Here is a 286,268-nt window from a genome sequence, read left to right as displayed (position 1 = left end):
GGAAACCTGCAACAGGTAAAGACAGCACCAGAAGATGGACGAGAGGCATTTGGGTGTGTGATGCCACGTACTGTCACACTTGTAAACATTTCAAAGGCAGCTTTTGCAAGAGATTTTTTGGCCTTGCTGTTATCATGATGTGGTTAGAGGGTCAAGGACAGAGCACCAATGACTCACAATGCCCCAGCTGGAGGATAAGATGTCTCTAAGAACTAGAAATCCCCTCCCTTTGCTGGTCATTTTACCAGTCCTAATGTACCTGCAGCTGCTAAACTGCACTGCAAGAATATTGAATTTGTACAGCTCCTTCATGCTGGCAACTGCAGTAGGTATAGAAAGGTATTACAAAAGCACAGAGAAAGGCTGGATCTATTCAATTCCCAAGGGGGACCACAAGAAAGTTCAGTAACTTCCAGACCATCACACTGCATTTTTTCTGGTGGCAAGTGCTACCATTGAGGGGTTTCACCCTGTATATTTACTGGAACTAATCCATACCTTTATAAACTCAGCGTAATTTCTATCCTGAGGAACAGCATCTCCTCATTCTAAATCCGCTTTAATGATCACGCCTACCCCATTCCACCGAGACCGTTCACCGGGAAGAGGCTCTAATCTATTTAGCTCCAAGAAGGGTTTCTCTCTGACACGTGCTCTCCTAATAGACCATTTATCAGGATGAAGGGTGATCCCCAGAGAGTGCAGACAGCAGGACTGGCCTAGCCTGAGTGACAGTCTGTCCAGCAGAGATTGACTTTAATGAAGCACAGAATAAACAGGAAGATTAAGAGAGTGCAAAAATCAGTGACAAGTTTTGAGTCCACCTGGGCAGCTTACTGTGCAGCACAGATCTGTCACTGAGTTATAAATGTTATGTATCTGTTGGTTGCTAAGGATCAAACACAGCAATCGCACACACATTACAAGAGAAAGTTTTCCCCTTGGTTCTCACCCTTGAGAAAGGGTACCTGCTTTAAACCCAGAAACACAAGCTGAGGGTGGACTAGACTCTGGCAGTTGTCTGGTCTGACCCTCTGCTCAGAGCTGGGCCAGTTTCCAGTATATTGCTCAGGGATTTTCCAAGTAATTCATTTTCAGTTGACAATCTTGTAAATATTCATGATGGAGTTTCTCTGTGAGGGAAATGTAGTGACAGTATGGCTGTCTTGTATGGGATCCATCTTAGCTAAATTCAGATCACAGCATCTCCCAAAATCTTGTTACTGACAATGGATAGAAGGCAGGTGTACCTGCCAGTTAGAAACATCCACCTTAGGGTGAGATCATGTCAGCAGCTCTCTGCACTGCCTGCTAATGGAAAAAGATCAACTCAGACACAGACATCTTTGGACAAAGACTTGCATCCACAGACATCAGGCACGTAGCCCTGAGGTGTAGCCAAGGCTCATTTTTCATTGTGACAACTGTGACTCTTAGGCCAGACATTTCTTCAGCATCTTCAAACTTATTTCTTTTGTTGGACTTGGATAGAAATTCATAAATGGAGGCTGAAGTTACAAATGTAGAGAAGATTTTCATCTAGTGATAACAAGCCTCAAATGTGGACAGGATTCTTACTACTACACCACCTCACAGCTAGAAAAGCCCAATTACAGTGTATTTACTATCAGCAAGTAAGAAACATGTTAAATCTTGTCTCTGCTGGATGTAAAGATACCACTTTAGTAAAGCAAAGAAACCAATCATCTTTCTGCAGAAGGTAATCTGGAAGAAAACACATATTACTAGCAAGATACTTTACTCCAAAAGACCTGGACTTTGAGCTCTACCTTCTAGAGCAGAATTAAGTCACTATTAACTACTTTCAAACAGTTTTGCTCATGCAAGTCAAACTCTTTTCTGAAATAAAGCAGAAGTTTCCAAACAGAAAAAATAACTTCAATACATACTGTTGCTGCCCAGTATCAGGGCCACCTAAAGTTTTTGACATAAAGTGGCTACGTAAAATCAGCTTTATTGATGTAGTTCTAGAGTTCACATTGTCTAGTTTATTTCCTTGTAAAAAGCCTGTTTTGTTTGTGCCAATATTCACATGACATGCAGCCCAACAATGGCTGCACCACTGTATAGATTTCTGTATGTGTTTGCTTTTTTTAAAGCACAATACATAAGGTGTGAGCACAAGAAGTGAAGCTGGATGTCAAACAAGAAATACAAGAAGTGTTTCAGGATCCCCATCTGCCCATGCTGCAATTGTACACGGCCAACAGATGATGGCACCAAAATTCAGTCTGTTGGCAAATGCTACTTGGGAACTGACAAAGTGCTTGGGCAAATACATCAAAATAAACGTACTGAAATGTATCTAATTTAAATTGCATAAAATAGACACGACTAAGGGGAGGATGGAATGCACCTTTTATAGTAAATCATCACTTTCTCCTGCTCCCTCTTTGCCCACGTCTCAAAGACTTTGCCTTTCAAAATATATGCATAGTCAAGGTCTGACTTCTGAGGGACACTATGGACAGATATTCACATTAATGGCACCATCATACCTTCAGCCTTTGCTAATCTTGCTCTATATACAGCAGTGAGAATGCTCTTAAAAGCACAGGCTAACTACAGGATCAAATGCACAAGCAAGAACGTGAAGCTCAAGAATGTACTTCCAAATGCATAAATAATTGGGCTGTTAAAATTAACAGCCATGTCAGAAGTCACAAATGTCCTACCCCATCATGGATATTTCCAGGAGTTTCTTCAATCTTTCTCAGTCACTCTGGTCTAAACATCGTCAGTTTTGGCCAGCACTTGAAAAACCATCTGGTATATAAATATTCATAAACTAATTTATGAGAAATACAGTCTCCCTTCACTGCTTCTCAGGTAAACATCAGGTGCAGCTTTAAAGAAGCAGCAGCAGTACAGTTTTAAAGTGGTAAGAACTGTGTATATGCTTTAAGATTTGACAACCTGATTAGCAATACTATTTCTAATGCTGATTGTATCTTAAAGCAGGAAGGAGGCAGGTGTTGAATAACTAAACAAAGTACAACAAATAAACACTTCACTGTGCAACAATTTACTGGGTTTAGTCATTCCAGAGGTTTAATGGAAGCTATGTTGTTTAATCTGTGAGAAGTGTTTTCTGTTTGCCACATGTTTGCAGAGCCATCATTAAAACTGTAATTTTATTATTGGAATGGCCCTCAAAAATATTATGTCCCAGCATTACCTCCTGGAGCCAAAGGTCAGATCAGCATTTTGTTCATGGTAAGCTTTAATATACCTCAAGCAAGACAAAGAGGTCCATTAATTCTGGAAGGGCAAAACCCCATCAACTATACTTGTTAGAAGTATAATTAGTACATTGAATTCTACAGTCCATAATAATGTTAGTGGCCACACAGTTTTAAAGGGGAAAACTCACTGATATTTCACAAGGAGTATTTAAAATTTAAAAAATACTACGGAGTTTAATTATGGAATATAAAGAGTAAAACATTTTTGACACCTGACACATTCATATGTTCTTGTTGCCAAAATGACTGCATTGAAATTTGAAAGCTTAAAACTGCATCTCCTGTGTTTAGAGATGACTGTGAAAGCAATTTCTATAACCTGTCCATTTATCCCTGCTAGCTCATTCATTTACTGATAGGACTGTCATTTGTTGACAGACAGTAATGAAGGTATTAGTAGTTGGTTTATCCTGCTTTGTACATTTTATATATCTTTCCTCATTAAAGAATATTTTGACACATTAGAACAAGACAACATTATTCTTTATGCTTGATGCACAGGTAGCATCATTTTACTAGTATGTGCCTATGTTTAAAAAACCAAAGATTTTTATTATTAGAAACTGTGCACTCTCTGCTTTTAAATTATGTCAGGAAAAGGCTTTAGATGAGATGTCAAAATCTGGCTATTCAAATATGCAAACATGACTTTTACACCATTGAAAATAATAACAAGATTCAAAACCTGCCTTTGTTATTCATTCAAAGTATGCTGCAGGGATTTTTTTTTTTTATATATAACTCTGAAGTTGTCTGTACTGTTCCAAAGTAAATCTGCTGTTCTATATGGTTGATGCTTCTCCCTATATTTTGAGTATTATGCCTTGGTCACTTGCTCAGGAATAGCCTTGTAAATGAAAACACTGGAATGGAAATTAGGAAATACTTTGTTTCTACAAAAGATACCATATATTCTCTGCTTAATCTGATTTTCATAGAGGACTTATATTAGAAAGTTGCTTATTCTCCACATTTCAGACTTGGATCCATTAAAATCCTTTCTTTTTCCAATCTCCCACTGTCAACTTCTTACAGGATTTTTTGTTAACTAAGTAAGAAAAAAGTACACCGTATTTATACCATGTATACTGGGTTGGGCTTCTGCATGCAGCTGTGAAATGAAAAATTAGGGGGTTAGGATTAAAAGGCCAAAGTTGCACAGTTAAATTAGCAGTGTTAATTACCAGTTCCCTAAGTAGCTAAAATAAAATGCCAGAGCAGACTAGAAGTGATTTTGTTCAGATGAAGTATTTTACATCTTTTCCTTGCATTACTGTTTTTTTCTTACAATACCATAGATCAATTACTAAACTACCAAAATTTATCCCTGTCTTTGTCAACATCTAAGTGATTAAGTACCACTTTATCACAAAAAGTGAGCCTTGACTGATGAGAAAACAGCCTGCCTCATATACAGGCTGTGAAATTAAATATTATCGTAGAATCATACAAGGGTTTGGGTAGGAAGTAACCTTATGGATCATCTAGCTCCAGCCCCCTGCATAGGCAGGAACACCTTCCATTAATTAGCCCAGGCTGCCCAGAGCCCCATCCGGCCCAGCCTGTGGCAGTGACAATGTTCCTGAGGTGCACAGCTCTGTCCTGGACTGTTCAGCCACCCCTCCCTCAGCTGCACCAGCCATTGCACCTGAGCTGCTCTGAGTTCACTCATGTGCAAGTACAAGGCTGGCACCCTGAACTGCCTGCACTGTACATGAACAAAGGCAGGCAAGACTGGTTCAACAGGAATCTCAATCAGACATCAGGTGAAAAACATCCATTAGCACTTCTACTTACACATAATTTGCAGAACAAAGGCCCTGGAATTAGTAATCCTTAAAGCAATACAATATTAGCCCAATATCTGGATACCCACCCCCCCCTCCCCCCCCCCAAAATACAATTATCAAAGTCTCAATTCCAACTAATATAAATTAGAGGAAGGAACTGGCAGGTCAGGGGAGGAGCCTGTGACTGGTAGTAAAGCACCAGAAGTATAAATAGAATTAATTTCTCCACTCCTAGAACACAGCTCAGTGATGAGCAGTTAAGGAAGATGAAAATCTCAGGAGGAGCTTCAAGAGGCTGCACCTTTTTGGCCACATAATAAAAAAGTCTTTTGTTTTAAAGACATGCATAAAGATTATAGTGCTGTATTTATCTTTGTCCATCTTTTTAATCACATCCAAAATACCATGCTCTGTTCTTCTGGGACAAACATATGTGTGTTCATGTATCTGTGTATTTTAGTAATTTATATAGAACTAATCCAGTGGTCTGATGAGAAATGCACATTACATTTAAATGAGCAAAGGGAATAACAAAGAAAACAGATAAATCCCATTACAGGTGTCTGTGAGGAAGAGAATACTGATGTGGAGCTCCAGTTTGAGAATTTTAACAGCTGTCAACATTAAAATACCCCAGTGGGAATTAGAAGAGTAAAGCCTTTAACAAATCTTGCAGGTTACTGATGTTTGGCCTGTGCATCCACAGAGGGTTGAAATTGATGGAGCAATGTTTAAACTCAGTCAGTGGCTTAGGATAATTCTGTATTCTGGTAAAACTCATCTTCATCATCCAGAATGAATGCCTGTCTTTTACCAAGAGAAATCTAGTAAATGTAGCATTTTCAACCTTCTAAATGCTCAGACCAATATATGCAATGAGAGGACTAAAAGTACTGTCTCACTCTTAAATGTAGCAAGATTTAAATTGTAAGCTACTGGTAGCTTACTATTCACTTGCTTTAGTTACCCCACTAGAAGTGTGAGCTAGGTTCAGTAATAGAGCATAAAATAATGTTCAGTGAACTTACTTTCTGTTAATTACAAAAACAGAAAACAAAACAAAAGTAGAGACCCTCCTTAAGAAGAGATATTTGTCTTGTTCATAGACATATTTGCCTTATATTTATCCTCACTGCTACAAAACATTTTTTTTCTTATCTTCACACAAGTGTTCTCCAAAGTTCCAGCATTCTGTCCAAAGAACTATGTGGCTTTCTGCAATATGAAGCACTATACTCAATATTCAAAGAGAAAAACACTACAGGATCTAACCTACAGCAGGATTTGGCTTTCAAGATTCAGAGATGCTTGGATTTCAATGCTTGGTTAACTCCATTCAGTATTTTAAACTATACATGATTCTCAAATCTTCTGTAAATAATGGACAGTTCAAAGAGAGTTTTTATCTGCTCTGGGAACAAAGAATTTTCTTTCTAGTCACTTGGTAAAAAAGGATTCTGATATTGTGTTCTTCTATTCACTGACCTATCCAAGTAATTTTCAATTAGTAAAGTAAATAATTACAGGTTCCAGGAAGACATAATGCTTATTAACACTTTTGCAACCCATTAGAATACTCACCATAGAACAAAATGAGCCCCTCCTATGTTCACTTATGCTTAAAAGAAAAATTATAGAAATAAAAATAATAATTAAAAATTATTTAGAACAGTTGATGTTAATGTGTTTGTAAGAGAAGGAAAGAGTAGCTTTAGCTTTCTGTGCCAAAGGTGATAAACTACTCCACTGGTGAAGTCAAGCCTGTTAATTGTTATTTAGAAGGTTATTCACAACTATTGCAAATGAAGGGCCATTTTCAATCACTTGTAATAAAAGGGATGTAGAAAATGCATATCCAGAAACAGGTTAAGAAACATCATACAAATGAAAGGTAATTTGCACACACACAAAAAAAAAATCTCACATTTGAATCCAGAAATATCAGTGTTGTAAACTGGTATTTAAAATTCAACATATTTAAAACATAGTAGAATTTTTGTAAAATAACGTGGTTTTGCAATTTTCAATCATCTAAGTGAGCAAGAAAAATTGGGTCCAAGAGAGACTCGCTTCCTAGAATCCACCTTCTGCAATGAAATCAAAATTATGGTTAAACCCAGTTTTCTAGCCAACTACAATAAAACACAATAGTATTTGGCTAAGCCTGCAGATCTCCAGGGATTATTAACCCTTTGATAGAAAATGTAAGCTTTAAATTATTTTTTTGCAGATTGAGGAAAGCAGAAAAGAAAACACTAGACTGAAAATCTTGAGGAAAGCAGAAAAGAAAACACTAGATTGAAAAATCTAAGGTGAATAGAGCACTAGTCTAATTTCCTAAATGAGCCAAACCTATCCAGTGGCTGGAGCACAAGGAGCATGTGCTACTCATCTCAAAGCTATCTGAAGGTTAAGTGAAAACAGGCAGCACTAACTCATCAACTGCCACGGGGAAATCTGCTTAAGTACAGACTGCTGGGGATGGTTTGCAGTGTGCACACTTCAGAATGTTGCTAGAGTAACGAGGCAGTTACAAGCACATTTGAAAGAGAAAGGGCCTGACTGTAATTAGGGAAGAAGTGTGCATTAAAGGCTTTTAAAATTTAATTTGGATACCAAATTACCTCTTATTTCTCTTTCCTTAACAAACAATAACAAAAATCTTATGACCTAAAATTAGTGTCTTTAAAACTTAGAACAGCAGCTATTACTCAGTGATAGTATTGTACTATCACCCTGAAAATACCACCCAATGAGGTCTTGCAGTACTTGCCCTACAAATATATGAACCAATCCCTATCCTAAAGGGTTTGTAGTTTGTATATTATAAAGTCTAATTATAGTGTGAGCATAAACCGCAAAACCTCCTAGAAGCGGCAAAAATCCAAAAAATCAAGATAATTACAACCCTTGCTCATCCTGATTTTTGAGGCTATTTTTAGAACTGCATAGGCTGATGTGCTCTGAGCTTTTTGATATTTGCATTAAGTCCTCTGTGATTCCTCCTCTGAAATGTGTGCATATGCTGAGTCCATGTGAGATGCTACCACTGGCGCTTGTCATAAGCATTAAATCCCTCTCAAGCTTGTTTACAGCTCAGCACTTGTCATACTGCTCCCCTGAGCTTCATGCCTGGTTGGGTTTTTTCTTTCTCTTTGGCTTTGTGAAAGATTTAATTTCTTTTTTGTTTATGTGTGTACTTACACATGCAGGTGCAGAAAAGAAAAAAAATCACTGTACCCAGATGTTCTGAAGCTGCAGTAGCATACATACAGCTGAAATTAAGGAGAAAAACTGTAGCAGATAAACCCCAACTATCTCATACATTCTACAGCATATTTAATAATCTTATCATGATAAGTTTCATTGAGAAAAAGACTCTCAAATTCCATTTTAGGAAGACCAGAATATTTTACACTTGTTTTCTTTGCCCTTTGGCAAAGAGCTTTTTAACATCTGAACATGGTCCAATTATTCCTATTTAAGTTTCACTAATATCCTCTTGTAATGGTTACAGACTCCATCACCAGTACAGCGACTGCAAACCAAGCCATCTTAGCTCATTACTGAGTTTGTTGAAGCTCGCAGCTTCACCCAAATTTTCACTCCGAATTTGAAAATTATATTAAAAAAAACCCCACAAAAACAAAACCTAACCAACCCTCTTGCTTCTGCAGTAATAGCAGAAGTCCCTGTCTGGATTGCCTGTAGGGACTCCAGTTCTGATCTCTCATATCATGTCGAGTTAAGCATGTCTCCCTTTCACAACTGTCACTGCTTAACTCTGCAATTCATTTACCCACCATGTAGTGCATAGTCCATAAATGGTGAAAATACCAGTATCTGTGGTTTCACAGCACCTACTGCAGCCATCCCTCTCCACACAGAGCAATGGCTTGTCTGCTTCACCTTCTGCAGCTGCAGGCACAGCCCTTCCCAGGCAGTAGAAGGGCTGCTCATGCCTCTGCTCCACCTCAGCTCCAGCATGGAGAACCTTCCCACATGCATGTTCCCAGTCAATCCAGTTCATTCACACAATCATGTGTGGAACAAAAGAATTCTTCTGAGGACTTTTCTCTGATAAACTTTTACCTTTTGACTTTTCTAGTCATGCACAATTTGCAACACAGAATTTGCTGACAACTGGAATAAAAAAAATATAATCATCTGATGCAGGACCCACTGGAATTTTAAAGGGCACTCTTGTGAAATCTAAACAGATGAATCTGCTTTTTTTTTTTAGCTGTTTTCAGCTTCAGTAACTTCCTCTAGAGCTCCACTGGACACTATGTGGAAGAGCCTGATCAATGGTTCTGTGACATGACCTCTACAATCACAGCATCCTACCTGCTGGTACAGTGAGGAAGTCAATTTTTTTACTTTTAAACCCAAGAATTTGTTGGGTTTTCTCTGGATTTCCAGCAAGCATAAACATTTCCTGCTCTGCATGTTCAACAGGGTAAATGACACATAAGGAATCCTAGTGGATAATATAGGTGATGTGCAGAAAGTGCTTTTCACTTCTCCATAGCCAGATACGTTGCAATGGTATATATTTCACTTGATGGACAGGAACTATGTTTGGACCAAGTGAACATTGTCAATTGCTGATCTTTAACTAACTGGTGCACATTATACCCAAGAATATCAGGTTACAGTCAGGTCAAATCTTTGTGCTGTGAAGTGACTTGTAACAGTTTTGTCCAGTGCTGCACAGAATCTCATGTTTCTTGATAGAGATGTCTACTCTCATTAACCAAACTCTCATTAAATAAAGACTAAAAGTAGAAGCATTTTGTTTGTACACGTTCTACATTCCACTCACAGTAAAGTTCCCATTTGCTGCTGCTTCTTATTGATCTTTTATTGCAATGAGGTGTCTTGATAATCCAATGACATTCTTTGTTTGCTGCTTTGTGTTTTCTCTGGAGATTCTGTTCAGAATTCCTATCACCTTTAGCATCATCTATAAGGAAGAGAATACAGCTATTATGGCAGGGAGTCAGTTCAGAGTGGATATATTTTACCCACTCTAATTAAGGATAAGCAGAAGACTGACCTTCTAAAATTCTTTTCATAGTTCCCTCTCCTTGTTCCCTGTATGTTTTGCAGGGTAAGATACATATAGAAGATGTGACCAAGAAATTCTTATAACAGCATAAGTATATTTTAAGCTCTCTCAATGAATATGGTGTTTTTTGATGAAAACAACCAACACATTTGTAAGGACTGTGAAAATACATTAAATAAAGAATACTTTAATATAAACCACAAATGATGTGAGAGGACAACAGATATATTTTTATTACTGCCAAAATATGAATAGCAATTAAGAGGTAATAATATGTTAAAAGCTTCCAAGACAGCTGAGTAACTCACCTAGTCAAGAAGCGTGCTTGAATTAGTAAAATGCTTTAATTCAAGTATAATGGCAATTTTACAACTATCTGTTTAGACAACTTTATGCTCAAAACAGCCTAAGGATTGCTGCTGAACTCTCATTTTTAACATGATAAAACCAAGATCCTCTTTGTGTTTTATTACTCTATTCAGGTACATCAGCGAAAATAAAAACAAGTTATGTTTTTATTATAGTTGCAGTAACTCTGTGTGTGTACACAAAGAAAAATAACAGGAATGCAGCAACAGCCCAAAGTAGCTAAGGCTTCACTTGACTTCCTACACTGCCACCATTTATCTATCAAGTTCAGTGTTTCTGAAGTTTTCCTTTAAGGCTGAATGATTCCTAATTAGTCACAGTACTGGGATTCATTTTTGACTGTCTCTAGTCTGTTCCACTTAAATGACAACTAAAAAATACACTGGATTTCATTAAATAACCTGGGAAATGATATTTTGCGCCTTCAACTTGTTAGCCCCAAGAAGTAGTGAAGTCTTTCCAAGATTAGGTGGAAAAACAAATCTTGTCTGAAAACCCAAGAAACTGGTACACAAAATTCAATCCTCATTTCAGGTAGTAAACACACAGGTAATTTAAACACATACAATTTGAAAACTATTAAGCATTCATGTTCCAATTCTACAGCATTAAAAGAGAGGAAAACAAGGGCTTTAATTTTTTGCTAGAATATCATGACTGATCCATATCAAAACCTCCCAAGAGGCTCTAAGGATCAGACCTGCAGGTGATTTTCCTTTAATCAAAAGGAATAATCTTTAATTACACTATTTATGAGCAAAACATAATAAGGTTACATTTTCAAGGCTACCACACTGTAAGTATGAGACAACTTCCTTCATAAAGAAACCTCTTCATTCACAAAATTTTTTGTAGAAAATAGATCTTTTGACTTAAATGCCTAACACTGAGACTTTAGTGAACTAAAGTATGAAATGCAGTTTATTTACATTAGATTCATAACATCAGCAATCTAGCAATGCTGCTTAAAAATGGACAATTGCTTGCTGAAAAGCTACTGGTTTTGATCATGGACTTGATCTTATTTTGGCCTGATTACAGCCCACACATGTAATTTGAGCAGTCAATTTCCTTAATATAAAGATAAACTTGCCCAAACATAAATGCAGATACAGATATAACAACACAGTTGTCTTTCTGGTTGTCAGAAAAAAACTCAGCCTCTCTGATATAATGGTTTCAACAGGAAAAAAACCCTCAACAAACCCAGCACATTTTTATGTCAATAAACACACCAGCTTTACACCACCTTGAAGGCATAACTACATTCACCTCCCTCAAAGTATTTCACAGACAAACATTTTCCACTTTTTTGTTTTCTTTAATCTGGTGCAAAAAGGAAATATCAACTTTAGAAGGTTAATTTGGGTCAATGAAATGACTGAATACAAAATTTTAATTATTTGTCTTAGAGCTACAACAGTGATCCAAAACTCAAAGGAACTCTCTGTGTAGTGTCTGTAAACTAAAATGAAATACCAGTCAACACACTTTCCCTTTTAGCACAGAATGAATGGGGAAGATTAAAGTCAAAATCCTGCATAAAAAACAATGTTCAAAGGAAATAACATGCCATCCTTCATTGAGGGACTGAGAACTGTCCTTTTGAACTACATTAAAAATGGAATAACCATTTTCTTAAAAGCAAAAATCATTCAAAGGAATCATAAAACATACTTACCTTTTTCTTTAATTAAGGGCATATGAAGCATACCTCAAAACATACAGGATGCAACTAGACAAAGCAAGTTCATAAGCTGCAAAACCTAACATTAATGAAAATAAAAAGACAACAATTATGTATAAATTTGCCTTACACAAAATAATTTAAGTGGTCTGTAACAAAATTCTGCTGTGACAGCCTATGGTCATAGTCCTTAGTGGAATATTCGTGTATTTGACAGTATTTTAAAAATGACTGCTTTGTGCATGCCAGCATATAAATAACAATGCTCAATGCCTGCAGAGAAGCTTTAAGATCTTTTACTTAAGGTGTTGCAGAATACAAGCATTACTCAAGATTCTTTACCCTGACCTCTAGTTTCTGATTCCTTCTAGAAGTAGCACGACAGAAATGAGATTTAACAAGTATTGCCCAAGGTTCTTCTCTCTCTCTGCCCAAGGAAAAAAGAAATAGAAGATGAAATTTTGTTATAAAAACTTTCTTGTTTAAAATACATCACCCAATACTTGGAATTCAGTATGTGCTAAACTGGATTTTTTTTGGTGTGTTTACTCAGCCATTCCATTTAGGAAAATCTGAACCACAAGTCAACCAAAGCTTCCCTCTCAAGCTGCATGGGGCAAACAGACACTGATTGCACTTGAGGAAGATCCAGTGACTGAATGTTCACTGATCACCATGATTACTGCAGTTTTCTATTAAATGTCAATAATGTAGACAGCACACACATGGCACATGGCTTCCTTAAAAATTAGCACTATATAAATAAGCTGCAGTGATTATTCAAGCAAATATGATAAAGCTCTTGAGATGAGTGGAAAGCGTGATTCTACTATGGACACCAAGAATTGACTGGGTTTTGGTAAGGCAATGAAAACCAGAGGTCAAATGTCTCCTCCAGGACAAAAAGAGGTGACACAGTATAAGAACTACTGATGGCTGGATGGAAAAACCTTTTAAATTACTCAGAAGCAACAAATTGAATTGTGTGCAGTTATGTTCAATTAACTGAAAACATGTTAATGAAACTTGATCTTCCAGAGCAGCTTCCACCAAAAGTATCAATTTAACTTATCTCTTTTTTGGGAAGCCTCCCAAATAACATGATAGAAATTCATCTTTGTACTTGTGCAGTTTCCTAGAGTGTTTATGAGCAAATCTATTACTTCATACAGGAAAAACAGTAATGAGTTTTAGTTTTCCTCCTTCATAAAAATACCATGCCAGTGTTTCCATGATCTACCTTCCCTACCTGTGAGAAGCTATCTGATGCTCTTTCTTTCAGAAGGACCAGAAGATATTTCAGTGGTTTGTATCCAACATTACTCATTGCATAAGCCTTGCCAACATGATTTGAAACAAATGACCCTTTACATAAGCAGCTGAGATGATATGGATATAATTCTGCCAAATCTACCGGGGTTTGAATTCTATTTGCCACCTTTTCTCAACATTATGTGGCCAAATCCTTCCAAATTCTTACTAAAATAGTAAATGTTATAAAGATTTAATTGCATAATAAAATACATATATAAAGAAAATTCAAGTACTGCAACTGGTTCCAGTTGAACTTAATCTTTTCTAACATCACATATGAGAGCATTATTCAAAATATAAAATTTGTATGGAAGGTCACCAACCAGATTCAAAATACTACAGATTTCCCTGGGTTTCAACACAGATGCATTCAGGAACTCCCTTGGTAACATCCACATCCAGTTTTGTAGTTGATTAACTACTTTAAACTCCATATAATAAAGCATTGCAATGAGAATGTGTAAAAGCATGAAGACATCAGACTGATTAACCAAACCACTATTTAATGATTTCACTAAAATCTTTAAAGAGCAAAAGAATAATGCAAATTATTCTTCTCAGCTTTTTCACGTGTTGTGGTATTTGAAATTCTTCCAAGTGGCAGATCTCAAAGAGCTGTGAGTACATTTTAAAAGTCTTCTACATGTGCATGGATGACAATGAAGATGCAGTCCAAACTTTAAACCATACATGTCTTTAGAGCTTGAAGGAACTTTTGAGGCTGTTGAGATCTGGTTTATTTAGAGGTTCCAACAGTAAGCTGGATGGTCTCTAGTTTTAATACTGTCAGACTCACTTAGCAGCTGAGCTTGGTGAACTTGGTGTCCAAGAGGACAGAGGAAATTTCAGTTGCAGGCTGATGGGCCAGAAAAATATCTGTATAGTCTGGAAAGGTTAGCACATCATATCACAATACACAGGTACAAAGAAATGTTTATGCATAGGCACTTGCTCATTTAATTCTAAAATAAAACAAACAAACAAAAAAAAAAAACTAACAAAAGACCCCAATGAAACATAGGTCTCAAATTCACAAAACTGGAGTTACTTATTTTTTGGGAACGGTCACTAAATCTTTTTAAAAATGGGAGAAGGCTATGTCCAAAGTTCAAGCTCTGCATAAAATTATACACAAAGACAAACTTTTGTTGCAAATATTTACTCAAAAAGTAATAATTTACAGTAGTGCTTTTACAGCTGTTCAAAACATTTAACATTCATTAAAAACAAAACTGTAACTCAAAAGCACATTCTGAATGTTTCAAATGGAGCAATGAAATAAAAAGAGCAAGCTACTGTTAATCATATGCATTCCTAAATCTATCTAGCTAGAAGACAAAAATAACCCCCAAAACAAAAAAACCAAACCAAAACCAGCAGCCTTCTTTCTGTACATAACTTAGACTACAAAATGTCCTGAAATTGAACTATACAATTCTACTTTATATGCCCTTGTGTCCTATTTTTAAGTTAGCCAGTAGCAGCTGCAAAATGGCAGAATGCATGCCAGGTGGTGTTTCCAGTTTGGAGTTCTCCTTGTTTTTGTTTAAAATCATTTTTACATCAATCCATACTTTGGTGTGACTTACAGACCATTCCTATGGGTCTACAGCTAAGAATAATTATCCAATGGTAAAAGCCTAACAGCTACAGTACTTTCAGCATTATGTTCTATCTAATGTTCGGTATTTCTGCACAGCCTGCACAGTGAAAACTCCACAAATATATATTTTTATTGTAATAATTTCACTTTCACTGAAAGTTTATTAAGGTAAGTTTACAGCCTGGCAGGATTACACCTGTACAGAGGTGCACAAATTTATATACTTCTGTTTACGTGCTTTTACAGACAGGAATGTGACACCAAGTCCCGAGGTTTGTATTTACCTAAACTATCAGCAGACCAAAAACCTTCATCACAAGTGTGCTCCATATCAGCATCAGAAGTGAATTCATACTCAATCCCCAGTTCAAAGATATTCACACTAAAGAATTTAGAAAAATACTTTCTGGGCGAACAAATCACCTTATCCTAGGCTAGTTAACTATAAAAAAATTAGAATTTATACCTCTTTTCAAGTATCAATCTAATAATATATCACATCCAAGAGACAGGAAGATATATTTTAACATGTTACCTTTTTGAAGCTTAATGAATTCAGTCATACATACACATACATGCTACTTTCATATGCAAACTTCCCTTTGGTGTCTCTTTCTCTTTTCCTCCCTTTTAAAATTTTTAGTTTTTAGCATCCATGAGCACACTCATCAGGAATGGTCCATGGTATTCTTACCATAGTTTAAAACAAACAATAAAATTAAAACAGTTTCAGCTTGCTTCATTGTCATCTGTCTTGTTTGCAGTCTTTTCCATTCTGCTGGGATTGCTTTCTCTAGAAGTCTCATCTGTTTGTTCAGCGAGCTGTCCTGCTCTCTTTGACGAAGGTGCAACGTTACCTTTTTGGAGAATTTCAGTAGCTTCATGTTCTAATACTTCCGATGGAGTTAAAGGCTCCAGATGAATACTGCCTTGTTCACTGATGTCTGAACTAACAGATTCAGGTTCATCCCTCTTTCTCAGGAACTGCTCAAAGCTGACATCTTCCCCCAAGGTCAGCTTTAAGTCCCTGACGTTCTTTGCTGCCAGCGCAGTCTCATCCAAGGCGCGCACCTTGGTCTGCTCGGTCAGGACAACGCCATCGGAACTTTGGCACCTTCTCATCTCGCTTTCATCCTCAACACATTTTTGTTTCTCATCTACCGACTGTTTGTTATGAGCTGAATCACAGGATGCTCTTTTCGCATGCAAAGAGTTCTTTGAGCTGTTGCCAGGGAATTCCAAACTAGGAACATTTTCTGTATTTGACAGTGATGAGCTTTCACTCTTTTCAACAGATGCAACTTTTTTAGTTTGATTTCTACTGCATTCTTTTGTTTCTTCTGAAGAGTCATGCTCTTGTTTGCTGAAAAAAAAAGGAAACAAGTTTTATTTTTAGATATGATTTTTATAATTCTGTTAGAAATTAAAGCAATGTCTGGCTATACTTTTCAAAGTGACACTCAGAGGGACATTATGGATTTCCTCTTTGGGATTTGTCATGAGGCTTCACAGCAAGAAAGGCAGAATTTGATTAACAGTTGCATTTTTCTTATCTATTTACAAACTCAGCTTTGTATTTAGCAGTCGATGAATATTCTAGTTCTTGTACTTCAGCTCCAGAAAGGAAGGCTGCTTTTGTGTGACACATGGAATTTCCCAAAAAGCACCTGTAATTCCCCTACCTGCACAGCCTCTTTGACACAGGTGCAGATAAAATTGCTTTATACCTTTAAACCACCAAATGACTCTGCACTACTCATGGGCCTAAAGCTAACAGCTGGAAATCTAAATTAACAAATCCAAAATTTATTTGAGCAATCACAATCTGGATTCACTGAAAAAGTGAATCTGTGAAGCAGCATTTTCAGTCATCTTTCAGAGTAAAACTGTGTGTTTATAAAGAGGAAATACAGAAATAGGGAAGTTCAATTTTCCCTGTAAAGATTATATCTGGTAAAACTTTAATACAATTTTTAATCAATCCAAAGTTTTTCAGAATGATAAGCAGATTGAAATACCTAAAATGATGACAGTGACTGACAAACAAGTGTGGGGGAGAGGAAATGAAAAGCTGGAAGAAGAATAATTTGTCTGATTTCTGATATAAATTCTATATAGGAAGTGAAATTAGGAGCAAATTCTCCCAAATGAACTTTTAAAATTTAGATTGAAAGTAACAATCTGAACAGTAACATGCAAAAAAAGAGCTGTGAGAAACACAATATCACCAAAATCTCATTAATTAAAAAGCATTTTTACTTTAATTCTTCAAATGGTTTTAAAAAGTGGTTTGAAACAATTTTTTTGCTAAAGACACTCAAATTCTGTAACCAACATGCAGTTCAGAACTCTTAAAATGAAGAACCAATTCCTTGCTACTATGTTTTTCTTCATGTATTTTCAAACTGAAAACCTACATATGTTCTACTCATCCTTTAAATTTAGTTTAAAGGAATTTAAAACAATTCAGTGATTTGCTTATATGTTGAGTTCTACAGAAAACGGTTATTCTGGAAAAGGAGCTACAAGCATTCAGAAATTTGTTTTCAAGTTTTACTTTTATTTAAATAAATAGATCTAAGAATATTCAATTTCCTACTGCTACTCTAGGTCAGAGGATTAATTTGAGCAGGAATAAGAAACTGTTGGGATATCCTTCAGTGGTGAAATTTTGGTGGTCACTGGGGTAGTCACAGGAATCTTTTCATCCTGTTACATTGACTTTTCATTTATTATAAAGAATGAACCCAAGAGATAGGCCATCCTCTTTACCAAATTACAATCTGTACTTGCTACTTTGTCAAACAGAAATGTTAGGTTTTGGGGGTTTTTTCTAATTTAGTGGAGTAGCTAAAGAGTAGATTTGACATTCTCGAATACACAATTTATCTATCCAAGTTCTTCTCTCTCAAATATCTAGAAATAAAAGGGAAAAAAAGATAATAGTGGAGGGAAAATTCAAGACTAAGTTCCAATACAAAAGCCAACACTCAGAAGTACCCATCAGCTGCAGCTGACATAACTTGTTTGTTTTAATTGTTCCTGATTTCACCATCTATTCCAGAGAAACACTTCAGTTATATAGAGCCATAGAAACATTAGTTCAGTATTTACAATTGTTTCCATATGAAAATTTAGTCACCTCTTCATGAAACAGTGCATACACACATGACTTTAGCTACTATTTCTCAACAAGCAGCTTGAGGGCAAGATGTATTTGCAGAGCTAACAGGCACAGTATTGTGCTTTATGTGGGAAGTTTTGAACACAGATATGCAAAAACCAAAATAAAATAGGTTTTAAATAAAGGGATGACTAATAACTAATTATCCCACAAAGAGCAGTGTTTCCACACTGAAAAACCCCAATGGATTACATACATATGTATACACAGAGACAAGATTCACACATCAAGAAACTCCTCAAAGGACAAATATGCCCTTAACATGTAAAACTAATTGATCACAATATTTTTCACCTTCTAGTTACCAAAATCTCAGCTTTATCCACCCAGCCCCTTTTTCTCACTCATTTTTGGCAAAACACAGAGAGGGAGGAACAAGTAACAGGGGAAGAAATATATATATACACATATTGTTGTGCAACAATCACATCATAAAAACAATTATCCAAAACAACAGTGATCTTTCAGATTGCTAAGCACAACAAGAAGTTCCTTTAGATACAATAGTTCCCCAAAGAAATAGTTTGCCTCTGCAATCAACTGCAGATGAACCAGAAGACCCTAGCAAATGTGATAATCTAAAATACCACACTAAAAGAAAAATCATATAATATTTCAAGAATTCATTCTGTTAGTATGTCAGTAGCAGAAAAAGAAAAGCCTTCTATCCAGTATTAGCAACTAAAAGTCCTCTTATGTGCAAGCAGGACTGGTTACTGGTTAAAAATTCAGACATCAAAACCACAGGAGAATGCAAGAATATAAACAGCTTATTATGCAGAAAAGAGGATGTCAGTGAACACCTGGAATGCAAAATCTGACCTCTGTTTAATGAAAGCAATGAGTCCAGGTTCATGACCTGACCACCAAGTATGGGATATATGAGTGACCTGGCTGCCATAGAGTCTGTCTGAAATCAGGGCTTACAATAAACCACTTCAAGGGAGCAGCACAAGCCACAGCTCTGAATATGAGTGATGAGTCTAACAAGCACAAACACTCCCACCTCAGGATACAGAAGCTTAAAAATTAAAGCAATTTAGTTTTCATTTTTCTTGTTGTACAGAAAATGCAAGATTTTTGTGCCAAGTGAGACAAAGGAAAGCTAGGCTCTTATCACTAGATGTTTAAAAATCCTGCTAGCTGAAGCTTTTTTGCTGCATTATTTAGAGTATTTTATTATTTTATATTGGTTATTTCATATTTGCATTTTAAAAACAACTCAGGGAAAAATTCTACAGCAAGACAGAGTTCAGTTCTATTCCCTGACTGACATAATTTAAGTGTAGAGCTGTAATCATTAGTTACCCAACAATTTCACGAACTTGCTCTGCTAAGAATTTGGTTGAGTATGCTTTCCATAAACAGCACAGGTTTTTAAAGACCTAAAGAAATAGACAAGAATTAACATTTTAAACTGTATTTTAAAATTGCTTCCCAATTGTCCCAGTAATACTGTCAACTCACATACAAGACAATAAAAGTTTCTTTTAACCATCCAGGACATTTTTTAAAAATCCTCTAAATTCTGACTAATTTGCCATTTAAGCGTTACTAACAATGTGTTTTGACACTTGGAACCTAAATTCTCCATGTCTTATTGAGAAAATAACTTACAACTCCATTGAAAATTTCCTATAATAGGAAAAGTTATGTAAATACTAATCAAACATTTTTTGCCCAGTTATCTGATAAATAACACAGCACGTGTTATTTTATGTACCTGACTTCAAGATGCAGCTGATCATTGTATTTACCTTTCAAAAGCTGATGTTTCTGTTTTTCCTTCAGATAAACTAGGTCTTGAAATTTTCTGTAATAATTAATGATATTTCTCTTATTTTACATTCATGAGCAGCTGATGAGAATATAAAGCTGTAGAAATATTTTCACACTGATATTCCCATGAATCTGTTATGCAGCAGAGACTGAACAAAGATCTCAGTAAAGATGTTTCCAAACAGTCTTCCAAATTTAAAAAGAAATAATTTAAAAAATCACCAAAACCCACAGAAACAAAGAAAACTAGAAAGCAACTATTGTAGCCTTGTCCATAAACACATAATCTCAATTATGCCTTAGTGAACAGCATGAAAACTAAATTTTGTCAGTTTTATATTTGGACAGAAAAAACAATTGAACTAAACTTGTGTTTTGCTAGCACAAAAAGGCAAAAAAGGGGAAGGAAAAGCAAGGTGAAACTAATAAATTTTTTATGCATTACACAGTGCTTGAGCCCTACAAATGCTATTACATTACATGTAAACATATTGAAGACTCAAGAGAATGCTTGTCACACAAGGAACTTTTGAGTCTTTATTAAAACTTATCCAATGAAATAAACTTTTTAAGTCTGAACAATATGAACAAATTCAGTTTTCCTTCCATTTTTAGAACAGTAGAAAAGCATGTGAATGAAAACTGCCATGTAGAAACAGCTAACCAGTCTTCTAGAAGCATCTTAGACACTACAGGCTACCTTACATATCATTCTTATTTAGGAAACACTAAGTGCCTAAGTGACAAAATTAACTACTTAGACTTTTTCTTCTGTCTCAATACAACTGTAAATTAATTGTGGTTCAAAAATAGGAGAGGTCACTGTAATTAAAGATGGACACTTACGATTATTATTTGTATCACCTCGTACGTATTTATAACTACATCAACAATGCTATATACTTTTGGCATAGTAATTTTTCCCCCACAGAACTGATATATTTTGTTTCAATGAGGGCAAATTACACTGCAAATATTTGAAAATTATATGGCAAAGTTAAGCTTTTTCCTATATTTTAAAATACTCTTCGCAATATGGCTGTTGTACTTTGTTCTATTTCTGTCATACAAAACCCAAAGACACATGAGCCATGCTAAGAAATTATCTCCAACTCAGAAATATTGCACTCTACCTTCTCCTCTCCTCTGCCCTGGCTGACCTGTTTGCCTCTGAGAACAGCCAGGAGAGAAAGATTTCTTGACTTATCTCTTGGAATTTTAAATGCTACGTTCTTAAACTACCTGATTCATCCATTCGTATTTTTGGTTCTTCGGCACCCCAAGGGTCTGTCCTGCTGCGTATTTCAATAAACAGCCAAAATGTCAAGCATCTGTCTGCAGCAAAGTAACAGCATTCCATGGCACATTGGAAAAAACAACCAGAGGTTCCACATAGCCCACACAACAGCCCACTGTCCTGAAAGGTCTTGGTTCAGGTGCTCCATAAGCTCAGTCAGTTAACACCAAAGTAGCTTTCGCTGTTCTGTCTTCTCTGTCTTTTCCAAATGTAAGAGCTACAGTGGGGGGTTTGGGTTTTGATATGTTTTTATTTGGGTTTAGACAGAGAATGTTGCATTTTTTGTTTTACTTTTTAAATGGAAGTCAGCATTATGGAACACAATTCTGTAGAGAAAAACAGCAAATTTGACATCTTCTATAATGCCATGGCATAAAACAATATGGGATAAAAAAGAAAAACTAAAAGAAAACACACCTGAAGTGGTAATGGAATCTATGGAAAAGGTGTGAATGTGTAAGAGAATCTTTCCTAAAACTTCTGAATGCAAATGAATGGTCTTATTTCTACAAAACCATTGCTTATGTTAAAGAAACTCACCAAACCCTTTGTATTTTGGAAAGCTGGCAAGCAGTGTTACAAGACAAATCTTTCCTAGGTCTGAGGACTTCTCTCACTCTCTTACCATCTGGGATTTCTGTAACAAGACTGCCCTTTCTGAAGGGCAACAAAAAGACAACTTCTTTAAAAAAATCTGTAAAATCAGAATCCAAAGATGCTATTTCTGAAAAAAAAACATTAAGAATATGTACTGTGAGATCACTTAGATCCTGATAGGCCTCCAAAAATCACAATTCAGAGTCAATATTAATCCAGATCTCACAATTACCAGTTTCCAGGTTCCCAGAATAGGAAGATACATAAGGAAAGCAAATCATTCCTCCACCAGAGGCTGGCATTCAATTCAGCCAAAGGGACTGAGCAGAAACTACAAACTGCACACCTGTGGTGTGGCAGCCCCACCAAAGGTGTGCCTCTGACACAGCCCAGCTCTCTGCAGCAAGACACAGAAAGCTGGATTCTTACACTGTGCAGATCCTCTGAACACCATGATCAGTAATCTATGTATAATTAAAAAAGAATTGTCTTGGATCTTCACACTAGATACAGAGTTCAGAGATAATCTTAGACTGCGGGAAGAAAAGACAAGACATTATCCACACTTTAGCTTCTTTGTTTCTAATGGAGATTTCAGTGTGGATAACTAAATAAGACCATGTTTGAAAATACTGTATAGCTGAAATAGAGATAAGGATGAAGACACTTTAGAAAGTGACTTGCTAATCTGAAACCAACTTTTAAAGTTGATACTTACGCTGAGCTTAAATATCCTTCTTTTTTGAAATTCTGAGAATTCTGAAGTGTTTCATTGGGTGTACAGAAATTAGAAGATAAACTTGTTTCATGTAACCTCTTCCAGTTATCTTGCTTCAGGAAAACCAGGACCCCACAGTCTTAAGATAGTGAGCATTACTTTTATTAAAATTCTACTTGAGGAATGATCTCCTCACCAGAAACGCCTTTTAAACCATCACTGAAGCATTTTAACATCTGAAATGCTAAATTAAAAGTGCATAAAGCTACCTGTCAAAAACATTCCACAATATAAGCTCAGTTTTCTTTCATTTGTCTACCATAACCCAAACACCCAGAACAGAGCTGTAGTTTCCTTTAGGACAACTGTAAAACATTGCAGCTGACCTCCAACTACTATCTGGAGAGGATGCTTCCTGGAAAATACCTTTACAGGCACAGTCCATACATTAGATGAGATATAAATTATTTAAATTTATTGACTTTGAAAACCACATTAATTAAACAGCTTATCACAACATCACCAAAATTGATTTTCTGTGTTTCTATACGAAAATGTTATCGCAGAGATAGCAAGAAGCATCTCCTACAAACTTGTTAAGTCATCAGTTTAACAAAATCTAACCTTTCAAAGGTTTCTCACAAAAAAAAAGAAAAACCAAACCCCCTCAAAATTGCTTATGCCTATATCTTCTTTGTTGATGCTGCATTAAAGGCAAATTTAATCTGCTGAAGTATGGTGTTGCCTCTATTATATTTAGATAATGTTATTAATCATAAATTAAATTATTCACAACCTCAGCAACTCTTAATGGTTGTCTACAGGGGACAAAATACTTGACATAAAAAACAGCTTTCCCACTTAAATTTCATAAAAACTGTATACTAATATTAGACTGATTAACCACACGTATTTTCCTAAATCCAAAAAAACCCACTCTAAATCCAAATCTTTTAAAGAATTTAAGCACATAGTTTTTTAGCACACCATGAATACTTTCTAACATTAATGTTTCTGCAGCTAACCAGCACCTTAAACTGCAGCATGAACAACCACATATTATTGTTTATTACATCTTAATCTGCAACAATAGATAGCAAAAATATCTACAAAAAAGGATTTGTTTCAGTAGCACCGTAAAAATACTCTTCTAATTAACAGAGAAATAATAAGGATAAATCAGATGAGAACATTTTTGGGCCAGGACTTTAAATACTCTGAAGTATTTAATCATGAGTAGCCACATCAGTATAAGATGATGCAACATCAAATTTTTAGCTTTACTGCTTTAATGATTTCTATGCAAGAACTTAAAACAAATATGTTGGAAATAGCCATTGTCATAAAACAGTCACCCCTGTTAGGCTCACTAACTTAGACACAAATAGATCAGATATTGCATATCCAAGGACAAAACATACTGTTCTTCTTGTCTCAATAAATTAAACGTGTGTGAATTCGGTCCAATATCTATAGATTATTTTAAATCCATTATAAATGTTATTTTACATGATCAAATTGGAGAGATTTGTATATTCATGTTTTATAGTTTATAGAGTAGATTCCAACTGGCTCATTTATGTTGGTTCAGAAATGAGCAGTTTGTAACATTTTGTGGTAACCACATCCTTGTTATTATGGTTTACCTTGCATTTATGATGTATACTCTCAACGTCAATTTTGTTTAGGAATAGTTTTAGAAAGCGGCTCCTTCTAATTTGTAATTGGCAGAAGTTACATGAATAGACACTAAACCATAGAAAATCATCACCTTGTGATGTTCCCAACATTTTATGATACAAGATATCTTAAATCCCATAGGTCTCAAACACCAACAAAGGCAATCTGAGAAATCATAGTGCTTCTGGAAAGAACATTATGAAAATAAAAGAAAAATTGTGACTACCTCCAGTAAGTACAGCCTGTTGGTCCAACAGTTTTGAGCAATTCTGAAAGCTTTCTAGAACTCTCCAAAGACTCTTCACTCTACATGAACTTCTAGTACAGAACAATGAAAAAATGCCCTTTAACTGTCAATCCTTTTTTAAAAACTCCCCATAAAAAAAGGTGCAGCTAAGCACAAAATTTCACCTTGAGACAGTCAACAGAATGGATCAGCCATAAAACCAAAGAGACTCAGAGTAAAAGTCAAGAAAGAACATTATTTTTGATACCTTAAAGTCTACATTCAGTTTGATCTGAAAATTTATTTGATAGATGAAGAGATACCTAGGACTAACGGAAGAGATCTGGAGTCAGTAACAAAAGCTAGACTCTAAAATGCATTTAAAGCACAAACAGGAGTATTCTCATTTCTGAAATTCAGTCTCATTGCTTGCCCTGCTCTCACACAATAAAATTGTATATATTTGCACACATACAGAGCTCAAATCATGAGCCACCATCTTTCCAGTAATCTCATGTTTTCTTACAACCAAAGGCTCACTGGGTAAGCAGAACAAACTCAGCTGGAATCTTTTGCCAAACATGTTTTTTTGTCCACACACCTAACCAAAAGTAACCTTTTCTGCCATGACTGTAGCTTCAAGAATTTCTAGAAATCAACTTTAAGTGGCTCAAGGTATCTTCCAGATACTCAACTGAATCATACCCAGCATTAAAAAATATAATATTTACACCCCAAAGAATGGAAAGGTCATTGGGTTTGGGATTTTTAGGTGTTTGCTTTTTTAAAAAATGAATCCCACCTTCTAACAGAAATTCCTTATTTTGACAGATGTAACTTTAAATGCTATGCAGTTACTTTTAACAGAATAACAGAAACAAACATTTACTTTGTATGTACAACTTTCTAAACAAAGGTAGGACATAACTGACTAGTCAAGCAGTAACATTCAATGTCTTAAAATAATAAAAGAGATAGGTTAAGGTACATACAAATGAAATCTTAATTCTTTGACCATAAGCTAAACTGGTTATATCACGCTTATGCATGCTCTGTCCTTGCAGATATGGTCCAAAATGTTGAATTATTCATGTAAATGGTTGGGACCATAAGAGAGATTTAATATTAAGTCAGATAAGTGTATTTGAATGACTTAGAAGTGTTTTTATGAGTTTTCCACATGAGTAACTTTTCCAAGATCTTCACACAAATGGAAACAGGATGTCACAAGGCCAATTGATTCTACATGAACAATTTCCACAAATCTCTCACATCCATAAGTACCCTGTAAGTGTTTAAAATGCAAGTTCAAAACTTAAATTACTGTAGCAAAGCTGCAAAAGAACCAAAGGATAATATTCCAAGTAAGATTCAAAAGATGCAGAATTCATAACTTCAAATCCAAGTGGCTATCTAATGTCACTTCTGGGAAACTCTTAGAGAACGTTTCTGAAAGCCACAAAAACCTGCAATCACATTCCATTCTTCTTGTTGTAGAAAACCTGAATGAAAATGAAATACGAATTCAACTTCCTCTGAAATGAACAGCATGTTCACAATGAAAACACAAACCCACTATGTTTTTCTGAATGCTGCTGTGTCAAAACAGAATTAAATCCTGCAAGAAAAACCCGTAGTAGGTAAGTGACGTTTGAAGCTGAACAGCAGCATTCAAGATGGAACACAGCTTCTGTCAGAAGGAATAAAGGTGGCAAAAAGAGCAAGACTTTAGAGTATTGAGTAAGTGTGCAGATGCTCAAACACAAAATACGCACAAGAGACAATGGATGACAGGATCCTTGCCATTATTAGCAATACTACAGCAGCTGCAGAACCTCACTATCTCCAGACCTGTGACTGAGTACTAAAAGTCAAGAGGACAAAAAAAACTGGTCAAAATGAATTTAGTTCAAAGAATTTGATTATTCAGAAAAAGAAAGTGCTGCAAATCAAGAACAGCTTGCACTCACCAAAACTGAACTCTTACAACTAGGAAGTTGTATCAGTGACTGACCCTTAAGTGAGGTAAGCTTTATCTACTGTGTTGCTTGCAGGCTAGAAAATGAGAGATTCAACCAAATCATATCCACTGTAAACAGGAGGCTGAGTTTGGAGGAACATTAGATGCTCATCATGGCAAAAGCAAAGGTCATTGCATAACCTGATGGATAAACTTGCCACAAATAATCTAGAACTGAAGATTTAATCAGAAGCAGTAAAATTGAAAGCAGCAAATGCCCCAGAGCATCCTTGAAGATGAGAGATGATACCAAAAGAACAAGGTGTGAATGAACTGAAACTGTAGCTGCTCCATCCTCAGAATCAAGGCTCAATAAATGTATGTATTTCCATTACATGCTTTCCTCCTCTCACAGTATTTTGGAGCAAAAAGAAGCTTAGCTACCAGAGAGCAATCAGCTAATAAATTCCTTTGGCAAAGACTCAGTTTATGTAGTTACATGCAACAGAAGACATTCAAAGCATATTTTGCCACTATATACCATAAACTCACTGGCAGGAAAAAAAATATCACTTACTTGAATATTAAATAGATCAGGACTTGTATGCTTTAGTGAACACCCAAAAGAACGACAAAGCCTTTTAGTTTCAGAAGGCGAGATCAAGGTCAGAACAAAACAGGCTTTGACATCAGCCCATATACATCACCATTTACTCACTACCCTAGCTTGGGATGACACTGATAGACTAGAGCAGGGAAGAAACGCTGCACATGGGCAGCAAAGAAACTGCATCATGTATGTGAAACTTCTGGTAAGCCTCTCTTCAATGGAGTACAGCCCCCAAAGAGCTGCCAATCAATGCTGCAAAGCAGAGAACATTATCAAAAAGGGCCTTTGACTACAATATTGGGAGAAAAGACCAGACCTGCTGTCTAAAAGATGCAAGAAGAGAATACCACAGCTTCAATGCCTGAAGAAAAAGGAAAAGGTCTGGTCAGATCCTTGTTTGCTTACATACCAAAATAATCCCAAGCTGGACTGGGTTCAATTTTCTGGTCCACAATGATGTATCAGTGAGCCAAGGCAGTATAGGATACCTGCTCACTTTCAACTGCCCTGCAACAAAAATGTCTGCTGTCAGTTCATTTAAAAATATGTTAATGGTTGTGCAAAGCAGAGAGTTGAGCAATAAGAAGAGTACTCACATAGTTATTAAATTTTACTTCCTCAGCACAAGGTGGATCATCAAATAAACAAGGATATTTATGTAGAGTAAAAATTTAAAAAACAAATTCTGCTGGAACATCCCCAGCTAGGTTATCTGTATTACTAATGGCAGGATTCTGGTCCAAAGACAAGCTCTGTAACAGTACAGAGTTCATGGAACATGTCTGATCATTAGCAATAAAGATGAGTTTTAAAATATATACAGACAATCAAATATATAATAAAAGACATCAAAAGATCCCATGTGAGAGATGCAAGAGAAGATCCAAAAGTGTTCAAGATTGTAATTGAGTCATTGGTTCCAATGATGAAGTGATTCTGAAGAGCCCCATAAACAAGTCATTGAATTATAGGTCAAAGAATTGGAAGAAATATTCAGAGATCATTGAGAAACTATACAGCAGAAATTATGAATATTGTCTGCAAGTTCCTCTTCTTCCAAAGCAACCAAAGAGTACCCCTAAGAATCGGCCACAAAAAGATGAATAGTTTTGTTTGTACTCTGTACAGTAAATTATGAATTAAAATATCTGCTACACAGGTATACTCATACTCCTCAGTTTAGCAATGATATATTCTTGTCCAAGATATCAGAGAACTAGTATATGGAACAGGACAAGATTTAAATTAAAATTAATGAAGTCTACAAGCCTGACAGTTTCAAAAAGCACCATCATGAATTCTGTGTCACTTCATGTGGTACCAATAACTAATTTTATGTCAGCATCAGAACTCAAAAATAACGGCTATCTGCATCTGTCCTACTCTAACAAACCTGCATATACTCTTGACTTGACTTCAAATCTTTTCAGTGCTCACCCATCTGCTTCTAAGTAATACATATATAATAATACATATATATCCATAAAGCCAACATTGTTACATATTTCCATATGTCTCTGTAACGTATTTAAGACAGCAGGATCCTTTTGCAGTACTGACAACAGCCTGCCACAGCTGTATGAGTGTATCAGCTGTGCATCTTCAGCCACCATTCAACACATCTATACCCTTTCCTTCCATACACTTCAGCAAGTATTCATTCCCAACATCTAATGTCAGCTCCAAAAACAAAAGCTAACATTTCCACAAGCTCAACACTTTGTTTTGTCATTGTTTGAGTTTCACTGAAAGCTAAACTACTATAGGATCCCCTCTTACTAGTCACTTTATGGAAACTAAGAAACAAAATACTTAATAAATACTAAATAATCTATTTGGGATATCTCCAAAACTCAGTGAAAGCTGATTTAGGTTCAGAGGCCTAAGAACTTATCACTCTGTTGGAAGAGTTCTCACATGCATAAGACCATCTAAACTCCTTTTACAATCTTGCTAAAGGTTAGATGGACTCTATCAGGGTTAAACCATTTTCTTTTCTCTTTTAAAATATTTCTTTGCAGGCTAATTGACATTTTTGATTCTGAGTTCTGAAATAGTATGAAGAAAACACAATTGTTTGATTTAACTGACACACCTCTAAACCTTGAATTAAGGCATAAACAGGCTCATAAAGGACACTGTAAAGCCTCAGAAACTGTCCCAGGATAATCAGGGAGAGCTTGGCATGTTTGATTCTTCTAAGATTTAAAAAAACCCAAACAAACACAATCTGAAACACAATTTCCACAATACTGCAGGGTTCTTTTTCAAATCCTTAACAAACCCTGGTTAATACATACTAATTCCTCTTTGAAAAGTCAGAATAAAAAGGCTAATACAGAACAGTATGCCTTTATCATATGAAGAACATAATTTTAAAATAATTCCTAATTCTTTAAAAATATTGACTGAATTTGTCCTACTTCAGTAAGGGATATTCCTTTTCGTATTCATATTCATATTACATAAAAACATAAACCACTAATTTGATAAAGCTAGTATTAAGCAGAAGTAACAATCTTGTTGGATATATACAGGCCAGAGTTGAGAAGTTCCAACATTGCAACAATTATTTATGTCTCTCCAAACTGAACAACAGCCTGATTTTGTTTTAGCTGCAATAGGTAATTGTTTTATCTCTTCATTCTTGTAGTTGCAGACATGGTAAGATGAAAAAGCACCAGTACAGTAAAGGCCTGTGTTCATCCATACATTTCAAGTTCTATGGAATTCAAAAGAAACCCAAGTTTAAAATGCAAATTTTGGTCATCTATCACCAAGTTAATAGAAAAAAAAATTAAGCAGTAAAATAAAACTTACTGAGACACTTGTGTGGCAGTTGCATTATCTGTGGAAACTGAAAATAAAAACAAAGGATTTAATAAGGAATATTTTTAACTGTGGAAATACAGAAGCACTCACTGTTAAATGCAAGTGCAGAAATAATGCAACTCAAAACAGGACTGTGATAACACAAGAGACATCCACATGTAAGTACTTACATACTGCTTAAAAAAGACACCACATGCACTCACCTTGCTCTACAATAACTTGACAAGTATGAGTCTGGTTTTCACTCAGATGCGCGGCCATGTTATCCAAGCCAGAAACATCAGCCAGGAAATCACAGTTAAGACACACTACAGTCACACCTCTAGGAAATAAAAATCAAAAAGAAAGTGTAATTACAACATGGTCATGGAAATTGTTTTCTTAACTCACAGCAACTGGACAGACTATATTAAAAAAAATCAACTTCAGATGAGATGATTCACAAAAACATAATCTTACTTTTTCTACTGCAATTAGTACCAGGAAATTCCCATCAATGAGCAGGGCATCTCCATGCTGGATATAGTACAAAGGACATGACTTTAGACAGAAAATTATCTGTAGAGCATGAGTTTCTCTGTTTGGATGGTTGTTTTTTCTTTCCCTGACCCCCTCCCCATTTTGCACTTTATGAACAATATAATAATAATAATAATAATTTAAAACTCTTCAGAATAAGGTTCATAAATGTAGACAAATAAGTATTTGTCACTAACCAGAACACTGCTATTGGAAAAGCTGAAGGTTTTATTTCTCTGCTCTAAATTGTGAAAATTCAAGAGCTTATTATCTCAACCAAGTTATCAGTTCAACAGCAGAAAGTAAAAACATAATGATCTGTAACTGAAAAAAGCTGAATTACCGTAGCTTTTCTGAATGCTTCTTAAAGATCCAAAATCTTTTACTTGGACGAGCACTGTGAAAACTAAATATATGAAAACATTATCACTTAGACTGGTTTTCTTCAATCCATTACTTCACATAACCCCTTCACTAGTTATGGTACTGCAATTTGCTTATGACAAAACATGAAAATGAAGCCCAAGTTACTGACCTGCATTATTCTCAAATATTAAATTGCTTAAAGCTTACAAACTTGTTAATCTCAGCTCTAGTTTAAAACATTGGCTTGCTTTTAAATGAGTTTGGGAGGCAAAAAGCTTAACTTTACTGGCACAGTCCTGCAAGAATATACTTTTATTGCTTTCATCAGCAGTTCAGCTTTTGAAGAACCATGGCTGTAGCTATAAAGTGCACCACAAAAGAGCTAAAACTTGGCTGAACTTGTGCTTTATAAAGAGATGGTTTTCAATAAAAAATGAAATTTTCAGATAACCTGTAAGTTGTCTCTTATGCAGGTTAAGTATGTGCCAACACTCTTCTCTCCCATAGAACAAGGTGCAGGCAGCCGAGTATGGGAGCTGCTCCTTCACACACACTCTCCCTCTAACAGTCTTCCTCCTCACCATCACTTTTTCCTTACACTCACCTAAGAGGCGATGAGAGGTGCTGCAAAGGATCGGGGCAGGAGATGGATTAATTCATCAAGGGGACAAAAGATTGGTGATTTTACTGCATGGATGAATTTGACCTGGATGCCATGGATGCCATCCAGACCACAATAGGAACAATTTACCTTTGAGCCCTCTTTCCCATTCCAGAGTAATTTTTTTCTTCTAAGTTGGAATTAAGCACTAATTATTCTATTTTTTTTTTAAGCATGCAAACAATAGCTTACATACATAAAAGCATGTAAACTTTTTCAGCCTAGGACTTCCATGAGCATTGAAATTGGTATGAACAGGTCAATATACATAAAGTATATCTAAAAACTTAGGTCACAGATTCAAGAATTCTAGCATTCACAAATGCCAAGACATTTTCTATGTACGTGAATTCAGAAAGAAAATCACACTGACTATTTTCCACAATACAGTTGGCTTCCTCGGGGCACAGATTAACAAGTAGGTTTTTAATATTTTGTTTTACTGTCACTGCTACGTGATCTGTATCTAATTATTGCAAAGTATAATTCTATGGCTCTGAAAACAAATGCATTTGTTTTTTAACAGGATTTTTTACAGCTGTCATCCCTAATGCTCTGCACTGCCCCACAAACACAACAGTGACAAAATGAGATGTTATTTCTATGGATGACCAGAAGTAGTGTAAGGAAAAGTATCCACCAGGGTTTGCTATTTGAGACATCCTTTAAATCAGAGGACAGACTTCACTAGCAATAGCTGCGGCCTGTACGCATTCAGCGCTTGTAAAATCTGATGAGCCATTTAATCTGAAACCCAGAGAACATGCAATAATTGGTTGTTATTTGCCAAATCAGGCTGAAGTGATTATGGAAGATGCCACAGAAACTCTGAAGCAAAGGCATAATACTGTCTGAACCACTGGATTTTTAAAGGAAAACAAGAACATGGAGTTGAAGCCTTCGTTAAAAAGTAAAAAATCCAAGCGCACACATTTCCCTGCCAGTCTGAGGACCCAGTTCAAAATTCACCCAACAAACACTTCACACCTTACATAAACTTAGGAAGTATTTACTAAGCCAGTAAAAACTTTGAAGAGTTCTTACTTCATCATGTGATTCACGTAGGCTTTGCTACAGCTGGTGTTGTATCTGCATAAACTACAGTGGACGTAAGCAGGAAAGTGACTTGCAAAATCTTTTATTTCCGAGAAACACTCAATGCATTTTTGAGTTCCCATACGATGCCTAACAGTAACATGAAAAAGTCATCAGTTAACAGCAACACTTGCAGAAGAGATAACTATTACAAACTTTTTGCTTTAAGTAGCAAGCTTGCCTATACTAGAGAAAAAATGAGGAAGTTAAACATGCATCAGATAAATACTTATAAGTTACCCTAGAGCACAAATGAAGAAAACTTTGCTTTTACTTGAACTGTGATTTCATTACAATCCTAACAAAAAAGTGAAAGTTCATGTAAGGATCCATTACTGGTCACACCTGGAAACAAAAGATAATGCAGTGGATGAGAACCTCCAACTTCAGCTGTTGCTGTTGTCTCTATGCACTTGAGAGGTATTTCCAATAATCATTTCCATCCATCACAACACAAAGAAAAAGCCTTTAGCTTTTCTGTCACCCCAATGTTATCCACAAGCTTTGAACCACGTACAAAGCAAGAATATAATCCTGCTCTTCCCCTGTTTTGCTGACTGTTTTTGGATCATTCCCAGAGCTACACACTGAGGGAGTTAGAAACTGGAGGGGTGACATCTTCCACCTTTGACAAAGAAAAATGCTAACCCATCATATCCAATGAAATTACACTCCAGCGGAATAAACGGTCCATAAAACAAATATAAGGACAGCAAACCCCAATAAACTCTGAAGGTAAGGACAGCATTCACCCAAAAGCTTGCTTTTAGTTTCTTGATTTTTTTAATCAGCCCCCAAATATGCAGCATCTCCTAGGATAGACAGGATTTAATCTTTTAACTAACAGGTTCAAATAAAATTAAAAAAAAAAAAAAAAAAAAAGGATGGGAAGACAGGAAGAGGGAAAAAAAAAAAAAAGAAAAAAAAAAGGAAAAAAGACTCCATGCAGAGAAAATTTCTAGAAGTGGCACAGAGGAGTTTCAAGAACACTTGTTCTTTCACCATAAAGCAGTCTGCCACCACCAAAACTGGTGAATGAATATTCAGAATTACAGCCACAATTCCAGTATGTGGAAAGTTTATGCATCTGCTTTCTTGGCAAGCTGAGGTTCCAGATCTTCTGCATTACAGCATTAAAGTTACTGCATTAAATGATCAGTTATTTATGTTCAAAGCATACTTAAAGACAACTTTAATGCTAGAATTTTACCTTAGATTATGAAATGTTATATTTGTAGGTTCTTTTTTTTTTCTGCTGTTCGTCCATGCATTTTGTTTCTTCGATGTAGATTGTTTTGATTTTCCTCTTGACTTACTTGTATTAGATTTGTTATTATTTTTAGTGGTTGTATTTTTAGCTTTAGGTGATAACTGAAATGTGGAACTGCCTGTACTAACAGAAGATGTAGCTGATGGTCCTGACTGATGAGATCCCAAAGATGCTCGAATAGTCACCTGCAAGTATGAAATAAAAAAAAAAAAATCGGTTTAGATTTAAGCTCTGCAAGTTCCCACTTCTATTTGTCATAAAATTTAAGCCACTTTACAGCACAAATCATAGCATAAGAAACACTCCTGATTAAAGATTACTTTGAAGAATACAAAATACTGAAAATACTGTTGGACTAGAGTTAACCTCTAATAGCCAACTGGACACTTAAAAAGTTTGTTTTGGTCAAAATAGTTCACCATGATAAAACATACTGTTTTCTTTCCAGAGCTGTAACTGGCAAGATCCTGCTTTCTTAAATGAAAAAAATGCAGCAGAAGTGTCAGGCCAATCAGCCCTACGAAGAAGAATATCAAACCATCCCATCAGTGCCTGGATTTCACAAAGAAGTCCTGCATCTTGCTGCCTCACAATGAGCCAGCCTACTTCCTTCAGATATGTTTTCTCATCTTAAAACTCCAAAAAGTAATTCTGGTTTCTGACCTGTTATCTGGTATTCTTGAACTCCTTTGTCATGCTCTCGAAATGTGGTTCTGACTCACAACGTGACTCCTAATTGTATTTCTTGCCCATACTCATAAGTTTCAAAGCACCTCGTCTTCTAAATCTGGTTCCAGGTTTCTCAGTATTATCATTTGCATCCTGTCAATGCCTACTAACATGAATTTTAGCATAATCTAAGCTTTTTATTATGTCACGAAGGCCCTGAAATCTTTAAGAAATGGATGTTATCATCACAGATTAAAGAACTGGTACTTTACATTCCTTCTGCCAAGCAAGACAATCAACAGCAGCTGAAGTAATTTTCCCTTTCTGACTCTACAGCAATTGAACTGTGAACAGCTGATCAAAATGTTAACTTTTCTTCTTCCTTGCAACTGAAAGGACATATGTTTTAACACTCTACTAAAAAACTGTTGGAAGAAGTCCCAAAATCTACAAAAAAATCCCAGTCTAAGTAGTTCCTTCTTGAGAGATGGAAGAATGACTTAAAGACAGCATAAGTGTTCTGAGGGGACCCAAATTTTCCTCACATAGCTTCAAATACTGAACCTAAAGAAGACCTGGTGGACCCAGCTTTAAGCATTTATATTTTATGGAGAAGTACGTCTTGCATTTTTATACAGTTTTTTGCCACCACCTTCCGTAAGTTGAAAATCTTCCACAGGAAGTGATGCAGAAGCAGCTTCCAGCACAAGAAAGCATAAATGTGAAGGGACAAGTTAACCATCAGCTCAAGAAAATAGCAGCTCTGGCTGGACTACTGGCATGTATGTAGGTGCATGGAACAATGGGAGAGAAAGCAAAACCACGCATCAGCAGGAAGAAACCATAAATTGTGCCTGGTAGTTCTTCACACAGGAGCATTTTTTAGAGTTCTAAAGGTGAGGAAAAAAACCCATAACAGAACATGTACAAAACAACACACCCCCAAAACTTTGTTCAGGAAAAGAAAGGAGAAAAGCGCTCCTTTCTATTCTACTCTTTTCTCTACCAAGACTTTTTTTTCCCTTGTCCCCTCAAGTTTTCCTGCATGAACACTCACCTTTGTCCCAGGAGGCAAGCCTTCTAATTGCTTGGGTTTCCTAAATGTTCGGTGATGCTGAGTCTTGTGATCCATTTTTTCTTTGCATGTTAAAAACTGCAGTCTGCATTTAGCACAGCGGTATATTCCCTTTTTCTTTTAAAGACAAGTGACAATCTATAGTAAGCATGGATGGCACAACAAAACTCTGGCCCTAGCTTGTCTCAAGCAATGCTCGTGCAGTTCCTAAAACAACTAAACAAACTCCTAATACTATACAAAGACAAAATACTCTGTAGGAATTAGATACTTGAAAATGCAAGGCATTAGGGTTACTAAGAGGAGGAGGAATCAGATTCCCAGTTACAAGACACTTCATTATCTTTTTCTTATTTGAACTAGTGGCAAGTTTGCTAGTGGCCTCAAGAAAAGCAGAATCAAATCACTACAATGTAATGAAGAAACCAAATAGCAAGAAGGTTCTTCCAAGGATATTCAGATATTATTTTAGACAGGGAGCTGGTATCACACGAAAACAAGACAAAGTCTAACAATTCCCATAAAGACTTCTGAAATTCTTCTAATGTATTCTTATAAACTACTCTTACCCAGTAACAACCATACACATCAGAGGGAAATTTCTTACATGTGTTTAGCATTTTTCTAGCATTAAGGATTGAGAAGACCTGCTTACCTGATGCTTCATGTAATGATGCATATATGGTGCTCCAATTTTAATAACTTTGAGGCAAAATGGGCATAGCAAATGTTTAGTATTTTCATGAACAGTTCTAAAATGTGTTTCTACATCTGAAAAAGCCGAGGATCTGTAGTTGCACACCTAAAATAAGAAGTTTGATTTTGTTGTTACAAGTTTAGTGACAGTGAAGACAGGGGAGCGGTGCAATTTAAATATGAAAATCACGCTGAGATACCTGGCAAACATATGGCATTTCACCTGGCTTATGATTGTCCTTCATATGTTGCAAAAGAACTTGCTCTGTTTCAAATGATAATTCACAAATTTTACAGATCGCTAGAAAAAGTGTAAAACAAGAAGAAAGTTAAAATTTGATAGGGATCATATGTACATAAATTATAATTTTTTTAATATGTATATATATATGAAATGTATATATCACTAAAGGTAAAGCAGTCTAGTGATTATTCTACTCTTTAGAAGAAATTCCCTGCAGTTTCAGAAAGCCAAGAAGGCAAGGGCCTTAAACATGAGGTTTAAAAGTAAAGCTTTCAAATAAAAATAAACAAAACAAAACAACAATAATAACAATAATAATTTTTAAAAAAGGCAAGAAAAAACACCCAAACCCTTTTAAAAATACTTTTTTCTACATATATTGCTCTCAAAAGAAAAAAAAAGTGTTCTGTTCCTATATTAAACCTCAATATTATTGTTATTCTAATTTACTCTGAAATTTGTTCCTATCCAGGAAATAGAAGTTGGGAAATAACTAAAAAAAATTTCTTAGAAAAAACGTCAGTGTGATAGGATCCAACTCACTGGATGACTCGTAAGGTGTGTGTGTGCTCTCGATGTGGCACTGCAGCTGGAATGGCGTGGGGAACTGTCGGTAACAGTGCTGGCAGGTGGTGTGGCTTTCCCAACTTTCATTGCTTTGCTTCTCAAGCTCCAAGTGATGTTTCATGTGGTTCATAAACCTTTAAATTATAGTGAACGGGTGCAAAACACTACATTTTAACATTCCCTATACATATCACATGCGTGATGTACAGAATTCTTTAGAAATTTTACTCTGTAAGGATTTCTCAATTTAAAAAAAAGTCACACTCACAAAAGGAATGCAGACCTTGGAACTGGAAAAAACAAATGAGCAAGGAGAATAGTCCCTTGAGCTCAAGCTTGTACTATCATGCAGTTGCTTCAAAAACAGAAACAAGAAAACCAGAAAAAGCCAACTTAGTCTATCCACTTTTCTAAGCAGAAAAAAGAAACTGACAATATTACTGCATAATGCCTTAACAGAAAACTATTGCATTGGTATGTTCAACCACGTATCTTTTAAAGAAAAAAGGAGATTGCCATGATGAATCACTTCCTGCTTTTCTGAATTTCAGTCAAAAAACTAATACTCAAATTAGGAAGGCAAGATGTATTTATTTTGTCCGCTATATATAAAGGTGCAAAATACACCTTGGAACAAAAATTCTTAAATTATACTATGGAATAACTATGGAATAAAGCTACAAGGTTATAGTCAAAATTAATATAATTAAAATCAATGCTACAAAAAAAAAAGGGGGGGGGCCCTCATATATTCTTAATGACTCACTGTGGAACACATAGGCACCATAGCACCAATTGCTTACAATATAATGCTGAGTAGAAAATAGTGCCTTATTTAATGATTAATAGCAAATGTCATTGTTTTAATTACAGAAAACTTGTTTTTTTCAATAATATGTGTCTAATGTTAGCATAAACCTGCTCATTTTAACTTGCAGACTGTGCCCTTTGAAAGAATAGTCCATTTTTCAATTTTACATTCTGCTACTTCAGCTTCCCTTGAACACTGCATGTAAAAAAGTTCAGTGACCTTAACTTCCAAAGGAACGATGACACAAACTTGTCTACCTACTAAAACAGCTTACTGGAGTTTTATCAGCATTTGGAAGTAAAATTACTCCAACAAAATAACAGATGTTACATAAGTGAACTACTGACTATTAGTCATTGTGCGTCCCTAAAGGGAATTAACACTCGCATCTACCAATATCACCATCAATCCAGATGGCAAATCGTAAAATCCTTTGTGTTGCCCTTTCTAACCCTTAAGTCCTACAACTGCTCTTATCAAAACTCTATGTTTATGTTAGACACCACTAAAATTCATACTCTAATCTGTAAAAGGTTTCCAAGTTATGGCCATGCATGCAAAGTACAAATTAATTCCATTTTTGTTTAGTCACCCAGTATTATTAGTTGGAACTAATGGAACTCTCCTCCAGAGACACAAAATTTTAATACACGAGGCTACTATGAACTGTAAGTGATTAACAAATAATTAAGGAAATGAGTTCAAATACCTTATGTTATTTTTAAGAACTTTGAGACAACTGATGCATTTAAATGTTGTATGAGTCTTCTGCTCCTGTTGTACCTGCTGGAGATCCCCTTCATCCTTCCCATAATAAAAGTCATTAACCAACATAATCAGTTTTCCTTTTTCAGTCTCGACGGTCTTGCCTGTTGTACTCAAACATTCTGTTTGGACTACTGCTGGGAAAAAGCTATTCACCATATCTGGACAACAATACTGGATACAAACAGGGAGAAGAGATGAGACAGACAGAAACAAAGGTATCAGTCTCACCAAACTGCATCAATGAAAAGAGCATTATAAAAACTGAAGGCACTAACGAGAGTTAGATGCAAAGCTTAATTCTCTGACACAATGATCTTGGTCATGTTCAATTTCGAACAGTAACTTATCTTTAACTAGTGTTTAAGTAATAAAACACTACATATTATAAAACTGAAGATGAAGATTCTCATAGGTTCACATAAGATAAACCTAATCAAGAAAACAATATTAGTGTTGCCTTATTCTTGCAAGAAATTTCTATTTCATTTACATTTAATAAAAAGAAAGAAAAACGCAGTTTTCATGCAAGTATTTTGCTGACAAGCGTAAGTTTATTGAAAACTTAATGGGAAGTTTTGTCCTTTATTTCTTAGGGAAGAGTGTATGCTGAAACCTTCAATAGTTCTTTTCAGCATTACTAAAAAACTCAGAATTCTGAGTCATATAATAGACATTGTTCAAGCTTCTTTATGTTGAAGTATACATAAAGAATGCTTAGCCCAGGAGCCACCTCATGAAACTTATCACTAAAAAGTACAACATACTTAATAAAAAGATGCTATGAAGTTTCCAACAAAATTAGAATGTTTTAAGGACAATTTTTTCTCACACCAAATAATGGTTTTTACCAAGCAGGACTACTTTCCATAAGCCCACTAGTAAGGAGTAATTTCCTGCTGTGGAACTGTAACTCAGTATCCTAAGTAAACACACTTCTTCAATGGTTCCTTAATTCAGTTGATGTACTCAGTGCAAAAGCTATTCTGCACAAATAATGATTAAAAAAAGATAAAACCCTCAGGGTTTTTTCCACTGCTATCTGTATTTCTTAATTATGTTTCAGAGCCGAAGAGGACAGCAATTACTGTTTAGGGTATTGTAACCCTGTAAATCAGAACCATCTGTGAGAACAGTAACTCAGATCCTCACAAATTTGTATTATACAGTAGCTGATACTCCTTTTTGTTTTGGCTATTCATATTGTATACAGACTGCAAAGCCATTTCTCTATCCCTAAAATAAATACATATGCCTGAGAATTGTGAGGATCTTTGCCAAATGATAAACATTTTCCAAGAAACAATGTTTCCAGAAACAGTAGTAAGTACATCACAATCAAATGAAGTGATGCCCAGTTTCTGTGAGTTTTGTTTACCACAGTGTTTAAGCATGAATTACAGATTAAATTCTTCCCCACAGCTTAAAAACTTTTTTATCTATTAAGTATCAAGTATTTTTATCTTGCTGTACCAAGTGATACATCAAGATAAAACAGTAAGTTCACATTGTCATCTTCGTATCAGCAACCATCTTGTACAGATGTGGGTCACCAGGCTGCCTATTCTCATAGACACTTACCTTCAGGACACTGGAAACATGAGGCAAAAAGCAGCAAGATTTAGAGCTCCCCTGCTCCTGTCTTGCTTTCCATGACTGCAAGATTTTGAGCATTTCGCTCTGGTTGATAGCAGACAAAAACCAAACTAGCTTCCTATCAAACCATGGCACTCTTCCACAACCAAAGAGAAGCCCACAAAGTTTGTTCTAATCTTATCATCCCCATATTATTTTACCTTCATATGGTTTTTTAGAGGATCCATAAGATTGAAATGTATATTACATTTTGGACAAGCCCGTGGAAAAGGTCCTCCATTTTTAATGGTGCTGGATGCAGCATCTGTCCCTGTAAAATTTAAAACATATAAAGACTCAATTCATAAGCAGAATACTCAGTTTAGTAGTAGTAGTGGTAGCATTCTAGCAAAATATACTATTTCAAATGAAAACTATTACCATCAATGAAGCTGTAGTAACCCTAAGCAAGGCTTTACAAGTAGCTTTTAACTAGTCTTCCTTTTTCCCAAACTGACTTGGAGTTTGTTCTGTTTGATACAGATTGATGAACAGATTTTACATAATCTAACAAGGAAAAAACACATGAGAAGATGAAGGCAGCATGACAGGAAGAAATCATTCCTTCCGTGCACTACCAGCCCACCCCAGCCTGGATAGGATGGATTTTTTATGTTTTTGTTTCACAGTCTTTTCAAAAAAAGCCTGTTTTCTACCACGACCTGATCATCATCACAACAGGGTTCAGAGAACTGGTTTTGGAAAGGAATTTCACCATTTGGTTCTTAATGATGAGGCCATTTCTCCCTGGGGATTTGTTGGAATCTAAGCTTATTCAAATGCATTATTTCAGTTAAGCAAAGGTATCTTTGCAGAATCTAGAGAATAAATCCTCTAATAACTGCTCCCAGTAATTAAAGGAAATAATGCTTCTCTTATCAACATAAATGATTAATACCTTTTGAGCAAAAGAGAGATATTAAAGCTTTGCATTAGTTTGAACTTTAATGAATAAACCCACGCTTTGAGTCTTCTCCAAACTGTCAAAAAACATCATAGCAAGAGCTACTTTTCCAGATAAAATTCTCTTGCATTCTGAAGTCATTCACAGATCTGGAGGACTCCATACTAAGTAGTTTAAAAGTTAAATACAAGAAACAACATCTCAACAGTAGAGTCAACTGCTCCCTGCCAGGACTGTGAAAAGATGTAATAAAAAAAAAAAACATAAATACAAAGGAATGTGTAAGTGTATGAGTTAAGAGATGACCATGCAACAGTATTATACATTTTTACACAAAAATGGTCCTGCCTAGACCATAAATAAACACTAATTTTCCTTAAGATAAGTTTTGCTAAGAATCATTATTAAGCAGAAAGTCCTTCACAGGGGTGGATGTAAAAGATGTACCACAAAATAGTGCTGCAACTCTTCACAATTACAGCTCATAAAACAATTTGACACATCACAGCTAAGTGCAAACTGAGTTGAAGAAAACCAGTTCTGCAGCAAAATCTTGTGTTCTGCAGTGCTTCAGTGCTGGATTCTGTGACAGATTAGAAACTGCTATGCCAGCATGGGATGGCTTAGAGACAAACTCAGCAAAATAAGGCTCTCAGTGAATATGATCTAGTTCTTTTTTTACTGAATTTAGCAAGATCCTTCAGTTATCTTTTTTTTTATTATAGGCTGCAGCACAATTTCACCCAAAAGAGGATGGAGGAGACTTTTTTGCTGCAATGTTCATGTTACAGCCACATCCTTCTAGTTGCTAGAAAGAGCAAATGAGCTCTAAACAAGACACGCAAAAAACCCAAATCTGAAATTATTCCAAAAAATCATGTTAGGATTATAGCAGACAGGATGTCTTGGAAACATCTCAAAGTCAAGAATAAATCCTGGCCTACTGCAATCACTAGAAAGCACTTTTTGGCTCAGGACAAAAACGCACCTAACAGTTAACACTCTGAAACAGCCAAACTAGCTCTCTTCTTGCAGGGAAGGAAAAACCTTTCCAATAACATCCTTTATTTGAAATAGACCTTCTTCTCTCCCACTACTATTTCAAACTGTATCAGAAACACTGCTGAAAAAAACCCCAAAAAAACGGGGGGGGGGGCGGTGGTGTGTGTGTGTGTAAAACTGCAAAACACACTTTGCAATAATTAGCAAAAGTACAGAATCACAAAATAATTTAGGTTGGACCTTTGGAGGTGGTTTTGTGCAACCTCCCACTCAAACCAAGTCTAATCTTATATTCAGAGCTACGTCCAGTCAACTTCTAAATATCTCCAAGAATGTGGATTCCACAATCTAATTTGTTACTGCCTTGCCTGGCATTGCTAAAATGATTTTTTTTCCTTCATCTAATCAGAATTAGTTCATAAATTCAGCTGTCATAGAATTAAGTCAAGAATTCTTTTAATATTGATTTTCTAGTTTGTTGTGTTTTGAAGTTTCAACCTCTTCTCCTTTCTTTGACATAGAAAGTCTGAACTAAGTGAATCAGGTCAGAGGCATTTAATTTTATCACCTGTCTTCGAATGAATAATTATTGCTCTACAGAATTCAAACCTACCTACTAAACAATAAAGGTCTAAAATTTGAATAGGTAACAACCTCAGGTAAATTAATTCATAAAGGTATATAAATCCTTCAAGAGAATAGCTATTTTTATTTTACAGCATAAGAATGGTTGCTTCCATACAGTTATTTACTTACACTGCCTTAAGAGCGTTAAAACCACTGACCAACTGAAGCCCTATAGATGTGTTAGCTTTTTGCATGACAGAGGCAGGATTGCCAGCTAGACTGCTCCATCTTCTTACCATTTGACGATCCATTTTGTGTCTGTGTAACTGGCACAAACTCTTGGACAGTTAACTGTAAGTGAAACAGCCAAGTTGCTTCTAGCACTAACCTCAAGATCATTAGCCTGTTTGGAGTTACACTGTTGCCTTCAGAAGTAGCAGGAGGTTCAGATACAAACCCACTCTCATTTAGACCTACAGCACTTTAATTTAAAGAACCTTGGTTTTTTCCATAGTAACTAGAATACATTAGTGATTACTGCAATTTAGATTTTAAGATTTTAAGATTTTTAAGATTTTAAGTTTTAAGATTTTCCTAAACTAATATGCCATACTGAAGCAAAGAAAACAATATCCAAGTCAGACTGAAGGCTCAGGCCAGTGAAGCAGGAAAGAGATACAGACTGACCTCTGAAACCCGGGTAAGTCATACTATGGCCACTTGAATTCATTTGGCCTACTTTTCACATCTTGACCCACTCTAATCTGAGACAAGGTGAGTCCACAGTAATAAAGTTAAGCTAAGCAGCTGCTTTCTGCAATGCCTGCTATTTGGAACAAGCTCTGTGCTTCTGATGAAAAACACCTCTCCTTTTTTCTGGTTCTGTGTTAATGCTGTTTTAGTTTATTATATAACTCTGTAAACTTCAGTTTGCATGAAAAATGAAGAAAGTGTTGTAACTTCTAATGAACAAGCACAGCATATCTATCTGCTCTCTTCTTCTGAAAGAGTATTACATGTCCTTATGGTTTGCAGTATTTTTTCTGAAGAAAATCACTAAAAACAAACAAACCACCCTCCCAAAAAACCCACAACAAAACAAAAAACAAAAAACCCACAAGCAAAAAATCAAAACAAAAACCAACAACACAAACCCAGAAAAAAACACCAAAAAAACCCCACAACAACAACAAAATTCCCCAATGATTTTGAAACTGAGAGGTTCAGTGCTGATTAACATGCCCATAAACACTCAGCTCCATCTTGTCAGAAACCCATGTCTCTGTCACTGATCCTTGACAATATGAACTCAATACAGAGATCAGTCCTCAAGCAGACCTGAAAGACACAGCTACAAACCAAGAAGTCTGACGTGCCAGCATAGATCTTGTAAACCTCTCACAATGACAGAAAATAAACAGTCTTAAGATTGTAATAAAATATGTCAAAGGCTTCACTTCTGGACACAATGGTCTAAGCTAGGGACATTCTGGTATATCCCCCCTCCAATGACGTAGCTGCTCCAATGATTTCTCAGGGTGTAACAAGCAGCTCAACAAGAGATACCTTGTGTCACAACAAATTATTCAAACTTCTGAGAAGAAACAAAACAGCCCTCTGGCACCCACAGTTGTGTTTACTCAGTGGGAGCTACCTAAACTTAGCCAACAGTCTGGAGAATCTCCCCATTTGATGCACATAGGCAGACCTCCAGTGGGAAATGCTGATTAACATTTTGGAGAATTTGCCACACTGTGCCTCATGCATGGGAAAATACAATTCACTTGATACACAGATACCTAAACATCCCAACATTCTCCTTTGTAGTACACCTTTCCTTCTTTTTGACAAAAATAAATATTAGGCTCAAATGTCTCACTCTATGCATTGTTTGTCTAAGGTTCATTCATTTACACATACACAAAATAATCAGGTTATTAATTAGATGCTACTACTTCCTAGGGGGTTTTAATTTACTTATTCTCACCATGTTAGGTATATGAACTGCTTACACTGACAGATGTCCTGCTCAGCAAAGGCTTCCATAGAGCTGGTATGACCTTAGCATTCCTCTGTATCACTGAGGCTATTTGAGCACCCAGCCACCAACATACAGCAGGAACTGTTGTATATTAAACTATGTATAATAGCTGTGCATATATTAAACTATGTATAATAGCTGCGCAATGAGGGCCAGGGAAAAGACAAGGTGTGACTGAGTTTACAAGGATCTTCAGTGAAGTATTTTATTTGGCTGCAGAAAACCCAATTTGGAAACAAGGACTATTTTCATATGTTAAAAAAAACTGTTGATTATTCCAATTTTAAAAGCTTAACACATCTGTGTTAAAAATTTTGAAGACTTTTATACATTTATAAATGTGAGTAGTCTTAGTCTACACAACTGATCAGTAAATTCTCTTTCAGAAAAACTATAATAATACTAGGAGAATACATGTAGGTCTGCATTTTAGTTCTATTGTTTGTTCACATAAAAATTAGGCCTATTTTGAAAACTAATTACATCAACTCCAAAATATTAAATAATATCTTGCTGGTATAAATCAAATGATATTTCTTATAATGCAAGTGCCTCTCAGCTGGAGTGTGGACACAAGAATTCCTTGAATCACCCACGTTCCAGCTAGTTTGTCCACTTCTCTGTGCAGCAGGTCACAGGGACTCCAAGTACACAGGAGAGCAGGGAAAAGCAGCAGCCAACAATTCGTGTTTGATCACTTTGTGCTAGTAGTGAACTCTCCCATAGCTATTACCCAGGTGTTGCCCATGCTCATACACACAATATTCCTGTGTATCACATCCAAGCTGGCAAGGAAGGAGCAAAGCATACTGGCTGCAGCACCACCACCTTGCTGACAGGTTTTTGAACACACAACACCACTGTAAAAACCTAATGTTGTTCTGTGCACCTGTGCTGGCTGGGACTAATTTTAAAAATTATGGGAAAAGACGTTAGAAATAGTAACCTAGAATGAAAGCACCAAATGTACTGTGATAAGAGAACAGGCACATGACAGCCAAATTGCTTCAGGCCTCTTAGTGCAGTCCTGCACCTACACCTCCCATTAATCTGGAGCTATGGATTCGTGGATGCAGTCCAGTGAACTCCACACGACAGGTCGTTCAGCCACAGCAATTTCTCGTTCCTCCAGGTGGGTGAAGTTTGTGAAAGAATGTTCTCACAATATTCTCAGCAAGCTCCATTTTACTACACCCCCAGTGCCATCCCACCTGCATGGAGGAGTTCCCAATGCTGTTTGCCTGAACACCACCACCTACTTAGCAGCCTAAGAAGACACTTGGTTAGTGTCCATTAGCAACCTGCCATTTCCCTGCTTAGACCTCAGAAATACATATTTATGCTCCACTGAGCTAAAAAATGTTTTTCATGATCCACGTGCGTAAGTTATATTGTCCTGCAGAGTATCAAAGGCCAGTTCCCAAAAGGACTCTGCTTTTAAATACCATATTCCAGAATGTCTTGTGCCTACAGTACTGTATATGAACTAGAGAAGCATAGCACTAACACAGGCAAGTAGGCTTTGGCATACATGAACATGAATTTAAGTTCATTACACAGCCTCACCAAGCAAGCAAAACCACAAAATACACACACTTTTCCTTTCTGCAAAGTGAAATGTATCTTATATTTGCCTTCTGTGTCAAAAATATTAATGTTTCAACCATAATAATAAAACTTTTAACTTTCAAATCCTATTGCCATCTTGCAGAAAAGACTAATTATGGTACATTCTAAATGCTTTGAATTGCAATCCTCAGTGCTTTTAAGCATTTCATTTTTTCTCAGAGAAAGACTAATACAAGTAATTTTAAAGTAAGCAAGCCTCCAAATTAAAAAAAAAAAAAAAAAAAAAAAACCACCACACCTCACAAACAATTAAACTTTAATACCTGTCCTTTGGAGAACAAGGGCTGGAATCTTGAACCATTGGCAAAAAACAAACCATTTCCTTACCTGACAAAAAGCTATTTAACCCAAGACAAGAATGAGACCAACAGAACGGTTGTACACAAACAAAACACACTGCAAAGCCTTCACTGCTACTTTTCTAGAGTGAATACCTAAACTAAAAACGCAAAATCACCAGATGAAGCTGAGCAAACTAGCTATCCCTCTGTCCTATGTAACTTCTTAGCATGACCAGTCAGGCCATACACTGTATTTAACCTGTTACCTCAGGGAAGAATCAGAAGTCATTGTCACCCACAACTTGCAGACAGAATAATGGGGTTCTGGTCAGTTATTACAAAAGCACAATCCTTCAAAAAGGAGGAGGGAAGTCCCAAGTTATAGCCTTAAGACTGAATACACCACATGCTTCAAATCTACTTCATCTGCTGTGACACACACAAAAGGTGCTTTTTGTCTTCTTTTTAGGTAGATTTACTGCTGAAAAGCTAGTTGAAAGAAAAGGGGATTGTTGTCAAATTACACACTCTTCCTTCCCCTTCTTTTCATGCTCCTTTTGATGCCATCTATTCCAACTCCTGCACAGGGCAGTCAGAAAACCCAGATCATCATCACAGGGAATCCATCCAGCAGACTCAGCGCTTCAGGTACTGTGCACAGTCCCTCTTTTGCAGCCTGTTCCTAATCCCACTGAACAAGGAGTGATGAGTATACTGAAAACAAACCTTTACCTGTCAATAAAGATACAGTGGATCTGGCAATGCTTCTTCACACCTAAATGAGCATTATAAGATGACATCAGTTGATTTCATAGTCAGTCTAATGCACTGAAAAAGAATGTCTGACAACACAAGACTCCAAGGTTTATTTCATTAAACACTATACAGTTTTATGTACGGGGAAGAAAAGGGTATTTATACTATAGAAATCCTATTTAAAGTGATAACCCAAAGATCTGCACTAGATTTAAATGACATTAGGTTGTTTCTTTCTCTTATCAACTACTAGAGTTATACCCACCTGTTACATTCACTGCTGGCCCAGTCTGGTACTGTGGAACTCCCGAGTTCTGTCTCACACCAAACAGTATACCAGATGTATTATCTGGTGCATCTGGTGGAGAATCCATAATATAATCCTAATAAGATATTTTCAAGAGGGAAAAGAAATTTGAGGTTTAATAATTTTTTTTTTACTTGCAGGCTTCAAAGGGTTTATTTTAAAAACATATGATTGCTTAAAAGTACTCAGAAGTACTCAGATGAAAATCAAGTTCGTTACAATCTCCCCAAAATAGTTTCTTTTCACATTTTAATAAGGTTGCAATTCTTATCAGTGCTTGTTCATTTTTATAGCTGTCTATTAAGAATAGTAAAAACAATCCTAAGATTGACCTGGGAAAGACCATTTAATGAAACATCACTAATCTGTTTGAATTGCTAATTATAAATGCTTTTGTTCAAAAGTCTGATGATGTTTCAAATTATACTTGATTGTTTTCCCAAGAAACCAAACACTTTCTTCTGTCAACCTAAACTCAGGCATTTGTCTGTTACTCCTGCACATCATCTTGCTGCATCTTAAAAGATCAAAAACCAGAACTCAAAAGTAGCACAACCTTGTAGCAAGTAGAAGCTTCTCAAAGCAAGATGGTATTATAATCAAATTCTACTAAGTGCTCAAGCTTTAATGGAAGGTAAGGGCTATCTATTGTATCTTGACTGGGAAGGGCACTAATTCCTGATATCAAGGGTTTGGTTTTTTTTATGTAGAGTAACTTGGGAAGAATTTCTGAAAGTAATTTAATCAAACCCTTTTTTTAAAGCCCAGCTAATCTAAAAGTTGGTTCATGTTTCCCAGCATCTTGGTAAATCAAGTTTTGTGCATCTCCAAGAACAGGTATTATTTTCAGTTGAAAAGGACTGCCCTTTAGTACATATAACCTAAAAATTTAAATAGCCCACATTTCTTGTCTCCAGCACTGAAAACTGTTAAAACAAAACAGTTCCACTGATCTATAACAGCAGTAACAGTTCCACTGTTTATAACAGGTAACATTTGGAGGAAAAAAAACCCCATGAAATTTAGTTCTCTTTATAAGTATTCGAAGTTAAGAGGGTGAGGTAGGAGAAACATTTTTCAAGATTCATCAATACTGGCCACATTTTAATAGGCCATTCATCCTAGCATAATCTGAAACATGAGATATTTTCAGGAATAGCAATTAGCAGTTAAGAAAAAACATAATAGAGTTAAGTTTAATTTTAACACTAAGATAGAAATGGAAAAGTATTAGCAGTTTCAACTCTGAATAATTCAAATGGTTACATTTCATCAAGCTGTATTGTGAAACAAAAGACTGACAAAAGTAGGGCTATCTTCCTAAAATAAAAAAAATAAGCAAATTTTAAAACCACCCAATACATACAGAGACCTTGTCATCACTGTATGAGACAAGGGCCAAAAATATGTTTTGCTGAAATGACCAATTTCACAAACTGCTTCCCATTCACAATTGTGCTACTTACTTGAAAACATCCCTATGGAAGTTACCACATCTTTAACTACCACCATGTAAACTAAACTTAATGGAAAGAAATCTAAAGCAGCACAAGTACATAAACAGGTATGATAATCTGGTTTAGGATTCCTAAGTACCAGAACAAAAAGGAAGATGCTGCTTCCCCATCCTGCCTTTTTATTGTACATCTCCTTAAACGAAGACCCTTCAGGACCTTAATGGAGAGCCACTCTTTCTTCTGGTGAGTCACCGAATCCACTCTAACCACATAAAGACAGATGTCCAGGAGTAGCTGTAGAAATAGTTACTGAATTGCTGTGCTGTATCTGATATGAATAACAGCTACATGAGCTACAGTGACAATAGAGCAGCTGTTACTGTATTCACAACAGCGTCAGAAGAGCCAGTGAAAGGACAGCAAAGCACTTCAGCCTGCAGGCCACACCCCAAGTACAACTAAGCTCAGGGGTTACGCCTGTGGCAGGCTCTGAGTGCAGAGCCCTGGGCACACCATTTATATCTGAAATGTGACCAATACAACAGCTACATAACTGCATCTCTCACTAGTCTGTGGTCTCTATGTTTTTATGTCCTGCCAATATTTTAATTTTCAACAAGATCATACTTTGGGTATTTTGATAGCATGGGTACATCTCCCCAGTATATACTAAACATATCCAGCAAGCAAAAAAAGGTAAAAAACACACCAACTAATTTTCAGAAAGTCCTTTTCTGCTGACAGGTATTATTTTAATGTAATTTGGCTCTTTACATACAAATTGCCCAACATTGTCCAATGCTTTAGAAAACAAAAAACTTTAAAAAAACCAAACAAAACAGCTTTACTATATGGATGAAACAGAAAATAAATCAAACTAACACGTATAGGTGCTCTCACATGCAGAAAGGCAAAACCTTACATCTTTGTAAGTTGATTTCCTAGGGTTAAGAAGTATTAAGTAAGTGAAGAAGTATTACACCACTACTTTTAGTTTCTAAGGGACTAGTGACAATATTGTGTTCATAGTCTTCATCCTAGATTTTTAACTGTGGAAGCCTATATGACAATTGGTAAACCCACCCTAAAAATTTACAGTGCATAGTACTGGATCTTTGATCTCTCAAAATTACCTAGGAACAACCAGAACCTGAGTCACAGAGGAAAGTACATAATAAGTAAGGGAAAGACAGAATTGGCTGTGGCTTAGTGGAGAGCACTCTGAGCACTGGATTACAGAATTGTCACTGCTAAGGACAAATTGTTCTTAAAGAAGAGAATAGTCCTATGCTATGAAATGCAACAGTAGCTCTGACTGAATTAAGATTGCTGTCACCTGTATGACTGAAATAAAAATCAACTTTGAACTTCTGGAACTGCACAGCAGTAGTACAGTAACAACACAAGAAATAGACGGACTGACTTAGGAAGTCAGTGAATCAGGCTCATGATTCGAAAGGGATATTTCAATGATAAAACTAGAATATCAAACATTGACAAGAGGCAAATTTTAGAACTGTTGAGAAATTGAGGAGATATGTATTTCAGCCCAGTAGGCAATCAAAAGCAACCAGTTCCCACAGAAAAAAAATCTTTTGACATCCTGAGATTAAAAAATACTGCACTGTATTTAGAATGCAAAGGCACTCTGAAGGATGTTCAGCTAAAAAGGGTCCTGTCAGTGTCTAGTTATACCTCATGGTGATCTTCACAACATGGTGTTTTCAAAGGTAACTTTCAACACCTGGAAGTTGAAGATCCAAATGTCAAACACTTCCCAGGAAAACTTATTTGAAGCTTTTGCCACTTAGGAAGAATCAAGTTGGGAAGAAACAGAACATGTGTGAACAAAAATGTCACTGAAAGCCCAAGGCAGAAAATCATCTCTATAAAACAGCAGCTCTCAGTGAAATAAACACTAGATGGGGAGCGGCTGAGGAATCTGAAAACCCTAAGGAGCTCTTGAATGAAGAAAATTCAAACTAAGGACATGAGCCAAAATACAGATAATACACATACAACACTAAGAACAGCAAATGACATTATGTGGCAGGAGTGATTAAAAATCACAGACCTTTGCCTGAGACATTAAATTATAGTACCTCTCTAAAAAAAAGACATATCAGACAAGCTTCTTCTTCCATAAAAAGTGTAACATCATCAAGTGGTAATAACAATATAAACAAGAAAACAAATTCTAGATAATGCTGAAACTGAAAATACAGTTCTGAATCTAGAAAAATTAAGCTGAAGAGATGGAAGATTCACCATGTCTTAAGCAAAGAAAAAAAAAAATGCAATCAGAAAACTCTTCTTAGAGGTATTCAAGATTTTTTTAACATCCAAAGAACAGAATGCTACATTTAAGACAGCTTAAAAAATTAAGGGCTCATGAAAACCATGATCAAAATGTCAACATTGTAAAGAAACTTCTTTATGTATGTACTGTATGTTGTAACTTCAACATACAGTGGAAGCTTTAAGAGACCACAGAATCCACACTGGATATCCCAGATAAGGATGCATTACTTTCTAAAACACATCAGTCTAACCTGGAATAGACAGAACTGATTAATATGTGGTTAGAGAACCTTTTCCATGTCCTATTTCAGGCAGCAACTTCTTCAAACAGCTGTTTCACTACTCTGTCATGGAAAAACAACCTGCAGATTTTGACGAAGTAACACTATAAATACTTAACTAAAATCTCATCTGTAACATAAATAAACTCAATTAATGAGAAAGCATACAGAGAGCACTTTTTGTGAAACTTGTCTCTTGAAAGGAAATCACTGTCTTGATGAGTTTCATCCAGCTTACATATACTCTGTGGAAAAAGTTCAGCTTTCCTAGCTGTTTACTCAGGTTTTGTCATATAAACAATGTAGAAGCCCCTACCAGCTTTGTCTGTTGAAACAAAAAGCATGTATGAGCATGTGTGTGAGAAGTAAAGGAGAGGGCTTTCTTTTGCAGTGAAGATTCTGTAGGACATACTAGCACACCTTTAGAGGACTTAGTAAATCATACTGTGTCATCACTAAACTTATAAAAAACTTCACAGACTTGGAATATGTGTATACATCATGTAAAGTAGCAAACCTTTCTGTTTTAATCTGCTCTACTTCATAAAGAAATATTTAAGATAGCTAAAGACGCAACCTACAGATATTCTACTGATATCTGGACTTTTAATTATATAATTTCTTAGACCTTCCTAACATTGACAGACTAATTTAGCTAACCTGCTTCACCAGACACACCTACAATTTCTCTCTGCAAACAGTCAATCAACCACTGAAGACCCAAAATTGGAAAGTATTTTTCCTACTGAATTTGCCAAAGATTCAGCTAGCCAGTTGATAGGCAATGATTACATTGCTTTGTTTTAATTCTGTTTTTTCTTAAAATACAGCCTCTCATCAGCAACTATTTAGGCACAAGTCTTAAGAAGAACACCCAATTCCAATCTTCATATTTTAATGGCCTAATTAACTCTGTTCATTCAGAATGATTGCCCTGCTGAGCAAATGCAGAATCCATTAGGCTGCATGATTTTTATTTACACCAAAAGATTAACAACTAAAATAACCTTAGGTATGTGTATTTGCATGGACAATGGAGATGGTGCTTACTGTCAGGCTTCATCCTAACCTGACAATACTAACTAATATTATAGGTACATGGTCTGAACACTTTCAGTGTAGATTATTTCCAGTGAAGGTATTGCATCATTTACCTCATCCAAATATGGAATTTTAATCCTCATTCTTTCTCTCCCACATATGTTCAACACATAAGGCAATGAAACACCATCTAACTGAACTCCCTCATGACAACATTTTGGGGTTCTGTGGCAACTCAGGATGGTCTATGACACACGACCTACATGCAAATTCCCTTAGGCTTTTCAAGAAAAACAATTATGTTGCCAAATTACTTCACCTACTGATCATGCAACTTTTGGTTGCTTAAACCTCTTTACCATACTATTAATTTACAATGCTTTCATTCATGAGTGCCATATGAATGAAAAAGCAAAACCCACTAAGGAACTACTACTACAGCATTCCCTTAAGAATCAAAAATCCCAAGGCAAGGCACTGTAAAAAGCAAGTGGAAAACCCACAAAGTTGCCTTACACACTAAATGCAAGCTACTTAAAAATGAAATTAATTTATCAATGTAGAAGATTCATCTCTGAGCAAAGAAATCTGCAAAATTTAGAGAATGATTTTGTAACATTTCTCCACAGAACATAAAGAATCTAAACAGTACTAATTTCTCTAGTGTCCAGGATTTTCATTTAATGCCATTTTAGTCTTACTAAAACTATCATCTTTGAGTCTTCCAAATCAGTTTTTTCAAACATATATTTTAATTTACCAGTGCAAGGTTATGGTCCTAGAATCTTTACAGCTTACATAATGCTAGTATAATCTAGTCCAGATCTTTAAAGCACTGAGTATGTTTTTCATTAATTTATTCAAAACTGATCCTATATCTTAAATTAATCTTTTAAATTAATTTATATATTTATACTTTAAATGAATAAAGGTTTACCTGATTGAGTATCACAGGCTGTGCTGTTGCAGTAGTTTCTGGCCTGGATATAGTTTGAGCCACTACAGGAACTGTGATATTTCTTGACACTGTCTGTGTTGTCACTGGAATGGTTACAGGTTTGCTAACAGGCTGTGCTATTCCAGAACTTGACCCAGGCATCTGCTGTGTTGACAAACATCCAGCACCTGGTCTCTGCAATGTCAGTGTAGTTCCTGAAACGTTCACTGTCACAGCCAAGGACTGAATTACGGGCGAGCTGGTCACAGGTCTGGGCACAGTCTGAAAGACTGACGGGGCGGGCACAGCTCCGGGGCTGGAGGCAGGCGTCACGTAATGCTGACTCTCAGACTTGAACGTAGTGACTGTACCTGTTGCAAAGGATTCCAAAGTTATCTTCATGTAGTTTTGCAGTCAAATGTTTCATAAGCGTTGTCGATTTTTTTGTTTATTACCATATTAGGACAATAAAGTACCTCTACTGGGTGCACCATTCTGTATCCCCCTTCGTGGTGAGCTGAGGTTGACTCTGTTCAATATATCTGTCAAAAGTTACATTTATCTTAATTGCAAATAAATTAATAGCTTCATTGCTTTTGAAATTTAAGAGCTTCATTCATATACACTAATTAAGCCAATTAGGATTTGCTATAAATTAAAATAATATTTCTAAACCAAAAACCAGACAAAACCAGTGTAATTTGTACAACTTAGGATTTGCTCTTGCACTCCTCTTTGATTAAGCCAGTTCACTTAAGAATCTCAATGTTTATTGTCTTGGAGACAGGTTAACACACACGTAAGAGTACAAACAACAACAACAACAACAAAAAAAAAGGACATGGCATTAACATTTCAATTTGCTGATGATAGTACATTCATTTACATCTCTTTCTCACATGTATGTAATGCTTCCCAAATATCAGAACTGCTCTACATTAAAGGAAGCATTTTCTCTAAACCAGTAATGACAATTTGCTTCTGTATTAGTAAAATACAGCACTTACAAACTGGATTTTAGACTTCATCATATCCATTTTCCAATGTGAAAGGAAAATCAACAGATCAGCAAGCAATGAATTATATTAGAATTGCATTAGAGGAGCACTGATTTTCTTACATATCCTACACAGTAATCTCTGTCCAGAGTTCTGGCTAAGCAGGAGCACATGCAATTTCTTAAACTATGTTTACTTCCTAACTAATGCCACTGATATTCCATGACCTTTAATGTCTTAGTCTGGAATTTCTGACAATTTCAGAAAGTTTCATTATTCATCAAACCAAAATACTCTTCTACTCCCAGATTTTTAGTTCCATTAATGTTGCTGAGAAGTTGCTCCTCGGACCTGTATAAAAATGCACATGAAATTAGATTGATTCTCCAATATCTAACCCTCAAGGCTTGAAGTAACTTCTCAAACCAGGGTCAAATTACATCAGGTTCTCAAACAATAGTTCTCAGAGTATCTACACATTGTGTTTAATAACCTTAAGGCTATTTCCACCAACAATAGCTCATTAATATACACTTCTCCAGTTGATAAATATATCTAATAGCAGCAGAGCTCAGAAGATCACAGCTTTCAACCTGCCACCTGCATTTAGATCACTCTAATAAAAAAGCAGCTGCAAGCAACAGATTTAAACAGGTTTGCATTTTTTAAGATATGACAAAATTTGGTCCCGTAATAGTAATACTATTTTTACTTCAACATAACAGTACCTACAAACAATGATTAAATTATTTTGGTATTTAGCTGAATACATACACTTTGTGAATGTTAACAAATCTATACCTCATACATGAATTAGAGTGAAATTAAACTAAAGCATCATCTATCTATTAAAAAAAAAGCTTTTTTAAAAGTTATGTTTTACAAAACATAGTCAAGACACCTGATGTGCACACATTCTAAATTACAAAGGTAGATTTTACTGCATTTAAAAAGAACATTTCAGGAAGCCAGTTAATTGAAATTATAAACTACATTTATAACTCAGCTGATTCATCATAGACTTGATATGCACCTTCCCTCTTCCATCAAAGTGTTACTTGTCCTGGTGAGGTAAACCAGCACTGAAGCACAAGTGTACCGACATGCAGAGTAACATTTTAAAACAGTAACAAATTACAGGTTTGTATCATCATGAAACAAGTAGCAAGAACAACAAGAGGTAACCCTAGGAAAAATGATCAGTTGCAGAAAAAGGTAAAGGGAACAAAGTGTGAGCTACTTTTCACCCCAGCCAGAATAATCCTCCAGTACATCAGAAGGGACACTTGATACTACACAAGTCTCTGACAACAGGTCAAAGTTGGGGTTTTAACTATTTCCTTCAAGTTTTCCACACAGTCTGTACAAAAACTAGTGACTGTATTGTCAGGCAAAGGTTAAGAAAATGCAATGCATTGTAGAAACTACACCTTTCAGAAAAATTAAGACTAATACAGGAGTTGCTATTTGTCACCAATTTTTCATCTGATCAGGTGCAAACTAAACAGTGATAAGCAAAGCTGAGCTCACGGTATCTTGCCTATCACCAATAACAAACTGAAGCCTGACTACTGCCAGGTAGTACTACTTACAAGCCAGAGAAGAACTGAGGTCATTCTTCCATAGCTGTTTTTGATAGTGAAGTAGAAGATTAAAAAGAGAAAAGTTGAGGACAGGAAAGGAAAACAGATAAAGTAACAAGTTATACCATAAGTGATTTTACTTGTGTCAGGACCGAGTATGGACAGCACTAGAATAAGAAGCAAACATTTTAAGTCTCTACATTTTACCAACATTCTTGAAGTTCACAGAATCATACCAAAAATATAATTTTCACCTAAATTATTTCTATCCATTGACTACAAAAAAACCCCGAGGCTACAAGAACTGCAATCAAACTGGGCCTGTTTGTTGTTAGAGCCTTAATAGTTACTCTATGCCATGACCTACTGCCAATGACCAACAGCAATCCAGAGGTCTTTGGACCTTCCAGAAAACAGAAAGGGTATTTTTCAGACATTGCAGATGTTTGTAACTGCAGAAAACTTAAGAGTGATTTTAAAATACTCAGCAAATTTTTCAGAGTATCCAGAGTATTTTTAAAATATTCACTCTTAGAAAATATTTCCTGGACAGAGTACTTAGACTCAGTATTCTTTTCATATTTAAAACTATTTTTCCAGTTTTTCAACCTTGTGTAAGAAGCCTTAAACTTACTATCCTAGTGAGCAAAAAAGTACTAGAAGCAAGATGAAAGTATTGTGAAGTGAAATGACTGAACAGCTAATAACTACTCTGAAATCCAAGCAGCAGTGTGACAGACAGCCTGGTGTAACATTTTGTCTTGAGATCCTTCACTGCAAATTATACACCTCCAGAAAATTACTATGGAAATCTTGGATACAAGCATCAGCAGAGATGAGGCAGAAACCGCGAGGAGTAAACCTCACCCGGCAAAGTCTCGAGTATGTGACTGCTAGGGAGACCTCAGGTCACAGCTCTTAAAATTGACTACAAGATGGATATACACAAAAAAAAAAAAGTTTGATTACTAAAGTTAATTAAAATAACAACAAAAATATGGGTTTTTTTACTTACCTGCCAAAGTCCAAGCATAGGACAAATACAGAATCCTTGACACATCTCCTGTCATCACAACCACCTAACCTCACTCCCTGCACTGCCTGGATTGAGGAGAAAACTAAGGAAGTTGATGGAAAAAATCCTCTTTATTTCAAAAAGGATGAGTAAATTTATCAATAAACATCTCCTACTTCACGGACAGGCTCTCAGTATTTTCATATTAATCACTTTCCAGACTGTGCTTTTATTATAGATACTTAAGACAGTTACCTTGGTTTTGTAAGAATGATGTTCACCAACATATGAAATGAGGGGTGGAGAAAAAAAAAGGATTGTAACAGGAAGATTTAAATTCATGCACATTCTTTTAGTAGGGAGACACTCTCAAATATATAACTAAATATTAAATATACTGAAGTATACTGTAAGCAATTGCATGCGTGATTTCAGCCTTGTATATACTGGCTTTTAAACTCTGTTGCTAATGCCAAAACCTTCAAAAATCCTTATTTTGATAACCTCAGAGATTTAAGGTTAGAGGCAATCAGAGCTGTGCATAACCCAGGGTTTAAGACAAAATTTCTTAAAAAGTCTGATTTTCAGGAAGACAGAGACATGCGACTTTAAGATGTGGAATTCCTTAAGTTGTACTATAAAGAATTCTGTACTTTCAACCAAGTTTAACTTCCTATACTTTGAAAAATCCATTTTAAATTATGGAAAAGTGTTGTCTTACATGTAGCAGCTGGCTTTGAGCTGGAGATTTCCCCAACAAAGATTGGCTCATCATCATCGTCCTCATCATCCTCTTCCACTTCTCTCACTCTCTTTTGCCAGGGTTCTAGTTCCTCTTCTTCACATTCCATAAATAATTCTGCCATCTTGAGACTAGACAGTAAAAAAAGCAAAAAACACATATACCAAAACATTCAGTACTTTCATGAAATACTTCACTGTTCAGTAAGAAATACTGCAGTCGTCAATAACTCCCATAGAATGGTCTCCCTCCCTCCATGTTCTTTCCATGGAGATCAAACATGATCTGATACAGGAGATCTTCAAAGATTGATGCCACATCACCATTTTGACAATTACCTCCATGCTCATCTTTGCTATTAAAGAGAAAAGACCAAAGGTATCCTCCACAGAATTTAAGGTATTTTTGTATAAAACACCAGTAACTATCAGAGGAAGCCTCTGACACCAAAGTGAAAGGTATCTTTGAAAAAATACTCCTATTCCAGGTAAGTGATTCACTCACTAACTCATTAATGCACATCTTTTAACCTAATTCTTTTCATTTCAATGCTATAATTTGACCAAGCTTGCACTGACTTCTTTTTTCCTGGGAAGAAAGCTGGCCTAATGGGTTCCTGCCCTGCTCCTACACTGCCTCCTCAGTTGTGCCAGCACAACTTTGCACAGAACTATGGTGTGAAGCAGGGCAGGTTAAAAATAACCTGGCCTAGTAACAGTTTCATCAGCACAACTGTTAGGACAAAAATCTGTAACCTGAACAATCAAAACTGCAGTAAGGAGTAATGGATTGGATCAGAGGAGATGTGCAGGAACAGCTCCTGCAAGTGGCCTCCATTGCCAAAGGAAACCTCTATATCCATTCTTAGAGTACAAACAGCTTCCAAATTTTTTACCTTCTTTAACTACATTAACACACAAAATGTATTCTAGGAATCCTGCTAGCAATTGCTCTCAAAGACAAAACCAACCAGTGAATTCTTACCCCACTCCGCTCAAATATTTCCCGGTGGTGGTGGAGTGTAAGAAAAGTAAACCCATTGACAATAGACTTTATCTTCCTCATTTTTTAATATGTATAAGCATATATTCATGTTTACACACACATCTTCTTAAAGGTAGTGCATGGATCTGACAGGTCCACAACTCCAATGCAATGCTGTATTCAAAGTGTTGAAACCAGTATTATAAGGCAAAGAATCAAAATCAAGAACAAATTCTTTAAAACATTTTAAAGATAACATCATAGGCTATATCAAGATACTGCTTTAAAAAGCAACTGCCCATCTAAAACTAAGCATAGCTATGGAAGCTCATCAGGCAGGCACAAATAACCAAAAACCGGCAAAAACACAAGTCCCTGGAACACTATTATTGTTACTACCAAAGTGATGAACTCATAAACTGATTCAGGACAGATTAAAAAATGAGAGCTCATTGCCCAAAACAGCAACAAGTTTCAGATTAAGTAGCTGTTTTTAAAGCACTATTTTAGCCACCTTTATCATGGCAGTTAGGTTTAAAAGTCCCTAACTTTATTAAAAGCCAGTTGTATTTATAACCTTTTTCTTAAGTTAGGATTTAAAAGCACTCACATAGAATCAACAAAAAATGATATAACCTTAGTAAATGTATCAAGAGTAACAGCTATAGTGAAAAAAGCAGACTGATCTGTAAAAGAGCACCATAAGGATGGACAGAAACTGGCACTACAGAAAATCATGGTAGATGCAGCCACAATAAGACTTCAGAGTTAATGAAAATCCAGTTATCATTTCAAATGGGAATTTGTCTGTTCCACTGTTAAGCTCAAGTGAGCCTTCCAATACTCAAAACTTCCTTGGATTGGCTTCCTTGGAGTAAAATGAAACTGCTAGTGAGCTTAAAGAGTGAGGACATTTACGTTAACTAGAATTTTTTAGACTAGCCTTGTCACCTTTCCATAGTAGAATTACAGAATATTCTGAGTTGGAAGGGTCCCATGAAAATCAGCATCCAACTCTTAGTCCTGCACAGGACATCCCCAATAATCCTACCACCCAGGTACCTGAGAGTAAAACTCTGCAGGAACTTTTCTGAAAACTGTAACTCTGTTCCACACTTACAGAGAGTAACTCTGTAACAGAGCAATACTCTTCCAGAACTCTAAGGTTTGGTAGTGTAACCAGTTCCCTGAGAGTCTATTGCGGTGCCCAACCACTCTCTGGGTGAAGAATCTTTTCCCAATACCTAACCTAAATCTCCTCTGACACAGCTTCAAACCATTCCCTGGGGTGCTGTCACTGGTCACCACAGAGATCAGTGTCTGCCCCTCCTCTACCCCTCATGGGGACTCCCACGAGGGCTCCCCTCAGTCTCCTCTTCTCTAGGCTGAACAGACCAAGTATGGCTATCATTGTTACTCAAGTAATTTGTCCCCCACTTTAATAGCTGCATTTCAAATGCCCAGAGAAGTTTTCTTATCTACAGCACAGATCATACAATGGACTACACGTTGTGTTTCTCGGATAACGTCCCATACAGGCACATAACTTTGCCCCACATTAGTCGATGAAGGGTGTGCAATCCACAGCTCCACCAGGACTGGGAACAACTGGATTTTAATTGAAGGCTGTATTTGTTTAGTAGCGAAGAAACAATGACCAAGGTGAAACTGCACCTGAAAATTATAAAACAACCAAAGCGTAAACCAACTTCCCTCAAACACAAACCTCAGCGGCCAAGGCTGCCCTCTGTGCCGTGAGAAGGCACAAGCTCCGCCTAGGGAAGGGCAATAGCGGCGGTGCCAGCCCGCCAAGCGGCTCACGCCGCCGAGCCGCGGCGGTGCCGGGCCGTGGGAGCAGCCGAGTCCCGAGGGTGGCCGAGCAGCTGCCGCTCCGGCCCGACCGCCCCGCGTCCCGCCCCTCGCTCCGGGTCACGGCCGGCACCGGCCCCGGGCGGCGGGCTGCGGTTTGGGCGAGGCCCGCACGGCACGACCGCGGCCGGCGGGAAGGAGGCCGAGCCGCGCCGCGCCGCCAGCATCGCTCCTGCTGTTACCGCCCGGAGCCCACGGAGGGCCCCACGCGGCCGCCGGCGGGAGGAGCGAGCCCTGCCCGGGCCGCCCCCGAGGGCAGAGCCGCGCGGTGCCAGCGGGGCCCGCGGGCGGGCCGCAGGAGCTCTCGCAGCGCGGGGGCCCCGCTCGGGGCCGCCAGGCCGCGCTCCGACCTAAGATGGCGCCGGTCTCCCCGGCGACAATCCCCCCGCGCCCGTCCCCGCCGAGCGCCGCTCCCGCCGCCCAGGGAGCGCGGCGGGGCGGCCCGAGGGCACGGAGCGGGCTGACCTTACCGTGCCGCGCGTTCCGTAGGGGCCGCGCTGGGGCCGCCGCTCCCTGCCACTGGGGCGGGCGGGGGATGGGGCAGCGCCGGCCGAGGCGCCTCGCTCACCTCGCCGGGGCGCGGCGCCACCTCAGCGCCAGCGCCGCCGCCGCCGGGGGAACGCGGGCGGGAGGCGGGGGCGGCCGCGGCCACGCGCGCTGCCTGACGGGAACCGCGGGTCGGACACATCGCGAGGCCCGGGAAAGGGGCGGGGCCGCGTCGGGGCGGGGCCGGCGCCATGTGCCGGGCCTCACACCCCGGGACGGCATCGCCGGTGGACGCTGGGCCTCGCAGCCTCTTATAGCATCTTTGCCACGCTCTGGGCCTCACAACCTGTTATAACATCTTCACCATGCGCTGGGCCTCACAGCCTGTTATAACATCACCGCCGTGCGCCAGGCCTCACACCCTGGGACGGCGTTGCAGCCGTGCACTGGGCCTCACCACCTGTTATAACATCGCCGCCACACTCTGGGCCTCCCAAACTGTTGTAACGTTGCTGCCGTGCGCCAGGCCTCACACCCCGGGACAGCATCACCACTGTGTGCTGGGCCTCACAGCCTGCTATAACATTGCCGCCACGCTCTGGGCCTCCCAAACTGTTGTAACATTGCCGCCATGCGCCAGGCCTCACACCCTGGGACAGCAGCGCCGGTGTACGCCGGGCTTCCCAGCCTGTCATAACACCGCTGCCACGCTCTGGGCCTCACGGTCTGTTATAACATCACCGCCACGCACCAGGTCTCACAGCCTGTTATAACATCACCTCTGTACGCCAGGCCTCGCAGCCTGTTACAACACTGCCGCCACGCTCTGGGCCTCACAGCCTGTTTTAACATCGCCACCATGCACCGGGACTCCTAGCCCTGGTACCAGGAGCTGCTGCTGGTTTTGGGCCTCATGACCTGGTACTGCCCTGCTGCCCTGGGCCAGGCCCTGTGCTCAGCAGCCCCAGCCCAGAGGGCTGCCCGCTGTCTGCTTTGCTGAGGGCACACAGAGCCACTGCCGTGCTGTTTAGGAAACCAGCCAGTGTCAACAGAGGCTGGGGACTGAACAGATCGAGAGCAGCCCTGCCAAGAAGGACTTGGAAGTGCTGGTGGATTCAAGGTTTAACATGAGCTGTCAGTGTGCACTTAGAGCCCAGAAAGCCAAACGTGGCCTGGGCCACGTCCAAAGCAGCGTGGGCAGTATGGGAGGGAGAGAGGGGGTTCTGCCTCTCCACTGTGGTGAGGCTCCAGAACCTTGAGTACTGCATGTGTTTGTGGGGTCCAGCACAGGAAGGACATTGACCTGTTGGAGCAAGGCCAGAGAAGGCCACCAAATTGATCAGAGGTGCAGAGACCTTCCCTATGACAAAAGGCTTGAGAGATTTGGGATTGTTCAGCCTAGAAAAGACAAGGTTTCAGAGTAACCTAATTGCAGCCTTTCAGTACCTGAAGGGAACTTCCAAGAAAGATGGGGCAAGCTATTTACCACAAGCATGCAGTTTCAGGGCAAGGGGAAAAGGGTTCAAATTGCAAGAGAGTAGGTTTGGATTGGATATTTGGGAAAAAATCTTTACTGTGAAGGTGGTGAACCTCTGGAACGGGTTGCCCAGGGGAATTGTGGCTGTCCTATCTGTGGGCATGTTCAAGGCCTGGTTGAATGTGGCTGTGAGCAACTTGGTCTCTGCTCACAGCAGGAGGTTTGGCACTAGATGGTCTTTAGATCCCTTCCAACCCAAACCATTCTAAGATTGTATGCTCCCCTATCTAGGAACCACTCTGGCTGTGACATTCGCACCACTTGAGCTGGGACTGAATCCCCTTTTTAGCTGCACCTCTCACACAGGCCAGATTTTCTTACCAGCTCAGCCATAGGTTTTACACAGCAATGTCTCAGATGTCCCAATCCTTAATTTAATCGCGGTGTAGTAACTAAATCATGAAATAGCAGCTCGAGCAGGGTATTTCTCAGGAGGGACCCCTGGGTTTTTATACCCTCACAGTCTAAGGGCACGAAAGCCTGGGGTCGTTGGCTCCTACCGGGTCTGTGTGTGTCCCTGGCCTGGCCGGCCGCAGGTCCCCGGGCCCTTTGTTGTGCAAAGGCCCGGCCGTTCATGGTTTCCTGCCGGAGCTCCCCTGCCCGCCCAGAGCCGAGCCTGCAGCTCGCACTGCAGCTGCCACCGGAGCTGCCGGCACTGAACGGGCCCTTCACAAAGGCGTCCCTGTCCCGGACGGGCCCGGGCCCAGCGCGGCCCCGCTCGGCCGCACTCCGGGGCGCAGACCCCGCTGGCCGAGCCGGCGGTGCCGCCGCGGGGCAGCCCTGGGGGCGGGCAGGCCTTTCCCTGCGGGCAGCCGGCACCGGGAACTCCCCACGGCCCGGCGGCCGAACAGAGCCGGGGACAGCTGCACCCAGCGTTGGCATCGAGTACAGGCAGCGGAGGATACAGCACACGGCGTGCTGCTGCAGTCACTGGAGCAGCACAGATACTAAATCCTGTTCAGACTGAAGGTTGATTGTGCACCTGTGTTCTCATTTACCCGCTGGGTTAAATATCAGTCAAATACATGATCAATTCTTCTAAGGCTTTATTGAGTAAAGCATTCCCGTTACTTGCAGTGGGATGTCACAGAACTGCCGGACACAGCCTTACCTGGCCGATGGAGTCACAGCTGCTGCAGGAAACAGCCCTGGAGCGCAGCACCAACAGGACCTGCGGTTTCACTCGCCTCAGAATTTGCATATGAAAATCTCTGAATCAAAAGGTGACGAAGTAATGCAGTTTTCACGTGTATTTTTGTCTATAGTGCGGTCTCAATCTGGCCAACAACTGAAAATACTCCTGAGTTTTAATTTGGGGTGTTTTTTTTCAGTTTTTCTGTCCATTGTATGCTAATTTTAAAAACTCCAAAAAGAACCAAAAAACCCCCAACCAACCAACCAACCAACCAACCAAAAGTTAACAAAAACACCAAAACACCAAAATACTAAAACAAAACCAAACAACCAAAAAACCCTCAACCAACCAAAACAAACTAAACCCAACAAAAAAAAAAAAAAAAAAAAAAAAAAAAAAAAAAAAAAAAAAAAAAAAAACAAAAACCACACACAAGCAAACAAACAAAAAAACCCAAAACAAAAAAGCCCCACCATAGTATAATCTTTTACTAAAATATGAAAATATTTCTGGTGATTTTTGGACATTAATAATAGGAAGGTACTTTAACATGTAGTCTATACCTCATCTTTTTCAGCCCATACTTCTCACTTTTTGTTGTAGCATCTTTAATAGCTGCCTGCAGAAATACAGTTTATTTAGTGTAAATTCTCTCTCAAATATAGGTATTTTTTTAGATGAATGTGTGAAGTGTCCGTCTCCTTGTGAGTTTATGGAAAATATTCTATTCATTTTAACTAGTATCTTAAGCCTTGAGATGCTTCCAGAGTAGTTTGGAACCATAGAGAAGTGAAGAAAAAACCTCATTAGTAATTAAATAATTGCTGCTTAGTGATTATGTCATTAAATCATTCAGTTATTACAGTTTAGTAGTTAAACAATTACTGAACCATGCCCTTCTGCCAAAGAAGGATGAAAACTGAGAGAAATAAATATTCTTAATATAAGGCAGAAAATGGAGCAAAAGGATGGGAACCAGAGTGGAATTTATTCTAATCAGAAGTGACTGGGAAATAGTCCATTTATTTGAAACACGTATTTTCAACTACTAATTTACCTACTGAGAAATCATTGTAGGTGTTAATGTTTCTTCTAAAGCAAGATAAACATGAAGAGAATATTAAGATGACAAAGTAAAACATTGAAAAATTGTGAAATAACAAGCCCACAATCTACTCTGTACGTTTTTGTAATTAAATTTGTGCATTCCAATTGCATACTGTCTGTTCTGGAAAGACCTAAGTCCTCGGACAAGTTTGTGTGAATGTCTCAAACCATCCCACAAAGGCACAGGAGCAAACCGGAGTTTCTCAAGTGAGAATTAATAAGCATTCATTACTCAGAAACACAAATTAATAAAGAATAGGAAATAGTCCCCATAATTACGAAAGAATTGCAGGGAAAACTGCAACCAGATGATGCACTCTAGAGGAAAGCTTAGCAGAAGCTGATAGGAAAGAACAATTCAGTTTCATGCAGTTGGGCAGCATTCATACACTGTTGACTGTAGCAGTGCAGCTAAGCTTGAAAGTTAACTCGTCTGAATGACTTCATCTGTTATTACAGTCTGCTGGCCTGGGACTCAGTTGCTAAAGAGACATTCCTTTGCTTGTAGAGAGGTATTGACAGCAATCTCTCATCAGTTTCTGGGTTTTGCTTTAAAAAGCACAATCTGTGCCAGAGAAATGATTGATTGCCATATCCCTCAATGGTCCAAACTGCTTCTCTTGCTTGTTGCAAGTTAAAAAAACTGGAGAAGCACTACTAAATTACTGTAACAAAGTCACCTGATGATGATTTTTTAAATTATTATTTTTATTTTAAACTCTATTAAACTCCATGTTGTGTCTAGTCACTTTTGGATGTGATCTGGGAATCTGAGGACAATTGTCTAGTCTTGATTTTGTATGTCAGTAAAACACCTGGAGCAGAGTGGGGAGGTCTTGCTCATTAGCAGTGAAGTTTGGGTTTGTTTAATATTGTTTGTTATTCTTTGAGGCACTCGACACAGACAGCAAGTACCAACCCGTATGACACTGCAACTGGAGCTGCTGCCAAAGCTTCATTAGAATAGATACGTTCAGATGGGAAGCCTGTAACTGTGAATGCACAAACAGATACTAAATGAACATCTGCAACACAAACATTATTCAACACATGTATGGTTTACTCATTTATTCCATAAGGTACACTTGTAAAGTTGATTGCATTTAATCTGCAGCGGTTTGTTCTTACAGTATCATACCTTCAGGAATTTGGCACAAGTATAAACACTAAGGGGTGATCTAATGTGTTTATAAAGTTATTTTGTAATGCTTGTTAGGCACATGTAGCATGTTTATAGTGTCCTTTTCAAGACAATATGAAAAGTCTCAAGTATGCAACCCTGAAGAAAGCATAAGCTTCCAGTCTTTAATAGTATGCTTCTGTAGATGAAGAAAAAAACCTCAACCCAAACCATAATTTGCCTTTTTAAACACTTCCAAGATATCATTATGCAGAATAATAATAAAAAATTAGCATTTAGGAGAGCCAGTGTCTCATCAGCATGTATGTATTTCTCCTGTCAACATTACCCTAACTCACCAGATGAAAACACACCCTAAACTGCTTGAAGTTATGAGAAACGTGTGAATTGGGCGAGCCGTATCAGAGTGAAAATGGCTACAGGACCATCACTATTACAAATCTAGTTTGTTCATTTGGAAGCAAAATAAATTTTTGGGTTTTTTTCTTTCCCAGCAGTTTTTCATGGCAGCTTCAGGGTAAAAGAAGTTCAGTAGATTAACATAAAGAAATAAGCCTTGAGATGACTTAGTTTTTATTTAAGAAATTGATCTTGGAAAAATGATACTATGTACATCCACATATTGCAACTGCTCAACCAGTTCTCAGAGCAGAGACATGGGGCATACATCTTGTCTATTGGATTTTTATTCTTCCTGTTCAAAGAAATTCAATCCAAACTGTCTACTGCTGTATGTAATCCACATAGTAAAGAAAATCCAAGCAAACAGCTCTTTGGTTTAGCCTCTGCATCCCCTTCTACTCAGTTAAGTCATTCACTGATAAAGAACATTGTTCTACTGAGTTGATGCCAGACTTTATTATATTGACAGAAGCCTTAAATAGCATGAAAGGTGACAAAACACCAACTCCATAAATGACCTGGAAATCTTGTTAAAAAATTACAGTACTGGGTAAAGTTTACAGTAATATTTACTGCTTAAAAAAGTGAATAATAAATTTTTAATGGAGCAATTGTCTTATTGACAGGAATTGTCATACTGACAACAGCTGTACTGCAAGAATCCTACAGCTAGATTGGTTTCCCTCTCTCACAAGCCTTGTCAGAGAAAGAAAGGGTGTTGTCTGTTATTTTGCCACAATACTGTAGTTCATTAAAATATGGTGAACAGATATTCAACAGCATGTGCCCTTGTTAACAGGAAGTGAAAATTTCTTCTATGATGCTTCCTTTTGTTGTGATTTGTAAAAATTAATTAACTCATGCAAAATATTAACCATTCCTTATATAGGATTCCACAAGCAAACCACATTCTTCTGGGGAGACAAAAAGAGGATAATTCCTTAAAACAGGACAGGGCAGGGGATAGGGATAGAGATGGATAGGGATAGGGATAGGGATGGGGATGGGGATGGGGATGGGGATAAGGAAGGAAAAAGGGAAGGAGAATTTGCAGATAGTACTGGAAATAATAAATGATGCTTCTACTTTGAAATAAAAAAACCCCTCACTTTGCCTCACAGTGAGTTGCCATTGGGTCAAATTTGAAAATACCTGAAGAATAAACATAGAAACCCATCACTAAGCTTCTAAGCAGAATTTTTTCATCATCCAAAACCCCCAAACTTATAATAAGCAATAAAGAAAGAAATCTGTATCAATCACTCTAAGAAAAAAGTGACACACCTTTAGATTGTTAAATTTCTTTATGTTCTTTAAAAGCAATCATGTCTTTGCTTAGAAGTTTCTGTTAAGAAAGCTAGAACTGAAGCTAATTTCTTGGCATTATTGTTACATCTGTAAAACTTGCCCATGAATTCTGAGAACGTCTGCACCAATAACTGATTTTTATTTATCAGACTGGCTGCCAAACTGAAAGGAAAGAAAATATTAGGATAACAAAACAGAAAACAACAGGAATTGCTGTCTTATCCAGTAACCAATCAGTTACAGTCTGTAAGGGGGCATGTCTTATTTTTCATAGGCTCAACACTTCCCACAGGTCTGATCTAGCCAGAATTTTTTGGGGTATTTGGGGTGCTCTTCTCTGATTTAGCTGTTTCACTTTAAGAATTTTAAATGTCTATCTGAACAGGGATTAAAAGTCTAGGATGTCCCATCTCCACTGTTTGTGGTTTACATATCAGACTTGAGTCATTCTGACTCAGTGAACAAGGAGGTTTATTTCAAAATCCCTTCTAAAATCTCAGACAGGCACAGGTCTTCTCTATCTAGTTCCTTCTCCCAGATGAAGGCATTAGTGATTGGACTTTTGGATGAAAGGTGGCATCACTTCCAGTTGCATTTTTTTGCTTATGAATCTGGCCAGTCAAGTCCTGGGGTTTTGCATTAATGCTGCTTTATGAGGTTTAGGAACCAGCAAAAGAAATTATTACCCTCTTAAATACTTCGCTTATTTCATTTCACTACTGTATCATTGCCTTTCTTTGAACAGCTTCTTTGCCAGGCTCTACTGAGAAGAGTCTCTAGAAGATAAACAGTTTTCAGTTCTAGAAACTTCCTCTGTAGCGCATGAATGATAACTTTAAAACAGTGGAATTATATATTTTTTAAAACCTTACTAAAAAAAAAAAAAAAAAAGATTGTGCTGTTTTGTTTGGGGTTTTTTTTGTGATCCACTGACTTCTATTTATAAAGCTGTCCAACAGGCCTCGTATCTACACAGCTATTTCCTTTTTGCCTCAGTATTCAGCAGTCAACTTGTTTATCTTTACTTCAGGCTCCCTTCTTTGGGCATACAGTGTTCTTTGGAGAAGTTTTTGTATTTTTCAAGAAAACCTCCAAAACAAGTTTTAAGCAGCAACTCTAAAACAGCATTGATATTATCAAGGCTCTCCTTCATCTCCAGATTCTTGACTATTTGGTCCTCAACTAAAATTCAGGAACTTTATAGTCCCCTTGCCAAAGTACAAAGCAGAATGCATGCATCCTGCCTGGGCTACATGTGTCTGACAGTCTGGAGTGGTTTGTACTTCAATCAAAATGCAAAATGCATCTGAATGTCATGGTGATGCCTCATTGGTGTCAGTATTGACTCGGCTCTGAAGCAGACAGGGCAGTCATTTGCTGAGGAGTATCTCAGGTGTTCTAAACAGCTTGATTGAAAATCTTACTTGTCCTGTAGAAGCATAGAGGAAGAGTCAAAAATTCATGAAAAGAATGTAATTTCTTGTTTATTCCTGTACATTTGAATAGTAGGATTAGCATTATACTAAATTTGGTAAGATTGTCTATGAGAAAATATTTTTAATGTAATTTCTAAAAGATTAAACTTTCATTTGGCTTTTTAGAGGAATTTGGCCTAGTTTACTAAGGAGAGGAGATTTGTGAAACCATAGCACACATGCCCTGTTAATAGGTTTTGAGCATATAGGCTGATTTGAGACAAATTTATTGAAAGAGTAGATACTCTTTTAAAATAATTAAGAATTTCCAATTTTTGCTAAATAAAATACCCAGGATGAGACTTTAAATGGAGAGATGCTCATTCTCTCCAGGAGAGGTCTGAGGAATACTACAGCTGTGGCTTCCATCAGTCTGTAAGTAAGAGTCAAGTTTCATTTGTTGTGATTCTCACAGACCTGAGGTAAGAAAAGGAAAGCTCTGTTATATCCCAGTAACTCCTGAACTCTGAGGGCATGGATGGCCCATGAGCAATCAGAGTCTGGGTTGGCTCCCAAATGGCAGCTGGAGTCTCTGTGAGTCTGTCATTCTGTCACCCTACTTTTCTTAGCCGTTTTTCACAAACACAACTATTTTGCTGAATATCTGTGTATTACTTTTCTGAGCCCTACAGGTATTCTTAAAATAGTAATAATCTTAAGTTTCAAACTAGAACTTACAGCTCTTTTTTTTTCTTTTTCTAGGAATTTCTGTGGTAACCTCACTTTGAGGTCAGTATCTGCTCTGTTTTCTTTATCTCAACACTCCATAGTGCTCCATTTCCGCTCAATAAACCCTATTATTATCCAAGTTTCCAGGGCTGCATAAATGCATAAAATTAGTAAAAATATCCTTTCATTTCTGTCTTCAAATTTTGTGTCTGGCTGGGCAATTTTCAGCCTTTAACTTTTCAGCTCAGCTACAGTAAAGTTGTGTGTTGTAGACTCACATAACGGGCTGGTAGCAATAGAGGCTAAAGCAGCATCAGAGCCTGTAACAATAAAAGATTGTAGAGCTACATCTGAAAGAGTAGAGTTACAGGAGAACAAAGTTTGACAGATGCTTGTTTGATTTCTGAGTGAGGATTCACAGAGAGAAACTGGAATTTCATATGACATTGCAATTGATAGTATTGTGCAGGGACTAGCTGAAAATTCTTATGGCTGAGAACAGCAGAAATGCCATTCCGGTGTTAAAACAGCCAAAGGTTAACTTTACGTTTTATGAACAAGCAGCATTAAATCACAACAATGCAACAGCAATAAAATCCATCCTGACAAAAAAATGCAGGTGAACAGAAGCTGCACAGAATTCAAGAGATCTTGATCATAGCATTCTGCATGCCACAGATTTCTAACAAATGTTTTTTATGTGCCTGCAGCAGACACTTGCAGGGTGATTTCCTTAATTATGCTACTTTATTAGTACAAATCTGTGTGCAGTAAAAAATATTTTTTTAGACCTTGAATATCAACACACTGAAGCCCTAAACAATTTGTGGCTTGCAGTTAATTTTGTTGTCACAAACAAAAGATGTCAGACTAGTAGTTTTCTCTAGTGTCCCACTTCTGGTATATGGGTTCCTTGGGAAGCATTAACAATGAATCAGTCAACTGCTCTGCTTGTATTTAGACAGGTGGAGTGCAGATATTAAACTTCTACAATAAACAAGATACCTATGTGAATTTGACAGAATTTTAGAAAACTGTATTTTGGCATGTTTCCTAAACCACTGTAAACACTGTGCATATCCTTTACTATAAGCCAGAATTACCTACCAGGTCTGCCAGTCCCAAAAATCTGTGTTTTAAAAGGCCATGTACAAGTCAGTGAAAAACAGCTCCTCACTTTGATGGTTCAAGGTAGGGTAATATTTTACCTTTCAGGAAAGAGAAGTACGAGTTACCAAGAGGAATATCAAGAAGAGGTGGTATATATGAAGTAGTGATACTTAGCCTTCTGTTCAGAGTTGTTATTAAAGAAAAGACTTATTTGCGTTGGCAAAAAAGTTAATTTTTAACTACGATAATCTTTTTGGAAGTTAACCAAGTGGAATTCACTTACAGATTTAACATCACACCTTGCTTCTATCAATATATATCAGTATGGACTAAAACTGCAAGTTTCAGACAAAATGCCAATACCCTGACAAAATATATAAAAAATGCACCTGTGAAAAATTGGGCATTAATTATAAACTGTCTCTAGTGGCTTAAAATACATGACTGTTCTTGTTGTTCAGTAGTAAAATGCTCACTTGGGAAACTTGTGTTTTAGAGCAGTTTCTCAGATGACTTTTCTATTTCAACAGCTAGTTGAAAACGATTTGCAGGAGCAGCCAAATTCATCCACATTGTTAACCACCTAATGATCTATGATAGGGGAAGAGATACGGTTCTCCTGGAGTCATATAGTCCTCTAATTCTTCTAAGGTACTTTCAATGTAGTATTATTTTGGAGAGGAATAAAATGTACCCACATGATAAACTGATCATTTTAAACATCAATCCCCAGATATTCTTGTGTCCATTAACACAATATAACTTCCTCACCATCTAGAAATACAATATTGTGCTAATTTGCCTAAAAATTACTTAATTTTACTGATTTTTCTACTATAGCTTGTTAAAATAATACGTTTTTAAGTTAGAAAGGTTTCTGCAGTGTCTTTACTCAGACATTTATTGTTTTGGTTCCATTTCTTATGAGTTTTAGAGAATACCAAGAAAAGGATGACATAAAATCCTGTCTTCAGAGGAGGTAAACAACTAAACTAAGCAACTAGAAATTAGGCAGATGCAAAATAGCAATAATTGTGATGACAGCAGTTTTAAGTTTTACTTTTCTTCTGTGATCTATCCCAAACAGACATAGGACACAGCATCTTTCATAGCAAAAAAAACCAACCCAATTTTATTTGATACTCTTTGTGCCTAACTGCTTTTTTTTTCTGAGTCATTAAGAAGTCTAATATCCATATGCAGCATATTGCAACTTAATTCCATTTCCTAATTCCCAGTAGTTTAAATCAGTGCTAAAATCACCCTGCACCTCATTTCCATGTTTTTAGGAAAAGCCAGATCTTAGTTAGACTTCATGCTCGCCATTTGAAAAAGACATTAATTCATTCACCATTTTCAAGGAAACCACCTCTCCAATGCAAATATTATGCTTGATTCCTGATTACTCTTGTTGGACTTTTTTATAAGGTATAGTGAGAAAGTGGACATTATGAGAATTTAAGGAATACTCTGAAGTAAGTATTCTTTTTAACTAATGGAAGGGTTAGATGCTATCCTGGCTGTCACCTGGACACAACCTCAACATGAGGCCGAAGTGAGGAGGGGGGGCTTTTTCCACCGTTAATGAGGAAAAAGGCTTTTTAAAAAGCTTTTCATTTGCTTCATATTGGAGTAAAGTTCCAGAAGAATGAGAGCTGGCAAGATGGCTGAATAAATGGATGCTTGGGCACAGGAGATAGCCTGGTCTGTGACAATGCCTCACAAAAATGAGAAAAGACCCATGAGAGATGAAAATCAGCTTTTGCATCAGCAGACCCAGGTGGGACTGCTGTGACTTACAGTGCAATGAAGGCAGTAGGAACCAGTGACTGATACAGGCCTGGTGGTCCTGAGAACACTTGGCAGCAGAAAGGGTGGGTAGTTTATGGCTGTTTTGGCAGAACTCTTGCGTTTACTATATGAGTTGAACCATGTGTCTCACTTCACTACAGCCACTCAGAAATAATGTCATTTGGTGTTCTTCTTGGCCACTATATAATAAATTTGTTACTGTTATTGCAGCCTATGTCTATGGTTGCTGCAATTTCTCTGCTGTATGAGCAATTCTGTTGGTCCCACCAGGTGATCTATAAAGGAAATCTGACTTTGTCCTCTTCTCACAACTGATTTAACATTGGTAGAGCTTGACCTGTAACACAGCCCAAAGTAATTTGCAAACTTGTCTGTGTATCTCATCCTACAAGCAGTGAATGTTTTGGGCTGCTGTTCTATTTTTATGTCCTGCTTGTATCAAAATCTGACACCAATTTGCTACATTTTTGAGGGGGCCAGTAAGGTTTTAATTTCAACCATTGCAGATACATTGCCAACCTAGAATTAATTATTTTGGTGGGAAAAACTTACCTTAGAAGCCATAAAGCACTTGTCCTTCTTTTTTCTGTATCACCTTTAAACCAAAATCTGTGTTTTTCTAACACCACAGATTTCTCTTACAAAAAGCACCAATACCAAATGAATAATCTAGGGGGGCTTTCCACCCCCAAGTTCTTGCACTGAATACCAGATATAATAATCTGCATTCAGGGGGTTAACATGTGAACCAAAGGCCTTACTATATGTTTTTCAGTGTAAAACCATAATGTTTTGTACTATTCCATTTTAAATGACATTATTTCTCTATATGCCTTTGTCTGAATCTGACCTTTCTCAATATTAGAAGAATTCATTTAAAATGTGAGCAAGAACCAAAATAACCTGAGGGTCATTATAATCTGCAAGGAATATATCCCATACAGTAAAATATAAAATTATAAACTTACCATACGTTGCACACCAACAAAACATGAATTTTAGGGTATAATCAAACTGATCATTTTGTACCAGTGTATCTTTGAATAATATGTGGGCTTACTGTATTAAAAGAAGATGGGCAAACTTTTTTGCCAATGTTCATGTATAATAATCTGAAAAACCTGTATTGAGACCTTGAGAATAACACTTGCAAACCTATGACTGCTTTAGGAATTCAATTCCATCTGTATGCTCTACTAAAGTCTCTTCTACAGGTACATCGTATATTTTACAATACTAAAGTGGGTAACAATGCAGCATGCAACAGGGGCACATTGCTAATAATTCCATTCCCATTAAATATTTAGAATTCTGTCATATTTCATAATTGGAACATAGAAGTAACAAATTAGAACAACTCCATGCTGATTAGTATTAAAAGCTGTTAGAGGAAGCCTTTGCTTGAAAACAAAGTCCTCAACGAGCAAAAAAAATCTAGTTACAATAGTTTCTAAATGTTTTCTCCCCTTGATTTTTTGTTTTCCTGTTGCAGTATTAGGACAAGAACATAAATTTCTGGATATCCTGGACATGTCTGTAATAACAAAAGAAATAATTTTATCTCTCTCATCTATAAAATTGAAATATTACAGCTTGTATAGGCTTGGGGCAGTTCTCATGAGAAATGGAAAACCTTAGTTTGCAGTGATGCCCCTTAAGTTTTGCCCTGAGTCAGACCCTGACACAAATCGTATCAGCTCTAAGGCTGTTCCAGTTGAAGCAATGGGTACAAGTTTTTGGCTCTGTAGCTGCTACCACGTCATGAGATTGGAACTACTAATGAAAAATTGGAAACTATGAACAGGGAGAGCTGCAGCCTCAGCAGGTTCCAACAAAGAAAGTATTTGAGCTTCCCTCAGCTCTCAGGCAGTTTTTAGAGGTTTAGGCAGAGACCTTGAAAAGCAGTACAGAGCTACAGAGCGACAGAGCGACAAAGCTACATCCACTCTTTGGCAGCACCTGCGTGGGAGAAGAGCAGCAGGGCCTCAAACTCGCACAGCAATGCCAGGGATTTCTGATCCCTGCACCCAGATTTGTGTTTGCTCTGTGCAGTCAGAGCAGAGCAAAGCAGATGGGCTGAGGCTGGTCTCCACAAGTACTGAGTAATACTGGTTATAGCTTTGGATGACAAAACACTGACTGGCTTTCTTTTAGGGAAAACATAGATAGAGAAGCACCCACAATTTCACATTATAGACGCTCTCTAGTCATCTTTCCATTAAAAGAGCAGCCTTCAGGAATCATGTCTGAACTATTTCCTTACAAAGTAGTTACACCAAAATCTGTCATAGTCCATCTATGCCCTTGTAGGGGTCTACAAATTAAATAAAAACAACACATCTCCAAATACAGTAGTTGGATATTCTAAAAGTTTAGGAACATTCTACCACTTACATTTTAAACCTTATTACAGAAAAGGTGTATTTCCAAAGGACTTCACAATTTTTATTACCAGATATTGGATGGATTTCACACTGTATTAGCAAGTTGTGGACAATTAACAAGATTATTGTATTCATAGACTTCAGACTTTAGCCTTCTTCAGTCTGGAATACCAGTATTTTAATATTAATATTTTGTATCTGAACATTAGCAATAGAACTAAAACCATTTAAGAGCCTTTAAATTCAATCACGAATCATACCAAACATTAAGCTGATATGGTGCAGCACAGAGAGGTCTGCAGGGAGTGACTTACTCAGTACTATTCATAACACATGGTTTTATCATAAGCTCCCTTAGTCTGCATGTAGATGGTATGGATTTCCTGAAATTTTGATGTACACATTAGGAGTTTGATTTAGATTAATTTTCAAAATGCTTACTTGCTTTGCTTAATATGAACTGAAACATTTTGAATTTAAGGCTTGCTGAATAAGGCTCTAAATCTTTTACACTCTCAACCAAAGATGACAATAGTATTAGTCACTCATGTCACGTAAAATACCTATTAGATGATGATCCTCAGGGACAACCCAAGACATCCTCTTCTTAGCAATGTGTTCATGACCCACCAGCTCCTGAGCAGTGTAGGAATTTCAAATATGGAGTCTGAGCATTTGTTCTATTGGTTGATCTGGTTATGCCTGTGAATGGCATCAGATGGATCATATATAATGATGGAAGATTTGTAAATGCTTGTGTAACATAGAAAAAAAGCTTCTGAGAAACAGGGACTCTCTGGGCCAGCATAGGCAAAGCTCCAATAACATGGCCAAGAAACTGCCAATCAATTGTGGTTGCTAATCAACTGTATGATATTAGCTGTAGGTGCTAAAACTAGAACCTTTGCTAGAAAAATGTAGATAAGAAAAAGAAGGCATCATAGAGCCTTTTTTTAAAGTAGATATTTCAAAATATCTGCAAGATGTTATATCTTTCTTTATCACCTGTTCAATGCAAGAAAGAAATGGCGTGTTTCATGCTGGGATTTATAATCTCTGTGGACTGTACCATGGTATCAAAGATTAAGTCAGCTACCATCTGCTTCATTTTATGCAAAATGGATGTGGCCCTTGAACTTCTGGCAGTTTTCTAATTCAATCCTCCACGCGGATTTCTAAACACTCCTGCTTTACAGGATATCCTATTATTCATCTCAGATGGTAAATCTTACCAGTCAAGGTCAACTATTTGTTGACCACATAGACAGTGAGAGAGTGGCAGGGCAGAAAGGCTTCTACTCTTGTTTTTCATAAAAGCCCCAAAAGAATGTTCTGGAACAGTATGTACATGTACACTTTTCACTATAATTAACCAAATTCATTCTTTACCGCAAGATTTCTGCAAGTGGCAAAGGAGTACTTGATTACTAGCTTTTACTCTTTTAAACCTTTCTCGTGCATATGCAACTCCTGTTAAAATTCAAGACTAAAACTTGAGAAAGATGATAATTCAAGAAACCTGATGCAAACAAATATTTCAGCAAACTCAGCCATGTCATTGCAGTAAACATTTTGATTCTGAGGAAAACTTGCAGAATTTGAGATCTTCTTCAGGGTATCACTCAACTTCAATAATGTAAAAATATATTTTTTCTGAATCATCAATACCTCAATCTTTGTTCAGTGGTTAGATTTTTTACATTTATCTTCAAGACAGCATTTTATTACATGAGGCTGAAGTAATACTTTTTAGTTACTATTAGAAAGAAACATGTAATATTTCTGTCTTCAAAGAGTCCAGATGTGGTGGAATACTGTGGCTCTCTGTTCAGAATGCTCTGCAAGTTGACACTGTATTTGTTACATTTCAGTGTGTGAAACATACTGTGGCATTTGGCTTCTTTTGAAAAATTCACTTGTGCTTAGTTTTGCGTTTATTAAAAACAAAGCATGGACTATTTTTCCAAAAGTCACATCCGGATCTGTCTGTAAAATATTTTCTAATTTAAAATGTTGAAACAGGAAGTATATCTCTGAAAAGCCGTAATTGTTTTCAAAGTACATTTTGAATTTTTGCTATTTATTATTAGGAAAGGTAGAAATCAAGATGAGCAAGTGTACAAAGGTAAAATTAATTCACCTTTTGAACTCTCAATGTACACATATTTAGGATTTGATCCTGGTAGTCCTAAACAGATCCATTCATATTCAGATAAAGGCTGTGATAGCTTCTTATCTTCAAAGAAGGAGAGAATTCAGAATCTCAATAGAAAGAAAACCTCCATACTCCTGATAAGGACTGTAACTGTTTCCTTTGAAGACTGACACGATGAAGGATTCCTGTTCAGAGAAACCTGAGTGATATCTTTAAGTAATAATGTCTGGACTTAGATGTCATACACTGCAAAATGCAAACATTTTGACAAGAGAGCATGCTACAAGTTGGAACTTATAGGAGCTGCAGTGGGTACAGTAGCAGACTGAACCAGAGCAGTAGCATCCTGGAAGTGGCAGTCTAAACAGAGCTCCCATGGTTACCAGCATTTTCCATTTGTTGTCATTTTACTCTCATCAGAGAGACATTTATGTCACAGTGACTACTGCTGAAAGAGTCCGCACCACGCCTGCAATAGTGACTCCAGGTTTGCAGGACTGATGGCTTTTCAGAGACATTCCTAGTTTAGCTCCTTATGATGGATTTTGGCCTGATGCCAAGACTTTAATTTTGCATTGCATTAAATCAAAACCCAACCAAATAAAATGAGTAAAGTATTAACTATAGTACAGATAAATCCCCACTTCTCTATGCAATATTTTGGCAGAATGTTTACTTTTCAGACTATTATCTTGACCAACATGAGAAATTCTAAGCTTCAGGTAGGTCCAGGTGCATATTTACTGTCACATCTGTCAAAAGCTGTTAGTCTATTGTCCCTTTGTTAAATGTTAAGCCAAGATGTCTGTAAAAGTCTGGAATGTGTGTAAATTGTCTTCAGGACAAGAAAGAGATTATGTGCTTCCTATGTGTTGCCTGGTAGATTCTGGAACTGAAAGGGATGCAACAGAAAGTATTTGGGAAGTTTTGAAAGAGCCCGTATAATTTTCCTCAAATGTTATTCTCATGCTATCTCATTCACTTCCAAACTGTGTAGTTTTGACCTTCAAATTTTTCTCCAACTTCCTTCCAAGAAATGTTTGAGCCCACAGGACAATTTTGAAGATGTTTGTCTTCAAAGCTTACTAACTGAATTTACTTTGAAGGGGAACAAGGCTGGCAAACACAACAGAGAAGTTATTTTTCCCCTATAATGATTTATCCTTTGATGCATAGACAGATGGTCATGATCTCGTCCTCCTCCACCCATGGATTTTTCTAAAATGACACCCAAGTTTTTCTTGGCAGCAGTTAGAAAGTCTGGCAAACAGCTCACTTCAGCTCCAATTATATTGACCACATTAATGCAGAAGATCAGCAAATGAAATGTTCCATATTCATTTGGAAGAGATGAACTAGAATTTGCAATGAAATAAAATAAACATGAATTAGAAACAAGTGCCAGCTACTTACCTCCACCCTTGTATCTAAGGATTTCCTGTGGCATGCTTTTTTTACAGAATGAATCCTTCTTAAGGCAGTAGCACTTAATAGAATTAGATTTCTGAGAATGTCTTCATGGACAGAATATAACCACTTGCTCTGAGTGTTTTAAGGGATATTAGAGAATAACACTTTCCCTCCATTCTCCAGGGATACCAACTCTTCAGATCAATGTTATCTCTAGATTTAATATCAAAGCTTTTCACACTTCTCTGTGCTTGTCACAAACTCTCTGGGGCATGGGAAAAACAACCAGGAATGTGACTAATTCCCACTCAAAGGCTTCTAGCTGAATATTTTTTTCAAGGCAGTACCTACCATCCAAGATACGTTTCTTTAGCAAGACAGAAATGAGGAAACCGTGCTGGCAATTCTTTTTCCACGCAGTTACAAGTTAACTTCTTGCTGGTACTGTGTGCTGTGACAGCTGCATGTTATCTCCTGCCTGCTTGTAACTGCTGTGCAGGTTAGTACTTCTCTACCAGTATATGGACCATCACAAAGAGCTTTACCTGTGGCAGCTAAATAACAAGGACAAGGTATATCATAAGACAGTTCTATTGTAATTATTTATTCACCATCTCTTTAGAAAGGACAGTAGGTAGAGCTGTTTAACATCTGCAATACATACATATATTAATGTAAATATAAAGAAATCCCATTCATAAAAATCTTATTTTTTTAAACAAAACTTTAAATACTAACAAGTTACATCAGTGAAGATCTCTTGTGATGATAATTTGCTATTTTACCCAGACCATCTCTGAGTGTGATTCATTGCCATGAATAATATAAAATTAATTGTACTCAAGGTGTTCACAGTTCTGAGCTATCTAAAATAAATTTCTAATTCTTAGATACTAAACTATGAAAACCTTCTGATCATTCTACTTAGCAGGAAAACTCTTGTGCTTGTGTAACTATGTTTATAAGAATTGGACCTGGGCAATTGTATACTAATCCTCAGCATTGTATTTGCACATACTAAAGCAAGTTTATTAATCAAATCTCTTCTTTCAGATCTCTGAATATTTTAAGAAAATGTCCAGTATTGAATCACAGACAACAGAATTTGAAATGCCATCTTAAACCTCAAGCACGTCCAGTCCTACTTTTTCATCAATTCTTATCTTTGCCATAAATCACACCCTCCTCTGCTGTAAATATTCATTACACAGCTGCAGCTCCTCCTTTAAGCTTGCTAGCACAGCTGGAGCTGGAGCGTGCAGACCAGATGGCCAGTCACACCCCTGCTTCCTATTGTCTGCAAAACACAAGAACTATTGCCAATAATCTCTGCTTCTGGGCCCGTATCTTGTGTGTTTTAACTAACACCACCATTCTTCCCTCAGTTAAAAACTGGCCTGTATCAGACATTCAACATCATCATACTTAAGGGCTTTTTCTACTTTTTTATTTAGCTTCCTCAACTCATTTGTTTTCCTTTTTTTTTTTTTTTTCTTAATTAGAAAAGTTTACTTCTAAAACAGGCTTTTTCACCTGTTTTAGCCATATTGTGCTATGGAGTTTATTATGTATTAACTCCAATATTTGTCTACTTCAGCAAAAGAGCAAAAAAGAAAACAGCTTGGTTATTTTTTTGGTACACACTTGACACATCATTTTCACAATAACCTATGCATAATGAAATGATAAATATATAAAGAGCAAATTCATGAGAAGTTAGAGAAAGCACCAGAATCATAGTAGGAAACAGGTTTGGCAGTTCATCTACAGCAGTTTGTGGAAGTGTGGCCATCAGCTTGAGTCAACTGTCAAGACTCCTCAAGGAGAATAGTGGCTACAGCAGCTTGTAAAAGAAATGGATGAAAAAGCTTGCTATACTAGAAATACTTGAGATATCTGCTGAAAACTAGTATTGGTTTAATGCATCATATTTTTTACAATTATTTTATAATATGTCTTTTCAATTTCCTTGTGTGTAGTTAACATATATATTTGTAGATGCATTTAATTGACAAGTGCAGCTATGTTCTCATGTATAAGTAGTCTGCAACAAATAAATTCATTTAATTATGAAGAAACAATTCTAAGAGCTACAAGTCTATCCTAATCACAACACACTATGAAAGAAGGGGAAAAAACCCTACTGTAGAAGTATGAGATGACCATAGTTTTCTCTATATATACAAAATATGGATTATTTTCACATCCTCTCATGCATACATGTAAAACCTTCTGTAGTGCCTAAAGCTTTAAACATATTCAACTTGTGAATTCTGACAGCCTTCCTGCACACAGTGATAGCTGTTTTGTCCAGCAGTGGTTGAAAACAGAGGAAGTCCTGTCTACATCAAAATGGTCACCTGTTAGAAATACTGTGTGTTAATGTGCAATTAACTGTGTACTAGTACCAGAAGTGCTGCAGTATAGACTTGGTGGCTGCAGTCAGAGGGCAGTCAGTGCAGCTCTAGAGGCCATTCATGAAATGCTTTCTGATGCTGAGACAGCTTGGCCTTGTGCTTCTTGGAGATTGTCACTGCAAAGAAAAATACTCTGTTGTGATTATTATAGAAACTTCCATAGTTAGTAGACCTGTATCAAGTGCAGTGTACTTTTCTGTACAGATTATTAGGTGCAAAAACACACTGAAGTAACGTTTCTGAGACAATCATAGTCATGCTCAATGTGGGTTGAAATTACAAGTTCTTCTGAAATGGGTGCCTATAGAAACAATTGACAGACACATGACCTTAAATAAAGTGGGCAATGGTGGGAGCCAGTTTGTCAATTCTTGAAGAGCTAACAGATATCATTAAGAAAATTAAATCCTACAATACAGGAAATATGTCTCTGAATGCATTGCTTCAAAATTGGAAAATATTTTTGCTCAGTGCCTCATCTGTTTCATGTCAAACTTCACTGACTTTGTAAAATGTGTTCAGCCTTGTGAATTGTTCCATGATTTAATTTGTATACAATATTTATTCTGTTATACTGATAAAAGTTCAGTGAGTGGGATCTTCTGTTCTTCAAAATTAAACTATAACATTATGGTGATTCTTAATGTAGTATCTCTAAAGAAACAACTCCTTTTAATCTTCACAGAATACATACATCATGCCCATAGGAATAATTCATAAAAATAAATCACATTGACACATTCCATGATATCTTGTAAGGCCCTGCAGGGTGGCAGTGGCAGCAGCCACTTTTATTTAGCATGTGTCTATTCCCCCAAAAGCTTTGTGTCCTACTTTTAATTTGGCTTTATATCATACTAAACAGTCTCTCAAATGTAGAAAAAAACTCGAAACAAATCATCTGATATTTCATTGCTGACCTTTCTAGAGGCTGACTCTAGGTCAGAGACATCAGTCCATCCTCTGTGGTGAAGTTCTGTATACCTATAGAAGGTTTTCTTTTGCAGTTTCTCTGCTGGTATGAGGTCTGAACAGAAATGTTAAACTAATTAATATGAAGAATCATGGGATCAGAAGATCATAGGGTAGGTAATTCACATTGGAAGGGCCCTCAGAAGGTCAATGAATCAAATAGTATGTGGGGATGACCAGCTATCCAGATACAGCAGAGCTAAATCAGACTGAAAAGGTGGCACTGAGCTGGTCACAAGGCCAGAATCATGAGTGCCATGAGATAAATGTAACAGTTCTGTTATTACCTTGTTTCATTGCAGATGGAGTTCCTTATATACCAAAGTATCACTGGTTATCATTCACTGGTAGTCTGAAAAGCAATGCCTCTGGAAATATGGTTCTTGTCTCAAGAAATCTCTTTAGGCTTCTTAAGACTGCTTTCTTATCGATTAAAATTAAGCCTCTCCCATGGGGAAAAAAGAAAAAATATCAGGGTACTTATTTTTAGCAAATAGAAGTTATTATTAGGTATTATGTATTCTGTAGTGGAGAGATGAAAAATATGCTCTGAAAATGTGAAATGCAAATAAGTAATAGCTCATAGTAAAGAACTAAGTTTTATTTTATTTGTAAGCTACAATTGCCCAAATAGCTGTAAAATGTACCATGAAAAGAAATTTCTGCTTGTTTGAAGTTGCTCAAGGAATGGCCTTGTCTCACAAACTAAAGAGTAAAACATTTTTATTTGTAGATATATATATACCTCATGCTATTTTATCTTTTCAGTTTAACCACCATAAATGCAATATACACTTACATTGCTGCAGCATAAAACCAAAAATACCTAACAAACACCACCTCTTCCCAGCGAGAGGTCTCACTCAAATGATACTCTAACACTTTCTGTTTTGTTATTGGATTTAAGGACAGTTTAAAGGCTATATTGATATAGAGTTGCAACATGTTTTATTATAATAAAGTGTTATATATATATAAGTGTTTTTATAATATCAGGTAGACAGTGGGAACATAAAAACTGTTTCCTATTGAAATGAATACATATTTTAAATTGTGATGAGTGAAATTGGGTGAGTGGAATTTCACATAGAAAAAAAAGGTTAAATTCATGGTCTCTGGATTAAAAGTATTCAGAAAATCATTGCTTTCACAGGTAATAGAAACTTAAGGTGTTCTTTATGCATTGTACAGGTGTTAGGAAATGCAGATCATATGTATAAATTCTAATAATACATCTAAAGACAGTAATTTTTAAATATATTTCTCATAAAGTTTGAAAATATGTTTAAATAAGGTGTAGGATAGAATCTCTTTAAATATTTGTGTATCAAATGGCAATAATGAGGGGGTTTTAGATTAACATTAGCTTTTCTAAATGAAGGTAGTGTATCCCTAGTGGTAAAATGTATAAATTATCTTAGATTTTGCTTGATGTGTATCTACCCTATAATACAGAATTAAAACACAATCTTATGGGTATGTAGAATGTTAACCAGTTCTAGTTTAAATGTCAAATTACTTTAAGTATTTTTATTATGTGTTTCATTTGAAGATCTTATAGTTTAGTTCTTCTTGGCAAGCCTTTAAGCAAGGTTATTGTCTACTCTTATGTTACATGTGAGGCAGCTGAGATAAAGAAAATTAAAATTACCTATATGAAGGTACTTGATTATTGATTGAGTTGAAAGCCCAGAAAGAAAATCATAGCTTCCCTGAAGAGAAACATAAAATTTTAGATGGTTCAGGAGGGCAAGATTCTGCTGCAAGTCTTCTTTTTGTGCTGCTAAAATGTTAACATTAAAAATAAGAGCAACGACCATAATATTTAAAACTATGAAGTGGAAGGCAGTATTCGAAATTATTTATACAACAGTAGCCTTTCAGAAACCTTAAACTGAGTCTGACATTGAAAAAAAAATGCAAACTCTACAATAATTCTTGCCTTCCAGAGATAAAAGTATGTTCTGAACTTCAGCTTGGGCTCAGCAACTCCTCAATTTTCAGTTCTGAGCCAGGACCCTGATGGCAATGCAGCTGCTTAGGTCTCTAATAACCATCACTTCAATCACCATCAGCAGTGAATGTAAACTTTGGAATTGCCTTGAGCTATATGATCAATTTAAATTTTTTGTGCAGCTTGAAAAAGAGGGGATTAATACAAAACAATGTTAGAAGAAAAATCTCTTGACTTTGAAATAACCATTTTTCTTAGAGAACATAATGAAAAATTTCCACATGTAATATGAATTATTTTGACAGGCTGTGACATTTCTGCTGGAAATAGTTCTGAAGGGACACTGGATGGGCTATACTTAGGTCCTCCTTTGAATCCAATTGCTTCATATCCATCGACTTCAATCAGAACAGTATTATGGTAAGTACCTTTTATAACTGCTTTATTCTGTTTTTTGTTTACAGAAGATAAGTTTCTGCAGTTGTACTACCAGTTCATCTGTTTGTTTTTCCAATAACTTTTAAATGTATTTTCCAATTTTAATTCAGTTTAACAGAGGGTAATTGTCTCCAAGATAGTAAATCTATACAAGTTTCAGGAACATAAGAATTTGGGTAGAAGACCCAGAGCCCTGCTAAGGCAGATGCAGAGAGACAATGACCTTTAACCATTTGTCTTGGTCTGCCCAACAACCAAGAGGCGACAGCTTGCATATAGCAACAAACTAACCATGATACCCTGGGCTAATCACGGTATGTTCCATATTGTAAAACCTCAACTTTACAACTGAAGATAAGGTGATATAGGAAATGTAAAATGACTGACTAAATATAGGTGATATAGGGAAAGTAAAATGACTGACTAAAAGCTCTTATTTTAACTTGGCCCTTACATCTTTCAATGGCAAATATATTTATCTTGTATTTGATGGAGAACAATCACAAGTCTTCTCCATCAAGACTTGGATCTCCTTTAATGACTTTCAAAGTCACCCTCATGGAGCATATTTACCCCATTGACAGTATTAAAAACTTTCACTACTTGATGATGACTACACCTTTTGTCATTATTTCTACAAAGATTGCTGGTGAGTAATTAAAATAATTCAATATGAACCAATGAAATTAGTGAAGGATGAGCTTTCAGTAGCCACTAAAAACAATAATCAAATGCAACTTTTTGCTTGAGAAATTATTAATTTTCTTATTGGCAGAAAGGGGAATATGTCAGGTACAGGATTACTGTGCTTGTGCCTGATTCTTATGTACTTCTCTGAGTCTCCTGTGCTGGCTAATGATTGATCTTTCTCATTAGTCTGGAAATGATGCAATGCCAGGAATAGGCACAGGGCCAAACCTATTTCTACTCTCCAGAATCCCACTGAATAGTCACTACATTGAGAACATATGAAAGACTGAAGTGAAAAGAATAAATGCTATACTGGGCTGTTGTTTTGGAAATAGGCTACTGGGATAGGTGGACCTTTGGTCTGAACAGCATGGATTTCTTATATTATCTATTCTTATAAGCTGTTGAAACTTGGTTTAAGGTTGTATTTAATTCAGAAGCTTCTTTGCCAGCTCCCCAGGACCTGCAGCTGTGGTAGAATTATGGCTCTGGAGATCATAACTACTACTGTATAGGCACAGAAGAACTGAAAGCATAAATAAGCTGTTTAGAAAATAAATTGCTCTTCAAAAAAGGAAGTTAAAACTTAAATCTCAGAAATTCACTTTCTTTGAAATGTCCTTTAGCTCTAGACTTGAGACCTGTATAGAACAACCTTCTACAAGGTACAACATTCACATTTTCCATGTTAGTTTCTAGCTTAAGAGCAGACTCATCAAATTTCTGATGGACATAATCTTAAATGGGTTGTTGAACTGTTCTGTAGCATCTGGAAACTGGGTAGTTGCAATAAATACCTGAATGTAATAATGTCAAAATCATGTGAATGCATATGACAGTTCATCTGCACAGGATAAAAAAGGGGTTCAGATGAGATAATGCAAGCTAGTTCATCAAAAGAATGGGTACCATTTTTTAAGTCATTTGAGCCTTGTGTGTTTGCATGTCTGTCATGGAAACATTTTATGCTCAAAATAGCAATATGCTATATACAGTAATCACATTATTCTGACACTGGTTTTGGTTGTTTGGTGTGTTTGTTTTTTTGTTTGTTTGTTTGTTTGTTTGTTTGTTTTCCTCTGAGAAAGAATAACCAAGATAATCAAGTATCTTCAGTAATTGAAACAACTCCCCAGGTTTTCTTATGTTAAGGCCATATGAGGGCAAATTATGGGGGATAAGATCTATTTTATGAAGCTTAATCTTAACTGATTCATTTTGAAAGAACATTAAATATAGTCAATCAATAATTCTCTAGGCAGAGCACTTGCGATACTGTCTCTTATTTCTAACAGAAATATTTAAGTTAATTACAAGGAAATTATATGTATGAGAAAGAGACTGCCTACAATTGCATTCCCAAAGGAAAATTAATCTGCAGATATTGTTGGAAACAATAATATTGATAAGTTATGAGGAGGGAAATACTTTAATGAGGTATTAATCATAGTCTTCATACAAGAGTCCACCAATGATGTGGCTGCAGCAATATTCAAAATAGAACTTCAACTCTAAGCTTTGTTTTTCTTCCTAAAGCCTTAAAAAACTCCATATTATCACTCTACTGATTTAAGAAATGAAGCTTCTTTCAGTGTAGTTCAAAGTGTAATTTTATATGTGCTTGGTGTAAAGAGTTCCTACTATTCTTCAAAGTTGTGATTTTCCTCTCTAAATTTGGTCCTCTCTGATATCTGTTGGTTCCCCAAAGTACATCATCTGATGGTCCATTAGCTGTGTGAAGAACAGAAACTGTTCCCATCAGTGCCAAGCGGGGAATTAGTGTTGGGCAGGAATCTCGTGCATGAGGGACCCATCTGGGACCGGCTGATGAATGGCTGTAGTCAGACTTCAGTTAAATTCTTTCAAGCAATTTGAGAATGTAAAACATTATCTATGGGTTATATGGCTTTTGATTACATTAAAGCAATTATTTCCTGGCTCCTGTGAAACTTTGGAGATGAGGAAATGTTGGGAAAGCTCTGTGTAAAACAGATGGCTGATCCCACTTCCGGTGGCGAGCAGAATACCAGAATTTTGTCTGCCAGAAGGGAACCACCTAAAGTTACCTCCCCTCTCCCCCTGGCTTCTCATGCCATGCCTGGATTCTTTGGTCACTAACAAGGATTGACCTTAACTGCTGCTTTCTTCAGTAGATGCATCAAGAATCTCCTGTTTTCCTCTCCTTTAATCATTGTTTCCATTACACAGCATGAGTGTGATCTAATTTTCCTTGGCTAAAATTAGCAAGTAAATTTGTGATTTATTAAGAAAACTCATCCATCCCCATGAACACAGTGTGGTTGTCTGCAAGTGATTTCCCTAGGAAACCAGGCTAAAAATGGTGGATACTCATGTTTTATCCTTTCTGCAAATTAGCTCTATTCTGAGTACCTAGACAAGATCCTTCAGTCTGAGAACTTATTGGTGAAGGATGCTTTGTCCCAATGGCTTTCGCCAGTAATGATTGCCCCAGGGATATTTCAAAATCGCTCACATTGAACTGTGTGATGCGATCGTCACAAAAAAGTGTAGTGAAAGGCTTATAGTTCACATAAGAAACTTAAAACATTGTATTATTTCCTCACTGAACGTAACTCCCCTTTTTAACCTCAGTTACGTGATTCTTTGCTGTAATCTGTCTTTTCTGAGTTTCTAGATGGGTTATCTCAAAATGAAGTAGTTGGAGGTGCTGCAGCTGCCCAGCCCCGGGACTGTCGGTGCCGGCGGTGTGTCCCCCGGACCTGGGGCCGTGCCGCAGCGCGGAGCCCGGCCGGGACTGCCGGGGATGTGCCCGCGGTCACCGCCCGGAGCGGCAGCGGCAGCGGGAGCGGCACGGCCGCGCTCAGGGCTCCGCGACAGGAAGGCTGAGACACGCCGAAAACACCCAGCTTTCTCCAGGGATATCAATCCGCTTTCAGTGTAATGAATGCTTTAATTAAACAGCTAAACACGTTTCTATTAAGCTTTAGATCATACTGATTTTTAAAGCCACCTTTAAAGACAATGTAATTTAGATTAATTTTATTAAGCTTGTGTAAATCTCTCGTGAGTACTTACTTCTCTGTAAGTAGCAAAGTACTGTAAAAGCAAGAAAACATTATGTTGCTTTTAGCATAAACTTGTTGATTGCTTTTAGGTAATTTAAGAAATATTGGTTTAAACAAAATGAATACCCAAACCAGCTCCTGTGTGAATTTGGTTTAACGTCATTTCTTTATTTAAACTGCTTATTCTCCACTGGTGCAGTTGAGGTTGGTTTCCTGAGCCGGGGAGATGAGCAGCGTTCCCGGCGCACATGGCCCCGGGCTGCGCCGCGCTCGTGCGGAGCCCGCGCTGGGGTGAAACTCCCGCAGGAAGCGCGGGGTGCGGGGCTTGGAGCGGCACAGGGAATACGGGAGATCTGACTTCCAGCCCGGCCGAGCCGAGCCAGCGCTGCTGCCCCGCCAGGCTCCCAGTGGTAAACAAGGCGGCGGGGACGGGACGGGACGGGACGGGACAGAACAGGGCAGAACGCGGCGCTGCTCCAACCGCGGCTCTCCAAAGGCCCGCGGCGTGCCACAGTCGCGCCCGGCCTGCCCCCGGCCTGGGCGGGACGGGACGGGGCCGGGCTCCCCGGGATTTCGTAACCGGGCCCGGGGAGGGCTCATCCGCCCCGCCCCGCCCCGGGACCTGCGGCGAGGAGCGGCCCCCGACCCTCCCCCGCGGCCGCCGCTCCCCTCCCCCGGCCGGCGGAAGGACAAATAGTCCTCGCCGCATTGTTCGGCCCCGCACAACTTGGGGCCGCTCTCGGCGGGCGGGCGGAGGGGCAGCGGCCGGGCGGGCACGGTCACCCCGGGCCCCCCGGCAGAGCCCGGGACAGCGGCACTCGAGGTGGCGCCGGGGACACGCTGCCTTGGGGCGCCCCGGGGCTCCGCCGGGGGTCCCGCTGCCCGAGGGGCCGCTGGCGGGGCAGCTCCCCCCGGCCTCCGCCCCGGGCTCTGCGGTCACGGCTGCCGGGCGGCCCCGCTGTGTCCGGCCCGGCTCTGCTGCGGGGTGCGGGACCAGCAGGAGCCATCTCTGATGGGGTCCTCTCGCCGGGATTTCTCCTTTCAGGCGCCTTCTTTTTTTTTTACCTCCTTCCCCAGACAACTTTTGTAGGAATTCCCCTTGAGAGGAGGTCCCTTACGGCGAGCTAAAGCTTTTACTCACCTCCTGCTCAACCACAAGCACTTGGCGAGCACTTTGTCAGCGGCAGAAAACAAGTGAAGCGTAGCTGTCAGTGCCCCACAGAAACAGGTTTTGGCTTCACAATAGTCACTCTGCATGTGCTCTCTCTGGTCACCTCCTAAGTAGTGTTCTTTGGCGACAGGTTTCATCATTGTAGCCCCCTGCAAGTGTTCTAAATCTTTCCGATTGTAGAATATGTTACATAATATATATGTTATATAATTTTAATTACCGCGAGGTAAATATAGCAGGCAGCAAATTCGGTTATCTGTAAGATGGGCTGTACTGATAACAGCAAGCACTGCGTAATCATGAGGCTTGGGCATAGGAGTACGGCTCTGTGCTCTTTCATAGGATACTTTTCCAGTCTGTTTTGTAAGGAAAAGCTGTAGGAAGAACAGAATGCCTCTCCAGGAACTTAATCCAAAAGTTTCATGCATTACAACAAAAATATTTTAGTTTTTTTATTGGCTCAAGTCAGGTTCCAGGTGAAGGAACACATCAGTGAGAAAATGGAATTGCTTTGTCCATCCTAGTGCAGGAAACAATGTTCTTTTCTCCTTATTGCTGACTCCAAATGGGCATTGCTCTCTGTACAGGGCAGTTTACTGGAAACAGTAGAAAGGATTCAGTGGTTTAGGTGAGGATGCAAACATGTTTTAAGAAACCAAGCAAGAGCAGCAGCAAACTAGAGCAGGGAAGAAGGTTTGCTGACTTTTCTCCAGGGGTATGGTTTTGCTGAGCAATAGCATTTATCATTAGCAAATTGTTGGCTGTGGATGCAAGCTGAGCGCATACATGTTGATTTAAAGGAGCCATTGCAGTGAAAACTCCATCCTTGGTCAAGTGCTCTGTTGGGGATCACCCTAGGAGTTTGTACAGTTTGGGTAGTGAGGGTGATTTAATTCAGCATCTGTAAATTTAAGAATAAATAACCCAAAAGGAGACATGCAAGCTTAATGATTCTATTCACACAGGCATGATACATTAAATAGTAATACGGAATACATTTTCTCACATCCCTGAATGCACAACAGCTGTCTGCTGTATCAAATATTTTTCCTTTAAGGAGTGGGTGGAAAGCAATTCATGAAGGCTGTGAAAACTGCGTATGAGTGTGATTATTTTCAGGGAGTTGTGCTCAAGTGATTTGGGTTTTATATTCCTCTTAATTTTTTTATTATGTTCTGTATGTAATTCTTCATTTTCATGGTCACGTTGAAGCATGTGGAAGAATGCTGCCATCGCCATCTGGCAAGTTGCAATTCCCTGATTGCTCTGGTTGGTCGCTGACCATATTGATGTTGGTAGCTCAGCTGTCAGGGCAGTTACCATAAAGATTTACAGTTGTATTGTGTGTTCTGTCAGCGTCTGGAGTTCACTGATGACTTTGTGCAGAGGTTTACCTCCCTATTACCTTCACCACTCCATGACAGACCAAAGACTTCTCTAAGGGAAGGGTGTTTATCTACAAAACTGATGCTTTTCTTGGTAGAAAATTCATTGATGAAAATATTTTTTGGAAAGCGTCTACAGGAATACAGTCCTGATTGCTGGAGTCCTGGCTTGTGAAATCAAGCAAAATTATTAGTGCTTATGATTGCTCCTATATTTCCCTTCTATCCACCTGAATCGTTGCTCCTTACATGGTGAAGACCTTTTATTTTTACTAAAGTGAAAGAAAAGGTGTAACAGTCACAGAAGGGGGTAGCATTTTAACCTGCTACATAATGTACGGGAAAGGTACAGTTGTGTCACTGAATGGTCGGAAGTTTTTGATTTTTGTGTGATTTATATACTATGCTGTTGTTTGCACATGTGCAAGGAAAGAACCATATCAAGGAGTTGCAGCACGAATAAGACAAAGTATTTTCTTTGTTGCAAATGGAAAACCATTGTACCTGTTCAAACCAGGTTTCGGACACTGATTTCTTCAGATCTTTTAAATGTTTGTATTAGATACTGCTTTGGGTTTGGTTTTTTTTTTCTTTTTAACGTTGACAACATTGAATTTTGGCTATGACAGAATAAGGATATGAAATGCATTTTTAAAAAACTCTTATCTTTGCAGTGAACAGGAATAATTTATAGGAAGTGGCAGAGCTGAAACGATTCTAAATAACACCTTGAGCATGGGGTTGGAGATTCTAAGAATAAGTGAAAGACAATATTGCATAGACATAGAACATCATGCTTTAATATTTTGAGTGTTCATGTTAGTTCTGGGCATTGTTACATGATAAGACATTAAAAGCTGAATACATTAAAGATTCCAAGTCTCACAAATGTGGAAGAATATGTTCAGTACCCAGGAAACATTAGGTTAATTATCTTTTGAATTTTCCTGTAACAAAGGGTGTGATAGTTACTGATCTTTCACAACAGTTTTAGCAGAGCTACCTACAGGAGTATGTTCTGAAATTTCTGACTTGGCCAACTCACTACCATTTGGCGTTCCCCAGCAATCTTCTTTAAGTCAGACTCACGGTGTATTTTGGGTCAAAGCATACGTTCCCTGAACCCTTGTGTACTTGCTAAATTGTCTGACATAATTTCTGGAAAGTTCATTTATGGTCTGATCATTTTTCTCTAAGTGCCTTGAAGTTCTTCTGAGAGGACCAGCAAGGCATGGAGATGTAATGCGGAAGAATGGCTGCTACAATGGGACTTTTGGTGATATGCATGCACTACTCAGCATCTGCACGAGAAAGTGACATGTCATTGTGGAGCAAATAAAACATTTTATGGTATTTTGCGTAACTTTAAACCCTGTGCCATGGATTATGTGGCTATATCATCTTCCACTCAAAGCTTCTAGCTGCGAATAAAAGCCTGTAGATGTGAACCTTAAAACCTGATGTCAAAGGGCAAATACAAAGTATTTGTATTAACAAAGAATTTATAAGTATCTATATCTTAACAAAAATAAGTTACAATTTTAATCCAATTACACATCAGTGCAAGTAATTGTTAGCAGTATTGCTTCCCTTTGGTTACATTATCCAGATTTCTGATCAATGCTCGTTGGGGTGGCAGCTGTACCAACTGGTACTGAGCACCTCCATTGCTTAAAAAGTAGCGCTTCCAGAGAAACAATATCTTCTCAGTAGGTGTATAGGGGGATCTTGTAACAAAAATATGTTAAAGAATGTTGCACATGAAATACATAATAATCTCTGTCAGTGGGTACTTCCCTCTAAAGGGTAGTATTATTTATACTTCAAAGAAAAAAGCACATACTTATATCCCTCAGGGGCACAGAGAATGGAAGTCATTGTGTTGGTATTTTAATACAAATTGCTTCCTGCATTTCTAAGTGGCAAATATATGAATATTCATAGAATCACGAGGCCAAATGATCATCCAGCACAAGGCATGTAAGGGAGAAAAAATGGAGGAGAATCTCCCGTCTGCCTGGGGGTGGTAAGTTTGTTACCACATTCCCGTTCCTCCGGAAGATGTCACAGTCTGGAGCCGAGATGGGGAGGGCTGGTTTGGAAGGGAAGGGTGTGTGTCTGGCGAGCCCTGGGCGCAGCCCGCCGCTCTCCGGAGCTGGGGCACTGCCAGGCAGCGGCCTGTGAGCGATGCGCGCTCCTGGCACTGCGGGCCCTCCCTCGCCGCGCCTCCGGATACCTGGTGCCTCTGGGCTTTGGGGATCCTTTCCCACTGTCCTTGTGTTTCGTTAATACCCTCACTCCGAAAGAATAGTATGCCAATAGCCGCACAGATTATTGCTTTATAGTTCTCACTTTCGGAGGGAACGGTGGCTGGCCCTCGGTGGCTGGGGTCAGAGAGGAGCAGGCCCAGCCCCAGGTGGTGGCGAGTAGGTGCCACCTGGGGGCTCTGCAGGCTCGGGAGACGGGCGTGCGGCATCCACCGGCCCCGCTCCGCTCCGCGCCGGGAGAGGCGCTCCCCTGGGCCGGGGCTGCTGTGCGGGGTGGCTTCACAGGCGCGACATAAACTTCCCAGCAGGACGGGCTGGCAGTGCGGTTTTGTGAGAAGGAGACGCAGCACAAAAGAGTGTTTTGTCTGTAGCGGCGGCAGGACCCAAATGAGGGCTCAGGTTCTTCGCACGCTGCTCCCCATTCCTGCAGGGAAGCCGCTGGGCTCGTTCACCTTTAGCATCACCTGTTTCAGAGAGCTGCAGAGTTAATTTGAATGTGTGTTCTTGTAGTAACAGCCATGTTCTTGTGCTCTGACACGTTACTGTTTTAATGGTACGTATTTAAGAGGAAGCTGCTTAAAGATTTATGTAATTTATATGCCATTCTATTATGAGCAGTAAGACTGTGTATTGATATATTAAAAGTATTCAGGCATATTTTAGGACATGTGAATCCAGGGTGAGCGCGACAATGTGTTTTGGGGCACGTGCGTTGCCGGCAGTGCTGCATGTCGAGGTTCGCTCTGGGTTTGGCTGAGTTGGGGAGCGGTGGGGAGGGGTCTGTTCCCGTGGGGGGCGCGTTTCCCCGCGCGGCCCGAGGGAACCCGCTTCCCCCCCTCTACCGGGGCGTCCCTGCCCCGCACCCGGGGGCTCGGCGGGGGCCGGGGCGGTTCCCGGGGGTGCCCGCGGATCCCCGCCCGCCCGGCGGGAGCGGCGCGGCGCGACAAGGGTTAAGGCGGCGGCGCTCGGCGCGGAGGGATACGGAGCCGGAGCCGTGAACGTGGTGCTGAGGCTCCGTAAGCAAAAAAATGTCCGCCTGAGGGAACCCACAAGTTCCTTCCAGCGGGGGGGGAGCGCTCGGCTCGTCGCCTCCCACCCAGCCCGCGGCCCGCGCGCCGCCGCCGGCCCGGCCCTGGTCACCGGAGCGAACGGGGCAGCGGGTGAGTGCGGGAGGCCGGGGGAAGTTGGGAGAGAGCGGCGGGGGGAGGGAAGCGGCGGCCGGGCGCTCGCAGGGGTAGAGGCGGCGGGAGGGGACGGGGCCGCGGACGCGCGGGCGGGAGAGGGGCCGCCCGGGGCGGCGGCGCGGGGACCGTGGGGGAGGCGGAGGCTCCGCGGGGAACTGGAGGGGCGGCAGCCGGGCCGGCCGCGCGGGTGGCGGGGCGGGCGTGCGGGGCTCTCCGGGCCGCGGACCGCGGGCGGGAGCGGGTCCCCGCGGGGGGCGCTCGGCGGCCCCCGCGCTCATAAAGGGCCGGGCGGCTCGGAAAGTTGCCGGGGCGGGGGGCGGCGGCGGCTCCCCCGCGGCGCCCGCCGGCACAAGGGAAGGGAAGGCGCGGGCCCCTCCCGTCCCCCCGCGCCGCCGCACGCGCGTTCCGGCCCCCCCCTCCCCTCCCGCCGGCGGCGCGCGCTCCCGGTCCCGCGTGTGCGCGTGCGGCGCGCGGGGGCGGTCCCGGCCCGCCGCGGTCCCGAGCGCGGAGCGGCCCCGGTGGGTGGGTCGGGAGAGAGGGGGAGGGGAGCCGGCACCGGCGGCGGGCGGTAATGCCGGGGCAGGGATGGCTCTGCTGAGGCTTGTCCGGCCCCGCTCGGCAGCCCCATTGTTGCGGGGACAGTGAGTCACTTAATCTCTCGCTAATTCTCCGGACCTCGCCGGGCCGCGGCTGTTTATTTGCTTTCGCTTGCCTGGGGGGGACTTAATTCCCGGCCGCGGCCCTTCTGCGGCGTGACCGTGCCTCGCTCGAGGTTGGGGGAGAAGTGGAATGAGGGAGAGGAGGGAGCCCGAGGAAACTTGAGGAGAGTTGGTTAGTTCGGGGAAGCCGCTGCCGCCGCCGTTCCCTCCGCCCGCCCGGCCAGGCGAGGCTCCCGGAGTCTCCACCCCGCCCGGCTGCGGGTACCGGGGGCCCCTCTCGGCGGGGCCGCGATCGCGCCGTGAAGTGCTGCCTGTGCCTCTCTCTCTGTGCCCTAGAAAGGTGATCGGAGCAGCGGAGGAAGATGAATTCCCAGCAGCAGAGGATGGCCGCTATAGGGACTGACAAGGAGTTGAGCGACTTGCTGGACTTCAGTGCGGTAGGATATTCTCCGAGGTCTCCTCATGACTGCTCGGTGGTCATGCGAACTGAGGAACAGGGGCAGCAGCGTGCAGGGCTCGGCTGGCTCTGCCTCAGCCAAGTTGGACACCTGAACTTTGATGTAATGTCTAGACTTCCAGATTTAATACTGTAATACCAGCTGGGTCAATTGGTTTAACTGGTTAAAATCAGGCTGACCCAGTGATGGCATAATCTAATAATTAACGTTGGTTAAGCTGGCGTGTGGCATTGGTACCTTGGCTCTTGGGTGCTTTTGTTTAGGTTTTTTTTTTTTAATTTAAACAAAAGAAAAATAATTGCCCACAAATAAAAGAAGTTATTCATTGATGGTCTTGGCTTAGAAAATTGTAGGTATTTTCTGTGTGATACAGTTAACATACCAAAAAGATTCTTGATTTATAAAATATAGTAGAAAATTGCTGCCTCTCAAATGCTGACTTTATACTTGCAGACACTTGCATATCAGTAAGAAATGTAATTTGAGTAAAAAATGTAAGTCTTGTAACTATTTCAGATTGTCACAGCATATTAGGTGTTCTTTTAATTCTAAGTTGTTTGTGTCCATGTAGAAATGAGGTTTAGACCTATTAATAAATTGCAAGGAGTGCTTCAGCTTGTTGGTTTTGTGTGTCTAAACACACATCTTGCATTCTATTTGTTTTCAAACAGAAAATAGAAAAAAAATTGTTTCCTATTAACCTTTTTTTCTGTTTACATTAATAATTCAGCACAGACTTTCAACGCCAACTAAAACATGTATTTTTTTCTTGTTTTGCAGATGTTTTCCCCACCTGTAAATAGTGGAAAAACCAGACCAACTACGCTAGGAAGCAGCCAGTTCAGTGGATCAGGTAGGATGCATCTGAGATACATAATGTTCATCTCACTGAGTCCTGATGTTTCAGCATAATCTTCATGTTCTGAGAGTATTTAATCTTTCACTTGTGCATATTCTCATTAGACATTCAGATCAGTTAGAGATGTGCTGTTTTGATCTTTATAGTGCATTTTGCCAACTTTAATCGTGGTGTTCCTCTCTGTGTCCTAGACCATTACAGTTCAGTGAAGTGTTGAGCATCTCTAGCCATACTGACATGGAAGTTGTATATTTGTTGTGTTAAAAATGAACGACTGTGTTTTTTGGTTTGAGAAAATCAAACCTACCTGTTCAATTGAAGAATTTCCTCGCCCCTTTGTATGAAGGGAGAAAACTTCTGTAAAATGCCAAATAGTTAAATGCTCCTGAATCAAGCACATGTTATTTTTAAATGCAGTACTTAAGGAAAGTGTGGCTTTAATACAATTTTCTAGTACTATGTAGCTCTCAAAGATTTCACAACTAGAATTTTCAAGTATTGAGACTTTATCCATCCATCTGGAAAACAAGTAACTGTATTTACATGTTTTATGTGTTCTGTGGCTTCAATTAATTATCACAGGGTCCACCTAACAGCTGTATCAGAGACCTTTAAGCTAAGACTGTAATAGGAAATAAGTGCAATTTTAAAACAGATGCTTTGTGACATTCCCTAAAGGGAATATTTACTATTTATTACAAAAGAAACCAAATAAAGTTTTTTATAAAACTTTTTTCATAGGTTCATCTTGTTTGCTCTTATGGATATAACAAAGTCATGTTTGTGTTTTGTTAGTGAAAGTAAATGTTTACAATGCCAGTAGAGAAGTGGCGGCTTGAAGTTTTGCAGTAACATCCCCTGCTAGCCTCTTAAGTTGTCAGGGCTGTTACTTTGAGAGTCCAAATGACACTTTATTTTGGTGACACTCAAGGATTTTTGGTTTTAACAGCGTCTTAAAACTTCTCCATTGAGTAGTTTTTCAAACTTTCCAGAGACTATCTCTTATATTTAATTGAATGACACTATATAGCAAATGTAATTGTTACATACTTGAAGAAGTCTGTTAGGTTTTCTCCTAAAATAAAGGACTGGCTTGCTCTTCCTCTTTGAAAGTACATCAAGTTTAAATTAATGGCAATAGTAAGACAGCAAATCTGTCTTACAATGTAGTTAATATTAAAATTGTTTAAAATACAAATATTAAAGAGAGTTGTTGCTTTGAAGCTTGTTTTAAAAGACATTCAGGCACCTAAAACTTAATTGTGGGGGGCACAACCTGGGCATCTCATCCCACTTTGTCCTTGCTTTTCCTGAACGAGTAGAATGATTTTCTGTTGAATAATAGAGCTTTCGTTTTTACTTTAGGTCTTAGAGCACTGCTAAATAATGTGGCATGTCCTATTTGTGGGTAATGCTTCTCTTTTTTTCCCTTGGATGTCTTAGAAAAAGAGATAATCCCAGAATAGTTATTTCTTTAAGAGAAACAGTGTAAGTTACCCACTGAATTTCTTCACCAATATGGTGTATCCTCCTAGAAATACCAATCCTCAGTACAGCACTGCAACTGTCAAACAAGCTGCAACCTCAGCTGAGTTCCCCTTGGAATGATAGTAGTATGTATTTGTGGATTTTCATTAAAAACATTTTAAATTCGGTTAATGTTATGATCTAAGCCTTGACCTAGGGGGATTACTCTGCAGGAGTGAGAAGTGACAAAGTTCTTTATTAGTTGTGTTCTGAGACAGTGTTAAGTATTGTGGAAAAAACTATGTCAAGATCAGTGATGAAATACAGGCATTTAATTTCTAAGTACTTTGATTTAATTGTGGTCTTGCTATAATTTCAAGTGTTTTGTAACTTCTAGGACAAACGATACTTGAAAGGTTTTTTTTAACTGACTAGAGATCACTTTTTAAAGTGAAAACATGAAAAGGAGGTATCTAGGACTAGGATCTTTGAGCTATCTAGGACTGAAAATAAAACTATGCACAGATTCCTAAAAAGTACTTCTTTTTTCCTTTGGACGTTGCTGCCTCTTACAGACACTTTCAGTGGTTTCAGTGGCAATTAGGGAAGTGAAGCTTGCTTTAACATCTTTCCCATTAAGTTCAGTTTTATTTTTGTGATATTTTTATAAGCATACTAAAGGAAAGTGCTTTCTTTTTCTTAACTGGAGTAAGACCGTGTTCATTGCTTTATATTTTGGAGCCTCCTGTTTCTCTTTTCAACTTCAACATCTGCAAACGCCTCCCCTCCCCCTCCAACCTGTCAGTGATTTGAGATTCAGCCTAATGGCCCCCATTAAGTAGGTGAAGATCAATCGTGTGTCCACATGGCTCTTAAGACTGTATATTTCTGGGAAATCTGATTTAGAAGAAGAAAATGGTCACGATACTTTTTCCTCACCATCCCCAGGTCTCTAGTTTAAAAGGACAAATAAGTTGCTGTTAAAGAATGGTTAAATTTTGTTTGTTTTTCAGGTGTGGCTTTGTGAAGTGTTGGAAATACTGGGGTGTATATTATTAATTCTGATGTAACAAGCTTGATTTGCTGTATTTCTGCAAGACTTCTATTGAGTATATTTTAAAAATATATGTGTATTTGGGTTGCATGAATAAAACAGCTAATACAACTAACCTATAATTTGTAAGAAATTGCTGTGTGGATTAACAGATGAACGTTGTGTTTTGATTAAAAGATAGCTGGGGCAGGTTTGCCTTCTTCAGGTCAATCAGTTATGAATGAAAGCTGCAGATAAAATAAGTGAACTAATCTGATATATCGTGGTATATTATGACAGTAAGTCATGTAAGCTGCTGATAAAGTCAAACAATTTGGTCAGGCTGCTAGTGAAAATAAACATATTGGAAAAGTAACCTGATATGTAAGCCAGTGAGTTAAGCCATAAAATATTCCTTGACATACCTGTTGTACTTAATTCTTGTTTAAAACAGAACTTGCCATTCTTTTCTCCTCTAAAACCACCTTCTGAAGATGAAGCCATTTCTGTCTTAGAAACTGTAGCAGAAGGTGGCAAAGGTCAGAGATTTGTTCCATTGGGCTCTTTAATCAGGCTTTTTTCCCCAGATTTTATTTAAAATCAGAATTTTCTGTTGCTACTTTGGCTAATGGTAGTGTTTGTGATTTACAGTGACATTTTGGCTTGTTTTGCTTTTGTCTAAGCTACAAAACATATGCCAATACAAACTTGGATGGTTTCTGATTTTGCCCAACACCCTTTATTACTGTAATTCCATTAACAACCAGTTACAATATGCAGGTGCCTGCCATACTGCAATTTTCCTATGGTTTTTAGTAGATTTGATCTCAATCTCAGTTTTTTTTTTTTAATATCAGGTTTGGTACCCTAAAATAAATCCCTTTGGTTTATTTGGTTTTTTTTGCAAAGAAGAGTAAATCTGAGGCAATATTTTTCTCACTGGCCTACCATTTTCAATTTAGTAGCTTCTTCAGTGTACTAATAGCATTATTTATTATTTTTATATGTGGCTGTGCACGTGCTTCTATGAGGTATCAGTCAAAGAGATGAAGTAAGATAATGTGGATGTATAGCAGAAAAGAGAGATAAGAGTTTAAAGTAAGAGGTACAGTTTAGGAGCTAAGTTGTCAAAATATGACATCTCTCTTGTCTGTAAGATTCTTCTGAATTTCATGAAAAATAAATGTGCATATTTGAGATATCAAATCTTGTGTGTACCCAGACATTCCTCATTCATGCAAGAACTTCTGAATGTATCTGTTTAGATACCTGTTTGTATTGATTTGGTCCCTTTTTTACAAATTCAGGAGACTGGCTGCCCTTTGCATGTCTCTCTACTAATGTACTGAGTTTGTAAGGAGTGCATTGGATTGGGATAGGCCACTAATTAGTGTCTTGATGCAAAGACTAGTTAAGTTGATAGCCTGCCATTAACCTGAGTGTCCCTAAATTAGGGCCATGTGTCTTGAGAATGGACACAGTGGCAATTCTTGAGCAGGTCTATTAAGTTACCAAACAGTGTTTCCAATATTAACAAAACCTGACTTTGTCAATCCTGTCAACTCTTATTTCCTCTTCAATTTTCCATCAGCAGCTCCTTTTAAAAGAAACAAACCCCCCAAAATAATAATAAAAAAGAAGTTGGGAGAGTTACCTGGATGGGCAGTGATTTAGATACTCTGTCCATTGATCTATGTAATTGGTGAAGAGGAAAGGCACTCTTATTGTGTGTTAAGCAGTAGGTCAGGCAGCAGTGTAGCTTTTTTATTATTTTTAATTTTTTAATATCTAGTTTGTCCTCTAGCTTCATTAAAGGTGAACCAGCAGACCTGGTAACCTGGTGTTTCATCTTTGTTCTGAGGGGTGCTAAATTCTGTCATCTTCTGAAGAGCCCTGGGAGAGTTGAAGAAGCCTTGTGCTTGAAAGCAGAAAGGTGTCTGTGGCTTCTTTACTTTTTTTTTTTTTTTTTTTTTTTTTTTTTTTTTTTTTTTTTTTTTGTAGAGGAGATCCATGGATTACTCTTCAAATGGGGCAAGTGCAAGTGAGATAAAGATTTCAGTCTGGATCCCTCACCTGTTGCATTTAGAAACCTGAAGGGTGAGGCAGAGCCAGTAAATATGTGGCTCTGCACCTTGTCTGTTGGCAGCCCCTCTCTCACTGTTGCTGTCTCCTTTCCTCCTTCCATTCTTTGAAGAAATTACCAGGCAATCCACAAAAAGTCTTGAAAAGTGTAACATATATTCCTGTGTAATACAGCTTCCATATGGCTGTTTAAGAAAGAGAAGAGGAAAAAGTGTTGGACAAGTAGAAAGAACTGACAACCCAGCTTTAAAGCAGTGTTTGTGGTCATATGGATATTGAGAGTTACCAAAACAGCTCAATGTTCTGAATTTAGTTTGGTGAGCAGAGAAGTAGGTGTTAGCCATTGTTCATTGCTGTATGAACCTCAGGACACTTGGTCAGAAATTCTTTGCTATTTTCCATATAGAAGATTTGAGAATTTTTAGTAGTGCTGGCCTATCTTCTATTTAGAGATACATTTGATGCTATTAATAAGGGATACTGACTTTTGCTGTGTTGGCATGTAGAAAGCATTCTTTCAAAAACCTAATCCTGTATTTCCAGCAAATTTTTCCTTAGATGAGAGCAGCAGTGTGGTCACTGTGTTACAGGCACAGCATCCAACCTCCAAGCCCCATATAAATGTTACTGGTTTGGGAGGCAAGGAAGATCTTTGCAATGTTATTTCAGAAGATCTGGGATTGCAGTAGTGCCTTGTCCTCTCCTGATGTGGGTCTACCTAGGATGGGGTACCCTCCACCATCAGCCTTCCCTCAGCCAGTAGCTCTGTGTTCTGCCAAGTTTTTCTAATCTGCTGTAAGTGATGAAGAGTATTCAGATACTTTGGAGAGTGTTCTTAATGGCACGGGGGAAGGAATATGATTTGAAATTTTGCATTTATCCAGAAAGCAATGGTAATAGAAATGTAAATGCAAGGACTAAAGGTTTGGATAAAGAGGAGGAAGAAAAGTATGAATGAGATTCTTATGTGTTTATGTGTCCTTTAATGTCAGCTGAACTTGTAATCTCTTGCTGTAAACTTTTATGTCTGCAGCTTTTGCTAAGTTTTAGTTTTTTTGGGGTTTATTTGTTTATAGTCTCTTTTTGATCTTTAGCAAAGGAATTACATGTTAAAAGCTTGTCATTCCTACATGCTTGCCAAAGTTCCCCTTCCCCCGACTTGTTTCCAGCTGTCACACAAAGAGGATTTAACCCTTTAGTTGTTTTGCTATCAAGTTGCAATGACAGTTGTTTGTTTCAGGTAATTCTGCTTTATCCATAGCTGAGCCTGCAGATACCATTATGAGTTTCTGCTAATCTTCCCTGTACTCTACTATTAACTTGGTAAACCTGAAATTGCCTGAGGCATAGTGTAATTTTTTCATGGTTGAACATCGTGTGTCTTTATGAAGAGAAGGTTGTTTAAGGCAGTAATATAATACCACAGCCCTTAGTAAGACTAAGGTTTGTGGAGACTGTTTTTAAAGTGGGAAGCTGCAATAAATGGACATAGTTTGCTGGGCTTCTTGAGCTGACCTCTCTTGACCATGGAGATGCAGTTCTTTTTGTTAGTCTAACGTGGAAGGAAGGATTATGTTTTTGGGCAAATAGCATTCAGCATTTTCAGAACTATATAAAATTTATTGAAGTACGCACAGAGCCAGATGTGATCTATGAGATATAATAAACAAGTCTTCTATCTTAAATTCACTTAAATAAATACTAATTTTCATACTTGAAAATTAATTTTCAAAAAATGGCTGCATGAAATCAAGTATGTTCTCTAAAAACCTGTTTTTACAGTCATTGGCTAGTTCAATGTGTTAGCACTTCAGAAATATATGGAAAATCTTGATTGGTTTTATCCGTTCTCCTGTGAGGAGGTCACAAGATTTTAAAGAAAGAAAGAAATAAGCAAAGGCAGTATTTTCTTTTGCATGTGAATTATTATATTATTATGGAGATTGTTTTAAGCTTTAACTAGTTTTAAGTAGTGTATTCACCTTAATCATTTTTGGTTATTAAACATTATAGGAAAAGGGGGGAAAGTATTACTTCAGTTAAAAATTATAATTCTAAGGAATAGAATTTTATTAATGTCTGAATTTATTTTTCTTGTAATAAATTGTAAAGGCCACTCCTGCATTTTGTGGGTCTTGTTTATTTTTTGTTTATTTTTAAATTAATTCAAAAATGTAGAAGCCCTCAGTTCTATTGTATACCTCAACCTGATGATTCGGAGGTACTTTGTGGCACTTCATGGAGTTTTAAAATATTACAATGCATTATTTACTAATGGTTGTAGGCGTAAAGTTGTTTATTTTTTGGTATTTTTTTCTATTATGAGTCTAAGATGAGATAATGATAATTTTTTTTAAAGTCTTGAATGAATGCCTTGTTTTTTCATCTGTAAAACAAAACTGTGTTTGTAAACACAACATTCAAAAACATAAAGGACGTACTTCTTTGGTGAAGATGTTAACTGAATACCAAGAATGATCAGAAAAAGTAGCTTTTGTTATGTTTATAATATCTCACTGTTTTCAGAGGATAATCAGGCTAAAAAGTACCCAGTCAATCTTCAGGACTTTGTTAGATTCTTGTATACTAGAGATGTAATTTCTTATTTTTTACAAGTAAAGGGATGAAATTGCTTTAAAATGCATAAACTTCATATTCTTATCAGTGTAATGCAGAAAAATCTTGTTTGACTACACTGGAATAATTGTTGCTGGTGTGTTAAAGTAGTATTTGGAATGGGAGGTGGTGAAAAAGACTTGCCAAACATGTTTATTTTGCATCACTGGCAGTAGGGTAATGCTCTCTGTGAATGGTAGTAAAAACTTAGCATAAAACTAAGTGAAGTTTATCTTGGACAGACAAGTTGTACACTTTCACATTAGGGCTATGGAATTGCATTTAAAAGATGGTTAAAAAGTGGACATTTTTGTTATGATAGCAATTTATTGCTAAGTGAGAAATAGGTAGATTTTTCTTTTTTGCATAGAGCTTATTATTCTGTATTTTTTTTTCCTGAAGTAAATTTTGTTTATTGCAGTGAACCTAATTTCTTGCTCCTGGTCTTGTGCAGAGGTTGCCTGTATTGGTTTTTGTAAGCATGTGAGGCATTTGTTACACTTCTCAAATTTGCTTCTTTTTTAGTAGCAGATTTTGTTGGTTTTTTTTTCTGTGCCAGTCGTAGTTACAGATACGGTGGTGTCTCCATGTCTTGATCAGGTTGTTGTGTGGACTTCTAGTGAAAAGTTGAGCCACTTGCTTTCTACTTTGCTTTTCATGAACAAAACTGTAGGAGGCATTTTGTGTTTAGTTTGTCTCTGGAAGAGATCTTTGCTGTTGCTGAAGCAGTGGTAACATTAGGCTGGGCTGGAGTTTTATGTTGAAGTGTGCTCTGAGCCATATTTTGTGAAAATTATATTTTAGATGGTATATTCTTTTCCTCCTTTTTAAATATAAAGATGGTAGGCTGAACTAATTGTTAGAAAAACACACCTAGTTAATCAAAATCCAAATCTGGCTATTTCTAGTTGTGTACATTTTGCAGGTAAAATGCAAATTAATATCAGATCATTGCTGTGAATATTTTGTGTGTTAAATTAAATTGAGTTTAAAATGTGTTTTATCCTCAATTCGGTATAAACAAAAATTCCAGAGGTATTTTTGGTCTTCCGTAGGAGAATGGAAATCACCATGTATGTTTTTATTTTTTGTTTACTTGAATGCAAGATATTATTGTCTTGGTGTTATCCCAAGAGCTATAGTGGCTACCCTATGAAATGATTAAATCAGACAGCTTTGCTTGTAGGACAAACATTTTTCATATTGTGGTGTTTCAACCATTTCCAATGCGACACCTTTCCCGTTCCAGTTCTTTATGCAGCAACTTCATGAGTCATAATCCTTGCAAAAGAACACAGCTTAAAATAATCACTGATTGTTTCTTTGCGATTCTATTCACTGCCCATTGCAAATAAATAAGAGCAGAAAGGACAATATCATTTAATCCTTTACTGTTTGCTTTTGACGTGCAAAGCATTCTCTTGTAATAGAGAAGTAATCCATAAGGAGGGTAGCTGCTCTTTCATCTTCCTGAATGCTAAATGAAGCCAAGGCTTTTATGAAGAGATGGTGATTTAATGAAGATGACTGAGTTTTGGAGTAATGAAAAGCTTTTGTGTATTTCTAAAAATGATGTCTGGTGCTTACTACTGTAGAGCTCAAATGGCTGCGTTTTGTAGTATGTCTTTGCGAGATTAGTGCTCGTGATGCTTAGATGCAAGGGGATTGAGGAATGGTAATGCAAAATTCTTTCCCTTAGCTGAATTTTATAAAACAAATGCGCATTTCTGCCAATTTGTGTATAAATGCATGTCATGTCTGGCATGTGTTCTCTGCTCTTTGTAATACTTTTATTTTGGTAACCTTGAAAATATCTCTGATATCATATTCCCTTGCCAGAGGACAATAATAAGCACACAAAAAAATGGAGCATAAACTTTGTCAATACTATTTATGACAGGAACATCTGAATTAGGTACTTATGCGTATTTGTAAGATGATGAGTTTAAAAGCTCCTCAACTAAAAATCTCCTCCCCAAAATATCCAAAGAAAACCAAAGCAACATCAAGAAAAAATACAAACCAAAAGACCCAAACCAAAGCCTAAAAAACCTCTCAAACATGCAAACCCTAATAAAACAAAAACTACCCCCCCCCCCCCCATATTTCTTCCTCTTTCGGCTGTTAATTTTATTGGTTTATCTGCAATATATTTTTTAGCAATCTGCAATATTATTACTTGCAAAGTGAGTAGATAATGCCTGATACTTCAAAAAGAAGAAGAGAGAGGCTTTAAAGGCTGCAAGACCTCATCTTCTCCAGCACATACACCCAACAGTCTTACCAGGCTTTCAGGATGTAAGTGCTGTACAGTACAACCAGAAGGAATCTTAAAAGGTGCTAAACTATTTTAAGCATTGTCAGAAACATAGAGCATGCAGCCATGTTATAGTCTTCATTATGTACAGGAAAGATTGATCTGATCATCTGGGATGAATGAACTTAGGGGAGCAGCAACAGGCAGGATTTTTTCTGTTATTACATTAGTTTTTGAAAACTAATGTAATAAAAGTGCAGAAATGGGTAAATAACTTAAATTTCCTTCTGGTGGTTATTAATGGCTTGAATTACTGGCGGGTCCCGATGTAGTAGAATACAAATCCTTACAAGTGTAAGAGTGATGGATGTGGGATGCGTAAAACTCAGCATGTTTGGTGATTAAATCTCAAGATGTCAAGGGTGTTTTTGTGAATACATTTCTGGGTAGAGGGTGAAGCACTCTAAGAGATTGTTTGGGATTTTTTGTAGAGTGATATAGTAAAACCAGAGTTTGTAGCCACCTGTGTCTGTTAAACTCATCAAACTCACTTTATTTCAAGGTACTTGTTGAGTACTGAATAATAGTTTCAATAATTTGCTTCTTTGCTATGTACTAACCCTTCCCTTTTCCTTTATCCTCATCTTGTTAGGGGAAACTGGGATCAGAAAAGGGGTAAATGCTGAATATAGGAGATGTGTGTAATGCCATTTATATTCTGTTTTAATGATAATTAATTTTGGTCTTTGAACAGTCTAAAATTGTTTAATGAGGTGAATGGTATTTTTTCTCCCAGACATAGCAGTTTATAATCAGGGAACCTAAGTGGCCTGTGAACTATCATAAACCCCCCCCTGCTTTGTACCTTGCATTTCTGCAAGTGCTAACTGGCATGTGTGTGACAGTGCCACTTGTGCTGCAGCGAGCACTCCGGCAGAGTTTGGCCATCTCTCATGAGTGTGTCACAGGTTGTCTCTGAATTGGATCCTGGAGAACATGCTGTTGCCATAGCAATGGAAGTCCTTCTGAAGGCAGGATTCCTGGCAGAGCTCTTGCATCTCCTGAAGTGCTTGGTGCATTGATCTGAAAGTACCTTGTCAGTATTAGCACATAGCTGGGGTAAAAAGAGCGGGAAGCAGAGATTTCCTTGAAATACATGATTTGCTTCTTTGTTTGGTTAAACCCAATGTTCATAAAGCCACAGCTTTTGAAAATCTTACTCTGTGAACTTTTTGTGTATTTAGCTTGAATGGACTTAGGGATTGAATGGTTCTAACAGCTAACTACTGTTTATTGCAAAAGCAGCACTGAGTTTCCTGTGGTACTTGTCCCTTTTTGTACCTGGAAGAAATATTTTTTGAGGATTTCTTCTGTAATTTTGGTTAGTGCAAAACAGTTGGGAAAATACACTGCTTCATTCATTATCCTTTTCTCATTAATGTTTTTGCTTTTTATAAGTAAAATGGTTGTCTTGCTACCATGTTATTTATAAATGTGCCACTAATGAGGGAAAATCACTTACAGAGATGTAAAGTTCTGTATGAATTTGGAAAATGTACTTTGCATAGGATTCCTTTTTCAGCAAACTTGGCTATATCTTTGTATATAAATACTTCCTCCTCAGACTGTAGTTACCAAATGTTAATTGTTTTCAAATTAAGAAAAGGCTATGAATTTCTTGTGTCACATCAGATAGTATAGTTTTTGGTTTTTTTTTTAATATGTGAGGTTTTTCATCAAGATGAAATGTGAGAAATCAGAGACAATTTTTAGAGTACAGACACTCTAGGCAGCTATAATATTCATTTCTACATGTGCTGTCAGGATGAAGTTGATTAATTTTTTGCTTATTTTAGAAGATCAAAAAATTTTGAATCTGAAGAATTAAAAAGAAGTGGATTTTTTAAAATTTGGAGGCAATGTGGTTAACACTGTACAGTATATTCTATTATGTGGATGGGGACTTCCATGTGTAAGTATTTCTTTTTTACTGAAAGAGCCTCTAGGTGAGAAGAGTTCTGAAGTTATCCAGGTAGCTTGCTGCATCCTTCCCATCTGTTTATGTAACATAGTCTTTAGCTCTATCACTTTCTCTGGAACAGGTAAAAGTGAGAACTAAGCTTCATTCTCCTTTTTCCTTCCAAGTGAAATTAAGAATAAAATAATGAATACTTTCTTTGTACTCAAAAAGAACTGTCTGCCTGCTGCAGCAGAGGTGTGCATGTGGTGTATTAGAGATCCTTAGCTTGGGTCTTGTTTTTCAGTCCCTGCCTGCCCTTGCCCCTCTCAGAGCAGGAAAGCAGTGTAGCTCCAGGTTGGCTTGGCCTTGGGGAGTGTTGCTGAGCTGCTGCTCTAAGCAGTTCAGACAGGACTTGTTACTTAGAGTTTGTACATGTGCTGGCCTAACCTGCATAGACAAGTTGTGGTGCGAGTGGCCTTGGCATGGGGACCAGCTCCTGTACCAAGGAGAGGTCAGCATTGATCTCAAGGAGAGTATGAACCAAGGGAATCAGGCTCTGCAAGGTGTCTGCTTGTTGTTATTTTCCCCTTTTAAGCAAATTTACTGCTGCCTCAGCGGACGTGTGTCCTAAAGCTCTGCAGCTCTCCTTGGGAACGAACGCAGCATTAATAACCCAAGTATCCTCTGTTGTGCCAGTTGGTCTCAAGTCACGTTTGGGAATAAAAGGTCTTTCACAGCTCCAACAAATGTTCTATTTGTGTGTCCTTTTAGCCTTTGAGTCAGTACCGATTGAGTAGGCACTGTTTTTGGGATTGTGGCAGTAGGGTCACTGACATACATTGAGATAAGCTCTTTGTGTTCTGGATATGTAAGTGTGTATAAATACTGGCCTGATTTTGTCAGGCTTAACAAAGATAGCATTTTAAATGAGTTTAGTATGAGAAGTTAGGTATTTATCTTTTTAAATTCTAATTCTGAAATAATTTTGTACTTGTGTGACTAATCCTTGAATAAAAGGCACCGATCATTTAATTAATATAGCAAGCTTCCATACTGAAATGTTTTTCAATATTCTGTGGCTTTATATTCTATGCTATTGTTTTATTGGATCTGTTAAATTACAGGAATGTGGAATACTGAATAATGAAAAAATACATGAATCTTGAAATGTGATTTTTTTGTCTATATTACTCTTAATTCATACCTAAAATTTCACTATATTATTTCTCACTTTCTACTTGATGTTCTGTAAAATTGTAAAATTTTGTAAAAAGTTAAAGCAGGCTTTTTATCTCCATTAAAAGCTTTTGTCAAGATTGTATCATTGCACAGTGAAGAGAAGATACTGAGTTTTAAAGGACATAGCAAAGAGGCAAAATTTCTGTTCCTGTTTTGCTGCATCATTGAGGAACTGCCTTTCTTTTTTGCTTTTCTATTTTCTGGTTTCCTGAGCTCTAAATGAGGGCAAGTGTTTACACTGTAGAGAGACAAAGAAGTGTTTTTGATCTCGCTCAGTTCATGTAAATCGTGGTCTTGGAACAGGTTAATATCAATAACCTCATATGACCTAAGCAGAGTTAAATACTGTTTTCTGTGCCAATATTCACTCCCTCCTTTTGTATTTAGTTTGATGTCTCTGCTTGTTTAATTCAATCCTTTACTTATTTTGATTAAGTTTTGGGATTTTTCTTCAATTCAGTTCTTGCTGTGTCTACTATACAGCTTCTTAAATATAGACTGTGTTATTTAAAAATGTGGAAATACAAATTTCAGTCTGAGATTCACATCAGCATTATAGAAACTGTTTCAGCACACCTTCACAGATTACATATGCATCTCATTTCTGTAAATTTTATTTGAATCTTATCGAGGTAAGAAAACACAGCTAGATACATTTGCCTCAATTTCTTCAAGGAAGAAAATTTCTAGTCTGAAAAGGCTTCCTGATACATAAACAGAAAACAACACTGTCCATAGCTATCCTTTGTATTCAATGGATTAAATTCACTTTGACAGTTGGATATATGTACCAGTGTCTAGCCTATGGCCATGATCTAATAATCATGGATATGGTAACAAGTCGTCTAAAAAGATTCAGTAATCAAGTGGGTTTTTTGACAAAACCTACTCTGACTGAAACAAGAGATGAGGCTGTGTTAATTGTGGCTGCATTTGCTACTGCATTCTGAGTACTTAAAAATATCCTTTGGGTTGTTGTAGACAAAACCTATGTTCTAACAGCAATGGAAAAGATAATTGTGCCACAACAGAGTAGGTATTAAAGTTAGGAAACAAAATTACAAATTTGAATTAACCTAATGATCATGACGAACTTAGTTTCAAAACAATAATTTCTACTTCCTCTGAAGTGTTTTTTAATTTGTTTGCTGCTTCTGTTATAAAAGTGGTTGTATATCATTAAATGGAGCCTTTTGTGAAATAGATGATTTTTTATCATAATTCTGGTATGTGAGGGTAAGTTTAAGAAGTATTGATGAGTAAATATGTGTTAAATGGGAAGAGTTCAAGCACTACAGATATTTTGAAAATAAATACTTCACATATTAATGGTGTGCTTTGGTCTCAGTTCCATTTCATTAGTGAAACCTATTTTGTAAATAAATATTATTTAAGAGAAAAACATTGTCTTGGCCCTCAAACAAATCTTTGAAACTCAAAATTCAACTACCATGTTTTTCCAAACTAGCCTGTTCTGACTCTTGTTTTATATTTGGTTCTAGCTTTTGGGGGGAAACAAAAGCTGCTTTACATCCTGTACACCTCATGAAAATAACCAGGTTGGGATAAAAGCAAGTAATCCAAATATTGTAGCTTTGTTATCCTTTCTTTTTATTTTTAAATGGAATTTCTGATATAGCTACTGAAAACAATATTTTAGAAAACACTGAAAGGGGAGAGAGTGTGAATAAATTTAAGGAATCAAAAATTTCTTTAGGAAGGTGAACTAACTGTTGACCCCAATTTATAGATTATATTTCAGCAGCTTCTAAATGTGATACTTATTGTGAGGGTTTTTTTGTTTCAGTTTTTTTTTGTTTGTTTGTTTTGTTTTGTTTTTTGTTTTGTTTTGTAGTTCATGTCTAGTTTCCCATCTCTTTGTAATTCAAGAGATTTGATGTACTTATTTTTAAACTTCACAGCAGTTTTTATGAGAAGTAGGATGTTTACACTGAAGCAAGTATTTAGGGAGACACAGAAAGCTGGGGAAATCAGGAAGCAGAGGTATTCTCCAGGCAAACCCATAAGATTATCTGGTTGAAAGTGGGAAGTGTGGGAAGGCTATTTGCTTTGTGCCTGAAGTGTAAGAAACTTTGGAGATTCTTATCTTTTAATTTTTATCTTAATGTGCAAAATATACATTTGATCCCTGACTGTTTTATTATTTTAGATAGGGTTTTTTCTCCAGCTTGTTTTTGAAGAATATGTGTCTTTAAGTTGTAATAAAACAGAATATGAAGGCAACTTTGATGTTTGTTTTGGTATGATTGTGTTATCCAAGAACTTAAAACAAATCTTAAGAGCATCAGCATTTGTAAAGAGGAGCATCCACCTTTGAAGCTGGGAAATAAAGAACTACTGTGCTCTCGGGTTCTTCATGCCGATGGCCACGTCCACTCCCATGTGAATACTTTTGTCCACTGCCAGATTTTGTTATTGGTTAAGGTAGTTGAGGATGTCTTTCTTCTGGACTTGATGTGAGTAATTCTTAATTTCTGAATTAATTATTTTAAAAGCAAACTTAGTTTTCAATTCCAAGGCAAAAATAAAGAAGAGATGTGAAAGAATTACTGAGTATTATAGCAGTTTGTTATTGATGCTGCTTCTACTAGTAAGTATTAATGGCATTGATAAGACTTTGCTCATGTAATTGCCATTGAGTAGTAAGGAAAACAGTAAACTTGTTTTACTTGGGGTAGATTTGAATTTGGATGTTCAGCTGAAGTTTATTAATTTTTAAATTTTATTTGGTCATTTGACTTATCCTAGGCTTAGTTTCATCCATTTGAATAATACAGTTACCTTCTTCTAGGTGTGTGTGATTCCTCCAGGCACTTGTGCAGTATGAACAAAAGGAATGCCAGTCCAGAAAGGTGTATTCTGTGTTGTGTTTCCCAGTTAGGCTTTCTAACATCTGTTGATGAGACAATTCAGTAACTTTGTTTCATTACTCTTTCTGGTGGTGTGATTTTTTTTTTTTTAAATGGAGCTGGCTTGAACAAGAAAAGAAAGTGGGCAGAGGAAAAGAAAGTGTGTGGACATAAATATTAAGAATAGTAACTGTGTCCTGGAGTACTTGATTCGCTTTTACTTTAAGGATATTCTTCAAGAATGCCTCAAGATTGTCGTATCACCTTTGAGCAGTTTCAAATAAAAAAATCTCTTGTCTTAAAGTTTCTTCTCTCACACACGTATTTCTGGAAATGTACAACTGAAAATGTAAGTGGGAGGCGCAGCAATCACCCCTGAACCGGTGACAGATTTAGTGTTTTGAGACTTTGCATTCCCATGGGGCTGGGAATAGGCTTTTGAGTTGTTTTTAGCCTGCTTTTCCTTCTGAAACTTCATGATGGATTAAATCTGAATGCAGACAGATTAAAAAAAAAAGATAATTTTTATTTCAGTCCTTTTGGAAATGATATTTGAAATATACAATATATAGGACTAATTGGTGTGCATCTTGAATGATGCTATTGAGAATTATATTAATATTTCTTCATAGGAAGTTTTTTGAACTTATGCAGATAAAATTTAGGACTACAGTGAAGGACTTAATTTCTCAGCAGTCTGATAACTTCTTTGGAAATATGGGCCACCATTATGCTGAAGTAGAAATTTATAGTAGAAATTACAATTTACCTGTTTTGTGAAGACCACGCCTTTGTTGGTTTCCTTTATGCATTTTCCTTTTAAAAAAGTGAAGCTAACAACCAACTTAGTGTAAAGTGGGCTTACACATGTGAAATTCCATGTTGCATTCTGTAGCAGCAGTAGTAATGAACATGGTGCTAATAATACCAATAATGCAGGTTTCATCCTCATATAGGCCATTCATGTAAGAGTTGGGGTTGATGATCCTTTTGGGTCCCTTCCAACTCAGAATATTCTGTGATTCTGTGAAAAAGTACTAGAACTATCTGGTATTCTACTTCTGTCAGTACTGGAATATCTGGCCATCTTTTTGAATTCTTTATTCTTGATGACTTTTTTCTTTGACCTTAAGGAATTGATGGAGTATATTCAGTTAATACTTTCTTTGTTAGTTTTCCTGGATTTTAGATAGTTTTCATTTCTCTCAGTTCAGTTAAAAATGTAGCTTTCTATCAGTGAATGTCAGTGATATTAGCTGTGTTGTAAATCAACTTATATACTGGTTTAGTTGGGGGAGTTCATTTGAGTCCTACAGAGACTACAAGGTTTTATTGGCCTGATAAATAAAGTTGTGTCTTTATCTTTATTATGACAGTATTTTGCCATTGAAATGTAGTTTGGATGCTGGCTTAATAATCCTGTGCTATTGAAGCCACTTGCATGCTGGTAGTTTTTACTCTTCACTTTGTATATAAATTCACACAGTCTCAGACATTTTGGGACTATTGTTGTGAATTGGAGTTATCTCGGTGCTGTAACTTTTCCCTTTCAGGATTTCTGTAAAGGGTGTCAGGGAACAGAAGTTACTGGTATAATGGCTGCAGTTGTGCAAATAAGTCTGTTGCTGTCCCAGAGTGAACAAGCCTTTGCTTAAGTGGCCTGTCTGGTTTTCTTCCTGCCTGTGAGTGATAGGAGTCAACCTGGCTGGGAGCCATTTGTGCATACAGCCAGCACTGCACATGTGGTGGGGTTTGGTTGTGGTTTATGTTCTGCAGTGAAATTCATTCTGTGCTTACTGTCAGCCTGTGCTGAAGAGTACAAAGAGGCTGTTAGGGTTTGTCTGTTCGGAGGGAAAGAGCTCAACCAGGAGGTTAAGGTCTTCTGAGGCGTGGAAAGTTAGGTTTAGGAACTCTTATCTGCCTATCCATGACTGTGTTGTAACAGCCTGGGGCAATGCCAGCCATTTGGAAGTTGTCTCTGACCTTTTTGTGTTTGTTAAGTAGTTATTCACTCATTTACAAGATTATTTGTAGGGAAGTAGAAGTCCAAAACAGGTGTGCTTTCATAGCCTGTAAATCTGTTGGGTTTGGGATGTGAATGTGGCCTGATACTGGAAGTGCCTTGCAGAGGAGAGATCTGGCTCTGCACTCAAAGCACACTCTTCTCAATGTGCCTGTAACTTACTACTTCAGGCTGGAGCACTGTTTTAATATGACTGTTCAAGTATTTCTGTTCTGGATATGACACACTTTGGCCTTTTGTATTTGGCTTTTCTAATTTAACTTTCTCTTTGGGGATTTTCTTGACTTGTCTTAGCACTTTCCTCTTGTTCTCAGTATTAGAGTTAGAGAAAGTAGTTCTAAGAAGGGTTATACACTCATTTATTTTAGATAAAATTTGATGATATTGCTCCTCCTTAAGAAATATTTCCTGTAATATGTGTCTGGAGCTGGGAATGAAAAACTTTTGCAGTAAATGTCATGGTAACACAGGGTGCAGTGCAGTGAAGGAAGTGCTTTGGCAAGTGCAGATATTGAGAAGTAGAAGCTTGCTGAACTGCCTACGTCTCTGTGAATGTGAATTCCCTTTCCTACTGCCAGGGCTGACAGTGGAAGTACTGACAGGTGGTCAGCTGTTCATATTATTAAAAAGCAACAGCAACAACCCCTCCTTTTTTCTTACACATCTTCTGATTCAGCTGGATAGATCTGGATATCTGTTATTAAATCCATGTTCTTTAGGAGTGGCAAATTCTTAAGTTAAGAAGTTTGTCCTTTGGTTTTATATTGTGGCTTGTAACCAAGTTACTTTTAAGGAAAAAAAAAATCCTCTCTCAGAAAGGAGATCTTACTTGAAACTCTGCTTTTATTATGAGGATTATTAGAAATACACACGTGGCTGTAGGCTTATATCTACTGAGAGGCTTGCATGTATTTTGATTCAAATTAAAAGAATATTTGCTTTTTCAGAATTGAGTTTTCCTTGTAACAAAAAGAAAAAAAACTTTTAGGTACTTCAGTTAACAGAAGGGATTTCTTTAAAAAATTATTTTTAGTAAATGATGGCAAGAATGGGTGACTGGCTTGTGTAAGAGTATCCTTATTTTAGTTCTTCCTCCTCAGCACACTCTATGCATTGTGCATGCACAATGAGCTCCTGGTAACTCTTAGAAATAAAATGGAATTTATCTATGTGTCTATGGTTTGAGATGTCATTTACAGAAATAAAGACCTTGATTGGTATTGGTTTAACTGAGATTCTGATTGGACAGACAACCAGGTTTGAAGTTAAAGGATGTTGACTTCTATGTTTTATACTTCAGTATTTTTTTCCCCCTAATCCTGAGAATGGCTCATGGTGACATACTAAGAAACATAGTTTATTGAATGCTGAAGTATCATTGTAAAATTAGTGTAAATTTAGTTACTGAATCTAGTAAGGGTGATAAGGTAAGTGGGATATTGGTAGAACAGTATATGCCGTTTATCATTGCTGTTGACAAATCTGTTTAGGTAAATTTCTGTCATTACTAGTCTAGGACTGTAGGAGTGTTTTCTGAAGGCATAGAGATGATATAAGAATAGCTGTGTGTGGTGGACATGGGGTTAAGCATACTCAAAACTGCAAATGTAAGGAAACAAAACCAAGTTTGCCTGATCACAGAACCATTAGGTTGGAAGAGACCTTCAAGATCAAGACCAACCCATGCCCTAACTAAACCTCAACCAAACCATGGCACCGAGTGCTACATCCAGTCTTAGTCTAAACACATGCAGGGATGCTATTTGATTCACTGTAGTATTTATTTCTGTGTACTGATAGAGGGCAGATGTGATAGGAGTGCAGGGGTGGTGGGTTTTGATTACCTGCCTATTTTTACTTAATGAATTAATGGTTATAGTTCTTGATACTTATTCAGTCTGCCAGCTTGCTTTACCCTCAGAAGATCATAATATCCTTTTTTCTCTGCATTTGAAAAAGAAACTGCTGTGTGCTGAGTTAAATGTACATATATTATTACTGATTTCTTTAAGGGTGTTGGACAAGAGGTTTAAATTTTCCAATCATGTGCCATTACACTGTAAATAAACTGTTATTTTGAGAAGTGAGTTTTGGAGGAAGGAGTAATATACTAGATAAACTCAGTATTATCTGCCTTATAGCTATTACATGGATCATAGAAACTAAAACACTACTACCCTAAAACTAGCCACTGGAACTTGGCTGCTTTATAATCAGTGTGGCATTTTCAACCACACCAAAAATACTCAATTCTGTTGGTGTTTTAGATACTAAGCCTTGTCACAATACCTTCATTATGAGCTTAGGTTGGTCTTCCGGCTCGTATGTAGTCATCAGGCTTTACATTTCATTTATAGAAAATGCTTATGAACCCTTTTACTGTACTGTAATCTTATTAAGCCAAGTTGCTGATGTTTTGCATTAGGTTTGTGCTTTGTATCCCTTCATGCTGAAGGATACAGTTGATCATAAATACAGCCTTGGCTATTCCCGATTTAGCAAAAAAAAAAAAAAAAAAAAAAAAAAAAGCTTTTTAAGTATTATGAACGTATACTGGTTTTACATTTGTCTGTGTACTAAAAAAAGCAGTAGCTCTGCTTTGTTATTACAGTTCTTTAGCATTTGGCACTGAATTCTATTTATTTTTGAGCCAAATATTTTGGGGAATGTTTAATTTTCATCTTAAAAATGTTTTATGTGTAATATCAATGTGTGTTCTTCAGAGGTGCAAACCAAGTAGTTTAGTGATTTCCATTACAATGCTTTTCACTTAAATCTGTGAGACTTCTCTATAAATCCTTAACAGTTCTTGACATTGCTACCTCAAGGCGCAGAGCCAGCATGTGCAGTCTCAGGGGAGCAGACCCGAGGACCAATCCCAGACTGCTCGCTCGAGGAGGCATTTTGCTCAAATCCTTAAGGGAATGTTGACCTTCTCTTTCTCAAAAAGTGGCACCTGCTGGCTAAGCAGGACAGGCTTTGAGGGAATTTGGAAGAGCTGTGAGACAAAACTTGGGTCAGGGCTAAAGAGGAACTTGGCTTGAGGAATGGATGGATAGAAAACAAAGAGAAATTGAGATTCTTGTGAGAGAAGCATTGTTTTGATTAATATCTGACGCTCTTTATTCAGATCTTTGCAATCACTCATAATATGATTTTCCTTGGTGTTCACTGTTTCTCAGTTATTTGGATTGTGCTACAAAATGTGCAGAAGTAGTGCCTCAAATAGGTGGTGTTAACTAAAACAAAACAAATTAAAACAAAACGTTTACTTCATCATTTCAAAATAAATAAATAGGTTCCTACAGACCAGCCTAATGCTGAGAGATCTCAACAGGTTCTTAATTTTTAGTTTCATAGAATGACAACAGACCAAGGAGAAACTCTGGTTTTGTGAGGTCAGTACATAAAATGCTATTCACAGCTTTTAAATCTCATTTTGTAATTTTATGGTCTGTGTTTTTAATGAAAAGTACTATATTTGGTAGGGAGCAATGAGATTTCATACTGTTATTTCCAGAAGATGGCTAATACAATACAAAATCAATGTTTGCCTTTTTTGTTAGATTTACATAGACTTAATCACAGTAATTGTGCAGTTTTGAGCTGAGAGTTAAATGCACAAAATTGTGTTTAAGCAGAGATTTTCCCTTCACCCCTTCGCTAAAAGAAAAAAAAAATCCCAGAAATTTGAATCTTCAGATACAAGAAAGTGGGTGGTGTTGAGAGGAAAAGAAATATAATTTGTATTATATCTAAATCCAAATCAGCGTTTTTCTTTTTTAAAATAAGCTATTGAGTTATTGAGTGTTAAATTCTAGACTGCATTTAGGAGGGTAAATTGCTTATAATTCTGGAAGCACTGATCCTGATAGGAAAGGGTGATAATTAGTTTCTAATATGGACAGAATTGCTGTTATTAGCTGTGCTCCACATGTTTGCTTCCCCTGTGGCATTCCTTGAGGTGCAGCAGATGGATGAACCAGGGGCAGAGGTAATGTGTGCCATGATCGGCTGCTGCTTTCCCCTGGGGACACTTCTGGAATGCTGATATCTTCTTTTTCCTTTTTTTTTTTTTTTCCTCTTCCTTCCTCTTTTCTTTTTCAGCAACTTTGCTGAGATGTATCAGAATTAATTTATGGTATTACTCCTTTATAATCCATTAATCCAACCATTTAATACCAAAATGTTAATGTGTTAGAAAAGGATAGGCTGTTTGTGTGCTGGTATCTTAAATCTTACAAAGTCAATATCATGCTTAAATACTTTTCTCCATTCTGTGAGGTTGTGTCATTAATAGTCTGATGTTGCCTGATACTGTTATCTAATCTTTTGGAACATGGTCATGTTGAGAAATGGAGCCTGCTATTGAAAAGGATTGTCCCTTTCCTTTAGATCTAGCCAAGTAAAATCTGCTCTCATTTTCTTTTCTTTCTGTTCTTGATTAAAATGTAGGCAATAGGTTGTGTGTGGGCTTTTGCATTTGAGCTTTTAAATGTTATTTTATTTGTGTTTAAAACCAGATCTAGCTGAGGTAGTGATGCAGATCGCCTTACTTATGTCATCCCAGAAGAGTCCCCTTGCTCGGGTGAGCACCAGGATTGTGCCTCTGTGGTGCTGCAGGTGGGCAGCGGCCCCCCCTGGAGCAGCCGCTCCCTCCCTCTGTCACAGCTGCGGCCCCGGAGCCCCGAGAGCCCCGGCCCGCTGGGAGGGGCCAAGGACATCACATGTGCTGGTTATTAGGAAATGCTTTTCAAATGTTTTCATTTTGTTTATCTAGGTCTCTTTTTTTTTCCTTGTCCTTTACTTATTTACTCTCCCTCTCAGCCCGTTTCAATCCCTGCTGGGACTTTGCTGGAATTCACATTATTTTAAGAGAGATTGGTGATTTTTAAACTGAGTGACTTGGAAGATGAGGCTCCATGGTTAACTGCAAGTTTGCAACCAGAGACATAAAATTCGCTGAAACTCTCTGGCTCATATTTTTGGATTTTTCTGCTGTGCAATAGCAGGAGAAAAAAGACTTTCCTCTGCATTTTAATGATGATGTGTAAATGTCAAGGATTTTTTTTTATTTTATTTTAACTTTATTGCTTTTTGTTTTTAATCTGAGTCTTGATCTGGAATGCCTAAAGGAAACTTCTATAAATATATATTTTTATACATGTTTATATATATGTATGGGTACATATTTGTTTTCTTGGCTGTGGAACCATTTCATTGTTTTTTCTTGTCTACTTTTGCTACCACGTATTACAGATGTAGGTATGCAGTCAAGATCTATTGACGAGGAAGTTGCACCTTCTGTTTGAGGTTTGCAGTGTTTCTAGCACAGTGACTGCAAGTATTTTTTGTTCGCAGACTTAGGGAAGACATCCTTTATAAGACAGGATTTCAAGTGAGTTTTTTAATAAATGCCAATCCACTTAAGGCTTTCAGAAATGGCTGAGTATTTGAGTGCTTCCCAAAATTAGTGAAGTTGTAAGGGGACAGTGTCTGTCACTGCATCCAGTGGCTCTGGCAGTGCTAATAGAAGATCATGTTTGCCAACTATGACAGTGTTTTCTCCAAACTGTGGCACACAATTTAGAGTAGTGTGTAACTGGGAATGTAAATGTGTGGATGCTGCTGCTGTTGGTACTACTAATGGTGTGTAGTCAGCAAAAAAGTTTTGCTCTGAAGTAGTTACTCTGCTATTTGAGAGGCTCGCTGTGAATCTGGACAGTGTGAGATATTTAATATTCTGGTCATGCACTCAAGTAATTCCTTCACACTCAGGCTGCTTAAATAGGCTGAAGAGTGCAGAGCTCCTTGATGCAGGGAGTTCTGCTGCTAGGATTTCTCAGAGGTCATGTTATTCAAAGACCTTTTGGCTTGCTTTGTCTGCATACTTGGCTAACATGAGTGTTCTGGATTAGTAGATGGATTCCTTGTTTTTAATGCAAAAAGTTGAGAACAGGCAGGTCTATGACTTGTCAGAAGGAGGCTCTAAGGCAGGAGGCCTTGTGAGGTGTAGCCACTGACCATTGCTGCCAGGCTCTACCTCGTCAGTGATTGTCTGGAGATGGGATTGTTTGTACAATTCACAGCCAGAGCCAAATACTGGAACTGGAAGTGTATTGAGGAGAATGGAAACTTGGAGAACCTTGGACAAAAACTATTTCCCAGAGGGAAGAATTGGCAGTCAGAAAATAAATAATCATCTGTAGTATGTCCTAAAGCCCAAATAAAATGGTAACCAAACATAAGAGAATGAGGTTGAACTTTTTAAAAAACGGTAAGTTAGTGCTCCACAGTGAAACACAATTTTGTTTAAATCCTCTCTGTTCATATTGACCCATTTCAAGCAGGAGAACCTTATTCTCCTTCATAGTGGTGATGTCTGACTGACTGTTTCTTTTGAAAACACATTTGAATTGCATTGGTTTTATTGTTGGAGGCTCATTTTATATATATATAATTGTATATTATGTGCATCTAATTATATATATGTGTGTATATATATATATATGTATATATTCACATATATGTAGACACACTTTTTTTTTTTCCTGTGAAAAAGACTAACTACTTTTTTTTTGTGGGCCTTTTTAATTTTATCACTTGAAGTCAAATTGCTTCTCTCTTCATGCAAGGACCAACCTCACCTGAAATTCCTCGGATAATACAGAAGAATTACATGTAACCAAAAGAAACAAATCAGAGATTTTCTGTAGCAGGCATTTTTTTGCTGCTTTCCTGCTGAAATCAACAGGAAAATGAGATTAAACCTGGTATCTTGCCACACACTCAGAGAAAAAATTGCAGTTATCAGAATTCTTGATTCTTTTCACCTTATAGCGTAATAAAACCCCAGGTATTCTTTTATATCTAATGGATTTTCATGTAGCAGTAAAAGATACTTGAGTTGTTGTGCAGTATTTTTGAACTGTTTGAGTGTGTATTTCTCAGTCTTCCAGAAAGACCCTTTACTATACCATATTCATTTTATGATATGAGCAAAACTCTTTGCTCTGGGAAAGAATTTTGCCATTTCATATACTATGGAAATATTTTAATGTAAATCTAAAAATTGCCTGCACCATCTATGTATTAATTTTCCTATTTAATTCTCTATAGAAATTCTTGATATTAAATTCATGAAATATTTAATCATAGTGGTGGCTCTATTCTGCCTTAGGAAACTGGTTTTATTCAAGTGTTACTCCTGTGATGAACCAGTTCAGGAATTTTGTTTACATCTTCTTCCTCGTTGTATTAATCAGAGCAAAATTATTTCCATGCTATTTGTCTAAAGAATAGTGGATACATGCATGTGTATAGATGCATTGGATTATCATTATTCAACACACATAGTATCAAGTTTCTCCTAAACAGGGAATTTGACAATTTGTTACATTTTTACTGATACACTTTTAGAATGCTGACCTCTACAGGTGGTTCATTCTTCTTCAAGCTGTTGCTGGCTTTGAATTACTTCAGTTTCTTTGAAAAGAAAACAAAATAAATCCTACAGAGATGCTTTTCCTTTCCAGTGGGGTTAACAACATCCAGGGACAAAGGAAAAGCTGATAAAAACCTTGCTGGAGCAGTCAGCTCTTATTTCCCCTTCTCTCCTCAATATAATGTTCTCTTCCACCCCCCATAACATGGTGGTGCTGTAACCATATTTGCAATCGCTAACTCCAGACAGTATTCCATCATTTAGGAGTGTTCATGGAGTTGATTTTGGGAGTTTCTATACTTTTTTTTTGGTTGAAATATGCTATTTGTGGAAACTTGTATCATAGGGTTTTAGTTAACTCATGAACTCCTGTAGGTTATCCAGTATACTCAGTGCTTTGAGGATCAAATACTTTTGCCTGTGTTTTTAGTTGCTTGATATGATTTAGATTCAGTTTGGGGCTCTCAGTTGCTGTTACCAAGATGCTGTGATTGAGCTAATCAGCCCTGCTATGAACTGGCTGTGGTCTGGAAGCTTAACAGCCTTAAGATTGCTGCAGTTACAGACTTCTAATTTTGAATCTGTTTTAAAAGTAGCTTTGAATGGATTTTCTTGTGTGAAAGGTGGCATACACGTAATAATGACACCGTTGTAATTCTAGTCAGTATTTTTCTTAGGCCTAATATTAAGGCTGATAGATCTTTTTAAAATACAGATGTTCCCTTTTCTAATTTCTGTAATTTCTGTTTAGCAGAAAATTTCTTGTGATGTTAAAAAAAAAGTTGTAAACTTTGTGTTAGAATTAGAGATGTGAGTGTGGAGGAGGTGCAATTGACTCTCAATAGAAAAAGTGTTCAGTACAACACGAGATCAATATAGGCAGCACAGCAGAATCTTCTATTACTTCTCTGTAAGTAGCATTATGGATGGCATTACTCTGGATTAAATCAAGTACAGCAAGTATAGAATTTTGATTTCAACTATACTTCATTTCATTCTTAATAGAAAATACAGTGAAGTGGCTTAGCTTCATCTGTATTTTTGTGCTCTCATATAAACAGCTAGACTCTGATTTTACAATGAAAGAGTAAAGAATCTATATTCAATTGGAATTCTGTAGGAATAGGGTGTATTAGATTTTAAGACTTTTTGAAAACCTAATTAGTCTTCTGATGACTTAGAGGCTTCACAGGTCTTAAGAGGTTTCACCATGTGTGAAGTTCTTGTTCACTTTGAACCTTTTTTAATAAAAGCAGGTATTGATTGTTTTTCTGTGCTCTTCTTACTCTGTTATTTGTCCTCTTTTAATGCAATATTTCATAGGACTTTTTAAGATTTTTTCTCTTGTTTGTCCCATAATACACTCAACATTAAAATAATGATTGCTCTGAGTCCTTTAGGAGAACAAAAACTAAAGAGATCTTAGGGGCCAAATGTATAAAATGTTCTAGTTTCTTGATAATTAGTTAAGATTATATATCTTAGGGCAAGTTCTGCACTCATGTTTAAAAATTCAACAGTAAACTTTAAAGTGTAGAAGGAGGTGGCTTCAGATTATTCTTTGTTTAGATTTTCTTTAAGAAGGCAAGAAATAAAACATGAAAAAAAACTTTATTCCTGAAAGTAAATTTGAGGATGTAGTTGGTAATACATACAGAGTTGGTTTTTTTTAAGGCCAAATTGCAGATATACACCTGAGTGATGCTCATGTTTATTTCCTTCGTGTGACCTTTTAAATAGAAGCTTTACATGCAAAGTAAATGGAGTAGGACAAAATTGCTGCTGGAGCTCTTGTACATGAATTTCTACATTTGTTTGGCATTATTCTTGCCAGGTGCTTAAAATGTGTTCGTTTAATTCACTGGGCTTTCATATCGGTCAAGAGCTTGTGTTGGTTTGGCTGCCAGGGAAATCCCATGTGTGTCTGTGGAATGGGCACAAAAGGACACAAATGTCATCTTATTTAGCCTTTGTGAGCATATCACATTTGTTTGAGTTCAGGTGAAGAGTGTTGAGGTATGAATTCACTTAATTTCTTAATTTTCTTAAAAGTATGTGGGCCAGCCTTGGAAAGGAATAAGTTTTGCATTTTTAGTTCACGTGAACTAAGTTGTGGAGCTTTATGTGATGTTTATTCTGAGCTGCCTTGTTACTTGTGTGAATCTTCAGATCCTCAGAATGCTCTTGTGCATCTGGGAGGGAGAGCTTATATTTTTCTTCTGAAATTTCTTCACTAATCCTTCCCATATAAACTGGGATGTAAAGACATTGGATGCCTTATTACCCTTTCACAAAGTGTGATTTGCAAAATACTTAAATTACAGTATGCTGAAGAGTAATAATATTCTTTGTGATTGGAATATAAGAAATTCTTTCCCAAATACCAAGTCACGGTTGTCTTTTTCAAAAAGGTAGAAACTCTGTTTTCATTTTTGTTATTTTATATATTTAACAGAATGGGAAGAGTCTGTGTTAAAATTATTTGATAACCCTAATAAATGGTAACATTTTTATTTTTAGTGGTTGAGCAAATCTGGGCACTTATACAAATTTCATTGTGTTGGAGTGTTGCAGTATGAACAAGTAAAGTACAAAATGAACCAAAGTCTGAAAGCTGTTGTCAGAGCTAAAAGCATCTATATAGAGAACTGAATACAGGATCTAAGACAAACAAAGTTGCCACCCAAAGAGGCAATATGGTTTAATTGACTTGTTTTGGCAATGCTTAAGATTCAAAAATGTGAGCAAGAAAATGGGATATCAAAATTTGTAGAAGCAACTTATTTGGCACATGGAACCCAAGGCTCATTTTGGCTAAATTTCAAAAGGTACTTTGAAATTTTTAAATAAAAATGCATACTTTTTTTTTCTTAATAATTACAGAAGAAACAGAGGGAAGGAAAATGCTTAGGGTTTGCCATTTACTTTGAAATAATTTAGTCTTCTAAATTTTTTGCTAAAATTCTCGTTAGTGGACAATAAAGTAAGTGTGGGAGTTTTCTGGAAGTGTTCAACTTACTGGTAACCTGTTTCTACGCTAGCATGGAGCAGATTCAGTATTTTAAACTGAATGATTTTTAATGAGATTATTGGTGTTTAATGTAATTAAAACACATATTTATTCAGTTATTTTTCTCACATACTGGCATAGTACCTACCAATGGTTCAGTAAAGCCAGTCATCCCAAAGTAGACTGCAGGATTTTAGCATCACCATATAGTGATGGCTGGGTCTTTTTTCTTTTATTATTTTTCACACCTGAAAAAAATCACTGTGGTTTTTTTTCCTTTTAAATACAGCCAGTCTCAGAGGTAGTAAATGCTTCAGAGGTGATGGGCTGGCTTCCCTGGGCCATCACACAACCCTGACTTTGGCCTTGTCTGATCCTCATACTCTTCCTTTCCTTTCTGCCAGCACTGGTGCTGTTCTGGCCCAGCAGTGAAATACTTGTGTGAGTGAGCCTGGCCAGAAACCAGGGAGGGTCTGTTATTTTTATGGGTCTGTTTTCTACTAGTTTCTTCTTGAATGGATTTACTGCAGGTCCCTACAAACCCCGGGTGCTAGTGTGAGGGGAGAAGACACGAGCCACGCTGTGGGCAGCAGGGACAGTGAAGGGTTAAGGGAAGCAGGATGGCCTCCTTTGGGTGGCTGACAGCCCTTAGCTCTTGGGAAGATGGGCTGTGTTTGCATACATAAACCTTGACTCATAAGCTGTTGTTTGGCAGTGGTTCCTGCATCAGAATCCCTTGCTGGAGTTGGGAAATGCTGCTTGCCTGTGTGAAGGCTCCCTTTGCAGAGGAGGTTTTGTGGGGCTGGATTTATTTGCAGGTTGGCTGATGGGATGAGTGTGTTGGACACTGTGGTAGCAGTGCTGGTGGGGACCAGCAGTGCTGGGGACTTGAAGGGTTTTAGAATCCTTCCTCTCCTTATTCTTGCTCACCTGTAATATTAAAGTTATTTGTCCTATTTTTAATGTAAAATCATTCACTCCAGTGTTGTGGTTAAATTTCCCTAGAAATGAGTTCCTAAAACTAAGGTGTAATTTTTATAGAAATGACATTAGGAGAGTATTTAGTGCTTTTGTAAAAGGAGAGACTTCTAAAACATCCTGGGAGGAGGAATTAAAGAAAAATAATTAGTTATTGATTGCTACTTGCTTTCTGACTACTTAAGTAAATGTTTTAAAGTCTTTAATACCATATTATTATTGTAAGAAGGATAATTACTAGGTAAGGGTGCCTTTATCTGCAGAAAGACTGTCTACCATATTTTATTGGCTTTCAGCATTTTCTAGCTATAACCTACAGAACTGCTGTAACAGCAGACTTGGAGAAACAACAGCAGATTTATTTTGTATTCAAAGCTCAACTTGTCCTCATTAAAAAAAAAAACCAACAAAGGCATAAGTGCACTTTAGCAGGAACAGGTATGTCCGTTCCGGTGGTTAGAGTATGAAGGCAATTTAAAATGGGGTTACTTGACTATAAATTCCAATTCTGACTTTTTGTCCAAGTTTTGCTTCTGAAGCGTGCATGGTTTCTAAGTGCATTTTATTAAGAGTGTTTTAACTCATGTAACACTTGTTACAAGAAAATAATTGAAAACTCAGATTTCTATAAAAAGTGCGATATTTAGGATTTAAGCCAAGGAGAAATGTTACTCAATTGAACCAGACTATGGAGTATTAAATGAAAGCCTAGGAGAAGAAATAAAAGGAAGATCAGTAAAGTCTTCAAGCAGGGAAAAAAAAGTCTTTGGTTAAGAAGTAAAGTTGGAGAAACCTCAAGGTTTTCACTAGCAGATGGAGATATTTCTGGATTCACTTCCACCAGAGCCAGACTCTGTCAGATTTAGTAGTTATTTTCTAGAATAGAGAACTGGGGTTTTTTTAGTTAGTGGGATACTACTTTAAATTATTTTCATAATGGTTGCATGTTTCTGCTAAACTAGCAAAGTGAAACTATTTTAATTACTCTTTAGCATTTAAAGACCTCAATGCTGAACACGGAGTCCTGTTGTACTCTTGTTTGTAACAGAAGTTGTTACTTCTGTGCTGCTGATCCTCTAAGAGTGTAATTTTGTTGTTTAAGGATAGTATTTCCATACTTAAAGCTCTAACAACATGGATATACTGCCAGAAGAATGTTAAAATGCAGATTGTCCTGAAGGGCAGCAGAAATCAGTAGATCAGCCGATACCTTTTGGTTGTGAAGGGAGAAACCAGTGAATATGGGTGTCATACAGCTTAGCTCTGCCATGAGCTGTGGTGACACCTCTTAGTTCAAGGGGAAGAACAGTCTTTCTTTTAAACAAAGGGAAAGAATGAAAAGAAGAAAAATGTTTTTGGGGAGGGAAGGTGAACCAGATTCCCTCAGACATCTCAGTTGCTGCAGTGCTGCTGTGAATTAGTGCAAGGCCCATTAACATCAGGCCCCAGTCGTCCTTCCACCTCGTTTGTTGATGTAGGAGACTGAACTGTATCATATCAGCTTTCCAGCATTGTGGGCACACCATCATTTACTGCCACTCACACTAAAGGAGCTGTCAACACAAAGCCTGCCTGCCTCAGGAGGCAGCTAACAGCCCAGGCAGCAAGGAGCTTGATTCAGCAAATATTTGAGCAGATGTAATGATACCTGGCACATTTAAAGACAGATTGCTCTCCTTTGTCAGAGAACATAATTTTTCCTTAATTTGAGAATGAGATTTAACAATACCAGTAAAATCTCTGTCTAATAAGCTGTTGGAAGAAATGTCTCAGTGTTGAGAAAATAAAGATTTCTTGGGGTGGTTTTTTTTTACTTTTTTTTTTAAGGTGTCTCAGGGCACTGCAGCAGCACAGGCTGTGCCAGATCTCTGTTTGTTCAGACTGGGTTCTGGCTTTGACTTTTGGAAGTAATGGAATTATTGAGAACTGTTGGTTTTGGATCTCTGCAGAAGGAGAACATCTGGCAAGAGCCTTACTACATTCCAACTTGCTTATGGAGGGGGAAGCACTTGTTGGTACGAAATGCATACTGGAAAAAGTAGTCCTTGACACTGCAGGCTGATGCTAACTTCCATCAGCTCAAATTATCAGTCATATAAATGCAAATAGAGACGCTTCTAGATTTTTTTTAATGGTTTACTTTAAGCCTTTTTTCCCTCCATGCCTAAAATAATAGAACACATTTTGCTCTAGGCAGCTTTTGCTGAGGGAAGAAGGTGCCACTTTGCCTCGGACAAACCGGAAGGGCTTTCATTGTGCTGCAGGGCAAATAGTGGGGCCCTAATCTTACAACAGCTTCTTTCTTGATTGAAAATGAAGAAGTATGGAGGATTTCTTCTTGATTTTTGGTAAAAGAGGAGAGAAATAAGTGAGCCAGGTTGTAATAAGTCAACATTGGTTATATGTATTCTATTGTTTTTTCCACATCTAACTTAGAGCTATCCTAACACAGCTCTGGCTTAGGTTAGCAGATGTGCAGTGCTTGCATTTGTCCATTAAGCATTCTTCCCTGTTTAAATACTGAGTAGATAAGCTTTGTTTTCAGACTTAGAAGTTGGTGTTTAATGCTGAAATTTTAATACAATAGACACTTTCTCCCAGCTGTATTGAGAGAACCAGGATTCTCTCATGACAAACTTAAGTTCACACAACCCTGGTGTGTAATTTCTGATTTGCTTAAGTTATGAGAGTTAATTCCTGCAGCTGACTTAGATGTGCTCTTTAGGACAAAGAAGTGTAAGAAATCATCATCTCATTGAGGATGTGCCTATCTAGAGGCAAACTTAAAAACCTTTCAGACTTCTTTGTGTATTCTATGTGCTTTGTTTTATGAAAAATGTGAGACGTTAGTGTATTGTTCTAATGTGAGAGGCTGAGATGCCATGCTGCTGGTAAGAGACTTTTGATTTCAGTATTGCAGGGATGCCAAAAATCGGATACAGAGATACTGTGTACCTTGGCAAAGTATAGGTTTTCTTCCACATGCTTTTATGAAATGGCTTGATCTCGATCTTCTCAAGTTCAGACTCAGGCTTCTGTGATCTTGACAGGGTATGTGTGTCTTTGTTTCCAGTCCACATTGTAAATGTGGAGTTACACTGGCATTTTCTTGGCTATTCTGTATAGTGTATTTGCCGTTATACTTAAGGCTCAAATTCTGCCTCACTAAATTCCAAGGTTTTTGTCTGATGCTTCATTTCTCCACTGGTTCACCTTCATGAACTTTTTGTTTGTTTGTTTGCTTTTTTCCCTATTCTGCTTGGTATGTCAGAGGGTCTCTTTTTCCTTCAAAGATTTTAGTGTTAAGGTATTAATATCTTCTAAATATCAACAAAGTAATTATAATTTGTTGCAATTGGGTTATCTTAATTGTATGTGTATGAAGACACATGGCAACCATCATCACCACAAAAGGGTTACTGACCTCAGGTTCGTCTTGGAATTTGTTTTCAAAAGGGTTAAAATTTGCTGGGCACCTTGTGAATACAGTAAATGATTAAAAATACTTTTTCTTAACATTTTTAGACATATTCTTAGGAAAGTTGTCACACTTGACATGTTTTCTTTGCTTATGAGAGTTAGCACCTTAGTTACACACAATGTAACTCAGATTAATTGTGTTTCTGGTGCCTGAATTGGCAGTTTTCTGTACAATTGTGTTGTAATATAGTTGGTAACGGTAGCTGTTGCCTGTCAGGCTGTATTAGAATATTTTTGGCCTGGTGTGTGCTGTCTTGTGACACTGGCCTTGATTTGGTGTGCGTATATAAATATATATGTGTATATATATATATATATATATATTTTAAAGTGTGTGGTTATATAAAGCAGTTGAGTCATAACTGAAGTAACCACAGGAAAATTTGCCAGTAGAAAGGATTATTATGATAGCTGGTACTGTAGGGCTGAGACTTGCATGTTAAGAGCTGTTCAGCCTGATACTTCATGGCTCAGCCAGAGAGGGGAATAAGCAACATGATTCAATTTAATAGCAGTTTAACTGTGTGTGTTTGCGTGTGAATAAAAGCTCTGGGTTGTTCCCTTGCTCAAGGCTTGATCTCTAAGCTGGTGTACTTTATTCACATTTGTAACCAGGAGGGCTTCAAAATATACTCTGTTGGCACACATGTAAATATGATTTGTATACAGGATAATTTATGAATATGAACATTTTAATTTTTTAAAATTTTAACCTTTAATTGGATCAAAGAATAATATTAAAACTTGTATTAATATAGGGAATTTGGAGGGGGAGGTGTGTGAAGAATGGCTTTACTGTATAGTGCTCTGAGCACCTCAGTGGATTTATAAGAAAATTCCTTTTTTAATAGTCTAAATGCTAGTTTTTATAGCTCTTGTCATTAGCTTATGCTCGAACTGTTTGAATAACTATATACAACTAACAAATGCATGTTACATACAGTATTATAAATATGTTCTCCTCTTTGAACAGTACCTGATGTACTTTTTCTGGCAAGATGTGTGTAGCTATGTGCAGGTTTCTAGTTCAGTTTGTGTGGGAAATGCCAGTTCCAATTTTATTTTGAGTGGGTTGTATTGTATTTAAAGTGTCCAGGTCATGCCAGGTCACTTGGTTTGTTTGGTGACATGATTTAGAATCTCGGAAGCAGAGAATGTGAGGGAAGAGAAGCAGGTAATTTCTGACATTTCTGTAAGGGCACTGCTCCTACAGGAATTAATAACCCAATGTTGTTAGGGAATACATAGGTCTTATTGCAAGAAATGAATAGGATTATTTGTGAAATCAAGTTAAAAGTAGTAATTGCCTTTTTTTTTTTTTAATAGCAAATTGTATTTAGGTAATGAGTTGAAACAAATATAAAACATACTTGATAGTTATACAGGAACTGTATTACCAGTACCGATTGGTTTTGATGCTGACAGACACTTTTAAAACAAATTCAAGGGATTTTTTTTTCAGTTTTCCTGAACCAGTATGGGTTTTTTTCCATTTTCTTCTGAATTTATATGTCTTTTGCTGCTTTAGGAAAAGTTCTTTGAGTATATACCCCGAAGTTTTATTCTGTCTGGAGAAAATATTGTTCTTGCGAATAATTTTCTTAATGAAAACAGGCTTTAAACAGCTTTACATACAGGGAGAATTCAAATTGTTGGTATATTAAGTTACAACTAATTTTTAATACCTACCAAAGTCAATATTGGTCTAAGCTTTGGTTATTGCCCAGGTAAATTGTGTACTTGCTGTACAGTCCTCCAATTTGAATAATTTTGTTCTTCAAAAATGTTGATTGTGATTACCTGTTCTATAGATGAAAATACACTATACAAAGTTAATCTTCTGACTATTATTCAAATAATTTCCACAACGACTGGCATAGTGGATATCTATTCTTTGCTATGTCAGATAATCATGCTCTGGGAATCTCTAGGATAAATAATGTTTCAAAAATGAAAATTAATTTATTTACTACTATTAATAATCACTGTTGATATTTCAAACAGCTCTTACAAACTGATCTTTGCAAAGATTAATATTCAAATGGAAGCCAGTGTTTTATGGGTACTAATTGAGGTAACCATTGTCCCCTCAGGGGGCCTTCAGTCCCTGCAGGGCTTCCTTGTACTTTTAAATCCCTGCCATTAGAGGCTCATAGTTAACAATCTCAACTCTCATGGTTTTGAACCTGGCTGGACAGGTGGGGAAAGATATGAAAACTAATGGGTAAGCTCAGGAGAAATCTCACTTTTACACTGCTCAGTGGATTAAGGGTTCAATCTGTGGCACCGTGGCTCAATACAGGGAGGAGAGTGAGCAGCATTGTGCAATTTAATCAAATTATCTTGGGAAGTTTCCTGAAGTAATTGTAAAGTCCTGAGTTGGTACCAGATGACAGACTCAAGATGGTGTTTCTGTGACAAATCCATAGCTCTTCCATTCGTTTTCTCTGGAGCAAAGGTACAAGAAAGGCTACTCTGCTCTGCTACTCCCACTGGTGCCTCCAATAACCAGTTCTGTTACTGGGGAGGAACTTTGCTTTTTGATCTGGAGGGATGGGGGAACTTGGTATCCATATACTGGAAGACAATGAGTACATTCTCCAAGATACAGTATGCATTGAGATTTGAATTTTTTTCCCTCCATGCTTGCACTTCCCCCTGCTTTTCCTTTATTGTGGAAGGTGGATGGAAAGAAAGTTCTCTATTTATGTAGTTTGAAATGAAAGTAGTTTGTCTTTTACCTAATTATAATGTTGCGTCTGAACTTATCCCAATGGCACTTAAGTGGTTAGACTATTGATAGATTGCCTGCCTTTCATTACTCTTCTCAATTTGATTAATGCTCTCAGCTTTGGATATTTTAAGCTACCACATTGTATTTATTATCAAAGCTGATTTTGGTTTTGAGTGTCCTTCTGGTCCTCTTGTCACCCGTGTTTTCTCCCACTCCCTGACTAATAAGTATGTGGAACTTTATCTTGTCTTTATTTATTTATCTGACTTGTGAATTTTGAGATCTTTGTTAGAATATAAATGGTTTTATGTTATTGAAACTACTACATCTAGTATAAAAAGAGAAATAGTTTTAATTGAAAACAACCAGAAGGGGCTGAGAACTAGTCCTGACCTACTAAAAGTTAAAATATTTGAGTACAGTATATCTTCATCAAATATTATTATTCTTTTCATCCACTTACTGGAAAGTCTAGACCTAAAATATAATTTTGGATAATAATTGGAATCATACTTCACAATAAACTTTTGCAATATATGGCCTAATGGCAGATTGATTTGTTTGTGTGTCTGACATGCAAAACACAATCAGCACTGTTATGGTTGGTGCTGTAGGTTTTTTTGTAATTGATTTCAGATGTTGAATCTTATCTGAAGGAATATCATTACTCTGAAACAAAATTGGATAAAGAAGCTATAAAAGATAGAAACTCATACCTTGAGTACCTAGTATAACAATCTACAATGTGATTTTTTTTTGTCAAATCATTTATTTGATCAACATCATAGCAGATGGTAACCCTATAAAGTATATTATCGTGTTTACACGAACATTAGAGCCTGTGTCTCTTGAAATAAGTTTTAAATATAGTCGTCTTTGTCTTATGCCAGCAAGAGCAACCTTCATTTCAGTTTGATTGTAAGATCCAATTTTTTTTATTAGGTGGATGTTTGGATCTGTTTCTTCAGAATGAACACATATGTTGAAATAATGAGGCAACAGGTTTCTTCAGGTTTTCTTCTAGAATAGCCTGAAATGCTCACAGCAGCATCATAAAAGTGATGTTAAGCAAAGCCTGTTTAGAGTCCAATGCATAAAGCCAGAAAACGTCCTGATGACTTGGCTGTGTGTCCCTGAGGTGAGTGAGGAGCACAGGGCCTTTCCTGCAGGCTGGCCCAGCTCTGGGTTTGGGCACAGGGCCTTTCCTGCAGGCTGGCCCAGCTCTGGGTTTGGGCACAGGGCCTTTCCTGCAGGCTGGCCCAGCTCTGGGTTTGGGCTGTGCTCCGTGTGCTCCTGGCTGGGGTCAGGAGTGGCCTGGCTGGGACAGCAGCACCGAGAGCTGTGGAGGTGCCCTGGGAGCCAGCCCAGCCCCACAGTGCCAGCTGAACCCGCTGGAACAAACGTCACACTTACAGAATCACTCCCTAATTAAACTGCAGCATATGTGCTGTAGAAGTAGTCAATTTTGACTGAGAACTATGAAATCATGAGTCATTTCAATTATTTCCATCCTCAATGCCGACTGAAAAAAAGGAAGTGGGGGTAGAACCTTGTTATACTCCTGTCTGCCTGAGTGCTTGTGTCTGTGTTACTGGACCTTTATATCAACACAGTTCGATTTCCTTCTTTTTTGCTTTACCTGTGGAGGGTGAGATACTGCAGCCTTGCCCTGCACGTTTTTCAGTGCTCTGCTAACTGTCACAGCTTTCCTGTGCCCTTTAACATCCATGATGAATTAATGGATGCTGGAATTAGTCTCTGCATTTCCTTGTGGAAGGGGTTACAGAGGTGATGATCCCCCCAGTTCCTCTGTTCTCTTACGCTAGAACTCTTTTCATTACACTTTTGCTTTGAGACTTTATTTATTACCACAGGTGACTTCCATGTTCTTTCTTACCAAATGTCCCCCACTTTGGGGATTTTATATTTAAAAGTAAATCTGACAGTCCTGGCTCAGTCATGTAGAATTACTTTTGGCTGTGTTAAAGTATGCATTGTTTGTTTGTGCCCATCCGGCTAGAAATGGTCTGGGTCTTTGTCTCATCCAACCTTTGGGTGGTTTTCATCTGTTATCCATGGAAACATTCATGTACAAAGCAGAAGAGATTCCTTGAGCACCATGTTAGACACACATCTGATTTCCTGGCTGAGTATTATTACTGGCTTCTTGGGGCGGCTTGTTTGGTGTCTTATGTTGATGGAGACCAAGAGCAGCGGGGGTATCATTGCAAATCAAATCCAGATGTCAAGCAGCAGTAAGTCAGAGTGCTGGTGTTCTATGTGCAATATATGGTTTCTTTTTTCTTCTAGCCTTCATGGAGCATTTAAAATGTGAAAGCATCCTCCTTGTGTGAAAATTTTGTGTAAGACATAGGTCTACATGTAAGCCTGTTTGGGTCTTGTAAGAATATAAATTGCTGCATGAAAAGGAGGAAAAAGACACCTGGCAGGAAGAAGGAAGTTTACTATTCTAGCTAACTGTACTGGGCTTCTTTAGAAAAAAAAAAGAATTATGGGAACTAGTCAGAAATTAGTTTTCTTCACTATCTGAAACAGTTACATTTTGGTTTAGAGCAGTTTCTTTAAACAATTTATTTGCATAATTCAAATGGTAGAATTAAAATACTAGAATTTTTAGCTGTACATGTGCTGATTAAGCAGAACCATAACATAAGTCCTTATGTCCCACTGACTCAAATTTTTAAATGAGTAGCATGTTTTACTGATTAGGGGTCATGAATCTGAGCGCTCTATGCATAACCATTATCTAGTGACATATTTCCTGAAATGGGTTGATATAACTTACTGTATCTTAAACTTTCCCAAGGACTTTTTCTTGCAGTAGGATATTTTTCTTTTCTCCCCCCCACATATGTCTTTTTTGAAACTAAGGCAATGGAAGACTTGTTATGATAATGACTGGATTACTCGCCCTGTTGTTTCTGGCAGAAAAGAGTCAATTGTGCCAAAAGATTACTTTTGCCTTTGTCAGTGCCAGCCACGACTCTTTACTCAGCTCCTGGACCAGTTACAATGAAACAACAACAATCCTGTCAGCTGCAAAATGCAGTAAACTTCCCCGAACTGCTGGCTCAATATAGTAGTGGTTTTGCATTTTCAAAGAGCATTCTTCAACCTTGAGGATCTTTCCTGCAGTACACAAAAAGTGTCTGTAGTTTTTATTTGAGTGATTTATTGTACTTTCAGTTTAGCCTTCTTTTTTTTGCAGGCTGTCTTGGTCAAAACATTATTTTGTAGCTTCATAAAGCACGCTTCTGAAGGAAATAATGATTAGAATAGTAATAGTCCACAGATAGTTATTTACAGCATTAGCTTACGTTTGATTTTGCAGTATAGCCAGTCTGAGAAATATGCATGAAAATTTTATAATTGCAATATGAAGTTAAGGTTTAGATATGATCGTGTGGAGTAGCTTGCATGCTACTCTTATTTATAAATTGGAATACTTAGTTCTTATTTATAAATTATGACATTATAAAACTTCATAAATAGTTTATAGTATGTATTACATAAAGAATTTATGCTTTATATCAAAGCTCTTTATGAGAAAAGTTCATGTGACAGGAAAGTAATGAGTTGCATTTTGTAGGCCAGAGTGCTTTGAAGCCTGCACTTTAGGATGGAAGTGTTCCATGTGTGACAAAAAATGTCGAGTGAAGCAGATAATTAGGAACCTAATTGTTATAATAGTAGCAGCCTTATCCTGTATGAAGAAATTTACTATACAAATTCAGGTGCTTTTTGCAATTAGCTGTTTGGGGATGTGGTTTAAAGGTCGTTTGACCAATGAAATTTGATATAAATTGGATAGTATGTGGAATATATGTTCTGATACAGTGTTTAAAGATCTTCCTATCTTTTCCTTCCCCTTTCTCTTGTGAGCTGTAACCTGGATTTGCATAAAGGGAACTGATTCTAGAAGAACCGTTACAGAGTGTAAAAAATATTACTGTTTTAGTAGGGCAGAGACCATGATTCTCTGTGGGTTTTTTAAGCCATTGAAATATAATCAGTCTGTCTTGCCTTTTTTTCCCCGTTATGCTAAAATATCTCACGTGTCACGTAAAGGCCAAGTAGGGGAAATAATTTTACACATTTTACAATGCTTAAGCAAGACACAAGAGCAAAGAGTAGATAACAAGTATGAGTTTCACAGTATGTGCTGCAATATTTCAGTGCTTGCTCGAGATGCAGATAAATTGGGCTGCTCAAAAAGCCATGATGTTCACATCGCTGTGCTTGTTTTGTTACTCATGCTAATTTCTTATGGATTGGGTTGGGCAGACAGCAGATTGGCAAATTTCTTGGCTTTTTATGCTCCTGTTTTCAGCAGCTGCAGGTGTCCAAATGAACAGGTTCCTCTGTAGCCAGCCTAATTAATAAGGAAGCTGTTCATCTGAAGTTTTGCTTTTAGAAACACTGCTTTAAGTATATGAAAGCAGATGAATTTACTTAAAGTGTATGGAAGCGGATGAATATTTTTTCAGGTTGCATCAGAGAACATTGTTTTTGCTATAATTTGTTATAGGTTTCTATTTTTCTTTTTACTGCCAGGTATGGATGAGCGAACAGGTGCCACATCCTGGGGAACAAGCGGTCAGCCAAGTCCTTCATATGAATCTTCAAGGGTAAGATACCCCCATAATAATTCATAATGAAAGTTTATGGGATTGTACAGCATAAATCAGCAGATGATTTGGCAAAGTTTTTGAAGGGAAACTCCTTTAAATATACAGATTAGTATCTTTTAGAGACTTCAATGACTTTGAGGAGCTACAGCAGCAATTTAGATTTCTAAGACTAAAAAACATATAGGCTAAGAATTCATGAAAATAAACCATATGTAACTGTATGCTTGAATGACGAGCATTTTATTGAACATGTAGTCAGAAAATGAAGGAAGTCGTGTTACTTAGGAGCAGATTTATTGGCAAAGTGTAGGGAACATTTGCCTCCTTGTTAACATTAACCATCTCTAGTATGTGCTGTGTCATGATGTTGAAGAGAGGCTTTTCTTTTTAAATACCTTCCTCCTTTTCTTGTTCCAGCTTCATCGTGCTTATTGAGCTGAAGGTTCTTGATAGTATCTGATATCCTAAAATAACATGACCCTTTTGAAACTCAACTCAGTGGTCAAAGCAAGCTTCCCCCTAGTTACTCACAATCCCTTTTATCTACTCCATTTTCCTTTTATGAATATTTACTCTCTAAAAGACAATGAGATAAGTACCTAAGCTTAGATATACACAGCATACCTGATGTTCTGATTTCAGTGCCTTTGAGTCAGAGAGCTGTGTTAGCACTTGCACCTTTGCAGCTTTCTTGTGCTGTGGAATGAAGTGGGAAGGCTGCAAGACTTCGTTCAGCTCACTGGGTGTTATTATGGCCTCTGCCTTACTTTGGAACACAGCAGTAGAAAGGTTTCTCATGAAGTCTTGATCTTTCCATTGGTCATTAGTAAATAAATTAGAGTAGGAGTTCTTTGTGTTGAAGAAATATTTCTGTGCAACAGGGAAATTAGATATTCTTTTAAAACTTCCTGCATAACTTGGGGCATGGAGCTGAACCTTCAAATGCCTCTTTTACATTTGAAATGGAATCTTACTATGCAGCTTTATATAACTCATATTTTTACCATGTGTTTGGTGTTTTGACTCTCATTTTTTATGTCGCTGCTCAATTTTAATCAATTACGCATTAAGCTGACCTAACTGGAATTGGAACTTATGATGCATTGGCTGTGTGTCTGTATTAATCACAATTTTTTGTATAGTAGAGGATCAGGTAATATTTGAATAATGTAAAGTCGGTGAGCCTTGTGTGTTAGCCTCTCTTTTTTTTTAGATGAGGCCATAAAGACTGGTAATCTGGAGTGTCGTTTAGGTGATGAGAGTTTTCTTTTGAAGAAAACTCAATTCATTTTCACAGGAAAACTTCATTCCTGTGTTCTCCCCAGAAAAAATGAACGCTAGAAATACATATTTTCTGTATATAGAAATGGTAAAGATTAAGAGCCGCAAATTAATTTGTCCTGTGGCTGGTATCTTCTGTAAAAAAAAAAGTAGAACACAGGAATTTCTCTTCTGAATTCACTGAAAAAAAATTCGACTTCATTTACCAGTTTAAATCAAGCTTACATGCATAAATTTTGGCTATGATGTATGGTCTTTAGTTTTTGGTTTTCTTTCAACTAATGAGGCAAATTACTGATTCAGGATTTTGAATAACGATAACTTCTGTCTACTCCTACATGTGCTGCTAGACCAGATGTCTCTGAGAAAGAGCTAAAATGAGTGTGTGAGTCTATATTGTGAGAGTATAGATTGGTTTCTCAGAAGGCAGGGCAAATCATACACAGCCTTTTACATTTGTAGGTTATTCCTTGTGTTGATTAACATAGAGTTTAAGTAAGGTGTAATTGTCTTACATGTTCAACTTCCTAATCCAGTGCTTTTCCCCGTTATTTCAATATAGAATGTTATTCTTGTCCTAATTGTTCTTACTGCTTGTTTGTCTGTTTACAGGAAAATGGCAGTCTTCATGGAAAAAGCTCAGACCTCTCCACAGACATAGAAAAGTTGAAATCTCAAGAGGTACCATTTATTCTTTTTATATTGTGTGTGATTTTCAATTTTCTTTTTAAGTCCATGTGCAGCCTACTACTGGAGTTTTCTGTTAAAGGTCACCATATGGTGTCAAAATTATTAAGAATTTAAAGTGTTGGCTCATTATTGGCTGGAATTTCCGAAGACGCAGAAAGACAAGCAATTTTCAATTGATTGGAGTTGGAATTTGTTGATAGTTTAGTGCATACCTGTTGAAGGCTAATGAAAAAAGATGATGGAATACTGGCTAAAGCATATTTTTCTTTTCCAAATCCTGCTGAAGGTCTGTTCAGTTTGGTATAAATAGTCTGACTGTGGCCCACAATGATGCATAAGGAAAGAGTAGAAGTATAGGGCAAATATTTTGCCACCTTTACTGTGTACTCTCCTAGCAAAACTCCAGATTTTGGCTTAGATTTCCTGGACAGAGCCAACCTTTTGGTCATGGTTCTTATAGCTGTTGGTGGACTTGCTCTCTACTGTCTGAATTTTTCTCCCATTGGTTACAGTTTTGGCAACAATTACAAGCCTTTTGTGCTGAAACTTACAGATTTTTTTTTTGTGTCCTGTGTGTACTGCCCAGTGATGTAACTGATTCCACCATGTTCCTGTGTTCCCAATAGTTACTGATGTACTTCATAATTTTTATTCTTTTCCAAGGGAACACTTCTATGTTCAACCAATCTGAAGTATTGTAGTCTATAGGTATCTGCTTGTATAGAACTGTTCCTAACCTGTGCTTAGGGCTCTTGCTGCTGTTCCCTGAACCTTTCTGCTCCTTCTGGATAACTTCAGAGTTAGGGTGGTTATGACTTCATGCACTGGTCAAGAGGAGGGTATACCATAAATTTCTGCCTCACATAATGATAGATTCATTCTATGTTCCTTCCTTACTTGTTGCTAAGTCATGCATTTTTTGATTTCCGCTGAGCTGTGAAGTGATAATGTTCTAAAAACTGTGTAGAAAAATAATATTTTCTCTAACATTGCACCATAGTTACCATATTGTTATGACACTAAGTTATTTTTGAGTTATTTTTATTATTTTGTATTTATTTACACCAAATTTTATCTGCTCTTTTGTTACCAATTTCATGGAGAACATGCTTTGCAAATCTGGATTAACTTTTTGTTAGGACTATTTAAAAAAATTTGCTATCAGCAAACTTTACTGTATTTGTTTACTCACACTTTCATTTATTCATGGAATTATTGGAGTGTTGGTATGGGTATGGTGTTTTGGGGAATTGGGGAAAATATATTGGTGACTTCTTTTCACCGTGAAAGCAAGATGTATGTTCCTGTGCTTGGGGTTGGGTGTTTGTCATGTGTTTTAATCTCTTCATCAATAATTAATTCAGACAAGAACCTTCTCTCATATGTAATAGGAGTTTATTTCATTTCAGGGGTCTCTGGTGATATTTTATTGAAAGCTAAACCATTCTTACTTCAATAGTGTTTTGAAGTAACATGAAAGGCTAGGAAACAGCAGGCTTGAGAAAACCTCATACAGGAGCCTTGTCTTCTCATTATCTAATGGTAAACAGTGTTTTAACACTGAAAGAGCAACGGGTATTAATGTTTGACTTTGCTGTGATGATCTTAGATTTGTGAAAAGGTACAAAGTGAGACATTAGTGACTTCTGTGAGCAAAATCGCTTTTTGCATAGGCCAACTGTTTTGTTAGAAAAATGAATAATATGAAAATATCTCTATTGTAGTGAGTGAAGAAAAAATAGGAAAGATTTATTGTTTATAGAAATAATTCAGGAATGGTAGTTACAGTCATTGAAATTCTGTGATGTGCTGATGACCTCCCTTATTCTTGAATGGTTGTACTGAAGTCCATATACAAATACTCTGTGCTGAGTTTGTCTCTGGTGGGGCTTGTTTTCTTTCTAGTCTCCAATCTCATTTTTACCTTTCTACGTGCAGCAGTGGAGGGTTTTCAGTGAATATCTTCAGTTGATGTATATAAGTCTCTCCCATATTTGAGTGATACAGAGCTACAGATATTTTTGCATGTGTTCATAATGCCTTTCACTAGAAGAGGAGCTCTTAGTGTGTTTTGCAGAGGATGGTAAGGCTGCTTTTTAAAATCTTGCTGTCCGGAGCTCTTTGAGGCAAATTTGAGGTACTTGACTCCAGTACCATGTTTTCTGCACAATAATATATTGCCCTACAGCACTTGAAAGTTTTGTCTTCCTGTTGTGAGATGATACTGAACTTTTTATCTTTCCTGCTGTATTTGCAAGTTGTAATTTATACTCATAACGCAGCAGCAAATTGGTATAATCACTTTCTTTGGAGTAAGCATTGTATTGTAATTAAACATTTTTTCAGTTATAGTTGTTCTTGTGGTGTGGCTAATGATTGCTGTTTCATGAAGAATAATACTCTGCTAGGTTTTCTTTCATTATTTTGATTTTGTCGTAACATAAAAGGAGCAATAAAAGGAGCAAGTCAGTTTTTGATCCATTCAGATTACTGTCTACAAATCAAGCATATCTGAAATGTTTTTCATAAGACATTTCCTTGATGGATTTCCTTTTTATATATACACACATAATAATTGTAACTGTTAAAAATTTAGCATAAATTAGCTGAGGCATTTTTCTTCCAAAATCGGAACTACAGGTGTTTAAAGTAATTTGCAATATGTACATTGCACTAAAAGCTGTGAGTGTACATTTTGACCTGATTTAACATGAATCTAGCTTCAGTACTGAGGATGTGGTTTATCTTCCCATTTCTTTCCATAACTCTGCTATGTATTTAATTGAAGCCAGAGTGGAACTGGTCAAGATAGCACTGTTAGATTAGACAGTTTTGTAGCATCAGGCAACAGGTTCCCTCTGCTATATGTAAAATACTCAGACAAGAATTGGAATCTGAAATACTTTATGACCAAACTATACTCCCCTCGCCCCAAGTAGTATTTTTAGTTTTCAAAGAAGTCAAAAAGTAGTATTGAGACAGCAGGTTTTGAAATAGTATTTTATACCTCTTAATCTCAGGTACATAACAAGAAGGGAAGCTGTTAAATAGCAAAACAAGAGGGACACAGAAACACAGTGAGTGTTATCAAGTCTGTTGTATTCGTGTCCTTTTTGTCCTCTGTTTTTTGGGGTTTTTTTTTGTGGGAGAGGGAGGTTGTTTGGTGATTCTGCTGCTGGTTACTTGCTTTTCCTGATCTATTCTACAAGGTAGCAGATGATTCACTGTGGAATTAAAGCCCAAATTAAATATTCCATATTCAGTGCTCAGGACACTTGCAAATTCAGCCTACTTTATAATTTGATTCATGAGCAGCATTTTACAAAGTAAGTTCTGATTTTTAAATTCTTAGTGCTATAGTTAGGTTTTCGAGTATTTTCTTTAATTTGTTAGTCTGTTTGCTATACTTGTATCATTTAATCTCCTGGTTTATAGCTTAGATAAGAGCTAGAAAAATGTGGTTTCCATCATATGAATTTTTCATTTCAGCTATATTGGAGAAGTGGATCTTTTGGTTGTGGTTTTTGTTTTGTTTTTATTGCAGCTACCTACCACATTGAAATTAGCATTGAAACCTCTTCACAAATTAGTTTTCTGTGTGACCAGGGAATTGTCCCATTGCATATCATGTTGATATTTGTCCCACAGGAGTTTGGAGAGGTGTAACTGGCTATTGGGTTTAGCTGTTTAAAATCAGATTTGTCACTCAGTAACGTAACTTCTTGGAAGTGGATTTAGAGCTGGAGAAAATAATGTTTATTAAAAATAAATAACATTCAAAATAAATTTGAAAAAAGAAATAAACTGTGTTTTCAATTGTTTTCCATTTCTTCACACATGGTATTCATGTGTTTCAGCTTGATATGGGAAAATAAGATAATGATTAGTTTTAGAACTCTGTTACAAAGCAGGTTACTTAGGGTGACACTTAGAGGATACTTGTGAAAGCTCTCTTGACTTTTCCCAATAATATGTGAAATCTGGGGTAGTGATACCTGCTTTTGCCCCACCATGACCAAGTAACACAAAAAGCTCCATTTTTGTCTTTAGGCTATTGTAGTTGAATGTTAACACTTACTGATGGTTACGAAAAGGGAATAATAATTAAAGCTAGGAAGTGGAGCTAGAAAGCTTCTTCTTTCTGGTACAGTTGGGTGGTCTCCATCAGCAAACTGCATTCATTTCTCTGTTTAAGGAGTATTGGACAAGCTTCTTGTGCAACTGAAGGAGGAGATGGGGTTGAAGTACTGGCTGTTCTCAGGGGCCTGGGAGGTGGCAGACATGGAGCCTGCAGTGGGAGACATGTTTGTTTCCTGGCACATCAGACAGGTCTCAGCTTGGTCCCTTAGCTTTTGGATTGTAGTAGGCAAATGGCAACAACATGGATGAAACAGTGTAAGGAGTGTGGGAGACTCCCATCATCATCCACCTGCTCCAGACTTTGTAAGATAATTTTGGTCATTGCTTGGAAACAACATTGCTCCCACTGATAGTTTGCTGCAAGATTGTTCATGATTTAAATGGATTTATGGTCATGACCTGTGACGATGTGATGTTTCATTATGTTCTGTTAAGATCAGTGAATATCATGCAAATGATCCTTAAGGCAAAAAGTAAGAGTACTCTTCTCAGGATTTATTTTTAGCTTACCATAATTTTTGCAACATTCTTCCTGATCTGTGAGTTCAGTAGACCAAGACAGGTTTTTGGCTCTCTAGTCTTTCCTCTAGGAGCCATTGACAGATACATAAATTCAATGGCTAAAAATACTATTTTTAAATGTAGTTTTCTTTTCTTTCCTTTTTTTTTTTTTTTTTTTTTTTTTTTTTTAAAGGTTGTGTATTTCTGGAAGCATTCAGGATCATATAATCCATAATCTTTTAATTCACTAGGACATGTTGGTGTGGCTGTTGTACAGAGCCTCTTGTCTAACCTTCAGTCTGTGACTCAGCACAGTGTTCCTGGATGTAGTCAGTCTCTGGTCTGTCCGTCTGTCTCTCACCGCCTCTGCCTCTTCCTTTCTTTCCTCACTCACCCCCCGTCCTTGTGTTTTTCCCCTTCTTGTTTGTCTTTAGAACTTTCAGATTAGTTTGGAGAGCCAGATAATCCAAAATAAAGTGGATTTTAGCAGTAGCTTCACTCGTTCATTTACACATTAGTCATTTGGATGACTGTTGCCTGATTCATAAGTTCATTGCCAAATTTAGCTTGCAAGGGACTTCAGTATTCCTGAGCTTTAAACAATTAATATTTGTTATTTGAAGTCAGCCAAACTATAAAACTCCAGGAATTGAAAGCAGCATTCATTAAGTTTAATCTTTTGGTCTGCAGCCATGTCAAACTGTGAACTCAACCATTCATTTTAGTGGAATTTTAATGTCTGAAGTTTAAAGGCAGTAATTGAGCTATATTGTAAATTGCTAAAATGCAAATACGTGCTTAGTGATCTGGCAGCTTGGTTACGAGCCTTAGATTTTGGTCTGTTCCCAGGGACTTGTGTAGGAGAGGGCTTGGGGCTAAGGGAGGAGAAACAAACAAAACCCCTGTTATCTCTAGTCTAGTGGGCTTGAGCAAATGAGATGCTGTGGAGTAGTAAATTGTACAGGGAGGAGAACTCAGTGAGTTGAGTATGAACTCAATAAATGCATAGGAAAATGGTATACCATGTAGAGGCAGTTGCTTCTCCATTTTTCACATTTTACCCTGAAGTGGAAACAAGATGTTGTGCTTATTTAAAAACAAAACCAAAAACCCCACAACTTGAGTTAGGGCCAGTAGAGTTTTGCTTATGCATGGCCAAATGCTGATGTGACTTCAGAAAATAATTGCTAAAGGACAATAGTTTTATGTTTTTGAAGGGGAAGTAAATGGGAGAGGATTAATCCCACAGAAAACCTGGAACCAGTGCAATGAAAAAGGGTAGGGATGGGGAATTGGGAAACATTTTTGACATGTTCTTAGGTGATTCTGTAATTAACTTTAACCAAAATGTCAGAACTTTAATGGTCACTGAAAGACATTTAGTTTTAGGAGGTTAATTACTACTTTGTAAAATGGGACATAGACTCATTGTGCCTTCTCTCATGATTTGGTAGGACAAACATGCCTAGTAAGGAATGTGTTAACTCTGGGTCTATGGGTTGGGGATTTTTTCCATTTTGTCTTCTGAGTCTTCTAGAATAATACATTATGTAAGGATTTTCAGGTGTCCTTTGTACAAGTATTTATTATTTTATAAATAGTGTCATATATTTAATTGGTTTGGCTGTGTTAGCATCCCTGTGCTTGGAAAATCCTGATTCAGATAGGGTCTAAATCACTTGGGTGCTTGGGGCATATTACCCAGAAGAGATGGGAATACATGTTACAACTATGAAATTTTTAAATTGGTGGGCTTTATTTATTAGAATGATTAGAGAACATCACTCTAATCCAGTGAAATCCCTGAAAACTGAATAAAGTTAGAGCATTCAATGAGTGCCCTCACTACTTAGTTAAATTGCAATGCTAATTAGTAGTAGTCTTTCTGCTGCATTTAATATCAGGTGTTATTAGTGGACAATACTTGTTGCTTTTATTTGTAGATATATCTGACTTGTCTTTCTGATCACAAACATTTCAGTCACATTGAAATCCAGGGAGAGGCTTGTGCAAAGTGAACAGTGACAACATTGCAAAATGCTGTAAGGGAACAGTTAACCCAAATTGCACTTTATTTGGGCTATAACAGTACAGAAAGAGAAGTTTTGTCTTCATTTGGGAAAGTAAAACTTGCTTTTGTAATAGCTATGTAAGAGGTTGGAACAAGCAAGACAGTTTTGCATTTATAGCTGTCATCTAATCATATTCAAAATCAGTTTGCTTTCTGCTAGCAGAAAAATGCCCCGAGCTATCTGCAGTCCCTTCAGAACAGGGTGCTTAGAGCAGGAAATAAATTTGTCCAGTAATTCCTGTTTTGTAGACTGTTTGCCAATTATTTGCTAAAGACTCCAACTGTGCACTCTGATGTATACTAATGCATTGGTAGTTTGCTGAGGAGCCACAGAGGCAGAAATGAGGATGTGTATTCAGCATGGAATGTCTCTTTCCAGCCTTTCTATGTTAAACGTGCCCTGCAGGTAACAGGAGGTAGAAATGCTCCAAAGGGTTTTGGAAGCCCACCTGTGGTCCAAAGAATGACATCATCAGTCAGAATATGTACCATCAAATAGCTCTTCCCAAGAGGGGAGAGTAACTTTTGGCATGACTGATTAATTCCTTTTTCTGCCTGGAGTCAGTATCAATACAGCTACATTTACGTGCTTCAGTAGATTAGTCTTCAAAAATGTCAGAACTGAGATTGCCTGCCTTTCTCAGAAAGGAAGAATGAAATTTGGCAGTATGTATTATTGAGTCCTGCTTAAAACATGGATTTGAAAAGAGGCTGTGATAGAATTTTGTATAAATCCCTCCCCCCCATCTTCTGCTGCTTTTGCCATGAGGGATGAGTTCATGTGCCAGCCAATTGTGTCTTCTCTTCATTACTCAGTCACACAAGCTGGGTATGTCTTAAAAACCACTACCCTTCATTGGTATTCCAGACTGTTTAACGCTCTCAACTGTGTTCTTCTTTGAGCAATAAGCATACATTGTCAATTTGCACAATCATATTTGTTAAATACATTTTTTGAGCTTTGATTGGATGATTAGAAGCTTCCAGTAGCTTTTCAGAAGCTACTGGAAGCTTCTAAAGTTTTATCTGTGATTGGTTACAACTCTTCCCAGTAGTAGTACTTTGCTGTTTACTCTCTAGGTTAACAATACAGATGCAAAAGCAAGGAATAGTATCAGGAATGCAATTTTATTTGAAGTACAGCTTAAATGAGAAGAATCATCTGAAAAAACTCTGTGTAATTTAAATCACTGTCCTTAGAGCTCTTCTCATTTTTCTTAATTTGCTTTTGTGAGGTGCAAAAGTTGTTAAATCAAAACTGCACATGTTTGTGGTTATTTTGTATTAATTTAGTATGGGTGAATTATATGTAGGAATTGGTCCAGGGTTTCTAATCCCAAAGAAAACTCTGTGGCCTGAGCTGATAATTCATAACTGAATACTGAGACTCTGAATAACTGGTGTCAGGCGTGGTGGTCAAGGTAAGACTCCTTTACTTTAGTTCACTGCAGGTGAGGGCATTGGTTACAGTTTGCACAAGTGTGAATCCTCTAGTGGCAAATAATGAAATGCCTGATACAGTTAATTTTAGGGAGTGCATTAAAGTCTGGAAAAGACCAATTCTACTTAAAGGGCTTGTGTATCCCTTAGTACATTTTCACCCTGTCTACCAAATGTTTTGTTTTCAATGACTTTGGTGTTGAGAAGGGTGACCCTGAGTATTTTCCAGGTAGATGAAGTAGCTGATTGGTCTGGTAGTGTAGAAGTACAGCTTGGATGCTGTGCTAATTGGTTGCAAATGCATTTTGGGAAAATGAGAGGGTATATGAAAAGAACATGATGCCAAGTATTTTTCAAAGGAATTTTGATGATAGAAGGAAGAATATTCCTTTTTGTGTAAACCACCCACCCAGTTCTCCAATTCCTTTATTTTGTGAGGGGAATATGCAATATTAAGATGGGGAGGACCATTAGGAATCTTGTGCATTAGGTAGATAGAGTTGCACATCATGCAACACAATGTGAAATGTGTCTTAGCTGTGTTATATTTTCAGTAATTATCTTATTTACTCTGTAAATAAAGATGTCTTAAAGATTTCAGTTTCTGGGCCTCATTTGGGCACCACTTGCTGAATGTCTGAGATATGGGTCCTCTTTTATCACTGATAGTGTCCTTTATAGTTTCTTTATTTTAAAAATAAAGTATAGGGTAAAGTCTTAAGAAGAGAGGTTTTAAAAAAACAATCATGATAAGGAGTAAAAGCAGAGACACAAATATAAAGCTACCTACTTAGGAGCTTTGATTTTGGTCCTGTATTTGCAAATTATTATTTCTTTATTCAGCAGATTTAATTTCTTTCTTGTTTCATTTCAACGTAAAAATGAACCACATGTGGTGACCTTAGCTAGGAGCCACTCCATTTCCTCAGCAGCTGCTGTTCCACGCTGCTTGTCTGACAGACGGGGCTAGGTCATGGTTTCCAGAGGACACCCTTGTGGTCATAACCAAGTTGTAAATGTCACTAAGATTGTTTCTGGATGCCTATCACAAGTGTATCGCCGATGCTGGAGCAGATAAAGTCAGCCAGAGATTCAGTGGGGAGCTGTGTCTCCTGGAAGATTGCTGTGCAGCCGAGGAGCAGCAGGAGTGTGACATGCATCCATAAGCAGCAGCAGTGCTGTGACAGTTCTTTAGCCCTCAGTTAGCAGCCCTTTGGTAGAACTGACAGCACGCCTGCAAAGATAGGGAGGCCTGTTTCAGCCCCATTAATGTTGTCTTGAATGTGAGCCTGCGGTCTGGAGAAATGATAAATGTTCAGTGATTGATGATTTTATAGTCCCAGGGCACTTGGGATGGTTTCTGGTAGCTGTGAACAATTTTCCCTCCTCCCTTAATTAGGCCTGAGCTCTAGGTTTCTGAATGAGAAGTGACTAAGTGTGAATTGTACGATGAGGTTTACACAGTGCTTCTCAAAACTTTGCCTACAAAGGAAATACAATTTTGAGTGCCGCGTCTTTCATGTTTTGGTACAGGGTAAGTGATTCAGTGTGCATTTAGTAAGTGTGAAGGGCAAATGGCATATTCATACCTTTATAGGGAAAAGCTGACGGGTTTTCGAAATGTCTTGAGGAGAGCTTTATGTAACTGGGTTAATTAAAGAATATGTACATCCAAGGACTTCTTTGTTTTCCATCTCCTCTGCCTTTGGTCTAAGCTTTCAATAAGCCACTGTTTCCTGACTGTGTAAGGGTTGCCCCAAGTCTGGTGAGCTGGCTGTGCTAATGGTAGAAAAATGCAAAAAAGTATTTCAGTTTCAGTGCTTGTTTGCAAATCGGATGACCAAGTTGTTTATTTAATCACTATATGGAATCAAACCTTTTGTCAGTGAGCTCTGCTGGTTAGTAATGTGATAGTGTCAAAATGCCTATTAATCTCTAACATTATTAGCAGGCTGCAAGAAGAAATGGAATTTGTTCTTCACATCTGCACCAACATTTTTTCTTAACATCAGTGACTCTTCCTGAACTTTTTACTGTCTTTTATTAAAGCAAACAGAAAGCTTAGGAAAAAAATCAGTTGCAAGTTCTTCAGACTAATTTTACTCTCTGTGGTTAGTGACTTAACGCTAAGAGGATTCAAATATCAAAATATATCTGTATTATTCAATTTTTAGAAATCTTGTCCACTAGGACACAGCTTATTAAGAAACGATGTGGTTTCTTTTTGATGGGGAAAAAGTAATATGTGGGCAGAGAGTAATTTCTGTGAGATAGACCTGAAAGCCAACTTTTGTGATTAATGACCAATTGTGACTCTGCACATTTAATTAGGAAAGTGTCATTACACTCAATTAGCAGGCCTGCCAAATAATCTGTTTAATACTCTGGTCTTTTTTTTCTCTAGGGTTTTGCAGACAGTCCTCATTACAGTGATCACTTGAATGACAGTCGATTAGGGCCTCATGAAGGATTGTCCCCGACACCTTTCATGAACTCAAATCTGATGGGTAAGTAGGTAATTCTTTACGAGTATCCCCTCAAAGCCTCTTTGGTCAGAAAGAGACATTTTTCATTCCCTTGTCTAGGCCTGACATGTCAAGCATCTGGAAGTTGCTCTGTTTCTCATAGCAACACTGACTTTCCTATTCAAATCTTTTTATGTTGGGCGAGTTCCTCATAAAGACCATTATCCAGAACTTTTTAGAAGAAGGAAATACCAAGATTTTCTTCAGTTGATCTAGAAAACTGATATATTTTGATTTGATGTAAATTCTAAATTATTTTGAAGATTATTTTCCCTAATTTTGTTTGAGAAGACATTTATAGCAATTTTTAATTTGTGGATTTAAATTTTTTTTTCTAACATTCAATTCTTGAACTACATACCAATTTACTGTAGGCTCCCTTCAGGTAATAATTTGGAGGCTTGCTTCCTATTTTTAATTTTCTAATTTCTTTGATATTTGTTGTATTAGAAACTCTCTGTCACTTCTAAGAAATAGACTGAGACTCCTGCTTCCAGACCTGTTTAACATTTTCTGCTTTTGAAACTAGAAAAAAAGCAAGCAAATGGTGTATTATATTGTGGCCTTAGGTATTGAAAGCTTTTTTTCATTGCCTGCACTTTGTGTTACCTGAAACATATTCGTATGTTGATGGCATTGCTTGAAAAATCTCCTTTTGTGTCTTCCAGTTTGGAACATAAAGCTGTTGATTTCAAAATATTTAATTTGGCAATATGTGGGCTTGGGATCATTTTTGTTTTGTATCTTAGATTTCAGGATGACTCTGAATATTTGTTCTGAATTTGTACATTTCACATTGTTTCACTTCTATATTCCCCATCTTGTAGACATGACCTATTTTGTGATCTCAGTATTGTCCTTTTAAGACATAGCCATGGTAATCTAAGTGGATTACCTAAATCCAAATCCTGGTGGTCTGCAATTTCTTTTGGAAATCTTTCTACTTTGCTCAGTCTTTGTTTACTACTTTAATTTTCTCTGAAACAGAGACAGACAAAGCTCAGCTATTGCTGAAAATGGAATTTGTTTAAACTTCATATATGAAGTTGAAAACGGGCAATTTTAAAGTGCCCATCTCTGTAGGCTTTGATTAGAGAGATGACAAGTCAATTGGTCAATGACACTTCTATCTGAAGACAGCAAAGCTAAAATGTAGCAGTTATTTTAATAAAGTAAAATAGACTTTCTCCAAATACTCTTTCAAACATGTTGTCTTTTCTAGCAGAAAGCTAAGAAGACAAGTTACTTCAATTGCTTCTCCAGTATTTTGATCAGTAGCATGTATGGAATGGGCTTTACAGCAGACATTGATTTTATTTTACAAAAATATATAGCAAAGCTTGATTTCTTTTTTAAAATTGTATTATCAAAGGTATTAAGTGCTCATGTTTTTAATTTAAGCCATCCAATTTCTAAACAAGATATGCCTTTAAATATATGACAAAAATAATTGGTGCAACTATATCTTCTTGACTTTTCATTTTTATTAAACAGATGATTCTATTAGACATAATAGAATTACATCATTAATACAGATTTGAGAAGAAGCCTCCATTTAGATGGTTTTGTAGAGAGGATTAACAAACTGCAAGATATGTATGTGTCAGTCACCCAAAGCAGATGAGAACTGAAATAGTTTTGTAAAGCTTTGTGGCTAAGAGTTCTTAGGGATTTTATTTTCTTGGAGCAAAAGTATTTAATTTCCTTCTATATGCAGCCAAGAATTATAGAAAGCTTTCAGTATATATCTCTAAGATATGTTCACATCAGAACTCTGAAAGTGTGTCTTTAAAAGTATTCCACTTGTAGTTTTTGGCTTGTCCTAACAAAGAATTATGTTCATTTAACTTATGTTACTATATAGGATGCAGCTTTGTCTATTTGTATATTACACCTTCACATCTTTAGTTTTTGCATTGTAATTTAATTGATGGTGAAAGTTTGGAGATAGGAATGATAAAAGCTTCATGAAAACATAGAGTAGTATTTTTCTGTGTGGCACTACTTTGTTTATAGTTTCTTTATCTATTATTGAAAAGAAAAATGATAATTCTTCTCAAGTTTTTTTTAGCCAAGGAGATGTTATACAGTTTTTTAATGTCAAACTGTGGACGTGTTCCCATAAGCAGAATGAACACATTTATTTTATTACCTCATGTAGACATATGATATTTAAGGCATTGATTCATTATTTTGCAATCTTTGCAGTTTAAAAGGAGATGGAGGGAGGCTAAGAACATGAACTTGATGAATTTATAGGAAATAACTTACTAGCTAATGACAGTGATTGAGCATCTGAGGTTCAACAACCAAGATCTAAGAAATATATTCCTTCCCAAAATTTTATCATGACTGAAATACATTTCTGAAATAGTTAAAAACTATTAAAAAAGAAGAAGAGAGAGCGACAACATATTTCACCATTGCTGTCAACACTTAAGAGTACCATTAAAAGAAAGAATTGTGTGTCAAGGGGATGTTGTTGTTTTGTGTATTATGCTCAGCCGTAAGCATATTTGCCTGAAGAGATAGTGGATTATAAAGTGCCACTGTCTTTCATGATGGAGCTCTCAAACATTTTAATGATCTTGTACATTGCAAAAGAGAGAAATTTTGTCTAACAAGAGTTGATAATGATTCAATAATGAACAATTTACCACAGAAAGATGCATTTCCATATTCATTTAGATATTTTTTGAAGTGTTTTGCAGAGGAAGTAAAGCTATTATGCTGGATTGGTTAGTGTTCTTCACTAATGAATTCCAGAATTATCGTGTTGATTTGGTTATATAAAAAAAGAAGGGCCGTTACTTATATTTTGAGTAAAACCACTGAATCCTCTTGGGACCAGCATAGTCTGTTGGTATCCATAGAGATATGTAGGAAATCAGGCTAAGATATATTGGTGGTATTGTAGCTCCATTTAGACTTGATAATCTTTGCTTATTCAACACTTCTCTTTTAATTACATTCTAGAAAACTATTCACAAGGATATGAGATTCTTTTCTCTGTAATTATGCTCCCTTTTAGTACTCTGCACTTGCAAGGAGAGGTCAGTTTTTGCTAGGACCCTTCAAGCATGTTGTATTGTATGTTCTGTTGTACTGTTCCCCGGACTTTATTCTCCTGAGCTTTTTTACTACTACTTACCAGGAAGAAAGAAAGCAGATTATTCTTGAATATAGCTTAAAGGGGTTTTTGTTGGTCTGTCTTGAAAATTTGAAGTGGGTGAATTACTTTCTTTTGTGTGCCTGTCTTTCCACAAGAGGTAGAAAGGATAACAGCCAAACTTTTGTGCTCCATGTTCATCATCTGTGTACTGCACAGTTCCGCAAGGTTGTATATGACAAAAAGTCATTAAAAAATTTAGTCAATAGTGAATGAAAAGACAGTGGTTGAATATCAGCTTTCTAATTTTTCCTTGTTTTCTTTCCAATTTATTTCCTTATTTTCTCATTATTTCTTTAACTAGTTTCTTTAAAGTTTAATTGGGTTACATTTTAGAGCTCTAGATGTTTCTGAACTAGCAACAGGGTTTGAAGACCTGTCAATGAAATCAGAGCTTCTGAATGTATGAATATTTAGATTATCTGCCTCATTTACTCACTCACTCCAATAGGTCAGCTGCAGGTTGTAGTTACTAGTTTATTTCATACCATCTGATGATTTTGTAGCACTCACCTCTGTTAGCATCCTGCTGGCTTTGCTTCTCTTCCTAACAAGCTTCTGCTGGGTAATGCTGTGGTGCTTTATGGGCAGCATTCAGAGATGGAGGGACTGACCATGCAGAGAAGTCAAGACACAACAGTTGGTATTTACAACGTGGGAGTAGAAACTTGTTACAGTAATTAGTGCTATAAATTATTCAGATTGTTAATGAAAATATAGCTTCTTTTACTGTTTATAATGTGAATATAAAGGGTAAGTCTGAATCTTCTCCTATTTGAAATAAATAGGTGAATGAACCAAAGGGAGTACTGGCAAAGGGAAGAAGCAGAGTGATACATGTTGGGGTTTTTGCAATGTAACTTCCTTTCCTGTTGGTTGTACTTGATGCACTTGGGTCACTTGGGTGGCTTGTCCTCAGACATCACAAAACAGGATTTCTGAGTAAATTACATCTACATACACTGTGAATTTTACCTTCTCTTACTGTTTGGAAGTCTTGTTCCAGTGTCGCAGGGGTTAATAGGTGTGTGCTGGGTAGAAACTACTGTGTGAAGGGCGGCAGGAGCAGAGAGGGGCTTCATGGTGGAAGCCAAATTTTAAGATTTTTCAAAGCCAGTCTTCAGGTTACTGTGATACTCACAATGGATTTTGAGTATTAATCATATGAATGAGAGATCAATATCTGGATTGGGATGCCTTCTGGTTTTAGAGTTACTGTTCATTTAATTGACTTGATTGCCTGATTGTGCAGGTTTCTAAGAATGGCTGGGCTTCTGCCAGTGCATCTTTCAAACTGAAATTACTGTCTTAATTTTTATTGTAAAATCATTATTTTGACTTGTAATTTAAGCACCCCAGTTGGCTTGGATAGAGTAGTAGATATTTTTAAAGATGAACATTGGAGGGGCATTTTTTTAAAGCAACATGGTAAATAGCTGAAGCCTCTGTAAACCTTCCAGTTCTTGAACAGCTGATGTAAGCCTTTAAAACCATAATTTGTTAAAGGTTATTCTCAGTAAAAGAAGAGGCTTTTGAACTTTAAAATACAATTAAAAGAAGGCATGCATCTGAACTGGTACTCAGTTAAGAATCTAACTAATTTTCAGGAAAATTGCTAGTTTTCTTCCTCAGTAACCCTTCAGTAAGAGAATTTTGGAATTGAAGAGAGATCTTGTTATCAAATGACTTTATGGTGGTGAAGGCAATAGTAGGAAACCAGCAAGGGTAATAGTTATTAAAAATGGCACATTAAAAATGATGCCATTATAGTTTTGGCTAGGAATTTTGTTTTAATTACCTTTTAGGAAGGGAGAGGGCAGATGCAAGTAGGGAGTTGGCAAACCCTCTATTTGTCCAAAATAATAGTTAGATTTCCTTGAATTGCTTTCTATAGTCATTAATATTTCAACACATGAAAAAAAAAACAGGCATCACAATGGAAATTATCTCCAGAGGTATGAGTAATAGCAAGATTGATCTCAAATAATTTATATGCAGTTACATTGTTATTAACTTGGAGAATGGTGGAGACAGAGTATTTTTATATCCTTTGGAGAATTCGTTAGGAAGAAAGAGGAAAATTTTAAAAGAAGAAAATGACAAAGATTATGACAAGTGCTTTAGTCCATCTCATTTTATAGGGCAGTAAGTTGAAAGAAAGTTGTAAAAGGATACCTGATAAGCTTCAAATTCTGCATATTTATCTGTCAAATATTACTGAGTTTAGAAAAACATTCCCTAGTAAAAAACCCATAAATATAAGATCATCCAGACTTACAATAAATACTTAGAGATATTGGTACTGGTCCACCATAAGCCACAGAATGTAAACTTACCATGCTGAAAAAGTTCCTTAACATTCACTTTACATAACTGTATTGTGCAGTTTCACAGTATTATATTTACATTTCATTGAATCACTTATTGTTTTGATTATTAAAGCTAAAAATACCAAGGTGCTGGCTCATATCTATGTAATACATCATGGCTACTTTTCCCAAAGTAAGCATTGCCATTGCTTCATCTCAGTAATGCTTCTTGTCTTCTTGCTTTCTGAGAGGCTTATGTTTTTTTAATAATGAACATTTTCCAAATCATTGCATATAATGAATCTGGAAAATGAAAAATTTCCATTCAAGCTCCTTTCTAAGATTGTTTCTTTTCCTTTTGGGGCATGTTGCTCTGTTGAATTGATTCTGGTTTTATATGATATAGATTGGCTAAAAGCTTATTGTGACTTTCTTAGTATTTTGGGTTTTATCATGGAATTTCAAACCCAGAGTAAGGGTTTTAAGTTAAATTTATTTCTTCCTTTCTTCCAGAGAATTATTTAAATAATTTACTTCACATATGAATATATAAAACCACCTTAAATAAATTTAGGTTCCTTTTTGTTTGTTTGTTTCTGGTTTGAATGCTAGCAGTCCTTTTGTTCTGGAGTGTTTGTGCATTTGGCTGTGTCCCAGCTCTGGCGTGGTGTGTTGGGCAGAGGCAGCTCTCATCCTGGGCTCTGACACACTGGTTACTGCAGCACACAGCCACTGCTCTGTGAGCTGAAGCTTTCTAGAGTTGCAGTGTTTTCTATCTGTTCATACAGTTTCAGATTTATCTATTTTTTTTTTCCCCAGGTATTGCATTAAATAAATTCTACTCACACCAAAGAATTGCTCTCATCTGCTCTTAATTTTCCTTTTGTGAAAGCTAATGGGTTTCTGGGAAATTAAATTACACAGTCATTTAGTGAAAGTGCTAAGTGCAGGGCATTTTTACCCCTGGGTTTCTGCTCACAAGAGCGTGTGTTAAGCTTAGTTTTCCCTTCTGTTTATGGTAATATTTCAATCAAATAGCTTTCCTAACATTTCTTTACCTACGGTGATACATGGCGGCTTTCTCCGCACGCGGCGGGGGTCTCGTGTCCTCTGTAAGGCTGTGCTGAGCAGGTGTCTGCCCGTGCTCTCTGCCCCTGGAGACTTTGATCTCTCTCCTGGTGAGCAGCTGTGGCAGAGGGGCCCTGGCAGGGCTCCTCAGGTGGTGCTCAGGTGTGGCTGTGCCAGGTAGGTGTGTGGGCACAGCTGCCTGCCCGCTCTCCTGCCTCGGCGTTCCCTCCTCCGGCAGCTCCGGGCACAGGGATGAGGAGGGTGAGCAGGTGCGTGGTGGGCAGCCTTCCCCCCTCCCTTCGGTGATCCACTCGCTGCAGGAGTGTGCTGGGGTGTTGAGGCACTTCATCCTTAACCTTTCCCAAATGTTGTGCACGTTTAGACAATTTTTGTATCTCCCATCAGTGTTGGAGTTGGTAGCAGGCTTAGTCTGCAGTGCTGTGGTTCAAGGAAAAAGCCAGAAAGGTTTTCTTTCTGTCAAGTAAGCAAGTGAATAAATTTGTTCTTGAAAACCCATCAAGCTATACAATTAAGCATTGTGCTAGGAAGAGGTGATGATTCCTTTTCACTGGATACTATCAGTGCCACAGGTATCTTACAATTTGCAGTGTCCCACAAGCAGAATTGGAGCTCTCATGGTCCATGGACAGTAGTGGTGTTTGCACTGTGTGCTAAGGGGAGAAGAAATAATGGGACTTAGTGCTAATTGTGTTGGAGGAAGATGAAATGTTGCCTCCTTCAAAATGGTCTCACACTTGAACTCAGATTTTTTTGTCATACTAAGTACTTTTGAACTGCCAGTCTGGGAATAAATATGCAAAGTCTGTGGCTTTTACATTTGGAAATATTTTAGTTCTGATAAAATTTGTTCTGCCAAGCTTGGGTTTTAGTTAATGCAGTCTGATATATTTGAGTGTTGATTTATTCACAGTGTACTCTGCCTCTCAAAAGGGGAATAAATAGTAATCTGATGAAATTTTTAAGTCTTGTATTTCCTCTTTGTTATAACATGTCAGTTTAGCTGCTGCAGGGTATGTTTATCTGTTACAAGGCTCATCAGTGCATGAAATGCTGAAAGGGCATATTTCTCTCCTGTGGTTCCTGCCATCCCTGGGCACTTGTAGATGTGTTCCAGTGGATGGGATCAGCTGGGTGAAGCTGTAGGATTTTAAATTTGAGTCTGTCTGAAGGCGCCAAGCTCCTTCTAGGGAGGAGGGGGTGATTCTTTCCCCTACTGGTGATGTAACTTCCCCATGAGGCAGTTGCTTAGGGATCTACATAATAACTATTATCCTGTTCAAATAGGAGGCTGTAGAAAGCTCACTGGTGATTAAAAGATAATTTTGTAATTTTTCATGGCTTGTCTTTGTTTTGTAATAAAGATGTTTGCTTATCGCCAGGTGCATAAAAATCATTTACTTAATCTCTATTTCATTCCATTAATTTTTTTCATCCTTCCATGCATGTAGCTGTAACGTGTGAGTTGCTAGCAGTCCAGTTTTTAATAAATGCAGCAGCTTGTATCCAGTGATTAAATTCTGAACTGATCAACCAAAATGTTCTAACTAGGCTGCTCATGCCAAAACAAGTGGCTTTTGTGATTTGGGGCATTATAGTATTTGCATGAATATGATTTGAAGTTGCTAATAATTTTCTTTAGAGATTGGGTTTTAGTGAGTCAAATGTTTTGTTGCTGCTGGGAACCTGACTTTATTTAGATAACAGATATCTAGGAGGGGAAAACAAAATGTTATTTTCAGGTGCATGGGGTTGTTGGATCTCTAACACTATGATTTTTTCTGAGTTGCCTGAGCAGCTGCTGCGTTGTCCTGTAGAGCTGTAACCTGCTGTAGGTGGGCAGTGCTTCAGCTACACAGCGGATGAATGGGACAATTCATCAAAATAAATCAAAGTTTTAAAATTTGATTTTGGCGATAATGTCTGGACACTTCAATCTAATAGTGCACCAAAGTTTTGTTTTAGATAAGTGAATGAAATACTTTCATGTAACAGAAATGTGCAAAGACCAGAGGAACTGCAACTCATTCTGTTAAGAGATGGTTATATCTTGCTTTATTTGACAGGTTTTAATGTTTTTTTTTTCCTGGAGGCTGTCAGCATTGCAGCTTTCACACAGGTGTGCAGCTTCTGTGGCTCTGATGCATTTGTGTAAATCAGAAAGTCAAATGAAAATTCTGCGTTGGCATCCCCAGGGAGGGTCACTTGGAGAAACAGTGTGTAAGCTTCACCAGGTTGGCATTTGGTGGAGGGAGGGTGCTGCTTGGTTGGGGTTTTTTTGAAAGATGCCCACAAGGGTCCTCCATTTGAAGATGAAATATGAGGGAGAGTTGAGGCATAATTTTATGTGATGATGTGTTACATACATGATTAAAGAACCTCATGCTATTTGGGTTCACTTTTACTGATTCTTCTAAAGAGAGCAGTAGCCTTAAATTGAGAGATGAAATAAAAAAGGTTCACTGAAGTGGGAATGAGTAAGAAGCACGGTGGTTACTGTTGAGAAGAGTTGACTGATTTTACTGTTTTTTGTAAAACTGGCAAGGTCTGGACATGAGACTTAAAGGTAGTAGGGAACCAAAGGAAATAAAATATGTAATGTGTAAATGCACAATGTGTAAATTCGAACTAGAATTATACAGACCATGGGCAGAACTAGTGCTGTCCTCACAATAACTGCCATGAAATTTTTATTTACTTCCCATTGTAATAGGGACCTCTGAAATAATCCTGGCACTTTGGATATGTGCAATATAAATAAGGAATCTTGCAATGTCTTCCTCTTATACCATGGGGTATAGAAAGCAGAAGTCTTGAGAGTAAAGTGTGACTTGTTAACAGTCTTGTAAGCTTCAAGGCTGATCCCTGGGGTCTGCGTTGAATACCTAAGCACATGACTGTATCATAAATAAACTTGTATCATGTTTAAAAAATGTTCTGCAGTGATAGGAAGGGGTGTACTTGTATGCTTTTTATCAGGATACTGAAGTTTTAAGTATGTTTGCTCCACGGCAGGAGAACAGAGAAGTTTGTCTTAGTATTTTGACGTGATAAATAACACTTCAGTTTCTGACTGAATTAATTTCTTTCCCATTGCATCATTTATTTATTTCACATATTGCTGGTCCATTACAAGCTGTCACCTCAGATTTAATTTATTTATATATTTATTTGAAGCCTTGAGGTACTTTCCAGCTTAGTGATTGTCCTGCTAGAATCAAGATTTATAAAACTAAGGTCCCTACAGAACCATATTTCTTAAATTATGCCTTATGTGTGTTAAAAGTTGCATTGCATCATGAAATACTGGAGAGAATCTTCTGATTATGTAGTACTAACTCCAAAGGAGTTTGCAGAAGCTCCTATATGTGTTATACTATAGAAAGCATTTAGCACACTTTAATACTCTTATCTATCAGTCAAAAAATGAAAACACTCCTATATTTTTAAGTTCTTTTTGCTTTGATTTTAGAGAATATTTTATTTCCTTATGCGTGTGCTACATTATTATGCAGCTTTAAGTTTGAAAGGTACTAGAATTGGTACAGATATTCTAGATCAGAAACTGAGCTCTTGCTTATTCTCTGGGACACAAATTTTACTTTATAATTTAGAGAAATGACATGCTTTCACCTGGCATGAATTAGGTTTTTCCTCTCAATGATAGGTGAGGTGATTTTTTTTTCCAGCAGTGCTGTGTTCTATGGTGAAAGATTGGCTGATATATTTTACCATCACTGGAACAATTTTTCTTTACATCATCTGGGACTGGTATTTTTAAGCTTAAGATAAATGTTGCTAGCATTGCTAGTGTTTAAAAACTATTTTAGGTCTAACAAAGCTGAGAAATCCACATGCCATTTTTTCTGTGTTTCTGTATCTCATCCCTTTACTGAGTACTTTGCAGGTTGAGCTGTAGGAGCAGGGCCTGGAGTCACCTGTTCATGTTTACCTTGCACCACTCCCTTGTTCTTGCCCAGCGTCCTGGGGGCTTGAGGGTTATTTTGTTTTGTTTGATTACAGAGTGGTGGGAGGAGGAGCCATGATCGCCTTGTCTTTCTGAGGCTTGGCTGCATTTTTAAAATTTTTTTGTTCACTGCTTTTATTCATCAGTGACAATTTATAAACAGTGCATGTTTCACAATGATTTCAGCCTTGAGTGCCAAACAACTGTATGATTTTGTTCCTTTGTTTGACAGCTATCTGGCACTCAGCCCTGGGCACAATTATAACAAATAGTTTTGTCCAGTATACTTGCATGTTCTTTATTTCAATCACATTTTTGCTATTACATTAGAAATGCATCTTCCTAGAAATGTGGTTTAAAAGAGACATGGTAAAAAAACCAAACCAAACCCTTTTAAAATCTGGTAAAGGAATTGAGTATAAATTTCTTCCGTCACTATTTTGGAGTTGAGAGGGGCCATCAGGGTAAACAAAGAGGGGCCAGTAGAAAAATACTGCTGGGTTTAGTTGGTCCAGTTGCACAGTTACAAACTACAAAAAAGAATATAGTTTGTTGGCAGGAGGAAAAAGCCCATGTGTTTCTTCAGTTGGTAACCATATAATCTAGGATAGTTTGTGTATGTATAGACAATAAATACTGGGCTTTCAGCTATTTATTTAGAACAGAGTAAAGCTAAATAGTACTTTTAAAATACAGAATATTTTCTGTATTGATTTATCTCATTTTACCTACATAAAAGAAAATTTAGACCCCAAATGTCTTGAACTCAAAGTACTGTGTGTAGTTGGCTTGGTTGACATTCTCCAATATGAAGGAGGAATGTGTCCCTCTTACTGTGCTCCTCGGAGTTCCTGTTTTGCGTGCCTCCCCCTCTCTCCCCAGCTCAGACACAGCTTGGTCTCATGATAGAAACATAGTGCAAATGCCAGTAAACCAATGTGAAATAAAACACCAAATGGAAAGGCAGTGATTCATCAGGAGAAAATGTTATCCAGGCCCCAGTAAGTTTTTTTTTCTTCTTTTAACCTGTGCTCTCAAGAATTGTTATTCCCTTGATAATCAGTTTCAGCGCTGTTTTTGAACTGAAAGCTGTGTTTTTAAAGTTGCCATTGCCCTTCTACTGATCTCTCCTACTTTCTTGATGGTACTTTCATGTTGCTTTCTTGTTTGTTAATGCAATGCAATTGTGTCATTGGTCCAGTTTATTTTCTTCAATATATGCTGAAGCCTCAGAGGTAGGAAATAATGTAAACTTTAGTTTACACTAAAATTATTAATAGAGTTATCTATCCTTAAATCTGTAGAGTATAATTTTATTGTAGTCTTACTTTGTGGTTAAACTTGTATTTTTGTCCCTTGAATGCACCCATGTGGATCAAGTACACTGTTCCACCTGAGCACTTTCATAAGGCTTGTGCTCAGCTGTGGTTTGGGATTTTTCCTGTCTTTACCTGGCTTGTCTGCCTGCCTTGGTCTGTTGACTTGTTTTGGTTCTCTTAAGAAAAGACTGTTTTCATGTGGTTTTGTGCAGATGCGGTGGTCTTTGTAAAGATTTATCTTCTTTTTGTTTCCTTAATCTTAAATATAAAGAAAAGGTAAATTTTAAAACTGCTTATGCTCTGTTACTTGCCATGTGGTAGGTGCTTGGCTATAATGCCTCACTGTTGAAGTCCAGCCCATACCATTTTTTCACATTGTCTCTGGGTTTTTGTGCTTCTTTTCTCTGTGCACCCGTTAGTGGCCAGGCTATTGATGGGACACCATAGTAGAGGAGTCTTTCTCCAACATGGGTCTTTTTGTTTGTTTGTAAGACATTTGTATACTCAAAATTGGCATCTTCTAAGAGGTCTTTAAGTTCAGATTCTGAACAGGGGTGCTGTGTAGTTTAAGTTTCCCCTTCACAGGACAGATTATTGGGCAATAGATTTGGAAAATGAAAATTTCATATTGCAATGAGATATAGTAATGCTTCCACTGATACTGTTAGAAATGCTAGAAGTTTTGGTGAATGGACAGTAGAATAACAAAAACCAATATAGGAAAATATATTTTAAAGTGGAAAAATAATAATTTATTGGTGGCCAGCTTCTAAAGGACATCAAAGCAGGACTAAGGCTTTTAGTTACATTGGAGGAAGGAATATGAGCCAGATGATATTAGATCTGAAATAGTTTGAATGCAAAATTAGTAAAAATTTGTTTATTTTTGTGTTACGTCAACAGCATGGCTTGAAGGGGAACTTTGCAGTTTTCCACTGCAAAAAGCAAATTCACATACACATTCTTAGTGCCCATTATTTTGTTATTTGAAACGTGTCCTTTTTACTGAAGCTCCTGAGATGTGTGTGGATGTTTTTCAGAAGGCTTGATCCCTTGTAGCGTGTACCATGCTGCTCAAGGCAAGAATCTTTAGATGTCACAGTCGTCTTGCCACACATGATGAATCACTTTGCCTAAAGATTTTCTGCTCACAAAGCCTCTGGGGTGGTTCTGTCTCCCTAAGGATGTTCTGTTCAACTGGCCATCTGAGCTAACTGTGCTGTGACCAGTTTGTAAAGTACTAAATCCAAACTTTTTCACATTTTATTTCTGTCAGTACATAATAAAAGGAGTCATATGCAGAGAAGTAGTTCAGCTTAAAAAAGACAGTACTGCCTTGAACTTGTTTTGTTTGGATTTATTTTTTTTAATTTAATTTGTCATGAGAATCAGGTCAAGTGATTGTAACTGCAGGATACTGCCCAAATTGTGTTTTCTTAGATTTTCCTTTTCTTTACTGTTTAATTTTTTTAAATATTGCCAATAAACCAGTGTATATAATGAGTTTCATGGCTTTCCTGATTGTGTCCCTCTTTGGATATGTTCTTTGGTTGTACTGGCCTGTGAGGCAGCTGGTAATAAAACCTCAAGTTTCAAGATATTGGACAGGCTTCAACTGATTGACAGTTTCTTTTCAAAGGTCCATAAATTTGCTGTGGGGAACCACTCCAAAAGAACATTTAAAATATATGTGGTTTTAGGATTTAAGAAGCAATTCATCCTTTTTAAATAGTTTAAAATTTGTGGTAGGTAAACTTAAATTCTTATCTGGTTGTTTATTTTTCATATTCAGTGGGCTAAAACAACACGCATTGAACACTCTGTTGTGACAAATCTGTAGAAGTAATATATCAACAATAAGACATAGGAAGTGACAAATTACAGCAAGTAAATTTTATTTTTAGCTTTCTTTTTAAAAAATTATCATTAATTATTTATATTCTTACCCTTCCTGCCTTTTTGTCTTTCGTGTCTTTATGATCTGTATTCCTGTGCTCTCCCCTTCCCGTGTGATCAGTGGAGTCCCTGACTCCCTTTGTAGCCTGTTCAAGGTCTGTTGTTGTGAGGAAGAGGACGTGGCCCTTTGCCTGCTCTACTCCTTCCCCCTGAGAAAATTCATGATCAGTGATTTTGAAAAAGGGGTGGCAATGTAACTCCCAACTATTAGATGCCATATTTCATCTTTTGCAGTTGTACAAAGAAGTGCCTTTCTCCTCTCTGTTCTGTTGACCCTTTTCAAATATTTGCTTAAATAAGCATTGATGGGAGAACTGCTCATCCATTTTCTTTTTTGGAAGACAAATAGAAATTAAAAAAAACATTCCACAGACTTGCCTTTTTTCCCCTGTGGGTATTGATTTAATTTTTTTTAAAATAACTATCCATCTTGCAGAAGATATTTTCACCACCAAGAACATCCTTTAAATACAAAATAGCTCTGAGCACTGTATACATTCCCTCTATCATAACTTAGAAATCCTTTTTGTTGAAAATGTAAAATATACCAACTCTTTAAGAACCACCTCAGTAACTACTGCAAAAAGTTCCCAAAATATTCCTCATAGCCTTTTTAAAAAAAGTGAAAACAAGCCCACCCTCAGCCTCCATGTTATTACAGCACGTCTTTTCAAGGAAATTTTTACCTATAGAAGATAAATTCTTGGTCCTTGTCCTGATTCTTTTTTTCTCATGAAAGATTTTGGTTTTGTTAGCTTCTTTACATTTGCAGCTCTTCAATAGATGGAGTCACATTGAAAAAATTGTATTGGAATGAATGTCTTATTTAATACCTGAAAGTATATCATGATTAGGTAGAAAAATGCTTATTTGGAAGTCAAAGCCAGCTATGCTTGCCCAAGGTTTAATATTCTTTTTTTTTATGATGAATCCAGCTGTGAAGCTTGAATGGAAATCAGACAGCTTGACGCTAACAGCTGATCATAAGGAGTCCAGTTAGGCAAAACACAAAATGAATCATTTTTGTTGACCCTGGATAAAGCTGAGTAATGTCAGTATAGTTGATTAGATAGAAGAGAGCAGTTAGGCAGTATCTAAACTTTAAAGCATTCGGTGGAGCTGGGTTTGAATGTTTCTGTAGTAGTTAAAGAAAATTCTTAGGAGCACTGAAGATTTTCTTTGGATTTGAACGCTTATAAGAATTCATTTCATGGAGGGAAGTATATTCCTAATTTGAGCTGTACTTTCAGTTTTAAGTTTCATTCATTAAGTGAGTTTTTTAAGGCTTCTTTTAATATTGGGTAAATGTGTGTCTCTTGTTAGGGTAATGTTTGCATTTCCTCCCTGTCATTTACCCATTTTCACTCATGAAATTGGAAAACTCTTTCAGTCTTAGCTATCAACTGTCATAAGCTTCAACACATTCTTGCTTATTTTTATTGAAAAAATTAATTTTGCTTTATTTTTCATGCTGTGAGTAGCTCTTACAGAAATCCATTTCAGGATACTGCACTGATAAGATGAGGTTGTTTTGGGTTTTTTTAATAACTGTTTTGTTCATTAACTTCTAGCTCCCTCTTTCCGAACAGCGGTGCTTGTCTAATTTTTAGTGAACAAATTAATCATTGCTACTTTTTGCAAGATAAATTTGCTAATTTACACTATATATAATTCACAATTATGTAGTATATTTTATTGATAACTTTGCTTCTGTATATTTTGGGATAAGAATTGTAATATAAGTAAATATTCAGTGGAGTCCTTAGCTATAGAAAATGCTGCAAGAGTTATGTATTGTCTTCTTTTTGAATTTAAATTTGTGTTACTGTTGTCATATTTCCTTCAATGATTTCAACACACTGTTTAAAATCTATTAATGTTCATCTCGATGTCCTTACAGCCTATATAATTTAAATAACAATTAGATCCCTAATACCTGTGCCATGCACTTTTTAAAAACTCTTCTCAGGACTTCACTAAAATGCGTGATTTCATCCTGCCTTTGTGGGAATCCCCTGCTCACAAGCAGTACCACCTTTTGCCATCTTGGAATACCCTTTCTTTTGAAGATTCTTTGACAAATCTTAATCCTATTGTGCTCTAGTTCCCATGTGTTGAGCTGAGCCTTTGTAAGGTGTAATTATGTCACAAGCAAGTGCCAGCAAAGCCCCATTGCTTTCCCATCCTGGTCAATGAGGGGCTGGATTTTGCCTGAGGACCAGAGGAGGTTTAGCAGCTGGTTCATGCTGCCCACCAGAGTTCCCTGTGGTTTTGCCTTCACTCAGAATTTTAGCACAGGGAAGGGAAGAGAGATGCTCAGGTGGACCTGGAGACACGAGGCGTCCCTTGTTCTCCATCTTGCTTAATGTTTCCAGATAAGGGTAAGCTTTACTGAGGTATTTTGATTTTGGACAAGATTCGTTGTCAAACTCCTCCCAGCACTCTCCATTGGGAATGTCACCCGATGTTAGTTTTTTGGCTCTTAAGAGATGTCAAGTCTGTAGCATAGCTACATGAATATTAGTACTTAATTCATTATATGACATTTTCATTTCTTTTCAAGAGCTTTCAAAATAAAAGGAGATGAATTTAATCTAAAAAATGGATTTGTTAAAGGAGAAATTCTGATTTTAATACTATAGGTTCCCCAAACACTGCAGTAATTAGCATTCTGTAAGTGCCCAGAATAGAACCAGTCATCAGGCCCTTAATTTAATAATTTATTGATTAATGATTTTTCTATTCTAATGAGGGAGAACACTTCCTTTGCTCCTGGTCAACATAATTCTGCAAAAGGATGTGAATATTCCTTTGATAATACTCATGTTTGTTCTTTAACCCTTCCATGCTCTTCTGTCTAACACCAAGTGTGCCTCCTTTTTATTGTGTGTAGTTTTTGGATTACAGAACTTGGATTTGGCCCTGTGGTTCTGTGAATCATACTCAGACTCTGAATTGTTAGCAAAATATAAATACTTCTCTGCTTTTCCTTGAGATCTTTGAAATAGGGAAAGGGAGGAAGTCAAGGAAAGAAGATTAGAAGGTCTGCAGCACCACAAATCACCAGATTACCTGGATGCTAACTATAAAAAAGTGTGCTTTTTGCTTCTGACATTATTTCCCCCCCTCCTTGTATTAATGAATTAAATTATGCTGTAGTTCCTTTGTGTAACCTCCCAGATAGGCTGGGAGGAATTGCCATCGACCTAAAGCAACATGTTGTGCTTCAGAGTGCAACCTAAGAACTGTACTCTTATCATGTCTACATACTTATTCTTCCAAGTTCTCAGCAATTTATGTCCAAAAGCGAAACTGAGTTGGTTCAGTAGATGATGCTACATTTGCATAATTTTTAACTGTAAAATTTAGAGGTGTCTGCTCTTCATATAATCAGTTTAAGAAATATATAAATAAAACTAAGCTCTTTGCTTTGATACCAAATGGTGGAGTCCTACCTACCTGGGCACTTACAGTATTCTAAACATTATATGTGTGTATTAGTAGTTTGTTTAGTCTTTTATGCAACTTAGTCAGTTGCAACTCATTGTACTTTTGGCCCCAAGGCATAAGCTAATTCCAAGAGAAGAGATGCTCCTTATCACGTTTGTTTCCCAAGTAGCTTTTAAACAGTGCAAATACTTAACAGTATAGTGTGATATGCTCCGGCAAAAATGTCACCATATCCTTATGTTGGTAATGTTTATTATACTCCTGAGTCATCAATAACACAAACATAAATTAACATTTGTAATTGACCTTTTTTGCAAACTAGTCAAAAGCAGCTAGTGCTCTGATCCAAGTCTTGGTGTGTCGGGATCCCATCGCATTGTGTACTTTTTTATCTGCTTGTTTTAAAACTAATCTGTGACATTTGGCCTAAAAGAAATAAAATTATTTCTTTCTCTGAGAGCATTGGTAAGTATATAAAAATATTTTCAGTAGTTTTTCTTTTTTTTGTTGTTGTTACCGGTGTTCCTGTTAGTTTCAGAATTTTGTCTTGCGTATCACCAGGTCCAGCAGTACATTCTTTCATTGATTTTTCATCCCGCTTTGTCCTTTATCTCTGCTTGCTTGCTATTGTTCAAGGGTCGCTTGGTGAAAGGTGCGAGCGTCGTGCAGAGTTTATTTTGGCAAAATGAATAATGTTGCCATTGATCTGGGTCTGAGCCGACTCCTTCCTCGGGCAGAAGTTCTTAGCTTCAGGTTGTTTCCTTCTTGCAGGCTCTGCTCGAATTGCAGCGCGGAGCCGGTGGTTGAGCTCTACCCAGCACTCTATTAATATGCACAACATGACCGGTTTCGGGGGAAGGTTATTAGAATGCTGGTTTGTATCCTCCAGTGAATGAAATGATGTGTGATTATGAAGTCATCAGGCATGGACCAGTAAGGCTCGAGAGAGCCTCCCCCCCAGGTCCTGGGGGTGCCATTGATTGGTGACCATGTGTTTGTGCCCGATAGACTGTGAAATGGTGTGTTGCTACACGGCTGTGTTGCACCTGCGCCCCACCGAGGTGATTGATTGGTTTGGTCATGTGGAATGTTCCCATCTGGTCTGCAGTAATGTGTTTTTTTTGTTAGGGTTTTTTTTTTTTTTTTCCTTCCTTCCTCTTCTCTCCCATTTCCCCTTCATCCGCAAGCTGCGAGTGCTGGCTGGGGAGTTGGAGCAGGCAGTCGCAAAAGGCAGCGCTCGGCTTCGCCTTGTGAACAAAGTGGGGCTGCTGCGAGTGCTGCTCTCAGCCCTGCTCAGGCATCAGATAGTCTGGGGGGGATCATGAGCAGCTTTTCTAAAAAGAAACAAACTGGAGGAGGGACAGGATACAACAACCGAACCCCAAAACCTACGTGTCATTGCAGATTTCTTACTGATTTTACAAAAGCACTCTGCTATTGTAATTAGATTACCCAAGTAGCAGTGCATGTGGAAGATCTTATTTAACCTCAGGAAAGTAGTAGTTTATTTATTGAAAACTACTGATGTTGCACTTTAAATGCCAAGAAATTATTTTAGTTCCTTTAAAAAAAATTCTATGGTTACATTGGGCGGTCTTGTTTGATATTTCTTAATCTCACTCCTTTTTCATAATTGATCTATTCATTCCACTTAATGACTAATTACATATCAGAGCACATCATCAGCAGCATTCATCATTGTAGAATGTAATAATCAATGACATTTCAACAAAGGAAAAAATAAATATGCAAATAAGGACTCATTAACATTTGCATGAGCTGTTTGAATAATCACGTTGCTGACAAGGCTGTAATTAACAGAAATTGATGCTGAGTTCAGTATTTGATAGTGTGTTTTCTCAGCGTTTTATTGTTGTCACTGCGGGGGCTGGAATGAAGTTCTGCTCTACTTGTACCTTGACTTAGGCTTGATGTGATGGGTTGTGCCAGGTAGCAGAGGCTTCTGGGAGTCCTTAATTCATCTGTGACCTATGCTTAATGCATAGAAAGATATTTACTTAAATTGCTATATTGCTAATGAAGGATTGTTAAATTCTTGATAATTGTGTAACAACTGAAGGCAAACCTTCTTTCCAAAGTCAGGAAAACTAAAAATTATTCACTTTTATTTTTTAAATTGATAATCTTTTGCATGAGTCGGGCACTTTGAAACTATAGAATAGATTATTTGCATTGAAAATGACGTTGTGTTTTTGGGGTTTTTTTATCTATTTTTAATCTGGCACACTGTATCAGTGTCAGGAGTCTTGAGCTTTATTGTGATTGAAAATCACTTGCTAAGGAAAATGTTGTGTAATTATGAAATGTACAGTTTCTCTCTTCCCCTCCCTTTTTATTAATTCAACTTTACTGCCTCCTCCCTCTTTTTTTTTTTTTTTTTTTTTTTTTTTTTCCTCCCCCTGAAGCTTCCTCTTTTTGTCATGGATATCAACTGAAATGCACAAAACACAATAAAGCTGTTTATGTCAGTTTTTTTGGATGACTGTAAGTGCTGATTATAACAAGTTTAAGGAATTTCCTTTGTTGAGTGTGTACCCACGCCATATGGCTCAACATGGAACATTAACTTGACAGGGATAATGGATTGTGGTATATGGAGACAATTTTGCCTGCAGCTTCACTATAACTCATTCTGGTTGGGGATCACAAGTTTATAATATAGGATGCAGCAAACATCCAGATGGATTTACTTTACATAAAAGAGTTGCGTTTCTTTTTATTTCCTGCCTGTAATTGGAAAAAAAAAAAAAAAGAAAAAAAGACTTTTAAAAAAAGAATTAAAAAGTAGTAAAGAATGGGTCTTATTCAGGGAAGAAAAATCTTAGCATGTATGTAGTTGAAGTGTTTTGGATACACTGAAATGTGCATAGGTGAAGTGTTGTTATTTATATCCCCACACAATTGTTGGAATAATATCTCAAGTGCTTTCGCTTTTCAGAATATTTCTGTATAGCTCCAGTTCTAGGAATACAGAATGTTCTAGGATAGTGTGAAAAAAGCTATTTAAAACATATCTGATTTTTACTTAAAGGCTGTTTTTGTCATAAACAGAGTGACCAGTTAATTAGCATTCTGGTGCTTTGGTAATGCTCCTATAGTACCCTGTTTTCTTTTAGGAAAACAAGAATCCTTCTAAGCTTTTTGTGGTACATGCAAAGAAAATAATGGTGAAATAATTTTACTTCAGTGTTTGCCTGATATAATAGAAAGCATCCAAATGTCTTATGAATGTAACAAAAGTCAGTATATATCTAATGTGTCCTACTGATCTGCATGCCCAAGGTAAGTCCTAATTTTACAAATACTTCTGCATCTAAGAGACTTTAAGCACACATAATCCCGTTAAGCACGTATGTAGCTGTTTGAAGGATCAGGGTCATAAATCCATATTTAGGATTTCAAATAGAGCTACATGACATGGCTTCAGCATTCCTGTGCACTTGTGATTGAGTTATACTTCAAATGAAATTGAGCACTTTGCTATCTGAAAAGCAGACATCTTTTAGCTATCAGTTTTGGAGATTCTTTTAAAACAATGTTTTTGAGACTGTGAATTTTGACCTTCTGTATCCAATAGAACTGGTGTAATTTTTCTTTTTTTGGAACCACTTTCGCATAGGTAAGAATTCATTAATTTTTTTCAATTATCTCTTGAAAAAGAGGTAAGTTCCTGAGCAGATGGACAAGACATGGTTCATGGTTGGGCAAGAGAGATACTGGTAGTGATTATAATAGATATTGTTTGTCTGTCCAGTCTTCCTCCCCTGTTACTGACTTATAAGTTGATATTGCAATTTAGCATCTTCAGACATTATCCAAAGTTTCAGAAAGTAAACAGCTATAAAGAATCTGCATTTGAGAAGGGAGCAATAAAAAGGTTCACTAACTATTGACCTACGAAGAATCTGTGTTAGCTTAAGATGTGGGGTTTCTTTCAGGTTTTCATGCTGCAAATTATACTTGAAAAAGCTTCTCTATGTTCATTCATCTTCCCCCTGCATGCCTGGCTGTGTGTGAGATAATCACAAACAGGTGGAATTTTACTATGGACTTAGACATTGTTGCTTGTATTCTTCCTATGAAGTCCCTTATTTTCTCCTGCCACTACAGCTACAAAAAGGCAGTCTCAGGAAAACACATGGATTTATCTTTAACATTTTCCATAAAACTGGCACCATATTTGATGTAAAGGAGCAAAAAAACATCATCTCTAATATACCAGTCAGATGGTGGATCTTCAATTTATTGTCTGCTGTTTGGGAAACACTAGGATAGGGAAATGTACACCAGTGTTGCAATAAACTTGAAGAATTTAAATCGATAGATAAGAAAATTCTTTCCAGGAACTGTAAGGGGAGTTGACTATTTCTGCCAGCTTCGGGACTTCTTGGCTCCTGTTAAGCTTCAGAAGGAAAAAAGGAGTCAAACCCTCAGCGAACACTTAATAAAATTGAAATTTTGAAATAGCGTTTGTGTCCTGTCTCAGCATTTACTGACCCACCAAAAACTTCTGCAGGGCTCTATTTGCAAAAGAACACGAATGTTCTCCCTAGGTTACAGTGATGATTACCTGCAACATGGAGTATACTCCAGTCTGTGGGTTCTGTGAAGGTGTAAGAACTGTGTTGGCAATAAGAATGTTGCTCTCTGTGTGTATGTTTCTTATTCAAGTTCTGGAAAAGCTACAAAAGCAAGCTTCACTTTTTTTCTGATCTTGTAATCTGTAGTGGCCGGTGGGGAGTGCACCGATGATCCAGTCTTGTTAATGGCTTAGTGCAGGGATGTGATAAAAGTCCAGTAAGTTGTCAGTAGAAAGGCCATCAATAGAAATTTATTAAGAGTAATGCTTGAAAGTGAATTCCACTGGCCTCTGACAGTAAGCTGCTGTAACACCCTTTGATCCTGAAGGGTCTGCTGAATCTCAAGTTGAAGTCAGTGCTTTGGGTACAAAGAGCAATGATTTAATTTTTGTATCGCTAATGATTTATTAGTCAATATTGCCGCAGCCTTCGGATCGCTGTTTTTCTTTACCGAGCTGTACTTTAGGGGGACTGTCGGGAGGGGAGTCTCGGCCCGGCCGGTGCCTGCGGGGACATTTCCGTGCGGCGCTGCGGGGCCGCGGCCGGGAGGGGGCGCTCTGGGCACGGCGGCGGCCGCGCCGCGGGGAGCGGGAACGGGCAGGGCCGCCTGGGCTCTGCGGGACGGGCCTGTCCCCCCTCGCCCCGGGGACACACGGGGCCCTGTCCCCCGCCGCCCCGGGGACACACGGGGCCCGGCCCTGTCCCCCCCACCCCCGGGGACACACGGGGCCCTGTTCCCCCACCCCCCTGGAGCAACACGGCCCTGTCCCCCCCACCCCCAGGGCATGCGGCCCTGTCCTCCCCCCTGGGGACACACAGGGCCCTGTCCCCCTCACCCCCGGGGGCCACACGGCCCTGTCCCCCCCCGCCCCGGAACAGACGGCCCTGTCCGTCCCCACCCCCCGGGGCACACGGCCCTGTCCCCCCCAGGACTCACGGCACTGCCCTCCCTGGGAAAACACCGCCCTATTTCCCCCCCTCCCCGGGACTCACGGCCCTGTCCCCCCTCGGGACTCACGGCACTGCTCTCCCTGGGAAAACACCGCTCTGTCCCCCCCGGGGACACTCGGCCCTGTCCCCCCCGCACAGCGGCGCTGCCGGCTCCCCTCCGCTCCAAACACGGCGTGCTGCGAGCCACCACTTTGTTTTCTGCCCTTAGAGAAAGTGGACTGTATTTTATGGCAAAACCAGAAATTAATTTCTAGCTTAAAATAGCACTTCCGTTAAGTTGCAAATGAGTTATTGTTAACTTAGTGCTTTTTCAGTATTTCCAGTACTTTTGACAGAATTTCATAAGAACCACACGGAGTTGGCTGAGGTGATGTGTTTTCCTTTGTCAGATTTCTCTGTGATCCGCCTGCAGTCCCCAGTTAGTTTCCTGAGTGTGTGGTTCATACAGGCAGTCCCTGCTGAATTTACTCCATTTGTATACTTGGAAGTACCTATGTGCTTAGATGGTTTACAGAATTCATGCCTAAACCTACTCCTAATGAATGTGGAGTATTGATTAGGTCCTGTTTTCAATGAGACCTTTAGTATCACACCAATGTGATTAAGTCTCAGTGTTTGTTTAACAGTGCTGTGCTGACCAGTGTGAAAAGGAGACTGACCATATACCTAAACAGGAGCTCAAATAGATGAAAAGTTAGCTAATGTGGGGCAGGATTAAATTATTAGCAAGTGGAAGTCTTGCAGCCTGCCCTAAACCAGAAGACTGTCTTTGTTGTAAAGAGGCATTCATACTTTAATGCTGTTTTTGGGAGGGAAGCAGTTCTGAAAGCTCAGTGCTATTGCTTGTCTCTGGGCTGCCATGTGACTTTCTCCATTTACCAGTTTTAAAATTGCCCCCATAATTTTTTTTCAACAGCTTCCTTGAAGCAAGTGAGTTGGAATTGTATCAAGGAGCAAAGTTTGAAACTCTTTGGCCAAAAATTTCTTTTTAACTGTAGGGGCAGATGCTACTGTTACCAAAGCTGTGTTTCTGGTTATGTACTCTGTTCGGTAATTTGGAAGACTTAGCATTAGTATCATTACTTACAGAATTGAATAACTTATCATTTCAAGACAGAACAGCAGCAGGATTTGAAATGTTTGAGTTTGGCAAGAAAAGGCTTGTCTGTAAAACAATGAAATTGCGTTGGGGAAATACAGTGCCTCTGTTCAGCTGGGGCGGGCTGAGGTACACTGCAAGCTGTTGTGAGCTGCAGCTGCATTTACCATCAAACACGGAGCTGGTGCCGATGAATGTTTTGTTTTTAGTGTCATGGAAACTGTGAGCCAAAGAATGGATATTCTATTCATCTGGGAAAATAGCAGTTCACTGCATAAAACATCAGTTGCTTCCAAAGCAGTTCTTAAAATAGACTTTGTGAATATAACCCTAGAAGTAAAAGTGCAGCAATTTAAATGACCTCGGTACTACTTCAGTTTTTTTAAATTAGAATATATGTGTGAATTAAATAAACACAGCGGTAGTGAAAGCTTCAAGATACAGCTGTGGCATGCAACTCCTACAATGATTCCATGTTTTATTTTACTATGAAAATTTTAATTTAAAGGAATAGGGAAATCCAAATATTTCAATATCAGTCTTAATCCTTTTTATGACTCCTCTTCAAATGGCTTGCTCAGAGAAGGATAGTTCTGGTCGTCATTCAGTATCTTTTGCTGTTTTGTACAGCAGAGTGCACATCATAAACTCATTGCAGAGACCGGATATCCAAGAGAATGCTCTCATGGGCAAAGAAGGAAAGAGGTACAGAACAGTGTTGTGTTGTGTGGGTTTTTAAATGCATGAGCATTTTTGCAGAGCCAGTATGTAACAAACAATTAAGGGACTTAATGCAGTTGAATTGGAAAGCTTAAGCTTATTTCACTAAATTTTGGTGTTGAGGGAAAAGTAAATGTACGAGAGAAAGAGAAACCAATACAGAAAAATAGATATAGTCATTGCAAGTCATTTTGCAAGTCATTGCAAAAGGAAACTGAAGAAATTGGAAGTAATTTGACCCGATGGAAGTTGGGGGGAGAATTGGCAGTTGAAGGATTTCAGAATCCAGGATTCTGGAATGGATGTGATACTAGTTAAAAGAAGGGAACCTTTTCATCCAGTGAAAGCAGTGGAATTCTTTCTGTTAATTGCTCCTTAGCTCAGGGTTAGTTGGTTAGTGTTTGTGGGCTGGTGGGGTTTTGTTTTGTTTTAGTTGGGGTTTGGAAATGAGGTGCAATATTTTTGATGTGGTGTAAGGTGTGCTGAGCAGAGGTGGAGGGTCCCTGCCCTGCCCAGGCTGTTTCACCTGCAGCTGCCCCTTCCAGACCCCAGCCTGCACTGCTGCAAGGGGCTGCTCCATGCCCAGTGCAGAACTTTATATCTGTTATGGTGGAATTTTATGAGGGTCCTGTTGGCCCAATCCTCTAGATGGTTTCTATTCCTCTGAATGGTGGTCCTGCCTTCAAGTATACCAACTGCAACTCCAAAATTATGTGAATGTTTTTAGGATGTGCTCTGTTTTCCTCCAGGCTGATAAAGACATTATGCAAGAAAGGTTCCATAAACACTGTATAGCTGGTCATAACAGAATTATAGATGCAGGGAGAGTGATAAAAAGATAAATTTAAGTTTGAAAAACTGCAAGAGAAGTAAAATAGGTGCTTCAGATGCTGAGTCTTAGATGAGTTACTCAGAACAGGATCAAGAAAAGTGTTTTACAAGTGTTTATGACTGTTTGATATCAAGAGCTAATGTGTAGTTGGAAACTTACAGCAGAGATATCAGCTAGGTATGAAATAGGAAATGTCTTTGAAATTAATTCTTGTTTGTGTATAAAAGGCTTCCACAGTATTATGCAAGCTCCACAGTGCCTGTTCTGTAGTCCAGGGAGTTGAAGTACAAGCAGGTAAAATAGATAAAAAGATACAAAGCCCATGTGGTTTTACTTTCATTCATTAGTACTGTTTAGGCTTAAGAGGAGGATTTTCATTCTGCAATACTTTCAGGTACCGTAACCACATATCCTTAACACCAAGGTGGACACTTGGCCTTTTCTAGTCAATGCCTCTGGAGGTTCCCTGTGGGATTTGCCAAGGCCAGAATGGCTTTTGCAGAGGTCCTGAGGAAACCTTTCCAGGCCAACAGGAAAGATTGGGATCTTGGGGGAACATGGAAAGTTTCTGTAGCTCCTACTCTCCTCCTGAAGGGTAAATCCAGTTCCAGGCTGCAGGGCCTTGTCTCCCTTCTGCAGGCATCCTTCTGCATATGGCTGAATGAGGCACTTTGCTTCCTTAAGTGGAGTTCAGAGCACTCCACTGACCTGCCTTCATATGTTTCAATCTGCCAGCAAGCTCTGAATTTCCAGTAAAACATTTGGATTGACAAGCTGATGCTTTAAAAAAAAAAAAAAAAAAGGGCAGAAAAGACTAAATCTAGGGGCAAGGTTTGGGTCATGTTGATGTTTCCAGTTGCATTTAAAACATTATCTGGTGCCTAGCCTTCACTCCCTTAATGCATTATTATTATTTTAATAGAATAATAAGGTTATTCCTTTAAATAATTGTTTTAAAATGTATCCTTTTATTGTCAAACACACAGCTTACAAACTCAGGTACATTGATATCGTGTACTGTGCCAGCTTACTGTGAAAAAAACACTTTTTCCACAAAATCAGACAGAAGAGCGTTACCAGTAGCCTACTAATCCTTTATTAATAAAAATCCATTTTGGTGATGTCATTATTTATGATTTGCAATGAGAGGAATAAATTGCTTGTGTAATCCTATTTGCTTCTTTTAAATATTGTACAAAATAAACTTTCTTCCAGAGATCTTGCACATTATGAATATTCTACAAGTTAGTGAAAACCAGCCTTAATATCTGAGACACCCCCTTGGTTTATATATATTTGGAAAAAAAAATTAATCCTTTTGGAGTCAGGTTACCTCGACCTGCTGATACAGATGTGCAGAGCATTAGCAATTGCTTTTACATTTTCCTTGCTGTTGAAATAGAAAGTATTTCATCATTCTTATTCATGTCACCATTTCTATAAAATAATTGCCAATATTGGGATGAGCGTTCCTTTTGTTCTTAACATGCTGAGGAAAAGTGTTTTCCTTATCTGCTTTAGGTCATTTAAAGCCTCTGTAGAGCATGTGCAGCCAAGCAGAGAGGTAGTATTTATTGATATAGGGAGTTTTAGTCTTTAGTTCACTGAGCAGCTCCCCATGTTCCATGATGTTTTTAAACCAAGAGTTATGATCACCTTGACTATGTCTGGACTTGGGTTATTATTCTTAATGTTTCTTCAGTTGCGTTCCCACACCTGTTATGATCTCTTATAAATACTCTGTGATTTAAAACTCCAGCATTCATCTGTGAGGTGTTCTGGCAGTAAGGTATTGATGTTTTCATAAATACATGGAGGTGAGAGGTGCCTGCAGATGAGAGATGGTTTAGAGAGTTCTGTGGGTTTTGTGTATTCTTTTGGTAGATAGTTAAAAGTTCGTTCTCTGTGTAGGTCCAATACCAGTTTACATTTCTGCAGTCAGTGGTGTTCTCCTGTGCAGTTTCATCAGTGGTTCAGGGCTTGGGAGGATTCCTTTCAGTCTTTGGACATTCTAAAGTCCTGTACTGTAATTACTGCTTTTGTACTAAAGTAAGAGCACTTATTTTAAGCTCTTAGCATTTTAAGTATTTTCCATTAATCTCGACTACCTAATTATTCTTTATGGGGTTTTTTGTTTCACATTCTTTTGGCACAATGTTCCTTCATATAATGCATGTGAATAGTCAGGAGTTTCCAGCCCCTAACCAGGAGATGGCTCCTTTCAGGCACCATGTCCTGAGGATTTCCCCTCCTGTTTTAACAGGTAACTTGATTATTGTGTGATATCTGTGGGAATTGTTTCTAGAAGAAGGAATACTCAGAAAACAATATGTTGGTTTCTTCCAAAATGTGTTTTAGCATCTAATGTGTGTTTGGGGTTTGGTTTTCTGTATTGTTTGGTTCTTTGGCTGGTTTTTTGTTTGGGTTTTTATTTTTTCCTTCAGTCTAGTAGCTACTGCTTCTCCAGAGGCCACAGTTTGAGAATTCCTGTTTTGCAAACCTCTGTCTCTGCAATTGAGATGCCTTGAAGGGTGAAGTTAGAAAAAGTTATGCAAGACATTCAAATAAGAACTGTCAAAAATGTTGTACAACAGAGGACCATTGTGTACATTTGCCAGGTGCCTTGTGGAAGATGGTTTTAAATGTTTGTTGTATTTGTGCCTGTGTTAATACACAAAATGAGCAAGGGGGGAATCTTTCTTTGTTGACAAGCTGAGTTTTCACATTTAATGAGAATTAGTAGATCTTGGATAGTATGAGAAGCTTGTAGATACCTGCAGAACTTTTATATATATATATATATATATATATGAAGTAATCTAGTAATTTGTAGTAAGTAGTGCCACCAAAATAACATTTTAATTGGAAACAGGTGTAGCATTTTGTTGTAAAGTGTGGATTCTCTATTCATTTCCAATTAAAAAATCCTCTTGACTTTAGACTTAAGAATGTAATTGATGTTCAAAGTAATTTTTGTCCTTAGATCTGGGACAAATTCCACACCAGGAGAGCAAGGGATGCTTTTCAAGTTAACTGGAAGTAGCAGCTTTGTTAGTTACTTCAGAATTTGAGTTAAATCCCTTGGGGGTGAGGTGGGGAAGATGGCAAAAAGAGAAATATTTTAATTGATAAACCGAAGACACTTGGATACTCTAGAAAGACGTGAGATGGATAGGTGAGGTAGGTAAATGTATATGACAAATACCACCACTGTGGAATGGTTGTGTGTCCTTATGCAAACTCACTTTGGTTATTGTTTTTTGGATATTAGATATCCCTGATTTCCCTCATTTTTAGTATATTTTTAATCTGTTTCCCATCGAGTGTTCTCTCTATGTGCAACACACATAATGAGTTAATAGTGTTAAGATTGTTAATGGTGAGGTTAGCCTGGGGTAGCCACAGTAGTGGAGGATTTGAAACTACATGAAACAGCTATTCAGGAATTATTTGGTTCACAGATACTGCCCACATATGCTTGGGGGAGGAAGAGAAGAAAGTTCTTTCTTCAGGTTTGTCCTCCCTCTTCCCTCAGTTACTGCTGTGCATTCTTCCTGCCAGCGACTTCAGTGCCTTTTAGCCTTGCAAACATTTGATTTGTTATTCAGCTCAGTGTAAGGCTGCTAAGTGGAGGGACAGGAATAGTACCGAGGAAGGAGCCCTCATGGATCAGCCTCTGTTGGAATAGAAATGTTCTTAGTTTGACATGAGCATATAAATTACAAGTTCATAGGGTCAGTCCAAATATAATGTGGAATTTAGTCCACCCTTACCTCCTGTGTATACGAAGTACATAAGAACATTAATAAATTGTTTTTATAGCACAAGATCTGTGCAGTGATCTGCAAACTGACAAAATACTCCATCTTTTCTTAGATGTACTTACAAATCAATGGGATGGAAGTGTCAAAGGCATGTCTTTGAGAAGCAGGTTCTTTAATACCTCTTCACACACTGACATTATTTTTTAAAAAAATATTGTGTTAAAGAAGTTGTGAGAAATCCCTTGACTTCTGTGTTTAACATCTTTATAAATATACTCTGAGATTTATTGCCTTGTTGGTTCAATCAGTAGAATTTTCACAGTGAAAGACATCTGCAAATTCTGACACAACTGTAAGTATAAAAAATTCTGATCTTTTTAGTCTTTGGAAAGCAAACTGATTTTTTTTTCCCAGATCATCTTGTGCAAATGTTAACAAAAGCAATAATTCAGTATTTGTTGCCAAATTGCAAAAGTTATAATGGGAAGTTGATTACAGGTAATTCCAGCTTCAGAATTTTCACATTTTGGATTATTTGGATGTGAAAAGCAGTTCTTGCTCCAAATAAGTAATTGGACTAGATAACACAAGTATGATGCTGTCTTCTTACAAATGAGAATTTATGGCATGGAGAATCCTAGGAGATTCCTGGCAGACCTGAGATTGGACTGTTAAATCCCATAAATCTCATTCAGAATCATGTTGGTTTTTTTTTTTTTTTTTTTTTTTACTTCTTGACAGTTGTTAGTTTTGTGGGACCCCAGTCTTTCAAAATTTTGGCCAAAAAAAGGAGGAGGGAGCAAATCTGTAGTTTTAAACCCAACTTTTGCTAAAACATTTACTTCTGCTGTCTGGAAAAATTGATCTTACAAGATGTCACAGTGTGGGGAAAAAAACTCCAATCTTTTTTCACTAGTCACAGTCTGTACATACCATTTTTATGATGAGCTGTATACACTGCATTGCTGATCCACACTTGGGCATGGCATTTCTGGCTAAGTATGTTTGTAGTTTTTCTTCTGTTCTGTTACTTTATTTTTTTCCCCAGTAATAGGATTTTATTGTATATTAATTACTTATTAAACTTAAGGTGAAAAAAGTGTCCTACAATTTTGCAGACATTCTGTATTGTGTAGGTTTGGCTCCTTTATTAAAAGGTGTGAGAGTGTGGATGAGTTTGCAGGACTTGGAGGGATATTGATTGGAGAAGCTGCTTGCAGTCAGAAGACTGAGCTAAGATGGAGGAGTGATGAGATAAAGGTTGGGTTAGGAAAGTGATTACGACTGGGGACCTGCTAATCACTGACCTCTGTAGGGATCCTGGAGTTTATCACTAATCTCACTTGCACTTGGCATTTTTCTGTGTTGCTGCTTCATTGTTCATAGCTGAGTGAGTAATTTGGCTTGGAATGAGCAGGAGGAGGGTGCTGCAAGTCCAGCAGCTGCACTTGTTGGCACTGGCTTGTTAAACATCCTTAGTGCAGCCAGCAGCATGCTTGGCACACATCAGCCAATAATACTTAAACATTGTCAGGAAGAGAATAGGAGGTCATTTGTTTTAAGCTATTTCTTCAAACTGTGTTGCTCCAGAGCTCTGTTTCATTTCCAGGAGTTCTGGTCTCAAGTATCATAAGGAAAAATGTATGTTGTATTTTTTAATGTATTCACTATATATGCATGTTCAAATTATAGATCTTTAAAATGCCAGAGAGAAGATACTAAAACTGTGGCAGCCTCTATTAATGAGTAGGCTATACAGCAGTAGAAAAGAAAGAAATTATTCCTCTGCTGCTGTGGGAAATTCACAGATATATGGTAAATTTTTTTATGGCTGCATGTGTCAGTTTTGCTTCAAAGAAGGAAACACACCAAGTCCTAGATGGAGATGGATTTGTGTTTGAATCAAACATAATATTTTTTTCACTGTACTGAATAATCACCGAGTAAGAATTTTTAATGCCAACAAAATTTTAAAAAAATAAAGAATGGACCTACAAGAATCTTATTCTATAAACTTTGTGTACTTTCTACCTCATGGTAATTTAGGAAGAAATATTGATTAGTAGAAAAATATCTACTTGGTTGAAGGTTTTCCTTGCATCTTTTGTATGTGCCTGTCAGTGTAGCTTGTGCAGCTTGTTCCTTGTTACATTAGATCTGCATATGAAAAATTATTTGAATACATTCATTCTGTGGGTAACAAAGACATACTTTGCTGGATGTGGAGGGGGAGAAAGCAGTCTAATAATTGATTTCTAGCCGAATTACCAACACCAGTTTAATAACTTGGAGGGAAAAAGAAATTCTCAAACTTGCCAACAATATTTATAAGTTGATTTTTGGGTAGACTCAACAATATTTATAAACTGATTTTTGGGTAGGCTCTCTGTAGGGATGAGTTTAGGGTGTTACCATTGAAGAAATGATATTTGGGAACTGTAAAAACACACTTCAGTATTCACTTAAACAGATTCTCTGCACAAGTAGGGCAGACATACTTCATGTCTGACAAGCAGAGCAGCTGCCAGCTGTGGTCACTATAGCATTCATACTGGATGATAAATATTTCTTCATTAAAAGATGTTGTTGCTTTCCGTATTGCCAACCAAACAAATTCTGAGCAACGCGCAGAAAGATCTTCAGTCTGTAAAGGGTTAATTCTATGGGAAGTGAAATAATTTTTTGAGCATTCTGTCATCTTCTCATAAGCCAAGCATTATCTAGAAGCAGTGGGAAAAGGCTGTTTTATACTGGCAGGCATTTATAGCACATTCACTGAAGTAGTCCTCAACTGAGTTAATGTAGTGCTGTTTTCAGCTCACTATCACTTTGCATCTTGCTGTTTCAGTTCCTTCTGTGTTAAGGGTATTTCGGCTGCACAGCTGTTACACGTGTAGATGTATTGTGGAAGACAATTCCTCATGTGTATTCAAAGGCTATATTAAGTTGTGAGCATATCACATTTAGACAAGTGATTGCAAGAGAAAAAATTATTTACTAAATGCCTATTAATGTTTGAATTGGTAGAGAATGTGTCAAGGTTTTAAATTTATGCTGTTGGGAAATATTTGTGGTTCAAAATGCCTAGTGGGATTTTTTTGGTTAGGTTTCTGTTAACTCCATAGTCCCTGAACTTAAAGCCTGTTAGGTGGTGACTAGGTCCTTGAAATTTTTTCTGATAAAAAACACATGAATCTTCAAAAAACCCCCCAAAAACGACCAAAACACCCAAACCCCAAGGCCCAATAAAACACAGTAATTCCAAGTTATTAAAAGATTCAAAGGCCTTGTAAAGTGACCTATGCAAATGTCAAATTTTTGCATATAACCAGCTCAATTGTTTTAAACGTCTGTTGCTTTATTTCAAATCTACTTTGAATGCACTACTCTGGTATATAGATCCACTAGGATATAACCTGAAGAAAAGTTTACCATGATGCTACTTCGTAAGCAAGGCATAGATTTTGCTTCTAAAAAGACAACATCTAACTTTTTTGTTGTGTGAAAATAAAATCAAATCTGAAGAGGAAATAAATCTGGGCATCTCCTTCATCTTCCCAGCTGATAAGTCTGCACACTGCCTTTCCTCCATCTCTACACAAACCTCTGCAAATGAAAGTGTTCAATGAGGGATTTGGTAATTTATAGTGTCTTTTGCTCTCCTTCTTCTAATTAATGTCGGGTGCCACAGTGAGTTTCCTTATGTCTCTGAAATGCTGAGCATTAGTGTTTCTGAATTTCCAGCTGCAGTGCAAAAGAGACTATTGCTATCTGTGTAGTGGGCACTGACTGAGACAAGACCTGAGAGAGGGCACAACAGACTCAGCTGCAAATCTTGTGGGGTGAGCCTGCAAGTCATTTCAGGGTCTGCTTTGGCTCTCAGTCTCATTGTATTTTTGAAGTTTGCATTCTCATAAGCACTGGGACTCCAGTAATTTTGGGTTTAATGTAACCTCTACATGCTTATGCTCTTCTGTCAATCTGTAAAGAATATGAATAAATAAGGAAAATATTTCATAAGCTAAAAACCATCAAAGGGATTCTGCTTTGATATATTTGGCCATATGTATAAACTTTATTGGATGCTAGAGACTGCCCATGCATTGATCAGAGTATAGGACCCACTTTTCTGTGAATCATGGAGCAAGTGTCATCTTCTCAAACTTGACATTACCCACCTTTCAAGTACTTGTAAAGTATTGCTGAGTATTTTCTGTTTCTATTGATAAGTTAACGTTACCTGTGGCATTAGCTTACAAAGGTTTAGACAGTGAGAATAGCATTGTGCCTAGACTGGAGAAGCTGAAGTGTATTGAGATGACAATGGGCAGTTTGAAGTCTGTACTCTGTCACCTTTCCATGGTGTTGGTAGTGAAGCTGTCCTGTGGTATGGCCAGACAGGATGATGCTGAGAAATGTTGATCTTTTATCACTGAAGCTTCAGAGGCTTCACTGGACTCCAGTAATGTGCTCTAATGGTGCCCAGGATCACTCACCTCTGTCCCATCCTGGTGCTGTGCTAATGTGGGGATCAAGCTGCTGACACTGCCCCAGTCCCACTGAGGGGCCACAGGGTGCAGCTCCAGAGTTTGAGAGGAAACCAGGAGCAGGACTTGGATGTGGGCTCAATGTGTGTTGCTGTAGTGTGTTTTGGTGTTTAAAAAATGTGTACTTTTAACATTGAGACACTACTGCAAGTTTGAGAGTTCTGTCTAAGTGTCTGCACTGGGAATGTGTTTGAGAGATCTGTGAAAGGCACCCCCTCATAGTTGATCCTGGTTGTTTTCCAAACCCTTCATTGAAAAGCTAAGGCATTTGAACACAGGTTAAATGTTAATTTGCTCCAGCTAATTTTTGATAAATATTTAGGCACTCCAGCATCAGAAAGCTTTGACTTTTCCTGGTCACTTCTTGGAACCAGATTTACTATAGATTGGGCTGTTGGAGTAAGCTTTCCTCATTTAATATGAATCTGCCATACTTTAAAAATTATAACATTTAAATAACACGATTTTATGCATTCTTATCTAACAATTTCTTGCTTGCTACACAAGCCATAATTTAAATCATAATTTTTCTAGCCTCTGTAATTGACTCTTGTACAAATATTTGTTTTAAAGCCTGCCTGGAATACTGCATACTTCAGTCAAAGTTGTTTATCATGTGATATGAGATTCTCATTTTCTGGAAAGAAAATGCTGAGTCTGGTTTAATATGAACAGCATGATTCATCCTACTACTTATAATTTTGCATGCTAGGTATTTTATTTGCTTGGTGCTTGATAGTTGTTAGAGGCAAATTGCTTCAGCAGAAAAATGTTAACTTTTTTCCTCCCTTTGTTGCAGCAGAGCTGCCATTTTTCAAGCAAACTATTGTTGACCATACCATTGGTAACTATCACGATGATAATCTTGCAGAGATGTTGTTCCAAGAGATTCAGACTTCCTCTTCCTCCTTGCTTACAAAAGATCCACTTTTAAAATGAACAAAAAGCATACTTTAGATTTTCCTCTTATGAAACTATATTTAGAGACTGTTGGTAGGAAGAGAGAAAAATCAGAAAAAGCAAAGGGAGTCCTATTCTTGAGTCCTATTCAAGTGCAATTGCAGTAACATGGAGCTATTTATCACTGAAATGGGAATGTGAAAGAAAGGCTACTTTTTCTTCTTCTTGGGACTGGATAACACACACATCATTTGCAAAGGGACTGCCTAGTTGGGTGAGATAGCATTCATCTTCAAATGGGTAGATCTGGTTAATTAATGCTTGCCTTTGGATAAGATTCTGAGTGGTGGTACACAGTTTTTCTGAGTCCTGTGTTATAATTAGGGCAGGCACTCGAACTTGGTGTTTTCTGTTATACACAAACCTGATGAGTGTCTGATGCTTGGCATTGTTCAGTGGGCTTCTGTTCAACATTTTTTTCAAAGTGTCGATTGCTAAACTTCTGAGCTCTGCTGGAGAATTTGCACACTGAGTTTTCATATACAAACATTTTGATGGCATACCTAACAAATACAGCACCACGTAGTTCTTCTGGAGCTGGCAAAGCCATTGCTAATGTCTTGTGACCTCAGGCAGCAACATCAGAAGGCAGCCACTCTGCAGAGTACCAGCTTCTCTATGTTCTACCTACATGCAAAGATTGCATTTATGGCAGAAAACTCTGTTTGGCTGCCTTGCCCAGTTGTATTGCTTGAGTTTTGTACCTGCTGATCTGTACATTAAACAAAAAGACTTTTAAGGATTTAGGGGTGAGTGTCAAGAGCTGGATGAATCAGCCATGGTTTAAGGCTGATGTAGGTTTTACTGTTTTGAGTGAAGTTTTTGTTTGCTTTTCATGTGGTTTTATTTTATTGCTCAGTATATTCATTGTCTAAGATGGATACCAGCTAAGTGCTAGTTTTATATAGGAAGGAGAAATATCTAAAAGCGTCCCTCTATCAACCTTGCTTGTTGATAATGGAAATGAAAATGGACTTTTGCCTTTTGTATTTAAACATACTGAGCAGGAATATTTTATAGTATCTGACTGCTTACAAAAGCAATTCAATTAGTAAATATCTCATCCATTACGTAGTGTTGCTTGAGTGTGTTGAACCCAGACATATAAAAACCTGATTTTGTTTGTGCACCTTTGATGTTTGTAAATTTATTATGATGCTAATAGATTTTCTGAATTGCATATAAAAGGACAACTGATGTGGATGTCCAGGGGATTTTAAAAATAACCAAATTTTAAATTTCTTTTTTTATAGGAAAAACCTCTGACAGAGGCCCATTTCCATTGTATGGTAGAGACACAGGCTTACCAGGCTGTCAAGTAAGTACAGAGTTTCTTAATTTTAGAGTGATGATTTCCTTCGTGTTATTTCTAATGAGCCAGACTAAGAATACTTTGATCATTGTTTAAAAGTTTGTTTTGAAGGCACAGGAAGTTTGTTTAAAAAGTATAATTAGCATGTGATTACATTCAGTCTGTTGATAAAGATTTAAATAACTAATATGTTTATAATTCTAAGAAATTAATTTATGTTTATTTTCTCAGAGAGAAATCTATTTTTAATTTTACTGTAGGTTGACTGTTTCCTTTGAACTGATATTTTCAGGAGTGTTTTTCTTCTGGAGGATAACATCTAGCATATGAGTTTGACATCTTGGATTTTAGTCTTTTAACTAGTAGCTTGGGAAGTGTGAATGGGCAGCACCATGTGGCAATGCTTCCCCTATTAAGAAAGGATCATTCTCACAGCCTTTACTACTTCTCTGCAATGCAGATGTGGCAAACAAAGACCCATTTGTAGCTGTATGGGTGAGCTTTCAGCAACATTCTTCCAAAAAGCAGTACAGCTCTTTACCTGAGAGTTATGGGCTTCACATTATTGCCAGTTTAGACAGTAAAACATTGTATTAGTGTAGCTACTATTGTTGAAATAACTCTGTATGTACTCTATTTAAATATAATAACCTAAATTTGACATTAGTTTGGAAGCAAATTAATTTCCACATTATTCTTTCATTAAGTTAATGTTCTGTATTGGAAAATGGTTTTATGTGAACTTTGGATAAAGTTCCATTCTGCTTTGCAGTAATGACTGCAATTTCTGTTGTTCCTTTGTACAGTGAGCAAAATCTTTTTATATCTCTGTATATTTAGGATTGTTCCTATCTAGTTACGTTTAATAATAATTTTGTACGTATAGCCATTTAACCCTACAATCTTATATATGTTTGTTTCTATTAACATCACTTTTAGTTCTGGTCATCCCTTTGATAAGTTTCTGACTATTTAATCTCCCTCAATTTTTTTTCCTTAAAATTTTTAGTATATAGGGAAAGTGTTACTGTAGGTAAATCTGTATTAGTTTTATATTCAGGATAATAAAAAATGAACATAGAGTTAACTTTCAATTTTATTTTTAATCCACTTAAATTCATTTGATAATTTATAGTTTGTACTTGCTTTGTCAGGTAAATCTGACAGCATTTGAATTCATTTAACTTGGACTGTGTTGGGACTTATGAATATTTTTGAATTTTTGTTTGTTTGTTTTGTTTTTTGTAAATGCATGGTAATGCTTGAAGTACAGCTCTCATTGCAGCTACAGTGTTTGAGATCTGTCATAGAGAAGGCCCAAAGTGATCATGAGAGGTCGTTGCAATCCAAACAAAGAATCAGCTGCATTGTCCCTGACAGAGGCTTCATGTGGGTCAGTTCTCAGGAAAGTCTAGAGATGGAGGAGACTGCATGACCAGCCCGGGTTTTGTTTTCGACTACTTCACTGTAATCACATTAAGGAAGTTTCCCTGGTCTCTTATCTAAACATCCTTGTTATTAAAGTAGCTGACTCTTCCAGACAATAGACATGGAGAAGAATCTATTCCCTTTTAAGTTTGTAGAGGCTGGAAAAACCATTGGATGATTAAGATGATAAGGAGTCTTTAGAAAAAATAAGACATAACTGAAGTAAATTTTTACCTGGGCATGTATAGTGCAGGTATATTTTAACAGTGGCCATGTAACAGGGGCTATCTCAGATTGAAATATTACTAGAAAAGCTCATGGTCAGCTCTGAATATTCTCCAGTATGTTCACAATTCTAGCAAATTCCAGTGCTTTCAATGAGGTCAAGTACCTCACCGAGGGCCTTACCAGCATGGCAAAAAGAAATTTCCTGGATCTTTCAGACAATACTGTGAATTTTTTGCTGGGTAGTACCTGCCTATTTTCCTAACAAATATCCAGTTTCTGATATGTATTTAAATCATGGTGATCTAAAATTTCCCAATACCTTTTTATGGTAATGCTGGCTAGCTTGCTATTCCTCACCCTGTGTTTTTCAGTTTAGAGGTTCTATGTACAAAAATGTATTTACTTGTTTAACACATTGCTTCTACCATCTCTAAATTTGTCAGTGCAATTTTGAATTCCAGGCTTGCATTGCATTTGGAGATCCTTATGGGTTATTTGCTTTGTGAGTTTAGTAAATGTAGTCTTCATTTTTCATCCAAGTCACTAATTAAGAGGTGGAATGATGCCCAAAACAGACGCCTGCAAAGTCTCAGTTAATGCATTCACCCACTGTTGATCATAAACTCTTAGCTGTTTTTTAATCAGCTTTGCTCTGTATTCAGCGCTAGTTTTAGTTGTCCTTGGTTCCTTAGTTCACCTGTGAAATGTGGAAGTGGTAAAAGCCTTATTAAAACATCTATTATGCAATCTGAGAGGGAAATTAATTTTGTATAGTGTATTCCAGCTTAATCAGTATCACTTCTTCATTGTCTTCTGACATTTGCAGACTATTTCTTCCAGTATTCTTAAAGAGAAATTTAGGTTGTTGAGGAATTACAAACCACTACTTTTCTTGCTCTGAAAACAACCAACCCCACTCTTTTCTAGTCTCTGCTTTGAACCATGAGTTCTTCAAGGACAGTGGCTCTAAGGTTTCTGAAGTGGTAAAATGGCAAGAGCCAGTCAGTGTCCTGAGTTTGTTATTGGGTACAGATGAATTGAAAATACCTAACATCTCCAGATACTTTTAAATCCATCCTTCTCCTACCTCTTTGCCTTATGTTACTGGTGTATAGGGTATTAACAACCTAGTATGGAAGTGTGAAGAGTTTTAATTTTTACTTTCTTTTGAGTTTACAGAAGGCTGCAATGAAAATTTTCAAGAGTACTGTAAACTGCAATGTTTCAGAGTCTTAGTATCATTCTCACCTTTTACTGAAAATAATCTAAGCAGTGATTTGTAGGGACTGTTTGCTACCTACAGGCTTTATATTTAGGCTGTAGGAGTTGAAGTGTGATTGATTTTCAATGTAGCTTGAGAACCTGAGCAACTTAGGTAATAGAATCTGATTCAGCTGTAACATTTAGTCACAAGAATGTAAATGTGGCTGATTTACTAATATTTTATTAGCAGGAAGTGCAGGTTCTCAGGTTTTCTTTCCATCAGGTGTTTTAAACAAGCCAAAAAGGAGCATCCAAAAATATACAGACTCTAAGTGGATGGGTAAAATGAAAAATTGAGGCTTATGCAGAGCTGATTTAGATGAATGTCAGAAGTTTTTACCTGCAGGAGGAATTGACAGCTTTTAGAAGAAATATTAAAAACTCTATTTTGCTGTCGGAATAAAATGCAGTGCTATATGACTTGACACAAAGTCTCTTTTTATGGTTTTGAATTGGAGGTAGGGAGGTGGTTTGTGGTTTTTGTGGGGGATTCCACCATTCCCGTTGGCCATGTAATTGCAGTTTTGGGAAGGGCATCTTTTCACAAATTATAAATCAGGTAAAGGTTAAATTTTCAGGAAGCTTCCTGTAATAAAAAGGGTTTTCTTCACATTTGTGTGATTCAGTACTGAAAACAGTAGCTTATGTGAAAGAAACAAGATTAGACTTCAGATACTGAATTCACTGCTCCCAGTTCCAATATCATCAAAAAGGTCCCCAGCTGTCACTGCACCCTGGTTTGACAGGTCTGAGCTCAAAGAAAGCCAGGGGTCTTTTTAAAGCACTATTTTTAAAGTGAAATTGAGATAAATGTGCAGTACATGTGTAGCTGTTAGATTAATTCTTCTAATTGTTTGTGTGGCACTTCACAGAAGGTAACTTTACCCCCAGGAGCCCCTGAGTGCCCTGAGTAATTGGTGGGGGGATGCTCCTGTAGCCTCACAGTGCCTGTTCCCTCTGCCTGGCACAGTCTCTCCCCACTGGCATCACTGGGCTTAAGATAGTAAATTGTTGGTGACTATCCCCTTAATGTTCTAGTTTCATTCTAAACAATCATGCATGAAAAATAGACATGATGGATTTTTTGACATGTGGAGATAACACATTTATCCTCCCTTCATAATAATTTGAAGTCTGCACAGTATCCTGTGTGTGGGAAAGGAGATAGAATCGAGTGCTGAATGTAATGGATGCCAGGCAGGAACTCAAGAGACATTCACCATTTGTGGTTTAAAGTGCAGCCTTTTATAAAGAGTTGTATCTTAATTTACTCCATTTTTGTTATTCGTACATCTCTATGGTTTGCATGATGATGGGACACTTTAGAAGTTATAAAACCAATTTCGAAAAAACTGCTGCTGTTAAAAATAGAATATATGAGTGCTGGAAGGAGCTATGGATTGAATTTACTAAATACATTTCACTTAGACTGTGTACAATCATATATATAAAATAATTTATAAAAGCTATACTACTCTATGGTACATGATGTATATCTGTATTGTATGAAATACATAGCATTACACAGAGAGCCCATGGATAATCTATATGATACTGTGTACACTACATATATTTTATTTAGTGGCAGATAGATTTTTAACTCTTTTTTTCTGCTTTTATTATAAAAGTTTTCTGTATGTTGGTAACACACAATAAATAAGGCAGCTTTTTCTTGGATAAAAAAATCCAACAGAAAGCTGGTCCATCAATATTTGCAGTAATATTGCTGCTCCATTTTCCCTTCAATAGCCATCAACTCTGCTGTTGCCATGAAGCTAATGTGAGGTGACTCATTTAGCAACATATTATTGCATCATTGCAAGATGATGTAAGGCACATCAGGCTTTATTAAATTAGCCTGAATTTTGCAGTATGACAGTAACATTTTATGCACATTAGCACTACACTTAGTGCTCCTTATGGGGATATACTTCAAGTAAACATATTAAGACATGATTTCAGACAACTTTTCGAAATTTACCAATTTCTTCTTACTTCACAATTTAACATGGAACTTCAAAGGTTTGCATCTTGTTGGCTGCAAATGTAGCTATTAATTAAAGAATAAAATGGCAGCATGTTTGACTGTATTTGTTAGCTGTTGCATCCTTAACAGACTAAAAAGTTTAATTTTTTTGTGCAAAAAATTTGTTTCTTAACAAACACTATAAGAACTTTTGAAATAAACCCCAAAAATGCCTTTAGCACCAATTTCTTGGGCAATTTAACAGATGATCACTTCAGCAAAAGAAATGACTGCAAGTGTATGTTACTTTGTCTTTGCATAGTCAGTAATTTGCCTCTTTAAAATTTAAAGAGACTTTAAAGCAGCTTGAGCAAAATTCAAACCTAAAGAACAATCCTGCAATGTTGGGGCAAGTATCTCAGAGCTCACTCTCTAATAGCTGAGGAAATGTAATAAGGGTACAACTCCAGAAATTTGAGCTGTCTAGGGAGAACATAAAAGTTTGTATTGTGCATAAGCAAAAATGGCAACTTTTTTTGTATTGCTGGGTGGTGAGGATTAAGCAAGCAGAAGTTAAAACAAGAGTGTAGATACCAGAAAATATTACCAACTTAGAAGTATTTTTAATGTATTCCTAAACCATGTAAGATGTGTATTTGGTGTAATGGAGAAGATTGACTGATTTTAATGTTTTTAATAAAGCATCAGGTAACATTAAACAGCTGTAAGATAAAGCATACAGACAAAAATGTTAAGATTAGGAGATCAGAATGTGCAAAATGTATGTGGGAAGCAGAAATGAGATTTACTGACCAAAATGGAAAAGTGGAGAAGAATATGAAAATTGGAAAAACAAGCTTTTTGAGAACAAAAAACTCGGAAGTGACAACAGTGAAAGAAATGAGTGATTGTGAATAGTGGGGTAGAGCAGGATTTTAGTGGCATTTGACAGCTGAGATGTTACTTAAAATCTAAGAGTTAGACTAGAGAAAGGTATTTGTAGCACATTGTTTTTTCCAATGTGGTTGTTGTTCAAATGGGTACGAAGGCACGCAAATAAATCCTCCTCAGGCTGCAGGAGTAGTAGTCCTGAGGAGAGTGTGGCAGCCTGGCACTGCAGTTACTCCCAGGGTGCTTTGCCAGGGTTTCTGCTCACCAGTGTCTGTTAAACAACCTCAAAGCTCTTCCTCCTTGCTGCTGGTGTATGTTTGAGGATGCTTTAGATGGATCTTTCCAATGAGGCAGAAAATTACATCATTTTCTGCACCTTTATGCTGAGTGGGGCCTTAGAAAGGCTATAAGCAGAGGCACCAGTTGCTTTTCTTCCTTCCTCACGTAGTTTTAGAAGCAGTATAGAGAACATGATGTCTCCTTAAATCCAAGTAATACTGAGTTATGGAAGTATAAAAAAATTTAAGGCTTGTACACATGTGGGGTTTCTAATACCAATATAACTTTAAAGCTGAAAAACTGATTTTATTTTGTAAATTTTCTCTTTTTAATCTCCCCTTCTCTGACACTTTTGATATCAGGTGTCTCCCTGAAGCAGAATTTTACAGCTGAGCTATCAATCTCTAAGAAATGCAGCTGCTGAAGGAAAGGCTGACACAATGTTAACTGAAGCAGTGACTCTGGATTCTGCCAGCTGATACCATCCTAAAAGATTGGGATGGGGAGAGGGATATATAGTTTAAGGGCAGATGGAATGCCTGAACTTTAGTTTATTTTGCTTCATTTTACTTCTCAAGTAGAATCAAGCAATATTAACTTTCTTTTCATCATGATTTATTAGAAGTGAATTACTTATTGTGCTAGTGGGAAAATATCTCCTGTCACTCAGAAGATAAGGAGTCTGCAGAACCTTTTTAGAAAGTAAAAATGTATGGGGCACAGGCTAGATTTCTTTTTCCAGCGCTGGAGGTGACCACCTGAAGTTAATCAGGGAAGACATTCCCCCTGGAATGAAGTGGGTAGCAGGTGTTAGGAATTTGTTATAGTTGGAGGAGGGATGCTATTTATAAAGGGAGAGCAGTTCTGTGAGGAATCATTTTCAGTGCCTTTACCAGGCAAACAGTTTCTTGTCTTTGCCCTTCTCTTTCTTACCAAATTTTTTACCACCTTTATCTTTTTGCTTATTTTTGATTGTATTTAAGGTTATGAATATTCTGTAAACTAATACACATATCATCTTGCGTATTGCGACATAAGGAAGTAAAAATAATGCTACAGCAGAGTCCAGATAAAACTTCTTTGGTAAATTATTGTTTGTGTCCAGCTGTTCTGACTGCCTCAGAGCTGGGTGCTTCTCAGTTACAAATTTATGGTATTAGTGAAGGATGGGGCAAATATTAGCTCAGCTCTGTATTCTCAGCCATGCCTGTTTATCTGAATGAGCTGGACTGCCCTTTGGGTTTTCCTGAAGTGTGCATTCCTTTTGTCTGTATTTACACTTGCATGTTAAGCACCCATTTACCTTCCTTTTTAAATTAGTAGGTAGCAAAAGTCTCTTCCCAAACTTGACATATGCACAAATAACTGCTGTCAAGAGGAACAGAGGCCCTGAGTAGGACTGGGGAGGGGGAGTTGAGTGGTGTAGGCAACCTGTTACTGAGCACTGCTTCCTGGGATGGGTGGGAGAGCACAGCTTGGGCACTCAGTCAGTGATGGAAAGAGGCACAGGATTTGTCATTTACATTCCTTCTTCATGGAACTGAACCATCCAGCTTTTATTGGTTTCAGCTGTGTTCTGGAGTGCTTTTGGAAACACTGGTGCTCCTGCTGGCACAGGTTTCTGAAGAGCAGGGAGAGAAGGATAACATTTAATCAGGAGAGGGGATTGTAGCCTAAGATATTTCCTGGCCATTTCCTAGCACCCTAGTATTGAACTGAGCTCTCCCTTGATCAAATGTGAAAACAGATGGGTTCTCCATGTTAACTCCTAACAATTAACTGGTTGCTTTATTAACATACCCTCATCATGTTAATAATTTTCTGACTTGGTGCTTAGAGCAAGAGCGATTTTCTGTTGGTTGTGTGGGAGAGATGTACAGCTTCCATACTATATACATGAAATGATCCACTAATGGTCTGAAATATTTTTAAATAATTTTGCTGAAGATGCAGAGGGAGGAACAGATGCTAAGATAGTTTGAGCTTTATAATATCCTTTACAGTCTGAGTTCTGTAAGTAAGACTCAGCATAAAATCTTTTATTATAATATTGACTGCTCATGCTAGTGTCTTGTAATCATCAAGAAAAACAAGGAGGGTGGTACTATAAAAATTAAAAAATACATGAGTAACCACTCAGCAACTTCTCTTGTAAAATTTTGGGTTTTTCCAGAAAGTGGCTTTTGTATAATCACAGCAGAGATGCTTTTCAAATTACTGTTTTCATAATGTAGCGAAAAGATTCAAAGGCAAAGGGAGGGGTGCCTGACCTGTAATCACAATGCTTAGTAATGCCTTCCTAGAATTCAGTCAGCAACGCAGAAATACCTTGCCCGGGGGGGATGAGGGAAGACAAGCTGAGCCAGCATAACCTCCGGGATTGGACAGCAACATCAGCAGGGTGCTGCTTTAGAAGCGTAAAACTGAATTTGTAGTCCTGCCAATATGCAGCATCAGTGCAGGGAAGACAATATTGCAAAAGAGAAGGAAGGGGCTCTCCAAAATATTTGTGTTAATCAGGTCTTTAAAGACATTTAGATGCAAAAAGAATACAAAATGATTCCTTCCCTTTGCATTTAATCTTTGCTATTCTCGCTGCTAAAAAAAGCCCATATACGTAGTTCTGAATCAACTCCTTTCTTCTCTCTCCTCTGTCCCTGTGCTCAGTCCCAGTATATTTACACATGAACAGAATCTGCCACAGTAGCAGCCTCTGCTTAGGTACACACATGAATAAGCAGCTCATGGTGATCCGGAAAGGCTTTGGCGTAAAAAGAGAATATATTGATAACCTGATCCTCATCGGTGTTAATGTTAATTGGAAAGGCAGTAAAGCTAAATGTAATTTTGTTTATGATGTTGCATCACTTCAGTATTTAGTACCCTAGGTAGCTGGTTTTTAATCCAGTGAGCTAGATTAGCCTGATTACACTGGCAGGATGCAGTTGATGGATGACTGTCATTATCTTCTCAAACCTGCATGATACTTTAGGTATAGGAGATGATAATTAAATTTTCAAGAGACTACACTGAGATTATAAGACCTAAGTATTTTTTTAAAATGAGGAATATGTTTGCAATTATCAACATGTTGTTAGAGGATCCTCTCCTGAGATGTTTTATTAGCAACCCCTGATTTCCTTTAAATTGATCAAGAGAAAAAAAAGCTCAAGTTATCATATAACACTTTGGATGTTGTTTTGGTTTTCTAATTCTGATATTTTCCTCCTCCTGAAACAGACCAAAAATGTATCTGATCAAATCTATTGGTAATGGCTTGAAGATGTACAGGTTAGCACAATATATTTAATGAAACGTTGTTTGAGACAAAACACTAGAGAGGATCATAATTAATGCCTCATTTTCTGCCAGTTGCTATTGATTACTCATTCAGAGTCCCTTTGTTCTCAAAATGGTAACACTGTATTTCACATTACTATTTGATGATATTCTCAGGATGAGATTCTTTAACAACATGCTGATAATTGCAAACATATCTCTAAAATTTAAATTTAAAATGAATTTACATCATATGTCAGTGTTTTTTTCCAAATTCAGCTCCTATTTCAGAGTGCATATTCATTACAGTTTCCAAAGACTGGAGACTTGAGTAAAGTGAAATTCAACACTTTATATCTTAGTTATATTTTTGGCTTAAACTGCATGATGTGGAACTCGAGTGAATGGTCTTTTTGCAGCCCTAACCTCTCTACTGGACTGGGATTTCAGAGCAATTATTAGTTGATGTTTTAGTGTTGTGCTGGGTTTTACTTTGGAAACACCATAACAAAATGTACAACTTTGCTGGGGGATTTTGCAAGTTTACCAGAGTTTGACTTTTCTGTTTTGTTATGTTCTTTTAAGCCAGCTTATGCAAATTGTCAGGTTTATCCATAAGGCAAGACGTGCAATACACGTTATATCCATACTCTAAGTCATCCAAATAGCTCACTGAGTGAAATGGACATGCACATGAAACTCGTGCTCTACCCAGGGCAACATTTCAAGTTTACAGTAAGGCAAGGAATGCACTTGCCATCTGCTCTGTGTAATTCTGAGAAATAGAGAGATGCCAAGTGAGTTTGTCAGCGGCTGTGGAGGGATAATGGAGGGATTTGATTGAGATGAATGGTGTTGCATTACATTATTTTGTAAAAGTAAGGTATCCAAGCTCCCAATTTCTAACTAAACACTCAAATACTCTTTTTTTTTTTTTCTTTTTTTTTTTTTTTAACCTCTAGACAGTTTTCCTGCTATAAATAGGTACAGCCTGACTACTAGGATTGAAAGCATAAACTTTATGGAAAGGAAGCTAATGCAAAAAAACGGGGAAAAATAAAATCTAGTTGAATCTAGTTGACTGTTGGGGAGGTTTTCAAGATTGAAGTTTGCAGTTGGTGAGTTGCAGCTCTCATTTCACTGCCAAAGCAGACTGCCTTATTATGCCAGCATAATAGGCCTGTCATAATCAGTTGCATATAATGGGCTAATGCTTTTATTCTCAACCATATTATTCTTTTGATAGAAAATAATGAATAATGTAAAGGCACACAGTTGTATTTGGATGAAACTATCACATAGTTTGGCTTTGGCTATGGCTATGCTGGGAAAATTTGAATTTTTAGGAGTGTTCACCAATGTTTGCATTTAAGAAAAGAATGTGAATGAGATTTAGATCAGGAAGCACAAGGCTACCTGCCTATGGCAAGTATGTTTTTGAATAGGTAAAACTTTATATAGATAGTGTATAGAGTGTGTTTGTTAAAACTGTTTGTATGCTTTTCTGGACAGTTTGTATTTCCTGTTTGCATAGAGCCTAAATGTTAGAGAGCTGCAAGGAGTATTATGTAAGGACATCTGCAGGCCTTTACTTGTCCACTTTTTTTTTTTTTTTTTTTTTTTTTTGTTAATATAAAAGTAAAATCAGAGAAATGTTTACCAACATATTAGAATTCTGCTGGCTAGTGTCCTGGAAGTTCATTGAAGGCAGAGCAGTGTTTTGGCATCAAATTGTATCTAAAGAGTCATAGAGTTGGGCTGGAGAGAAGAAAACTTAGGAAGTAGTCAGACTCTGTTTTACTTTTATGCTTAAATTCTTTGAAAGAATCAATTTTAAAACCATTTTTAAAAGTTGACTAAGGAGCTTCTTTTTATCTCAAGCATATAATTTTGATATAAGCATACAGTTGATTGGCTTGTTAGTTTGAATGGGAAGTGAACTTTGCCTGCACCAAAGTGCAGCTGCAATGCAAAGTTACTTGTTTCCTGTGACAAAGGTGCAGAAATCCACCCCCTATATGTAGATATGATTTTTTCCCCTCACCTCATCCTTGCAATGCTTGAATAGATGACTCCCGTGCATTTTATTTTTATGAGAATACTCTAGGAAAGTGACCCCTTTGAAAGATTTGTTGAGATAGTAGCCCTTGTGAAAGCCTTTCCTATTTGGGTCAGGCCATGTCATTTCCCCTGAGGCTGTCAAAACTGTTTCTTGCTTTCTCTGAAAGGGATAAATCTCAGAAGTAAAGCAGTCATGTTTACATCTTTTTTCTAAATCAGGCTTGCCATGTTAGTTGTTGATTGTAATAAAAGCCTTTTTTCCCCCTTTTATTCATTTTTTTTCCTTAGTTATTGAACACTCATTCCTTAGGGAAAACATTGCTTTGAATAACTTTTTGTATATCTTGAAGCTATATGCTTTATAATGCATTATATACACATTATAAAATCCAAGGAGGCAAATTTTTAGGGGTGATGCCTGTTTATTTACAACAGTAATACAGACAAGGACTTGGACAAGCTTCAGGAGAATAACCAGTCATTGATTATTCTTTGGTAATTGGATGTGTGCTTGGCAGATGAGGTTCAGAGTGAGTGTGCAGGTTCTCTGTGGAGAATGCCCCTGACCACGTGTGTAAGTGATCTGCCTCTGCGCAGGGACCTCGGGCACTTCGTCAGGAGAAGCTTCATGCTGATAATACAAAGCTTTTTTGCTATCCTCAGTGGTATTTTTGTATTCCTTTCTTTATCAGATGCCCTTAGGAAAGGATCAGTCCTAATCAATATTTTTTCTCAATTGGTTCAAACAGGCAGAAAAATCAATGAGCTGAACTAATGACATCTATTTTTATTTTCTTTTGGAAGACTGAGGAACAATTATAAAATTCTAAACAGATGTTTCATTTGATTGCACCAATGTTAAAAGAGGGTTGAGGTGTTGTGTTGTTTTGGTTTTTTAATCCTTTTTCAGAAATAAAAAATGCTTACCCAAACAGAGTATAGATCAGAAAACTTCTTTGGTGTGTTGCACAGCTTGAGATTTACTGTGTATCTACTATAGTGCTTACACACTAAGTTTATGTTACTGTAGAGGCCAGGCTGCTTTGAAATTCAGGGTCTAGTGAAAATATCAAATACTGGAATACTTAGGACAAGAGCAAGAGTGGCAAATGTCATGAAGTAAAGGTTGGAGGTTAAGCCTGGAAAAGACACAGACTCATACCTTTTGGAATGGCTTTGTAGAAATTAATTTAAAAGTTTTTACCGGTTGTTGCTGTGCTTTCTCTCTCTCTTTTTTTTAATTTTTTTTTTTAATCTTTCCACATCTCCTAATGAATGGGGAAACAGAGGAACTAGGAAACCTCCCACCCCCTTATTTTTTTTGGAAACATCTGTATGGATCCCATTGCATTTCCAAAATCCGTGCCGTGGTCAGGGGAGGTGCTGGGGTAGCAGGGAGGGTTGTCTTTAATGTGAATGGGCCGTAGTTGCTGATTGTGTTTGACAGCTGCTCTGAGCGAGCAGGGCTGTGCTCGCTGACCTCCAGAGGTCCCTGCCAGCCTCAGCACTTCTGCCATTCAGGGACAGGGACCTTGCTCAACTATCACACTTCCTCCCTTTCCCCACAGGCGACATAAAGAAATTTTCCTTCAGTCCAGGGTATTCTTGGTCAAGAAGGTCAAGTGTTGGCCTAAGTGAGAACTGGTTTCATTTCTTCTTCTGGCCACTGTTGGTTTGGAGGAGCTGCTTTTCACAAAACATTACCCAGGTTTCCTGCACAGTGTCCACCTCTAAAACTGTAGTAAATGTTTAGAATAGTATCTTTGCTAAATTCAGATTTTTACTGAGTAAGCCAGATATTCTGATGATCATAATGTTTTCTGCAAAACAATAAAATCTTAAAATTATTTCACCAAAGCAAAAATTAGAAGACTTTGGAACAGGCCACCAGCAGACTTCCCCCTGCATGTATTTGCTATATACTTTTGTCACCCTATCAGAGCATCTCATTTTAATATGAGATTCAGATGAAGAATTCTGTTTCAAAGACTATTGTAAGGCTAACAATGAAGAAGTTAAGCTGAGAGGAAGCTATTTCTATGCAGTAATATTTTTAATAAATTTTGATCTTCACACTTTCTGTATAAAATACTTAACACTTTTAGGCCTCCCTTTAGTTTATGATGGGGAGAGTCTTTCACATCCCACTCTATTCAATTAAAATATAAGATTTTCATGCTCAAATTAGTAATCAAACAAGAAAAGAGAGAAATTTCAATGGTGATAGAATGCAAAAAAAGGAACTTATTTTATATATATTCTGTAACTCTATTTGAAGTCTTAATTTTCTGCTAATCCCAGTGCACTGCAAGGTAGAAGACATGTAGTACCTTTCTGAGGTTCTGAGTGAACCTCACCTTTCACAGTTCCTCACACCAGACGAATCAGTTTTGATGATCTAGTGTAACCCAAAAATACATTTATTTATGAATGAGGTATTTGGGCCTCAGGGAGGAAAATGAGGAGAGGCAGAGCCATGAGTGACCTCAGGCAGGCAGCAGCACTGGGGTGATTCCTGCCGTGACCCAGCCCACAAGCCGGTTTGGTGAAACCTCTGGAACCTGCAGGGACACGAGGGCTCCTCCTGGAGAGCAGCTGGATGGGACCAGGAATGTTGGCTTGGGAGAAATTAGGCAGGATTTTGGTATAAAAATTACTCCAGTTAGCAGTTTCTGTCTTAGCATCACATGCCCATGAAATGTCACTGCAGATGAGTCTGAACAGAACCTCTCTGTGCTGCCAGCTGTGCTTTACCCCCTTGTGCTGGCAAGGCTGCACCATGTACTGACCACGGCTGAAAAAATCAAATTGCTTCTGAGGCTGCTGCTTCACTGTGACCTTAAAACACTGGCAGACATTAAGAGCAGCGTGTCTTTAGCTGCGTGCAATGTAGAGTGGATGCTGCTCCATGAGGAAAGGAGCAGCCAGCCAGGAGTGAAACACAGTGAATTTTTACCACCTGGTACATTTTCTGTACAGACAGTTCTGTGGGTTTCACTCCAAGTCAGGATTTTTCAGACTAAAACAAAGCTAAATATAACATCACCCGTGGAAAAACTATGTTGCTCTAAATCACCAACATTCATTTCAGTTTTACAGAGGAAATCCAAATAATATGAGGTCAAACAATATACAATGCACTTGTTAGATGCTTAGAATGTTTTTGTTTTTACTACATGAAAAGGGAACAAAAAGGGTAGGGTTCAACTACCTTGTTAGTTTGAAGTTTTTAAAATGTCAGTTTTTCATGTTCTGTTCATTAATCCACTCAGTTATCTCTTGTCTGCATTTGATTTTTTTTGGACAATTTTATTCCATGTTTTTATGAATGTAATCTAAGTCTTGATTTCTAAGTATGTGATAAAACTTAATGTCATGCTATAAACTCTTAGCAGTTTTTATCAATTATGTTTATATTGTGTAATAGAAGAGGTATTATATTGCAAACTAAACAAAAGATTATGATTTTTGTTTAAAATTTAAATATGAATTGATTCTTTCAGATGTTTTCAGCTGAAATGGTTATGGCTTTCAGGAGGCTCACAGCCAAACTTGCCCTGCTTTTCTGTGTTATGCTATAGTACATACTCTGAACATTGATTTTAAAAAGTCTACATTTTTTTGAACTCTAGAACCTTCACTAAATCCCAGTAAATTCCTATAAATGCCAAGAGCAGTAATTGTGGTTAATAGTTTGTCAGCCTGGTACATTAACAGCTGCATTGCTATAGAGCTGAATTTGACTTTTCTCTGTGTACTTTTGTAGTCCAGTCTGCTTCGGTCTGATATGGGGCTTGGAAGTCCAGGTCAGCTGTCATCCTCTGGGAAGCCTGGAACACCCTACTACCCATTTTCTGGCACAAATCAGCGCCGACGACCACTTCATGACTCACCAGCTCTTGGTCAGTAACACAGACAGTTTGAAACTTTGGTTCATGATGCTTCTCTTTTTTTTTTTTTTTTTTTTTTTTTTTTTTTTTTTTTTTTTTTTTTTTTTGACAGTGCATTTAATATACAGGAGCTTGCTCTGTGCTGGGTAATTGAAATTACACCAAACTTCTCTATAAGAGGAAAAACTGGAATTATTGACGTTTTCTTTGAGACACTAGCTTGGATTCAACACTGGTCAGTCTGGCTTACAAAACAAACAAGAGACTCTAATAAAACCCTTAATTGCAAAAGCAATAATGACAGATGGATAGGAGCTGATGACCAGCTGAGTGCCCTTAACCCGTGCCATCATTAACTCCTGGAAATGCCTGACCTTGAGGTCATTACCATTATTTAGTAGGGGAAGGACACAAAGGGGAAACAATTATCCTTTTATATGCTAAAAGTAACTTTATTCAGGGCAATATATAGTTCATTGTAATTGGTTCAACATGCCTTTAAAGATCTTAGCAATTGGAGGGTAGTAGTTTATCCTAAAATCAAACTACCTTGCAAAAAATGCATGTAGGAAGTTGCATAAAAATTGTTATAATCCTGTGACAGTATTAGTATTTTAATCTGGGGATAGTTGGAGGTGAATGGAGTTTTTATACCTGGTCATAGACAGTGGTAATATTTTTTAGCTCTCTAATTCTGTTGAATCAGAGAATCAAGAATGAGCCAGCTATTCTATAGTATCTGCTACAAGACTTGTGAATAATTGGGTGTGCAAATAAAAAATTGGTATAAAGAGAGACTGTACCCTTATATCTAGCTTACCATTACATTCTAGTTATATAGCCTTATATTCCAGTTACCATATATTTCAGTATTAGTATGATAGATCATTAGAATTTCTCTAATTATATGGTTGAGTCTTAAATGCCCCTCATTCTGTATTGCACCTCTATTCCACAGTAAAAATCATGTTTGTTGGAACCATGTAAGTCCAATGATACTTTTCCCAAAATAAAATTCTCAAATGCAAATTGCTTTGTGAAGTAATTTTAATATTAACTATAACTGCAAACTTCTTGGGCCCTAAAATAGTCCTGAACATGTCTGAACTTTTTTAAAAATCTTTTTTAATAAAAAATATTACTTTGGAACTTAATCTTTTATATCATAGAGTAATTTCATTTGAAAAAGCCCTCCAAGACCATTGAGTCCAACCTTTACCTCAGCACTGCCGAGTCCACCAGTAACCCATGTTCCCAGGTCCACACCTACACATCTTTTAAATCCCTTCAGGGATGGTGTCCACCACTTCCTGGGCAGTTTGTTCCAGTGCCTGACAGCCTTTTCAGTGAAGAAATTTTACCTGACATCAAGCCTAAATCTCCCTTGGTGCAGCTTAAGGGCATTTTCTCTTCTCCTAATGTATGTGTGTATAAATGTGTTTTAAAATACCATATTTGTATAACCTTTGTACCTTGCTGTTGAGCCAACTGCCATTTAACGTGGGGTTGGCTGTCTTTATGAAGATTGTTCTAAGTGTTCCTGTTGCTCAGAGTACCAGAACAAACTCAGCAGTTCCTCACACCTGTTTCAGGAAAGGAACACTCTTACAAAAGTTCAGTGGAATTGTTTACAACTTGAAAGGGCAGTGGAACATCAGTAGAAAAGACTTGTGTTTGAAGAAGAAGATGATGATGATGGTGTTTTAGCCCACACTGAATGGGTTTTAGTGAGAAGCTACTCACAGTAGTGATCTGCTCTGGGTTTAGTAGCAGATTTACAGTAGTGACCTGCTGTGGGTTTGAGTAGCAGGGGCTGTTGGAGTTGGGCTTTGGGTGCTGGCAGAGGGTGCAGGAAGGGCACTGTATGCAGCAGTCAGTGAGATGGTCCTGAACAGGATTCCTGTTTCCTGGGCAAACTGTAGAGAGTTTGGGCAATTCCTGATACCATTAAATGAAACAAATGGAAATGAAGTGCGGAGTTTTCAGAGTATATTTAGCTTTTTCTTTGAAAGAGAAGCTCAGGGGGTATAAATGTGTTTAAACTGGTGATATTCCTCCTTATGTCATGGTTGAATCCAGGGCTTGTAACCTGAGATGTGGCAGGTGATGGTTACAAATTCATGGGAATGTTTTTCCAGGAATCTCAGGAGGAGGAAGTACACTTTTATCTCAAGTAATTTTCAATTGTTTGAGAAAGTATGTCTGAGTTTTAATTTTATTTTTTTTATGGACTTGTTAAGTGCTACAAATCTGCTGCCTGAGAATTTCTAACAAAGTCAAATTATGCCCATTTTATCCCCAAAAAGGAGTTGTCTGACCAGGATTATAACAAGCTCTTGTTAAATTTCATATTAAATTGCATTGAAACTAACCAGTGTTCTCTTCCAGATGATATTCTGAATCCAATATAAATATCTCTTCCAAAAGTCCTTTTCTTTTTTGAGTGTGCCCTATGGGAAATGATGAGATTAAAGATATCCAGCAGATATTTCACCTTATCTCACCTTTATCTTCTCGTATCATCATAAATGTTCTGAATGAAAACAGAAAAATAGGAATTTTGTGTTTTAATTAAAGACTTCATTGGCTAACTGTAGAATTAGTAACCTTGCCAGATAGTCATCTTCAAAACATCAGTTAATTTGTAATTTGCATGCAGAGTTTTCAGATTAATTGTATTAGCATCTGATTAAACCGGTTCAGATTCTTGGTTTAGGTAGTGAAATTGCTGGGTACTTTTGTTATAATGCAATACCTATTGGAAGAAAGAAGTAGGTATCATACCTCCAACTTTACTGTTACATGCAAAATTGAGATGTATTAGCTTTATTACTCAAGGAAAGTAATTAGGTCATTAATTTTGCTGTTTATTTACAACCTTGGTAGAGTCTAAAAACTATAAAATTTATATCATGTTAGTATTTTTAAACTATAAATCATACCTTAATGTGTTTTCCTAGGGTGACATGTCAAATTCCTTTTGGAGAGTTTTGTCTTTACTCTGATTGCAGAAAGGAAAGCATTTCTCTTGCTAATAAGTCCCGTTTTCCTCCTTGTGCATCTCTAAGCCTTACTTTGTTTCTTAGCAAGTGTCTAAGGTTACAAGTATATTCTTCAGAGTAACTGTTCTTAGGAATAACTGTTTTCCTTAGGAAAAAAATTAAAAGTAACTATTTAGCAAAGTTTTGTTTTAGAGGAGAACCATCAGTATTTTACATTTTTATATTGATGTGACAGATCTCTTTGCCAGGGAATAAAAAATGCATAAAATTGGAAAATAAGAAATTCATCATGGAAGGAAAAAAACTGACCAATGTAGCTATTTATTCTTTTTCACCTATAATGTAGATACTTGATTAAATGCTATTTTTCTGTGTACAGATCCTCTACAGACAAAGAAAGTAAGAAAGGTGCCGCCTGGTTTGCCTTCTTCTGTAAGTACTGCTTTTTACTTGTAGTGATAAAAACTGGGTTCGGATTGCATTCTCTTTACCTGCCTTATATACAAATTGCTTAACTTTAGCACTAGGAGGGTTGTCTGCTGGACATGAACAGCCAGGCTAGGTAATTGGGAGTGGTTCTGCAGGACTAAATACACATTTGATGTGGAATTTTTAGATTTCATAGCAGTGATTTGTAGCTCGCTCATATGCTCCTACCCACTTGTCCCTGTCATTTGAATTCCTCTCTTGGGAAGAGAGCTGGGCCAGGAGCTGTCAAAGAAGATCTCCTGTACAGGTCTTTTGATGTTTAATTAGTCATTATGTTGCTGAACAGGAGGACAGACAGAGATTAATAGCTGAGAATCTTAGAAATTTACATTTGTAATAATCCCAGTGGAGCTGAAGACATTAAGATTCGGAGGACATGTACAGCTCAGCTTGCCTCAGTAGGACTGAGGTTATTAATATGCATAAATCACCGAGTCAGATGTTCATTGTGAAGCCCTGGTGGATTTTAAAGCCTTCATTAAGCCTTTCCTAACTTCAGCCTAGCATCAGGAAAGCTTTCAAGCAACTAGTTTGTTGATCCCTCTTTGCTTGAAAATTTATCCTTCGAGAATAAAGGGCTTTGATAAAAAAGGTTGGAAGGGTTTTGGTGGAAAAATCATTAATGGCTGTGATAATCTAATGCTATAGGGGTGTTTTGTGGTATTAAATATGCTTTATTCTTAAAAGCAAGAAAATTGTTTATAAATGAATCTGCATTTAAAAATCCACGTGAAGTGAAAAATCCCCAGTGAAGTGAAGGACAGAATTATTTTTTCCCCTGCTCAGAACAAACAGGAGGGGAGGGGGAAGCTCCGCTGCCTTGCGGGATACATCTCTTTGTTGTGTAAATGGATGTTGGGCTTTTATTTGGCAGTACTTAACACATGGTCGCAGGTGCACTTGGATGAGTCATAACTCAAAGCCGGATAGGCTGAATAGAACACACTGCACAGGCAACAGTAATATAGTGGGAGCAAAATGGGGCTGAGCTTTTCATTTTGTATTGAGGCTGAACCACGGATGGTGTCTCCTAGTCCTCGCATCTCCCCTGTTCTCTCCTCCCTCTCTTTCCCTTCTTCCTCCCTCTGCTCACAATGATACAGACAGAACCCAGGATCTGAAATCCTATTTAAACAGTACTTCCAGATGGAGCTGAGATAGTGTGGATAGCCTGGGGCAGCTGTGCTCTGAACCTGCAGCCTACCTGGAAGCCAGGATTGCAGCTGCAGGCACTCTTAAAAGCTTTTGCTTGCATAAGCACTTGGGCCCCACTAGAGGCTGAATAGCTGCTTGATAAACAAAATGAACACAATGCCTCAAATCATTATTCCCGAGGCCAGGAATATTCTTCTTTCCCCCCTCCATTTTTTTTTTCTTTTTTTTTTTTCCTTCTTCTTTTTTTTTTTTTTCCCCTTCAGCAGCAGCTAAAAATAGTTTGGCAATTTACATTTTAACAGTTGCGTGTTATGTAGGGTGGCTTTACAGTCTAGCAGATGATTTCTGCTAGTTTAACAAAAATATATTTAAAATGTCAGAGAAGCTAAAACACATAGCAGTGCAATTTTCACGAAATTTATTACAGTAATTTTAGGCAGTAATAGAGCTTACGCTACACGTTTAATATTTAGTAGCATCAGCCAGGTAAAGAGATCATTTTGGAGAATGAAAGATTTCTCTCATTTCTCTTACCAGGGTTTAATTTTAACAAGCAGTATTTTTCAAATGGTTTTCATTTAATTCTTCTTCTGTAAGAGTGGAGACAATAAAATGCTGATAGATTTTATTTGTATTAACATTGTACCAATCTGTGCAATTAAGTGCAGTTACTGTGAATAATCAATGATTGTGATGCTGCAGGTTTTAAGCACAGTTTCTCTGTATTTCAATGCTTTCACTGCTGAATAGAGCCTTGAAGTAAAATGACACTTCACAAAAAAATTCCAAAAAATTACATGAGATATTGTGTATGTGGAAGATGACACAAAACTGAATTTCACTGAGCATCATGAGAAATTTAAATTGAGTAGATCATTATGTAAATGTAGTCTTTATTTTAAGTAGACCTTCGTAAGAAGTCAGAATGTATTGTGGGAAAAAGTTGCTTTAGTGCAGAGAAGTTTAATTATAATAAGAAAAGTCAGAGGAAAGACGATACTTAATTTTGTTATACAAATCTGTATTTTTTAATTTTTCAGTTTCTAAAATACTGGTTTCTGCAATGTTTTTGTTAGTATAAGGCTGCCATGTCAACGGATACTCAGCAGTAATTTAATTTCCTAGATAACTGTAATTTAATAACAGTCTTTTAAGTAATAATGATTCAAAAAACCCCAAACAACCCTTCCTCTAGTTTGTTTCTTTTTTCTTTTGTTTTGTATGGTACTTTCTGAAATTATTTGTTTTGAGGTTTATAATTTTTAATGTGTTCTTATCAGGACCCAAAGTAAAAACAGTTACAGAGAAAAGTGCTGGTGAATTGTTTGGCTTCTTTTTGAAATGCAACTCAATCTGAACTTGTCATCTTACTGTAAAAGTTAAATGTTCCAGGCAAATGCATTTTAAAGTTTTTGTGTTGTAATTTGTTAAGTGATGACTGACTGCCCAAAACATTTTGAATGTTGAAATGCAAGCATTTATGTTAAACTACAACTACTAAATTTAAAGCACTCCGAAGAGGATAGAAATTAAAAACCATTTATTTTTCCCAAGCCAGATTTGAGTGAGCAGCAGGATTGCTAAGCTGTTTATATTATAGGAGGGGAAATACTGTTCAGTGAGTTACATTCTCTTCAGAGATTGACAACTGTTGTATTTCTGAGAATTTTTCTGATTGTAGGAGTTAACTAAGCCAGACACTAATAACACCATGTGGCCTGAAACCAGTGCAGCTCCTTGGCCAGGAAGAGCAGGGGGTCGGGGTTTCCGGAGAGCTGCTCGGGCTGCAGAGGGAGACACAGACAAGTGAGGCTGGCTCAGAAATGCCCAGGGACATCATCATCCAAAAATGGATGGACTGTGAGCAGAAACCTCCTATTTACATGTGGAGTCAGGAAAGATTTCAACTAGCATTTGTTACTAGTACCATAATCAGTGGCTCTCATGAGGTCATAATTCTAAGAAAAATAGTGTGAATATCTGTCATCATTCTTTTGCTATTTAATTAGTGTCATATCAGAGAAATAACTGGAATACATTGTATCCGTTGATTTTTGTTACAGAAAATGAGCTGTGACATACAGGCATAAATGTCTGCTTATTTTCTGTGTAGTTTCTAATAAGTATTTTGAGTATTTTAGGCTTTTCATAATACCTGAGATGGTGAGTTAATATTAAACTTTGGATTGCACTAATTTAATAAGAGATTGTCAAATAGTATTGTATGATACGAGGGATTCCTTTCTAAATTCAAACATATATTTTTGAATACATGGAAGACAATTTGTCGTTTCGTTATAGGGGTTCCTCATATATCACCCTCTGTAGTATGTGTATAGTCCATGGGTGCTAATTTCTTGCAAGAATAGTTTATGGTGCAAAGATACAGCAAACTTGGTTTGCATACATAGAACTACCTCCCATTTAAGGCACTTTTCTTTCTGCTTTCCTGCCAGTCTTTTAAGACTGAGCTTCTAGAGATGTTTCAAAACATGTCACATAAAGATGCTAATGGTACAAGAAGAAAAATAATAGATGGTACTCCCTTCTGTGTTCTTTCCTTCCTCCACCCCCCCTAAAGGGTAAAAGGGGATTATTTGAAATGGTAGAATGGGAAGTATCTTCTGAATGGTTATCAGAAACCCAGTTTTTGAGAGATTAAAGTTTTGACTGTATTAGAAATAATATAATGTTCATCACACTAAGTAGACTCTCTCAGTATTAGCAATTTCCAAGTGTATTGCGGTAGCCTGGTGTAAAGCAACACTATTGGAATACTTTGAAGTGTGTAGCTCTGAATCAAAACTTTGGAGCATCCTGGGTAGATACTTTGTGTGATGTTGAACTGACTGTGATGTTGTGTTTAAATTACTTTCTAGGGAGACATTTTTTGGTAAGATTTTCTTCCCCACTGTCCACAAATGGTGCCCAAATGTGAAAAGCAGAGTTTAGTTTGTTCAGATCTGTTGTGAATCGCTGTGCACAGTCAAGTGATACATTCAACTGTCACTTGTCTTTCATAGCAAGGGCTCTCAAAGACAGCAGAAACTCTCCTGACCCCTCTGCTCCGTTGCTCTGCTGTTTTAGAAAGCAATTCTAAATAACAAAACTGAGTAAATAAATTTTTATGGGTAATGCAACACAGAAGTCACAATTTCTTCCTCATTGCACAGTCTTCCGTGTTCTTCTGCTTTATGCTTGTTCTTTGTCACCTGATTTATGGGATAAAGTTTTAGGGACGTGCTAAATACTGCTTTTGAAACACTGTTCATCTATGAACCTGAACAAAATGCAAATGTATAAAACATCCAAGCCCTAAATTATGTTACAAACCAAGTAAAAATATTTGAGATTTTATATTTAATAAGAAAAAGGTCTGCTTTTCTGGTTAGATTATTGTAGGGTTTTTTTTCACCATGGCCTTTATTTGAAATCTATCTGAAAACCACAGTAACCTCAGATTATAGCATCCCACCTGCTCTTTGCTACGTGAGAACATTAGCTGTCATTAAACAACCAGGCTGCCCATTGCAAAGTCCTGCTGTGAGAGTTCAGCTCCAGTTCTCACTGAATTAGGGTGAAGGTACTTGAGCAACCCCCTCTTAAAAGGTTTTTTAAAAAATTGCAATCAGATCATTTTTCCAAACTAACTGTCCTGTCGTCTGACTGTGGTGAACTAATGTCTGGTTGCTTAATTGAGAGATCTCTGAAAATCCTGCATATCCATGATGGATATATAATGATGTCAAATAATTTCTCTGTGTTTGGATTTACTGAAGATACTTTATTTTTGAAGTTTTCGTAACATATCAACTCAAGTGTATTAGATGCTCTTAAATTAGAGTGTAGATTTGCATAAAAACCCATAAATTTTGTGTATAATTAGAAAAAATGTTATTAAAAAATACTGAATTGCAGATTGTGTTATTTAGGGAGAAGTTACATGGAATTTCTGCAACTCTGCTTTTCCTCAAAGATGAATGTGTCCATTGCCACAAATCGGTGTGGTGTTTTATAACAATAGATAAGGATACAAGCTCTTCTGAAGACTATTCCTTGCTATCTTTTGCTTGATAATACTTGTGGCTTTGGTGGGAAGACTTTTATAATATTTAGAAAGCAGTGAGGGATGTTGTGTTGCTGGACCTCCATGGGCTGTTGAAGTGAGTGGTTTCCCTTGGCTCGCTCAGCCCCAAAGTGGGGCAGGTTGCTTTGCTTGTGACCTGGCCACTTGTCAAAAATGGGCAATACAAAAACAAAACAAATGCAAAACCAAAACAAAAGCTTTCCAAAAGAGGGGCACCGAAATTAAAGCATTGCATAATCTTTAAATAAAATTTCAGAGTTTTCATTAGTAAACTAATGAAAAAAATGTGTCTTTACACAATAAAGCAAAGAAATTGAATTAAATTACTTCCTATTTTAGTGCCACAGTTACTTGTGACATCAGGTTTTATAAAGCAAGCAAAAGTTGTTCAGTCTTGGAGACGTAGTTGTGGGATTTCATTCCATTTGCACTGATAGCTGGGATTAGTTGTGAGTTCCTCTTTCTGTAAGGTCCAGGCGGATTCCTTATTCTGGATGACAGAACCAGGGTCACCCGTTTGCCGTGTGGTAGCTCTCGGCTTCCTTGGCAGAGCCGTTCTGCCGAGCAGCAGCGGGAGAGCGGGAGAAGGGGAGGACGCGATGCGCTCCGTGCCGAGGCACAGTTATCTCTCGGCGTTTCCACTCGCCATCTTCCACAGCTCCGCTGACATTCCGTGCCCGGATCGCGGCGGGGCCGGGCCGGGCCGGGCTCTGGAGCCCCCTGCAGGCGGCGGGGGAGCGGGGCCGGGCCGGCAGAGGGACCCCGCAGCGCCGCCGGCCCCGCCCGGGCCGCCCCGGGGACCGGAGAGAGAGATCCATCCCCCCGTGCTCTGCGGGCGGCTGCGCTCACAGCCCGCTAACGCATCTCAGGGCTTAGAACTCTTCATGGTTTGGATAGGTTTCTACATCGGGTAGGGTTTTAGCACATTTTGTGGTGATTATCTGGCCTCTGATAGGATCGTTTATTGCCTCAGGATGATAAACATGTTTGTTTATTTTTTAATGTAGATATGGGTAGTTAAGACCTTCTTATAGAAGCTTTGAAACTGTGAGTGCTTTATATTTGCAGCAAAATAATAGAACTTTCTGAACTTCAGCAATATCCTATCAAAGTTATATTTGAATGATTTTGAAACAAATTTTGAAACTTCCTCCAAGAAATTATTTTGTGATTGATTCTGAAGAATGGATATACAGCACGTTTCCCCTCATTTTTCCCATTCCAAGAAAATATTTGTTTAATAACTTAAATATCTCATAAGATTGGATAAATTCAACTTGAACATTGAATAAATTCATTATTATTTAAAGAACTACTGAAACAGAAATGTCCTAGCTGCAGTTTCCTGTTAGAAAAGTATCTTTTTTTACCCATATCTGCCAGAGCTAGCTGGAGTTTTTTGCAGAAAAAAAAAAAAAAGGAGCCTAAATCAACCACAAAATCCCCAACAACCATCCCTCAACCTTGTAATATAGCAAGGTAAAAGTAGTGGATAGCAATTAATATACATTTAATTAGTATTTACTGTCTATTCGCTATTGGTTTAAACTCTTTTTCCCTGGTTATAGTAGCATGAATGTTAAATGTGCAGTTAAAGACAAACCCTTTGAAAAGGAAAACCACCAAACTATTTTAGCTCTTGTGTAGATTAGTAAATTAATTTGCATAAAACATCATCCTTTGGATATTGGCAGGAGGGATTGCCTATAAAATTTAGTCTACTGGGTTATTTTAAATTGCCTTCCATACAGCTCATCTGTTCCATCTCTGCTGAGCAGCATGCTTAGTGGTTGGTTAACACAGAAGGCTATCCTTCCAGGATTTTAAAATAAATTAACATTTACTTAGCTGATGAATTACATGGAGGACAGTATAATAAGCATTGTGTTTTCCCCTGAAAACAGCCAGCTTGAAATCTTGTTTATTCCGACAGTCGCATTATGCCGCATATTCAATGCATGGTTTGGCAATGGTCCTAACTCTGGCTTTGCTATAGTTAATCATCATAAATGCTTGGCTTTAAAATAAATTACATTGGGAATCCTAAGATGTACAGGTTGGGTTTTTTTTCTGAATTTTTGCTGGACAAGCAGCTCAACATTACTATATATATATTTTTAGATAGCAACAGGTTGTTCTGTATCAGTTCGAGTCTGTCTCTTCTGTTCAGGTTCCAGTTTTCTTAGAACTGATAAGAACTTTATCACTTGTGAAACTTCTGTTCCTCTCTTGAACGTGGTTGAAATTGATAAGAAGTTCCAGCCTTGGACACTGTGGGGTAGAAAGGAGAGAGTTCTAGGACAGTTGCCTTTGCCTTATTTCCGAAGCTAGAAGGTTAGCCTGGCCCCTAAGAAATTAAAGGAAGTTGGTAAGAACAAAAGATCTGGTTTCCCCATTGAAAGCAGGCTTGGGCTTTCACCATGTTACTGTTCTTTTTCAACAAGACTGAAGCTAACTCTCCACAAGGAGATACTTGATACTTGGGTTTACGCATCAGTTGTTTTTGTTGGTGAAAGAGGAACTTTAATTTCTAGTAGCACATAATTTTAAAAGATTTGGTGCTTTTTGTCTGAGAACAGTCACATCTAAAATAACAAAACTGATAAAAAGCATTAACCTTTTTAAAGCAGTTTGATATTTCAGTTTTGTGTAATATGTTTGACTAGAGAATGGCTTATCTGTTGAGACGGTTACATAACTATCTTTCATATGGTATAACATTCAGTATTCTGTAGAAATTATATTTATTTTTTATAAATTCAAGTGATGAATCACATATGCTCTATTGTGTATTTGCTTTGTGGCTCTGACAAATGACACAAAAATGTATTTCACATAAAAGTTTGTTTTCAGGGAGAACATGTGGTTCATTCACAAAATCTCCTCGTGTTAAAATCATCTTTGAAAATATTCTCTTACAGGTAGCTTAGTTTATTTTTAGGTCAGTATTTCACTCTGCATCAGCTTTCATAATCTCTTTACATACTTTAGGAATAGGCAGTTTATTGTTTTTGACACACACTACAGGGTCATGAGTGGAAACAATTCGGGCTACAAAGTGCATGTCAGTTCAGTGCTCCTCTGCTGACGACATGTCTGTCTGAAATCAAGTTTAAAAAATTGGCCCTGTCTCCAGCTGACTTGTTTTGTCAGGCTGAGTCATAAGATTAACCCTTGACTTGTCACCAAGGAAAAATGGAGTAAACAACTGTACCCTGTACAGTATCGCTGATCCAGCTATGATTCATTTCACTGTAACATGATTCTCTTAAGAAAACAAATTTCAGAGCAGCTGTTGCTTGGCTTAAATGAGGATTAGAAAAATTGCAACCACAAAACAAAAACTTGCTTTGGACTTCAGGAGCTTTTGGAATAGTTACCTGGTAGCAGTTCCTGCAAATAGAGTTATTGCTAACAACATAGCATTTTTTTCAGTAGTCTTTCAAATTCTTCCATTTTAGGTTCATATTTTATCCTGGTGAAAGTAAACTTATGTGTTTTTGATGTGCTGATGGAATTATGGCCTGATCCTGTATGGTGAATCAATGTACCAAATGTGAGAAACAGTGTTTTTGTACAGTAAATGTAGAGCTGATACAGTGATATGTTTCAAGCATTGGGCACTCAAGACTTTATTCCCAATGACATAACTGAGTGTAGGACAAATAATTTCCTTTTCAGTAAAATGCAATTGTTATCCTTTTGATTTGTGGGGAAGTAAGTCAGGACCAAATTCATTTAGTGACTCATTATGGAGGGACCAGTTTGTCTACAAACAGACGTTTGCAATGGTGTTCCTCAGTTTTATTGATCATATTGTTGCTTTTGTCTTACCCATGTGCTGGAGAACAAGGTTAATGATTTACTCCTACTGATAAATGGCAATAGTGTTAGTAAACATTACTAGTTAATATTACCTATGTATTTTTTGCTACATTGCTCTGTAAAAGTATAGGGCAGCAGTACACAGAGCAGCCTCCCACCAATGCCACACAGTCAAGTTAGGTTTTTCTGCTTGATGTTTTTAACATTTTTCCAATTGCTTGTATGGGTGGATAATGGTTGTTATTTGAAGGGGGTTTGATCATGCTGTTCATCTCTAATACAACTATTTTTTTTTAAACCGAGCATGTGTGCGTGGAGGTGCAGTAGCCATTACAACTATGTTGGCAATAGTCTTTACTTCCAGAAACTGACTGCAGTTACCCTGGAAGTACTTCTAATGTTTCAAAAGTCTGCATACTAAAATTATTTTTTTTAAAGGGTTCTCTTACTGCTTCAGGTCTGTAATCTGAAAGTGCCTTTTCCAACTTTTCTAAGTCGTACATTATTCTGAAGTAGTGTTTTTAATCTAGTGGACTATAAGAAGTAACACATGCAAAGATCTGAAGATCTTTTAGCATGTCTCATCTGTAGAGTCCTGAACATTAGTGAGAAGCTTTAAGGAATGGCATTGTTAGCTGCAAATCAAAGATTCTTACGGACTCTCTGGGGACTGAAATGGGTCTTTGTGGTCCCTAGGGAAGGAGGAAGCCGCCAGTCACTCTGCAGGCCTGGCAATTTAATAGTCTGCAGTATAGTGATGTTCTTTTTTGCAGCTGCTGCTGCTACGCCTTTTGTATTGGAGAGGAGTTTGGTTCAGATATCATTAGCTTTGCTGCATAGTTAAACAGTTCTGGATGCGTAGTTTGACTTGCAGTAAAAATGCAAGTGTTCTTCAGCAGATGGAAACTTCAGGATGTATTTGCCAACATAGTCTGAGCATGATAGTCTAATTGACTGGAAGAGTTCACTGAAAAAGCATTTGAAGCTTGAGATGGGAATATTTTTTGTCAGTGTGTATATATTCTGTATATTTTTAGACACTACAGTAGTTATGTCCTGAGATAATGGACATTACACAGAGATTTTTATCTGATTGTAGTATTCAGCTGCAGTCAGTTTATCACCCTTGTGGATCTTTTCAGTTCAGAGGGTTTCACTGACACACACAGTGCTTGGCAGAATGAACCAGACTTCTGCAACTTGCTTTCTCTCCCTGTAAATGGCTGAATTGAACTTTACCCATTTTTTTCCTTATCCTGAAATATTTTCCTGCTTTTGTCAGGAGGAAGGCAGGGAGAATTCACAGCATTGGCAGTAGACACAGCTAGAGGTGGAGAAATGTGGTTGTGTGTTAACCTTTTTTTCCCTGGATTGAAGTTGGTATCTGCCTTAGCAGAAGCTCAGTTAATAACCAGCTGTGTTCACTTGTAGAAAATATAAAAATGTACGCCTCATTAAGAGTTAATGTTAGTTAATACCACTGCTCAGTGAAGAAAGCATAAAGGCCTACCAGGCATTGATAGTGTGCAAATATTGAGGGATCTCAGTGCTGGAAGTTGCAGTCTGTTTGCTGTATTGAATAATTCATGTTTTTGTGATGTGACAAAGTTGCTGAGGTCCTCTCCCCTTCTCTGCCCTGTCTTGTATGGGCACGTACGTGTCCTTTATTCATACAAAATACAACATAAAGGCACCCTAGACTTGTGCTTCCAAGAGAATCTTTCCTTATGGTTTGTATGCCCCATCTTAAAGTTGGATTTTGGAAGATTCCATAAAGTGAAAACATTTACATAATTTTTATTTTTTAAAAAGCCCAAGCACCTTCTGTAAGCGTTGTGTGTGTCAGGGTCTGTCCCTGCCGCGAGCTGCCCCTCTGGGAGGGCCCTGGGAGCGCTGGGCGCTCGGCTCTCCCCTGGGACCGGCTCCCCGCGCCTTTGGGGAGCGTTTGCCAAACTTGGAACCAACTTTAGACAGAGCCAGATGGCCGTGTGGCTGGAGCTGCATCGAGCAGCGTCTGCACGGCCACAAGTGCTCTAATTTAATTAAAACAAAAAGCAGACGATTATCTCGGGGCTCGGACGTGCCCATGTGCGGGTTCCCTGCGGTTCCCGGCGCGTAGCGCTGCCTGTGCCGAGCCCTGGGCGCCCGCGGGCCCTTGCGCGCCTCCTCCCGGGGCCGGGGCCGGGGCGCGGAGCGGGGACTGGCGCGCCCCCCGCGCCCAACCCCCGCGCCGGCCGGAGATGGTTCAGTCCTGCTTTGCATAAGCCGCCTTTGAGCGCTCCATGTGCGCGGCGGCGGGTGGATGCCGTGGGGAGCGGGAGGCGGCGCGCTGAGCCCGGCCCGCGCCAGCCGCGCCATGTACTGCGCCTACCCCGTGCCCGGCGTGGGCAGCAGCTCCCTCATGTACTACTACAACGGCAAGACGGTGAGGGGCCGCCTTTGTCCGGGGCCGCCGGGCCGGGCTCACGCGAGTTCTCGGCTCCGGGGCCCCGCGGGCCGGGCCGCGCTGGGCGGGGGCTCCCCGGGGCCGCTCGGCGGACCGGGCTCTGAGGGGACCGGGCTGTGCGGGGACCGCGCCGGGACGGGGGAGCCGCTTTGTGCGGCGGGGCCGGGCGGCCGCCAACACCCGCCGAACTTTGTGTTCCTGCGTGCCCGCGGCTTTTCTTGGGGGATCGAAGGGTTCGGCTGGGGGTGTTTTGGGTTGGTTTTTACGCAGCGCTCCGCAGCCCCGGTCCCCGGCGGGCCCGGCCCCGGCCCCAGCCCCAGCCCCGGCAGTGGCGCGCCCCGGGCCGCCCGCCAGCGCTGCCCTGCCCTGCCCTGCCCGGCCCGGCCCGGCGCTCGCCGCGGGAGTTGGGAATCATCAAATGTTCCTGCGAACTCGCGAGGGGGGGGCGGAAAAAGCGGATTCCGGAGCGGGGGGGAAACAAAAAATTTTTTTTCTCTGCGGATTTAACTTAGTGGAAATTGAACGAGGTATTTCTGTTTCGTGGTAGATAGTTCTAATTTTTAAATGAGAACGCCGGTTCTGATTTTTGCGTTTAGAAATTAGCGTACGATGGCGAATTAACAACGGTGTGTTTTTTTTTTTTTTCCAGTCTATTTATGTTATATGTGGTTTTGGCTTTCTTCTGTTATAAAAATAGTATTAAGTAGGAAAAGGGAAGATGCTGATACTGATCTTTTTTTGTGGCTTTTTTTTTGTTTTGTTTTGTTTCTTTATTGCTGGTCCTCCTCCCGTGGGCCTGTGTGAGTTTCGCTTTCATTAGTAAACTTTTTTTTGCCAAGATTTTTGTTCAATGATAATTAAATTATGGATCTTTATATTCATAAAAGACGCTGTGTATGAGCTTCTTGAATAACAGCGAAGACACTGGAGGAGAGGTTGGGGAATCAGTAAAATCGCTTGGTCTCTATTTCATTTCCTTTGGTATAAATGCCAGCTGTCTTTCAAATATGAAATGATTTTTCTTTCATGTCTGCTCCTAGGCTAAAACAATCTGTTTGAAGTTTTATGTGAAGATATATATAAGACCTAAGTAAAATTAACTATACAATACCCCTGAAGCAAAGGGAATATAACTTGCATGGAGTTTTGATTTTATTCTTTCTAGAGCACAGATCACTCTATTACAACATTTCTCTTTGTTCTTGTAGCAGGAAAAAAGGCTTTGATCTTATTAAGTATTTCCAGGCATATAGTAGATGTAAGTGCTGGTACTGTAGGAGGGCATGGCTTGAAAATTGATAGCATGTGCCTGTTATGGGTCAGAGGTGACCTTTATGAGCTTGAAAACTTAGTAAATAGATGACAAATCATATGATCATCCTATATCATGTTGCCCAAGGTTTTATTTAATTTTTTTTTAAAAAAACCCATCTTAGTAACTTTTACTACTGTTTCTCCTAGGAATGCTGCAAGTTGGCCTAAATTACTAATTTAAATATACATAAGGAGGTTATGTGGAGTTGTGGGATTGGTTTTTGTGTTAGTTTTTGAAGCACGCCTCTTGATGTCTATGCCAAATCTTTGTATGAACCTTTCTACAGTTAGAGAACAGTGTATACCCTAATTTTGATGCCTTAACGCTTTTATTTGTATTGTCTGATAAATTAGTAGTTGTCAGCATGAGCCTCATTGTTCAAGCTGGAGATTTTTATTTAGATGAACGATTAGATTTTGGATGCTGGCATTCCTCGATGCCTGCTAATGCATATAAAATCAGATTCATTTACTCGCAAAAGAAGTGAGAAATCACATGTAGAAAATATGTAAACTTTTTATTAAAAATGTTTTGTCCTTTTCAATTTCTTTATTTTGTAAGCCAAAACAAAGCTTAATATTGTGCTAAAAGCCATGTATATGAGCACCCCAAAGGATGATTTGGTGGGGACTGACATGTATATTAAAGCCTGAAATATAAATGAGGGACTTTTACAAGTTCAATAATTTCTTTATGTTTTAGGAAGGACCCATTGAAGTAAAAAGTAGTGGTTTAATACAGATACCTTGCTGAGGAGTAAAATTTTGCTCTTATGTATGATAGGTGTTATAGGAAAAGAATATGTATTTCAAGAATCTCCTTCAAATTAAGAAGAAAAAAGACCTTGTGTGTTTCATAAAGAAAATAAAGCTCTTGCATTGCACTAGACGTAGCCTGGGGGGATTTTTGTTGCTGTTGGTCGTTTTTTTCTTTTTTTTTTTTTTTTTTTTCCCTTCACCTGTTGACATGTAGAAGATACTCTCAGTTTAAGGAAACCTTACAATGTTTTTATATAGAGCTTTTAAGAAAAAAAAATTATACTTAAAAATTGTTTCTATCATTGAAGTTTTATCTTCTCTTTCATTCAAGAGCCATGCTGCAGACCTCAGACCCCCAAATAATCAAAATATCTAATCGCCATTAAAAATAAAGCTGCAGAAATACTTAGGTAGAGATAATAGCACAAATATAAATTGTGCCTTTTTTTTTTTTTTTAATAAAGCATAATTAAGCAAACTCCTTCATTCACTGTGGCCTTTTCATTTAGATTTTAGGAAGTGCAACAGTACCAAAATGATATTTGATGGAAGTCTGATACCATCTTTGTGTTTAAAAGTAAAATATAGTTGCATGATTTCCTCTGTTTTTAGTTTACCTACAAGTATGGAAATAAGTTAGTTATTTTCTAAATGTACTGTAGAATTATTTTAACATAGAATGGCAATGCAGTAATGTCAGTTATCACCGAAATAAATAATTTTTTTTAAAAAATTGTATTTTATATCACCTATTACTACTATTTCATGTGAGAATGGATTTGTGAGTATATTCACTATATTGTTTTATTTTGTGCATTTTATGAGTTGATTTAATATACCAGTCTATGTAAGAGTATATTTTATTAATGAATAAATATTTATTTTTCTCATCATAGGCTGAGATTGAGCCCTTCTCCAAGATGGAGAAACTGGATCTTTTACAGTAGATTTCTACAATGCCTATTTTAAAAGGATGAAAAAAGAGTCAGGAGATATAGGTATTTTGCAAATGTGTAGTGTTTTGTGATTTGCTCTTTGGTAAAGTAGCTTATATTGGAATTTATTTTAGAGAAAATACTCTTTTTCTTGAGAATTTCGAGAGCGTATGAAGCTTTTATAAACACATTGCTGAGGAGCACACGTGTATAGATGGATAAATACACAGAGGTGTGGGGAGGGCTGGGTGTATTTGGGGTTTTTAGCGCAGCAGTTGCCCGAGTTGCAGCCGTCAGTGTCAGCGCTGGAGCGGAGCGGAACGTTAATAATCCTGCGTGATGCGCAGGCGACACCACAGCGGGCCTTGCCCGGCCTGTTATGCAATAAATAACGTACTTAGGCTTTCAATGTCCACATAAAATGTTTTCAGTTTGTAAATTTTGCAGCAACCAGGTGCTAAAATTCAATTTTGCTTTTATTAGTGCTGGGCCAGCTAGTACACAGGGAGGAAGGTACAATTAAAGCTGTTCTGTACCATATGCTGCCCACAGCAACTTACACAAGGTCAAAGCTAACATTTGTGAGTCAGGACAAATATAAGATCATCTGGAAAATCTCTAGGGGCACACGGCTGTGGACATTGGATAAAGGGTGGTAGTAAACACTGGTCAGCTGAATTTTTATTTTCTTTCTGTTTCTCGCTCCTTTCCTTCCCCTCCCCATCCCACTAAAAAACGATGAGTTACAATTCATCAGCCCAAGAGACTTTTCCCTGCTCCACTCCATTGGGCTGAACTGCCAATCTACTGAGCAGTGGTCCCCTGCCAGAAGGGTGTCTTGTCCACAACAAGCTTTATTAATGCTTTAAAGGGAAGGTTATGTCCATTTCCTTGGGCACATGACAGCAGCCAGGGATGGGCTCAGGTGCTGTGTGGGGCAGATCCGGATTTCGCACAAGGCGCGCACCAAGAGGAACGTGCCCCGTTTGCTCCATGCCCCGTTTGCTCCGTGCCTTGGCTCCCTTAGCACGTGCCCAGCAAGGTCTGTCTGGAGAAATACAATAGTCTGTGCTGGAGGTGCACAACCAGAGAGTGGCTCTAGAGGAGAGAGGGACAAATGGAGAAGATGGGCTGTATCCACTGCTCTGCGTGCTGGGGGCATTGCTGGTGCTTGGGATTCCTCCCACAGCTCGAGCAGCCCTCTGAAAAACAGGGAACAGGTTAACAAACAGGCAGAGTAATTTCAACTGATCTGGTTTTTGTTTCCTGAAAATCTGACTTTAATCAGGAATTTTTGAAGACATAGTTGCGTGTGTCCCTTAGTGACAGCATGATTTGAAGAGTGTGGTGAAGAGATTTTGCTTAGGAAATAAAATATAAAAAGAATCTTCAAGCACTATATAAATAGATCCTTCTTTCTACTGTTGTTTTTGCTGCTTTACCTTCTTTTTCTTCTCCTCTATAGTTCACACTACAATAAAAATAAAAACTACTACTAATAATAAAACAACAAGCTAGGCCAAAAGGTTTCTCTATACTGAATTTGATATTTTTGCTAAATTTGCCTCTCGCTTTTTAACATGACTTTAAAATTGTCATTCCCTAGGGAAGAAGCTAGGAAGTACTTGTGCTATGTATCTTTACAGTGGGATTCTGCATTTCAGAATACCCAAATAGGCATGTATAGCATGCCTAAACTGCATAAACATTTATTTAAGATGGAATTCAGTTTAGCTACTCTAAGAAGTTTGAATTTTATTCCATCCTTAAAAAATATGGTTTGATTTGCAGGCAGGACTGTTCTCTTAAAGGAGTCTTTTATTTTCATTTTGGATGTTGAGAAGAGTTTTTTAAATACATGAACCTTTACACCTGGTATTGGAAACAAAAGTATGGTTGAGGAAGTGGTTATACTGACTTAGTACACTAGGGCTCTTCATTTTATCATCTTGCTTAAATATCAGTTAAACAAGAATTTAGACTGGATCTTGGGTTTGGTTGGGTGGTTTTTGGGGGTTTTTTTAAGCTTCTGTCTTGCTGTAAAGAGGAGCATGGAAAACTGTAGTTAATATTCTGCATTCCTGAAGTTTTAGCACATGATTTTGTCAGAAATACGGTAAACATGAAAACAAGTTTCCTTTTCCTAGAACTGCCTTTCAGCAAAATTAGCTTTTGCTACAAAACCTGCAGATAATACTCTGTAAAGTTTTGCCACATGTACAAATCATTCATCAGTGCGCACTTGCATGACTGATGCTGATGGAATGCAGATAGGCTACTTAGCAGAGTTTACAAGCTACAGAATAGGTTATTCATCTTTACTGGTTTCAAAAAATTCTGTCTCAAGCAGCTTGACAAATATTTTCCTGAACTTCCAAGAATTGCTAATAACTATGCTTAAATGAGTAACATAATTCATAATTTCATAAACAGTGTGTGTGATGGGAGCCTTGGTCTTGAGATAGCATGAGCTCATCGGAAGTAAGTTTGGTTGCTTCACTGCTGTTTTTTTTAATCTGCTTTTAACATTAATATTAAACATTGATAAATATTTAAGAATTTGAAACAGGAAAATTGCCTGAGAGGATGGATGCCAACAGGAGGACTCGGAGTGTTATATTTATTAAATGCATTTATAGAACGAGACTTGGAAGTTTTATGTAGCATAAAATTTGGTAAACCCAGATCTTCAAATTACTGTTGAAGTTATTGGCACTTGTATTACTAAAGAAAGCAACAGTGAGTAATATTTGAAATGTTTTAGATATATTAGGTCCACATAAATTTCACAATGTTCATTACCTGTGGTAATCACCCAGGCAGATTTCAGAACTGGGGTGGTGCTTTTATTTTGATTAAACCTGATGTCGTACAGCTAATGTCTCCTCAGATCTGGAGTCAGCCCCCACCACCACCCCTCATAAAGAAATCTGAGTTGTCATCCTGCCTTTCCTGCTGGAGAGACGTAAACCAGTTCAGGGTGCAGGAGAGACTGATGTGGGTCTCTGACTTGACGTCCTCTGCAACTCGTTTGTCCTGCTTTCCTCAGCGGAGGCTATCAACCCTTCAGGAGCACTGCAGCGTTAGGATTGATGTATATATTAGCACAGCTCCAAAAAAGTCGAGTCCAAGACTTGATAAGTCATGTAAAAAAACTGGTTTTGGCTTGCGTTTATCGAAGGGAATTTCCCATTCATAATGGGAGAGTGTTTTGCTTGTCAGCATGGAGGCATGTTCGGTGCCTTTGGGCACAGTGATTTTGAGGGGATTAAAGATGGGCTCCTCTTTCTACCTGCTGGAGACAGCCCTCTTCAAGGAGACTGCAAACAGGCTGACCTTTTAACAGTATTTCCTTCCTTGTCTTAGTGGGAATGTCAGCCAGGAAAAACTGGTTTGATGCCTCCTGGATGTCAGTGTTATCAGTTTAATGGCTAAAAGAGGCTGTCTTGAGCAGCCACGTCATATTTTTAACTGCCTTACTCAGCTGTTGCAGAAGAGAAAGCCCTATAAGTAGGACACAGAGTCCTACTGGAGAGCCACTGCACGGCCATGCCAGCAGCCACTGGGGTAGGTTTTGCTGGGTAGGGGTCCCAGTGCCTGTGGGGCTTTCAGAGTGAACAGACCGCTTGCCCTGATGCATTGCTTCCCCACCTAAAAATAAAATTTCATCCTTTTTGTCAACTTTCTTATTTTAAACCTTTGTATTTTGCATCTCATAGACTTTGGGTTAATTTTAGTAAAATTTCTCCTTTGCTTTTAAATTTTGTTTGTAGTAACGCAACACAAAAATTATGATTAGGTCATTAACCAGAAAAAACCCGGCGCTCATCTGCAGGTGATCAGATGACATCAGAGGCCTGGTTTTAATTTGTGGGTAGTTCTGATTGTAACTAAAAGAGACTCGCTCCTTTTGTGGAATTGGCTGGCTATTTCCCCACATCTGGAGTTAATGAAGTCTTTGAGACCACATCAGTTGTGTTTTGCCGCAAGAACCCTTTGATCTGAAAAATCTAGACTGGCACAAGTGCAGCTTCATAACATTGCAGCTATGTTTTTGCAAGCTATAGTTAAGATACCAAAACAAGCAGAAACTATATGAAGTTATGTGTCTGTGCTAGGACTTTCATGTAGCTGTTTGCAAAGGCCTCCTTTACGTTTGTATAATTCATAACATTTTTATTACGTTAATAGCTTGTACATATGTGTTTGTAAATTACACATTTGTAGGAGTTTTTGAGTTTAATTCCCCTTTTGAGATAGTGTTTATTCAGTTTTTATAGATCACCCAATCATGTAAAATGTTAAAATTTCAGTCTGAAGCTTGTATTTACAGATCTCATTGATAACGTTGCAGTTTAAAAGAAGTATAATTCACTGTAGGTGACTTCGCATTAATCAGTGTACATCTCCATGGCAGTGCTAAATGTCATAAAGCTTTGTTTCCACTGCTGTCCTATGACAGTGATAGATTATCCATCAGCTATAGCATATGCTGTGTTATTCTGCACAACAGAGAACTTGTAAACTAAGCCCAGTTTTACCTAATATGTTTGCAGTCTTTATGAGTGCAAGTATTTACAATTTGACAGAGTGACATTTCTGTTAAAATATGTCTCAGGCATGGAATATACATGCATTCATATAGAGTAAATACATATGTACTGCGAACATTGCTCAGAATGTATTGTCATTCTGTCACTCAGGTCTGGTAAGCATCTCTATTATTTTATATTTATTCCATAAACTGAAAAATTTCGAGTAAAATATTGAGCAGAAGCTTTCCGAAAAGCCTTCTTTAAAAAAAAAAATATTATTTGTTTTCAATAAAAACCAACGGTAAGCAAGCATGTAACTGAAAGTTTTGAGTTTTTCACATGACTCCTTCTAACCAGGTGTGTGTTTACCTGCTGCCCTTTTCATTACATGGCTTATCCCGACCACTGTGCCCTCGGCCCGTGCCCTGTGCCTTTGTCCCCATTCCACCATCGTGGAATTGCAGAGATTTTGCTGAAATGGTGTTGCTGTGGAGCGAGGCCGAGAGCGCAGTGCCTGGGTGCGGGTGATGTCAGAGGCGCTGGCTCAGGCACATCCCGGCCATTTGTTCCCACAACAGCAGGGCTGCAAAAGCGTTCGGCAGCGGGAGGAGGGGGATTGGCATGCAAATGGAGCGGGACTTGCCCACTTCACTATCCTCAATGTCCCTATCAGAACAGTCACTCTCTGGGAGGACAATGGTTCTTTTTTAGGGGAACTTAGGCTTTTTTGTTGGCTGGCTTGGTTTTCCTGGCCCTTCTCTTGCTTGGTAAACAACCTCTCAGAAAAACCAGGGAGGGCTGTGAATGCCGTAGAAATGTGTGTGTCTGTCTGTGCATAGGAGGGGATCAAAATAATCACTTTTGAATGTTAGGGCATAGTGCACTTTGTAATTTGCATTATATAAGTTTTAAAGTTGAAATTATTATTCATATATGTATTTATGAAGTCATCTATATTTAACAAGATAAACAGTTAAAAATACCACATTTTTTACTTCTTAGAAAAAAGATGCTCTAGTTTAAATGTTACATAAATGTTAAAAAAATTTAACATTTAAATTAAAAATTTGTTTTTTAATTAATTTGTCTCCTAGCGCACACTAATCATTGCAATATTCGATACGGAACAACTAGTTATGGATAGAGTCCTCTACTCTGTGAATACAGGGCCTCGTTCATTTTACTTATTCTTGAATACATTTTATATTTCTTCTCAGAGTGGCTGCAGTGAAAGACTGAGTCATTATGTTTATTTGGCGTCTTACGTTTTTAACTTGAAAAGAAAATTTGCTGCTCGCAAGTTGAGAATGGGCATTCCACTGGTGTGTTAACACTGAAAAAACAATAATACTGCTTTTCTTTAATGCTAGGCCAGTGTGAAAATTACGTGCTCGCTGTTGTAGTTTTAAGATTATTCCTGAGGACATGCATGTGTGTATTTCTGATGACTCTCCAAAGACGTGTGAGCTTCTGAACGGATGATAAAACGGTCACATTAAAACCTTTCCATTTGTCACTGGATGTTCTTATTCTTTCCGATTGTTGGGATGCCAGCTAATTAAATATTCAAACAGGCATACAGTTGTTTTAAAATAAAATTTGTTTGGGGCCCAGTTGTTTTATCTTGCTTTTTTATCTTGAGCAACAAGTCTGTGCGAGTCGTGTACTTAGAAAGCAAAATCAGCATTCAGGCTTTTATCAGGCCACCTGGCTGAGTTGGCACACCAGAAAGTGTGTTGTTAGGATCATTCTACTGTAGTTCCTCTGTACTGTGGCAACTTGCTAAAAAGCAAATAAAACAAGGGCAACAAATGCTGCGGCTTGCTACACTGTTCTTTTTTTATTTGTGCTTTCTCTCTCTATCTGTATGCTGTTGTGGCTTTTTTAATGCATGACACTCAGTTATTGCTAACCTGCTTTTATTGCTCTCCAATATGTAGGTGTATGCACCATCCCCGAGTTCTGATGATTTCAACAGAGAATCTCCAAGTTACCCATCTCCTAAGCCACCAAGCAGTATGTTTGCTAGCACTTTCTTTATGCAAGGTGGGTAAAATGCCACTTGTCCTTTAGGCAGAAATCTGCAGTCAGACACTGTTTTACTGAGTGAATGAAGACGTGTAAAGAGAGCATATTGTGCTAGAGCCTGTGGTTAAGTTTTATATACTTCTGAAACAGTTAGATGAAGGGAACTGTCTGTTGATGTAAAGTTTTTCTCATGACATTAATTGCTGACTGAAATTTAAAGGGATTACACACCAGGCCAGATGGACAGAATTGCCATCCTTTGATTTGTAGGGGCTTCAGAGCAGCACACTGGAGTGATAGAGAAAAATGAGGTGGGGGCTTATTGACTCTTCTGGAATTTGACTGTACAATATCAGCTAACAGTCTTATGTTCTCAAATGCTTGTGTATCCAGCATGCCAGAAAAAAGGGGGTTGCACAGAACGAAACGAGAGCAGAATCCATTTCCTCAGCCTCACGTCACACAATTAGCTCGTGCTGCAGTCTGGTGCGGGTTTGGAGCACATTGAGAGTCTCAGTACGGGAATTCACAGAGCACTTCAGTTTGTGCTACAGAAGGGAAACTGCACTGACACACAGGCTAAGGCTTATGTAATGTAGTAATTTCAGCTACTTAAATCTGATATTTTGAAATGTTTTTATATTTTTGTGGTGCTAGAGTATCTTAGACTATAAATTGCTTGTTTTAGGTAAATAGATGTTTTGCAGTGTATGTTTATGATGAGTTCTGTTTGGCCAAACTTCTTACCCCTCCACCTCCTTTCCTATTATTTCTTTCAGTCTGGATTTTTTATCAACACGCTTGACTTAAATCTGGCCTTACTGAAGGTCTGTGTAATTAGCAGAAGTGCTTGGTATTTTCTCAGCTGTGGTTGGATTATATTTCAGCTATAAAGCCTCTGTTGTTTCTTAGGGTTTGTTGGTTGTTTTTTTTTTTAATAAATATAGCAACAGTGTGGTGGCATGAAAATAGAAGATGCGGTATGAACTGGTCACCGTTTCCCCACTGATGTTAGTCTCAGTAACTGAATTCTGTATTTGTTTAAAATAATCCTATAAAGGAACAGGGAAATTAGTATTCTTCATTAAATGTATTTTTCTTGTTTTCTTTTCTACTGAAAAAATACTACAAAAAAAGATGGGACCCACAATTCTTCTGACCTCTGGAGTTCATCCAATGGCATGAGCCAGCCTGGCTATGGTGGGATGCTTGGAGGCTCCTCTTCCCACATGTCCCAGTCCGGCAGTTACGGCAGCCTGCACACACATGACCGTTTGGTAAGACTCAGCACACATTAATCTCTTTATAGTCGTGTATGGAAAGCTAACTTAGGAAAATTAACTTCTTGTTTGCTGCTCATGTCTGTCAGTTAAAAACCCTGTTGTTAGAAATCACAAACTTTCTGTATTAGATTTATGTCCTTTTAGTTATGCCCATTGTATAAATAAAAATCTGTGACTGTGTAGTGGTCTGTTCAGAGGATGGATGAGTCCCTTTTTGCTGTAATAAAGAGCTGGGTGTTACATGTTTAGTATCTTAAAATATCAACATTTATTTAAGGACTACTTAATGTCTTATGTCTGCTTCTCTTCTCTCCAGAGCTATCCCCCGCATTCAGTCTCACCTACAGATATAAATGCCAGTCTTCCTCCAATGTCCAGCTTCCATCGTGGCAGTACCAGCAGTTCACCTTATGTAGCTGCCTCACACACTCCACCTGTCAATGGATCAGATAATATTCTGGGTAAAAAGTTCTTCCTGCTTTTTTTTTTTTTCCCACTTTACAAGAAAATGAAATTTAGGGCTGCATGACGCACAAAATTAATAAGATTTAATTTATGGCATGCTCGTAGATCAGGAAAGATTCACCACTGTGATATTTCTGTCTTCAATATGGCTGAGATGAGGCAAATGGTTTTTCAGTCAGCTTAAGACTTACCCATTTACTTGCTTTCACAGTCCAGCCTATGCTCAGGGACTGGATGTGTCTGCCTTAGAGGCCACTGTCCCTCTGTAGCTCAGTACATGTGCATGTCCATATAGGCAGTTCTGAGGCTGAAGTTTTCAGAGCTGCTGTGTCACCAAAGCACTGCTCTGGAGAAAGGCAGAGGAAGGCTGTTTCTTAGGGGAGGTTGATAAAGTGCATCGTAAATTCCTCTCCTAACTGTTTTAGAGATTACAGAGCAGCCAGTATGGTGGCTGTTTTAGTCTCTGCTCACCTAAGAACCAAGAAATACAGGATGATCATCTGTTCCTTGCACATGTTTGCTCATTTTAAGAAACAGCTGGAGAAGTTAAGTGCTTAAAGATGCCCCTTGTTGGTTTGGTAGGATTTGCACTTAGCTTCATTTTAAGGAAGTGGAATTTAGTTAGGGTAACTATGTTAGCTTTGATTTGGGAGCATGTTTTACACCAAGATCTTTAAACAGAACCCAGTTAGTGAATCTGCATGGGAAATTCAGGCTGGAAAATCCAAGTTTGTCACAAACTTGGAAACAGCGAGCATTGCATTATTTGGATTTCTGATGTGAATGACTTACATTCACATTCAATACATTTTTTGGCTTTAGAAGTTGATAATTGGAGAAAGAAGATTTGCTCTTAAAGGGTCTGTCTTCTATAGCAAAGGAGATGTTTTGGAGGATTCAGTTCCTCTCTGTGTTTCCAATTGGCAGGGCTTCAGACTTCCTCTTGGCTTAATAGCGTGTGGAGCAAAAGGGCACGCAAAGCTGCTGACATGCGACTGAGAGCAGGGGTGACACAAAGCTTGGTGCATCAGAGCTTTGCAGGGACTTCTTAAACTAAAGATGAGAGTACAACACAGGGAATTAGAGCAGAGGGAGCAAGGAGACACATGAAGAGCTATTCTGTGAATTTGGCTTTAAGAATTAATTAAACCTGCAGCACTTCAGTGACAGCAGTTTAGAAATAAGCTGCAAAAATGTAATTTTCTGATTTTGATTTTTCTTTTCACATTTCATTAAAATTAGGCTATGATCTTAGAAAATAATTTGTCTTTTTCTAGCTACTTTCACTTGTTGGTCCTTAAGTTATCTCAGTGGTACTGTTTGACTTTTAAGAGGAGAGCATCTAAATGTAAATCTAATTGTTTTAATTAAATTTTTAAGTCTAATGAGAACTGATTCTATTGACACTGACTTCCTCAGAAAATCCATTTAAAAAGTGGTTGCTCAACTCTATGTGATGAATAAAATAATAAAAGTAAATAAAATTTTAGCTTTAAAAATAAGTGTTGGATTTGCTTTCCACATTACAGGAAACAGAGGAAATGGTGCTGGAAGCTCACAGACAGGTGATGCACTTGGAAAGGCATTGGCATCTGTAAGTAGCAGTTAGAATATTCAGATCTGAAACACATATTTTAATCCATTATTTATCTGTCATTCATTGTATAATATCAAATCAGGAATTTTCAAATATGATGTCAAAACAATGTACTATTATGCAATTTCCTATACTAGAAAAATGTCTTTTTTAAATGCCAGTGAAAAATGCTTTTATTTGGAGAAGACTCATTCTGAATTCCTTTTTCTTCAGGTGATCAAAAGATTTAAGGCAGATCTGATTTAAAAAGCTGGTTAGACAAAGTAAAAGATAATCATAAAAAGTTGATTTTAATTCTTTTTCTGTAGTGTTTAAACATTAGTCTTAGAGCAGATCCTGCCTCAAGGTTTAAAATGTTTTATCAGTGGCCTTATAAAACTGAGAGGTTTTGAATGCTGTGTTGTATAGCTATAATCTATAGAACAGCCTTTAGAATGTTGTATATGCATAAATTTTAACTTTTAACTCCTGTTGAAATAATGTAAAACATGGCAAGTATCTTCAATCTACTGTGAGCTCTGTTTCCATATGCATGCATAGGGTAATTATTTTTTTCTCATTAGTACAATCAGATGTACTTTTTATAAAATAGTAATTGATACACAGCAGCAGAAATTTCAGAGTTGGGAATGGTGGCTGGGGGAAGCATTTTTTATTTCTTGTATGGAGCAAACTTTGCAGCCCTAAATGACCATCGCTGTGTTGGGTTCTGCATCCTTCACCTCATACCAGTGAATGCAAATGTGCATATTCATGCAGATCCTGTTAGCCTTGCATCCCTCAGAGGGTCATATGTTAAAAGATTACCAGATCTGATAATGTCTGTAATGTCCATATTGGGGAGGAGAACTCTGACCTACTGGCTTTGAGGAGAAAAATGTCCCTGTAGCTTTCGGGGATTCAGCAAGTAGATAACAATTTGGGAGTCCAGAGGGCAGTTAACTCTCTCTTTTGGTCTGTTTGAGACCTGTCAGAAAAGAACGGGGATCGTTTTGCCTCCTAGAAATAGCAGTGCTCACACACTCCAGGCTGTTCATTGCTCTGCAGATGTATTTGGGTGTCTGCTGTTCTGCAGCCGGAACAAAATTTCGTTGTTAAGTCTGACACGCTGGCCAGTTAGACCTGCGGGACTTCGTGACATTTTCCACCTCACTCCTTTTCTAAATGATTTTCTCATCCTTTCAGGTATTTTTGTCCAAGTCACTAGCTGAGAAAGCCAGGCTGATGTTTTGAGGAAAAACTAAATATATTGCGAGTGGAAGTCAGGGCAGAAATGTTTAATCTAACTGGTGGGTGGGCTCTGGTTGTCATAGAAACTTGTTTCTGTCATCCCGTGTTGTTGCTTGGCAGGAGCAGCCAGGTCATTCCATAAATCATTTCTGTCATAGCTGATGGTGATGCATTCCATCTGCTCTATCAGTGCATGCCATAGTCTGCACACTTCAAATCCCTCGCCTCATCCATCTGCTTCCCCCGCACCCCGCACCACGCGCACCCAGCACACTCCCTGCGCTCGTTCAGCGAGAGCACGGCTCGCGGCTGGGCCGGGAGGGAGGTGGGCTCTCCTGCAGGTGAAGCTGACACACATGAATTTTGACAGCTAGGAAATCAAGAATATTTTTCTCTTTGAACAAAGTTTTATTTAAATACTGCGATTGTCGTGCCTTTTTCTTACCCCCCTAAGATGCCACGGTATTCCTTTCTGTTTTGATTTTAAATGCTGCTGCAGCAACTGTTGAGAGGAATTTCTAGTTCTAAAATTCTGTTGATGTACATCTCACAATAGGCCTTTCATGTGTGAAACATCAGAGGATACGACATTTGTTCTTCAGTTTAGGTATTAAAGACCATACAGAATAGTATGTGATTAAACATGTAAGGCCAGATAATACATTTGCAAAGGTTCTTTTATTTTAGGTTTAAGCCTGGATAATTGTGGTCTTAATCTCAGGGTAGGCAAGAAAGAGAATTGTACATGAAAGTATTTACACAAAGTTCCCAAAGCCCTGTGGATTATGCATTAGTTTGGATAATGAACTAGTATAGATAGAAAGAAAAGAAAATCTGGGTATTCGTGCCATTTCTAATGTGTTTCCCTGAACATTTGCCAAACAATAACCCTTTAAGATTGTGCCCATGGAGGGTTATATGGCAGGAGAAACATCTGGTTTATTTCATTGCCTAATGCCAAATCAAAACACTTGGTCTTTAATTTAGAGGAGATCAAACAGGAGGACTGTTTAACTTTGTTGATTATATCAGACCTCTTTGTGATAACTTATGTTTTGATTCCTACCTCAGCACTAGGGTAAAGGCCTTTGTACCGTCTCGGTAGTTAAATAGCCACTGGTCCCTTCACAAAAGAAAAGAAAATGTAGGGAAGTTGACTTCTAAAAGTAATTCATGAATTAAGTTTCTTTGTTGCTTTAGACTCAATAACATTAACATAACAAAGCCTAACTGAAATGTACACTGTAGTGTTTAAAAAATTGGACTAACAGCTCCGAGGTTTGGCTCTGCAGGCTCTCAATTGTGCAGCTTTTGTCTAAGAGCCTTTTCATTAGACCTTGGCATATTGGCACCCCACTGATTGGAATGGACCATGACTGATAGGAGGAGGAGTCTCATTTGTTGCAGTAAAATGAGTCATGTTACCGTTTAAGCCTGGCAGAAGGTGTCAGGGTTGTTCATCATTGGTCATTTAACAGCACAGCAGCCAGGGACTGCATGCAGAATGAATTCTGACCTCGTGTTTTACTTGGGGCTTTGCTGTTCTGTAGGTTTTCCCTGTTATAAAATACAGCAAAATAAAATTGGCAGGTAGACCTATGGAAAATGAGCAGCTTCAAAGAAAACTTTGTGGCCTTTGCCTTTATTTTAATTTTCTGTATCTTATCTGTCTGAAACTCTCTACCGTTCTTACACTGACGGCCAAGATTTATTTTTATGCTGATGTACAATGCATGAATTTCCTCCGGTAGTATGAGGTAGTTTGTTCTAAATATATTTTCTTTCTAGCATGTATGAAAAGGAGGAAGCATTTCCATTAGGGAACTGATGGTCTTTTCTAATGGAAAAGTATGATATACCAGGAAGGAGCATGTGGTCTATCAGGTCCTGGTTTTGTCAGTTCAGAAAATACAATATGGAACTTAATGAAGTTATTGTCAGCTAAATGCTGAAATGTCATATTGTCTGTGTGAAGAGACATCAACCACACTGCCAGTGAAGATTTTTTTAACTGCCATCTGATGACTAACAAATCCTGGTCTCTGCTCAAGTAAAACAGGTTTGAACCGATGACCTATAAAAATATGTTCTGAAGTCCATAGTCAGCCTCTAAATCTATTCTATTCCTTTCATAAAATGAATTTTCCCAGTGTCTTGAGATTTTAATTTTTAATTAAAGCTTTAAGCATTGTGTCTTCTATTTTTACCAGTAGTTCTTCATTTCATTAATAGCAAGGAAAGAATTGTTGTAAGTGTAAGTTCAGTATCTCAAGAGGTCAGTTGATACTGAAATAAGAGAGAAACATGTTATGTGCTGCGATACATTGCAAGAGGAACAAAATTTCAAGTGTTTTGTGTTTGGTAGGTACCAATAATAAGAGAGCCTGAATGCTTTCTTGGTATTTTGTGAAGGATTAAATTTTAGCAGATAACATGTGTTGACTGCTAAAATCTCTCTAAAGTTTGGAAAGTCATTATTCACTGGCATTTTCCTGAAGTTTTCTTTGATATCATTAGCTGTGTACTGTGAACTCTTACATGAATCGTTCTCCTGCAGAGACAGAAAGGCTGTAATTTCTGCTGCTCTTAAATGAATGAACAGGAAGGTCACTTATACTTGTGTCACTATGAAATACAGGCTGTGCTTATTTGGACAGCTGCTTGAAAATGAAAGTTCTTTGGACATTTTTAGAGCCTTGAGTGTAATAAAGCAGGGCTGTGATTGAAGGATCAAATTGCATTTTTTACCAATCCCGAATCAAGAGTGACAATTAAAACATGAAAAAGAATAATAATAGCTTTTTTCCTGTGTATCATAACATATATTGATATATAATCTCTTTGTCTGTTGTCAGATTTATTCTCCTGATCATACCAGCAGTAGTTTTCCATCGAATCCATCAACACCAGTTGGGTCACCATCGCCTCTTACAGGTACAGACTGGCCATTTGTCAATACCTTGTTTGCTGTTTCAAAAATGTCCTGCTTGGAAACACAGTGAAATCAGCATTAGCTTCCTTGCATAACTGCTTGTGCATTTTGGTTATTTTTCCATTGTACAAAATGAAGATTTATAAATCCAGGTTCTTAGACATTTTGTTAGGGGCATTCACTTGAGTCCTGGCAACTTGCTTTGAAAATTAGTCAATTAAAATAATGTTTGGAAGCATTAACTGACCATACATTGTCAGGGCTATAAAGATATCTGTACAGATTTGCACTGTTTGAGAGAAAGAAGAGTGATTGGATTTGATTTGGTGTTTTTTTAAAGCTATATGTTAAAGCTTCACGGCAGCTTTCAGTGACAAACACAGCAGATGTGTGTTCCCTCTAATGAAAATATAGTAGGCTATGAGACTATTCAATTTTTACACAAGATAGCTTTTCATTCATATATTTCATGAATGTTTTCATTCTATGGGAGAAGAATTTCTGGCATTTTTCAAAATAAATGCTGTGTATTGCAGCCACCTCTGTCACCTGTGCTTTGTGTGTTTGTAGTGTGAATGTGGGAAGAAGCATTCCAGTGTGGAGATGAACTGTGGGCAGCTGCCTACAGCTATTAGTGGTAGTGCAGCTTTCACAGACACTGTGGCCTCAGCTGTCTAGTAAAAGTTGAACAGCTGTTCTCCATATAGAGAGGACTGTGAAAGCTCCATTGACTTAAATTTGTTGTTTAACAAAGAACTAGAATTACAAGTAAGATGATGTAACTTTAACCCTGTTCTTTCCTATAGTGCAGTTTGTTAAATTATTTAACATTTACACAACAGTCTATTTCCCTATTCTCTGTTGTTTAATATATCCCTGCAGGCTCCTGGCCACTGGTCACTTTTTTGTGAGTGTTGTGCTTTTTATAAAACAATAATATTACCTTAAGGTGAAAAGGGTACAGAACAAGCTTAGCTGAACACTTTCATAATCTAGATGAATAAATCAGGAAAGGTATTGCATGCAAAATGCAGTCATAATCATATGGATGTGAATATGCATATCTCTCTATGCAGTGTCACTCAAAACCTCCATCATTCATGCTTCACTCCTGTTTAATGGACACTGCTCTGGTTTTCTGTGGATGTAATGGATTAATGAGTATGACATGGCTTACCTGAGCAGCTGCTTTGGGCATTTCTTTTCTATTACTGAATAATCCATGTTGAATTGAGTAATGACGGGATTAATGGGATTTTTGATTTAGTGATTACAGTTGATAAAAAATGTTTTGTGTATTTTGTTGTACTGAAAAGGCAGATCGGACCAGAAAATTATTATTGTTTTCTTTTTAACACCAAAGCAAGTATTGGAAATATTTTATGGCTGGAAGAAAGAAGTTCTGACATTTCAAAGTATTTAAAATTTTAAAGATCCCAATGAGGTTTTTTTCAAGAGTTGCCTAATGAGATACTGCACTTCATTTTGTAAGCATGAACGCACTAGCTAATTTCTGAGTGTAGAATACAAATTTGAGGTCACAAAAATTTGTGTTTTCCTTTTGCAGTTGTTGCCTTTGCCTGTTGCAACTTGTATGAAATCTACAAAATTTGCACTTTGTGTTCCTTATTCTGGATTCTGATGGTTAAGACAGTAGTAGACATAAGCAAATAACACTGAAACCCTTTTCAGGCTCAAACTTAGCATCTGCTTCACATTTATGCCCTCCCACCCCCTTTAATTTCAGTGATACAGAATTTATCAAGCCTTTGGTAAATTGCTCCAGTAGTTAATTACCTTCATTTATGAATCTGGACTTTTATCTTTATTCCCAGATGAGTCACTAAGAACACGGTGAAGCACAATGTGAAGTAATTACTACTGCATTTATTGCTATTTATACTCCTGGTAGCCATTTTCTGTCTTGACCCAAAAAGTTATTGCAGATAAAACAAATGTTTTATGTATACTGAAATAATATATTTTGGAGCATTTTAGCCTTCATTGTCATTTTCCCCTTTTGCAGTTAGGTATTTGTTTAGTTAGCATTCACAGTATTACAGAATGCTTAAGTCGTAATTTGCCCATCGTTTCATTGTGAATTATGGTAGGAGTACTCTGTTTACCAGGGAAAGCACTGACAGAGACCAACGTCATGAGACCTTGGGGTTCAGAAGCTCATGACTGACTCTTTGCCTCTTCTGTTGCTGAATGAGGATTAATGACTTTTTTTAATTCAGTTAAGTAAAAGCTTGGAGAACAACTTGATGAAAACCCCCAAGTATTATGAGACAATAGTGCGTGTCTCGCCTGCCCTGCCCTCATTTAATTTCTAATTTTACACAAACATGCCCAGAGCTGAGCATCTTGCATAGTTTTAATGATTGTGTACATGCATGTGAAGTTTATATAGGGATCTGAATGGTGGGAGCCTCGGTATTTTAAGAATCCTTCTGCAGGATCAGAGGCATTCAGGAGGTTTGCTGGGTTCTGAGGATGCAAAGCCAGCCCTCTGCAGCTCCGAGTGTGTTTGGAAAGGGAGCCAGAGGATTAGTGTTGGGGAGACTCGGGGTAAGAACAATACTGCAGTGATTGCTGTCGGTGACCCCTGTAAATCCTAACACTTGCCTGGCTTATTTGTTTTTTAATGCTGCTGTGTTGGTGCTGCACTAAAAGCTGCAGTTGTTAATTGCAGGGCTTGTGGTGCCAGGATGCTTTTTAACATAATTGGTGGATTTCATGCACAAACTTCTAGGAGGGGGAGTGGAATGAGGCAAGCAGGAAATCGGTGCCATCTGGCAACCTGCAGCCATGGAGGCAGAGTGCCACCGCTCGGGAGGAGCCCCGGCACCGCGAGGTGTGACTGAAAGCTGCAGGTTGCACTTGGGTTGGGCATTGCACAGGAGGAGTTGCTTATTCCCTCCCTTCTTTTCTTTTTGTCTCCTTTGTGAGATGTCCCACTTGCAGCTTTGTTCTGGGCTTACACTATAGAAATAGGACCTTCCTCAGTTAAACCCTCCAAACAAACGTGTCAGGAGAAGTGCACAGGCTCTCAGTCTGTTTGCTGCTCCCCTGGCCACCTTCCTGCTTAATCCTGAGCTGCTGCTGTGCTGTAGGGAGTGGTACTCCGAGTCCTGATAGCAGGAGGGCTCCTGACCACAGTCTTGTCTCTCAAAATGGAGTTCTGAGCAGGGGAAAATTTGAACATTGTGCTGAACCAAAATACTCTGCAGTTTTTTTCATTAATGGCTGTGCGAAAATAAGTGGGACACCAAGCATTATTCCCAAGTTCAGGAATGACAGCAATGCAGACGGAGACTACAGGTCCAGACCAAGAGTAGCTGTGCGAAGTGAAAATCGGTAATTATAAACTAACTCACTGAATTCTTTGTATTTTAAAAGAGAATTCCAGCACAATTATGGCAGCTCTGGACTTCCATGAAATAGGAGATTTTTATTATTTTTTAATTAGAAAGGAAATATTTAGGTATTTTAATAATTTTAATAGCTATGTAAGCTGTACTCTTTTTGTTAAATAAAACCTTGTCTTTAAAAGGTAACTACTTGCAGCCCTCTGAACAAAGGAACTGTAATGTTATTAAACCTTTTCCCAGTTTTCCAGACGTACAGCTCTGGCTGTTATTGAAAGAACAAGCCCACAGGCTCTTCCTTTAATGAGCTGCGTTGGATTGTATATCCATAATTTATTAATGTAATTGCTTTATTATTACATTTGTATGGCTGAAAGGAAGCTGTCTCTAATGGCCATAGAATTTCATGTAGTATCTTTATAAAAGATGCATTATTAGTTGGTGAGAAAAATGCATGTTGTACTACTTCAGGCTTTGTGTTAAAAGTACTGCTTTATTAGTTATTGCATTTCACATCTAATTATTTTTAAAATTTACATGATAATTAGGTATATTTATGTCAGATTAGAATGGCTATGTATTTGAATTTGCAGTGTATAGGTAATATGAATTTAATTCTCAATTTGTTGCATAAGCCATGATTCTACTGCTGCTGATTTACCTTAAGTATATCTGAAATACCAAATGGGAATGACTTAGGTGTATTTTTACTCTTCTAAATTTGAATGCATTGTAACCTAAAATGGTATCCAATACAACTAAACAAGCTAAAGCTTTTGGATCCAGTTTTAAGTTTTAATGTTTAGTAGAGAGGTGTCATAAAAATGGTTCTCCAATTATTCTTAACTTGATGTCTATTTGATTGTTTAAAATATTTTTGTTGTGTATTTTAACAATATTAAAAATACACCTTCATATACTGAACAGAATCTGGAGAAGAATTCAGCAGGTCTTTTGTGGTGACACGGGCAGAAGCAGGTATTTCAAATGTGGTGTGTGTACTTAGTTCACTTTTTCATCTTGAACTACTTTGAAGATGTCACCGCTTTTGTCACTGACAGTGATCTAACCCTACAGATGCCAGGATATGAAAATTATCCCTCAGTATGGCTGAATGAAGGAATTTGTCCTCCTTTGTACACCCATATGTTAGCTTACCTTTATGCAGAATATGTTGGGTTTAATTATGTTGAGAAATACAGTCTCTGCTTCCCACTTCTGCTGTGTAAATCTGTGCACTAACCTAGACAATTTTGACAGGTGCCAGTCAGTGGACGAGGAGTGGAGGACAAGCTCCCTCATCTCCCAGCTATGAAAACTCTCTACACTCCTTGGTAAGAATTGGTGAAAGCAACATAGTACTTTTTACTTTGGAGTTGAAGCCTTGGTTTTGTATAAATCCTGCATATCATTAAAGGAAACAGTAGGATAGCATTACAAATGAATTCTTTGCTAACAAATGGCCTGTTCAGTTGAACAATATAAGACGTGCAGGGTGTGTCTTTCACCATCTGTTCCTTGGGCATCAGGCTTCTGTGCTGAGGACAGCTGGTGCTAAAGCGCTGTTATGAGATTCTGGTACCTTTTCACAAATCCATAGCTAATTCTTATCTAAAGTTCAGTCTGGAGAAAGATAAAGACTTCATGCCTCCGCATTTACTTGTCCTTCCCCCTCTCTCCCTCAAATGGCAGTCTCTAGGGCTTGTTTGCATTACACTGTTATTAAAGTATTAATACATTTTATTTATAATTATTATTTGTTGTGAGGAATGTTCATTTATTAATTAAACATTTTACAGAAAAACACACAGGCAGTAATCTACAGCATTGTAAATTTTCTTCTTTTGAGGATTTAGCAGAGGATTTCTGTTACTGACTTCCTTCTTACATTTCCGATACAATATTGGGAAGGAAACAGGGAAAATTTGAGAGAAGGTTTTGATTACTTTCTTAATATTTCTAGTTTCTACAGATGTAATTTCTATTTTTTTCTGTCTAACAAGAATAAATTATAAGTTAAATCAGATTTCTTTTCTTCAATATTTTTGCCATTAAATATAATTGTTATGTACATCTTAGAATCCTAACATAACTGCAGTGTTAAATATTAGCCTTTTCTTATCTTAATATAATCAGATCTCTGTTGCATTAACTTGACTAACAATTTATTGCTGACATGCACATCAGCTGTTTCCTCACCTCTTTTTTGAATTAATCTTAACCTGTGCTTTGCTTCCTGTTCTGTCTTGACTTTGCCAGAAAAATCGAGTTGAACAGCAACTTCACGAGCATTTGCAAGATGCAATGTCCTTCTTAAAGGATGTCTGTGAGGTACTATTTCGCTTTAGATGGTGCCTTTTTGTGTTTCAATTAACTCTTCCTTCGGATTCCCCATTAAAAACTTAAATTAGTGTAGTGTATGACCCATCTTTTGACTCCAACATCCTGCTATTTCAGTTTCTCAGAGCTGCAGTGTCAGAATTGGTTTTGCTTTGTTTTTTTTTTTTTTTTTTTTTTTTTTTTGTATTCCTTTTAAAAGAAAATAATTAAAATAAAGTAATTTTAAGACAGACTTCGACAGTAACACAAATAACTTGCTTTTATTTTTGAAATACCTGATCTCTTTGAAGGTCCATCTTAAAAAATGATAATTTGAAGTTTTGTCCAGTTTTTTTGTAATACAGATTCTCAAAAAATCACTGCCTCTCTTAATTGTTTCCAGCATGGTGAGGCTGATTTTATGATCATTCTTTCTTGTCCTGCATTAGCTTATTTTGTAGCAATTCCTTTTTTCTTTTCATGCCATATAATAGCAGCTGAGTAACATTAACCTTATAATAAGCTTCACTTTCAAAGCTGCCACCTATTTGTGGAATGAATGCTATCTTGAACGAAATCTCCAGATAATATTTTCTTTTTCCTGTTTGTTTGTAGTGCTGGTAGGTGCTTTTAAAGTCTTTTGATACTATTTTGATACCACAGTTCATCTTCTGTCTTTAATACCTCTGAGATAGACTCTGCTGTGGTGTGAGAGCCTGGAGATTTATTCAGTAATGGGTGTTGTGTCCCTCTTGCATCCCCACAGCAGTCCCGGATGGAGGATCGCTTGGACAGGCTGGATGATGCCATCCATGTGCTGCGGAACCACGCTGTGGGGCCTTCCACAAGCCTGTCAGCTGGCCATGGAGACATCCATAGTTTACTGGGACCATCCCACAATGGGCCAATTGGAAGCCTGAACTCAAACTATGGAGCATCCAGCCTTGTAACAGCCAACAGACAAGCATCCATGGTAATGATGTTATAAAACATGTTTATGCAAAACAGCTACAGCTGATGCATTGAAACTGTTGTAGAGCCTACTGAGGTAGAACTCGGCTGTAAGACTAATATTTATCAGGAAGAAACCACTTGAGATTCTTGTGGAGGAAAAGATGGCAGACAGCTTGCACCTGCTATGGGTTTCCAATTAGAACGTGGGAGTGGGGGTGGGCAAAAATGAGGGGGAGGAAAAAGATGGGAAAACTTAGACTTTGGCCTGGTCAGTGGCCCATAAAATCCTGCTGTGACCATATGCAGAAAGCTGAAACTTTCTGCTGAGAGCGTTTCAGCTTATACATGCATTTTTTCCAGATGTGTAATAATTGGCAGAACCGTTTTCTCCTTGAAATGGTGAATAGGGAGATTGAATGGGAAAAGCAGTCGAGAAGGACTGAATTTCAAGTGTTCTGGTCTGGAAAAGCTGTTTATTGTAAATTGGAACTAGTCTTCAATAGCAGATGCTGGCAGAGGACTGGGAGGAAGCTGTTGGAATGTGGAACCATAGTGTGCGCAGGCTCAAAATTTAAACTTTTTTTCTAAACGAAAAGGAGTTTGAGCACAGCTGTAGTGTAAGTAACAATGAAAAGGAAACTACTTTCAGATTAATCCCCAAGAAGGGTGAAATAATTCAATCCATCTCTTCTAGTTTCTTTAAAAATGTGAACTGTTCTGAAAAAATGTAGTTGAGCTTTTTATAGATCAGAAATATGCTAAAAGCATTACACAGTAAACTAATCTATTTGTAGCATTGCTCACCTCCCATTTTTCTTCCTTTTCATTCCACCCTTCTCAAAAATGCTTAAAGGAAAAAGAGCTTTTAAAAACATGCTTGTTTTAGTGGTGCCATGTGTTTGCATGTTTACAGCGTAATTTTAAAGACCAGTTACATGCTGTGAAATTTTCTGTTATAAAACAGATTCACAGCTGGGTACTATGTGATCAAGGCAAAATTTCACCTATCATCAAAATAATTAGGTACCCCAATTGCTGAAGGGTTTGTATTCTATAAAACAGAATTAGTTCCAGGCTCTCCCATTCGCACATCACACATCCATTTATATTAATTTCAGGACCACTGCAGTAAACATCAAAAAGAACTGGTTGCTTTCTGTAAGCTGCGTGTGTTTGGGGGCTCTGGGGAGGGGGGTACTTTCCAAATGCACATCCAACTTCAGCTTTCTATACAAGTTCACGGTTACTTTTAGTAAAGAAAGAAGTGATGCAGAAGTACTTCTGATTTTCTTTTGTAGTACCTACTGAGATTTAATATTTAAAGAATGTTGTTAAAGTTCTACCATGTTCTGGGGTAGACTGAAATTTAGTCATACAAAAGAAAACTTTTTTGCCCTCTGGTCTTGTAAAGTGAGTGACTTAAACTGCAGTGACAGTTTTTTTCTGTTACTTCTGATACTGCTAAGCCAGACACAGTCAAAGAAATACTGGTAGTGCCAAAATGTACATTAAAATCTCAGTTTCTCTTTTAAATAAGCTATGATAAATATTTTATCAACTCAGTTTTTATTAAAATAGAGGACAGTGTAAAATGCCTCTCCAAAGTGGACTGAAGTTCATTGATCTTCTCTAGTTTAATGCAGCTGTGTAACTTAAATGTAACACAGACCTAATTTATTATCTAATTATTTGACTGACAGATGGTGATCTGATAGAAATAAATTAAGAAAGAAAAAAAAATTGCCTGTACATTTCATCCTCACTTGGTGAAACAAGCTTGCAGATCAGTTTTGGCTTGAAAAGTGAGTCAGCTAAAGAATTTCTTGGATTAACCTAAATTTTGTTACATCAGAATAATTGGCTCCAACAGAAGGCATCCTGTTGTGGCCTTGCCCAGTCCCCAAAGAGAGCCCTTTGACATCATTTGCAATTGCAGGAACTCAGCGTGGCTTAGGATGGAGTCCTGAAATAGGTACAGAGCAGGGGCTGGCACATCTGGCTGTGCTGCAGACTCAGTGCTTTATTAGTGATGACTGCAGTGCAGTAATGCCCCCCAAGTATCAGGGGTGATTCTTCTTCAATAACTAATTAATTTCAAACTCTTACTAGTAGGTTGGCAATCATTTTAAATAGTAAGTAGGAGGGCAAAGGATTTGACACACGACCTGAACTGTAAGATCCAGCCTTCATTCTGGATTTAAATACTGCTTTACTTGAGATGACATCCAGTAAATTTTAAGAAAATAATGAATATTGGGCTAACATAGTGAGAAATGTCAACGTTGATAGGGGTGATTACCTGTTTTTGAGGTTTTGTTTGACATACGTCGAGAAATGTTCATTGGAATTCAGCACTAAATGAAACTTCCTTGTTGAAGGAGGGTGGGATCTTTACACAAAACATTTTTGCTCTTTAAAAAAAAAGGAAAAAAAATAAATTTAATTTCCCTTGAAGATGATGATCTTGGCAGAAGGAGCTAGGAAATGAGTAATTTAACTCCTTTTTATGTAATTAGTGTAACCAGGCATGGTTTTATTTTAACATTTGCTTAATTTTTGAGCCAGATTTATTTTACAACTCTAGTTGACTTCATTTCCTGCTTGCTCTGAATGGTCTTGTTTTCTTTTTAGCTGGGCTGGCCATTAGACTTATTCAAATAGATTTTTAATATCTCAAACTCATCAAATATTTGCTAACTGGCCTTTGAAGTTGATTTGTATTTTATTTCATGTATTATTGAAAAGTTAAGAAGTAATACTTTTTGTTCTTATTCAAGCTGCTTTTTATTTGTCATTGTAATACAATGGAAAAAGAACAGCCTGAACTGATTAAAAATAAATAAATAAATAAAAGGCCTGGAAACTCAGTTAAGAATGAAACTCAATCCTTAAGTCAAGGCTTTTTTCAGGTATAACAGGAATCTTAAGAAAATTGGTGGTCTCCCTCTTTGTGCCCTGTGCCTGCTCTGGTGGAAGCACGAAAGGGCAGTTAAGCAGCTTTGCCAACACCACCCTCTGCTCTTGCTCAAACCCTTCCAGAGCTGCTGTTTCCCTGCAGAGGTTGTGCTCCCACTGAACAACTCTGAGCTGTCTGAAGTGTAAAATTCTTGATTACAAAGCCCTTTTCATTGCCTTAATTATGCACACCTTGGCTAAAATGGTTTTAATGATCATAGCCAAACCGACCAGCTAGTAGGGCCTGAAAAGTTCAACGACTCAGACCAAGAGTGGTACTTTTATTTTCCAGTTCTCAAAAGCTTTCAGTGCTAAGTGCTCAAAATGAATAATCCAACTAAAGTGTGAGATGCAGAACCAATATTAACAGGACAGAGACATCCTTTCCCCACGTGTCACTTTTGGTTCTCCTACATGCAGTTGGTGTGTCATCACTGCCCATGATTTGTCTAGTTTTTATATAGTTGCCTAAAATACTTAACTGGTTTTCTGGTTTCAGATCCCAAATGTTACCACTTAAATCAACCGAAATATGTTCTGCATTCAGATTTGGGGTTGTTTTTTTTTTTTTTTAATTCGAAAGTGTCAGTGGGGCTGCAGATTGTCCTGTGTACAAGTCTTTTTTGAAATGCACAAAAATGAATACAGTTGACCTGGTAAATTACAACAACAGTCTTTGTTACAGTCTTGTAACAGGACTGCTGTTTTTCTCATCCTGGGGTTACTGAGGGGTAAGTTTTTTGTGCCTGCGCTGGATGCCAGCCCCGTGTTGGGTTGGGCTGTGTGAGGAGCAGGCGGGGGGCAGCGCTGCGGTGGCGGTGTGTGCTCAGGGCGCTGCTCTCCCCGCACGCTGCCGTGTGCCAGAGCCCGGCCTTCCCTTCGCCTCCCATTTTGTGCGCCTGCGAAGCTTCCAGCTTCGCCTGGGAGGAGAGACCATGGAAACAAGGCTGGACTGGCGCCGGAGAGAATGAATTAACTCCGAGTTGGTTGGCTCTGGAGATGAGCGGCCGCGAGTCCCGCGGGCCGGCGCTCCGGGGCCGCGGCACAGCCCGGGCAGCTGTATGGAAATGGGGGATGCTCGGGAGCCGCCAGCCCCGCGCCGGGCACCGCGGGAGCCGCCGGCAGCTCCCCGCCCCCGGAGCGGGCCCTTGGCGCTAGGAAAGCGCCTGACTGCGAATTGCTGCTAAATAATAGCGATAAAACACGTCGAGAGCTCGTTTGTTCCGAGCGCCGCGGAGCCGATGGCCCCGGACGCCTTTCAGAAGACTTAAAGGAAGCCCGAGGTTGTGCTCCATTGAAATGCAGATGGGGAGAGCCCTTTCTCTATGCAGTGAGAGTCAAGGGAAAGGAGAGCAAATTAAATTTTCGGAACTCGGTGTTTAAGATACTTGAATCTTTGGTAGCTTGAAATAGCCACCGATCAGTTGTAACTGTAGCAAACAGAGCTGTTGGTCTCCGCATGGGATGCAGTGACTTGCAGCAAGTCATTTTGTTTGGGTTTTTTGTTTGCCAGACTGGATTTCCTGGTATATCATAGATCACAGATAAAAATCAGTGTTATGGCCAGTTTTGTAACATTTTACCTCTTAAGATTTCTGTGTAAATCCTGTTAATCTAAATTGTATGCTTTTAATTTGTACATCTCGGTTTCAAAGGTTTGGAACGTGGACTTGAAGGCAGGTTTTGTTTCTCATCTGTTCTCTGCCTTTATCAGAACTGATTTGCTAATCTATTGCCTCTAGATTAGCTCTAGATTTGAAAGTTACCAGGGTTCTGGCAGCTGCTGTGTTTGTACACAGCTTTAAGAAATTTTTGCCTTTTTTAAGAAGTAGATTTTGGAACAAACCTGGCCCTGAAACAATTAATAGTCTGTAGCTTGAATAAAAGCACCCTCAAGTGTTAGGACTAAGCATGACCAGAAGAAGAAGAAAAAACACACAACCTGCAAGGCAGAATTAGGAAAAAAAGACTCAGTTTTGAAAAGTTCAGAGTGAGAATGAGCTTCATGTTCCAGTTGTAAAGAGTTTTGTCTCTTGGGCTGAGAGAGCCATACTCAGCTCCTTCCTCCCAGTGAGTTCATGACTCTTGCAGGAGCTGGGCCGACTGTATCCAGAGTAGAACTTCTCACAAACAAAGCCTATTACACGCAGAGGAAGATAAAATATACTTGAAATAGCAACAGATATTCCACAGTATACAAGAGGAGATTTTCTGCAGAACAATGGATACAAATAGCAGCCCGGAATGACCTGATATTAGCTCTGGGTTGTTGGGGAGGGGGGGTTCCCCCTTTCTTTTTTTGTTCCTGTGCATTAGCTTACAGGAACAAGTGTATATTAAACAAAGGATAAACTTGCATAAGGGTATTTATCTCTCTCTGGGTAAAACCCATACTAAGACATGAAAGGTAAAAGCTGCATTAATTACTCAAGAGGGATTCAAAGCTCAGCAGTTTACTAGGATTGAAGGATTTATTGAAAAACAGTGGTTCTCATGTGTAACTCCAGGCAATAAACCTATTTAATTAAAGGCTTAATCTTCTAGTTGACATGTTTGCTACTGTTCCAATAAAAAGCTTCATCTGTAGCCAGTTTTTGTAACTATACAAATAATAGTAGAATCCCTCATCTTTGTTCATTTTTAACTGTTTAATTGTATTATGTTGGTTATATTATAAATGTTTAAGGACTTTTGTGCCTTTAGAAATCAAAAGCTTTAAATGGTCTGTGTTCCAAATTATTTAAATACTGGCAGTGTCTCTTCACCTCTTTTTTTCTTGAACAAATATTTTTTTAATAGAAGTTGATGACACTATTCTGTATTGAGCAGCAGTTTTTTAACAAGTTGCCTCTTCAAGTTAGGTATGCACACTCAAAGCTGTCTCACATAAGTATCATTAATTCAAGTTTATGCAAAATTAGAATTTTTCAAGACTCTTCATCTCAATGCTTGCTGCTCAGAAATTTAATCATGAAGTATTATGAAGAAATAGATGAGAAAATAGGTGGTAAGAATAGTTAGATACCTGAATTATTTTATTCCAAACAGTGTTGGTCACTGCTTGAGACACGGCCCAGTCCAGTAAGGTGTAATCAGGTGTTTCAGTGTAACAGCATCTATCAACTAAATCTTTCCTTTACTCAGTGAGAATTTTAACTCTGCTCTCTAATCCGGCAAATACTTTCAGTGTTTTAAACTTCTATTTTTGGACAATTTTTTAAATCACATCTTTAATAGAAATCTTTGCTTTGCCTTGCTTTAGGTTGGGACTCACCGGGAAGAAGGTGTCAGCCTCAACAGCAACCATTCAGTTCTTCCCAGTACAGTTTCTGCTCAGAGCACAGAACTAAATCATAAAACACAAGACAGCTACAGAGGTAAGTTTCCAGGCTTAAATGCTGAACGGGGTCTGCAGTAATTCAGAGCCAGCGAGGCTGTAGATTTTGGTTAAATGGCATCACTGCAAGGGATAGGGGCATAGATAATGTTGAAAAATAAAAGTTAATACCAAATCTGATATACCACCACTGTTACGGACTCCTGCAACAATTTGAGGGCATCCCTCAATTATCCCAGTATAATTTCAAGAGAAGGCTGCATTACAGCCATGTCCCTCCAGCCTAAGGGGCCCTGATCCACTTGCAGAGCTGCAGCCGTTTCCCAGTTGGCTGGGAAAGCTGTGGAGTGAGCTGAGACCAGAGTTCAGCACAGCCAGTGGAAGGGGGTCATTCCACACCCATGTTTACAGTTCCTTCCATTTTTAGCTGAAGAAGTAAACTGCAGAAAACAGAAGTCAGCTCCTTTATTAGCATGCTAGCACCATTTAGGAGGTGTTGCACATTCAGCCTAAACCCAAGCCTCGATGTCAGTGCAGCTCTGCCCTTAAATTTGCAGCCCAGACATCAGGTGCAAATTTCCGTACTTCACTCAATGTCCTTTTGTCTTAAACAGTGTTTTCCTTAGACTAAGCTGTTACCAATCAAGCTGCCCTGTGAGCTGTGATTGCTTTATAACCCGTGACACATGTCCAAGTGTAGCAGTGTTACCAGGATTTCTTGATTCTGTTAGTTCTTCCTGTTGTCTCCCCAGACCCGAGCTGGGCTCTGGCCCTCAGTGCCATTATCTGCTGAGGTTCTGTGCAGTTTCAGTGCTGTGGCACTCACTCTGCTCTCTGCTTGCTTGCAGCACTGTCAGGTGGCTTACAGAGCCAGTCTGTGGCTATAGGTCCAACAGAAATCAAGTCTGAACATAAGGAGAAGGATGAAAATATCCATGAACCCCCCTCATCAGATGACATGAAATCAGATGATGAATCCTCCCAGAAGGATATCAAGGTCTCATCCAGAGGCAGAACAAGGTGCGTTGCTGACAGAACTGGGAGAATCTGTGCTTTGATAATGCTCAGTAGCATGTTGTCCTGACATTTGATACATTTATTGCAAGGCTTTTGTGTTACTGCAGTGCATACACCAATAGGCAGCTGAAAGGGAGAAAAAGCTTGTTTTCTGTATATATTTAAATACTAGGTAGAGAATTTGCTGGGAAACTCATCTGTCAAGTGTGCATTCCCTTGTATGAATGCCACGTCTAATGTCTGCCTGTACATGTAATCAGCAGAAGACTGAGGGTCCTGCCCAGCACAGAGCATGGGACTGTATCAGAAATTAGTGATACTTTGTACCTGGGCTAGGGCTGCCCTTCTAGATGTGAGTCTGTGGCTGTGGACAGTTCCAGCTCAGACCTGGAGCCTGAGGTGAAACAATGTGGCTAAATATCCTCTTGAAACACTTTGTCCCCTCCCCAGCCACAGACACAAAACTGGAGCTGACACTGGGTAAATGCTTCTGGATCTGCCTGATAGGCCTGATAGAAGCATTGAAATTTGAGGTAACAGTAAACAATCAGAATTTTGCAACCACAGGTAGCATAATCTGTATTAACACATGTTCAATGGCATTTTAGTGTGTTAATTTTAGTAGAACAGAGGTTTTGCACAGTTTTAGACTAAACTGGATGAACCTATATTAAAAAAGGCTATGCAACTTCATATCATTTGAGGCAGTTCAAGAATTCTAAATGTAACTGTTTAGCTCTACACTGAGTAGTAGAAGAAAAAATCATTCTAAAATTGGCCAGTGTGGTCTTTAGCAAAAGTAAAACTCTTAAATAAGCACATGAAATCAAAAATTGCTTGAATGCATTTTTATGTAAGCTGATGTATTGGAAAATAGCAAAAAACTTTGTTGGAAATTATTCTTCACCTATTTGGAGTCAGCAGCAGGATGACTTGTTTGAGTTACCAGTGATAGTTCGGTATCCCATAACGTTTGATTTCTTGCAGCAGTACCAACGAAGATGAGGATTTAAACCCAGAGCAGAAGATAGAAAGAGAAAAGGAGAGAAGGATGGCAAACAACGCCCGGGAACGTTTGCGTGTGCGAGACATTAACGAGGCGTTCAAGGAGCTGGGCCGCATGTGCCAGCTGCACCTCAAGAGTGAGAAGCCGCAGACCAAGCTGCTGATCCTGCACCAGGCTGTGGCTGTCATCCTCAGCCTGGAGCAGCAAGTGAGAGGTCAGTCAGGGGCTGGGGCAGGCCCGTGGCAGCTTTGTCCACACAGCAGTGTGGGGCTCTTGAAACCTGCTCAGCCAGGTGCATGGGCTACTGAAATGTGTTTGAAAGGGGTTTAAGTATAAGGTTTATATAGTATAAGTATATACTATACTATAAGGTTTAAGGTTTATACTTTGTATAAGGTTTATACTTTGACCTTTCTGTTGCTGTTCAATTAGTCATTCTCATAAGGAGAGATGGTTCTAGGAATCATGTTTGGTTCTTCAACTGTTCTGTTCTTGTGAGTTGGTGAAGCCGCAGCTGATTTATGATTTGTCTACTTTTGTCAAGGCCATGTTCAAGTTCTGGGGCATCTTGCTTGAACTTTTGATCAGCCCTGAGTCAGACTGGATGGTGGCTGGGTGTCCCTTCCAACAGAAATTATCTTGTTCTGTGGAGGTGGCACTTCCCAAATGAGTGTCCTCATGTTTTGCTGTTTGGGACTCATTAGCAGCCATCTTCCTTAGTGTCTCACTGATGGAAGTGGATCAAGTGAAAAGTCTGAGATGTGGATGTGTCAGTGGTTGTATTTGCTCAATGCCCTACATCTTTGAATCACTGATGTCACTGAGTAATAACAATGTTTTATTTTTATGTACCTCACTTTTATTTCCTTTTTCTCATTTGTTGCTTGCATTTTGCACAGAAGATCCGAGAAACAGTCAGAAGTTTATTGAAAGTGACTAAATAACTAACTTAGCACAAACTTATGTACTTGATGCAGTAAGGATGAGATGCTGTGTTTTCAGACACTTTTACTGATCCAATTATCAGTAAAGAAATACGCTGTCTCCAGCCAGAGCTCGTCCAAGGCACAAAGCAACTGTTCTGCAGATGAGACAGCAGCTGGGGACATTGTAAAACCCAGTTTAGCATCTCTGAGACTTAGACCTCAGGCACTGTTTTGGTCTGAAAATGCTTGCCGTGGTCTAGAAGATAAGGTTGAGTGTTATGAAGTCAGAGGGACATTAATCAAGCATGAATTTTGGTGTTTAAAAAGCATCAAGTCCATCTCCCTGCTCTCTGTAATTCATAGGAAGCTCCACGTTAATAAAATCACTCTGCCTCGGTCAGAGCACTTCCAACCCTGGTGTCTGTGGTAGAAATCTCTTTTCAGTGTGCTGACAACTGAACTGGCCCCATTGCACAGGCAGGGGAAATGGAGAACTTCCCTTCCTGCCGTTCCCTGTGCTCCCGTTTGTCCTCCCGTCCCCCTTTGCACCTGTTCCTGGGAGTGAGTGACCCGAGCTTTGTGTGACACCCACAGGAGCTTGCACAGTGCTTTATGTAATTGCATAAACAATTTCCTCTCTCTGCTGGTAATGAAGCTTCTCATTTTGTGATTGGTGCTATTCAAAATGAACCATTTCAGATTTAAGCTCTCAGTGTAGGCCAGGGATTTTGTCTCCATTTCCTAAAGCACTGTAAATTAACTTCCTTTCAAAGTTTCCACATAATTAAATCTTTAAAACTTCAAGGCAAGCCACAGTCAGACAAAGAAAACTGTGATTAAGGAAAGTTAGCAGTTTTGGGGTTTTTTTCCAGTAGACTCTTTAGGAGTGCTCATCCCTAAGGAAATGCAGTAGGAGGCTGTTGATAATGACTTTGGTGACAGCAGAACTATCAAGTCCATCCAAAATAGTCTCTGTCAGATGAGCTAAAATGCACAGGGGTCAGTAAACTGCAGATACTAGAGGGGTGCCTGTGCAGTGCAAGAGAAGGGCTTGTGCTGTCTGTTCAGTTTTGGCAGACTTCTTGCAGTTATAATTGTATCTGCCATCTCCCACTGCAAAGCAGAATGCATTGACAGCTAGAAAATACCTTAAAATGTTGATTAAATTCCACAGTGGAATATATTGCATGTTTTTTTATGTGCCTTTTGGACCCCTGTGATTTACATCTTCTGTATTTGATTCACAAAAAGCCATTTGAAGAACAGAAACAGTTGACTTCTAGAAACTGTCATTATTTGGAAACGAGATCCAAATTTACATCTATTGAAGCTAAGTGGGGAAGTGGAAACACACTGATGAAAATACCTTGGTAGCTGGTCCACAGCTGGTTATTATAAAATATTGACTTTAATGTGAGAGGAAATAGGGTTTGGGAAAAAAATAATGCTCCTTCTGTATGTGACTGTCATCACAGTCTTTTGATTGAATCAAGATGGGCACAAGGTGACTTCACAGATTGAGGCTGATGAGAACTATCCATTCAGGGTGTGCTGCCTCCCCTGCCCTAACAGCTGGCTAATACTTACTGGGAAGAAAGAAGCAGCAACATTTCTAAAACTAGTGTGATGTCAGCAAGGTTGGTAAGACTTCAGCCTACCGACAAAATGGATAAATTCTATTTTATTATATTGTAAATTACAGAAAGGTCTCATAGAGCACTTCAGTGTCTTATGCTGATAAAGGAGGTGCTTTTTAAAAGTTTCCGAAGGTGTATGTAGGCTGCTGAAAGGGCTTGGCTTTTTGTCTCTGTTTTTTTTTAAACCCCAGTTTAGGAGCTGTCTGGCAGGACTTTCAGTAGTGATTGTCTGCAGCTTTGGACACCTGCGGGTGGACAGGGGGTGTCAGCAGCTGAAGGGGGAAGCTGCAGAGCTATTTTTACTCCAGGGTTCGTGTATCGATAGTGCCTGTGGTGTCAGCGTGTGGGATATTAAGAACTCTGATTTTTCTGTTACAGAACGAAACCTAAACCCTAAAGCAGCCTGCCTTAAGAGAAGGGAAGAAGAAAAAGTTTCTGCCGTATCGGCAGAGCCACCAACAGCACACCCAGGAAGCCACCCTGGCCTGAGTGAAACTACCAACCCTATGGGTCATATGTGAACACCAGCCAGGTACGTCAGGGCACGGCTCTTGCCTCAAGTCGGGGAGACACCTGCATATGGTGGCTTTAGTTCCTGGGCTGCCAGCAGCACCAAACTCCTCTATGCTTTCACATCTCTCAGCAGAAGGCTGCAGATTTGTTTGGGTTTGTAATAAAACCCCAAGAAATTGTCGTCAGTCTCTTTACTTTCATGCCTTGTTGCCAATGACTACATCTCTTGGCTCAGGTGGCCTTCTTGGCATGACATCAGAGGAACAGTGAACAGCTTGCTAGATAAGCCAAGCTTAATAAAGATGAATTATACATCTTTAAATGGTCTAAATATCATATTAGTTCATTTAAAAATCCATGTATTGTTTCCCAGTGCTGATACAATTTCAGGGACTCCTCATCTCAGAGAGATTTGCTCTCTGGCTCAAGGCCACTCATTCTAACTCCTCTCATTTGCCCAACAGAGACTGGGAACTGTCCTAAGTCACGATCTACTGGTGAAGATAGTTAAAATTTAAAAGTAATGTTTGCAGCTTTGCAAGGTACACCAGTATGTAACATCTCATTTAAACACACTGATGGGGAGGCCCTACAGGAATATCAGTCTTTTTGGGTTTATTCATGTTGTTGGTTGGTTTTCTAAATACTTAGAAAACCTTGATTTTGAAAGAGAAAAAAAAAAAAGTATTCCAGTAGAGCTGTTGCCACTTTCAAAAATAATAAAAAACTGGCTTCAGTACCTTTGTTTTAATCCAGAACTTTACTAAATTTTATGTTTTGGGAGGTTTCTTGTTGTGTATATTATCATTTTTAATGCTTTGAATTTCTTTAATTTGTTTTATTTCATACAAGAGCCATTGGCTACTTTGGAATTGTCAGATAAGTTTTGATTTACAGCCAACTTAGTCTGTTCTTGCCATATAAATATAAAGAATCACTTTGAAAGGTTTGGTGTCTTTGCTTTTTTAATAGCAGTAACTTTGTGGGTTGACTGAAGTGTGATGTTGACAGAAAAGGCTGTACAGGAACATGGCAATTTACCCTCAGGAGGGAGTGAAATTGGCACTGTCTCCTGCTTGGTTTGGAGAGCAAAGTCAGACACAAACTGAAGGTCTGAGATGTGCAGATTATTCTTTCTCCCATATCCAGAGAGACCCAACAGAAGGTTCTTCAGAGTAATCTCTTCAATATATGATGTTCAAGATGGATATCCCTGGAACAGGAGATGTCAGGGTCTCTCAATGTGATTTTCTTTTGCACCTAAATGACTGAAAGTGTCACCACATCCATTTTAAATTAGGTCTCTGGTGTTGATACTAAGTTTTAAAATTATTCTTTTCCTAATAGCCTCTTTCTTCTCGAAAATTTCTTTGTAGAATTCCAGAATTATTGGTAGGATACACAGAAGGTGACCTTTCTTCACAAGGACACAGACAACTAACATTATATGAAGACACAAACCTGACAGGAGAAAACACTTGAAGCAAGAAACCCAAATGCAATCTTATGATCAAAGCTACTGGTCAACACCTGCATCAGGAGTGAAGATACAAGATCTTCAGACAGAATTTCAGCCCATGAGATACTCTGAACATATCATTCTGTTGCAAGCAGTGTGTCGCTTCTGCACAATCAGAGACTGTTGTGATCTCTCCACTCATTGTGGAAGTTGCCTTGTGCCTAAACTGAATTGACAAATGCATTGTAACTACAAATTTTATTTATTGTTATGGAACTGTTAAGGTCTACATATAAAGGGAAAAGTTAACATGTTAAAAGCTGATAAAATTTCAACTGAATGCCAGCATTTACTAAAGCTGTTCACATTCAGAGAACAAAGCAGTGACAACCGTCGACCCGTAGCATTCCCAGCATACCTATTAGTGTCTTAAAAAAGGAAGGGAAAAGTCTTTTGTTGTCCTTTCCTCTCCTTTTGCCATATGACTAGTGTTTTCCATGCAATAGGAAACTATTCCTTGGTATAGCTTTTTTTATGTTATTTTTGATCTCTGGTAATCTGAACAGTTATGGTCACAGTTCCCCTTCCATACTGAGCTCTGTGCCTCAAGCCACTCAGAGGCGTCATGAAGGCTGCAGGCTGGAGCAATACTGTGACCATAACGTTTCTTGGATTTAAAAAGTGATTTTTATTTTCCCTCAGACTTTCCTCGAACATTTTTTTTTTCTAATTATAAACAAAACCTTTTTAGGCTTCTAGGCTTCATAGTAAAGCTTGTAATGTGAAGTGTAAATTGGGTGGGGAGAATCTACTTTGTTAGAGTTGCTTTGTTTTCCGAGCAGTAAGTACTACATATAGTACATGTAAAGTGTTAGCTGTATGTAAGCACAAAATGCATTAAAATACAAAGGAGATTTTTTTTTTCAGGCTGTAACTTTGGTGAATAGTAAAATCCTGAATTCACCGTGGCAGGTAGTGTGATGATACAACCACCAGCAAGGTGGGCTTATTATGTAATGGAATCTTTAAGAGCAATGGTCACCAGTTTTTCCTTCCTGTACACGTTAACTATCATGTCATGTTGTATGGCTTGTCAGTGGAGAAAAAAATAGTGTGAATCAAATGCAAATACCCCCGTCCCAAGCCATATTAGCATTAAACCTTTAAATGTTTCTCCACCAGAATAGTGTCCATAAGTATTCCTTTGTCACAGGTGTGTTGAAATGGTTAAAATCCCTTTGAACTTCCATGGAAACTGTCTTCCACTGCAATGACCATGGGAGGAAATTTCCTAAGCCAAGGTTGTCTGAGCTATTGTTTATATAGTGCATCTTTCATCACTGGCAATTGGTTCACACACAAAACAGGAACAAAACTATAATTTTTATGAAGTCATTTAATTTGAAAGAACAAAAGATGGATTGATAAAATAAACTAATGAATATAAGCTCATGTTTTGGATGGTTCCTAACAAAACAGTTTGTGGAATTAGTGGACTCATTTCTATTACTTTATTTTGCATATATCATCAAATAACACCTGATTATATCTGTGGCCTTGTTCTTCATTTCAGTGTTTATCAGCTAAACGGAATTTGTTGCTTATGACGTGTGAAAGTGATCACGTGCCACTGCCTGGCCTTTTTCCTTCTAAGCTTGTTGTCTTTTTGGCTATATTAGACTTTGCAGTATGCCCAGAAGCTTTCCTTCATAAAATAGAAAGAAAAAAACATTTGGCTTATTTTTCACTGTAGCTAGTCTTTTATACAATAATCTTGTAAGAAAATTTCTTGAATTCTAAATATTACTCTTTCTAGATTTTTGAAATCAAAAAAAGTTTTCAGTAAAAAGTTTCTTACTTTATTTTACTATATTAGGTAGTAAAAATGTAGGGTTATTTACCATAACCTGTTCATTAATATCAGAAATTTACAATAGCATTGTAAGACCATAGTAGGGTTCTAGCATACCGTGTAGTACCTATGGAGTATTGTAAGAGCTAATTGTCCGAGATGAATTGCTTCTCATCTTGTTCTCCAGTTTCCATTGTTGGTTTATTGCAGATTTGTACCCTGTGTCAAATTTCAAGGTATTGCTGATAAACCTTTCCAACCAGCAGCAAGAAGTTCAAAAAATTTCTGTCAATGTAACAGAAAACACTATGTATATAACATTTATGTAGCAATAAATGTGCCATCTTTTTTTAACATGGTAAATCAGTGAGTTTTTTAAATTTCTCTCTCCTCATAGGCAACGTGTTGCTTGAAAAACAATGGCAAACCTCTCTTCTGCCTTTATCAGAACAAAGCCTGACACATTCTCAAGGAGCAGGGCACGTTGCAGGCACAAGAAGTGTTGTTGCTCCTGTGAAGCCAGGCCAGAAATGTCCAGTGCCTGAGGAGCAGCAGTGCCTGAGCTGCGTTTGCTGCTGCAGAGCAGAAAGGGGATTGCACAGGCAGACAGCAGACCAGGAGCAGCTGATCCCACAGGCACAGCCCCCTCCTGTCTTTGGCTGTCCTGAGGACAGGTTAGATCAGGGGCTTAGATCTGAGCCCCTTTGTGTGGGGAAGTTCAGTGCCAAGTTACATCTGAACTGATCCATCTGTGGAGGTTTTGTGGAAATACGGGGGGAGAGTCTGTAGTTCACATCAAAGACCGCAGCAGATCCAGCTCCTCTGTGTGCAGTGCTGGTGTTGAATGTGGGGTGTCAGTCCACTCGGCACCACTCCTGAGCTGTCCCTGGTGACCTCAGGAACCGCCCCGATGGTGCTGAGCCCCAGTGCCCAGGGTGCACATCCAGGCACGGGTTTGTTACAGGACAAAGCTCTGGCCAAACGGGAGCTCAGACCAGCCATGTCAGGCTGCCTTTTAGAATGGCTTCAGCAGCAGCAGTGGGAGAGGTACCCAGTGCCTTCCCCAGCACACATTCCTAGTTTGAATTTAGTCCAGTAATAATTCTAAATCCAGCCTTTGAACATCCATCAATACTCTTCTTCCCTTTTCTGAATCAGACTCACAAGTTTGTCACTTCTTTCAGAGATTAAAAATGGCCGTTTGCCCGTCTTTATCTTTCTTTTACCACACTTCTGCTGTCCTGTTTACATACATTCTGATCACTCGTCCTTCATCTTTTTTTCCCATGTTTCCTTCTTTTTTTTTCCATTTGATCTTCGTGTGTGTAAGAGATGCATGTTGGGATACCTTTGTTAAATACAGTTCTTCTAGAATTAGGAATGTGGTAGAAAAGCTCTCTTGTAAATCTAAAGCATTGGGAAAGGCTTAAAATGGACTTTTATTTTTTTTTCTCCAGCTACTGAGTAGTTGCTGCTAAAAAGATTCTGGATTCTTCATGAATTAACATTTCCCCAATAATTAAACATTTTCCCCAGCATGTAGAAATCATGGCAGACACAAAGTAAAATAGAACCAGCTGTAGAAGACAACCAAGACTTGTCTTACAAATGGATGGTGAACTTTGTAACACCAACACCTTCTGCATCCTAATACCCCTTGCCTGTGGACACTGTAATGTCCTGTAAAAGGAAGAAACTTTAAAGCACCTTGAAGCCTGGCAGTGTATCAAGAGCAGGGCTCCAGCAGGGATGAAGAGCAGGCTGCCCCTTGCTGCCCCTGCACACGGGCTGTGGCTCCCTGCTCCCAGTGCCTGCTCCCGAGGCATCACCAACCCTGGGCTGCAAAGAGGGGAGTCCCTGGGGCCAGGTGGGCCCAGCTCCTGCCTTCCTGCTGCTCATCTGCCCAGTGCAAGGAGCTGAAAGTCTCCCAGGCTGGGAGAGAATGGTGCTAGGAGGAGACTGCTACAATCTTCTCTGCTCTTCCCCTCAGGCCTCTGCTGCGACAGAGCAGATAGGTCAGGCACCATTTGGGAGTGGTTTTGTACAGTTTAACCTTCATTTGTTTTACTGAAGTTAATCCCTCTGTCAACCTGGCTGCCGTGGCAAAACAGGGAGAGTTTATTTCCTGGTTAACATACAAATACCCCGCTCAACTTCTACCACAAGCACTGTGTGCATGTTCGTACTTCAGCTGCTCACTGCAGTCACCTCAGGTTGCTTGTGTCAGTCAGAAACTGTCCAGACCAGGCTCTGAAACAGCAAATTGTCTGGGCTGTAAACAGAATCCCTTTCAATTCTTTCCTAATCCTGACTTTTAAAATGTTTTATGCAATTAATAACATCTGTTAAATATAACCTAGGTTTTTTTTTTTTTTTTTTTTTTTTTTTTTTTTTTTAATCTTATACAAAATTATACCAGCTGAGATAAAAATGGTTCCCAAAATAGTGACCGTAACTGATCCTGGAGGGCAGATCTGTTAGAAAGTCAGTGGCTGAGTTAAATACTTGGAATTCTGGTTATTTCAGGTAAACTAGAAAAACAGGAATACCAAGGCAGTTTCATTTTCAGGAAAGATCAGCTGTAGTTTTAATAGTACCACTTAAACATATAGAGACAAAAAGAGTTAAATGTAAACTATATCAATCAGAGCAGCAACTGCTGCCAACTGTGATTGAACAGATGACAAAATAAGTTACAACAGAACTCAAAGTTCAGTCTGTGTTAGATGTAGAGCCCTGCTAGTCCTAGATTGTAGAAAAGGATACAAAATGCAGATCCTATAGCTGGAGCAATTTCTTTCCATCAAAGCGTTGAATGCCATACCAGGTTTTATTTGTTTTGGAAAATTCCACATTTCAGATCTTAAAAAAGAATCCAGGAGGAAATTACTCAAAGTACATGGAATCAAACTCGTGTACAAAATGGACACAACAGTGTCTTGATAACTTAGCAATGTGGATTTTTTTGCTCTACTTTATTTTTGTACTGATGCTTTTTCACTGTATCTTGATGTCAAAGGAAGACTTGGAAATGCCAGAACAGGCTGATTCACCAGTTTGCTGAATTACTTCTTTATATACAAGGAAGTTAAGTGGTTCCTTATGCTCATGGAAGTTCTGACACACAATATTGTATTAAATCTCTCTATCCATGACACAGAAAGGAAAAAGAAATACTTGTGATGGTCCAATACAACTAAAGAAATTTCATGAACTTAAATGAATGTGAATAAATTCTCCAAACTTTAAGTTATAAACTCATCTGTAGAAAGAAATATCTGTGGAGTTATGGCTCCACATTTTACTTCCCAGTGCCAATAAATGAGCAGAGATGATCAGACGCATTAGTTTATCACAGATGCAGAATTAATCACCAGCCCTAGTTGTGTGTTTGCTGGGAAGACAGCACATAGCCAATCATTTGCTGCACAGCCAGATCAGGTGCTCCCGACTGTCCCAAATGACTTTCTCTGACTGCTGAAATAACTGCTTTCACAATTAGGTGACTTCTTTAGGACATTTGTGGGCTTAATATTTCTTCATGAGCTTTATTCACTCAGATGAGAACCTGGATGTGCCAGAATGAGAATCCACTTCTCAATAACTAAAGAGCCACTCTGTGGAAGGGAAATCTCCTGGGTGTAAATATGAAATTATAAGGTAGGGGAAAGTTTTGGATGATGTTTTGAATGTTCAGTTCACACCTGCAAGAGCTAAAGAGATTATCAGTATTTCCTTTTCAAGGGGACAAAGAAAGTAAGTCTTGCTGAGGCACCTCCTGCTTGTTTGTACAATCCACAGCAGGAGCGAGCTCCCATCTGAACTCATTTTCTGTGTGCTACGAAGATACAAATGCTAATGCATCTGATTATGAATATAACAGTTAAAGTTCATTAATCCCTAACACTACCTGACTAATTAAGATAAATGCACACAATATTGGTTTTAAAGTTGATGGACTCTGCTTCCAGTTTACCCATTTAAATGGGTAACATTTAATTAAATGTACATTTAATTTGTTTATGTGTCTAATTAATAGCTCAAAGTGTAATTAAACATAAAGCTTTTTCCTTTCCTAGCACACAAGAATAGTAAATGTGAGCATCAGAAAATGCAAGTACAACACAGGGCAAGAATGCTAAAAATTAAAAGGAAAAAAAGGTAACAGTCTACAGAACCTGAAGGTAGTAACCCAATATAAATTAGTGCCTGTCATTATCTGTAGCCAGCTGTTCGTCATTATCCTGTTATACAGAAGTAGAACAAATGTGTCAATAAAGAGCTCATTAAAAAGTGTTTTGGATATAAATGCAGATTCTGCATTTACAGGAGTATCAGGGAAAAGAGTATGAATGACACCAAAATTGACATGTCAGGCTTTGCTGTCTGTTTTTCTGGTGTGGCTGTTTTTCCTCTCTGGGGTAACTGATGGAAAAATAACTGCACACAGGTTCATTCCCATGTTGCTGTGCCCTCGACTTTTCAGCTGGAAGGCTCTGTAAACTGAGCTGGCTGTGTGTGCTTCCACAGGCCTTCCTGAACTTCCTTCCTTGGCCCTTCCCTGCCCCACCCCATCCCTGCTCTTTGTTGCATGAGATACAGTCTCCAAACTGTGGGGTTGTAAGCAAATTTAAAGCTTCGGTTCCTTCCAGGCCCAGTTCTGGGGCTGCCTCGATCAAGTAAAGCAGCAGCTGCCGCTTCCACAAAGAGCCAGGGCTGGAGCAGCTCTGCAGTGCAGGCAGGCTGAGAGAGCTGGGGCTGTTCAGCCTGGAGAAGGCTCTGGGGAGGCCTTACAGCACCTTCCAGTGCCTAAAGGGGCTCCAGGAGAGCTGCAGAGGGACTTCTTCAAGGACATGGAGTGATGAGACAAAGGGTAAAGGGTTTAAACCAACAGAGAGCAGGTTTAGATTACATATAAGGAAGAAATTACTTCCTGTGAGGGTGGTGAGACACTGGCACAGGTTGCCCAGAGAAATTGGGGATGCCTCATCCCTGGCAGTGTTCAAAGCCAGGCTGGATGGGCCTCTGAGCCACCTAGTTTAGGGGAAGGTGTCCTTGTCCATAGGGGGATTGGAAGTCAGTCCCTTCCAACCAAAACCATTCTATGATTGACAATAATCTGTTCATTGGAAAAAAACATAATTTATCCCACATTTGTTTTTAATTTATTGCATATTATTTAGTAATATTTTAAGCTCCATATGGAATAAGGAGGAAATCTAAAGGAATTTTCATCTTAGATCTGAAGTGCTACATTATAACCATACAACTCTTCTACACATTAGCTAAAGTATTTTTTCCTCCCTAGCCTATTAAAATTCCCTCTGCCCAAGGGCCCTTGATCTCACAAATACATATGCAGAGTTTATGCGTGGGATAACCCTTCTCATTTCAGTGGGCCCACTTCTGTACTCCATACTGGATTTGGATTATTTCTTCACAGGTCATGAGACACTTGCAGATCTTTCTGGGTTTTCTACAGCACCCAAGGTAGGAATCTGTGCAGCAGAAGCTTCACTGCATCTTTTCTGTTAGAGGCCTGAAGACAAAAACACCAATATAGCTTCTTTCTCTATTTCCCCACAAGTGAAGCAAACCCAGTATTTTAGACAGGGAGGATGGGTGTGGAATAAAAGTACATTGTATCTGTGCCCTTATAAATAGATTTGGAAACATCTATCTTGCAACAATTGAGAAGAAACTGGGTGGGTGGTGTAGAAGAGGGGAACTGTGAAGACCAAATGTTTAGCTGTATTCAACTGTAAACAGAGTGATAGTCAGTAAACAGTTCCTCTGAAGAGAGTAATTAATAGGCACATGTGAAGAGATGGAAAAGAAGATGTATCCTTCTTCAGCAGACATCAAAGGGTGGCCTGGACAGTGAGGAATTGCGCATAGCACAAGGAGGCCCCAGCTGTATGTACATTCAGCGAGGAAATGTAATGCAGTGTAATGAGCTAGGGAAAAGAGGAGTGAAAAAGGAGCCCTACAGTAACAAGGAAAGGAGCAACACGCTCCGTGGGGATGGGAGCAGGAGTGGAGAAGCACGGAGGTCTGAGCAGGTCGGCTCTTTCTGCACAAGGGTCAAGTTGCAGAGAAGTTTTGCAGGATTAGAAAGAATGATAAGACAGCACAGTAGGTAGCCTCGAAATAAGATAAGGAAACAGAGGAGGAGCCACTGAAATGAATGGTTCTTCATTGTGATTCTCCTGCCTCTTGCTACATCTGAAAGCAGAACCCTGTGGCAGTTGGCCAGTTTGACAGGGAAGGCGATAAAAATAAATTACATCCTCTGTTTCCAATACAGACTGAGATGTTTCCAAAAGAATGGGGGAAGGGAATTATTTGCAGGGAGAAAAGGTACTTACAAAATCCAAAACTCATTGTCTGTTCTCTATAAAGTGGTGTCACGACTGACTCCATAACATACGTACTTGGCTCCAAAATGGGATTTTGGAACATTCCATCTCTGGGACCAGCTGCTTTCATGAACATTTCATTGGAAGACAAATACTAGTTCAAAATGAAGGAAATGCTCTTTTCTGTCTCAAAGAGCACACATGAAGCTGAAAAGAACAAATCTGAAAAACTGAGGCCAAGAAGTTTGAAATTCCCAGTGTCCTGGGTGGTCTTTGTTGTTTAATTCTGTTTGTGTCATCAGCAGAGAATGTTTCCCTTCAAAACCTGACTAACACTTGGACAAGATAGATTTTCTCAATGAATTTGATTTACAGTTGAGCAGAATACGTGCATGTCAGCAGTGTGGTACTTTTTCAAATCAGGTTTTGTCCTGCAAACAGAGTCTAAGGAAATAGGTTGTCTTCAAATGTCTTGGCCCAAGTGAACAGGCATTTTTGCTGTAAAAGCAGCTTTAGCAAGCACAAATAATCTCTCTCAGACACAGCACTACAGGAGTGCTTTGGCACAAAACAAAACAAAAAAACAATGAGAAGGCTGGACCCAGTAACATCTGAGCTGAAATGTATGTAGGACCTGTTGTGACAGGACAACGGGAATAATTTTAAACTAAAAAAGGGTAGATTCAGATTAGATATGAACAAGATTTTTCTTTACAATGTGGGTGGTTAAACACTGGAACAGGTTGCCCAGAGAAGTGATAGATGCCCCACCTCTGGCAACCTTCAAAGTCAGGCTGGATGGGTCACTGAGCAACCTTATCCAGATGAAGATGTCCCTGCTCACAGCCAGGAGGGTTGGACTAGATAGCCTTTAAAGGTCCTGTCCAATGCAAACCATTCTATGATCCTAAGAAACACCTCCTATCCTCTTGCATGTACTTTCCTCTTGGTTTGTGCTCCGTGCAAAGTGAGGGCTGTCCTGCCTTCTCTGACCCTTCTGGCTGATGTGTCAGGTGACACAGGGAAGGGAAACCTGTCTTGCACGGACAGTAACTGTGGGTCACACAAGGCAGGGAATACTTTGCACTCCATCCTGTGCTTAGGCCCAGGCAATTGCCCTGTTAGCTATGTACTATCACTCTCCCATTAAGAAAGCAGTCCAAGTTCTTTGTTTAATCCCTTATTGAGGAATAAGCCATCAGCTCCCCATGAACTGGAAATGAATAGTAGATCTCTCCTAACAGATCCAGAACAAATATATTATTCATCTTACCTGGAGATTTGTCCCATACCACTAGTGATTTTCCCAGAGAAAGATGCCGCATATGGCTAATGGCATTTTTTGAGAGTTAGACATTCCAAAGATGTCTACTCAAGGGAAGAAATTTCATGTTCCAGCAACTAAGAAACATTGGCTGCAGTTACTGCTAAGAATGGAATTGCAATTAGTCTTCTACAATCTTTATAGGCATGCCTGAAAAACAGAGATGTCAATATTGCAAATCCAAGAGGTCAGTGAGGCAGTGTCCTTTGCTGATAGACAACAGACCATTCCTCAAAACTCCCACTAGCTGGGCTGGTGGAGATAACATTTAGTGTGAGACAGAGCAGCTTTAGTTTTAGGGCAGGGGTGCTGCCTCTGTGGTTCTTTGGAATCCTCTTTGCTGGAAAACAAAGTTGTATTATCCTCCAGAGATCAGCCAGGGCTGGTCTCCCATCTGTTCATGGATCTGCACCTGTTTTTCATTTCACCAACAGTGGCCACATGGCCTAAGATTGTGGGGGAATACAGAGAAGAAAATGAACGTGTGACTCAGGCACTGGGGCTGTATTCAGAAGTTCTGAGTTTAAATCCTGACTGTGTAGCATAACCTTTGAAAGTCTTCTCATTTTTGTCTTACCCTGATCTGCAATGGAGATCAAAGGAGTGAATATTATTCTGGAGCCTTCTCCTTACCTTTTTTAACAAGAAACTGGAGACATTCTTTTTCTTCTTTGCTTCTTTCTCACCATCACAAAAGTCTTTACAGAAGTAGAGCTCTCTAAAACATGTCACTTATGATTAGGAACACCAAACCTGTCTTCCATCCATTTCCTTACCACTCTGAAAAACAGAAGGGAAACTCCTTAAAGAAATTGCTCAATTTCTGCCTGTGTGAATGACGATGCTGCTTGGAGATTTCTCCAGTAGCAGAGAATTGATGTTACAGGTATTTTGAGTGTTTTTTTGCAACTGGTGCATGGAAACCTAGAGTAGCCACTGTTGTTGGCCTGAGACTAAATCCCATTCTAGCTGCAGCTGGTGTCAGAGACATACAGAGGCAGATGTGTGTCAGCTCCCTGTCTCTCTCATGTTTTGCACTGGCCGTGCCATAGATGTGGCATTGTCCATTTTGCTGCCCTTACAACAGTTGCTTAGATGAAGAGGCAAGGTTGTTGCCCCTGCTCTGCCCACTCATTTTATTTGTTGCTTCATCAGCTACGCTGTGTGTTTATGCTCCAGCACAACAGTTTGGCTGCAGCTTCTCTTGGCAGTCTGGAGGTTGCTTGGGGCTAAATAAAGAGGGTAACTGCTGTCAGGTTCCATCTAAGTCCTCACTCAGCATGGCAATACCAGGCTAACTGGGGACATGCTGACTTTGCCAAATCCTATCAGATTCTGCAAGAGCCCCTTAAAATGCTGCGTCACAGATCCTTGAAATTCACTCTTTGTGAATTCTCAACTCAGGCATTGCTCACAAAAAAAAAAAAAAAAAAAAAAAAAAAAAAAAAAAAAAAAAATCCTCTCACATATTTTCTGTCCTAACTGGGAACTGAGTTGATTATAACTCTTCTCAGAGTTGTTTCTCACCTTGAGCTTCACTCAACTTCTATTGAAATCGGCTGGGGATTGTCATTGACTTCAAAAGAATTAGGCTTAGGCCTTTATCAGAAAGTTTGCTGCTTGCTGCAAGTTTGATTTCCATGTGATACATCTGTAAGCTTTCAGTTATCATGCTGCCTTTGAAATGGAAAATTGACAAGCTGTTATCTCTGGGAGCTTGTTGGGTTCAGATTGGTTCCATCAGATCACAAGTAAATTGGCACCAAACAAGGTTGCTATTGAGTTCTTTATATTTGATCTTCAATTTAAAAGCTACCTGTCTCGTTGGTGTGCACTTGAGACTATCTGGTTTTGTCTGAATTTTGCAAGAATGGAAAGGGCAGGTGTTTTGCATGACCTGTGGATTAGGAGTTTTGTGTCAGCTTCAGAAAACCTCTAGAGGCCTGGGATACAATGTTATGCTGAACACTACAAATTTGCAGGTGCTGTGGCCAGAAGAGATAATTATCGTCATTTATTTTGACTTTCTGAAAACTACAAAGCGCCTCCTGTAGTTTTTATAAAGGACATACTTGTCAAATTTAACCAGTCATTAAAAATCTAGGTTGATTTAATTTCCTCCAATCATGGAAAGTTTGTTGCAGAGTAAGGTTTCTTTCCCTCCATTTCTAAAACTTGTTCCTTATCTCTCATTTGAACCTGTTAACTTTTATTTCATGTCTCTGGATGCTTCTCTGCTTTCACCTGTGCCTACTGTGGGACTCCAGCTCTGTAGCATCTCATGTAGACTCTGATGCACTGCAGTTCGTTAACTTTTTACATTTTCTTGCCACCCATCTTCAGAGTCAGGTATATATTTCAGAACTCCATTCCCTCCTAACTTCAGTATTTATATTTTCAGAATTCAGATTATACCAATTTGTCCAGCCTCTGGTGACCCAATTCACCATACTATTTTAAAATATTTTCATTGCAACTCTTGATGTTTACACTCTCTCATCACTTTTGTAAGACCTACTTATAAAATCAGTTCTTTCACACACAGATATGTAATCCTTTTTACCCAGGAATGGCAAGACCAGACCTTAAACTAGCAGGCAATGCCAATATGGTGCTAACAATGAAGAAGTTAATATTGAAAGAACCAGCTACTGAGATTTTTCCTCTATTTCATTGTGGGAGGACAGATAGAGACAGTGCTGAAGGCAGTCTTGCCCTGATATATTGCAGCTGTGTTAATTACCAAAGAGTGGGAACAGCCTTGCCCTCCCAGCTATGGGTGTGATAAAGAGTGAGCTAGTTGGTAAAGAATCAATTGGGGTCTGCTGGCTGTGCTGTGAGGAGGAAGGGACAGGAGGTTGTGTGAGGGACAGAAAGGGTGAGGTGGCCATGCTAGGGATGGGAAGGAGCCACCTGGAACTGCAGAAGGAGAGGAAGAGTCAGAGCTGTGTGGAGGCTACACAGAAAAAGTATGAGGGACTTTTAGATAATAAGGTCCTGATGCTTGAAGCCATCTTCAGTGTCAGTTGTACCTCCACCGTAATTTCAAGACTCAGCTTTCTTTTATGGCCTACCTTTAAGTTGTTTCAATTATATCAGGTTTTTTCATAAATGCATTTTCTAAAAGGTAAACTAATCTGGACCCAGTACTCTCAGGGTATGGAGTACCTGAAATGGAAAGGGGCCTTGGGAGGTCATCCTGTATAAAAACACCACTGAGAGCAAGGTGAACTTTAAAGTTTGATCCAAGTGTACTCATAAGTAAAACTGCAACTACAGGAAAAGGTGGAATTGACCTCATAAATTTAATCATTCATAAAGGATGGGACTTACAAATATTATGACAGATTATGGCAACAAGGATGTTGCTATTATATTTTGCTAGGCACCTTCTCACTGTGCATCCTTAACATAAATTTTGGAGCAAAACTCTATTAATGACTCTAGAATCAACATAAAATCTCATAAAAGTGTACAAATTTCTTTGGAAACTTCTGTCTCATCAGTGGCCGAAGAACTAATCCTTATTTTAACCATATAATGTGCAAGAAGTTGACTTAATTTTTTTTCATTATCTATATGCATTTGTATTTTAATTCTATTTTGTAGGAGAAAAAAAAATAATTAGTCTTCCCACTTATAGAATGATCTTAGTAAAATTAGACATTTCACAGAAATCTGTAAAATGATTCTTTTTTAATATAAAATACTGTTGTAACATTTGCTCTTCTGTTCTTATTCTTTATTTACTACAGTTTTTCGACATCTGTTCCTGTCTCTTTTCATCAAATATTTATCTGCAACAGCTGAAAGAGCCTCATTTGTTTTAATTAAGAATAAGACCACCAAGCTGGGATCACTTCCTTAGCTCTTCCATGGCTTGCACAGACAGACAGTAGATCTTGTGAGGTTTCCTGAGGGTGGCCCATTGACAGGCTTTCCCCCCCTATATCCTTTTCTTTTGCACCATGTTTATTTTGGGATAGAGAAATGTAATCAGAGCCACATTCCGAGCAAAGACACTTTTTACAGTTAACACGCATGAGAAAGGAGGATGATCTTGTGTTTCATTGGAAGAAACTATTTTCTGATTTGCGACTTCTGGGATGGAATTATCATTGCCACAGAGATATAGGAATAGCAATAAGGCTTCTGGTTCAGCAAGTGCTTAGGGAAAAATTGTAGAAATTCAGCTGAAGAGTATGCTACTGACTGAAAACATTTTTTGCACTTTTCCTCGCTAGCTAATATCTATTTCATCTATTTTCTTTTTTCCCCCTGTTGACTTAAGAAGAGGAAAAAACAAAGAAGCAACTTAAATAAGTTCTGTGTACAAAGAGAGTGTTCTAGTACAGGCTTGTGCCTATTGCTACTAAAACTGTTCTAAAGAGTGTTTGGGACATGCTATTTTCAGTTTGATGTATTCTAGAGAAATACTTCTGGAGTGCATAGACTGCTCATGACTTCTAGAGATGGTGAGATGTCTCCTGGTCCTGGGATCCCAATTAAGTTGCATATATAACTGACTTTCCTTAGCCACCTTAATTATCTTAGTCCTTGCCAATGAGACAGATTTTTTAAATTAAGCTTTTACAATTATTTGAGATGAAGGAGACTAATAAGTTATTTTTCATATCCCATTTTCACTTCAAGCTTCATCTTACAAAAAGAAAAAAAAAAAAAAAAAAAAAAAAAAAAAAAAAAAAAAAAAACCACATTAAAATAGGCCATTCCTGTGAATCAACAAATTAAGGCTGTAATATCCTGACCTGGCAAAAATTACCTTCAAAAAAGATCCTACTTCAGTCTCCCTTGGCAGTACATTACAGCAGAGTCATTAATGCTCACATGAATATTTCTGTTAGTTAGATACAAAACACTGATTACCTTTAAAATAAGAAGATCTCCTTTCTTTGTACATTTAATCAGTTTAAATCTTTACAATCTGGAAGTTGGAGTTTTCTCAGTTCTGAAAAAATCCTAATGGACTCAAAGCCTGACAGTAATTTGTGCACCTTTAAGTTTACTTTGCAGGCAAAGTAGAAAGAAAGGTAGGCTGATGTGATCTTATGTATCAAAAATCACCTCATTACAGCTAATTTTTGTTTTCCTTGTAATACACATATGCAACAGACATATATAGAGCACATTTCATTACACTTTTATGAAAGTTGTTGACTTACCAAGAGGTCAAAGGAGATTTTATCTCAGCATCTTTTCCAGTTCACAGTATTATCTCCTATTCCACAGGACATGGTAATGTGGCTGCATAAAGTTCTCATGTAGATCGGTTCTGCATTTCAGACATATGGGTAAAACTGACACAGAATTTTAAGGCAAAGTTTTCAGAAGTATATTAAGAGCTTAAAATTAAATAAGTCGATCCCTACATCGTCCTATACTGATACTTATTATTTGAATAACTTGTACAATGAGACAGTATATTTTATTTACAGTACTGTACCATAGCTTTCTAAGACCTTGATATTGGCATAAAGGAGAAGAATCAATTACGTTACTTGGAATCAGAATTTAATCCTTTCCTTGCAAAATACTGAGACAGGAGACAGCACCATTGCTTAATCAATTGCACAACAGAAGGGCATGCAGGAACCTAGATTTTCTTTCTAGCACTGCCACTGGATTGAGGGTGACCTTCATCAAATACTCTCTCTACTCTGTAAAATCTAACTATAAATTCTCCTTCTAAAGACATTTGAAATGAGAAAGAACTGCTAAGTACCCTAGATTTGATGCCGATTGCTTAGAACAGTAAGTGAAATCAGAGTTAAACTAATTTAAGGGAGACTTTATTAACTAGAAAGATTATGAGCTTGTCAAAGAGATATTAATTAAAGTCTGGGGACTGCTTGCCAGTGTCACTCTAAATTAATTGCTAATAGGTTACTCTTAAAAGTGGAGTGCAGCTGCAAGAACATCAGGCTCAAAGGAAACTCAATTTTGTTTATCATTCATTTTTACTTTGTTTAGCAAAGGATTTCTAAATACCAAAGAAACCTGAAACTGTTTCTGGCAAGGATATTTTTGATTACAAAAGTATTTCTATAATCCAAATGGCAGGATTCACACACTTACTATAGAACTTTCTACACTTTTCTTTCTCTAAGCTTCTGATAATACAAAAACCTTTAGGACTGTATCTTGTGTGTCTTTAAAGAGGCAAAGAAATCAAAAAAGCTAACGTAAAGCTAGCAGCACTTCTAGTGACCTCCAAATCATGTGTGGTTGGTATAATGCTCTTTGGGAATAATATTACCCATGAAAGCAATTCAGAAGAGGCCAGGAATTTCAAGGCCTTCAGTTTACAGTTAATGTGAGGGCATAGGGTGGGCATGGGGTAGGAAATGGTTCATGCCCACCTCTGTCCCTATTTACAGACTATGTGTTATAGTTTTCTGTGTATGAGTTCTGCTGCTTTGTGTCACATAAAGAAGTGCTTCAGGAGGACAGGCAGTTCAAGGCCATATTCTGACCTGACTTAAGCTGGGAGATGTCTTTGAAGACAGTACAGCTGCACTGGTGAAAATGTGGGAAAATAGAACCTGATTGAAGAGTGCAATCCCTGCTGGCAGGCTGAGCCCATGCTGGCAAAAGGCCTGCCCTACACTGAACTCCCTTCCTTGCCTGGGATCAAGACTCCCCTGCTTCTGATCTTGGACAACACTTCGTCAGGCTCCCCTTCTAGTCTGGGCATGCAGAGGGCTTCTGCAGGTACTTTCTTTTCCATTCAGTGGTAGTGAGCAGCCACCTATGATATAGAAAAAATGTACCCCACTGAATATCTGTTGAGCTATTTATTTTGTTATTTTATACTATCTGATAATGTAAGCATTTTCATCCACAAAAATCCCTGGGTCAAATGAAAACATAGATCACTATTTTAAAGGAAGTTGGAGAGCTCTCTGTTATCTCATATAGAAATTTTTGAAAGAGTGGAAATTCAGTAAAAGCACTTATTTTTTTAATAGAGCTCTGTTACCAAAGAAGGAAATGATAAACTATTAACTTTTTTATTCCTATAGTTTCAATTTGAAAATATGAAAGCCATGATTACATACAATTCTGCTTATTCAGGTATGTTAAATCCTGACAAGACTCTCAGACTCAAAAAGCTTCCCCAGCTCAGTCACGGCTTTGTGGAAATCAGTGGCAAAAATAATAATTGATTTTAAAAGATGTCAAAATTGTGTTTTGGGGTTTGACCCCAGAAAACAGGAATATGATTTACACTTTTCCATGTTGATCCTTCTGTTCAGATAGTCATGCGCTTCATCATACTGGGACACTGCAGTGCTTTGGCTTTTATTTTGGATGCTGTGATTTTAGCAGTGTAAATATGAAGTTATGTTGCTGTTTATGACACAAAAGAACGACACTCACGTCAGGTTGAGAGATGAGCAGAGAAAGAGGAAGTTTATTATGATTTGGGGTTTAAATAGGATTTCAATTAAGGATTGGGGAATGAAAGGACCACCTCTCTGACCTCAGTGGTCAACTCAGAAGTTCATCACTTGTTTTTCCCCCTGGAAAAAATGTCGTTTACAAAAACATCAATCTTTGTTTATGTTTAAATTGTAAGAAACCTCTAGCAAAATAAAAAACAATCAGAAGGCTTGAAGATCAGGGCAACAAAGTGATATGGGATATGGTATTTTGAAGTGCTGATGACTATTCTGTCAATGGCCTGAGAATACAGCTAACACAGCTGTCTCCATATTGCTTGTGAACAGAAGTCCTCTTCTGTTTGCTTCACAAAATTACATGACAAAGTACTACTATTAACTTTCAAACCTCTTTAATATACTAATTAAAAGTCAGCTTCCTAATACTTACAAAACTATCTCAGGAAAGAGTGATATAGTACTGTCACATTAACTGTCCCATTTGAAACACCCAGACTCTAAACCTATGGCTCCAGAACCCCCACCGGAATTTACCAGACAGTCCTGTTCAATACTGACATCACCAATTTCATAGCATTTTCCTTAAGAGGGATTTGAACCATGGCTTGAAGTTTCCCTTCCTATCTGGTCATCTATTTATCCCTGAGCCATTACTCTTCTGCTTGTACACACATAACACTTGTGGTTTTCATAGCTGATATGTGCAGTATGTGACATGTGGGACCAAGCAGGGGGAGCACCAGCAGTTGGAGAAATCCTGATGACAGAAACTTTAAGAAGTGAAGTACAAAGTGTTCCCTGGAAATTAGATAAGCTGGAGTGATGGAATAACTTTCTGTGAACCATATTTGAAGACTCCACACTTGATATTGCTCTGAGAAGAAAAGAGGAGCACCTGTAGTGCACCATATTGTGACTCCTGTTTGTACAAAGCAGAATGAATTGACAACAGAGTAAGTCCTGTAAGAATGCCATTAAAAAACATAGCTGTACTTACTGATCATGACGTAATTAAGTAATATGCACAAAGTGGATGCCATGTAGTGTCTGGTTGGTATCAGGATTCCTTTAGATCCTATGGTCAAGGAAGTGGTGTGATTCACAGACTGAGCTCAGAGCAGCTCTAGCACCCTGGCTACATGGAAGGTGGCAACTGATTGTCATGAAAAAAGTTACCAAGTTCCTTAAAAATTTAAAAAGAAGGGTCAGAGAAAACACAGTTAATATGTCCATATTGTCCTACCATGAAAGTATTTTGAACAATTGCTAAAATAACCTACAAATTGTGAGGTTTATAGATACATCATACCTCAGATTCATGAGAAGTCTTACTTTACTGGATGTTCCAATTTAAGATTTCCAGGCATTCTATCTAATCTTCTAATCCAATAATCCCAAAATCCAGCAATTAAAGAATGTTTTGACAAAGCAACCTGAGGCTCATTCCTCTAATTATGCCACACAGTTTAGGCTCACTGACTTCAAACAGTCAGGTTTACCCATATAAAATATGCATTCATTGTGTCTGGATTCACTGGAATCACAGATATTTCTGCAGAACAGCCTATTAACAGCTTCATCCAAACTGAGAATAAATCAAGAAAAAGGAAATTCTGTTTCCTTGCTGAGAGTTAATGCAATTATGTCTCTAACAGAAAGTCATAACCAAGACCCAACAATGTTAAAAAAACACCCACAATTTCATAAGCAGCTTTTAAAAATCCCTCTTAGTCTACCATGTGTGTTGGGTTTCTTTAATATCTGCCATTTTGCTGGTGTTTCCTATTAGAAGGTGCAGGTCTGATAATTAAGTGAGAGGTCTCTCACTTAAATGTACTAAAGTCATGGAGAAATTAGGAACTTCGTCAGTGCAGGGAATTTATATCACGTGTTGTTTAAGATAAATAATGGAGAGTGTAGGGCTTGCCCCAGAAGCCGGAAGAGAAATTAAATGATACATTGAAGCTGTTGTAGCAGAAACCCGTAATAGAATCATAGAATCACTTAACTTGGAAAAGAGCTTTGAGGTCATTGGGTCCAACCAAGCCTGTCTTTTCAGAATTCTAAACTGGACTCAGGTTAAATATGAAGTCTGTACTATCACAGTCTGATACAGTGTGTGTCTCCAGTAAAGTACTAGTTTGCTAGCAAAACAAATCACAGTATTTTCTTTGTGAGTTCTGTTGACCTTCAACCTGGTAAGAGGATAAAATGTTAAAAAAACCAGAAATAGACAAAAGTGGTTTTTACAAGCGGAACCTTTGTAATATCTGTATCTGTGTGAAGGGAAGGGTTGGACTGTTTGTTGTTTCTTTTGGGGATTTAGGAGGGTAATGAACAAAGCAATTACAAGAGACAAAGATATGCAGCTTTTTCCTTCTCCCAACAATCTAGAGGAATTGAATCCATTGGCTGCCTGGAGTTCATTCTTATAATCCCTCCCTTAACCTTTTCATTTAGTGAACCCTCAATTTTGCACTAGATGCAACTACAGTTTGCTTGTGTCTGTGCCAGATTCTTGTTTCATTTTTATGTTGGGCAAGAATCCTTCTCTGTAGGGTTTGATTCCTTTTACATGCATTAGTCTATTCTCAGACCACATCCAGCTTTTCCAGTATTGGCCATTATTATCATAAATACAGAGTACAGTGACATTAGTCAAATTATCACATTGAATCCTTCTTATTTTCTGAATGATCTCCCATAAATCATGGATTTATAATTTTTCTATTGATTTTATACATGCATTTCACAATCCTTAAGTCAGAAGCTAAGGGGTTAAGTGGCTTTTCATCATCTATATATTATACAGACTGAGATGAAAGCCATGGCTCAGCAAAGTCTTGCTTAACATGGTTATTATCATCAAACATTCTAAAGAGGTGTTGCTATGCACCTGCTATTTTAATTCGTATTAGGTTTATTAAAATCAAAACAAAGTGTCAGACTAGAAACAAAGCAGTGCTATGATCTACTCGAAGACATAAAATATAGACAGATTATGAAGTCTGATATGGCTACTGAGTAATGTCTCCATTTAAACTATTTTTTCTGTGTAAAATTTTTAGGTAATATCCTCAGCAGAGATAATTGGCATTGAAGTCACACTGTTTATATCAGCAAAATCTGAATCCTTTTTATCTTGCATAAAACATGAATTGCTAGCTTTTATGCAGTTGTCTTGCTCACTGTGGTTGTCTAAAGAAGAGGTGTGAAGGAAATAGTATTTGTAAGGAAAAGCTGAAAAGTGTTTCCCTCTTGCAAGGCACCCACCCTTGAGCACTCTTCACAACAGGATACTGAGCTAGATGGGCTTTTGGGCTGACCCAGCACTGGTGCCCTTAACTTCTTACTCCTCCCTGTCACCTGGAACAATGCCTGTTGTTACTCTTTTGCTTCTAGTCCTGACCAGACAAGAACGAGGGAAGCAAATGACTGTACTGCAGAAAGAGTCTGCTGAGATCAAACCCTTTGTGTGAAGCACTGAAATGGATCATTTCTGCCAGAATTCTCACTACCAAGTTCAAAGTTGGTAGATGTTGGTATGCTTTGGATCTCCTCTCTGCTGACAGGAGAATCATGCATTTTTAAAATTATAGAGTGGGCTACACAGTTTGCCAACTGGACACTTAAAATACTGGTCAGGAGTTGTTCCAAGAAGACTCTCTGTTGGAGAGAAAAAACTGTACCTTGCAATGCTGCTGTCACCCTGCTCTATGCCCCAGAATATGGGATAATAATATGTATTACCTCAGCTAGGAAAGATGAAAAAGAAAACATTGTTTGTGAATAGGCCTGAAACTCTGCTATAGCAGCTCTAAGTCTTCAAGATTGCATTAATTTTCATAATTTGAACAGCACACGAATAAAGAATTTTAAAGATTTAAGATGGTTAAAGAAGACATTTAGAAAGTACAGAAGTACCAACCAAGCCTGGGGATCCAAGAGATGCTTAATTGCAATGAGAAAAGGAATGAAATATAAATGTCAAAGTATAGTTACAGAATACCCTGGTAGTATCTGTAACTACTTAGTGAAAAAACTGAATAGATTAGATCTTCTTTCCAAGTCTAGAGATTTTTTAGTACACAGATGGCCTAGAATTCAGTGGAAACAAAAGTATCACATCATAAGTCAGTTGTTTAACATCCTCTGTGTTTATATAAACTATGAGTAGACACAGCATTACTGTAATACCGTGGTTGAGCAATCAGGCACTCAGGGGTCAGAAAACGCAGCACAGGTCAAACCACAATCATAATTCTCCTCTTTTCTTGCTTATGCATGAAAATATGAGTCTGGATGTTCCACTGACTTGTATCAGGGGGCCTGAGTGAACCAATAGGATTTAACAGCCTTCACCTGGGGCTTCTACCCAAACCCCTGTCCATGGGCTCAGGGGCTTCATTTAACCTCAGTCATGGATGTTTAGTCTCTGCCTGAGGTACATCATAGGTGTGCCTGTGCTTGGCCACCGACCCTGCTGATCAGATCATGAGCTGGCTGATTTCCCAGCTTCCTTTCACATCCTGCCTGATGATTCCTGGGCTGGCCCTCCCTGCAGACTCCCTGCCTTGATGCTGCACCTGCCTTGCCGCTGCAAACTCACCTGGTCCTTGGACTTTGCTTAACCCCTGCTGCATTCCCCACTCTCTTGTTCTGGTGTTGTGGGATGGAGCTCTGGTCGATTATGTCTCTACCATGCTGGCTGTAATATCATGTTCGGCTTCTTTGGTGGGAGCCAGCCCCTGCTGTCATCTTACCACTTTATCTTACCACTTCTACTTCTTAAGAGGGAAAGTGTGACTTTCCTATAAAGTCCTACTTCTCCAGCAAGACTTGAAGGCTAAGTCTGCATTCAGACTTTGCAGCTACAGATTATTGGTTAAAAGATGAAATTCAGTTAGCAAAATCTTGCAACTATTGCAACAGTATGGTAACATAACACTAATGAATTGTATATTGAAATAAATTTAGGTATAATTTTCTCAAAACCTTGAAGTGACATTTCATAAGAGATTTCACAAAACCATTTTTATTGGCCTACTAAAATTTTTTTCTCTTTTTGAATTTGTTTTCAAAAACTTCTAGATTTCAGTTATGGAAACAAGAATTTCTTTTACCAAAAAAATTTAATTATTTGGAGGTTGTTTATAAAGTTTTGTCAAATAAACTGGAGTGTTCCACCTCTGCTATTAGTTTTTCTAAGACCAACAGTTCCATAGAAAATATCAAGAGAAGGCTGGAGCAGTCTCAAACTGGTGAAGTGTTGCATGTTTTGGGGACGTTGGTGGTTTTAAAGAGAAGAGGTGAAAACTTCTGGCATCTTAGAATTTGGTGGCTCCTGTTGATTTCAGGGGAAACCACATCTTGCCCAATGGCTAAAACACTGAGACCATTCTGTTGAATGAAACATTTCCAGACAAAATAAAATGAATAATAGTAAGAAAAAAAGTTAGGAGATGGCTCTTGGAAGATTTACAACGCACAAGAGAAACCTAACTGACAAAAGAGATACTGCTCAAAGGCATTCTCATGGACAAAATATGTGCTTACTTTGCCAAGCCAAGGAAACTTCAAGTACTCAAGGGCGGAGGCGTGTGCATGTGTGGAGATCTTAACCTGTTGCACGTTAGCATGGTGCATAGCATGCATAGTATGGTCAGAAAGCAACAGTCAGTGGCTTTGGCATTGGAAAAACTAAGGCCAGTACCTAAGCAGTCTCTGGTCTGTTAAAGTTCATTTGCCAGTTTCAAGATGAAACTGCAAAGACTTTTTCAGAGTTGGAGAAATTTGAAGTCAGAAGAGACTGGGGGGGAGAGGAGAGGAAGCATTAGATGGGGAAAAAACAGTCTTTTGAAGTTTTGTATGCAAGGCAAGATCTGGATTTGTGCCTTTAAAGCAAACCTTCCTGATGTTACAAATTCAAAAAAACTCATTGTGGCCAAAAGCCACATGGCATGCACTTATCTTTGAGAGGAAGGGGGAGGGAGAACAGTTCACAAGCAGGAAATGGCTTCCAGGTGTCTCCCTACTCCAGTGCACAACTTGATCACTACAAACCAGCGGTGCCAGGTTTAGTAGTCCCAGCTGTCTTGCTTCTTCCCAGGGATTTGGACTAATCATGCATTATCACAGCCTTTCTCCTGGTGACAAAGCATGGCTCTGGAGCTATGCTTGAACAGCTTACAGGCTGTGGGTGATTGAAAAAGTTACAGGTAGTCCTTCTCAATCAAGTACGAGCATGTGGAAATAAGCAGGGTGTGTGTACCTCAGTCTGCGTAGGCACTCAGGCCCATGTGCACAGAAATTCAAACCACATCTGTTTCTGGAACTGGAAAACAAAATCAGTTACTCTGCTGCTTGGTCTGTTGTGGAAGGAAGTGACTGAATGTGGCACTCTCTTTCCATCACTGAGCTCTGTACAGCTGGCAAAGAGGGAGGAAAAGATACATTTAATTTCTTCTACTCTGTGTTGGTTTCGGATTTGTTCCTTCCCTTCTTTCAACAGCAGAAACACTTTTTTGTTGGGCATTATTATTTTATTGTACAAATGCAGTAGGAGGAGTTTTACAAAGCCTCACCCAACTTGTTAGTTAAGAATATCATAAAAAATTAATTAGTTTATATCTCACAGAAAGGAAAGTTAGTTTTAAGAAGTTTAAACTGTTTAAACATTCTTTTAGCCTTTTCTTCACGCAGAAGTTTGAAGTTGTAGCATTAGGCTGACAGAGGAGTGCTGCTATCCATTCTACTCTATTATTTACATCAGTAGAAGATCATGGTGCAGCAGAACAGTGTCCTTTTATTTGGCAATGCAGTGTTTTTCCCAGCTGGGTAACTCTACTGTTTTCTGGTTAACCAGAATAATTTTAGTATTCAACAGGGAATGTGACATCTTGAGGAGGAAAAAGGAATAACAAAGAAAACTAACAATAATTTTATTTTGATTGAGTATATTGTGTCACAAAATAGTGATTCACTTGGCTATAGAAGCAATGAGTGTTTGCATTCTCAGTGCTAGCAAAAGGTTCTCCATTGCTTCCCCAAGAGATACTGTTTTCACTGTGCTCTCTGGAGGACCATTTTGAACAAAACTCTTCAAGTGTGCATTCAAATATAAATTTTTTAGTGATTATTCCCTTTTTAAAGATGAGTGACAATACAGCAAGCAGTTCCTTGATGTGGAAAAGGTTGTACATAATGGCAATTTTCTCAAGATACAAGAGCAGTTTCTCTGAGCCAATGGAAGAACAGATTAGTGAAAAGCTTAATGAAGTAAATATTTTAGCCAAAAGCAGTCTGAAGTGCAGGAATTAGCACTGTATTTTCATGGCAGTGCAAAAGGTGAGATGGATGGCATGACACCAGCCAGCAGCAGCCACACTTACACTATGCCTGCAGGAGTGCACTGGCAGTTGTTACAAGCCTGTATTGTGGCTTATGAACAACTCTTTAATGTGACAGGTTGCATTACATTGGGCACATAAGGAGTCAAGCCACCACCTTCTCTCCCTCTCAGTCTTTGTTTTCTGACAGTAACAAACACCCTGATGATAAATGCTCCTACATCATGGTGTGCTGGGTCTATCAGCACTCAATATTCAGTTGATGATTTCATGAAGCCCTGAGATATTTCCACAGAGGTGTAGGGTCATGCTTTTGTTTTTCTTGTCCCACTATTTAATATTCTAAGTTTTAAACTTTATTTCTCAGTGTGTGAGAAACCCTAAAAAGCTTTAAGCTGTAATCCACAAATTCTGTTGTCAAAACAGGAAAACTCTGTATATCCAAGGTTTTATTACCTATTTTTTGTCTAACTGCCTAGTTTCTTCCCAGATCAGTCTGTTTCAAAATTAAGCAGACTACTCCTGCACCAGATGTCCAGATGCTCCTCGGGAGAACAGAGTTGTTTTTCAATTGGCTCACTGTCTTTTAATGAGGCAGGGGACTTGTGACCTCAGTGCATTGTGGCTGATAAATGGTAGGATGTACCCACACATACTCACAGAAAACCTGCAAACACAAATGAGTTGTGGGTAATCTCTAGACTTTCCTAGGGAAAGGCAATCTTGTGGGCAAACACTTAGGCAGAAAGCTAATGCTTAATAATATGTGATTTTAAACTGCCAGTGCACAAGCCTGTCAACATTTATTTCCAGGTTCTCTGATCCTTTTTATTAGTTTCCTGTCTTGCTTTCATCTTAACCAAGTCACAGAAAGGAATGATTTTTCTTTTGTTAACAAATATTCAATTTTTTTCTTAAATTCTGCTTGTATTTCTCAAGGATCTGAACAGGTTAAAAATGTTGTTTGTGCTGCTTGAAAGTAAAGTATGCTCTTAAACAAAAAGTTATGTAACTTTTACAAAATAATATCACATGCTAGACCATTATGCTAAAATCTGATCAGATAAGTAAGCTTTGCCTTCATTAAGAGCTTTAATCTTGACTATACTCAGGGCAGCCTCAAAACAACAACTTTGGAGTTTTTCCTCCAAAATATCTTTCATGCTCTAGTCTGGAATTTTTCAAGTAACTAACACAATGGTTTTAGGAATCAAAAGCAACACTTTTCCCCCTTTGTTTTTAAAAGTAACAGGGTGATGACAGAGAAACTTCCCTTTGGCTATAAACTGGGTGTTATAAATACCCAAAAGCTAAATCCTAGTCCGGGTTGTTTTTCTAAAAAAAAAATAAAATTTATTTTATTTTAATTTCTTTCTCCAAGAGCTCTTTTCTGAGATGCATTTGAGCCTTAGATCTCTTTGCTTGCATTGCTACAAAACTGATGAAAGTCTGAGATCTCAATCAAAGGCTTAACAAAACAATAATCCTCTATTGCCCTAATTCTTCTCGGAAACATCTCTCTCTGACAAGAACAGCCCCTAAGCTTTTACATCTTTTTTTCTGCTTAAAATTACTTTCCTAATTAGAAGGAATTGTTTCCTTCCCAAGCCTTTGTGCCTGAAGAACACTATATTTATGGGAAAGATCTCTCAGACTCTTTAGCTCCCTGCCCTCAAATACCATGATAGTGATTGCACTCTACATCCTCCAAAAATTCCAATTTCCTTTATAAATAAGCAGAAGAATTCAGTAACATTCTTCACAATCAACCCAATTTCATTTGAAACAAAAATCAGAAGTAGCAGGAATAATCACGAATCAGACTTCATATATAGTATAAACACTTCCAAGCACAACTTTACAATTTAAAATTAGTTTTCTTTCTCAGATACATTCACTTTTTCACTGCCATATTAACCCTGAGTTTTTACACATCATACTAAACAGGAATTTGAATCAGAATGTGTGAATGCAGTATAGGTAGAATTAGCTAAGTACTGGACATTGAGAAGGGAATGTAAAAACAGATTTCTGTACCAGAGGTTTTTTTTGTTTGTTTGTTTGTTTTTTAACTCAGCATCTGCCCATCCTCACAGTGACAAAGGCCCCATTTTCAAGAAGGTATTTCTGCAGGAACAGTATCAGTAGCTGCAAGTATCTAAGTAGTTCTGCCCACCTAGGTTGGACACATGCTCAGACTTCATCCTGACTAGGTAATAAATTTACCTGCCAGCAAATCTGAGTGTGCTACCTGCTGACATGGACTATGCTCATGGAAGTTCTTGACAAGCTGCAACAAGATTTGGAAGGTCATGAACAATCAATTAAAACATTGAATTTGAGTACAGCTGAAGACCAAATAATTCATAGTACATGAGATGACTCCAAGTAGCATGGTTTGGAAGAGCATTGAATGCAGTGTGTTGGTGCCTGTTGCATTCAGTGTGAAGGTGTGATGATGGCCATGGCTCCTGTGTCTAAGTGGTTGTTTAAGCACCTTTCCAGTAGGCATGGCTGCACCTGATCTGATACTCTTCCTTCAGAAGTGAATGGAATAGCTGCTCTAACAACTGACTGTCTCCTTCTATGCCTGTGAATACCACTGTTTACATTTGAGAGGAGTGTGGAAGCTGAAGTAATGATCTGTCTTGCACTTAGCAGGAACCCAGCTAAGAAAGGCCACCAGTGACTCATGGCAAGGTCTTAAATTCATCTCCATTGGATATTGAAATCTGGGAATGGATTATTTTTCCTCATTCGAATTCATATCTCAATAAGGATATTGCAATCACTGAAAAAGTCCAGACTGATTGATTATGAGAATGATTAAAAACAATCTGAAGAGACTTTTGTAATGCCAGATTTGTGAATACTCACACTACTGAGCTGAGACAGTAACTAAGATCATGAGGTTATGTAAATCAATGAGCATCAGTACCAAGGTTTCCATTGCTGTCCTATTGAATAAGAAGACAACATACAATAGGAAAGATCAGATATTAAAATACAGTTTTACAAATACTGCTTGCCCTCATCTAGGTAGCTAAATACAACAGGATATTAATCTGATGGGATTAGAAATATGACTAAATACTTAAATGAACTACAGTATGATCTTACGTTCACTAGGTCAAGTAACTTTATTTTTCAGAAGAAGACTTGATTATTAGTTGGGAATGGAAAGTGCTGCATACTTTGGGTATACATAATCTTTTTAATGAAAAAAATGTTCTAGAAATTTTTTTTTTATTCTGAAGGTACTCTCCTTAATTAACCCTAAAATTGCCTCTGAGAATCCTTGAACACATGGATTTACACCCTAGAATTTATGGTTCTGTTTCTATGGCAAATGCTCCTTATACCCTTCTTTTGACATCAGAGGATGAACATGGAAGAGATTGCTTTTGTTTGCACTGTTACTGCTCACCGCTCCATGAGGGAGTTATATTTCTCAGTTTGAGATGTGTCATTAATGGTGAACACACACATCTATGCTCTAACAAGATCCTTTAAATGAAGGGTCACCCAATAGCTTTTATGGTTTCACAGGTATGCACCTGGAATGAATGTAAGAGAAAGTAGAGGAAGGATTCATCTTTCTCACAGTCTGAGTCTGCTTGGGGCCAAAAGCTGGCAGACTGCAAAAAGAAACTTGTGCATCTGGACAAGCCATATCAGAACAGAGGAGTGCTGAACTGACTTGAAAACGAGCAAAGTCTGTGAAACAGATCTGATCTTTTGAAGAGCCAGTGCAGAGCAGCAGAAATGACAGAGCAGAGGGGCCATGCTGCAAACTGACTGCATCATCAGCACTCATGGCAATGGGAAAACTCTCTGGATTGACAACAAATAAGCCGACCAGGCAAAATACACTCAGCTGCTTCACAGGTCCACATGCAAACTTGGAGGAAGCTGAAATGCACAGCAGAGCCAGCTGGCTGTTCCCAAGGGTGGGCCCACTGCCAGGCAGCTGTGACAGGGGGAGCCAGACTCAGTAGCCACCCCCTGATGACCTGGGCTACCCTGGGACTGACTGATACTCTTTATTAGGAAGGGAGAAGTTGACTACACTCTGTGAAAATAGCCATAGATTTTGTTAGCTATTATTTAAAGATATCTATAAAGCCCATGTCCTACAGTCTGCTGTTTGCATTACAAAATAATGAAGAGCAGAAGAACATCTCAGTAAGAGTACAAGAAAAGGTTTAATTCATTTTTTCCCCAGAGGGAAATAAGAAATGAAACTCCAAGCAAGAGCTTTGAGACATGGCTATCTTGCCAAGAAGAACCATAGATATTGAAACTGAACATCTTTGCTAGCAATTTAGAAATTTAGGTTTTGAGCCTCTTCTATGATCTTTTTAAAAATTTTCTAATGTGATTAATTGTTTATTTTTGAAACATTTAATGCCTCTGTTAATTCTCTAGTTTCACATATGGAAAAGTGTATGCCTGGATGTGGCTGGATAAGGACACATTTCAAAGACAGTGTAACACTGATCACAGAAGGAGGCTGTCAAAGCCACTGCATAAGCACAGGTCAGCACATTTGTAAAATGAGATATTTGTCTTTCTTCAAGAATTAGGGGTATCCCTTCAGTGAAGTACTAGAAGTGCAAACATTGCCAGCTGCCCTTGCTAATGCAACAAAACTAAACAAATATTTTCACTGTACCTCAAAAAAGAAACATCACTGACACCTCCTACCACTTTTCTGTTTTGCTATAGGATATTAAACAACAGGAAAATACAATATATGTATTAGGATGCCACCCCTTCTCACCTTCATGGATTTCAGAGAGGAAATGATGAGTGTTTCCATATATTGTTTTTTCACTCCAGAAAAAAGAATGAAAATAATTTTCCATACTCAGTTTCTGCACCTGGGGCCTAAATGAAGGGAAGTAGGTAAATAGTTCCAAGTAATTAATGTAATGACTCAGAGGGGCCACAGAAGGAAAGGGGAGTTTCTTCAGTTTAAATGTTTGCATCCATGCTTTGCCTAAAGCAAAACAAACTATCTGTCTTCTGGTTTGCATTTTCCCAGTGAAAACTTCCATTTGTCTTATTGTCATTCCAGCATGTGCATCCTTTACAGCTTTTACTGCTTGAAGTATGCAAGTACTGTACATTGCAAGAGGTTTTTTTCCTGAGCTTTTAAGATTTTCTAGAATTGTAGAATGTGCTGTAAAAAGTGAACCAGTAAAGGCAGACTCAATGTAGAATGTGTTGGGTAATTTTTGTAAGTGGCTGCAGCTTAGAGGTACTGTGATGTTTGCTGTGGAGTGGAGTCTCCAACCCCAAATGAAGTGCACTGGTCTTTTCACACTTCAGGAAAAGGGAATCCTACAGGAATGACTAAAGTTGATAAGTTACATTCTGACTGGCCATTATAAAGAAAAGATTATGGGTCCTGAATTCCATCTGTTTCTGATATACTGGTCCTTTAATGTGAGCTGCAGAGGTGTGAAAATCTACAAAATACATTCTTGAACGCTCTCCTAGAGTTAGAATTTATGTCAACCTGTTCTTACAAAATGGGAGGAAAAGTATTATCTGTTTTATCTAATAGCTTGGTGAAGAGAAGGTTAGTGATCAGAGAAAGTCTGTGTTTGAGTCCTGACTCTGTGGGTATAAGATTTGCATTTCTAACTTTCCCATTTTAAGAACCTCAGTATAAGGGATGTTTAGGGGAAACACTTCTAGCTTCTCCTAGGGAAGTGAAAACACTGCCCATGAGAAATACTCTGAATGGAAAGAGAACTAAGTATGACTGTTTGTCTTAATAGTTTGTATACTTAAGGTTGGAAGAGGCCTAGGTTTTGTTTGGTCAAATCTCTACTTAATCCTGAGGAGGAAAGCCCTATGAGACAAAATCCTTGTCTCTGGCCCATCATTGCATTCCTCTATTACATGACTTGCAACAGAAATATTTTCCACCATCAGAGCTCAGGCAGCAACATTTCTTCTGTTGAAATGACTTGCCTGATGAGTGGGGATAGTTAATTTTTGCCAGCTCTCACAAAGAATTTCATTTGACTATGGCAAGCCTGCAGTCACAGTACTAGGTAACATCAAGTCCCCTTTGTAGGATCCAGGGACATGCTCAAACCTGCAGGTTGCTAGTAACAAATCTGATGTGGAAGCTGGAGACTGGAACAGGATAAGTTCATCTCACTCACTGGAAGTCAGAAAACAGCTATTAAGCTTGGTCTATGCTTATAAGGCTTCCCAATGTAGTGGTCTTGGCAAAGTCTCCTTAGAATAGATGCTGCTGAATTTGGCCAAAAAATGCTCAGAGGCCTTCCCCAGGCTAAACAAGCTGCACTGACTTCTGTGCACTAAACTGGGCCTTCAGTAGAGCTGCTGTAAAAGTGAAGAATCAGTCTTTGTGACACTCAGTCTCAAGTGAGTGATCACTGGTGAAGTCTTAGAAAACAGACTGAGTTCACATCTAAGAGTACCATCTCAGGGTAAGTATATAAATTCAGTGTAAGAAGCAGAGTAGCTGTTGCTAGGGAAAGTTTGAACTGGGAAAACTGCTTCTGCAGTATCTGTTTCATCTCCTGCCAGTGTAGTGACCTCCCAGGACAAAGGGCAGTTCTGCTGTTGCAGTGCAGCTCCAGCAGAGGGTTTTTGACAGTCAGGGATCACACCACCCACATCCCAACCCAGAGCAGGGCTGCCACAAGTCCGTAGCCTCATCTTGGTCTCACTAAAGGTCTTCACCTAGCAAATATTAGTCCTCCTTACACTGCTTTAAAATGGGCAGTTCTGATTATTAAAACAAAATTCTTATTTTTCTGAGGTTTATAGACTTCACTCTCACTGGAAAGAAGCAACATTTCTTAAGCACACAGAATTAACTCAATTGTTTCTTGGCTGTACTGAGTGGAACATAAAATTTTATATTTTAAAAAAATATTGTATTGTCAAGGGAGAAGTATAGCAGGATACATTTTGATTTTAGGCTATTGCACCTAGGGTTTTTTTCACTTGCTAATTCAATTTAAAACATATAAGAAAACAGACAGCTTGAGAGTATGGTGAGGCAATCAATAAAATTACGGACAAATGAAAGTAAAATAAAGCTAAATCCTTCCCAACAGAATACCAGAAAGCACAATGTGGAAGCATCAACTTCATGTAACTAAGGATTTTTTTTTTTTTTTTAATATTTAAATGGTTTCTTTGGAACAATAAGCTCTTATTCAACTTTTAATGGCCCTGCAACTAAAAATACACTATATTTAGTATTTCTTTCAACTTGTTTTAGTGCACATCAATAGTTTTCTCAGAAGATACTATCACAGTTTGGCAGAAACCTACTTGCAAAAATAAACTAAATCCATAAAAACTTTCCAGGGACGTTTTTGGATGCAAATGTGGATAGTGACTCTTGCCCACATCAAAAATAAAACACTAGCTCTACAATGTTCTTTGCTAAATATAAACATCCTAACATTGATAAGCTTTACAGAAAAAGAAACTGATTGCCACATATTATTACCATCTCCAGTATTTTAAGAGCACCCTCTACAGTCACAAAACACTAACCAGGAAGAGTTCTTCCTAAAGGAAATAGCACTAACTGAAAACTGGAGCAGCAGTTTAGTTCACTAGCACAGTGCCAGATCTATATGAACATATCTTTCCTGGCAAAAATGAGCAGACTTTGCATAAAGATAGACTGGTAAAGATAGAAAGCCTCCATCTTTGAGAATTTAAAATACCTTATATATTCTGTGCTGACTCATAATTAGGCTGTAAGCTTCCTCTCTTAAAGCAATGGATGGCTGTGGGATCTGAAATGGAAACACATAAAATACACTGTTATTTTCAAAGGAAAATGAGAAACAAACCATGGTAAAGGCCAGGATGAACTAGTTCCCCTGAGTTAATTTGTTTGTTCAACTCCATTATAAGAGTTGTGAAAATTGAGTATTTAGTTTATAAGCGGAACGTAAAAATTTTTTAAAAAATTAATTGTCCATGAAATGCTTATTATACACATATACACTCTAGTGTCAAAAGCTCCAATCTTCTAAAACCTGCCTTTAAGTTGTCTTTCTATGATTTTCCTAGATTTTCAAAGATACAGTTATTTTCTTAAGTCTTCAGTGCATCAGTAGGTGAATCAGGAATGATGTTTTTCTTTCAAGGAGAAGGTTCAATATCTCTAAGTTGATTCTTAAAGTAATTGGACATGACTAAAATGTTTACATCTCTTCACAAATATTGCTTCGCGAAACCGTTTAAATGGTACTACCTCACCCAGTTAAGAGAAGTAGCTGAAAACAAAAACAACTATAAAAATATTAAAGATAATCCTTTTTTCCCGGTCTTTATTTTCAAGCTCTTCGGGAACGTGTCAAAGGACCGAAGTGTTACAATCACCGGGGCCACCAGGTGACGCCATTGCCCCACCGCACAAACGGCCCGCGGCCGCTGCCCCAGACCCAGCGGGAAAAGGGCTGGGATCGGGTACTGCTTTGGGCTTTTAACCTTTCCTCATCTTCCTCCAAAAGTAGGAGAAAACCCATCCCAAACCGTAATTGCTAAGACATCTATGCATGCCTGTAAGAAAAAAAAAAAAAAAAAAAAAAAAAAAAAGAGTTAATTTTTATTGGGATATTGGGATAGTGATGCTTAGATTTAGACCCAGGTAATTTAACGTTTCACCTCTCTATTGAAATAAATAAGAGCTACATGCATAAAGAGCATAGAATTCACTTCATTTACTACATGACTATTTCTTTGATAAACGAATCAATGCTTATATCTGCAGTGACTGAAACAATACACCCTTTAAACTTTCTTCAAATAAATACATTGACAATGCCAACAAATTACTAACTTTATGAATTTGTGGAAATTGAGGCTCAGACTGTTTAAAATCAGTTACTACTTTTTTAAGCTACTCTTAAAAAATCAGTTTGTTCCTGCAGCCTGGGCACAGCTAAATCCCAGCAGCCTGGGCTTGGCCAAGGAGAGCTGCACAGACCACAGCTGAGCAGGTAACAACTACAATAGTTTCTGGAAGTTTAATGCAGGTTTATTTAGTAGTACTTAGGCTTTTTGCAGGGTCTTTCTGGAAAAAAAACTTCTTTCATTGCTAGGATTACTGAAATAAGACTAGTGGGAGCAAGGCTGTGTCACTAAGGTGAAGGAAGAAACATGGATTCAGCCAATAGTTGTCCAAGGAGAAGAATGGGAGATCAGAGAACCTAACCATGGCCAAATGCTGAACAGTACCCAAAAAGTTCAACTTAAATTCATATTTAAGTATTAATTATTTACTTAACTACTTGACTATGTATTTTTTCCTTCAATGAATACTGAAACTATCATATTATTTACGATCAAACTTTCCGTTGTGAGTATTTTTCCCTCAACAGCTCTTAAAAGTCAATGGTATCTTCCCTTCATCTCACTCTTGATTTCTATGTACATAATTAAGGTTAAAAATTGTATAGTCTAATATTCAACATGAAGAGTATTTGTAAACTTGAGCTAACTAAGATGAAATTAAATTCTGCAGAAGAAAAGTCACAATTTAAAATCATCTCCAAGTTTTTCCTTACCATGCATTGGCTAATAGAAAGTATTTTCCAGTGTTGAAGTAATCTGAAAATATAAATCTCTTATTTTCAATTTAATCTGTCATTTTACACTTTTATTTAATAAGTCTTATCCTCCTGAAATGTAAATATGTTCTTGAATATATGGCTAGGCCTAATGGCTAGGATTATCCAGGTTGTTTCAGAGCACATGGAGTGGTAGGGTTAGAGATAGAGAGAACCCTGTGCTCTGGGTTCTGTCAGCTGTGCCCTGTATTTGACAGCTGTACGTGGGAGAAGAGAGAAATGTAAAAGGTGGGC

General features: G+C 38.1%; 2 protein-coding genes across 16 annotated transcripts; one reads left to right on the top strand and one right to left on the bottom strand.

Moving 5' to 3' along the window:
* Positions 1-13,939: 13,939 nt before the first annotated feature.
* Positions 13,940-61,578, bottom strand: ZNF280D (zinc finger protein 280D; the record flags this gene model as incomplete). 4 transcript variants are annotated; one of them, XR_014591049.1, is made up of 18 exons in its annotated part: positions 16,350-16,463; positions 27,561-27,658; positions 29,972-30,008; positions 30,187-30,305; positions 30,846-30,908; positions 32,574-32,714; positions 33,835-34,079; positions 35,621-35,755; positions 36,294-36,440; positions 36,535-36,635; positions 37,122-37,279; positions 38,666-38,895; positions 40,518-40,627; positions 47,802-47,919; positions 53,861-54,231; positions 54,337-54,402; positions 58,178-58,329; positions 60,679-60,730. XR_014591049.1 is itself a non-coding variant. In XM_083870792.1 (17 exons), 16 exons carry the CDS (start codon positions 58,320-58,322, stop codon positions 15,830-15,832), a joined length of 2,820 nt encoding a protein of 939 aa, XP_083726918.1. In that variant the 3' UTR covers positions 13,940-15,829. The 4 variants fall into 4 exon arrangements, 3 of the variants coding, with proteins under 3 accessions (XP_083726918.1, XP_083726917.1, XP_083726919.1); XM_083870792.1 differs by lacking the exons at positions 27,561-27,658; positions 60,679-60,730 and adding an exon at positions 61,522-61,578 and having other exon boundaries at positions 13,940-16,463; XM_083870791.1 differs by lacking the exon at positions 27,561-27,658 and having other exon boundaries at positions 13,940-16,463; positions 60,679-60,716.
* Positions 61,579-93,208: 31,630 nt separating this feature from the next.
* Positions 93,209-254,285, top strand: TCF12 (transcription factor 12). Of its 12 annotated transcripts, none has more exons than XM_083870931.1 (22): positions 93,209-93,282; positions 95,703-95,803; positions 96,605-96,677; positions 136,452-136,525; positions 138,422-138,490; positions 149,056-149,158; positions 185,160-185,224; positions 200,380-200,515; positions 203,885-203,937; positions 224,991-225,096; positions 226,216-226,355; positions 226,678-226,822; positions 228,356-228,420; positions 232,509-232,587; positions 237,217-237,290; positions 238,216-238,287; positions 239,045-239,248; positions 245,447-245,561; positions 246,370-246,541; positions 247,526-247,758; positions 250,486-250,639; positions 251,997-254,285. In XM_083870931.1, exons 2-21 carry the CDS (start codon positions 95,729-95,731, stop codon positions 250,626-250,628), a joined length of 2,196 nt encoding a protein of 731 aa, XP_083727057.1. In that variant the 5' UTR covers positions 93,209-93,282; positions 95,703-95,728; the 3' UTR covers positions 250,629-250,639; positions 251,997-254,285. The 12 variants fall into 12 exon arrangements, with proteins under 12 accessions (XP_083727057.1, XP_083727058.1, XP_083727050.1 ...); XM_083870932.1 differs by having other exon boundaries at positions 239,042-239,248; positions 247,529-247,758; XM_083870924.1 differs by having other exon boundaries at positions 239,042-239,248.
* The last annotated feature ends 31,983 nt before the right edge of the window (positions 254,286-286,268 follow it).

This window comes from Zosterops lateralis, assembly GCF_965231275.1.
Source record: "Zosterops lateralis genome assembly, chromosome: 13".
Lineage (NCBI taxonomy): Eukaryota > Metazoa > Chordata > Aves > Passeriformes > Zosteropidae > Zosterops > Zosterops lateralis.
This window is presented reverse-complemented; position numbering and strand designations above follow the sequence as displayed.

What these genes read in the sequence shown, in the direction of transcription:
- TCF12 (XM_083870924.1), top strand. Translation starts at nt 95,729, where the DNA reads ATGAATTCCCAGCAGCAGAGGATGGCCGCTATAGGGACTGACAAGGAG. An exon ending in CGCCTGGTTTGCCTTCTTCT is followed by an intron (nt 203,938 to 224,990) that starts GTAAGTACTGCT and finishes TCCAATATGTAG; the next exon opens with GTGTATGCACCATCCCCGAG. An exon ending in TGCACACACATGACCGTTTG is followed by an intron (nt 226,356 to 226,677) that starts GTAAGACTCAGC and finishes TCTTCTCTCCAG; the next exon opens with AGCTATCCCCCGCATTCAGT.